The sequence below is a fragment of the Labrus bergylta genome, chromosome 24 (assembly GCF_963930695.1).
Source record: "Labrus bergylta chromosome 24, fLabBer1.1, whole genome shotgun sequence".
In the NCBI taxonomy this organism is placed as follows: domain Eukaryota; kingdom Metazoa; phylum Chordata; class Actinopteri; order Labriformes; family Labridae; genus Labrus; species Labrus bergylta.
In genome coordinates, this window is record NC_089218.1 from 8492109 (window position 1) to 8780466 (window position 288358).

Below are 288358 nucleotides of genomic sequence, written 5' to 3' on the forward strand. Positions count from 1 at the left end.
CCCACGCCGCAGTGATGTCAATCCTGCATTAATAAAAACCAAAACAGTTAACCATGATTGAGCCTAAGTGGCTGCCTAAGAATTTTAAAGTCATTCAGCTCCATAATTGATGCAGTATATGCTCCTGTTTAACCCCAAACAAGGCTCCGACATACATAAACACCATCGGAGCCGAAGACGTAAAATGTGCCCTTAGGAATGTCACTGGTGTAACGTATACCAGGAGTTATGGTAGTGTTATAAGGGGAAACATGTAAGAAGCAAGTGACGTAGGTGTGACCTATATTTGTTGTAAGATTTGCAGGGGGTGTTTGGATTAGGAAGAGTTGTTTAATGCCTGCTTTATGTTCTCTACAGCTAATGTTTTATGTACGCTGAAAGCCAGAAAAGCTGTCTTAATAGAATAATGTTTCCTGACTTGATTTTATGTATCCATGTGGATAATTTTGGTTGCATGTGTATGTGAGATGTAGCCACCAGTTGAAATTGACCCAAGGTTTTTTTTGCAACCTGAGTAAACCAAAGACTTTTAAAGGACATCGTTTTACATTTCAGTGTTTTGTTCTTGTTGTAACTTTTTCATGCCATAGGGGCCTGAACTTCATGTACATTCCTTTTTTTCCACTGGTTAGTCCAAAAGCCTCTAAAGGAGAGCGCTGTAAATGTTTCACTCTACTGCCGGTTACTCTCGAGGCACTCAGATTTACTGAACTTTGTACCTTTGTGTGACCTAGAGGCATTTTACAACATTTAATAATCAAACCAAAACCCCCCAAGTTGTCACTGTTTGAAAGAAGTCCAGCACTGATTGACACATAAAGAGGAGAGAGCCAGACACAGCGAGAGACAGTCAACAGATAAATGATGATTCCAGCACCACTGACTGAGATTTTATTTACACTCTGATACTGACAAGCTGTCTGAAGTTTATTTGGCAAAAATATAAATGTGTGTTTACTGAGCGGCTGGCCTTTTGTTGAATTACTGCCATAGTGACACTCAATTACCATTATTCACCAACACTTCAATAAATGTTTTGCATTAAGCATAAAAAGCATGGAAAAATGCAGACATACATTGTGGAGCTGAATGGAGCTCTGTTTTCTGCCAGAGTGACTCAACTGATCTTGACTGAAAGCCAGGGTTATAACCGTTAGTAATTAGTATTAGGGTCCTTCAATTTTGCTTCAAATATTACAAAAGTCAAAAGCCAATTCATATTGGTAATCAAACATGGTAGATCCAGAAATGTTATCTCATAAAAGAGTGATTGTTGGTTCTTAAATAAATAGGAATTGGTATCAAGTGAAACTCTTTTCATGTAAATTACAAAACAGACTTTGGAATTCCGGTTGTAGAGCGACTTTCATTTCCATTTCAGTGATGCAGGGGGCAGCGAGAACTGAGGTTCCCGTGGGGAGATAATTTGCCTCGTGAAGTCATTCCTCCTCCTTCAGACGAGCCTGAGCAGACAAAGATCTACTGTATTGTTCTTCTTGATCAGCCGTCAACAGTTCTTCAGTTTGCTAAATAAACAGGTTCTTTTGGATTCAATTTTATTTTCGTTATCTAAATGATGTATGTATACATTTCCCCCTTAACTCTTACACCAAACAGCACACAGTAGAAAAGGAAAATACTTTGGAGCTACCTTTGTTCACTTAAATAAAAACCTATAGTTTGTCATTGAGTATTTTACAGTTGATGCACAATTTTCACCATGATAATCACATCAAATTTGGGAGGTAGCAGAAAGAAGGTGAACAATCAAAATCATGAGTCAAACCACAACCCACTACAATATAAGAACAGTGTTTGTCAGCTGAACTGAACTGCCAGAATTCCCACAATACACTGCACGATACACTACAGAAATTTTCATTATTTGCCAAAGGACAATGTAATTGGATTCAGCAATGAAAACAACATTGTCTTAAACATGTGACATTGGTTTCGTTACCTGAAACCTGAAATTCATGGGAAGTTACTTCACACAGTTGTGTACTTAAGACTGATTTTCTACAGCACTATTAACATTTCAAATGACGTGCAATTTTACTGTGCGTGAGCTGTAACACCTTCCAGATGCTGAAAAAATTATTTGGCTTTTTTATGGAAACCTGTACATGTTTCTTCAGCATGCAAACTGCCAAGACTTAGCACAGCCAACAAGTCAATGAAATTCAGTGAAAATCTTGTTTATGTCAAAGAGGGAGGATACCAACTCTTTGACACACAAATGACCTCGGCCTTTGATTGAAGTTCATTATAGTCAAATGGAGAGTAAAGCCCTTTTCAGACTGTTTTTTCGCAAAAGTGCCCCAACTAAGCTCAGCCGTCACCACTTTGCACCTCTATATAAATTCTGCTGTGGCGTAATATTGGTGTCCCAGTCTGTGCATTGCCATTGTGTTTCGGTGTTCTGTATGCACGGCACAAGCGGGAGCTTCACATACACTTGATTCATGCAGCTCCCACGCTGGCTCAGCTGATCCCGTTTAACCCCTTTAACCATTTTATTTACTACCTCTGAAGACGGTACAATGTATGTCACAGGGAGGTAAATATCGCAGCTTTCTTACTTTGAGCCTTAAAAAAATAGATACAGTATACTTAGACACTGCAAGTCTTTAAAAAGAGTCTTGAGCTTTACAATGAACAAGGTGTCTTCTTTCTGGTCGTTTCAGGGTAAGAGTCAAGAATGCACCAACTTGAAAAAAGGAATTGCAGTGAATTCTCACACTGAAATAGAAAGCAGATACAAAATGACATATAAATTGCTGACTTCAAGTCCTATAAATGAGGTCCAAACTTCAGTTTATGTCAGAGATTTGGAGGACAATCCAATATCATTTTCACAGTTTGATACTGAAGATCTTATTTTCTGCTGCTGGTTTTTCCACACCGAAGAGTACAGAGCTAAAACATTATCACAGTTTAGACCTCACGCATTCTTTCTCTGAGAATAATGCTTGAAAACGCATTCAGCGTGTTGAAGTGCCTCCCTGTTAGTGCCATAGCTGTTCCAAAATGTTAAGTCTTGGCTGGCGACACCTTCAATCCCATGAGAGAATCCTCATGACGCACATTGTTGTTCTTGCCAACACAATGCTGGCAGTGCAAATGTCAAATCCAAAGCTTCCTAAATAAAAGTCTGTCTTTGTAGAAAACACACAAACAAACCAATAATAGTTCTTTTGGTTAGAGAACCAAGCATCTTAAAAGCAAACTGATGAAAACATGATATCTCCTGTGCATTGAGATCAATGAATTGGACAAAAAAAATGGGGAGGAAGATACCCCAGAAGAGCTTTCACACCCCTGCTAGAAATTCTGAATCAAGGTGTTTGTGTCAGGCTGAGTTCTCACTAGGGAAAATAAGTGAAACCTCTCTGTTCACTCTATCAATTCTAGCTCAATTCAGCTTTGGCGGTATCAAATTTAAACATGATTCAAAAATCATCAACCCTAGTCAGAGGATATTTGTGCCTAGGTCCTATATCCTTCCTCTGAAATGATCAAGAAACACAGATAAATGTGAGGACAGAAAGACAAAACAGTACGCTCTTCCCTAGGCTGGTGAGCCTGATAAGGACGGCAAACACACAAAAAGTCTGCCTCCCTGTTCTTCTAGCACTTCTCCTCTCGTATCTACAACAAGCTGAGGTCAGATAAAGGACCTGGACGTCATGTGACACCAAGGCGCTCTCTATCATCCAAGTAATGGGACCTAAATGTTTCTGTTATGTGATCTGTAATGTTATAAACAGCAGGAATTTGCGCAAATAACTAACAAATTTTACAACATGGGTTTAACTACTATAGTGATAGTGACAATTTTCAGTGATAAATATTCAGAATAAAAAGTTGCATCCTGATCCTGCTGCCTTCACACTCTACAGCATTCCCTGACGTGTTTCCCATCGGAGAAAAAATAATGGCAGCTTAATTTAGCAGCTTGGACCATGTCACATTACTTTGAGCATCACAAGAGCAAAAAGAGAATATTTAGTACAAATCTCAACAGCGAGGACAACAGTTGTATTGCCCATTTAAGGTTTCCAGGTTTTCCAGTGTAACTTTGGCTGTAATTCAAAGTCTCTATTCAGTGACTTTGTTTCTGCAACACAGAACACATGGAAAAAGCCATTAAAATTCCAAATCCAAAATCAAAATCACCACTAGAAATAACACTCGCTGCCTGGGGGATACTTCAATTATTCACGTGCAACGCTTACTGGGGAGGAAAACTTTCTCATCTACGAGTATATAAAGAAAGGTTATTTTTGAATTAAGCCTATTAAAGCCTCGTTAGAAACTGACAAAAGACAAGACATCCAAAATTCAGTTAAAAAATTGATCACAAATAAGCACTAACTAAGGCATAAGACAACCAGGTCAGATTCTGAGGCAGAGAGAAGAGAAGAGAGACAACAAAAGGGAAAATGCTGCTATTAATAGGTCCAAACATTTGCCAGAAACTCCGCTCCTTCCAGGCCAACTTGCATTAAAGAGAGAGCTGACAGGATTTATGAAATCAGGCAGGACAAATTGTGTAGAATTAGCAAAATATATTCAGCATCTAAATTAGAACTAGACATCAGAAGACGATATGACAGCGTACATATCAAACTTTAATCAAACTGAGCTAAAAAAAACATTACAGCATCTCTGAGATGTACAGCGGTCGGGTTTAGCAGTTTCACAAGCTGCCAGATCAGATTCCTTCCCTCGGATGGAAAAATGTCGGCGGGGAATAAATTGGATTTGGATTCTTGTCAGTTTCAACCCGTTTAATGATGACAGGGATCATGTAATCTCTGAGAGCATCGATGCATCCTTCATTCAGACCACACACATTCTCACACACACACACACACACACACACACACACACGAGACCCTGCACATCCCTTTAATCTGACAAAGGATTATGGCTGCAATTAGAGGAATGAGAAAGAGATATGGAGGCAGGAAGAGAAAAAGACACAGCCACACCCTATTTTTCTAATTTTGATTATTGTTATTGTTATTTTACTGCATGCACGCATTGTTCATTATGCAAACACATTTTAGACTTGGAAGTTTATCTTAACTTCAATGACATGTACCACTGCTACCTTCCTCGATTTTGGCAAGCATGAAGTGGCAATTTTAAAATCACTTGGTTTTTCAAAATGATACCTTCAAAAATGGTAACAATAGCTGGCGAAAAAGAAGTGAAAAGTCTTCAGTATGCACAAAACAAAAAATTCTTAAATATGCTGTGAACTTTGTGAGAAAAACAAAAGCTTGTGTCCTTCAAAACAGAGAGAGAATGCCCTCACGTTCGGCATTTGTTACACGCAGCAAAAAGGGGAACTGTATCACACCTGGAGGCTCATCTCAATTTTCTTCCTAACTCCACATTTATTAAAAATCAGACCAAGCAGGCGTATAATGCGTTGGGCCACAGCCTTCACCAGGTTTTATTTTTCACATCACTCCCTGTTCTCCTCTTTTTTTTTTTTTTGATATCTTTGTTGTGGAAGTAACCAAGTATGGCTGCCAGTTTTAATCACAACACTGGACTATTTGTCTCTCTGCCAAGTGACAGCTATGATACCTTTTCACAAACATACCAGAGTACTAATAGAAAGACCTTGTATGTGATATGACCCAAGTACACATGATCTTTTCTCCTTAAAATATGTCTCTCTTTTTTCTTTACAAATCAATACCAAAAGCAAGGTATCACCTCTTCAACATTAGATATGTAACTTTATAGTTTTAGATTGTTCATAATTTTTCAGCAGAGAATAACAGCTACATGGAAAACCAGCATGAGAATGAATGAGAGGATAAAGAAAGAAAGAAAGAAAGAAAGAAAAGAGTGGCTGTAGGCACTGCCAGCCCGGCTGATCCAAAGCCCTGGCAACGGCAACAAAGAGCCACTGTCTCTGTTCACTGTGTCTCTCGCACACACACACAAACTGTACTGTGAACACCAAAGCAAAGACACAGAAAAGTCTGCTAACAGACACACGCAAGCCCTGAAATGGGCCACAAATGTGAAAACTGAATTGATGATTTCCTTCTCTAGAGGTCAGATTTTCCAAAGACACACTCGAGCCAACATGCAAGTTCAGTTCAAACTTTGATATCTTCACCAGCATCAGGAAAAGAAAAGCAAGATGTGCGTTAACCAATGTGCCACCAGCGCCTCAATGCAGCAGTTTTTTTATTTTTTTTTAACGTTTTTTTCCCCCATGCTAGCATCCTAGCTCAAGAGCTCCAGGGTTGTGATATTTAGTTAATCAAGTATTCAAAACTACATTACATGCATTTCTTCATGGAATACAAATGCCTTTCTTAATTCATTAATAAACTGAATAGCTTGAAATGAACGTATAACAAAGGGGAAAATGAATGTTGTGTCTACTACAGGCTGATTCTAAAGCTTTCTTCCTTCGTGATAAACCTGAAGTATGTCTTTTTGTGACCGAGCGGTCTTGTTACAAACCTCTTAGGACTGTTCAAAGAATCTGTTAAAACAAAAAATAAAAAACTTCAAAACATTGTTGTGAATTTCTCCTCGTCTTTTTTTTTTTTTAAGATTGAGCAATATCTGAATCAATGATGAACTCCTTTCTGTGGTGTCTGGTTTAGAACACAGTCTGAGGCCAAAAGATCAGCACATTCATGAGAGTGAATGTGTTGAAATGACCATCAAACATTGCAAATTGTTGCAGGGTCATGAACTCAGACTCCTGATAAGGCCGAAGGCGTTGCTTATTTGCCTGTGCTGGAAAATCTGTCCTCTGTTGCAAGAACTGTGATATCAAAAAAAAAAAAATCAACATTCAGCTTTCAGCGGCTGAATTGAGCTACTTTATACAGCAAGTTATGGTTATGATTTTCATTTTAAACATGCTGCTACTTACTCATTTAGGTTGCACCTACCAAAACAAAACAACATAATTACTGCCTTCAAACCCAACATTAAGTTCATCTCGAGGGTGTGTTTTACTTAATGTTTGCCCTGAAGCTGAAAATGCCCTACAATATGTGCACCTAAGTGTTGTGTGTTTTAGTTTAAACACTTAATTACAACATTAAGAAAAATAAAACTTAAAAGACAATGGCTTTAGTAAGTCGTTAAAACACATAAATCAACATGTCATAAAATGTAATGGCAAGAAAAAGTTCAGCTTTTTGAAAGACATGAAGTACAAGCATGTTTCGAAACATAACACAACTTATCTATGAGTAAGTTTGTCCCTCTCAGCTTCCCTTCGCTGTAGTCACGTCATTGGAGACAGAGCTCTGGTACACTGTGGCTGTATGAATTTAAGGGAGGCTTTCAGAATAAAAGCCCTGCTGGTAAGCGTCAGACAAACTAAGCTGTTCGCACTTCCCGGACAGATAGCAGAGACAGGACGTCTGATGACTAACTGGGTCAAGAGTCACTGAGTCAGTGGTAACTACTTAGACTAGTAGAAGAGTTGGGGCAATGGTAAAGCACATCTATTAAAGGGTAGATAGAGAGCAACCCTATTTCATACAGTTTTAGAAGCTTTAAATTGGTTGCAATCTGCTTATTTCCTGTTGTTTGACAGCATGATATATATTCTGCTTGTTCCAACTCTTTATTGGAGCTTTATGGTGTGATATGGCTGACTTTTCTATCACAATCACTTCAAACGCAATATTTCAATTTTCAGTCAAACATTTTATGTATATGTGGAAACGTTGGGATGTTTGTAGTTTTGAAAGACGGCACAGCGTGAGTTTTTAATAAAGAAAACCACAAGAAGTATGCGTCTTGCTGAAGGGGATATCAACTCAAACTTATTGTGAACTGAACTATACTGCATGGGCTGTGCAAGGTAACAGAGACAGAGTGGGGGGGGGGGATTAAAGAGAGAGAAAAAGTCAAGAAATACTCAGAGAAAAGGTTTTTAATATCTTTGCAAAAACATGTTTTTCATTCTGCTTTTTGAAAACTTTTCAGACGCTGCTGTAGATTCGTTTTGCCCTCACAGCTTTCTCACTTTTTCATTCACCTCCAGCTTCAAGGGGAAGGCGCTGAAGGAAGCAAGTAAGTGACAAGTGAAAGTTGGGGAAGGAGGGGTTAAATGTACAGAGGAGGAAACAAGGAAGAGGAGGAAGAAGTGGAGGAGGAGTCTCCTCACATGACCGTGGTGGCATGTCTGCTTGTCCTTGGGAAGGACACCGGCATCTCACAACAAACACTTTCTTTGTCGGCCTATCTGTCTGCACCTCCTTCACTCGCTGCGTCTTGATCCCTGTTTAAGTCTTCCCCCCTCTCTCTAGTCTTTTTTTTTTTAACTTTATCAAACTTTTGCAGTTGAAAAGTTTCAAAAGGTACTGTTGCAGCTTTTGCAGCACGGAGAGTGACTTCACAATTTCCTGACGAAACACACACAAACTCAACACTCGCAAAGCCCTCTGTACTTCGGAGTTTTCCGCTTTTCACTCTGCTGCTGTTATTATCCAATCGGAGTTCATTCACACATACACACACCTGTACCTCCCCCCACATACTGTCACACACACACACACACACACACACACACACACACACACACACACAAACACACACACACACACACGACAGAATTCCTTTGCAGACTCCTCCCCCTGTAAAGACTTTCCCCCTGAGGCCCTCTCAACCTCCCCTCATGGAAAACTACCAGTATGTGGACACACAAAGGCAGACAGAACGTGATCTGTGTTAGCAGTGGACGGCAGAATTATTGGAAAGAAACAAGATGCTATAAAAGCAGGAGTAGAGAGAGAGAGAGAGGGTCTTTGATGGTAACAATAGAATCAAATAAAAACAAATGAATCAGCTGAAAACTCCTCCACGCACTCACATGTGACAGCACCAATATTTGCATTCCCAACGGCCATGAAAGGCTGCCTGACAGTTAAATACAGGCAGACGCTTCCTTTGACACACATGGTGCAGCTAGAAAGAGAACGTAGCCTATCACATTCAAAGCAACACCACCTCCCACTGGACTAGTCCTCCATCGACCTAACACTATGCGTTGCCTGACTTTTTTTGCTAATTACTCACTCGCCTTTTACCATCCATGCACTGTTGTTCAAGGTCAGATTACACAGAACGTCTGTTTTTTAAAGTGTGCTCTGCTGCAACTCTCAGCGTTTTTTTTTTTCTCTACAAGTTGGAAATATGCTTTTGCTGGCAAGGAGCCAACATTTCAAACTTGTGTAACATGAGCATCCTGACATTTGATTGACGTACACGAGGCTAGTGGGTTGCATCATCAATCTGTCATTTTTCTCTCTATGGTTACCGTTGGCATTTGTTTCTCTCATGCATGAGCCACTTGGCGTTGTAGCACATTGTCACAAACTAAACCAATACCGATATATCATATGGATAAAAAGGTCTCCATCCATCTATTCTGTCTTGCACAGAAACATTTGTTTTACAATAAGTGAGCATATTTCTGTGCGTATAATATGAATCACACTCGGACGATGTGAAGGTGTAACTTTTCTCATTGGAGCAGCTGCCTTTATCTTAGCAACGCCCCAACAACAACTTTATGTAACTCGGATAAACTGGAATTTAAGCATAGATGAAACAGGCTGTTGCTCTTGACTTTAAAACACTAATGGCTTGTGCAATGGGTGGCTTGGAGTGAAGTTTTCAGTGGGTGATGAGATGGCTTGAAGCAGCAAAAGACAGATTTAGATTGTTTTTTTCAAACACTAAACTACTTTAATATGTTTAAAGCTCCCTGACAAGTAGTCGAATGTGGCTGTTTTTGGTAAGACTTTAAAGCGAACCAATATGAACTTTGATTTTACAGGAGCTTATTTTCTTTTTTCAAACTTGTTATGATGGACTTCAATACTCCTCAGACATTCACTGTATGTAAAAGCACAGTTGAAAGACGGACTTAAGTCAGGCTTAGGCTTGTCACAAGAGGATTAACGCACACAATAGTGCAAAGATGACTTGCATGGAAAGGGAAAACTGGGATGTTTATCGTGTTCACTTTCTGAAATAAAATAAAAAGCTCTTTATGGGGCAAATCAGATCACATTTGACTCAAATCTGTGAGATTCATCTTCGAAGGAGACAAGGAAAGGAAGAGAAACAAACCGGCAGGGATACAACGGTGGAGCTGAAAAGGTTAGCTGTTTTTTATTTTCAATTAAATGATGTTTAGTTTCAATCCCTGCGCTCCTCTTGTATGTGGGTACAAGAAATGTTCACATTGTAGCAACGAACTACACATTTTCACACAACTCTATGACTTTACAGGCTAACAAGAATTTCTGAATTTCTGCCCCTACGACCAGAAATATCCAGATGAACAGGTTATTATCGCAGTAGATGCTGGTTGGGTAATATATTTGTGGGAGATGATTACATTTGTGCTAAAAGTGATTTATACAAAAAAAAGTGGCTGGTGGTGATTTACTTTATTCACTATGGATTGGAATGGACATTTTTCATTTACATGGACAATCCTCCACCGGATCAAGCAGGGGTATAACCAGTCCCCATTGATTAACCGCGTCTTTAAAGGGCTATTTTTAGACATAATACTTGTAATTCTGAAGCATTGATGGATTGTTTCTGGTTATATCTTATAGTATAACATCCAGATGTGTACACGTGGCTCTCTGACCCCTGCTTTCAAGCTTAACATGTGGATTACACATAACGATATGTGCATTCTGCTAAATATATATTGTGTCAACCTGCAATCTTCTTTAGTAATCAGTCGTGTAATAATGAGTAACACATTATTACACCGTATAAACACAAACATGTTCATGTTGGAAGATAAAGGAGTCAGTGTTTCTTTGCAGATCTCAATCCAGCTGTAGATGATTGATTTTGTCTGTACTTTACGTTTGTATTTTCTGACATGTGATAAGGGTTATGATGTTAGAATTTGAGTGCCACACTAAAAGAATGTTACAAACAGAGCATGGCCCTAATACGACTGTGTTACTCATCACATAAATACTAAATAGCTGTGATATCAGGCTTATATGGACGTTTAAGAAACAATATGATAAGATATGATATATGATACGATGAAAGGTCTTGTCAAGCCTTGTCTTGGACTCAACTTGTTATGGTAATTACAGTTCGGAGCAAAAAGGATGCAGGATTCATTTAAAGTACACAACTGTTCCAGTCTGTGAAAGTAAGTCAAGTCTGTAAAGTACACAGTCTGGCCTTTTTTGTTCAGGAGGTTTAACAGAGATACTCTTTGCACAAAGAACTAGATATCTCCAGAGAGGACAGGCGCAGTCTAACTGTTTGATGTCTCTGTGTGCAGAATACACACAACACAACAGAGAGTGCATCAAAAAAAAGCCTCATAGAAAAAAGAACGCGCATCAGAACTTTGAATCTAACCGTCACACAGTGGAGAGATTTTATAAGTAAGCAGAAATATTTGTGGTTTGTTGTTGGAAAGTTTGAAATTTGATATCGTGCCAGCACACAGCATATACTCGCTCTGCAGCTTAAACACACAACAGACCCAGCAATCAAGATTAGTACACACCCACACACCCACACACCCACACACACACACACACACACACACACACACACACACGTGTTTATTCTGCTGTCTTCATCAAGTCCTTATTTCTACTTTTCTTGTCCTTACTTAAACCCAATAATATACACATCGCCAATCCTGCAGTGCACACCTCTACATTTGCACACCGTGCGTGAGACCTTGTTGCTAAGCAACAATTGGCCATGTCAGAAATTCCCTGGACACAAAATCAGACTCTAAAAATGTGTGTGTTTATGTGTTTGCCTTATTTCTTTTCTAATAATACTGTAATGGGGTTGTAAGGAACTGTTGATTGGTGATCATCAGAGGAGGGGACATGAGGACATCTCTGTATATGAATGTATGTGTGTGTGTGTGTGTGTGTGTGTGTGTGTGTGTGTGTGTGCGCAGCTAAATATGCAAACTCTTCTTGCCAGTGATGAGAGGTTTATAAATATGCACTTAAAAGCTACATGCATGATACTTTAAAAGACGAACACAGTGTTGTTCTTTGAATGCTGTGAGAGTTTGGTCCAGTTTTAGCAATTGGCTCTTTTGTAATATGTAGTAATTTTGTAATATGACTTTTAGGTGGCTTAGTTTGTTTTCTTCAACCTTTTACATAGAGCTTTAGGGTTAGAACTAACCCATGTGTTTGGTGAAAGTCTGAGGTAACATTCAGGTTACTTAGGGTTGTTTGACGGTAACTGAAATCAAATAAAGAGCAGGACAAAGCTGCCCAGAGTTTAGCCCCATTCAGACTGCAGTTTCAATGCGCGATCTTTACGCTCCTGTGTTTCAAAAGGTTGAGACCCTCGAAACTCTGAGTGCTGAGTATCATGGAGGGGCCAGAATCACACACACTCGGGATGATACTTTCCTCTCCTGACGTCTGGTAAAAAGAGTGCAAGAAGGAGAGGATTTGCGCCAAAAGGGGCCCTCAGGGACAAATCTTAACATACACACACACACACACACACACGAAGGAATTGAAATGGGTTTGCACTGGGAGCCTCTAGGGGCCAATATGACCCTGGATGCAAAGTAAAACATTTCCCGATTCCCTCTGAGCTTTTGCTGCAAAAAAACAAACTTGAATTTGGATTTAGACTACACTTGAAGCCCTGCTGGTTTAGCACACTGCTCACGGACAGGAAACAACATGAGCATGGACTTGAGTCGGTACAACACACACACACACACACACACACACACACACACACACACACACACACACACACACACACACACACACACACACACACACACACACACACACACACACACACACACACACACACACACACACACACACACACACACACACACACACAGACAAAAACAGACACACTGAGGAGCATGGATTTCTCTCCGGAGCCTGAGGGACCCATCTTGGCCTCTTAATGATGACGGAACGCGAGGGATGGATTTACTGTGGTGCAGAGGGGTGAGAGAGGGCAGCACTGACGGACATTTTCTCCCCCCCCCCCCCCCCCCTTCCCCCACATACACACACACAGACATGAACTCATGGTCAGCAGATTGGACTATTAAAGAAAATCAATAACAGTCGTACTGAGGTAAAGAAAGTCCAGGTCTTGTCTCTCTTTCTCTTTCTTCACTCCTCGACTATCATCCCATCAACACACACACACACACACACACCACTCGCCATCTTAACCCCGTTATTTAGTTGCCATGACGACAATCCACAACCCATCTACCAAACCAATTCGAGCAGTAGACTCTGTGACATAAATACACAGACGACAGAGCGACTGCAGTATTTTAGCCTGAAAAAGTAGACATGTGCATGCATGAACAAGTTCGGCTAACGTGTGTGCGTTTGTGTTACGTGCGTTATGTGTGTGTTTGGATGTGTGCGTTTGTGTGTCTGGGATTAGGGGGCATCCATATGATGGTGAGATTAGCAAGGCTGAGCAACAAAGGAGAAGATTTTGACAAACATCTGTTATGGTTTTCTGTTCAAACTTTTTAGTCTACTCCATGCTCTCTGTCTCTTCATCCGTCTGTAATAAAAGAAGATATGCTCCTCTGTTGTTGAACATGCTACACACACACATGCACAAACAGGATCCTATGGACAGCATGCACTCATGGAGAGATGTCAGAGGGAGGGGGCTGCACACAGTGAGCGCTCCCGAGCTGGTGGGGGGGGGGGGGGTCCCGTGTCTTGCTAAAGGGCACCTCAGCAGTGCTCAGGAAGTGAACTGGCACCTCTCCAGCTACTGTTCAACATGTACTGTTGAATGAAAATAGGATGTGGGTAATTGAAAAGTCACATGCTCTGAGAGTTATAATTTCTATTTGATAATGACGTCAATTCAATTGAGACTTCCTGGAGCACTCTTCATCCGTCTGCAGGCTCGGATTGATCAATCGATTTATCCTGATTCATGATTAGGGTGAATCTTTGACTAAATGAATCTGCATGTTGTATATATATATATATTTCTCATCATTTATTTACTTTCATCTCTTTTCTAGCAGACCGGAACGTCACAAAAATATGAATATGTTTGCGGATTAAAGTACGCTGCAGGTCGGCTGTTTCAGAAAAGCCTCGTTTCTGGAAAAACCCATTCAACTTATCGCGGCGGGATTTGCGTGATGCTTTCACATTTTGAAGCTGGATGTATTAATGTGGTCATTTGAGGGGAAACATTCACAGACAAAAGATACTCTCATGAGTTTTTAATGAGAAATAAACAGTCTGTGTCAGAGTACTTACCAAATATGATAACAAATGAAAGTGTTCTGACATTTTGTATTGATTTTTTTTTTTTTATCCACCCTGCTGTCTCTGAAGCTCCACTCCCATCTGTTTGTCTCCCTGTCAATCTTTTACACACCCTTGTGAATGAAGCGACAACACACACACACGCGCGCGCACGCACACAAATGTGCACGCTGATATGGACAAGCAGCACAGCATGTTGTATAGTGTGGGCAGCTGACATTTCACTGCGTCAATCTGCCACTCAGGGTTGGCTGCTCTTATCTGAACACACACACACTCAGATACTCCAACAAGCAAATCTTTTTTAGTGACTGTGGGATTTTTTTCCCCCTTCGCCCGGTTTACTCGATCAAGCACATATGTGATCTGATTTTCTCATTGCATAACGCTTCACTCTGACTTTCTGCCATTTAGGTATGCATGTGCGCGGTGAATCACAGAGCTGCCACAGTTTAATATAGCAAGCACGTGCAACCTGTTACGCAACAGGCCAATCATGGTCTAATTAATAGCTGCTGTTTTTTTTCTTCCTGTGTGAACATAATGCTTCAAGAACCTGCAATAGCAGCTTGTAAAACTGGCAGAGATATCGAGGTGATGACAGCTGAAATATCGCCTCGCTCATGCACAGATGATAAATAACTAGAGGAATAAAATCCTGCTTACTTAATGCAACACCTTCATATGGAGATTAAGCGATTAAGCTTCATGTGATAATCTCACTTATAGGCTTTATTTAATAAGAAAAAATAATGCATAGCAGTGTAGTCGTAGTTATAGTTTGTATCTTTCTTAAGGTCATAACGAGCATGTAAAAGACATTTTGGTTAAGCTATGTTGTATCCATAACTTTTAAATAAAACAACAAGTGAGCAAATGTGTCTTACTCTTTTTTTTCTATTTGTAAAATAAAAACTATCATTAGAGATCATGTTATTTAAAAATAAATAAAAGGTTTAAAATGAAGATATAACTAAGCTCCCTTATGTCACGGTCAGCTTGAGAATACATTCTTATATTTCCCAGTGTGCATCATTCAATAAATCCTCAACATTAATCTGCTGCAACCAGCTTTTGTCATGTTGTATAAACATTGCCACCACAACAGTAAAAAGGTTCATGAATGAGTTGGATATTTTTTCTAACACCAAGGATGTCCATGGTGGTCCACTTGTCAAGTGAAAGAAATATGAGAAATGTTGTGCACATGCATGAATAGAAAAGCACCACCTGAATGTAAGCCCATACACTTCTCTTTATTGTAAAACTTGCTCCTGGCATTATTTAATCTACCTCTGCTGCTAATGTGGGCTTAAGATATTAAATAGAGCTTAGTGAAAGTTCAATCGGGAAGAGTACTCCATTTAGTCCTCCATTCATTACACTCATGCGTCAACACGTCTTTGCTGCTACCCATTCATGATTTTAAATCCAAGAAGAAAAAACAGGCATCCCACTAAATAAAGAAAAACTGTTTAAGTCTCACCAGTACTAAAGTACAAATAGTTATTGTCATCTTATTAGTATGTAATAATGATAATGAAATTAAACCTCTCTTTTCAGTTATAGCTGCAAGCGAGGAAAAAAACTTGAGAAGACATTGTCTGGTTTTTGACCTTTTTATGACAAGTGTGAGCTCCATTTCCAACATCTGTTGAAGTGGGATTTGAGTTCAAAGGACAACAAGTTCACACACACACACACACACACACACACACACACACACACACACACACACACACACACACACACACACACACACACACACACACACACACACACACACACACACACACACAAGGTTATATAATCAGTGATTTGGGTGTCAGCTGGATTACTTACAGCGACAGAATTGATACAGAATCTAATTTTCTTAAATCAACATAACTTTGAAGTTTTGGTACGTCGGAGACGGGTGGTTGCTGCAGGTGAAAATGACTGAGACTCCAGCTTCTCTGACGGACCGCTATTTCAAAATTGCTAATTTAAGACTGAGTGTGCAAGAGTGTGTCTGCACGTGACAGGTGTTCGAGTAACCATGGCAATCAGATAGCAGGAGGGGCTAAGAGTGTTTCTAGAAACAGCCTTATAAAAAAGGTGAGGATCATTGACGATTCCGTCCAGGTTTTTTGAAGTGCGTCCATTTGTTTTGCCAAATAAACACAGTCAGTCAGTGAGATTGTATTAGAAAAAGAATCTCAGGATGTATGTGTGTGTTTTAGCTTTTTTTCTTCGAGTGTTGCCAGGAGCATTAAAACATGGCACCTTATCATGGCAGAAATGACAATGTGCCATGTACGGTTAGACAAACAACGTGTGTGTGTGTGTGTGTGTGTGTGTGTGTGTGCGCGCGCACTGTCGCCTCGAGGAAGCTGGAGTTTCATGCCGTCATTATCTCGCCTCTTCGGAGCTGCAAGTGTCTGAGAAGTGGGCCAACCTCGTCTGTAATGAAACAGCGAGGAGAGCAGAGGAGAAACTAACGAGTATGGCGAGGAAGTCTGAAATCCCAAGACTGGCAAAGAAAATGTATAAATATGTAAGAATATGTGTGAAATTAATTGTATAAACATGAACGTCCTGGATGATGAGATTCTACAAGTTTGACAGCTGTGTGTGTGTTTTTTTCTGGTGAATAAAACACTCAGTATCCTCACCATTCATTTTTCCCCTCTATATTATTTTATTCCTTAATTGAACGCATGTATAAGCTAATAATATAGAGCCAAATATCTGAAATATTGAGCTTAGAAAGTCAGTGTGAAGTGAAAATGTTCTGTATTGCTTCTACATCCTGGAAATCATGCCTGATTCTGAATGCAGACCGACAGGATTCATTTTAGTCCTGCGGTTATGGATAAAATTCTGCATAAATTCCAGATCTGAATTCCCACCAGCAGCTAATCGATTGTTACCTGCTCAAGGCTGATACAGCAGCCAAATATAATTCATGCAAATTCTTCCACATATTCTTTTAGTTTTCCTGCAGACGGTAAAATGAGTGAGTGAAAGCAGGTTGTGTAGCCCTGCATGGAGGCAGATCTATTCACATTATAACTTATCTCTTAGTCCAAAGGTTGAAGGGTCACTTTCCCTTTGATAGCCGTTTTTTTTTTTTTTTTGCATTACTCAAATTGTAATGAATGACTTGCTTTGTTTACACCGTTGCAAAACATTTTTTGCAATGTCAGAGAAATCACAAGCAGGCAGACAAAAACGGAAGACAAGACGTGACAATTAACGAGGAAACCAGGGAAAACATAAACACATGCCTTTTTAAAAAAAAAAAGTGTGACTCAGTTTCTCTCTGATAGGATAAGAAAGTAAGTGCATAAGGTTCATGTGGAGGACACTTTAGGTAGCCTGTGCATACACACACACACAGACAGGAAAAAACAATATCCATGGTAACAGTAGCAGTAGCATCAGGATGTGTGCCTTAAATACCCAATATCTATTCCTGTCTGTCTGACTTCCTGCCTGTCAATTATCAGCTTTATCCATCCAAATAAGACAAGTTCTGTCTCTCTCGTGTAAACTTCTTCTGGTTGTCAAACTAATGCAGAAAAGTTTGCAGATAGAAAATACCATGATGAAACACCTCTTCTCCTGCCTTGTTCTCAAACGTCTTAATCACAGAGTAGAAAACTAGGTGCTAACTAGGTTTTTCTTTCTTTCACATTGTTATTGAGTAAAACAAATTAAGTTTTTGGGGTTTTATTTGGATTTGAAGTGGACATGGTCTGAATAAAAAAAATCAAATAAGATTTTCTTCTTAACATATCGAGATGGAATAAACCTCGATACATGGCTGGCCTTTTACACTTGCAGCAGTCACATTTCTCCCTGCCTTTCCTTAATTATTCCCTGTCACACGCAGACAATTATTACCTGGATAACCTGCCACTAATTAGAGACATCAGTTAATTAAGGCACACTAACCGCACAGGCTTCACAATGAGCAGCTGTGCATGAGTGTGTGTGTGTGTTTGTGAGCTTGTGATTGACAAGTGGTGGGTGATTAGTTCTACACGTGTTCCCCAGAGGCACAAATAGACCATCCTCCTTTGAAAAAACTGCAACATTCAGTCACATATCAAATATTTAACTAACGCAAGTTCTTCTTTTGAAATTGACAACAACAAAAAAAAATGTGGAAAATGTGAGAAGGATTTAGAATAGAAGCAAAAACGTGAGAGAGGAAGTGAGAGCGTGAAAGAGTCAAAAGGAGGAAGATCATCTGAAGTAAAGGGTCAGTGTGTACAGCAGATGGTTGCCAGCGGCGACCCAGCGATGTGACAGCATCCGCTGCATTCCTCACATCTGCTGCAACATCCCTCTGAGTGTGTGTGTGTGTGTGTGTGAGTGATCGTATGTAATTTACATGGACATCTGCAGCTGAAGCCCTTTGTACATTACATGGCTCTTCTTGAGTGAGAAAGTCAGTGTGCTGTAAATCTCATTTCTGCTGCACTCAGGACAGCAGACTTTCTCTAACAACACATCACATTGTTTGAAGTGCCAGACAAAAGTCAAAGATTTGTTATAAGTGAGCTGTGACTATTTACAGGATGGGAAGTGCAATGCAGCGTCTTTGTGGTAATATATTTTTGTTCAGCGTTGAAGCAGGAAGTTAAGTAGTTAAGTTTTAAATCCTGAATAAGCTGTAGATGAGGGTTCAAGGATACATACTAAGAGTTAAAAAAGGTAAAGGTGTGGGATGCTTAAATGGATGTAAAAGCATTGTTTCAGCCATTGTTAAGTAGCAGAAGGAAAGAAAAGACCGACTACAAACTGTATTATTGTTAACAATGCCTTGATGCACAACGTTCAGATTAAAAACTGCCACTAATGTTCCCCCAAGTGAGGCAATTTCTCCCAAGAGCACCCTGGCTTGAAGGCGAATTATGTTTTGCACAAAGGGAAATAAAACAATGATATTCCTCCTCTCAGGCAACTTGCAGTCACAGAGTAAGGCGAACCTCTGATTCTCGGAGAAAACTCCAGCACAGCAGCATTCAGCCTGGGGCACAGGAGTATCCCAAGCCTGGCTGTTTAGACGTAACAGCTACTCTCCAGGAGACCAAGAAGTATCAAGTCGGTGATTCTCCAACACCCCACCACAAACCTCCATCTCTTCGCCTGATTCTCAGCTCACAATGCACCCCACCCTAATACCTATCCCCAATGGTTGTGGGCCAAAAGGGCACCACTTCCAAGCTATCATGGCCGGTCAAAAAAAATAACTACTCTTCATTGAGCTACCCTCCCCTGGACCCTGCTTGTATTATTCCAGGCAAGTTGCTGCATCGCCTTCCGTTTGCAGATTATGATTTTAATCATTTAAATGCATCGACCCTTTGCAGCATTCAATATGTAAAAACGTTTGATGCATACAGACAAACCCATCAGTACTTAAAGAAGCAAAACATGAGATCTATCTGAACTAGACAATATAGATACATCATTCATATAAATACAAATTACAAATAGTTAATTATTTAACATGGAGAATGGTCATTCTGTCTACTTGGCAGTCTTTACATTTCTACAATGTGGCGTACAGATCCAAGTAATTTGATTTATCAGTTAAATGGCCGATTGGATATTCTTTGAGCTGGCATCAACAGACAAAGCAAATTTTAGACTATTTGTCCGCTTCTAGTCGGGAACGCTTCCTGTCCTCATCACTTCAGATTGAGAACAGAAAACTCAGAATAGCAGCAGATGTGTGTGTAACCTTGAAAGCCGATTGGTCTACACAGTTGTCTGCTGTTGGATAAAATAAAATACAGAACATTCTTCTTTTGCCCTCTATCAGCTGGTTTTGTGTGTGTCCTCTCAGCGGGGTGCCTTTTTTTTTTCCAGGTTGCCCCACATCTGCTTCTGATCGTGAAAAGTATTGCAATATTTATCCAATACAACGTCTGACTCTCATTTTTAAAACCAATGCAATATGGAGCTGGGCTTAAAGGCCAAATCCCCAGATCGGAGTGTATCGGCCATACGAGGCAGAACACAAAATACGGGTCTGAGTTTACACACAAAACAAAGTGTGGGGAGTTTTAGAGTAAACGCTGGTGGGCTGAGAGATCTCAGATCGGAGCTCAGTCATCTACTGTAACTTTTGATGAAATGTTAACAGAAGAACACATTTGAAATTGCAAGTCCTCTTACTAATATGCAAGGATCAATCTAAAAATCTTCGATATTGAAGAGATTCAAGGATTTATTGCTTTTAAAACACACTACACTGTTGCCCCGCCTTCGCAGACCAACCCTGAGGAATGGAAAACTTAAAATGATGGACTGGATGGCAGTTTGAGAAGGGAGCATGAGAAATGTTGGCTAGAGGAATATATTGAAGAGGCTCTGCTGTAGCCTAATGGTCATACGTTTGCCAACTCTGCCAATTAAGATCATTGTCTAAGCTTTCAAGGTCAGAAAAGTACAAATAAAAAGGTTGGAATTTAGATATATTTGGCTAAACAGTGAACAAAACCAACTATGTCAATTCTCACGTTACAATCAGGTCCATTCACAGTTTCATTTTCAGGTACGGTAATAAACAATTTTCTTGGTAAAGTTTTCTGTTTCAAAACTTCTTCTGCCAGTTCTGTGGTTTTTATCAACAACTCCAAAACTAGATACGTGAGAAGCAACGACTGAATTTGCTTTTAAGTGCAAATAAACCATTTTCATCCATCACTCACAAATAGGTTCCATCACTTTGGATTCAGATTGCTTAATTTACTAAGAGCAACTGCTGCGCCCCTTGGACTCTTGTCTCCACAAATAGAAGACGTTCCACGGAAAGTTCAAACCAGGAAACTCCATTTCCAATAATACAATAAAAAAAAAAAGCTGCTTTTCCCACATGAAGAAGATTTACGCGCTACAAGCTGTACCAATGCTACATCCAGGAAAACTGATTAATCTGAGCTAAAATTATTCCCAGGAGAAAAATATGCAACAATAATCATTTCAAAAAAACATGTGTGCTCGACTACACTCCTCTTTCTGCCTCACACATACACACAGATGTTATTTGTATTTTAAAAAAGCCCTCCTCCTGTCTTTCCCAGAATCCCTTGTTGATTCTCCCAGCATGCTTGCAGGTTGCAGGGAGAAGGAGGAGGAGCCAAAATGTCAGAGGTCACCTGACAGGAATGTTCAATCTTTATTCTCTTCTCTGCATGCCTTTTTTTCCCCCCCATATCATTTCCCACCTCCCTATCTCCTCCTTTTCTCTCAGTATACATTTACCCCTCACTCTCACAGCAGAGATCAAGTTAAATATGGAGGGATAGGATCATGCGTTCAAGAGTGTACGTGCGCTTTAAAACGCTTCTTCTGGTCTCTGGGGTCAGTTTTTTTTCCCCCGGACCAAAACATTTTCACAGATTTAGAAGCCAGACTTTCCACTTTGATAAGATCATACAGGAAATAATTAATTTCATGGCAAAAAGTAGAAGCTGCACATTCTTCTCTGCTCACAAGTAACATTCTTAAGCACCAGTCATTTAGAGTTGTGTGTGAAGTGCTATATAAATAAAGTTAAGTTGAGTAAAGCTGAGTTGAGTTCCTTTATCATGTGTATTTAAATAATCTTTTCAACTGTATCAGTTAATGACTTTACAGAGAAGACCTCATAGCTATGAGCATTTGCAGAGCTTCACTACTCACTAATGATCCTGCCCTCCACCCTTAGGGAGGTCAGAGTTGTGGGTTTTCAAAGTGAGCCTCCTTAATGTATTTCATTTATTTTGTATGGAGTTCACTTGAGTTTGTGTTGACTATATAAAAAAAATAAAATAAAAGGCCAGTTTAAATAAATCTCTAGCCCCATCTGCTGGACAATGATGCAAATGCTGAAGTTTAAAAAAGGAAGAAAATCAAACTCAGGGTTCATGTCTTAGTTTTACTTTAGTTTTTACTCAGAAAGTTTCAAAGTTTGCTTTGTTTTTGTTTTAACTCAATCCAGCTTGTCCACCTCAGCAGAGCCTGGACCTGAAAGATTCAGTGGACGGCCTGTTTATGATACACCACTCAGTTCAGATACAGGGAGACTGGATGCACACTGGCTGAAGTGAACTTTCAGCTTTGCATTAAACTTAAAAAATATTAATGACCAAGTTTCTTTAATTTTTTGCCCCAAAAATCAGTAAAAGCACATTAAGCAAAATGATTTCTTCATTTCTGGTAAGAAGAGGTTGATTTAACTTGTAAAGGTTTCCTCAACTCAAAACAGGGGTGATTGACGTCTATTTAAAAGGCTACAGCCTCTGTCAATCCTCTTCAGCTTTTGATATTGAAACCCAATCTCATGACTAAGAGCGGTGCTGTGCTTTTGATTCGTGGTAGTCATCGTACCTAACAGCTGCAGGGATGACTGCATGGATGTCAGAGGTACCAGCAGCTTTAAATGGAACCACTAGTGTGGTGTCAGTCCTTCAAATGACTCTGCTATTCATTTAGCAAATTGTTTTATAACAGGGGCTTGTTATCAGAGGTTATTTTAGTTTCTTCTAACTAGAAATGATTTAACATCTCTTCTTGGTACTTGTTTCAATACATCTTTGTTAAAGGTGGTATGCCAAGGCACTGAAGGTCACACAACTGGGACAACAGTTTGCAGCGTCTATCAGTGGCTTTGTCCAAAACACTCCACTTGAAGAGAGCGTTATTGTCTGAGAATGCAGGCGACAACTGTCAACACCGGATGCAAATCTGCAGGAGTCTGCGAGGGGGTAGGAGTCTGTTAACTGCACAAGTACAACCACTTGCTTCGGGAAATGCAACTAGAAAAATAGCAATTTATTTTGTAAATCTGTTGTTAAATCCTGATATCTTTCAGAACAGCTTTGGAGTTCTGTGTTATACATGACAAAAAAACCTGCTTCACTTTATTCTCTATGCATTTATAATCATATCTGTTCAATTTACAGCTTCTAGTTCAGACCTGAACTATGAAAGCAGCAAAAAATTACATTGAAACGGTTTCCTAACACCCTGATAGTGAGGATAGCGCTCATCGGGTCATAATGGGCTTAAATTCTTTTGACACTGAGGTAATCTTTTTCTTATCACTATCTCAGGAATGCCTGAGAACAGTCTCAGCTTACAAAAAGGCTTATACTTCCACTTGCTGTAATGCCTTGTCTAATGTCCTCTTTATTCAGTTTTAACCTTTTTCCTGCTACAGTTAATACGTTTTTTCTGAGGCATGAAAAAAAGCCTCAATGGTTTTTGCAGTTGATGAAGACGCAGAAAGAATAAGCCCTTATTTTTTTAGTCAAGCAGTATCAAGCAGAATTATCTATTTATTCAGAATTAGGTCTAAAAAATGTTCTGCTTTATTTCTTACTCAAACTATTTCACATTCATCCGCTGTAATAGCCCTCAAGGACCTTGTTTTTCTTTTTTTTTTAAGAATAAACACATTTTCTTCAGTATTAATGTCAACTCTAAAATTCAGAAGATTCCCACAGATGGTTTCCAATGTTTCATCTTATAATAGATTTGCTTGATCCAAAACATTTTTAATACTGATATCTCCCTCTGAAATTTGGTAAAAAGTTACTGTCTCAAGAAAAGCTGTGTTACTTCAATCATCATGTAACCTTTTAGATTTGCCTTAAGGACCCATGGAGGCTTCAAACTGTTTGACTTAATTATGTCGTTTTTTAGATCTACAAAGCCTTATAATTTATCTCAAGGATCAAATACAACAAACGATATCAGGATTTTTGCGATGCTTAAATCGTTTTAGGTTCAAGTTTGTTTTTTAAATTTCCTTTTCTTACATTGATGTGACTCTAGTCTGACCCTATTTGTGGGTCAGCGTGACTCATGACTCAAGGAGTCCCAGCAGCTGGAGTGTCCTTTCTTTTCTAAGGTTTAACTCGGGATATCTATTGAGCCGGGAGATCCATAGCAGAGCTCAGCCTCCCCCTTATCTTCAGTGAGCCATGGTCTGTGAATGGAGGGCCTAACTTTATCTGACCTGCTGTCATCGAAACTGCCGGTATTTTTAGGTAGTGGCTCGCAGTGGCAGCAGCTGCGAAAGCATTTAATGCCCCTCCACCACCCATTCCAACCCCCTCTCTCACTCTTAGGCTGTTGGACAATGATAGTATCAGAGCTGACGCATGAACCAAGAACTCTGCTGAACGTCTGTGGTCGTATTCCTCTCAGCCACCTGTAATCCAACGCCAAACTGAGGAGACACAACCAAGAGATGAAACTACAATTGTGAGCCACCAGGGGTGAATAGAAGAACTGATTAGTCTTGCTCGCTTTAACTCACAGTGACCAGGAGGTGTACAGAGGCTGTGGCAGAGTCAAAAAACAACAAACCAAACCAGAGGGGAAAGAGCTGAGGGGTCTCTCAGCCTTCATGACTGTTCATCGGATCAAAGGAACCAATATTTGGCATTTCTAACGAGAAAAAGACAATTTTGTGGAAGGACCAAAAGTCATACAAATGAAATGATGACAGCTGAGGATAATTTGGATAAAGGAATCAACGCAAACAGTTGCAAAATGATTTAAAGGCGACTCAAAAGCAACGGTAAGTTTATCCTTTGGCTGTTCTGTTGCCTGTTTCATTTCAAGACTGACCATACATAACTAATGATCCATGCTGTTTAGAGGATGTGCATTGGATAAGGACTGTGGTGCGTCATACAGCAGGGACTGTTGCAATTCTTAATGCCCAAAGAAAGGTGGTGACAACATTAGGGAAACAATTGAGCCACATGAGAGAGATTGACGTTTTCTGGCTGGTTTAGCATGAGCCATAAGCTACTATACGTCTTAATCAAGAGACTATTAAGGGTGATCAGACTGCATACATGACAACAATGCAACTATTTAGAACAAAGAAAATACATCAGTAAACTCATACTCCACACATACAGTCACGTGTCAGTTTTGCGTTAGTTAGTGATTGCAGATGTGTGCTGTGTGACACACGGTCGCTGGTGTCTTTTTTTGGACATACTACTTTATAAATACACTCTTCAATGAGTTACAGCACCAGCTGAGACACAAGTGAGAGTGGTTTATGTTTGCCAGAAAAAAATACTTCAATAAAAGGATGTGATAAAGAGCGAACTGACGCTCAGTTAACCCTCGACGACTTCATGAAGAAGTTGGAATGTTTGAAACATAGCAATACAGGTCTCTCTATAATCAATCATCAGGTTAGATGTAGACAAAGAGGTACAGATGACAACCATTTACTGGACTTCATGTCAAAACTTAAGCTTAACATTGTTTGATTCAGCGTAACAGTTGAAGTTGACGGCCTTCCAAAATAAACTTCTCTTTGTCTTACAGCTATTTCACCAACGAGGCGATAATCAAGGCAACCCAGAAAATTAGGACATTTCTTCATTCAAACCCAAAAAGAAGGAGACATTGCAATGGATATTTTTGGAGGAGCTCCTCGCCTTTTGGGCTATCCCCGCCCTATAGTGGCAAAGTGCGGCACAGTTGCAACACTGAGGTGCCAAATTGATGGTGACCCTCGTCCTGATGTGATCTGGGAGCGTAAAAGTGTCCAGATCCTGTCTGATGGACACTACAAGCTTTCTGAGGAGGGGAAAGCTTACCTTCTAATCATTAATGGGGTGACTCTGCATGATGCTGGCCAGTATATTTGCAAGGCCAAAAATAGCATAGGTGAAACCTATGCCGCAGCCTCCCTGAAAGTAGAAGGAGAGGCCCAGCCACAAGACGGGGGGCAAAGGCAATTAGCAGTCAATGGTGTGAAGCAGCCAACAAAGGAAAATGGTGAGCTCCAAGGACAACTGAATGGCTTCTGTACAATGCCAAATGGTGAACATAGGAGAGAAAATGGAGAAGGGGTGAATGGAGAGCACAGGTGGAACAGCAAGTTAAATGAAGCTCGAGAAGAGGTTGATCAAACTTCTGAGGACAAACCTCGATTTCTCATCAAGCCTCTCTCTCTGAGGGTGGATCGGGGAGAAGACGCTGCCTTCTCCTGCAAAATCTGGGGCACTCCTCTTCCAGAGGTAACATGGGAGAAAGACGGGAAGAAGCTGAATGACATCTTCGAGAGCGCACACTTCAGCGTGAACAATCAAGATGGCGGCTGGTTCCAGCTCAAGATCTACAGGACACGCATGCCAGACAAAGGGGTCTACACCTGCAGGGCCACCAACTGCCATGGCGAGGCCCTGGCAGGTGCTGTCCTGCTTGTTGAGCCTGTACCGGAGCGGGGCGACAGTAAGAAGTCCTCAAATGGTCAGGCAAGCAGCCAATGGTCGCCAAAGCACAGGGGCGGGAGGCTCAGCTTGTCAAGGCTTACAGAGGAGCAAACTGTCAATGCTTCTAAAGCAAAGAAGTTTGCAGTGGCAGAGGGGAAACACGCCAAGTTCCGCTGCTTTGTAACAGGGAAGCCTAAGCCAGAGATCATTTGGAAGAAAGATGGGGTTCCCCTAGAGCCAGGGAGGCGTCATTTGGTATTTGAGGACAGAGAGGGTTACTACACACTGAAGGTTCTGTACTGTAAAGTGCAGGATACAGGACTGTATGTGTGTGCAGCATCAAATGCTCTTGGAAACACACTCAGCGCTGTTCACCTGTCTGTGAAAGGTAAGAGAACCTCAATCTTTTAAAAAAAATATCAGCTTTTCCTGCAAGTGTAACTGGTCAAACACAAATATTTCAGTAGAAGACATCTTTAAAAATAAACATTGGATTGTAAGTTAAACTTTAAAAAAAAAAAACTTTACGGTGTTACTTTAAGCAGATCTTTTTAAAAACCATATAAAACCAATATGAACATTTTTTTTAGGCCCAGCTGTGCGGTTCAGGTGTCCTTTAAAAGACGTAGAGGTAAGGGAGAGGGATGTGGCCGTGTTGGAGTGCGAGGTCCCTGATGAGTCAATCCCATCAGCCTGGTACCTGGAGGACCAGCGGCTGATGCCCAGCAGTAAGTACGGCATGGAGCAGAAAGGAACCAGACGGAGACTGACCATCCATGATGTTGGGACGGACGACGATGGAGTGTATCTCTGCGAGATGCCAGATGGAGCAAAAAGCATCGCAGAGCTGTCAGTGAAAGGTATTCTTTACTTTACATTTCTAAAATAAAAAGGTAATTCATTGAGTTTATAGTGGTTACATTTTAAAGCCTCAGAAAAGCTAATGAACCCACTTACATTACATTGTGGGGTTTAAGATCCACAAATGAGACATTTTTATTCAGCATATCAAACCATATCAAAAGATCTTGTGATCTTCAAAAATCAAATGTATCATTTTAGTTGACCTCTAGGTAATCGTGTCTTTCAATGTAAAAAAATAAATATTTGATGTAACCTAAGAAAACAATGAACAACAGATTTTACTCTAAAATAAATTGGCTATACAATACCAATTATTTCTACTTACAGGTACAATTATTCGTAAGCTTCCCCGAAAGCTGGAGGTCCTGGAGGGTGAGAACGCCGTGTTCTGCGTGGAAGTGGAAAGCGACGAAATGGAGATCCACTGGTTCAAAGACGGTCTGAAACTGCACGAGACTCATCAAACGATCCTGAAGTCTTTCGGAAAAACTCACATTCTGGTCTTCGTCAACGTGACCTATCAAGACTCAGGTGTAGTGACCTTTGTCGCAGGAAGCTCCAAGACCTCTTCACGTCTCAAGGTTAAAGGTAAATTCAGGAAACCGTAATGTATGCGATTGTCTCTACTTTGACTGAATTGGTTTATGAAAGGTTTTGGAAATATTTCTTAGGTGACATGGGAAGGTCTTAGACAAATATCCCATATTGTAATTAAGTTAATTGTAAATTGTTGGAAGCCAAAGTTACACAGGCTTGATGATGACATTTTTATTTTACATTATTTCATCAAACAGGCTAACTTGCCTTAATCATTCTTTTACTATTTACTTTGCCCTTTTTGTATTGCAGCCACAAGACATAGCCCTCCTATCTGTCCTGTCGGAGTCAAAATGGACGAGGATCGCCCCAACAGTGCTCTGCTTACCTGGGTGCCAGCCCCCAACAGCCAGACCTCCACCCGATCCATCTTTGTTGTGGAGAGACAGGAAGTTGGCTCCCAAGAGTGGCAGAAGTGTTTCACCTCAGAGACTGCGACTACAGCTGAGGTCGCTGGTGACAGCGTGCCATGTGAAGGCGACTACCGGTTCCGTGTTTGCTGCATCAACAAGTACGGGAGAAGCGGTCATGTGGAGTTTCCCAAAGCTGTCCATCTGGGTAAGGAGGATAACTGTGATAAAGAAATGAACATTTTATTCATTGTAAATCTATCTTCATTCTCTTAAAACATAGGCTACATGAAAGACTGGCTTTCATGCTGGTGGATTCAATTTAATATAAATGTTTACAATGCAGAATGATGCTTAAATATTCATGTTATTTCAAATTCCAATGAGGTTTAAATTCTTTGTAAACTTAAAATTATACTGTTTCCTTAGTTCCTGGACCCAAGATTCACTGTAACATGAAAGGCTGTGAAGTTGTGGAAGGAGAAGACGCCCACTTCTCCATTGAACTGTCTGCAACAATGGTTGGAACCTGGTTTTTAAATAGCGCACAACTGCAACATGGCGGCCGATATTCAGTACAACAGTCCCAAACAAAGCACTCATTGGTTATTCGTGAAACTTGCGCTGCAGAGGACACAGCAGAGATCACATTTATAGCCAACGGAGTCAGAGATTCAGCTGTACTCAGAGTGAAACGTAGGTGTAGAAATATTTATTCTGTCACATTTAACATGTTAATGATGCTGTCCTTTGGTGTTTGATTGTGGGTTTACTTCTTTGCAGCTGCAGTCATAAAATTCAGTCCTCTGTCAGACTTAGACAGCAAAAAAAGGGTGGACATAGGTGATGCTATTGTGCTCTACTGTGAAGTCTCCCACCCCTTTGCAAAAGTATCCTGGTTCAAAGATGGCAAGGAGATGGAGGTGACCGATGGTCTTAACATCCAAGCAGATGGGAACATGAGGAGAATTGTGATCCAATCAGCTGATGCATCTCACTCTGGAGTTTACGCATGTGAAACTTCTGGAGATGTCATCAAATTCAATGTGGATGTTGCAGGTAAGAAGTGTTTATCAGGAAAAAGTGCTTCTCAGGATTTTCTGAAATGACAACATTCACATTCATACTTTCTTTCATAAAAAAAACGCAAATGTATCTTGTCTGATGAGTCATTTTTTGTAGTCTATGGTTAGAAATGTGTTGGCCCTTCGGGTTCCTTCATATGATCTTCTGTACAGCGAACTCAAAACCTTGTAAGGTTGTTTGCAACAAATGCCAACGCCTAATAACCGCAACTACCTCATCCAGGATTTGTTTTATGATTAAAACAAATTGCAAAAAATATTTCTGATTTGATGGATAGAAGTTAAATCACTGGTACCTTGTGTTCCAGCTGCTGACTCCTCCTGTTTTCTGCAGGTCGACCTGTGGAGTTTACTCCCGTCCCAGAAGAGGAGCTCCATAAGAGCAGTATGGAGCTGGACCCTGTGGTGCTCCTCTGTCATGTCTCTGCAGAAGATGCAGAGGTTGTGTGGTAAGATGAAGAGAATTGTTAGCCAATATGTGCTTCTACTTATGCTGTTTATTACATTGATGTTGTTGTTGTTGTTGATTTGTTGTTTTTCCATGCAGGTTTCCTAAAATCATTAGTTGGTTATTTAAGACATTGTGTTATCTGTTTTATTTTATATGTCACAGGTATAAGGATGGCTGTGAGGTAAAGCCCAGCGACAAAATCACTCTGCAGGCAGAGGGGACCATGAGGAGGCTGATCATTCGCTCTGCAGAGACGTCAGATGCTGGAAGCTATACCTGCCAAGCAGGAAACAACAACATAGAGTTCACTGTCAATATCAAAGGTATATGGATGTCCCCGTTTTTCTAAGTAATGTTTAAAAACATATATTCAAAGGTGAGCGAAGTGTAGAACATCTCTCTTCCATTAAAGACGTTGTTTCCTCTGACTTCAAACACAGAGCCTCCAGTGATGATTGTTGAACCTAAGGATGATATTGTGATGGAGGGCTACGTCTCAGAGGAGATCCACCTGCAGTGCGAGTTGTCCCGATCCAGTGGGAAGGTGTGTTGGTTCAAGGACGGCCAGGAGGTGGAGGAAAGCAACAGCGTCCAGTTGATATCAGAAGGTCCTTACCGGAGGCTGAGCATTCTCTCTGGCTCAGTGGAGGATGGTGGAGAATATGTTTGCGAAACTGATGGGGACTCTGTCTTCTTCCAGCTTTCTGTCAAAGGTAGGACCGTTTTTTTTCTTTTTACCGCACTTAGAATCTTTAAAGCATTTTTTAAAAGATTGCGAACTGTCTTCTTCCTCCTCCAGAACCACTAGTAAGAATAATTTCCCCCAGTGAATCTGACTTGGAATTGACTCATTTGGCCCCTGAGAGGCTGGAGCTCAGCTGTGAGATCTCCCAGGCCGATGCCCCTGTCCGGTGGTATAAGGACAGCCTGGAGGTAGAGGAGGGTCCTAATTTGATCCTGAAGGTGGATGGGGCCCAACGTAGACTGATCATACCTTTCACCACTGTGGAAGATGCAGGGGAATACATATGTGACACTGAAGATGATTCTGTTGCCTTCCTTGTGACTATTACAGGTAAGATTGAGGTGGAAGGCTCACAATTTAGCATCATGATAAATGGATAACCAAGTTTAGATTATTTGGGCACATTCCCATCTTTCATGACCCTTGCCCCCCCCACCCCCCCAAAAAAAACCTTGTTCATGCCTTCTTTCAGAGTCACCAGTGACGCTTACTCGTCCCCAAAACATGCTTGACAGACTGGAGAGTTTAACCGGCAAACCAATCGTGCTGGAGATCAAGGTGTCCCGGCCAAGTGCTGAAGTCATATGGTGGCTAAATGGCAGAGAAATACAAGAGAGCAGTAACGTCACCATCACAGAGGACGGACTGATCCACCGTCTGACCATCCACTCTCCTACCCCAGAGGATTCTGGGAAGTACACCTGTGACGCTGTAGATGATAAAATTGATTTCCAGGTCAAAGTTTCAGGTAAGAGGCATTATGTATCAGATCCTCAGATTATTTCTCTCCCTTGACCATAATTGAGTATTAATATGTAATTCCGTATTACAGAGCCTCCAGTGAAGATCCTAAGAAAGTCAGAGATTAAGACAAATCTAAAATCTCTGATTTCTGATGACATTGTGCTGGAGTGCGAGCTGTCCAGAGCTAATGCCGTAGCCAAGTGGTACAAGGATAACTGCCGTGTTGAGGGTGATGAAAGGTTCTGCGAAGAAGAAGAAGGTGCTTTCCGCTCGCTGGTCATCCTAAACACTGAGATTGGAGACTCAGGAGAGTACTTCCTGGATGTTGGAGATGACAGCATCAGCTTCCAGGTTACAGTAGAAGGTAGGATTTTTGTTTTTTTATGAATCTCAAATAAAAGGTTTGAGTTTAAAACTGTTCCCCAAAAGAAGCAACTGTCTTTTCTCCTTGACTTTAGAGCCTCCAGTGAGAATTGTGGGTAACTCAAATGACCCTGACTACCAAGAGATGATGGCAGGGGAAGACCTAATCCTGGCATGTGAAGTGTCCCGGGACAATGCCCCTGCTCAGTGGTACTTCAATGACCGTCTGCTTTCTGAAGACTCCCGTACATATATTGAGACCTACGGCACTTTGAGAAAAATTATCATCTCAAATGTCCAGCCATCAGATTCTGGGAAGTATGTGTGTGATGCCGTGGACGACAAGATGATCAGCATTGTCAGGATTCAAGGTAAAGATTCAGAGTGAACACTGCCAATATTTAATTCTCGTTGCAGTTTAACTATACTTGGGACCTCTCTTGTCTCTTCCGTCAGAGTCTCCAGTAACATTTGTGAACAAGCAGGATGACATTGTTGTGACGGGGTACGAGGCGGAGAGCGTGACATTGACGAGCTACGTGTCCAAAGAAAGTGCTGTTGTGCGTTGGCAGAAAGACTGGTCGCCTGTTGAAGGAGAGCGTTTCAGAGCACTCACTGAGGGTCATGAGCGCACTCTCACTATCGACCCTTTGAGGCGCTCTGATGCTGGCGAGTACACTTGCGACGTGAACACTGACCAGATCAACTTCAGCTTGCTGGTGAAAGGTTAACACTCAGCTTCCTTTTATTATCCAAAAATGATGTACAATACTTCAGTTTGGACTTATAAGCCATTTTCTTGTTTGTTTTTTTTTCGATCACAGAAATGAGAATCAAGTTTATGAGTCCTCTGCGAGACACTGTGGCCCATGCTGATGGTATGGTGACCCTTCGTTGTGAGGTGTGCAAGCCAAAAGCAGATGTCCAGTGGTTAAGGAATGGCCTAGAGGTTGTTCCAAGCAGAAGGTTCTCCATCCGGGCAGATGGAGTTGAGCGAAGCTTGACCATCCACCGTTTAACCAGAGAGGATGCTGGGGAGTACGCCTGTGAGTCCAGAGATGATCGGACTGTGGCAATACTGAGAGTAGAGAGTAAGTATTCCTGGACTTAGATTTTCTTGTTGAGGTGTGGATAGAGGTTCATAATCTCTATTATGTCTTTTTAGTGCCAAGAGTAGTGGAGTTCCTGACAGAGCTCCACAACACCACTGTTCTTGAAGGAGAAGATGCCACATTTAAGTGTGTTGTTTCCCCTGAGGATGTCCAGTTGGTCTGGCTCATGGATAATGAGCCTATCACCCTGGGTGATCGTTTCCAGGCAAACCAGAACGGTTTGTGTCAAACCTTGGTCATCAAAAAGTGTCAGATTTTGGACTGCTCGAAGATTACAGCAGAGGCTGAGGGACAAATCAGCAAAGCAAGCCTCAAAGTTAACGGTATGATCATTTCATGACAAAAAGACGAGATATGGTGCACAATCAGGAGTTCCTTGAAACCGATCTTTCTGTCTCTTCTCACACATTTTAGAGGCCCAGGTCATGTTTACGAAGAAAATGGAGGCTGTAATGGCAGAAGAGTTTGGTGACGCCACCTTAGAGACAGAGATCAGCCTTGAGACAGGAGAAGTACAGTGGATGAGGCAAGGAGTGGTCATCCAGCCTGGTCCAAGACACACCCTATCACAGAATGGCTGTAAACGCAGTTTGAGCATCCAGAACCTGACTCTGGCCGACCGGGGGACCTATCGCTGTGAGACCCTGCATGACCGGGCCCAGGTCAAGCTCAATGTGGAACGTAAGTGGTCCATGGTGTTTACTTATAAAGACCTCAATATTACATGATCATGTTTCTTGTTTTGTCAGACCGACAGTTGAACCTGAAATGCATGTATTTTTCCAAAAAATATTAAAAAAACAAAGGCGGCTTCTTAGAAAGTATTTTGCATTTTTGCTAAATATTTGGCCAACCATTTTATTTCGTTTTAGACACTATTGAAATACTTCACTTGAATACATTCAAATATTTGAGGGGTAGCAGAACAATTAAATTGGTAGGAATTGTTCAGCAGCGAGTTTAGTGTACAGCTTTAACACTGATTTCTGTGAAACTGAAGAACAGGATATTGTAAGGTGTTTTCAAAGTATGGCACAGTGCAAAGAGAGCCTAAGAATAGCAGGGCTAGTCCTGCAAGTGTGAAAAGGTTTTTTTGAAACAAGGCCACGCTGTCAACAATAGTGTGTTGAATGACATGGTGCTATGGAGCACCTGTAGGTGTTGTTTTTGTCATGTGATAAACTGAGCTTGTTCTATATTTGAACCACCCTTTATTGTCCTTGAAACATAGTGTTCTTTTCAATGTACACGGAAAGTGTTAGCGATGCTTCAGAGAAATGTTGTTATACATAAAATGCAGATATAAAAGATTTAATTTACAAATTACAGGGGTGTTAAATTATAGATTACATTACCCTAGGATTAAGGGAGTGATCTTCACAATAGTATGATTTCATTCTGATAAGAATAGTTTCTGAATCTCGGAAATAATCATCACCGCCATCGCCCCCCTTATCTCTTCCAATCCAGCCCGTAAAATCTCCATCCGCAAAGGCCTAACTGATCAGGAAACCTTTGAACGAGAGACAGCCTCCTTCGAAGTGGAGCTCTCGCACACGGATGTGGAGGGAATTTGGCAGAAGGATGGCATTCGAGTGAAACCGAACAACCAGTCTCGGGTGAGCACCAATGGATTAGTCCATGGCCTCACCCTGTCAAATCTCACCCTGGAGGATACGGGCACCATCGTCTTCTCAGCTGAAGGGGTACGCACCACTGCAAGGCTCACTGTCAAAGGTAAATACTGGCCTGTGGAGCTCTGCTTTGCTGTTAAAGTACACATTTGGTTAGTTTTAATAAATTGCAAACTGGAAAAGTGAACTACGACCACATCATTGACCCATGAGGTTATTCAGTTGCTTGTTAATTGTGTTGTTGATTGGATTTAAAATCAACAGAGACTCCGGTGACTATCCTGAGACCACTTTCCGATGTTCGTGTGGAGGAGGAATGCTCGGCCACTTTGGAGTGTGAATTCTCCAGACAAATTGTTGAAGTCAGATGGCTTAAGGTAAAAATAGACCAATTACAACCCCATTCGCTCTTGACTTTGCTTTTGCTTACTGTGAAATGCATTTTCCCGGTTCATGAGACATACCTGTGCACGCTTGCTTTTGTGAACCAGAATGGGACGGAGCTGAAGCCAGGAAAGAACTGTCGGATCTACTCCATGGGGCGAAAGCGTTTCTGTCAGATTTTGCTGTGCTCTCTGGCTGACTCTGGCTCCTACACATGTGACACAGGAGACATCAACACTTCCTGTTCACTGGAGGTTTATGGTAAGAATTATAACACAGCGAGAAGAAGTTATGCCTGCACACTTGCTCTTTTATTTGCAGACACTGAACAAGTGTGCTTAGTTCAGTATATAACCTTACAAGGGGCTATACTGGGAAATGTATATATTGGTGTACAACATTTTTTTTTTTTTTTGGGATTCTATTATTGCGAATCTGAATCTCTGTACTAACCTCTCAGAGCACAAGTTGGAGTTAGTGCACGATCTGGAGGACCTTTACATCCAGGAGGACCACAACGCTGTCTTCATGTGTGAGGTTTCTCTGGAAGACGTCCCAGGAGAGTGGTACAAAGATGGGCACAAGATCCGGCCCACTAGCACCATCAAGATCCGCACTGAAGGTTAGAAAAAGGAGGAAGTGATTAGTCATGGGAGTGATGAGAGAGAGTGAAGAAGAAATCTCTGCAAAATTCAAAGCACTTAGATACACACACTGCCTTAGTAACCAAGGAATGAAATGTATTTTATGAATAAAAATGTAAATAAAACAAGGGAAAAATTAAATCATCTTTTAAGTTGCAAAAAAAGTTGCCTCTAAACAAATGATACAAGTATTTGGGATGACCTCTGGTGGGTGTAAAGGGAATTGCAAGGCTCCCAGGTAGCACCAAATGAAGAGAAGCAACACTTACAGAGGGACGACAAAAATGAATGAAGCACTGGTAATTGTCTTATTGAAGTTTGAACTCACCAAATTTAAAGAAGAGCTGTAATGTAGGTGGATTGTACAAATCTTTTGTCCTCTTTCAGGGACCAAACACTTCCTACTCATGTGTAACGTCACAGCTGAGGACGCTGGGGAAATCCGCTTTACAGCCAAGGATATAGAGTCCACGGCTTACCTTGAAGTAGAAGGTAAGTCTCACTTTGTTTTGTTGTCTGAGTTGAATCTGTATGGGATTGTAACAGTTTAAAAATGTTTCATGAAAAACCTTGAACGTGTGCCTCTCGCCTCAGAGCTTCCTGTCACCATCGTAAAACCCCTGCGAGATCGTACAGCCCTGGAGAAACACAGAGTGATCCTTGAATGCACCGTTTCTTCGCCTCGCTGCAGCGCCACCTGGTATAAGGGCACAGAGGAGCTCGCTCCCTCGGATCGAGTTGAGATCCTGGCAGATGAATGCTCCCACAAACTAGTCATCTTGCAGGCGTCAGTGGAGGACGAGGGCACCTACAGCATCGAGGTTGGGGAGCACACATGTAAAGCCAAACTGATGGTGGAAGGTAAGCTGGTTGTAGAGGGTTCTTGATCCTAAAATGAAAAGGAGGTGAATCTTTGCTTCTCTATCTTACTGCTGTTGGATTTGATGAGTTTTGAACAACACCATGATAGCATGTTTCCCCTTTGTTTCTGCAGCCCAAGCGCTTGTAATTGTCAAAGAACTAGAGGATGAGGAGGTGACTGAGTCGGAGGCAGCGTGTTTCCAGTGCGAGGTATCTGTCGACATAAACAAGGCCCCCGTTTGGACTCTGAATGGAGAGGCTCTTCAGCCAGGCCCCTTCGTTCGAGTTGAAAGCCACGGGACAGTCCACAAACTCACCCTGAAAAACACCAGCGTAGACATGAGCGGGGCGGTGAAGTTCACCATGGGCAAGGCCAAAAGCAGCGCCACACTCACTGTAATGGAAAAGTAAGGGGGGGGGGAGAAAGTAAAGCATTGACTTTGAACGAAGGAAAGAAAGACTGCAAAATTGTGAATCGCTCAGGAGTCTTTGGATGGCCTGCATCTCTCTGTTCTGACTTGAGTTTGAATTGAGAGCTCTTAGTGAAGTCATGTATTCTGAAGCATGTTACTTCAGTGAAGTTATTCCTTTTTTACAGTGTAGATTGTATTTATTTGCCTTTTAAAGATTTATAATTCCCTTTACAATATTGTATACAAATAAAAACCCCCACTGAATAAAACACAGAATGACAGTGTTTATTAAATGGTGTTGAATACTTTGCAATCTTTTCCTCTCCAAGAAAGACGAAAAAGCTGTGGCACTTTCATCACTACTTTCTAACACATTGTGGATGAAGAGTAATAAGCCTAATTGATTGATTGATTAGCAAGTTGCTGCAGTGACATTATTCACACTATGTTTCCATATTGCACTTCAATTTAAAAAATAAATAAAATAAACTAGTTGATTAATTTTAAACTTACGTTCATGAGTTGGGCGACAACACGGCTCCAAAACACAAGTTAGTCTCATGTTTACTTGTAGTTTACCAAGACAACTGCGCTACTCGCCGACAGCGACCAATTAGCTGATTAACGCGATATTTTACGATGTTTTGTTACGCAGCGTCTAATTGATTAAAACGCTGCCTTCAAGTGATCCTCGGAAAGATCCGCTTCCCACCTGTATACACAAATTCAAGAAGCTCTTGTCGGGAAAAAAAAACAAACGAACATGGCCGCTTGAAGTAAGATTGTTCCTCTGCGGCTGATGTTAAATTACTAAAAGCAAGTAGTACATCTAAAGCTAACTCATTTTAAACATTTGTGAAAGATTAAATGCTCAATAAAAAAAACCTCACTTGGACCATTTTTCATTTAGCATTTATGGGAAAAGAAAATGGCATTGTTACATAGAGTCCACATATATTTTGGTATGATAAAACAATAGGTCAAAAAATTAGGTTACATCTATTCAATCATGAGTACAGTAACATGAATATTCCATATATTAATGACAATTTGTTTGCTTTATTACTGTGCAAAACAAAATATACATACCTACTGGATGTGTAAGAAGTACAGTATCAGTGAATGGGCCCCTGTAGTGACAACACGTTTTATATGTAATTATATGACTGTATGTTCCTATAAATACTGTTGCTTTTGCAAAGAAATAACAATAACAGTTAAACTAATTGAGACGTGATGATGGCTGACATGAAACACACCTCTGAAAATATTGACCCTGTTATGTGCCTACATCAGTAAAAACGTTTTTAGTCATTTGCTGGTTTTCCTGCTCCACATATTAATATACCTACCAGGACCAATTATTGTATCAAGAAGACCAACTCCAGGGCAAAAAAAAAAAAAAAAAAAGAATAACTAAATCAGTATTTAGAAAAGAAAAAGGGCTAATGTGATTGACAAGAATTTGTTAAACATAGAAAAATAATGTAATAGCTCTTTATACGGTGGATTTCTGTGTCCTTGCTGTCCCATCTCAAGCCATGCTGCGGAGGCTCTGAGTCGAATCCACCTTCATTCATCAGTGTCAACACATGGTATTGTCAACGCATACGTGGAAGAGAAGAGTCTAAAAGGTGTCCGGTCTGGGTCGAACTCCATGGAGTTAAAGAGAAAAATCCACTCTGAAATTACTTCACACTGTTTTAACATCAGTTTTTTTAGAAATCTAATTTCTGGAAGTGATTTCCTACATTTCCCAGCATGCCTTTTTTTTTTTTTTTGCAACTGTGAATGAATGAATGATACGTTTCCCGGCCTGAGAAACATTTAAAACAGTGTTGAAGTATTTCAGGGAGACTTTCTCCTTTAAATCTGGACTTAATGAAAACACTTTTTTTGTTTTTCAAACACCTCATATATCTTCGAGTCCTTATGGCAGCTCCCCCACTCCACACACCTTTTAATACAGAGTCCTGAAATAGTTTCCAGCCCATGTGTACCGCTTTGGGAGGAAAAAAAAAAAAACCTGTACTCTGAAACTAACAAGAAGCCAGAGTGTAACTTATTTTGCATCAGACGTCTTTCTTTTACCATTCAAAATCAGTTCATAAATGCTGCGAGAAATTCAAGTGTTGTGCGAGTGGCTGTGAAACCATTGCGACATTCATGAAGGTTAATTTCCAAGCGTTTTTTTTTTTTTTTTTTTTTTTAAAGGAGGTGATCCTGGTCCTCTTCGTCTCTGGAGTCAACAGTTTCCATGACATTCATTGCCACACATGTCCAAAAAAAAAAAAAAAAAAAAAAGCACGATCCATGTCAGAATAACATAGCAGCTGCTCCTTCACCGATGTGCACAGATGGTTTCCTTTTCATATTAGTGTCAGGCTTTTAAGGGGAAACACTGCAGTTGTTGCTTTTTCCATGCAGACATTTTGTCAAAAGAACTTTGCATGTTACGTTGAGAACATTTATTTTTTGTGTACACCAATTTTCAGTGCAAAAAAGTCTTTTTTTTTTTTAAGAATCAGCACACTTTCTATGGATTTTTACACTGATGTATGTCCCCATAGACCAAAATGTTGTGCTGATTCTTGTGAAAAAAAGCAATAAGTCGATTTTTTTTTTCCTATCCTTTTTTCCGATAGATGTGAAGAAATCAAATAATGAACGTCGCCGTGATACAATTTCACTTTTGTAAAGGTCAGAAATAATGCTGAAAAGAATCCCCCACAAGGCACTGAACATGTCTTTCAGTGTATTTACCAATTCCTTATCATATTAGACATCACAATCCCACTGCTTATGTTCAGATGTAGCCATAACACTGTCATGATTATTCAAAAAATACCTGATCATACTGCTTTAAAAACTCTAAAAAGACACCATGCGTTTGCAGACAAATAGTGTGATAATCGATGAGATTAGGGTGACGCACATCTACAGTACGTGTTTACAATCTGCTCTATCACTGACAGGTCAGATCAGTTTCTTTTCCATTAAAATCTTCATAAAAAAGTCCTCTCTAGTTGATTCCTGCATGGTTTCTAAATCCTGAACTTTCTGCAGGATGGGACTTTTTTTAGATCCGTGAGAGTCCAGTACCCAGCCTTGTTCCAGAGGATACAGAAAGTTGAAGGCAAACTTTAAGCAGTTTTCTATTCGACCAGCAGGTGGCAGCATTGACACCCCAAAACATGACCTGGTTTCAATTCTGGGAAGGTGAAGGCTCGGTCAGCTGTGAAGCAGTCTGTGTTCAGAAGGGGGTGGTGGAAGCTGGAGCAGGAAGTTGTTGTGTATTTTTTTTTTTTTTTTTTTCAGTCGTGTACGCCGTTTTTTTTTTTCTCGTTCAGAGCTGAGATGACAGAAACGCTGTTAGCTGGCGTCCCCTTGCTGTTTGAGGACTGTGTAGACGTTATCCACTTTGCTCAGCCGCTCGAAGAAGGGGATGAGGTCCAGCAGCTCGGTGTCTGACATGTCGTCGAACCACGAGGCCACGGGCACCTGGAGGACAACACAAACCATCAGTAATCCCATGTGTGACATCATCGATCCTTGACTTTTCATTCCTCTTTGGATCCTGATGGAGAACATACTTAAAGTCATAGACACTAAATCTTTGCTTTAATCTCCAGATGCAATAAATTCAGAATTCAATTTAAAAAAAAAAAATGCAACATTCATGCCCATTTCTTTCTTTCTAGACGAGTGTTTGAAGTAAGTAGGAAGCGCAGTGAAATAAGTAAATGGGAATCAGTCAGATGATAAACAGATGGTGTATTTTATGCGATAAAGCTGCAAATGAAAAAAAAAAAAAAAAAGGAGTAAATGCCGCTCCGCACAACAACAACAACCGCAGTGACTCAGGTGTGGCGTGCTCACCGCGTTGTCGGGGTGGAAGACGTAGGAGGCCGGGGAGTTGTCCACGATGATGACCTTGTTGAGGTCGCGCCCCAGCCGGCTCAGGTCCTTGACGTAGTTCCCCCGATGGAAGACGCACGACTCCCGGAAGAGGCGGCAGCGGAAGGCGCCCCACTTGTCCAGGAGGTCCGAGACGGGATCGGCGTACTGAGACAATGACAAGCGAAAACGGCGTTGATCCGTTGTAGCGCTGCTACGAATCTTGTTTTAGACACGCGATTCATAAAAGTCAAACAAACCAAACAACGAGCAAGAGTCATTCCTGAATAGAAGACGAAATCTCAGCTCATTTCGATGGTACTTTTTTTTTTGGTACATCTCTTTCCATAGTGACAAATTTCAGCCAATCACGTGCCCATCTTGAGTTGACAGCTGCTGCCAAATTTAGCCGGTTAACACCTCTCATTAAATGTAACAACTATGACGAAAGGTAGCGCCTCAGGGCTGCTCTGCACGCCGTCACGCTCTAGTCTGTTGTTTTGATAACTGATCGATGAGTGATGCCTCGTTTTTCAGTCGAAACTGTTCCCGCTGAAACCAGCTTCATCCCTTGCTGCAGCCTCTGGTATTTCATCATCATGTTAATACCCGTTATACAGCAGCATTTGAAGTGCAGTCACTTCTAAGTCCTCACCTTGGCTAAACTGGCAGTGAAGAGGACGCACTCGAACAGCTCCCCCATCCTCTTCAGAAACTCATCGACATGCGGCCGCTTCAGGACATACACCTGGGGGGGGGGACGCAGGGCGTTTTGAATCAGGTATCTGCAGCGCTTACATTTTGATATAAAACATGTTACTACAGACCTTTACTGCCCCAGGAAGCAGGAAACTGTATTCTGGTGTTAAATAAAGTATGTGCAAATGACTCATGGACAGTTTAAAAGTTCACATTGCCACAAACTGTGATGCACTCAAGGCTAGAATAGGGAAGTAAATATGAAGAACAGAAAGACAATCTCAAAAGTGAACTCCAGCTCTGGTTTCCTTGAAGCTCCTCCTCCTCCTCCATGTGTTTTTCTTCTTTGTGCGGCTGAGGGCAGCGTTCCTGAACCAAGTCATCCGGAATAGGCTGAGCTTGTCTGAACAAACCTATCCTGGATTACTTGAATCAGGCCCAAACCCAGAGTAACGTCATCCGTCTTCAAACCTCTCAAACGCACACACAGCAGCACCTACGACCACAAACGCAGGGACTGTGAGGCGCTGGGAACATTACCTGGTGCACTGTTCCGTCGATTTCCACAGGAATGATGAAATCCGCGTTGTTCACCGGCTGCGAGAACCGCGAACAAAAAAAAAAGAAGCAGAATTTTTTAATCTTTTTAGCACATTAGTGAGACATCAAATTGATGTTTTTCTTTTGCAAAAATAAGTCACAAGATGTGGAATTAAGAGGAAAAGAGGAGCTGCAGGCCTGTTTTCAGAGACACAGACTAAATGTGACTTCAGGACAGGTAGAGACAAACAGTCTGCACTGTGTGTGGACATGAAGGAGCGCTGTGTTTATCTGGCTTCATGAAGCAGCTAGTTTGGGTTTGGCGTTTGCCAGCGAGGGCAGAAATGTAACTTTTAAAGCCAAGATGGAGGCAGAAGTCGTCCTCCTATTCATGCATGTTTTTAATATTTAACATAGTGTTATAATAATGCAAGGTGGTAACAGGGGACGAAGCAGTGCTTAAGCTTTCACCCGTTTCTTTAAAAAACCCTTCTATTTCATTTGATCTCAAATAAATAAAAAAAAATACAAAAGCTAGCGCCTTCATTCTTTTTGCAAATGAAAGCACACACCTGTACATATTTGTGCTTCTTACCTTAAAGGAGCTGTGAACTAACGTCTCATCCAGATCTATCACCACGCAGATCTTCCCAGAGTCTTTCGACTTCACCGGAGGCAGCAGTGGCTTCACCTGGATGTCCCAAAACAAAACAAAAAAGAAAATATTTGTGAGATGACGGCGAAGAAGCGAAACGCCAGATGCAAGAAATTTGATGGACGTTCATTTTGAAGTCTGCCTGACGCTGATTTGGTCTTTTCCTCTGATCCCACCTTTGAGACGGTCCCGTTCTCCTCCACCAGCAGCGGGGCGTTGTTGTTGACGGGCTGAGGCTCGGGCTGATCCCGACACAGACAGCAGAAGAGGCTGGAGAAGAGGCCTCTGCTGCGCGGCTTCTTGGAGGACAGAGAGGGGGAAGAACCTGCACAGGGGAGACCAGCCAGGTCAGTACTTTGCGCACCACTACGAGGGCTTCAACGGTTGCATCTTTAAAGTCTTTTTGTTTTTTTGCTGACAACAAGTTGATGTGACCCCGTGATACTCAAGACTGTGGACACACACAGTATGAACAGGACGAAGATGAAAACTCCTCCTCATATTTAAGACACATCTTCATGTCCTTGCAATAAATGAGTTTGAGGTGGTGCAACTACATTATTTCAGAGCTGAATCAACTTTTTTTTTTGCAGACTAACTTTCTCCTGCCGGCCCCCCCCAAGATTTTCCACTCAATCTTGTCTTTTTTTTTTTTTTTTTTTGCTCCTCTCAGCTGTAATAACTGTACGTAAAAGGCCTAACCCAAACACAAGGGGCCGCCTAAGTTCTGACCCCACCTCTCCCTGTGATCATTTGAGAGCAGTAAAAAAAACAAAAAAAAAACAGCACAGCACAGCGAGCAGCTCTCCTCATACCTCTGTCATGTGCACGAACCCTCCCTGGAGACGCGGGGGCGCTGCCAGGAGCTCTTACATAACCTCCTGTGTGATGTCACCAGCAAACAGCCTCCCGACACCGCCAATGAACACGCAGCCCTTTTTAACACCTCGCTCCAAAGTTTGCCAAAGTATGCAGGCAATACGAAGGCGCCACTGACACTCCGTCGACGGAATGCATTTGGGCCCCGCTGCAGACGGCAGCATGTACGCACATTGAGGCGCATCCTGCATGAGTGACAATAAAAAAAGTGAATCTGTGACAGCGACGTGCGGCAGTCAACTCCTGGAAAAGCACGACACGGCTGACGACACTGGAAATGAATTCGCTTGGTATGCAAGTTGTAACCTCAATACTATGAAACCACACCGCTCGAGCAAGAGAGCAAAGTCGGCGTCACTCCAATCCAGCAGCAGGCTCTGCTCAACGCTTCGAGCCCGGCGACACCTTCAGGAGCTGCTTTCAGAGCCTCAGATCAAACGCCAGCCAGCTGAGACAATGAACGCACGGCGTGATGGAGGGGGGGTGAGACCTCAAAAGCATCACACTTGGGAGGTTTTTCAGCGTCAGGACCAGGCCGTGTGCTACATAAACCTCCGATCGACACTTTGTTTTGGGCCTCTTTCTGCTCCACACTCCCTCTCTCTCTGGACGTGACCGTGTTACCAACGCTCAGGGCCTCTGTTGTGCATCTCTCATGCCTCGTTTTCTCTCTCTCTCTCCCCCCCTCCCCTCCCCTCTGCTCCGTTTGTGGATTCAAACCCCGTCTGACCCTCCGCTGGCCCTCTGCTGCACAACAGGAAGAGGAAACAGACGGGTATCAGTGCAGGAAGCTGCGCACCGTCATGTTTCAGGTTTCTCCTCCATTTAGGGTTGCCAATCGAAAATTTTCGAGCTGTTACAGAGAACTTGGGGTAGAAATGATCCAAATTGATGTCAAAAAAAAAATATGGGTGACGTCACTAATTCAAACAACCAATCAAACAGAAGAGGAAACCTGTACCGTCCTGTGAACACTTCCCCCCCCTTGTGTCGTCATAATCACCCCCCTTTTTTTTTTTGCTCCCCTGAGCCTCCACAACTTCCCGTCCCGTCTTTCTATTAACACGCCGAAGGAAGTTTCATAAGCGTAAGAAGGACGGAGCTGGTTCATAGAATGAACACACTGCAGGCAGACAGCAAACAGATGATCCCCTGACTTCTTCTCAAATCTAAAAATCTACTGAAAAAAAAAACAAACAAACATATTATTAGTATTAAGTATTCTCTTGTTCAACGTTTGGATCTAGGTGCTGCTTTTAGAAGTATTTTTTTTAATTCCTCCTCTGCAAAAACAACAATCAGGCGATGATGTCATCCTAAAAAAACTGGTTTACGATGCAGATGAGCTGCAGGGAGAAGCCATGGCGACGTTTTGACACAGAAATGTTGGCCTGAGGTCACGTCTATTGTTCCCATTCTTTTTCAGCAGAAGTCAACCAGCTCGAATTTTTCAATCAGCTGCCGGCCTTTTTTTTTTTTTTTTTCTTTAAATCAAGCAACGGCATTTTGAACATTTTGAAGCTGAAGCGTTTTTTTTGGCGCGTTGCAGTTTAATCTGGCTTTTGTCAGATCGTCGGGGGGGGGAACGCACTGACAGCAGCGTGTTCCCTGATAAGTCAAATGACGCAGGAGATAAAGATGTAAGGAGCACTGTCGGATGAATGATCGTCGAATCAAGAGACGCAAAACCTCAGACAATCCTGAATGACACTGTTTGTTGTCACAAGCAGAGACATCGTCTTCACTATCTCTAAACTGATGACCGACCGCTGCTCCACACACGTTCTTATCGTCACATGTTGAACTGTGAAGATATCTAAGCATGTTAACCTCCCGTCCCAGAATTTATTCTAAAATGAGTAAGTCAACCTCAGCTCCATGAGTGCATGACAAAACAGGGCGGAATAGTTCACGCATACTTCTCCTTATCAGATCTGTTTATGAGCCAGGATCCCTTTTTTTTTTTGAAGGCCTGACAGTGTGGACAGCTTCCTGTAATCCACTCCCATTAACTGATCCTATCTGGGTCTCTGTATGGATGAAGGCGGTATCTGTTGTTGCTTTTACATACATGTCATCATCACTGCAGGCCTTGTTTGATGTGCCTGTTGGGTTCACCATCTGATTAAAGGCCCAGCTGCAGATAATAACAAACTAATCAGACAGAAAACTAAGCTGACTTTTTAACTTACAGTTCATGCACAGCTGATGTTTTTTTTTTTTTCCTGTCGCTTGACTCGACTTACATGTCTTTAATCATCTGCTAATGAAGTGGGAAAGTTGTCATCGCAGGTTTCTGTGAGTGCATTACTGGTTTATATTCTTCAGGAAGTTCTGAAGTAATGTGTAGAAGTTGTGTTCGATTCACGTCGTGCACATTTTTGGAACAGATGTAAATAATCAGCCGTGGTGATCGAATGACGCGGGATGTTGAGCAACGACTCCTTTTGACGTCAACGTTGCGAAACTCCCCGAGATGGTCGGCGTGACAAGATATTCGTTTTACAACTTCAATCTTTAAACCACAGAGGAAACTTTTCTTTGGTCCTTTGAGTGCCTGAATGAAGAAAAGAAACTTTGAGCATTAAACTGTGCACATCAGCCAAACACAAAGTGAAACTCCTCTTAAACTGAAACCAAAACCGTTCTTTTTCTTTGCTGAAGCTCATAAACTTGAGTTTTAATAAAGTCACAACTGTTCAGGGGAGGACAGGGTGAACGTGCTGTTTGTAACAGCAGCTGTGTGGGGACACGGTTACGTAACAGATTACACATTTACAAAAAGAGCTGCTACTTAACATCCCAGATTATCTTTTAATTGTCAAAAAATCCACCACAATGTCTGTTTTTTATATTAAATGTGACAGTATGGAAGCCTGGGAGGGACACCCGACAGTCTAAATGTGAAGATATGGCCTTTACGAGGACAGCAGGCAGAGTTTTCTCAGGGATGATGACCGACAGGCCGCCTGATTATTCAGTAACCTGCATTTACTCTCTGAGCCATCTCATTGGTCAGTGTGTACAGTCACAGCGTCACAAATCGATACTCGTGAACACAGCGCTGATAAAGTGAGTGTGAGACATTCTGGAAATCAATTCAACCGGCCTTTCATTTAGTTAAAGAGGAAACAGAGGAGAAGTTTAAGACCGGTCAACAGCTATTTCATACTCGGTGTGAAAATAATAATAATTTATACTTTATTATATTACTAAAATGTAATTTATTATTACCCTATTACTTCTAACAATGTTTTTCAATTTTTTTATACCTAATTATTTAGCCAAATTGGCATGTAAGGCTTCAAAGTGGGTTTATGTTGACTTTAAGATATTACAGCATATTTCTACATTTGCAATATAACCAGAAGTCTCTCTTAGCAGCATGTATTTGCATTTACAATATTTTGAATTATATTAACACTGAAGCAACAGATTTGTATTTTACAGGCTAAATTATTTATCATATTTATATTGTAGAGGTTGTTTTCATTTATTAAAAAATATAACCTTATTTTCTATTTTTTTTTGGGGGGGGGGGTCAATGGGTTTGCAGCATAGACTGTAAATATTAAGGGTAAATCTACGTTTTTTTTTTAATGTTTTTTTTTTTTTTTTTTATAACTTTATTGTTAAAAAATAGTAAATACGTGTCCAAACAACAATTTGTAAATAAATTGCTCTTGTTTGTAAGTAAATAATAACTTAGTCTGGTCATGTCATTACGATATTTAGATTAAAAAAAAACAGTTTTAAATTATTATTTTTTACTTTATTTAATTTAATGCGCACATAACGTTAAACTAACAATACATGGGAGTCGTATATTTTGATATTATGTTATATATTTGCCATTATTATATTTGACATTTGCCAAACAATTTGCTAAATAAAATATTACAACTATCTCGCTCGCGCTTGGTTACGTCACTTCCTTTGCTTCATCTGGGCCGCAACCATAATCTATGCAAAACAGAAAGAAAAAAAAAAAAAAGGGTGACAGTTTTCACCTACTTGTAGTCCACATTTAATGAAGGTGAAACGGTGCAGTCACTGTTAAAAGTGTGTCACATTAAAGCAAAGTTTAAAGTGAGGGTTGTCAAAGTTGAGGGTGATGAACTCTCCACTGCGGAGCTGCAAAACTTTTTTTTTTTTTTTTTTTTTTCAAAAAGAAGAAATCCACACTTACCCCTCTCGCCTGCGGCTTTGTTTCCCTCTTCATCCCGGCTGACTTGTGTGATTATTGAGGACGAATTGTCCATCACACCCAGGTCTGCTCCAGAGTGCTGAGCTCACACTTGAAAGTTAAGAGATTTGTTCGCCAACTCGCTGCTTGCATTAAATCACCTCAACATGAACGGAAGCGAGGCTGCAGCGGCTCGGGACACATCGCAACAACTCTCCTAAAGTCCGTCCATTCCTCTGCGGAGGGTGGTCGAAACACACGCTGGGAGTTTCCAAATCGAAAAGTTTCGGCAACATTTGACAGGCAGGATGGGCAACTTTGATTCAATATGGTGCTCAACTCTCGCTCGCGAATTCAAGATACAAACATGGAGGTTTCAAGGCTTCCCATTTCACTTAAAGTGGCGCAGTGAGGGAATGGCCGTGGCGCGCAACACTCCCTCTTCTGGCGTGTGCGGGCTGCAAGATGATCCCTAAAGTAGCCTCGAACGAAGTTGATCAAAACTTCCATCTGTAACTTGTAAAATCACATATAAACACCAGCAACACTTTACTTTACATGCATCCTTGTCAGCTAATTAGAGACATTAATATACTGCACAATCTCAAAAAGGTGAGAGTACCTGCTGTGATTAAATGGATTCCTATTACAGTTAGCAGCCTACACATATTCTTCACATATATAAAAACCCTATAAGGAGCTACTAGCACACATCAAGCTTTTTTAATATAAACTTTATTCAAAATATCAAATCAATACAACAATCGCTGTTCAGTCTATGTCAGGGATGGGGCAACTTTGGTCACAGCAAGGGGCCACATTCGTTTAATTCTCACTGCCAGAGGGGCCAAATTGTAGCATACAAAAACGATTACAGTCAATTATGTCTCCAATTTAACTCAACATACCAGTGATCAAATATTATTATGGACATACTTCTGGTTTTCATGATTTCATGGCATATTTAGTCATGTTTTCATCATGTTCCCCGTTAATCGACATGTTAAAATTGACCTGAGGGCCACGTTGAGGGTTGATGGGGGGCCGCCAGTTGCCCACCCCTGGTCTATGTAGTTGTTTTGTCATTATGTAACTTTGTTTACCTGTTCACCACCAACCTGCCAAGGGACCCACAGATGGAAATGAGCCTATTTCTATACATTTTTAAGTTCATTAATGTGCACTGTCCCTATTTTAAATAAATAAATAAATAAACAACATTTAAAGGCATTCAAACATCCTCATATTTGACTAAATATTGAATCAGGTTTACAGTAATGTTACTTTCCCTTTGTTATTGTTTATTAGATTGAAAGTGAAGTGTTTACATTGAGCGATGAATCGGCCTACAGGGTGAGATTTGATTAGTTTGGATTTATTTAAGAAGTCTTCGTTGTTGTCATGTCCTACAGGTATTGCCTCTCGTTACATTTGTGTCATAGCTCAAACAAGAATGATTCGTCATATTTTAATTAGGTATATTTAGCTATCTTTCAATTTTTCTGTTTTCTTTTATTATGTGTCGACTTCCTGCAGCGTGAAGAGCGTCGTTGCTGTCGTGTGACGCGACACTGTGTCAATAAAGTTGTATTTAGTCCCACCGGACTGGACTTTCCGTGGCTGAATATGTCGTCTGCACACAGCCGAAGGACACACACGACGCCATTTACACCAGTGGAGTTGAACAAAAAGGCACAGAAGACAGAAACATTGTGCTTTACGTTATCAGGGCGTCAAAGGACGAACTAAAGACAACACGTCGCTCAAGCCTCAGCTAGTGGACAGTCCTGTGACATCAGAGAACACCGACCACTATAAATGATGCTGAAGCGTCACCTCACTCGCTGTGTTTTCACCACATACGGACTGAATAGTGTGTACATGTAGCTGATGTGTTTTCACATTTGTTGTGTAAGGACAGCTGTTGCTAAAACTTGCTACAAGAGTCAAACTTTCTGCAGACTCAAAGAAACGCCCAGTTTGGGTCCCCTTGAAACCGCCATGAAGTCAGGGAGCGTCGCACAAGTGCAGTTCTTTCTTTGCGCTTTTTTTTTTAATACTTTTTTCTTTGCAAAACTTACAGAAGCTGACTGAAGTCTTGCTGCATGCGTAGCCCATACAAAGTAAATATTAGACACAGCTTTTTTAAAGTATTATGCACATTTATTTCTTAACCTGTATTTATTGCTCTCACCTCTTTTATTGCTTTCATTTTTATTTACTTTAGCTGCCTCTGAGTGTTTGAAACCTTTGTATGAAGAATTCTGTTCTGTCTTTTGTGTAATGCAGATGAAGTGAACAGGAAAACAGTCACAGATGGAAAGAGCTGCTCCTGCCACATGGGTTGTTTAGAGGTTCACGTAGCAGACTCGAGGCATCATAAGGGGTCCTTGAGGTTTTCAGGGAGCCTAGAGGAGAGACGATAGCCGAGGCCTTTTGTTAGAAAGTTAATCATCACGTTAATGTGTCAATGTCAGGAGGCATTTCAAAATCCCTAAAAAAAAAGACATCAATGCAGAGAGAAAAACAAATTCCTTTTCTCAATTGTATCAATAGTTTATTACAGACTATCTCATAAAAACATTTTCAACTTCTTTCCACATATAAACACCGCAAATTGGTACATTTACAAATCTTCAACCGTCCAAATTCTTACAAAAAGGAACACTGCGATAGATCAATACACAAGAGACGATCTATTATTACAAGGACTGCATGTTCTCCATGTACGCGTGTGTGTAAGAATCTAGAAGCATCTGTGTGTTTCTAAAGTCCAAATATTGCAGGCAAACATTTGACATGTTCAAAGAATTCATCGATTGTAAATTAGAATCAATGGAGACACGTTTACAAGATCAAGATTTTGGATATTTATCCGATTCAGGCACTGACTGGGTGATCCGACGGGTAATACTGAGAAACAACAGCAACTTACGGACTGCTTTTTATTACACTTAGGGTTCAGTTTAACCACAGAACGAGAAGTTAGACCAAAAGAGTCCGAGCTCATCCTCAAATTGAGTACTTCTTGAATCCTAACACCGATCACAAAGACTCTCCTTGTTTTTGTTTGGATTTTCTCCCCTTCCATTGGTATTCAAAAAGTGGATCTAAAATGCTAACGCGCGCAAACACATGCAAATAAATTAACATGAAAAAGTAAACAATCTATTTTTGGTTTTTAAAATGAAGAAGTAAATGCAAAAATAAATTAGCAGCTTAAATCGTCATGGTACACTCACGTGAGTTGTTGACTACTAAATTCAGGGACATAAATGAGTCGAAATGCTAATGATGCACGCTAATGTTCCAGGCTGATCGTGCAGAGTGAAGACCAGCAGTTCTCTAATGTGCAATTTCAGAACTCACAATGTGGCAGAGAAATTGTGCAATCAAAGAAAACCAGAGATCGTCCTGTGTCCTTTCAGAGGATAACGGGCAGGTCTGAACTTCATCCATTCATAAAAAAAGGATACTGTGTCTGCTTCTCTTTATGTTCTGGTTCCCTCTTTGAATCCCACTTGTGTTGAATGTTGAAGTCATCCAGAATAAAACCTAATCCCCTTCCTTTTCTCCTTAGATATTTCTGCTTTTTCCATCTGTCTGCACATCCCCAGGCGGACAGTTTTCATGCACAGTTGGTTCACAGACGACTTAAGATGCAAAAAGTTCCGACACAAATGTGCGTCGCTGCGTTTTCACTTCGGGCCGGAGACATGCGATGTGCTCCCAGAGCCCGGAGACTTGGGTGAGCTCTGGTAGGTGCGCAGCAGCACCTTGTGCTTGATGGCGTCCTCTGCGCGGCGGCTTTGTTGCTCCACCAGGAACTCTTTGAGGCGGCCGGAGGTGAAGGTGAGGGTCTGTCTCCTCAGCTTCATCAGGTACGAGTCCTGCAGCCAGGCCTGGGCGAAGCAGTCACGCGTCGTCGGGCGAGCCCTGAAAGTACAGACGACAGAATTTCATGATTTCTTTCTTCTCTTAACAGGAGTGTAAAGGGAACATTGCGTATGCCCTCACCATGGGTAACTGCTCAACATCTTCTTGAGAAAGGCAGAGGCACTTTGGGACACATTAGGGTAGAGTTTTGAGGGGTCAAACTTGGCCATCAGGATTTTGGATTCCACTTGGACGGGGTCTTTATCTTCGAAGGGCGACCGCCCACCAAGCCTGTCGTTAAGAAAGCAAAAATCAAGGTTAAAAAATGAGTAAAACACCGTTCAAGTTTTTTGTGTTAATTTGATTGAGCTCACAATCAAGTGAACATCAAATATATCAAGAAATTGATCACATCTTTTGTGTTCATTTGAACTAATCCTGTATGAAATCCCTTCAGAAATGTTTGTTTTAGGAAGCTTGAATGTAAAACTGAGCTGAGCTGCACGTCTTTCGGTAGATGTGAAGAGATGAAGCATGCTTTTTCCTGAGCGTTTCACAGAGCTGTGAGACCATCAGCCGGCTGATTGTTTAAGTGAAGTGAAATAAACCTGAGTGAACTCTCTCACATGATGTGTGTGACGACTCCAACGCTCCAAATGTCTGCAGGAGGCCCGACCACTTCCCCTTTCACCATCTCAGGGGCTTGGATTGCAATTTGTTAGAGGATGAGAAATTGGAAATGTTAAGATCAGTGTCATCGAGTTGGATCTATGAAACTTAAAAGGCAGGTTTACTTTATGATTCATTTTTTTATTCCTGTGTGGATTTCTGTGCTCACCCATGTATTCCAGCGTCCCTGCTCCTGACTCTCTCTGTTTGAGGCTGAGCGGATTGAAGCTCTGAGCGCTGCCAAAGTCCACGATCTTGACGGCGTTCAGGTTGGTCACCATGATGTTGTCGGGCTTCAGGTCCAGGTGGAGGACGCGGCGGTTGTGGAGGTACTCGACCCCTTGCAGGATCTGGACTAAGTAGCCAACGACGTCGTCCTCAGAGTATCGGAATCTGTCAGAAGCAGGAAGAGGACGTTTTTAATTTGTTTTAGTTGATGGAACATTTTTGGATTTTCTGAGGTGCCACATCCCCTCGCCTACCGGTCTATGAGGCTGTACAGGAGCTCTTTGCCCGTGCAGTACTCAGCCACCAGCACCAGGTAGCGCGGCGTCACATAGGCTTCGTGCAGGGCCATGACCTTCTCATTGTGGAGCGACTTCAGGATCTCGTACTCCTTCAAGATGCCCTGTTTGTCCTCCTGGCTGTAGGGAATGATCTTAGCCATGTAGATTTTGCCCGTCAAGTTCTCGCGGCACTCTCGTATGACTCCAAAACGACCCCTGAGAAAAAACATGCAGATAGAAATCACATTTTTCGTTCCTCTGTTGCTTTGTGCGTGCACGCCTACAACTACAACTTAAGTAACATCACTTTAACACATAAAACCCGTACAGATGTCCCTTGATCAGCAGTCTGAGCGTCAGTCAGTGGGAGGTCTGAAAGTGTGATTAATTATCAGGCAATAAAGCAGAGCATGAAATGAAAGAAATGTAATTAACTTGTTTCATGGGGATCGGCAGCTACTCAGGTCTGCTTTAAGTGGGTTTTCACGGCTGCTTTTATAGATCAGCAACAAATTGTTTTCGTCTAAAATAAGTCATGAAGCGTTTACTCGTTGAGTTTTACATCATGTTACACGACTGATTAAAAAAAAATATATATTCCTGTTAAAAAGTCGCCTCACTTAGATTTTTTTCCACACGTCTCTCACCTTGCTTTCTCGTCTAAGAAAGTGTACGGTTTCTGTGGCACCCCCTGACGTAGAGTAGTGGAGGGTGTAGCTCGTCCTGATGGGGTTGCTCTGGTGGGGGTATTGGCCCCGTCAGCGATGGGGCTCAGGCTGGAGCTCTGCAGCACTTGTGGGGTAAAGGAGACAGGACTCGGGGCCACTCGAGCGGTGACGGTGGTGGTTGGCACATACTGAGGCACAGAAGCCACAGTGGGTTTGGGGGGAGTTGCTGGTGGCGTCATAAGAGGAGGAGGCAGAGTTAAAGGTGGGGTCTGGGTCATCGGAGACACCACGTTTATAGGACTCTGTGGTTTGGGGAGGACAAAAGGAGGAGGAGCTTTGACTGGGGGTGACACGGGAAGAGTGGGGTTTATTTTTTGAACGTCCCTGGTTGTTTCTCCTGCAGGTGGAGCAGAAGGAGAGACTGCATGAGTAGGAGAGGTGGAGGTGGAGGTGGAGGCGATGGTGGAGACGGTTATCCTCGGAGCGCTGCTCTGGACTGGTTTGAGAGGAGGTACGGTCACTGAGGAGGTGACAACAGGCGGAGCTGGAGCAGTTTGTACAACAGCTACGGCAGGCGGAGCTCGTCCACCTGTTGAAAAAAAAAAAACACAGAATGAAACACATCTGATTCCTAACCTTGTGAAAAATATGTTCTTCAGAGAATTTAACTTTTTAATTGCATCATTTTATTCTTTTATATTTACCTTGTAAACCTTTAACTTGTATTCATATTCGTATATAGACCAATATCCAGATAATTATTATTATTTGAACAGTGTGCAGATGTACCTGTGGAGTCCAGGCTGACTGGAGCAGAGCTGCTGCTGTGTGGCCCCTGTCCTGCCTTGTTCACGCAGCAGACACGGAACCTAAAGGTGCCCCCTGGTGGTAAATCTGAGACGTTGTAGTAACAGTCGACAACCCCCGTGGCTACAGTCAGCCACTTAGAATCACCTGCAGAAGAGCGGGCCAAAGAAATGAATGATTATGTTCTTTGTGAATAAATCAAGAGTTATAGAAGAGGCTAATAAATGCTGAATATATATATTTTTTATTTATTTAGGCATCCAAACTAGATCAAAAGATGTTTATAATTAAATATTTTGGGGGGGGAAATGTAAAAAGTGGAGTAAAAACAATCTTGTTTGGGTTTGTTCTCTTTGAATAAAGCTGCTTGTCGCAGTTCACAAGTTGAACACCAGATGGCGGTGTTGTCAAACAATACACTGGAGATACTCTATGTTCACAGACTAAACTTAAGTCTTTAAATCATTTATTCTGTAAACTGTGATGTCTAAACAAACTATTTAATACCGTCTGCTGAAATGATCTGTCAAAGTATCATATTCATTTTTCATCCACCGTAAAACAGACCTGACTTAAATGTTCATTGGCTGCTGAAGCACTTTTCTATGAGAACGTCTACGCTGGCCTGGTAAAGATGTAATTCAGAATGAGGCGACGAGGTAAAACATGCCAGAAGCCCATCAGGCTCAAAAAGTTCAATAAATATTAACGAGCTCTGAGTCTGCCTCTTCAAGTTTTGCAGACTTCATTTTCATCGCCCGGCATTATGACATAACTATGATTAAAGTTGCATAATGACAAAAAGCTTCTGCAGTAGTTTGAGTACAGTTTGTATTCCCTCGTGGACCGACTCATTTTCTCGCTCTAATTGGTGTCTGTGGATTAGGAAACTTATTTCCACAAGCTCTTCTCCACATTCGCTACAAAGACAAATATTGTCAGAGCTTTTCAAACACTGACACCCTTCTTGGAGCGAACATATTTGAGTGTTATTTCACTTCCCTGACAGCAATCAAATACAAGGGGATGTAGTTTTAAAAAGCAACAACAACGGTATCCGAGAAAATTATAAATAAAAAAAAGTCCCTTCTCCCCCACCTTCTGTCTTTCTCTCCAGGTTGTAGCTGCATGGAGACTTGGTGTCTGCGGGCTTCCACAGCACCAGGGCCGTGTTGTTGTAAGTCTGGGGGACTTCAGGGGTCCCGGGCCGTTTTGGGACACCTTAAGAAGGGCGACAGGGAGGTCGGAAATTAAAAAAGGAGTGCAAAAAAACCAACATGTTTTAATCAGTGTAAAGTAGCATGAAGACTGTATCGGAGATTTTTTCATCACATTTTTTAAAATGAAGATGCTCCTGTGGGGTTTTGTAAGCTCAAAGTTGTTCTTCTTGTCTGTGCAGTTTCTTTTCACTGTTCTGAGGCTTAAAGGGCGTGTGTGTGTCGTGTGCAGGGAGTATCACTGTGAATTGTGCATGGTTTGGTTTTACAAGTGTGACTACAACAGTGTTTTTATGAGTAAGAGTGCAATGCTTTAAGACTGTTAAACCACACGGGCGAGACTGAACTATGTCCTTTCCAAGCTTCCATAAAAAAGAGTTTCTGTAATCTTTGCATGGTGCCTGCATTGTTACTCATTTTCCGAGGGTGACTTTTTTTTTTTTTTTTTACTGCGACACCCAGTTTTCAATCAATAACATCCTGATGTATTGTCTGTTTAATACATATTGACGGTCATTGTCTCATGAAGCTGTGGTTTACACTGTCCATGTTTGATGCTCAGTTTTTTTTCCAGTTTCTCATGATACATTTGTCGTTACGTCAAACCAAACGTGACACAAAAACTGTACATCCCTTAAATTCTTAAAATGCATTTTCCAATAAAGCTCGAACACCTGCAGAAACAAAGAACCCATTTGTTCAGGCGAGATAAGATGTCAGAAGTATTTTTCACACTGCTGATAGATTATCAGGGAAAGTCGAGGAGCTCCATTGCTTGAGATTAGTCACACTAAATGTCCAAAAGCCGTAACAAATCAAGTTCAAATGCAACAGATCGAACCAGACAGCTGAGAAATATGTTCCCCCGCCGACGCCTCAAAGGTCTTATTATTATTATTGCATTTGTGAGCTGTGAATGGAAGCGGCGCTGTTCTCATTACACACCATTTGTGCAAAGGCATGACTGCAGTCTTGAATATGAGCTGCCAGATTGCAGGAAGCATCATTTATTCTTATACATGATGAACACCAGAGAAGCCAAGAATCCATTAAATCAATCTACTGTGGAGCTAATCTGTTGACATTAATATTCATGCCAGCTGGATTAATAGTCAAAGCATTCTTCCTGCTATTAAAAATGTAATTAGGTAAAATACATCATACTTTACTGATAATTACTGTATGACCATAAAAGGAAAGAAGCCCTCAAACTCCTGGAAAAAGAACTAATTCAATTTGCAAGCGCTGACATCAGAGATCTCCATTTTGCCGTTGGACTAAATAACAAATGAACTTTGGACTCACTGTGGGATACTTACAGGCTATGGAGAGCGTGCAGGAGGTGGTGATGGTCGCTATGGGGTTGGTAGCGACACATTCATAAACTCCAGCATCCCTCCGGCTGGACTTCATGATCATAAGAAGCTGACGGCCATCTGGGTGGGAGACGAGGCTGAGTCGGTCTTCCGCCTCGAGGGCTTTGCGATCTGGAAGAGAGAGAAAATGGAGCAGTGAGAAGACAAACAGATGCTTCTGGATGTATCGAACGACAACGCCAAAAGAGACTGTTTGATGAGAAACCTTTCATCCATGTGATTTCCGGATGTGGGCTTCCAGCTGGGAGGCAGCTCAGAGTGACGGGCTCCCCCTCCAATAAGACGTGGTCTTTCAGTTTGATGTGAAACACGGGGGCGAAATCCGAGGCAGAGCGGACGAACTGCTGGCTCTTGGACACGCCCTCCTCTTTGGGGACGGATGACGGCAGATCAGATTGAGAAGGGGTTTTGTCTTTCTTACCCCTCGATAAACCCCACCTGTCCCACCTCGATCGCCTGTCACTTTCAGATTGGATGCTCGAAGTGGATTCAATTGATTCTTTGGATGCGCCAGCACCGGTTTGATTGGCGAGTTGATTCTCGGGGATGCCCATTCCTTTGAGCCCACGCCCCTCGGATTGGGAATGACGATGGCGAGCAAACAGGGGTGTCCTCTTCCCTTCCGTGTCTTCTTTTCGCTCCTCAGATTGACTCCGGATTTTGCTGGAAATTCCTGCCACTTTGTTTTCAAACTTGCTCTTCATTGCCAGAACAGGGGAGTCCGAGACTTTCGTCAAATCTTTGAGCGCCGGATCCTTCTGACTCCCCTCGGGGTCTTTATCCTTCCTCTCCTCTGACTGGGTCCTGATTTTGGCAGAGATTCCAGCTACTTTGGACTCAAACTTTCTCCTCATTGCAGAAACCGATGACTCTTCTGCTTTCCTTTGTTCTTTTTCATCCAGCTGCTTCTGTGCACTGCTCAGCTCCTTTGTATCCAGGGACTTGCTGCGACCAATTGCCCATGAAACCCTCTTACTAACTGCAGTTTCCTTCACATCCTGTTGCTTTTCCTCCTTTGGTTTCTCCCCCTTCTTATCGACAGATGTTGACCTCTTACTCCGCAGGGAAAACCTCCCCATCAGACTGAGCCCCGTTTCCTTATCTTCTTCTCTTAGATCCTGGACAGATTTGGACTTCTCCTGCAGTCCTCTGGACACCATTTCAAGCGGAGCCCCCCTCGGCCCCGGCCTGTACACCTCCTCGCCCCCCTCCACTCCTTTTCGGCTGAGCACAGGTGATTTTTCCTCTGATTTATTTCTGGTCAGTTTTCGAAGGCCGCGGGTCAGGGATGACTCCCTCTTCTTAAACCGAGCTTCAAAGAGCTCCTCCGAGTCGATGTCTTTTATGTCTGTTCGGAGCACGGGCTGGCGGGGGAGGGCGGAGAGATCAGGGTTTGATGATGTGGAAACAGGAGATCTCTCCCCTGTTGCTACTTTGGCGAACACTGCTGCATGTTCAGGCAATGTTGGGTTATCGGCAGACTTTGTATCGTTTGAATTTGCTTGTTTTTTTGGTTGGGTTTTGTCTGATGTTCGAGATTGCAGGTTACCGTCATGCGCAGATGACGCCGTGCTTTTTTGTGCCAATTCCTCGTTTCCCTTCATAACTTTTTCATCAATATGTAACTCCTGATTCTCTTTCCTGTCGTCTTCCTCGTCATCCTCCTCGATAACGATTATAGGCGTAACTACAGAGGGGGATCTAGACTCTGATTCTATTTTGTCTGCCTGTTCTAACTGATTTTTGGTCCTTTTTTCTGTAATCTCGTCCCTCATACTTTGTGTGTGCTCAAGTCCCTTCTCATTGTTCTGTTGGTCCGATCTTCCTGATGTTGGGAATATAAAGGAAGTCCTATTCATAGGCGAGGTAGACTCTAGAGATATTTGTTCTGTTAGTGCTGACATTGAGGTCGCCTCTTGAAGCTTCTTCCCATCGATGCTACCATTGCCTGCTGATGGGATCTCTAAGGGGGCTCCGAACCTGCGGTGCAGGGGCATGGGCTCAGAATCGCCCTGAGTGAAGGAGGTGCTTTTACGAAACACTTTGGTCTTTGGCATGTCCTCACCAGGAGTCTCAGAGGACGCTGCTCTCGTGAGCGTTGAGGTTGCCGTTCTAGATTTCCTTAAATTGCGATCCAGTGACCCCGTGCGTCGCTCATCTTCCATGCCGAGTGTTTCAAACAAAGGCCCTCGAAGACCGCTCATCTTTTTGTCACTGCTTCCTCCCCTGAGCAGCCGCTGTCTCATCAGTTCCAGTTTCAGGGCGTAATCCTCCTGGCTTAATTGTGCCGCTCCGGGGCTTGGGCTGCGATTGGGTAGTTCCATAGAAACAGCTTTTTTCAGGCTCTTGTTACCTGCTTCAGAATCTTTATTTGACTCTCCCTCTTCTGGGTCGATGTGGAGGAGCAGTGCTGAATCAGCAGAGCTGCCTCGTCTCATTGTCGCCCGCCGGGTTTTTGTCTGCGAATCCTCAGACTCCACACTTGATCCTTTCTGAAGAGGAGCTCGTTTTGTCTTTTCCATTTTCTCCTCATTAGCAGTTTCTTCCTCATCGTTTTCTCTTTTGTCGGCCCCTCCTCTTGTGCCTGATATCTCCACGTTGTCCTTTCTCCTTGCCCCATCTGTAGCCAGGTTGGGCCGCATAGTTGCGTCTTCGTCCCCCGGGATCTCATTAAGGGAGACCCTAGAACTGGAAAAGACCATGGACAGGGGCATAGGAATAAAGGGGAGCTCATCCACATCTGCATCTGAGTCTGAGGAGGAGGAGGGCGGAGGGGATCCTTCTTTCAAGTGCCGTGCCACAGCGATGGAGACGTGGCTGGATGAGTCATTCAAAAGCTCCGGGATCGTGCGCATCACCATCTTGGATTTGTAGCTGATAAGAGAGCGCTGGAAAAAAAAAAAAAAAGACCAAAGAGAACATGAGATAGAACACTTCTTTATCAAATTGCCCTACTTCATATGCAAAGTGCCGAGTCAAACTGATTTATTCTGAGTTAGTGGGCTGCTTCTGTCAGAAAGAACTTTTGCTAACTCAAAGTGTTTGTTGCTCATTTGAAATGGACTGAAAAGTAATATCTACAAAGACAAGAAAAGCATTCATCTCAGCTTCATCCTGACAGTTTGAGAGGTTTCACTGTACTCTGTTTAAGCTTTATGAAGAAAATACTGAAGTTTGGTGAATAATGGACTCTTCCAAACTCTCTGATGGATACAAATGAAGTCTTTATGGAAAAAACTGGTAGGCAATCAATTTGCCATCAACGGGGGATTACCTGCCATCGCCTTCTAGACAAAACTTGCTTCAGCATCGCTGTGCTGATGCTCTTGTTCGTTGGTGACTGTAAGACAAAACAAGCAGAGTCACCATTAACCTTGCTTGAGATATAAATAAAAGTCCTGTGACACAGGAGGAGTTTGAAGCGGGGTGATATTCTGCTAAATCATGACTAACCTTGAACCAAGGATGACGAAGGCACTCGACGGCACTCGGCCTCCTAGGAGAAAGAACATTTTTGACATGAGGAGAGGGAGCTAATCAACAGAATATTAATACATGATTAAGGTCAAAGATAGAGTGCGACGCTTCGTACAGTCTGTCCACCACCAAAAGTTTGATGACAAATCCCTTGGCTTCCTTGCAGAGGTCGGAAAACATGCTCTCCTCAAACGCCACGTTGTAGTTGCGGATGTTTAAGGCAGTCGCTCTGTCGTTCTCACCAGCAAAAGGAGACACGCCAGTCAAGCTGAAAAAAGAAAAAGATATAAGATATAGATGCTTGCTTTGAAATATGCACAATGAAAGCACACAATACACACAATCTGATTCAAATACTGTCGTAAGAACGCTATGAAACATACCAGAGGTAAGTGATGACACCAACAGGCCTGTGGGAGAGCAGCACTGATGAGTGACAAGTACATTTTCCGAACACTTTTTTTTATTTTCTTGCAGATAGCAAGGCAGTGCCTGCAGGAACAGGTGGCTCACCATATGTCTGTTGCCGTGGAGACGGGAGTTTGATTCACGATCTCCGGTGCGACGTATTCTGGTGTGCCGCATTTGCAGTAAAACTCCTCCGACTTCTCCAGTTTAATTGCATTACCGAAGTCACAAATGCGGATTTGGTCGCTCCCAGGACTTGCCATGAGAATATTTTCTGGCTGAAGGGGGAAAAATAATGAAAAGCAACACTGTAAAGTAGAGACTACATGAATGAATTTGATGCAACAGTGTTAGCGTGATGGATTAATACCTTTATATCAAGGTGGGCGATGTCTTTTTGGTGAAGATAACGAAGGCCTTCGAGAACCTGCTGCACACTACTGCGGATCTTCAGAGAAACAGGCGGGAGTGAATTGAAAAAGTCATGTTACATAATATTAGCGCAGTGCAGTAAGCAGCAGCATAACAAACCTCCACTTCCTTCACTGTTGTTTTTTTGGCCATCCTTTCCAGCAACTCCTCGTGACATCTTCGCACAGCAGTTAAGGAAAGAAAAAAAAAACAAACAACAAAGCTGCGACTCGCCTGCAGAGTCCAAGCGGTAGGTAGGTAGGTGGGTAGGTGCATGAGAAATGAATTATAAATGAGCAAAAACTCCCACACATCCCATCTCTGGCTAATTCCAGTCATCGGCGATGAGTCAGAGAGAAAAAGCGCTGCTGCACTCCATTCATGCCTCCAGGGCTTTGCAGAAGACATTAGGATTAATGCTGTGGATCTTTAGTGTCCTTGAGATGCATTTAAGAGCACTCGTGTTCCACAATGAAGCGCAGGACATTTGAAAGAGGGCTGAAGGAAGGGTAATGTCTGAATTAAAGATATGATCATATTTGGCTATAATGAGAATGTGTATAATCTTAGAAACAACAGGACCCAGAGAGAGTGCCAAACAGTCTATCTGTCACTGGAAGTGAAAGTGCAGTGAAAGGATACAACTCTGTGATGAGCACCACCACGTTCTTCTTCTCAAAGGCGTCATGGAAATAGAGAATCCTCTCGTTGTCCAGCTCAGACAGCAGCTCCATCTCTCTGAGGGCCACAGCTTTCCTTTTCCCTCGAGCGGAGATGAACTTGGCAGCAAACTCGGCCTTTCCCTTCTTCTGATTCACCCTCTTCACATAAGAAAAGACTCCCCTGCGTTCAAACAGGGAAAACATGTTGGGTTCAATATGTACAGAACAAGTAGTTGGTCTTCTGTTCTGACTTATATCAGCAGGACGAGTCACCATATAACTAATTCAAGCATGGAAGGTTGTTTTGTCCATTTTTAACAGAAGACAAATAAGATGAGGTCAGACGACAAGCTCACAGAGTTTTTGGAGCTTTCAACCTTCATGGCAGTAAGAAGCTCAGAACATCAGAGAGTGGAGGTGTAATCTTTGACATGTTGTAAGAGCCACAATCTCTCATTGATGGCTTTAAAACAACAGGTCAGTTATATTTTTGTGTGAGACGTGCATGCTGTCTAATTGAATGAAAATGAAAGAACCATGTTACAAGAAAACGAACTTTCTTTCTCTTTGGGAGTTTTTTTTGTGATGTCGTGGAGAAGAAATGAACCTTTGGACGTGTATTTGAGTGTCTTGTGTGACAGTTTCTACCGTCTGCTTGTTTTTTCGCTCTTAAATTCACATTCAATGTCTGTCTACAGCAAGTCAGACCAAAACAATCATCTGCGATGTGATGTATTTCCTCCTCTCAGTCTGGTGACTCATCTCTCGTCTGCTGTCGTTCAGCAGGTGCAGCCTCACAGCCCGACCCTCAAACAGCCTTTAACGTCCATGTAATGACTGTGTGACTGGATGCAAACAGCATGAGTGTGTGGTAGGTCACACACACACACACACACACACACACACTCACCTCCCTATCTCTTTATGGACATCATAATAATCCGTCAAGCGCCTCATCTTCCTCAGGATGGTTCCCTCGTCCTCCATTGGCTCGGCTGCTTCTTGTCGCTCTGCGGGGACCAACAGAGGCCTTTTATAAGTGTGTGTGTGTGTGTGTGTGTGTGTGTGTTTGGCTGTAAGTGTGTGCCAGCATAGAGACAGATGGTTTCATATTGTAGTCTCAAAACGCTGTGTGGTAACGCCCATATGGTGTAGATTTAGAGGTGCAATTTTCAACAACGGCTAGCTTATATTGAGTGTAGTACATCGGCGAACGGACATCATCTCAAATAAATACCAACAGAGAATGGAGGAAAGCCTGTTGGAGCTCCATTTTCTTTTCTTTTTTTTAATATATGAACAACTTATTGATCATTTATATCAAACCAAACCATGAGAACTTGCATGGTTCTTGCCTCTGCAGACAGTACTGTTGCAGACCTTTATGAACTGTGAGCTCAGCCTTGCAGGAGTTGGAGCCGGCCAGGTTCTTCGAGGTGCAGGTGTACACACCGGAGTGTTCAGGGCGGGCGTTCAGGACGACGAGGGAATACTCGGGGTCGTCGTACACAAACGTGAAGTGGCTGCTCTCAGTGAGAATCATGTCATCCTGCAAAAGAGCAAGAAACCATCCGTATGTTTCCAAGGCGACACCGGTCATGTTGTTTTATCATTGATGACTTAAGACAAAATAACTGACTTCATTTTCTGCGATTAATAAAAACATCCCTTATCATGACTCGTACCTTGTACCACAGAATATCAGGGTCTGGTTTCCCTTCAACCTCAACAGCGAGGCGGGTCGTCTCCCCAACGCTCACGTCCACATCCTCCATGATGGATTCAAACTTTGGAGGCACTGCAGAAGAATCAGAAATGATGACAAAACAATACATTAGAGTTGATAACATTTCTGGATAGTGGAGCTGGAAGTCTTTGCTTAAGGTCTTGCAGGACAGTTTCCACCATACTATGTGCTGTATGAAGCTATACATTATTTTGTCTTCTTTCTTATAAGATTACTCTGCCCTTTTTAAACTCATGTATGAATAAACGGGGCAGGAGTCCGAAAGTAAGGAACATTGGCCTCCCCTCCCCTGTTGGCCTCTGCTGCTGTCAGAAGTAAGCAGTAGTAAGTTCTTTGGATTCGAGCAGAGGCTCTAAATTTAGCGTGTGCTGCCCCGCCTGAACTGCACCGACCTGACATGGCCAGCTGCAGCGTGCAGAGGTCGCTGCCAAACTGGTTGCTGGCGGTGACCACCAGCTGACCGATGTCGGTGATCTTGACTCGCTGAAGCTTGAGGGTGTGCTGGTCGTCGTCCGGCATGCTCATCTCGCACACTCCCGGTTTGTTGACCAACACCACCCCTCTCCTGGGAACAGCAGAGAGAATATGACACAGTCAGAGCTGTACATGAGAAACCAAGGCCTAAAAGGAGACTAAAAAGAAAGACTGATATTGATTTCTTTTCTCAGGAACAGTGCATATTCTAAACACGACTTACTGTATTCCTTAAATAGACAGAAGGGAATTTTGTAAGGGTTACTTGAGAGTATAAATGGAACAAATTTAGGGTATAGATTTGACAATGGAGACATGCAGTTTTCTAAGAGGGAACAATACAATTGATACAAGGATACCAGAAATTAAACCACCAGGTAACAAACACCTTCTTGATTCCTTAGAGAATCAGTGTGTTGGCATAATCTATTTCGATGTATAAAACACTCTCTGAAGTACATAGAAATGAGATGAAAACCAGCAGTGCTCCGGCTCCTGAGAGGTGAGCTCTGCAGCCCATTGTTTGAAATGAGCTTCCTGCACTTCAGACGCTGTCACAGCATTTAAACAAAGATCTAAAACTCGTGCGTTCAGCTGCAGCCTCTGCAAAACCTCAGATGACGGTAAATTACCGCTTGTGTTATTTTGCACCAATAAAAAAACAGCTCTACAGTCTACAGAGCCGTCACTTGTGATAATAGATGCAGAGACTAACCTTTTCCAGACGACGACTGCATGCACGTGGTTCAGCGTGATGGTGATGCACACGGGTTGGTTCTCGACCACATAAACAACGTCAGGTTTGTCCGTAATGATCGGGGCTTTTCTCAGATAAGGTCCTGCAAGATTAAAAGACACCAAAATCAAAGAGAGCTCCTATTTTACTTCAAACATTCATTTGTAACAGTTTGAATGGTTAACCTCTGTCCAGCAGCTGGACCAGGTCAGTCGAGGGTGAGGGTTTGCTCGTTGTCTTTCCGGTAGAGGTCAGAACTCTGAAGGCGTAGCGGACTCCCTTGGACAGCGAGGTGACGGTGAAGTTGGTCTCTCTAAGGTTTGATGCCACCACAGACCACTGGATCGACCCCAGAGGCTGCTGCTGGACCACATAGAGTAAGGAGGCAGCATCTGCAAACACATAAAATGGTCCTTTACTAAATTCAGCCGACAATACAATACAGTGAGGTTCTTAAGATGCGGGAAAAAACGGATTCTCTTTAGTTTTTTTTTTAAATGTGTTACCATTAATTATGATTCCCTGCAAGGGCTGTAAGCCAACAAATGAAAACTGGTACCATAAACGTCTCATTTATTTACCACATGAAGTGTCCAGCCTCTTTGGTCTCTTCCAGCTGAGGCTTATAGTTTTCCCTGTGATAGCCTCGATCACTGGAGGACCATCAGGAGGGTCAGGAACGATGTCTATTTTCAAATGAGAACACAATGAAAACATATCCAATGACATATTCTGCATGATCTCAACTCTAGCATTCAAAATGAATCCTCCGTCTCTACCTGAGACGTATAGATGTGCGTAGCAGGCGGCTTTGCCCACTTTATTGGCGATGACGGCCTTGTAGACGCCCCCGTGAGAGTGACAAGCGCTCCGAATAACCAAACTGTGGACATCCCTGTCTAAAGAAGAGACACACACGTTTTCATTTTCTCATCTCCACCAGAACAATTCCTCAACTTTGACTGTGGTCGCTTCCCGTTCTTACGCTGGGTCATTTTGCGTTCTTCGCTGCTCTCGATTCGCTTCCCGTTGTGGTACCAGCCGATGGTCGGGTAGGGAAGCCCAGACACTTTGCATTTCAGCATGACCTCTTTGCTTTCGATCACCTCAGCGTCAGCCAGAGGTTTGACAAAGTCGGGCATTGTCCTCCTCTCCACCTCGCTCTCAAGCACCTCGGGCTCCTCGGGGATGGAAGGCATCTTCTCCAGCTTTGACCTAGAAGAAAGAAAGGAGATTAGAAACTGAGAGGTCACCAGGTTTACTTTTTGTTTTAATGTGCTTTCGCCTCTTTAAATGTATTTTCTTTCTCCAGAAGCATTTTGCCTCGCCCTTGAAAACATAAATCATCTGTTTGCCCTTTTAAAGCTTTTAAAAAGACACTAACGCAAATACATCATCGTATAGATTATTTTCCTTACAAGTGAGAGGCGATGGCAGCTCGAGGTTCTTGCATGTAGAGCTCAGCGGTGCATTCAGACTTTCCATGAATGTTCTGTGCGACGGCTGTGTAGAAGCCTTCCGTGTCGCCGCTCACGTGGGTGATGACAAGCGAGTGGCGGCCCCCCTCCTGAAGGATGCAAACGTCATCGCTCTCCTCCACTCTCGTCTCTGAAAGAACGTTTAACGCACCGTCAAAACAAGGCGTCTCATTTCTGCATCTCGACAGCCTATACGTTCGAAAGAAACGCCGGAAAAGCTTACCGAAGTGCATCCATGTGACTCGCGGAGCCGGTGATCCGCTCACCTTGCAGTCAAACCGGGCGACGCGACCTTCAATGACCTCCAGGATGTCCAGTTTACGGGTGAACAGAGGCTCCTTGGACGGGGACACTCTCAGGTTTGCGCTTGACGTTAATTCCTCTGTAAATGCAAAGAGACGTCCCATCCAAATAAGTTTTTGATCAACACAAATCTAGCATTTATTCACATCTTTCTTTTTAACTCAATATATAATGTACTCAATCTAGTGGCGATATGTTTAGATAGGTTTCAGATTAATTATAAACCAAATAATCCTTGAATTCTGCAGACAAATTATTTTTTTCAAGCTTGTAAAAAAAACAACAAACAGAAAGAACCTCCAATCAATGAAGAGACAATCAGACAACATGCTTACATAAATGTATTTTTCAACATTTCTTTGAAGATTGAAGCGAACAGTGTTTGGAGCTCACCTTTGGCAGTGCTCAGCTTGCAGGTGTACGTTCCACTATCATCCTCGTGCACTGAGTTTAGCAGTAGACGGCACCTGTAGGAATGTAACAGTATGACAAGTGAGTCAAACAATGAAGCAAACCAACATTTCTGCATGCAACAAAAATCTTTCAACACATAGTTGTCACCAAAGGGCATTAAGAAACCAACCTCTTGCCGTCAAAATGCATCTTGCAGTTGAGCAGCGCCGGCTGGATCAGCTTCCCGTTGGACAGCCAGTCCACGTCAACATCTGGAGGACCGCTCATGTAACATTCAAACATGGCCGACTCTCCAGCTCTCACCGCCATGTCTTCTACCTCCCGGATGATTTGCAGAGCTGTTTGTGCTCCAGCTATGATCAAATACAGAAAAAAAAAAACAGACGTAAAATACTGCAATGAGATATTTGTTCAAGACAGTTGAATTATCTTATAGTAACCTTTGACGTCCACTCTGCACTCGGCCTGCTTGGATCCGTACTCGTTGATGATCTTGCAGACGTAGAGTCCTGCGTCTGACCTCTGAGCAGAGCTGATTCTCATTTCACTGCTGCTGCTGCTGTCGCCCGGCTCCCGCACGGCAAAGCGCCCCGCTGTCTTCACCGCGACTCTGTCCTTCAGCCTGGGTCAGAGCAAAGTGGTTGTCACAGATGTTTCAGTCACAGGTGTTTAATAAAGCGCTGTGTGCGTCTGTGTGTCTGACAGGGGAAGCAGTGGGCGACCTTTGTGAGATAATAGCTTCAGGCGTCTACAAAATTATGCATGTAATCAAGCTCTCAGGGAAGGTGTCTGACCAGTAAACCATGGGTTTGGGCTGCCCTCTGATCCTCGCTGAGATGACAACATCTTGACCTTCAGTTACACTCTGATCACACGGTGCCACCTGTTCAACAAAGACAACTTTATAAATGATGCACTAGGACCTGAAGGGATGAAGAGAAAGAAGATCAAATTATCAACTCATTGTTTCAACATCTTTCATTGGCAGCTTTTTTCATCATCTACTAATTTTGATTCGATCAAAATGTGCCAAACCCCCCCGAACCTACCAGCTTCTGAAATGTGATTGGTTTACGTTATTTTCCATTTAAATGAAAACACAAAATGCAACCCTAGGCTCTGGGAAATTGCTGTTTATTTTCTAAGCATTTTCTGACAGATAAATGAAGAGGATTTATATAAAAAGTAGATTTTAAACACCTAAATAAACAACTGTTATCTGCAGCCGTACATTCAAACATGTATTACCACAAAATAACAGACAAAATAAATGTGCCACTTCTGAGACTCCCCTACCTGAAAGGACGGAGGTTCTGTGAAGTGGACCCTTTTAATGGGAGCGGGTGGCTCCCCGAGCTCCATGGCCTCCTCCTCCTGAGGGCTCAGATACTCCTCGTCTGACTGGATGGGACTTCTGACTGCTGAGGCCAGTTTCCCACATTGCACGTGGGTCGGCTCTGGAAGAAAAAAAAAAAAGGAGAAAAATACCGCACATAAGTGTGAAAGTAAATCTAATTCACTTAACTGAAGTTCATGACAGAGTCGGCTCTGATTTACACACTTTTTTAATCAGAGTAATTACGTGTAAATCTCTGAGATATGGTCAACACGCCACCAGTGAGGAGGCTCGGCAAAGCTTGAGGAGTTTACAATCCGTCAGAGCGACCATGTTTACAGGCTTTGCTCTTTTCTTCTGGAGATTACTTTCTTTGCCAAGATGAGTTCGATATGAGTGGGCCACTTGCTCCCACACACAGACACACACTGACACACACACACACACACACACACACACACACACTCTCTCTCAGAGTAGGGAGTGGGGACCTCTCTGAAGTCACAGATAATGAATTAATCCCTTAATCCCTGACCCAATCACTTGCTTATTCCCGTGGAGTTCCAGAGCAGACGCTGCGTCTCGACTCCTGGCAGTAAAGTCAGAATGAATTCACCTCTGGATGGAGAAATATAAAACGCCGACACACCACACTACCTCTCTTTCGGCTCCTCTTTCTCTCTTTTTGCCTTTTTTCTTTCTCTCTTTCTCGGTTTCGACCTCAAACTCTGCTATGAGGAGATAACACTGTGACAACTGAAAATGAATTATATCCATCAGAGGAACTGAATAAAGACTTGTCATCCTTTGGAGAGAGACCAGCAGCAGGGTGTAGAGATAAGAGTGCTTCTCTTAAACTAACTGAGCGGTCTAAAACAGGAGGAGAAAGATTATTTCCTGAAATCTGCAGGTGGAAAAACGCTCAAAGAGATGAAAATAACCTCAATAAACATGCAAGAACTGACTCATAGATTGAAACATTTCGATTTTAAAGATATCCTCCTCACACACAAACTATTTATGCAGGATTATTAAGCGTATAAGCACAAAGGTATTCTGTTGAAATGTCACTGCACTGGCATTAAAATGGAAAAATAACTTACCTAGAGTCACATCTCTGAGCTGCGTCTGTGCTCCAGGGGATAACTCCCCGGAGTATTTACGCAAACCTGCCAACTCTTACACAACTGCTGCACAGTCTGAGCCAGCTAACCTTCCCTTTCAGCCCCATCCTCTGCTCCCCGTCACTGTCATGCTCATATTCTCATACATTTTCAAACAATAGAGAATGTGCCTATGAAACAATTTTTTTTTATGTATTTCTCGTACAATGTTGAGGGATTGGTTTTAAAAGCGGCCTCCACAGAGGATCATTTTATTGTCAAATGTATAAAAAAAAAACGACAAAACAACAATGCTAATCTTCTTCACCATATTGAGTTTCGCCTTCCTTTGTAGCTATTCAATCACTCTCGCCCTCACTTTGTGGCTCACAGTGCCAAAAATCTCCACGGTTGCCAGCTCAACCGGCTACAGTGACTCACACAATCTCCCACCACATTTTGACAACTCCAAACTCTGCAGTGTGAAAAACTACAGAGATGAAGAACTCTATGATTGGGGCAGTAATCTCACACGGGGTGGGGGGTGGGGGGGGGGGGACATAAAGCAGACTGCAATTACCCGAGAGAACAAGAGGGCGGCTAAAAATACTCCTGCAAGTTAGACTCCACTGGCCTAATATGGCAACACAGGCCCTGAGCCGCTGCTGAGCCTGTGGCCGAGTGTACGCTCACATTTGTTGACAAAACTGAAGAAGTGCAGGATGCGTTAACGTGAGCTGAATCAACACTCAAGCTTTCACACACACACACACTCACACATGCTGTACAGTGTGAACACACGTCCACCTCAGACACATTCTCATCAGGAATCTTTTCCAAAAAGAAAATGTATTCTGTTTACTCCTGATTCTGAATGCCATGGCTGCCTTTAAGACTCGGGGGAACCTTTATGTGACGGGGCAGCTCTGCGTTCTCCCAATCGGCACCGAGGGGGAGCTCAGTGCCTTTAAGAATTAATGGGTTGCCATGGTTACTATCGCTGCGAGGAGCCACAGTCGGGATGCTGAGCTCCAGCAGGCCTTTGTAGTCGTTAAGAGAGAATGTCAGGCGGAGGAGGGCTGGCAGTGGATTAAAGCATGCGAGTCAACATGTTCGAGGACGGCGTCATTTTTCATGTCTTCATTTATATTTATGTTACATGCTCCGAAATGTGCCACTGTAACGACAAATCAAACAGCAGATCCCTTCACGTGTCAGATTATCTTTTCCATCTCTGGCCTCGTCTCACCTGACTGGATGTAGATGGTGGCGCCGCAGGACGCTCTGCCCGCTGGGTTGACAGCTGAGACGCAGTACGACCCGGCGTTGTTCGGCCTCATGTGTTTTATCAGCAGACTGTGCCGCTCACCCTCAGACTTCACCGCATGGAAGGCATCGCTCCGTATCTCCACGCTGTTCTTCCTCCATGTCACTGAGGAGGCAGAGAATAAACATGTTCACACAAACAATGAAATGAATAACACCTCCCACTGAAACACTGATATAGCACAATCCACCTGACGAAGATGTGTACTGAGTAAAGCTGAACAACAGCCGGAGGAGATACAGATTTTTAACTGGATTTTATTTCCTCTCATAAAAAATGTTGTGTTTTCTTCGGTAAAAGGACACTTGGATGTTTTCTTTGTTCAGTAAACAATAAGAGAGCAAAAGAGCAAGAGCAAGCAAACACAACAAAGATTAAATAAGCAAAGGTTTGTGGGTTTATTAGTGTGGTCTAAGTTCTTAAAATCTATTTCTCATTCAAAAGAAAAATAAGTTTAAGGACATACATCAACTTAATAAAATCCACAAAATGCTTCCAAAATATATTTATTTAAAATATTAAGACATAAACAGACACACAAAACTATATATAGGAAAGTTCTCAGTTATACCTGTAGGGGGCGGGCTCCCTGTGATGATGCACCTCAGCGTGACCTCTGCACCGCTGATTGCCTTGGTGTCCTGAAGAGGCCTCTCAAACCTTGGGGCCTCAGTGGGCTCTTCATCAGCAGACAGGTAGGAGTCATCAGATGATCCTCCTGTAGTAATTAAGGGGAACTAAATCGTTTAGCAGTTAAGAGTTGGATCCAATGTTAATCTTTTCATGCAACTGGTTCTTTTGGCCTAAATTCGGTTCTTAACAGTCATCATGAAGTCTTTCCTACCTTCCTCTGGACTCCTTGGTTGAACCGATCGTCCTTTCTTGTTCTTGTGGACTCTCCCCTCCTTCCTCCTGGTCCTTCTTCCCTCGCTGCTCCTTTCTGGGACACACTCTGTTTCCATGGGCTCATCCTCCACCAGGATCGTGGGGATGTTCATTTTCAAGGCCGGAGACGTCCGCCCCACCTCCGCCTTCCTCCTTTTCATGAGCGGGCTGATGGAAGGAGTGGGCGAAGGGGTGAGTCGAGGTGGCTTAGGTGGATACTGGGACACTGGTTGCCTCACAGTTAACGGAGACGCTCTCTTCCCACTCGGGCTTGGCGACCTGTGGTCTGATTTGTCGTCCAACTTGGTTTCCCGCTTTGGTCCAGTCCCCAGATCTCTTATGGGGGATGAGGATTTATGAGACGTTGCAACAAGTGCATCTTTGTCAGCTGCCGGAGATCTTTGTAGAGTTTCCCTGTGTGCCAAGACAAAAAAAAACTGTTATGTAACACTGACAAGTGTTGTATGAATATTCAAGTAGTGTAGAATAACTTTAATTTTGAGTCAAGATTTGTTGACAAGAAACTAAATCACGAGACAACATTCACAAATGATTTGAGAAACAGAGAAAAAATCTGTAGTTTAGATAATCGCCAAACCTGGTGATGCTTGTCCTTTTAGCTGTTGGCAATGGTTTCCCTGGTAACTGGTGGTTATCTGGTGCAGTCTCCATGGTAACAGAGATTTTCCCTGTGCTTCCTTGTGATGAGATATTCACTGGTAGATTTGGCTGTGTCATCTTGTCCTTTTCAGGCTGGATGGTTTGATTTCCTAGATCTTTGCCTTTGGCCTGTTGGGAATTCTGTAGTGCCTCGTCTTTGGTGTCCCCCAGGGCACGCTCCCGGGCCTCCAGCTTATGCACAACTTGCGGAGGAATAGGCTCCAGCTTCCCTGTGGTCAGCCTCTCTTTCTGAGACAGCTGCTCAGTGGAATACGCCTTCTTCAAGCTTGGTTTCCCCACCAGTTTCTTGATCCTCTGCAGCTCCTCTGCGAACTTGCTCTGGTAGCTCTGGACCCTCTGGGAGTAGCTAGTCTTGTCCTCTAAAGACGAGGCCCGTTGCTTGAATGCCGCTCGCTTCTGGGCGACCCCCTGCAGGAGTCGACCCTCCTCTTTGCTGAGGCCTCCAGCTTTCTTTCCGCTGTCCTCTGAGTCAAAAGAACTTGCTCTTCCAAGGCCCGATCCTGATACTCCCCCTGGCAGATCTACGCTAGCCCTTCGCTCCTCAAAAGCAAGGACTTTGTCGAAGATTTTGGGTGCTGCTCGAGCCATTTTTGGTGTCATGACAACACTGTTCACACTTGATGCTTGGTCTGTTTTAGAAGATTGAGGATCAGAAGGTTTTGCTTTGTGCAGGTCTTGGTTTGGGGTACTGCTGCTGTTTTTGTGTGTGCTGGGAGTTGGCTGGTCAGAAGACAGAGAAGCATGATGGGAGGATTTTGTAGAAGTTTGTTTCCTAGAGGGGTGAGGATTGGGAGGTGTGAAGTTAGAGCTGTAGTGCAGTTGCTGTAGGCATTGGAGGAGTTCTAAAGAAGCAGATCAAGCTCCATTTGTGTCATTTTATCTTGTATTTCCAGTGAGATCTTTTTGATTTGTCTGTGCTCTTTGTTTCTCGTTTTCAGAGATCAGACAGTGTAAAACGTTAAGAGTAAAAAAAGGAATAGAAGTAAAATAATGTTTCCCACATTAAAGATTCTCAAAAGAACTCAATCTAACTGTGGTGAAGTGGAAGACACTCTAAAAAAATTAAGAATTGGAAATTATTGGCCTGTGCAGCAACAAAAAAAGCAGATTTACAACAGGAGATCTTACAAAACCTCAGAAGAAATACCCCTGCTCTAACTGCAAATACAAAAACATCATGCCTAAAAACAACCTGTGAATCACATGTTCAAAAAATGTGTGTGAGCATTCATGCTAACATTAGCATTGGATCCAAGCCTGCAACCCATGCATGCCACAGCAAACTTATAAAGATAAGGTGTTAATCCAAAAGTGCACGGCTGCTCAACAAAACATGCGGTGGCTAAAAAGAGTTATCACAGTTTTCAGAAGTGCTGAATAATATATATATATATGTATATATATAAGCTGATTGTACCATCATGTTCTCTCTAATGGCTGTAAGAAACATAACGATAATATTTTGTAAGACTTGTCATCAGTGTTAGATTGAAACCAACCACGCTCACAGCAAAAAAACAAAACACAGAGTCAAAGGAAAGTGCGACTTCAAAATAACATTTTGGAACTAATAAAACAAAAGTTAAGAAAAATGAACACGTTTGGCAACTTATAACAAAAGGAGTCAAATTTTTGCAAGTTGGGTCTATGTATGATAAAATGTCTTGTCTTATGTATCAGTATTCTTTGCAATTTGAGTTTGTGGCCATGTCTTTTTAGTGGAATCCTTCAAATAAGAAGCCATGTGCTATAATGGCATGGAAAATGTTCTCCCTCTGTAGAGGCTGAACATGCTCCCATAGTAGTCGCTGCCTACAGAAACACTTTCCTCTGAGCCCTGAACAGGCCGGGCCAGGTTAGCGTGAGATGCTCGGATCAGTGGTTCCACTCCAAGGTGACGCACAGGGGCCCCCCCCTCAGCGGGAGCCCCACCGAGGGCTTGCCTGGATGGGTTTGTGGGGTCGAAGTGGGACCCTGGAGGACGGGAACCCAGAGTGCGGAGCTCCCGCTCCACCACAGGATCATAGCCTCCGGGGAGGGTGGCTCTGCGATCAGGAGCATCGGGGTTGTAGTCCATCATCCCTCCTCCCTCACCTGGACAAAGAAAAGAGACATTAGAGAGATGTTAGGCAGACTTTGGTAGACACACACTTTTAGTTCTAGTGAGTATTTACAGCAGGACACTGTAGGTGGGATTGACTCTGAATGGACTATAGTTTCTGTGTGTTTATGGTAATATAGGAGCAAGTCATGTAGACTGCTTACATTAATGGAGTTCATTGGCAAAGATTAAGTAGAATTATGAGGCTTTAGATACTCAGACAGCCCTGATCCCCAGAATTCATGCTTTCATTGTGTCATGGGATGATTTTTGTTATGATTTAGCGCCTTATAAATCAAACATTTTTGAGGACTTGACTTTGTAGAATGTCACATAACGTCTTTAAGAGAGAGGGATGGGTCAGGAGAGACGAACTTGGTGTACTTTAATTTGAATGATCAAAGAGGTTCTTTTTGATTTATTATAAAGAGATGGATCATGATGTAATGAAATTTACTTTGGAATCCATTTTTGTTCGAACACAAACTTTAATCAACTGAATATCAAGTGATAGATATTTTAAAGCATAACATGCGTAAAAGAAGCAGGTTTACTCAAGGCTTTTATTCAAAACCTGTCTTTTTTCAAGGATCACTCCATGAACTAGAAAAAGAGCAGGAACCCTGAGCTGGTAGAAAATGGAACAACATCAAGCATAAAAAAAAAAACGGCCCGTTGGATAAAGAGTCTATTGATTCCTTCAAGACAGGAAATGAAAGAGAAAGGGGAATGGCTACGTTGTGGAGCGTGCACCACTTAAAGAGATCCTTCCCCCCCCGTCGCAAATCAGGTAATGATTGACATTTTAGTGATGACCAACGGAGACAGGAATGCTTTAGGCAGCGAAAAGAAAGAGCAGTCAGCATCTTCCCGTTAACGACAGAAACCTTGAAGCGGGGATGGTGTCAGGGATATTAAACGACAGGCTCCTGCTGCAATCGTGGATGATCCTGACTCGGCCGCACAACCAGAAAACAAACCATATCAGCCTTGTACTAGTGAGCTTTAAAGGTCTGTTTTTATTTCCATACGAGGTGGTTTTGCAGCATTTCTACCTGAAGGCAGATCAGGCCTTCACTGCTGTTTTGAACCAAATAAAGAAAATGAATCTTGTCTTGTTTTTCGACTGGATGCACACGAGGTCCATGTGGAGTGACACAAAAACCAAATCTCCTGCAGAAATGCCTCAATTTAGGAAGACAAATGATCTTGTTTGTGGTTCAACAAGGCAGCGTAGTGTTTGTATTCAGCAGAGGCATCCAGAATCTGCTCTTTGAAAGGAACAAATGATGTATCACCTCATCCCTCCCTTATTTAATATTCGCTCTCGATTCCTTTGTTGCTCGTCTCCAGAGGGATGTGATGAGGGCACGCCAACACGGAAAGTGTAGAAAGAGCAAACACCACGTATGAGCGAGGGAAGAATATAAAACATCTTCTTGGTGCCGGAGGAGAAGGGTGTCAATATTTCTGGTCTATATTCAGACATCCTGTAGCCTGGTTAAGAACGGGTGTGAGGGCATGCGGGAGCTGTGACGACAACAACACTTTAACAAATGAGTAAATACTCACTCAGGAATCCTTTTATATTTGCAGTGCTGACAGGAAAGAGCTTATTACGGTTATTATTGTCTGATGCCTCGTCCTACATTTGAGACAACTTGGAGTTTGGAGATCATGAGTGAGTGAATCCAAAATTGCTCCCTCTTTGTGAAAAAAATACCATGCAGTCTTTTGACTTCATCAAACCTGCCTTTAGTCCAGTAAAAAATACCATCAATACACCAAGAGAGCCTCAATGGGGTAAGCAATTCAGCTGTTTATCAAGCAAAAGTACCCAACTTACACTTGTAAGTAAGAGTGTAAAAGTCTCTGCTTCCGTCTTCCTTATATGATTAATTATAAATATTGAAGTTTTGGAAAACAAGTTGTCAAAGATATGTCAAAAATGGACATATCTGAATGATTTTCCGATCATTTAATTGAACTTGAATTAACTGTGAAATCTCAAAATGACACAATCCACTCTGCAGAAAATAAATCATTTAACGAAGATGGTAAACTGAGTAAAAGACGCGAATCAGTTGCATTTCTCTGAAGTCAGTGGAATCAGCTGATCGTTCCAGCTCATCAACAACTCTCCACCGCCATCCCCTGAATCTAATGTAGCTCTTACTCAGCTAATCACCACCACTCTATTTAATCTGGCAAAGCTCAAGTACACAACGCAAGGTGGAATTATTATTAATTTTAGTTTCAAATATGGAGCAGAAACAGCCCCAGTTTTTGAGGCTGTACGTTCCCCTGTGGAGCTCCGCAGTGAGAATCAGACCTGAGACAGGTTCTCTTGCTGGAAACTAGGCCAGTGTGTCACTCTGTTGCATCACACCAGGATGGATTAATGCATCCTGCCATATCGGATTCTATCCAACGCACGACTTGGGCCAAGCTGGTAACAAGCGTCCATTAAATCTATCAATCGGCATTGAATCATAATATTGTACGAGTGTGTTTTTGGCAGAGACGATAGTGGTGCCGCAGTAAATCATACCAACTCTCGCCTCATAAAAAGATGCTGAATGTGCGCATGCTGCTTTTCTCTTTTTCTGTACAATCATTTGGGAGTGTTTGAAGCTATAAAAATATGCATTACATTTACAAAGACGAGCCAATCTTGGTCGTGCGTTAACTTAAGCAGGATTTAAGATTAAAATACCTGGGTGTCCTCTCCTTCCGGCTTTGTCCTGGTGCCTCCCGAGCCCTTCTTTGGTTTCCATCTGAGGTTCTGTGGTCTCATCCTCTGTGTTCTCAGAGTCTGAAACAAACAGGTATAAAAACACATGGGTGAGTTCAGATAGAGGAAGGAGAGGCGAGGGTTCAGGAAGGACAATTTGATGGCAAAAACAGCACCAGAGTCGGGGTGAAAATGACATTTCACATTTGCTTAGCGCCCCAGAGTGTGATGGGTCCTTGAAAGGAGCCATGGAGAGCCCCCAGAGTGAAATAAATGGGTTGAAGCTCAAGCGTGACATGAAGCCAGCTGTGGCTTGAAAAAAGACACAGCTTATGCATGAGAGGAGGGGGGGGGGGGGGATAAATGTTCTTTCCTTGAGTAAGGGTATGTTTGACTTTGGTAACAAGGCAGCAGGGTGAGCATGGTTTCTTTGTTTAGACTCACAGCAATGACCCTTTTTCGTTCAGTGGTATGTGGATTAAAACTCTATAAATATGTGAGCTGCTAAAATCATTACTCACACACTTCAAAAGCAAAGCATCTCTTCACCTCAGCTCACTTACAATCCAATTTAGTTTTACGGTAACGGAAAATAAAAACCCACTTGAACAAAAAGGCTAAATCAAAGTTGAATTACCACTGACCTATTCGACCTTCATAACGCTAAAAATAAAAGCTAATGCTGAGACTGCATGTGAAAAGCACGCCACAAGCTCTGATGCTAAGAAGTGCAAATAACTGCAGCTCCCCAAGTGTCCACTTAAAGCTTAAAACTAATTTGATATCAATAGCTTGTTTCTTGTATGGGGGTGATTTAAAAAAAGAATGCATCTCTTTTGATTTTATTAAGAGTTATTCATACATTCCTATAATTACGGGCGTAGGTGAGATAACTGACAGGCAGCTGCCTAGTAGCGGTTTGCCAGCAGACTAAAGGCCCGCCTCAACTCAGCTTCTTTGTCTGTTACTAGATTGATCGAAAGTTAGGCATTTAAAATATCACTAAGCTATCGTCAGGCTTCATAGCGCCTGGTCAGAAACCAAAGGATGATGTATTTAGATTAGAAAGTCTTTAAATCGACCCTGGTACTGTACAATGGTGGCATGCATGTTAAAAACTTGACCTGGTTGCTTTGAAAAGAAAGTTAAAAAAATATCAGAGTAAATGAAACATGTAGGGATATTTCTGGCAAACATTTTGGAAAATACCTGGTACACGGGTAATTACCGAAAATGACACCAAACTCAGAAGATGAAGAAAATACCAGCAAAAAACAACTCATAAGATGAAATTCATTTGATTCTGATCATAATTTAATGTGAAACATTTAAAAACAGAAAGAAAACATAAATACATGGGGTACTGGTTGCAGTGCAGACGAATGAAATATAACAGATTGAGAGGATGATGATCTGAAAGGAAAAGGGAACAGAGGCTGAAACAGAAACTACAGATGGAAATAAACACCTTTGAGAGCACGATCACATTACATCGGCAGGATGAACAGATGAAGTCAGGGAGGGGAACATAAAGAAAAAAGATGAATCAAGACAGGCAGGTTTTACCATAGCTTTGCTTTCGGCAGGAGCGGAAAACTTCGCTTCCATAGTGGCAGCAAGAGAGGGCAGACGGGAGAGCACCGTTACTATGGAAACCAGCATCCCTCTCACCCACACGACCAATCCTCTTCGTACCCATTAAGAGTCTAAAAATCGTCAGCCAGGCTGCTGGGTGGCTGACGGATATGTTTACTGGTTAGAGAGAGCTCGAGGAGGAGGAGGAAGAGGAGGAGGAGGAGGAGGAGGAGGAGGAGGAGGACTAAGACAACCACAAAACAGGTTGTGCCTCATTGCGCCTCACATCAAGTCAGATCCTGATTAGATAATGCCAGAAGATCTGCCTAATGATAAGAAAGCCAATGAACAATCACCATTAACTCATTGCATGTGATTTTTCCTGGGTGTGGGGATGTAGATCCACCCGTCTGAATCGAATTTAGATCAATGTTGTGCGCTCTATGCAGAGAAATTAACTCGGTAGTGTTAATATAAAGGGGGTATATTTCAGTGGATAGCTTCAAATTGAGTTGACGTGATTTGTTTTGGCACATAGATTGCACAAATATTGCCAAATATTACACCATAAGTCATCCAGGGCCAGACATTATTCACTCTTGATTTTATGCAACAGCCTGATTATAAAATATTGCTCTGTGGGGGTGGATGTACAACAATAAAAACCCACTCTTCTTGTAAGCAGCAAGCAGTAAAAAAACATGTAGAAAGCGATACTTTCATAAATACAAGAGTTATTAAAAGGGATACATCAAACAGACGCACATGCTGTACACAGAAGACAAAATAAACACAGAGCTTACAGTACAGCTAAGCTACATTGGATCGTAACAGAAATAGAACAAATAGAAGAGAGGAGAACGAGGGGGGGAGCTCATACTGACAACACACCATGGGTTAATCTGCCAAATGTCCGTGTGGAGTGCCCAGTTCTCTGAAAACGAGAGAGAGTAAAGTGCATTATTTAACAGCGAAGACAGCCAGAGATTTTGTTTTCATACAAAACACAAGAGGGCAAACTGCAAATGTACTGTCACGTCTTTAACTGTCACAGAGAGTGAGAACGGTGGCTTGAGATTTGTGCTGGAATTTGTGGACGTTTGGTTTAGATATTCCCTTTTTGGAAGAATAAATCCTGAAGGTTGCATAAAAAGCTAACTCCAGTGGCAAGACACATTCAACACATTAGGACATCCAGGGATAAATCTTTTAAGTATCCTTCCCAGAAATTATAATATTAAATATGACATCATAATCCCAACTCATAGATCCACTTCTTTTTAAGCTTCCTTCCTAGTCCTAACTGCTAACCTGCCTCTGCTTCCTCCATTGGCTCACAGATTTAACATAGAAAACTCCACTATAGCTGGTAAGTGGTCCTTTGAAGATTAAACCACTTTGCCATGAGATGTTTGAAAGCTTTTTAAGTCTCACCCAGGAGCTCTTACATAGCTTACATTTCCAAATGTTAATCGTGACACATTTAATGTTTATACATTCTTATGCAAAGGTTTGGCACAATGAGTCAGTTGGGAAATAAAGTCCTGCTGCAAATCAAAGCTTGCATTTGTGCAAATCTGTTCAAAAATCTGTTTGAAAAATGGGTCAAACCATGCTTTTCAATCCAAGGTGGTCTTTAAATGTCGACTAACCTAACTCAAGATATTTGGTTCATTTGAAGTAAGCTAGTTTTATGTCTAACACTGTGCTCAGAAAAATGTTTCCAGGCATTGGAGAAAAAAAAAAAAAAAAAAAAGCATGATGTGTTGGTTTCAGAGTTCAGATTCCACAGGGAGCCAGTAATCATAGGGCTGAATGTCAGGGCATATTTTCTCTTCAAAAGAAAGAAACTATCTGACAAAAAGGCTATGTTTGAGTTGGTGTCAGTGCTGATAAAGCAGTTGGTAAAACTGCTTTCTTGGACAGTCTGTCAATCAGCACCAGGGAGAGCTCCTCAGAATGACTCACAGCTTTGCAGCCGATGGAAAAAAATAAAAAATAAGCATAAAAAGTAGCCGAAGTGCGAAGTAAAATGACTCATTTCACACTCGTTTCCCCCCCCCCGCGTTCTGCTGCGCACTCCTCATTGGTTAATGTTTTTTTTTTTTTTTTTTTTTGGTCAGGCAGTTTGATTAACTGTTGCCTGGTGGTAACTGCTGTTTGTCAGTCTCCACTAGAAGCTTCCATCGCTGTCATGATCTCCATTGTTGTGGCCTCGAGGCAATCATATCAGCAGGAGCCAGCCACAAACGGCATCCTTTGAAATGGCTGCATTTGGCAGTAACTTCAAAAATATTCTATGCGTATAATCCAAATCCTTACAGTGTTATTCTGCTGCTTAAAGCAAAAAAAAAACAAAAAAAAAAAAACAAGACTGAAGGATTTCGGATTTGTGCAGAATTCAGAAAAGCTAAAAGCCACCATTAGAAATCAGCTTGATGCTGTTCTCTTCTCACTTCGTAGCCCTTGTGCCTGGCTGCCCTGATTCTCCTGTCTCCATGGAGTGTAGCCTACTGACACACTTTCCATCTGCTCCTCCATTTTTCCACAAAGAATTACTTCAGATTTGACGACTCAACACAACAGCACAGCAGAATTGTTTGCCTTTAATGGGTATAAAAGTGTATTATTGGGATTTTTTTGTGTCTCTTAGCAACCGTTTATTGCATTGTTTGTATAACTGAAAAAGGTGTTTTTTCCGCCTGGCAACTATAGTGTCCTGAGCTGACTTTCTTTGTCATATTGATTTATCCGCAATTTTGTAGACAAAATTCATCACTAACAAGCATCCCCTCTCCCATCTTCCCTCTTGCTACTTCACTATTTCCCAACAGAACTTAACGTTCAGGTTAATTTACTGCCTTCAAAATATCCCTAAATACTTATTTTACCACTGCAATCTGTTCAAATCCAACATATTTGCATCTTATTGTAAGATGAAGGGTGTGGCATCAAATTCAAAATCAAACCTATGAATAAAGAAAACATGCTTCAAACATCATCAATAAATGCATTTTTATTGCAAATCAGGAAAGTAGCAAACTCACCTGAAATCTCTTCTTGGACCAGATTTTCTTCATCTCCCTTTAAGAAGTGCTTCCTGTCAAGTGTGCAAGATTACCTGTGGCATAAACTCACAAAAACATCCCCACAAAAATGAGCTCAGGGTGTGGCTTCAACAAGAAGACAATTTCAGAAGGATCAAAATTCAGTACGGGATTCAGCTGCCTCTCTTTTTTTTTCTTTTTTGTGGGTGGGAGTGTTTACTCTCCGAGCTGGGAGCAAGACGAGGAGGAAGAGGGAGCACGAGAGGATGCAAATAAGCAGGAGCCAGGTGTCTTTGTGTCTGAGCGCGCATCCGCTGATGTGAACAGCGTCCCTCTCTGACGTCGACGCCGCCTTTAGAGGGGCAATTCTCATCTGGTTTTGTCTGACTCCCCCCCCCCCACTGCCACCTCTGTAGCCGTTCTGCCTCGATCGAGAGCGCACTCAGAGCACAAGCGGAGGTGGGGGTTGGAAGTCTGAGCAGAAGGGGCGTGTTGGTCTTGATTGCAGGGATGAGAGTGGAGAATAGGAGGAGGAGAGGAAGGAGAGAAAAGGAGAAAAATGAGTAAGACGACAACCGGCTTTAAAAGAGCATGTTGCCTTCTTCTCTTGAGATGCAGGAGTAAAAAAAACGAGAGCGACAAGGAGAAAGATTGAGGGGAAGAAATAAGAAGAGAGAGAAGAGGGGGAGAGAGAGAGAGAGAGAGAGAGAGAGAGACAAAGAGCACAGAGTGGAGGCGAGAGGTTGGTGGGGAAATTATTCACGAGGGGGAGGCAAAGCGGAGGAGAAGCTGAAAGAGAAAGCGAGATGAAGAAGAACAGATGATATGATAAAGAGGGTGAAATCCCTCACTACACTTCAGAGAGGGGGGGGTAGGGTGATTGAAAAATATCTGTTTAAATTGAAAAAAAAATGCTCCTCAAAATAACGTTCCTCTCACTTTATTCTCTTGATGTATTTGTTCCCCTCTCCAGTGAAAGCAAACAGCCCATAGGCCATCCATTATTTATCTCTATTCCATGTCTGTTAGCTTTAACCAGTGATAGGGTCAAGGTGAGCACCGCCTCAAGCACAGAGGGCGACTCAGACTCCAAGAGCAAACACATCCCACAAAGACAGAGAGACAGCAGTGGCAACCTCATGATCTCAGAATGGAGAAAGAAAAATAGTCAAATAATAAGAAAAATGAATACGCTAGTTGCAGTTGTCACAAGCTAAATGCAGAGATGATTGTTTTACGAGTGATGACGCCGCTCTGAAAAGGCAAGCGCTTACATTTTTTCGACCGAGATACAACTTTAACTAAACTATCACGACCAAAATGTAGGGAATGCATTGAAATAACGGCGCACAAGGTTTACCACAAACAGATTTGGTGATTTCAATCCAGATGTCGATTGCTGCAAGTCTCCTAACTTAAAGAAACTGGAAGCATGCACAGGGATACGTTTGTTCATGCAGTTTACTTATGAAGAAATATTTATAGTATTTGTGTTCTTCCCTTTTGAGTATTACAAAATATCTGTTGATTTCCAATCTTAGTACAACAAGCATCTTTCTCAGCACCTACAAATGAAGCACAACTGCGCTGCCAGACAAAAAAGCAACGGGTCTCCAGCTCTATTTGCACCAATAAATCAGGTAATGTGCATATATCTGGCATAAAATTGGCTCATTTCTATGCAAATAAGGCCAATTGGGTATTGAAGAAAACCATAATAGCAACATGCATTTAGAGTGAAAATCATTGCGCCTGCAGAGTGTTGGCGGTACATGAACTGTGTTGATAATTGCGTCACATCGTTGACACTTTTATGCAGCATTTAAAATGCGCGGTGCCAAAGTTTTGTCAAAGTCGTTATCTACTCCAGACAGGGAAGGTCGGCTCTTCACATGCTAAACGCTCTACAGTGGTTACAAGCTAGTCACTTATTCTGTCTGTATGGCATTACATACTGGGCAATGACTGTACAGTCGTGAAATCTTGAGTTAAAAAAAACAACAACATTGAAAACAGCAATGAGAGAAAGGGAAAGGGAGAAGCTGCAGGCTGTAAAACCAAAACAATGAGCTGAAAGACACTTAAATTATCTGATAAGCGCAGTGACAAGGGTCATTTTTAAGCTCCCGCGAGAGCGCATGCAATTAACACAACCTACTCGAGCGAACAAGACAATAAGCAGTGAGATTGATCTTTTCTGAACGGTTATTTTGGATGCCTGGGGCGCTTTAATTGACACAAACTGACAGGTCCTCACAGGAGTTTTAAAAGATGTTTGCCATTCATAAAAGGAAATTGAAACATTTCAACTCATTGCAATGTAAAGTTTTGCTTCTACTTTACATCATTTGTCTAGTTATAGTCTTAGAAAATAATCAATGGCACAACACGATTATCTTTTCCTATAGGTGTATGAAAATGAAAACAATAGATGATTAGTCGGAGATTATGGAGCACTTTCCTCCACAATGTCTAATTTGTCAAGCAAACGTGACATCAAAAAAAAATGATGGTCTCCCACCATCTCTCCACCTCCCCCTCTGTGGAGAACACACACTCTGACGCACGTTAATTGTCCTTTCAGACACATCTGTGCTCCCCTCAGCACCTCCATCAAAATGAATCAGAAAATAATTACAGGCAGCCGTCTCTCTCTCCAGCAAACCACCCAGAATGGGTCTTACATTTCAGCACAGCTTTCCCCACTCTCGGCTGCCGACTCACATCGCTGAACAATGTGCTTTTTCAGCGTCGTTAAGTCAAGCATGTTAATGTTTATGGCCTTGTAAACACAGAATCAATATGTGCGATTTACTCCTGCCATGAATCAGGGGTTTTCTGTCCTCTTCGCTCATTTATTCGATCACAAAGCTACAAGTGCTGTTTGCTTTTAATCAGACGAGAAGTAAACTTCACAAACACCCTTTCCCATTTGGGAAATGTTGATCTGCTGCTTTGCATTGTTTTTGTTTTCTTTCTTTTTTTACAAACCTCCCTCTCTTCTCCCTCGCCCGCCTCGCACTCCTCCTCCATCCATCACCAGTGAGAGGCACTCGGTGCGGCAGAGAGTGCAGCGATCAATACCAATGCTTTATGCGTGATACGGGATACACCCCCAAGTAACAGTACAAAACGCCCCCCCCCCCCCCCCCTGGATCAATAAGCTCATCATAACACAAGATTCCAGGACCATCATCCAGGTCCATTTCATGCTGCTTGGAAATATCTCTCATGAGGCTGTTGTTTTTTTATACGCTCGCTAGGAGCCAAAAGGACACGGCCTTATATCAGCCATTAAAGTGAGCTGATTAGATTTTCTTTGTGCATGGCATTTGTCTTCCTTTGAATCTGCTTTTATTTGACATTTGGGGCCCTATTGTCCTCTTACTGTAAAGACACTCTGTTTAATCAGGAGTGGACTTTGGAAACACACATGGGGGAGGAGGGGGGGGGGATCTACTGTAAGACACAGAATGAGTGTTTAAAGAGAGTTTGGACAGGTGCAGCTTGAAGCATGCTACGGTTTAATTAGCTTAAAAACAACAAGAGAAGAAGCAGACTTCTTGGAAACCCATCGATTTTGTGACAGACGCTTCTTTCCGTGGAGCAGCCCTGATGGATGCCTTTCCAGGCGTACGGCTTTATCAGCAGCGAGTCGGGCATAATCTCCACCACTACGGAGTACAGATTCAGCTGCTGTTACATCACACTGTGATCACACTGTATCTGCTTCTCAGAGCAGAACAAGTCTTGTCATATCAAACCAGAGCCTTCTTATCATGTAGGTGTACTTCACACTCAAAGCTGGTCTTCTGTAACAATACTGCCCTTCAAAACTGAACTGTAATACTCATGTGCAGGCAAGAGTTATGTATCAACGTACCCAGTACAAAGTAGTTGCCAAACAACATTTTAAGCTATGTTGCACCAGTTTCTTAGGAGAAAAATACCACTGCACCATAAGCTCTACATCATCTAGGTTATACGACCAATAAAATCTATTTTTTAACCAAACATCTTGGTTCTAATTATCATCGGGTCACAGATTTTCCCGCACTCAGGTGCTGTCTTTGATCAGTGCCGGCATTGTCATTGATCTGCTTTGGACGTCAGAGTTCAAATGAAAAGCAAAGAGAAAAAAGGGTGACGAAAAACTGCATGGAAATGTTTGCTGCACGTTGGGAGTCTCATTTGGCCGCCTTCCATCTGAAAAGAATAAAAACCCAGGCCCAGACTTCACCACCCTTCTGAGATAAATGTGACTTGCTGGTATGTCGATTCCGTTCGCAGGGTGAGCTGGTTTGGAAATCCCAAGTAACAGTGGCCAATGTTGACAGTCACACTGCAACCCGATCCTACCACCTAATCCTGAGCGAATCGCTGAGGGTTCCTGTGAATGACCGTGTACCAGCGAGGATGGAACACAAACACAGACTTTTGCCAGACCAAACAGCAGGGAAGCAGCACCGGGTTGACCCTCATATATTGCCTCAGCTGCCTCGCGAGAACAGACAACCTAATGAATTGTATGGTGTGGTTAATCCACTTGAACGTAACACGTAGAGAATGTGAAATCATCAAGCGGCTGTAGGTTATCTCTGCGCAAGAATGCCGATGTAAGCGGGCTCCCCAATCGAAACAAGAGGGCTGGGTCGATGAGAATCTGTTAGAGGAGGCACGCCATGCCACTTATGGTCCATAAAAGACACTTTTTCTGCAAAAAAAAAAAACAGGTTGATTTACTGGTTTCAGGGTAGCCTTTGCTAGTAACTATAGGCCAATGATGGTATTATCATTTGTCAGTACTTTAAATTGTGATTTAAATTTTAAAGAAAAGGGGAGAAAATGTGCGTTTACTGTCGACCAATTCCATATATGCGCTATTACAAACGACATGACTGTACTTTAAAGCAAAGCCTGCAGTCAAAAGCATTATCCACGGGTATAGCAGGGGGCTTAGAACAGGGCAAAGCCTACAGGAGACACAGTGAATCCAATTAAGCAGCCACAATGGACGCCTAATGAGAATCGCCTTGTTTTCATTTCCGTTACAGCTGCTCCACTCTGTTGACCCTGCATTTAATAATTCCCTGCAACACTGTCATCCTTCTCTCGCTTTGAGAATTCTCAACAAACCAGTGTGTTGCTTTCAAAAGGACTGATAGCAGCTCCCACTCACCTCTCTGCTTCTTGCTTCTCGGCCCACTCACGCCTTCCCTGACACCCCTCAAAGCTCTGCGAGCATCGAGCAGCTCCTTCCGATACATCTCGCCTTTTGCAAACCTAACAGATTGCCACTTCTTCTTTCGCACAGAAATTCAAGTCCTTCCCATGGAGAGAACCCACTAAAAACAAGGCGACTCCAGCAGGCCTTCTCCTTCCATTTCCACCTTTTAAGATGAATACTTTAAAACGGCGCCCTCCGCAGCATACAAATATTGAACGGGTCAAGCAAAAGATGGTCACTCGAAGAAGTCCGCTGGACCGTCAAACTTTTTCTCAACCCATGTCTGTCTTTCTGTCCCTCTCAATGTCTCCCCCCGATCCTCCCTGTCAACTTCTGCACTCTATTTCCAGACCTGCGTCGTACAACCCCTTCAGTTGGTACTGTACTTTCCCTCTGCACCCCCTCTTTCACAGAGCCTGCCCCCCCCCCCCAGTTATAGCAGGAGATTAAACACATGCTGCACAACAACCTTTGCTGTCCTCTGCGGGTCACTCTGCTCTGGGGCTACAGGGAGTTTTGAAACTCAAGAACGAGGCAGACATGTTGTAATACAGAATTAATGATATGCTACGACTGGACATACATTATGGAACAATGAGACAGCTACAGGGACGCCAGTAGGAGCGAGGTGGGTCTATTTCAGACAGACAGACAGTGCTCATAAACCTTGGGAGCTGGAGGTGAAAAGAACGCTGTACAGCCTTGGATGAGATAAATACAGAGCTGAAGATGGTGTGAATAATGGACATGAAAACAAGGCTGCACATGGATGCTCTGGGTGTTTGAGATTCATCGTTACCTAAATGCGAACGTGATTATACATCAATGTGGGCCAAGATTGTTTCATGAATATCAAATGCTGACCGCAGCCTGGATGTGCTCTGCTTCTTTCACACCTTCTGCAGTTCATGCAGAGCTCCATGCTGCTATCAAAAAGACATCCGTACAAATTCATTTCATACTATAACAGCTGTATCAGAAGGCAATGTGGGGCCCTGGTGGCTTCCCATTTCATTCATTTAGGTATAAAGGCAAAATCAGCTTGAGAGCGGGCTGTCTGTAATGTTCAGTTTTACATTCTTTATAGTGTATACTTGAAGTTGAAAAAAGGTTGATTTCTTCGCTTTTTCAGGAGTTTTCAGACAATGTATTTTGTAGTATTCTTTTTGGCTCTGGAGGGAGGCTTGAACCTGCATTACATTCTAAAAAAAACAAGAGCATAAGAATGACATACAGGGTACTGAACATGCGCTGTAGATCACAATAAGTCAACGTGTGTTTTGCTTGTTTTTCCCGTTCTGGGGAGAAAAAGTCGCTACTGTGGCTTTGCATTCGAGTTAAATCTATGCTGCTAAATTGTCTTGTAAGTCCTCCAACTTTGACAAAGTTGACAAAGTCAAGTTGACTGTGCCGCTTGAAGAGCTTCCATAGACAGAGAAGACAGTTTGCTGTGACCCAGAAACCTAAATCTACAAAATCACACTGTTTGTGTTACAGATTGGATCTGTGCCGACATGAAAACAATCTCCTGCAGTGCTGCGCCTTTAAAATGCACACTGCTCTTTTTGGATCCACACAAAAATCTGGCTCGAGACTCAAGTGAAAACCTGCGAGCCATAACAAAAGACACCGCTTGTTCTAGCGTAGCACTAATTGTGCAGATTTGGCGGCGTAAATCTCTCCGTTCCGTCACCCATTTACATTACTACCTCATCCCTTCTTCCCTCCCTCCCTCCCAACCGCTTCTCCCGTCATCACTCCTGTCAACCAATCCCATTTGGATTCTCTGCGTACTTCTCTTATCTCCTCCTCCAGGTGCTGTCTGTGGTTTAAAATGGGCTTCGGTGACGCAAAACCACCGTCCGTTCCCCTACGCTGAGTCTCCTCCTCCCTCCAAACCCACAGTCTCCACAAAGTTCACCTTCTCCAACACTTGACCTCTTTCTCTCATCCCTCCTTCCTTAGCCTTCTAAACTTTCTGCACATCGTCACATTTTAGACATACACACAATATGAAATGATTTGTGTTTTTGTCCTCTTTAGGCTTGTTAGACGTTAAGTAAAATCATCACGGGATACATGTATCTATGGGTGTCTGAAAATACTACAACAGAAATATATTTTGGACTTCTCTGTGTTCCCTTCAGTTGTGTTAAAAACCCTCAGATTTATCTTTCGGGTCTTTCTTGGGTCCACATCCCCAGGTTGGAAACCGTCCTTTTGCAGGTGCAACAAAGACATTTCAAAATGTTATTTCATGACTAACAGCAAGTGAAGTCGGGCTTTCATTGCTCCTGCGTCACCACACAACAATCATCTGTTATAAAAGCAGCTTAAAATACCACAGGTGAGCGATGTGCCGCTTTGTCAGAGCCTCCATCAAACTGCTTCTCCGGCCTTTTATATCCTGACAGTGTGTTAATCAAAGCCATACGCCACAGTGTGACGTCAGTAAAGCGGTCTAGACTTGTGACACAGCTGCTTTCTGGTTGGTCTCGACTGTCGAGGTGAACTCTTAAAGTGGCAGACCTGGGTGTCAGTCTGACTCACAGAGTGATGCTCAAAAGCAGCCAGAAAAAGCCATTAAAACCAACCCCGCACACGTGAGAGAACACACACACTGACACGCACCAACACAAACACACATTCACAAAGACCGCCCGCCCGCCCTGCTCGCCCCGCTCGCCCCCCTCCCCACGACTCTTTCATCACGCTGACTGTGATTGAGTGTGACAGCGCCGCGTCTTGACCGCCGTGATGCTATAATTATCTGTGATGTCTGCCGGTGCAATCGGAGAAGGGGGCCAGTGGCATCCACACATCAGTAGAGCACGAGCCCTCTGGCCTGCACGACACATACCACGCCATAAATAACCACAGGGAGAGCGGGAGAGAGAGAGAGAGAGAGAGAGAGAGAGCGAGAGAGAGGAGCACTGAAAATGGAAAGAAACCAGGACATATTGGTTAAAACACACATGTTATGTTGCTGTGGTTCACCTGTCTGTTATTGACTGAAACTGTTATATAAATACAGACAACTACACATGACTATGTGACTAGTTGCCTCTGAAAAATCTCTTTTTAATACCTCTACCATTTAATGTAGCATTATCAATGGAGCATTATAAGGTTAGTGTTGTGTAAGCCCTTGGATGTTCTTGCATTTAGGTCAAGTCTGAGGCAGCCAAGTCTCCAAGCAGTAAAATCCAAGTCAACTCTCAGCTCTTCATTTGTGTGACTCAACTGAGTCTGACAATTGGACTGACACAAGTCCAAATATCCAGTCTGCAGCTCAAGACTTGGAGAGACAGAAAGGACAAACAAAAGACAAAGGCAAACATGTCGAGTTTGTTTTGGTAACAATACATGTGACTACTGGCGAGTATGCTGGTCAACGCACTGATCCAATTCCTTTATTTATTATAAGTAACTATGCGTAATATTGCCGGGAGGGGAGACACATCTGAATCGCAACTTGGATCAAACTGGAAAAAAAAAAAAAGCAGATAAACCCAAAAGAAGAGGAAAGGAAAGAAAGTTGGCTGAAAGTGCGATTAGGGGGAAACAGAGTTCAGAAAGAGGAGATTGGGTTGAAAGTTTGGAGATCCAATCCAGGCGAGTGAGACAGAAGGGTGCTGAGTGATACGCCAGCTGGACCGTGGCTGCCAGCTCATAGTGTGAGAGCTGGTGACATGTGAGCTCAACCGTCGACTTTCTCCACAGAGCCAGGCAACCGTCAGATCTAACCGGCAGTGATCTCACTGGAGATTGTTTTCTAAATTCTACTAGTGGGACTCTGTCAATCAAACGGGTGATGCAAACTGGACGGACGTATTTATAACTCCAGTTGTGATGCTTAATATCCTGCAAAATAAAGTTAAGGGCGGTGGTTTTAGTCGGCTCAAATCAATTCTGCGATTAGGTTCTTAACAATGCAGAAAATGACCACTCAATACAATCTGAGGTTGGGAAACATTCGACTAAAGACTAACACAGAGTGAGAGCGAAAGAGAGAGAGTGAGAGAGAGAGAGAGAGAATGTTTAAATTACTGTACCGAAACATTGCCTGACTGTTTCTGCAATTTAGGAAGTGTGCAAGAGTTTGCCTGATTCTTCGGTGATTCAAAACAAGAAATTTTCCACTATTGGGTGCCTAGGACTTGTAACTTTGTTGCCGTGGTAACGCAACAGGTTCCACATTATCTTACAGTTCGTTACAGAGAGAAGCGTTGAGCTGAAAAAAGACACAGAAGCTTCCAGGCAACTTGTTTTTTTTTTTTCCTCATCTCTGCAACGTGCAGGTGACAAGAAAACCTGAGATATGAAGGATGATCCATTTAGATCCATCAAGTCTCTCTGAGCAAGACGCGAAAGCATACCCAGACATGTGAGCAATGGAGGTCCAAGCAGCCCTGCAGGGATGCAGGGATGCAGAGAGAGGCTTACTTTAGAGGCACTAAGAGTTGCATTTCTACTTTACACAGAGAAGTGAGACATGACGATCATTTTGAAGGAAGGACCGCTAGGACTGCTCTGACTGAAGCCTTTCAAAAAGAAGGATTGAAGTCCTGCATGCTTTGCTGTGTGACTTCACGTCGGCAGTACAGCCACCCGGAGAGAAACAGTACCACAAGGAATTTCAATGTTGCAGAGCTGCAATTCCAAAATAGCAAGTATTCAAAGCTTGTGCTTGCGCCAGAGCCAAAACCTCACAGCTGACATCTATTTGCAGTTTTTCAGCTTTTATAAATAATGTGGACAACCTTATTATTGTGTCATCCTGCTGTTTGCATGAAGTTACAATATACAGAAGCAGCTGGTGCCGAGTGATCCACCATAACAACCGCAGTTGTAGACTCTCTAATGATTTGTTTAGTCTTGCGGGTCACTTTTACCAGGCTCATTTCAGTTGTATGTATTCAATTAAAAGATAAATATTCTTGGTGTGAGATTGTGAGAGTGTTTTAACCAGTTGGCCTGACTTCGCTCCGCCACAACAAAGAACACAAAAGTTTAGCTGTGCAGCTCTACAAAGCTTAGACTCTATTTACATTCAGGAGCTAATTGAAGGGGGCGCTCTGCAGACGTGGACGGCAGGGTTGCTGTCTGATGATCAAAAACACAGGGTTGGATTTGCATCGTTTCGTCTGGGGTGCCCTCTCCCTGAACTGGGATAATGTTCTGAAGGATCCATATTAACTAGAGAAGACAAAGTGTTGAGACTGGCAATCAGCTCAACAGACCTGAAGCGTCTCCTTTTTCGCAAAACACATACAGGTCTTCTGCTGTTTGTCATAATGAAGCTGTTGTTTTTATTTAAGGACCCTCTTAGGTGCTGTAAAAACTAATACTGAGCATTCACCTGTCTTTAAGAAAAAGCTTAATATTAAATCTAATGACTCAGACCTTAGTGTTGAAGAAGGAGCACGGTGTGTGTGATTTACCTTCACCGAGGTCCATAATGGCCAACACAGCACTGCAGCTGGCCTCTCCCAGCTCATTGGTCGCCACGCAGGCGTACAAGCCAGCGTCGCTCGTGCGGCAGTCCCGTATCCACAGCCCACCACAGTCCTGGTTTTCCGACGGAGGAAGGAGCTCATCGTTGCGGAACCACGTCAGCGAAGGTTTTGGAAATCCCGACACAGACACCCTCAGTCTGATATCACATCCTGTCCCCACGGCTGCTTTTCGGAGCTTACGGGTGAAAGCTGGCGGCGCGGGGTCTTGCGTGGCAACCCCGGCGTCCAGGTCCTGAGTGACTCTGGGCCTCTTGGAGGTAGAGTGGGGACTGGATCCAGGGCTGTCTGACATGTTTGATTTCTTTTCGGGGCTTCTTCGAGGACTGTCCCTTCTTGCTAATTGGTTTTGGTATGAAGATGAGCTGCGGTTACTGAAGGCCTCCTCTGGAAGACTCCATCGGTTCAGCTATCTCCGGGCTCACAGGGAGGGCAGAGGATGCGTGACCTCGGCTGTTGCTATGGCTACCGTAATGAAAAAGAGTGCATCAATCAGGATAACATCAAAGTTATATCTGGGAAATTTTATAGCTTAACTTTTTGCAAGGGAATGTGCTCATCAGAAGACATGATTGGTTTCTATTTTTGTTCAAATAGTGTAAAACTGCCCATGTTGAATATTCACGACAGGTAAAAATGACGTGTATTTATAGGAAAAATACATTCCTTTCCTCAACACTAGCAGCATTGCGTTATGATTTTAAGTACAAAAACTTCAACATCAAGATATGTCATTTTAAACTTTACAAATTGGCCTGTAAAAAAAAAAGCTGCATGAAGTTTTCCGTCGAATATAAGGAGCTTCGTCATCTCTGAGAAAAGGACTCAAGTGACATCATTTTTAACAACGCACGAGTTACACATTTTTACACAAGGTTTTGAATTAAGAAATAGGATGCTGCACGCAAACTAAGGAAGCTCTCAAATTGCATTGTGGGAAGTGTAGGATTCTGGTTTTGAAGGGTCCAGTTTGACTCAAAGAAAAAGCAAAGTGCTCTCTTATTTTTCTCTCTCTGTTAAGTATCCTAAAACTTAAGGAAACTACTAAAATGTACTCTTTTTGAGAGATGTATCAAAACGTAATGTTCAATAAGGGCCTTGTCTGTAATCCGGATGGGAGAAACAAACAGAAATCATGACAAGCAGAAAGAGGAAGCCGTCTAATAATGGTGGCCAGAAAAGTGACAAAGAAGCATTCTGACACTTCAACCATCTACACTCCTGTGCTGTGTGGTTTCACATTCAAAAAGAAAAGCCGGCTTCAATACTGTAATGTTATACTGAAAGATAAAAGTCTGAATTAAAAAAAGGTTAGTAGTATGTCCCTACACAAGGAGTTGACACTGGAGGCCGGGATCAGGCTCCAATCTCTTCAGACAATTCCCTCACGCCCGTTTTTGTAATCTCATGCCAGGAGTTCTTCATTATGGTGAAAAACAGACACTGCTGGTTTGTTGCTGTCTAACTTGGCGTGAGCACGTCTTCATTTTTGGACTCCCTGCAAATTCATTAAAATCCAAAATGGATCAAAGAATACACCAGCATTTAGTTACGCGTCATCTGCTAATTAACTTTTCCACTAATATGCTGATCTAAAGAGTTTCCAAAAATAGACTTTGCTCGATAACAGAGAGGAATCCAGCTTACCTCACTTTTGCCACCACAGCCGAAAAAGAATCCCTTTGGACATCCCTGCAAAGTCCGAGTGAAGGTAACAGGATCCATTGGGCAAAATGTGTCATCTCAAATCATTTGTGTCTCTCTGTGTCCTTTAGCGAGCACGGCCTGGAGGTGTAAGTCCAGACGAGATCATGTAGCATTAGCAGCCACGGCCATGGTCCCTTTTCAACACATTGAACCCTGCTGAAGAATGGTGAGAGAGAGAGAGAGAGAGAGAGAGAGATCCTTTATCCAAATGTCAAACCAATCTGGCCTTCTACTTCTGGCTCTTTTAGGTAACTACATTTGTGTGCATTTAAAGAAACACACGTTTTTACCTCTTTGAGCTCGTTCGGGCTCAAAGCAGCTCATGTTATCTGTCTCCTTCTCTCTCCCATCTCACTGCTTCACCCCCAACTCCCTCAGGTTGGACACGACAGCTGCACCACCACTGATAGGTCACATTTCTTTGGCTGCCATGTATGACCTGCACGCACACACTCATACACACACACACACACACACACAGGCACACGCAAGCTCCCACACTCCAAGCCCTTTAGATAGTGTTATCAACCCAAATGTGTGTGAGACAAGCAGAGACAGCGTGCGTGTGACAGTTGGAGCCGCTATAAAAAGAAAGTCTAAGAATAAAAGTTGGGGCTCAGTGATTCATGCAACTGTACAGCAGTGATCCAGCAATACAATGCAATTCAAGTCAGTGTGATGACTGCAACACACACAACAATTTGTTGATGTTCAGCAAACGGAAGCATTTAAGAAGTTCTTTCAAAACATTTTCATGAAGAGTGAATGAAAAAACAATCTTGTGCATTCTCGTTTGCTTTGCACACTTTTATATATCTTGTCTTTCATTTCCTGTCAACGTGTCGGCATATATTAAGTTTAATCTTTGTTCAGGTTTTTTTTTTTTTTCTCCATGATGTTCACTTTCAAAAGCGAGGCAAGATAATGAGAAAATCTTAAGTATCATGGGTCTCATTCACAGCAAAAAAAAAGACGACTTTGAAAAACTTGAATACATCTCTTTTAAATTGTGATTTGTCCCCTTCAAAAATCATGACCTGAAAGAAGCCCAAAATATACACTGATGACATAACATCATCTCTTTTTCTTCCCTTTTTTAAAGTGGAGGTTGCAAAACCGTTTTAAGATGTTATAAAAGAAAGTTCAATGGCATCCCCTCATAGCGTTTTTGCTTATTTTCTCCTGAAAAATATTACAGCCTACATGTTTGTATACTTTTTATTTATATGAAATGATTCTCCCCACATGACCTGTTTGTTATTTGATACACTTTATCACTTACAACCATTTCATTTTGCAGTGTCCAAAAACATATAAATGTGAAAGATTCACACTTTGCTGTAGTATTTTATCGCCCTCTTGTGGACAATAACGCAATTGTCACATTCACATTAAAAACAACACAACATAGCCTACATAATTCAGCTCTGTTTTTTTTTTGTAAATAAACCAAAGCTAAGAGGGGGCTAACAGTTTAATAACACAAATGCTAAGAAAGGCTCTGTTTAGGCTAAATAAAGCCTATAAATGAGTTTGATCAAATGAAACTGTCACAAACACCAAAATATTATGTATTATATATCAAATATATGTTACCTCGCAACCAGAGCCCTTGTGAAAGTTTTTCAGATTAGTAAAGGTTTTTGTACTTCAACAAATAGTTTTTTTTTTTGTTTTTTTTTTAATCTTTATATCACAAACAATAAACAAGAAGTAATGGAAGTGATTTCTACCTGCTTTTGGTCCCGTTGCAGTCGCTGTCGACACTGTAATAATAAATGACATGTTTGTAAAACCTAATATGAAAAAGGTCGAAAGTAAAAATTCAGCTTTAATATAAATAATTTAGCATACAATGATGTAATCTTAAATATCAAATTACTTTATTGACTTACAAAATTAACTGTCACAAGAACAAAAACTCTAATTAAAGTTAAAGGTTGAAAATAAATGCATTATATCGTTTATAAATCACTTTATATAGAGAGGGCGCCCTCTGGTGGTTAGTTGTTGGTTACTGCACTTAAATAATAAATGAATCAGACTGCTGTTTCTTTGAGTAAATTAAACACAGAAGGCTGGATGAAGAGCTTTTACTTTTTAAATGAAATAAATGAAGTTTATTCATATTACTTTATCAAGATGAACATTTAATCTCTGAGCTCTGTGAACAGTAATGTTTAGAAAATCATTTTACCTCGGAGCTACAGCACAGAGCGAGGAAACACCTGCACACACCTGTACAAAGAAACAAGAAGAAAACCCTGAATGTTGAGTTCAAACAACAACTTTCTCTTCACTTTGTCTAAATTCTGAACTAAAACGACATGTCCGATTTTTAATGAGCAGTAAGCATTATGTAATGTGAATAATGAGACTAAAATACGCGCATAATTTGCTAAACCCTGTTACTATTAATTATAAATGTTTACTCCACTTTATTTTTTCCAACATTTGTAGCGGTATTTCTATTTTGTGGCTTTTCACACAAAACTGAACTTTTAAAGACTCACTGAGTATCTAGACTTCATCTCTCCTTCCCCGGCTCCTTCTTCTTCCACCGCTTTGATCCACAGCCAGGCTGCCCGAACGTGTATAAACAATGACACCTGAGAACACCTGTACACACCTGCACACACCTGAGAACACCTGTACACACCTGGGCGTGATTAGCGGAAGCTTCAACAGGAAGTGTCGCAGAAAGTTTCGATCGACGAAAAGTAAAAGTTATAAATAAGAGGACACATAAACAAGATAAAAGTAAATAATCAAATGTTTATTGATAAAAAAAAATCAGATTAGTGTGTTTTTAGACTTTTTTTTCCCACATGCACAATGTTTACCTGAATGTATAGTCACTCATCACACACACACACACACACACACACACATATATATTGATTATATTTTAATCATTTGCTGCCCTATGCCACCCTTCTCGATCCACCCCTGACTCTGAGGAGAAACTACTTTACAAAAACACAAAATGCAGGTAAATCAATAAAACCAAGGTGAACATAGTAAGTACATTCACATGACAAGTGCTGGATTAAAGAAACAAAGTATTTAAACACTGATTCAGTATTGCATTGACAATCATACTTTAAAAAACTAGAAGAGTAATAATAGCATCTTTAAAAATAAAGAGTGCTTTATAGATAAGCAGTTTCAGTAAAATGTGATAATTATATTCTAAATAAAATAATGAGAGGTTTAATGTGCCACCATCCTGCAATGCACCTTGTGGCCACACAGTAAAAACTTTGACTGTACTGGTAAAAAAAAAAAACAACAGTTTAGTTAATGATGTAAACACAGCACATTATGTATTATTAGTTAATTGTGCATGTTCCTTGTTGCAGCATTGTTACATAATACATATTTTTATTCGTAGTTAGACAGTTTTGAAAGTTGAACGCTTTGGAAATAGTGGACTTTCATTTTGGACTGTTTTGTTTGAATTTAACATCTTATTTATAACAGCGGTCAAAGGATTATTGGCTGGTACAAAACAATATGAAAGATAAACATTGTGAAAACGTATTTCTCTCGGATGCATTCAAGGAGTCAAGGACAGTCAGATAAAAAGGTAGAGCGAGGTACAATAGGCTTTTTTTGTCTAGTGGAGAAACAGGTGTGTGTTAGATATGGCAATTATTATCCACATATTCTATGTGTTAATAAAAACAGAATAAATGTGATTTTATTGCACTTTTTTGGTCTAGATTTTGTGAAGAGCAACGCAGTGTTAAGTTTAGTGTTAGAGAACAAAACAAGTTGAAAAGTTCCTTCAGTGAAGTTCAGCCACAGAAACGCAAAACACAACATCCCAACCGTCAAGGCCGTCCTTTGCTATCTTCCCTTTGTGTATCGGCAACAAAATACTTGCCTTGCAGACTACAGTCAAAGTCAGATAGCTGCAGAGCCAAACAGATATGTGTGAGAATAGGAAAAGTCACATAACAGAATCAGTTTTCTGGAGCTACAGTACAGCCATGGTGTCCTGCAAGGTCTTCATCCTGGCCCCTTTGTGGATCCACTTTCTGACTCATGCCTGCAGGGGGGAGGAGGTGCCCCGGGAAGCGGTTTTGTCCTGGTTCAGAGATCGGGTTCTGCAGGGCCTTGATTTAGAGGAGCCTCCTCAAACAACAATGCAACGTGCAGATGGGGATACAGTAGAGCCAGATGCAGGGCCGGCACCGCTGAGGGCCCCGAGGACAAGCAGGACAGCATGGGTCAAGCAGCCAGCTGGTTCAAACCAGGAAACAACACAAATTATTGTCTTCCCCAGCTCTGGTAAGAAACCCAGATAAAAGCTACTCTAGATTCCAGTATAGCACACTTATTCATGCAACTTTTTCATGCAACGGCACAACAAAACTTGCCTGATCGTGTGCAAACGTAAATGACATTTTACCCCCAACTTATGAGTCAAAATAATTAGCATTGAAATAGTTGAAGCTCTGTCGGTGAAACATTTTCTCAACCTATGAGTGCCATGCAAGTGATGTGTAACGGAGAATGTTAGGTGCAAATACTAGAAAATATTAAATCATTTTTATGCTGGACTCTTGAGCATAAGACAATACAATATGGCGCTGAAGCACTGCTGCATGTTTCGGCATTCTTACATTTACCTTTGAGGCTGTTGTGCACCACATACAGTCATTATCTAAATGTTAAAATCACTTTTTTTTGTATAGCAGTGTATGCATGCTGCACATGCAAAACAACTAAAGCTAGGTAGTTGCAATTTCTATAAGTACACAACAGAAGAAAAATGGAAAAGGAAGGCCGACTTTAACAACAAAAGGTGTGGAAGTAATTGACCTTAAAGTACATGGACATACTTTGAGAGGCATTTCATTACAGACCCAAAATGTGGATTATTTTTGTGATTACTGTAGTTGGTAACTTTAGCTCAGTCTTTGACAACTGGGAAACTTAACCACTAGAGGTCAGCAAAAACATTACATGTAATGTGGGTTGAAGGTATTTACATGCATGCACCAATTATGTCCCTGATTGCTCTCTAATCTCACTTCTGCAGATTCGTCCTGTGCCCAGTCTGAGTCAGCTCCTGCAGAAACCACCAACACCCACTTTACGTATTACTTCCAGCCGTCAGTGAACACCCACGAGACAACGCTCACATCTGCCCACCTCTGGTTCTACGCAGGGGGGGAAGGAGTGTCAGCAAACTCCTCAGTCCAGCTCTTCATCCTCACTTCGGGGCAGCAGCTCCTGCAGGCCGCAGAATCACCGGCATCGAGGAGCTCGGACGGATGGACCACCTTTGACCTCGACCAAAAGCTGCTTGTTTTTATGGCCGAGGGTCCTTTTCTGCTTCAAGTGCGTTGTCTGGCCTGTGAGTGCCACGCCAACGAATCAGACAAGATGCCCTTTCTCCACCTTCGGGCTCAGTCTCGTGGTTCCGTTCGATCCCCGCGCGAGGCCCCCGTCACCATCCCCTGGTCTCTCTCTGCCATTGACCTCCTCCAGAGGCCCTCCCAGGAGAGACCCCAGCACAGAGACTGCCACCGAGCAGAGATCCAGATCAGCTTCGAGGAGCTCGGCTGGGACAACTGGATCATCCACCCGAAGGTGCTGACATTCTACTACTGCCACGGGAACTGCTCGGCCTTGGATCGCACCACCTCCGTCCTGGGGATCCCGCAGTGCTGCGCTCCAGTGCCCGGGACGATGAGGTCCCTGAGGATCACTACGACATCTGATGGTGGGTACTCATTCAAGTACGAGACCCTGCCCAATATCATACCTGAGGAGTGCACTTGTATTTGAAAATTGAAGCATTAAAGGGCCAGTTCACCAAAAAAACTACATCATATTTGTTTTTATTTATATGAAGTTTGTCAAGTGTGTTTCCTTTTTCCTGGTTAAGTACTTTCAGCCTCCAATTACAAACACTTCACAATAAAAGTCCCTTTACTTTTCAAATTCCTAAGGATATGGTTGAGCACATTTCTTTGATGTTACATGCATTTCATTGGATTTTTAATTCAAAAGTGGATTATTTTAAATCCAAGCATATAGAACAAAAACGTTTTGTAATTTAAGGTGACTGGCCCTTTAAGACTCCACTCACTCTGCTTATAAATGCCTTCTGTCCAACTAATCAGAGATGTTTTGTCATTGTTTTACGAAATCAAATCCTGGAAGGTTTATTTAGATGTCCTTTGTGTTTTTTCATTTAACCTGTAGAGGTCAGTGTTGACCTAACTTTTACAACATTTCCCTTCAGTACTTCAAATAGTCTGAAACCTGCTCTTAACAGATGATCGGTAATGTACATTAAATCACTGATTTAAACGTGGATTTGTTTTGTTTTTGTACATCCACACACACACACACACACACACACACACAACGCTAATCTGTTTGAGATGATTAAACCAAGATGGTCATTCCTTCTTGCGTACATTTCAGCTTAAACGAGTGTTGAAGTTGAACATTTGCACAATTAACAGGCTGACTCAACTCTCCAACAAGACTGTCGGACTAAAAGCACAGGAAGAACTGACCACGCAGCAACTTTCCCACAGAAAAAAAGATTTGAGTCCAATGTCCCAAACATATTGTTCAAATATATTTATTTACTCTGAAGACAAAATAATCTCTACAGTTACAAAAACTACAAAACTGACAATAGAAAAAAAAAGCATTGAAGTACCATATTCAAAAATGGAACGTTGTACCTTGTATGAAAGTTGAATTTGAGATGATTACAAAAATACAGCATCAAAAAAGCTCTTTGGCGATCTGCAGTTTCATTATTCCAGCCAAAGATCATAAAACCAAAGTACACTGAACACGGAAAGCTATTGATCAAAAGTCTCATGATGAATGGAGAATGTGTGTGTTTACATGGTGCCGGGTTGTGCGTCAGCAGCCAACTGTCATCCTCTCCTCAGCTGGGTTTGTGTTTCTTTCCCCCGGATGCATGAAAAGCACCCATGTTTCAGCACAATGGAGGGGCAGTGGTGCACGTCAAGGGTGGAAAATATGTCTCAGCGGAGAAATATGTAAATTCAAAAGACGGAGGATGGAATGTCATTGTTGACGGTAGCCCAGGAGACAGATGTTTTCAGCTGTTTGACAAAAGAAAAAGTGATATTTTCTAAGCTTTCTGCACTAACATTATGAATCATTTGTTTTGTACATAATTCAGGGAAGGAGAAAAAAGGAGTATCTAACATCCAAGAGCCTAGTTTTCAGCAGTTATGTGAAACAGGTGGCGTTAAGATGCCAACATTTCCTTCTAATCTAGACAAAAAGGAAACTAATCAAGAGCTTTGGTCAAGAAACTGAAAGAAAAAAAAATTATAAATGATTGTACCATTAAAAATGGTTCTTGGAAATCTCTTGGAACATTTCCTGTTTAAGAATTCAAGCATTTCCCAGGTAAACATTTTGGCCGATTTGAGCAAATATACAGGCTACAAAATCTGTCTGATACTTGTGAAATGAATGCTGTGGTTTCCAGCTAATAAACACCAATAATCCCTAGAATGAGATCTGTTTCTCTTGCACATGAAAGATGAACCATCTAGTACAGGTTTAGCCACCCTTGTTGGAAAAGATTCTACTGCTCGTGCTCCAGACACGACATAACCCAAGGCTGTGTTGTTTGAAAACCTCTCTGAAGCCAACAAAGCTAGGATTTGGGGACATTTTATAAACAGAGAGCCACTCTTTAGTGATGAAGACAACAAAAGTAGACTTGGCCAGAGGAGTTTAAAGCTTTCCATAATCCTGGCAAGGTCTGAAATGGAGGATTATAGCATGGCCGCAAAAAAACAGAGTGGGCGTTCAGGAAAAAAAAAAAAAAAAAAAAAAAGGGTGTAGACAAGGTTTTTTTTTTTTTTTTTTTTTTTTTCACGTAGGTAAGCAAGTAGAAGCTGGAGATGTGGCCGGCTTTCAAGTTTACAGTCGTGGAGATGAACCTCAGTCAGCTTTTAGACTGACCCCTAATACTGAAAGGCACGTTTCTCCCATCCACACACACACACACAAACACACACACACAAACACACACACACACACAAACAAACATACGCTCTTGGTCTCCCTCAGTGGTCTGACTGCACTCCCATATGTGCTTCCCCCATGTGTTTAAGGCCAGTAGGAATGGAGGCGCAGACGTTTGAGGCAGGAAGCACGCTCAGGCATGTATTCCTGGAGGAAGAAGAGCAAAACAAGAGGGATATTCAGCACGTACTCTCACTTAAAAACCTCAACTTTAAAAGTCTTCTTCCATGGGTGACATGATGTTTTACTTCTCTTGAGGTCAGCCCCTTCCTTTACAGATAGAAATCTAAAGTAGATCAGTAATTAGGAAGTTTGCAGCAGAGCTGGTTCTACAAGTCAATCCACAAAATCTTCCCTAGAAACTTATTGCTCATAGGTTAAAAGCATAGTGTGAAATGAAGAGATTCACTGCATTCAAAGTGTTGATTTTAGTCAGTTTGCAGTTTGTTGCTGGAAAAAAATCAACTTCAAGCTGTAAACTCGAGCTGTGAAATTCTCCAGGGCATTTTTAAATGATTTTCTTACATAAATTCAATGAAACTTAATCTTATTTGATGTTAATGGGTTCATTGCAAGTTGCAAAACATGACTTATGGAAAAAGTATTTTTATAGGTTGGCAAAACTTTTCTTCCAGATGTTTTCTCTCCCCCCCCCAAAAAAAAAAAAAAAATCGAGTGCAAGGTTTGGGTCTGATACCAACAGTTATTCTTAGTCATTGAAATGTGTATGTAGTACACTTGACAGTCAAATAACCACATTAGTTTCCCTATTCAGGACAAGATATCATGAAAAAAGTACAAATCCTTACTTTGAAGAGGTCTGAACTAAAGATGGTTTAGCTTCTTCTGGTATACATAGCTAATGAGTAATTGCTGTGTTTTCAAATCAAAACATATGCAGTGTTTGTTTATTCAGGTTTAAAAGTTTGATAAATGGCACAAACAAAAAGGCATAAAATCTTGGAGCTCTTATCCAAAACTTTTGGTGGTAAACTCCTGTTTCAATGTCATAACTCGAGACATACTGATAAAATACATCGCAAATATTTGAGCAGTTCAGGCCTGATTCTGAAAGCATCTTTACCTTGCTCACTGGTCTCTCCCTGCTGCTCCTGGGCGAAGTTTAGGCGGTTCTGCTCGGCTGCCGTCTCTGCAGCCGTGTTCACCTCGGGGCTGCTGCTCCGTGAAGGACTTCCTTCATCCGCCTGATAGGCCAGGTCCAGGTGCTGCTGGGCCAGCTTCAGGTGCCTCCTCAACCGATCCAGCTCCTTGGACGAGTGCACCTCGTCCCCGAAGCTCTCCCTCCCGGAGTCGCCAATCGGCAAGTCCTTCAGCTCCCCTTTGAGCTTCTCCTTCTTCATGGTGGCATGGTACCCTGGCGGAGCTGTTGGCATGGCACGTGATGACTTTGGATGAGGGCCTCGGGGGGTCAGCGTGGCCCGTCTGCGGAAGGTGTCCCTGACGCCGCCGATGCCGAGGTGGATGATCTCAAAGACGGTGAGCAGAAGGCAGAGGAAGGACACGACGTACATCACCAGGAGGAAGATGGTTTTCTCTGTCGGGCGCGACACGAAGCAGTCGACGGTGTGCGGGCAGGGCGAGCGGGTGCACACGTAGGAGGGGATCACCTCGAAGCCGAAGAGGACGTACTGGCCGAAGAGGAAGGCGATCTCAAAAGCCGAGCGCCACATCAGCTGGCACACGTACACTTTCATCAGGCCGTCACGGAGGATCCTCCGACGACCGTCATGCTTTTTCTCTGAGCCTTGGGAAACAGAGACACTGGTTAGAATCTTCATTTGCACAAAAAAAAGGAATAATCGAGCCGCTCAAATAGCCATCTTACTTTTTTCCACTTTATCTGGTTTTTCTGTTTCGATTTCTTCAGCGATCATGGGGTCTTCCTCGCCATTGTCCTCCGCCTCTTCGTAGTCTCGGACCGCCCCTCGGCTCACGATGGGCATCCTCTTCTTCTGTTTCCGAACAGGCCGATACTCGCCGTCTTCATTCCTTGCGATCTTGTGCATCGCAAATCCCAGATACATAATGGTGGGGGTCGTGATCATGATCACCTGGAATGAAAATGATTAAGACTTTAACTATTCCGAGGCGTAACGTCGTCAGAATGGTTTCAGAGAAATGCGACGGGCGGCTCACCTGAAAGATCCAGAATCGGACGTGCGAGAGCGGTGCAAACGCATCGTAACAGACGTTTTCACAGCCAGGCTGCTGCGTGTTACAGACAAATTTACTCTGTTCATCGTAGTATATGGTTTCACCGCCGACGGCTGTGAGCACGATGCGGAAGATGATGAGCACAGTCAGCCAGACCTTTCCCACAAAGGTGGAGTGGTTGGAGATCTCGTCCAGCAGACGAGTGAGGAAGCTCCAGCTCATGGTGCCGAGGTGACCGGGGAGCTAAACCAGCTCTGGAAAGAAATACATTAAAAGAAATGGTTAAAGTCTACTTTGCTTTTTTTGTTTTGTTCCTTTTATAGTTCACTGAGCCACCATTGTATTGCAAACATATGCTCTTTTGCTGTTTTTGTTTTTCTTGAGGTTACAGCTCTACAGAAACAAAAAAAAGAGGAAAAATAACTTCTTTTTTTCCACTGTACAAACAAGAATGAACTGAGAACTACAAAAGCAACTTCTAGCAGTTACTGTCTGTCCACACAGAAAAGTGGGTTCATAAAACTGAAGCATTTTATTGATGCATCAATGAATCAGTCCAACCTATTTTGACACATTTATGATCATTTCAGTCTTTTTTATGATTACTAAATGCTAAGGACCGTTTGTTTTCTCTGATTTAATGTTTAAATATCAGCTGCTTCTCTCCGTTTCCTCATGAATCAAATCCTGAAGCTTATGGACTGTAAATCTGGAATTCACCAAGGCATTGATCAGCCATCGATTCACCCCTTGTTGTCGGCCTTTACTTCATGAGAGGAGAAAGAAAGAAAGTGTGCACATGCAGGTTTATCTTTCCACCAAATGATAAAAAGAATGTGAGATCAAATCTTGCATGCAAGTGTTTTAGGTAGACCTCGACTGCAGGTCAGAGAAATAAACAGCCACATTCTTTGTTTTAATCAGACCCAGAGCTCTCACACATGCAGGTATCCGAGTGTAAACTACACAGCACACTGCGATTCATACTCGTAGCCTTAGTGACAGTTTGGTACTCGTTCATTTTCACACCTCCCCGCTATTCAGAGCCTGAGCTGCTTAATCAAACTTCAAAGTGTCGGCCCGGCAAGCTGCAGCTAGCTGTGAGGAGACCTGCTGCGGATTTGGACGGCAGGAATTATGATACTAAAGCAGTGAATGGAGCTTAAGAATTTATTTCCTGTCACCTTTCCAGGAATTATCCCTTTAAATGATTTAAAACCCAGTATTTGATAATCCAACACGGCCGTGACACGAAGACAGAGCGGGTCCTTTTTCACAGCTGCTTCTTTTACATGACACTGCTGTCCCTTTGTAGGAAAGGCTTCAAACATCTAAAAGAAAAAAACATCTCCTTTGAACATCAGACAAGTAAATCATTGCATTTGGAAATTGATCTCATATGAGGTTGATTACATATCAAACATGTATATTTCCTAAATCAAACAGGACAACAAAAACACATTTTAAACTGACATTAATGCCACAATATTTTTGATTTAATACCTTAAATCCAATAGTCACTCTAGGACTTATTGGACCTCTCATTTCTAAATGTCTTCTTTAAAAAAAAAAAAAAAAAGGGTGTAACACAGAAGATTACCAGAATTTAATGACTCATTTCAACAGTACAAGGCTTTAACCATTACAAGCATCTTTAGGTATGTCTCCTCAGATCAGTGCCTTATACAGCGGCCCTCCCTCACCAGGTTACTCATCCATTCCTCTCTCCAAACTGGCATCTTCACAAGCTTCGGTAAGGCTGACTTGCCCGAGCTTGACCAGAAAAATGTTCTCCCCAAAACCAGAGCCGTCATGGTGAAAGTTCAGACGCTCGACAGCTAACCAAAACTATGATAACACGTTGGAAGTTGGCCTTTCTTGGCGAGAGCCAGACGGGGAAAATTATGGGTCTGAGATTTTTCTCATATCTAAAAACTCAGTCTGAAAAGTCCCCTTCATGAAATCTCAAACTCATTAACTTCAGGGGGAAAAAAAAAAAAAAGCAAGAGTCAGCCAATCCAGTGACTTCCTACCCTAATCTACAGGAAAACTAATATAAAAGTGCTTCTTCTTGAGGGTGGGAATGGGAAATTGCATAAAAACCAGCCAGCTTCATGACCCTGAGAGTCGTTCTGAGACAGGAACAAGCACAGCTGGGATGTGGCATCTGTTTTACCCCAACATGCAATTACAAACCCCACCTATATGGTCTACTGTGGGTGTTAAGGCAGAGGTGTAGAGCACATAAACATGGAAAGAAGCACTTTGAAACACAAACAAACCAACAAGAAGGTTGTTTCATAAGGTTTGCTGTAAAGCAGTTTTTCCGCCCCCATGTTGGTGTTCTTTGAAACTTTTTTTAAAGCCACTCCTGCTTCAGACACGCTGAACTGTCCCTTTAAACATCGTGCGACCCAGTTATCACAGTGTTCGGTTTCCTCCATTGAAAGTCTGATATTCAGAAACTCCGGTTCAAGCTGTGATTTGAGGACATGACCCGAGCTGAAAAAGTGCTGCACGCACTGACCATAAAGCGTCTTTCCAGAACTGAAAACTATTACCGTCATAAATCCACAGAGATGGTCTTGAGCAGAGGCCTGACCACTGATCCGGCGTCTAATCTGCATACAAATATAATCAAAAACTGAAGTGCCAAAACAAGAAGCTCCAGAGGGCTGACATCTGGATTTGAACACACTTTCCACGAACTGATCGGTCACCAACACAGTGACACAAACACACCTGGAAACGTCGCACTTGCTGAATATTACTTGACTTTTCAAAGAAAGAGGCAAGACTGAAGAAGAAGTGGTCGCTTCACGGAGGCAGTGTGTCCAGACTTCTTCTCCCATTTACGTCTTTTTGTCTTAGTTTGTTTTTAGTGGAGCCTGTCAATTTTGGAGTTGTTACGACTTATTCAAGAGAGGTTAAGCTCATTTGTTACAGAATATTGCCTCAGGTATGGGGAACATACTCTTTTCTGCACAAAAATGACTTCTTTTGACAAATATGAAAATAGTCTTCATGCTCTGCTACACGTGCTGCAGACTGTTCTGAGAACATCAGCCACACTGCTGGAAAGAAATACATAATGAGAGAGTCTCTAAATCCCCCTGTACATTTCATTCCTACATTTTGTGTTCAGTAAAGTTATTCTGATGACAGACTCACCATTATCAGACTTTCAGAAAATTCAATTAGATATAGCAGTTAGACCCAAGGCTGTCAAAGTGTCATACTTTTTGATACCACTTTGTTTAAAATGACCCACATCTTTATCTTAACAATCAATAGCAAAAAAGGTAGCAAAGCGTTCAGACATATTTCAAAACCAAAAGCGGCCGTGAGCCATACAAAACATTGCCAATGTATTTGCGCAATTCAGACACCGTTTAAAAGTTTGTTTGCAATGTATGCTGATTATAACCAAGACATTTCCAAATATTTGATGACTAGGAGTTGTATTGTTGTTGCCGTGGTAACAGGTATGGATAATGTCTGGGGTCTAAAATTCTGGTATTGTGATCTGTAGTTTTTAGCACTGTTTTCTGCTGTTAGAATGAAACCTTATAAATAAAATACTGAAAACAAAAAACATTTTTCCAAGTCTCCATTTATCATCAACATCCACTGGATGAAATGTAACCACCACAGCCTCTGTGTTCTATCATTATTTACTCATACAGATGGACCTGGTGATATAACCTTCATCCAGCAGGTGTTCCTGCTCCAAAGAGGGTTTACCTCCTTTTAAGGATCTGTGACAAGGGATCCAAAAGGTGCAGATCCTAAAGGAAAAGGTTAAAGACCCGTCTCCTCCCACAGTAGACACACAAAACGTACTTTACAACGTCCATTGATGGGACACTGTTAAATGCCCCTCGCTGCCATCTTCCTCTCCACACACAGACACAAAAAAAGAAGCTCATCTCCAAACAATCTGTTTATCTTGGACAAACTAGCTCGAGTAAACGCAAACATTTTTGCAACAGTTAACCAAAGTCATCTCTCAAACAGTAGCTTATTTGCTCATGTGGGATAAACCCAGCTCAACTGATTTAATGGCTTTCCTGCTACAGGAGTCACTGGGCTGCAGGAGGAGATGGAGGGGGTTGGAGAGTTTTTTTGGGCAGAGGATCTGGACAAAGCGAAGGCCGAGTTAACATTCCTGCCTAACCAAGAGCAGAAAGCCTGGATTTTAGGGTTCAGGGAGCAGACAGAGGGCACATGAAATCCCCATGCAGTCTGAAGACAGCACCTACAAATGTCAATCACTGCTCTTCTTTGGCGCACAACAAAAAGTACAGTTTGCCCAGGACGTCCAAAAAAAAAGGGGACAAACGTTTAACCCAAAGACAGGCTGCCTTTCTCCTTCTCTGTTTCAGATAAAGCAGTAAAAGGAGTTGAAAGGACGGTTTCAAAGAGCTGTTGAAGGCTATGAACACGCTTTGCTGACTCAGACTGAATTGTTTTGGAAAGTGTGGCATTCCTTGAGGAAAACAAAGTGCTGCCAAGCTTCAGTGGGGGAAACAAAAATCCGGTGGATTAGAGGATGAAGCAGTCACTTGAAACAGAGTAAGACACGATTAGAAAAAAGTTAAACCACTTATTAATAGGAGACTTGCTCATTAAAATAACAAAGGAAAATCGGTGTAAAGCTTAGGAGGGTGCCGTGCGGGTTTTCTTTCTGCCATTCTGATGTGGCAGAAGTTTAAAAAATAGCTTTTGTGGCACTTTTATTGATATTTAAAGTCGAGGTAGACCCGACTTCACCGAAGTGTTGCAGATTATCTGAACTTGTAAGCGAAGAGAGACAGGATTGTGGTCGCGACTCACCGCTTTCCGGGACGCGCAGATCCCAAAACTCCTGACGTGGAACCCACTTTTGAGTAAATTTAGACTTCTCGTAAAATCAATTCCCCGATGATTTAAAAAAAAAAAAAAAAAAAGAAAAAGCTCCACCGGGGTTTAAAGGAACGGGTAGGAAGATACTAAACTGTCTTAACAAACTTGGAAGTCTTCTCTCCTCGCGCTTAATTGCTCAACCAGGTTTTCCTAATTAGCGCGCGCGCTCTCATCGGCGTCTGCGTGCGTCCGCGTCCGAGGCAGCCCGTCACTGTGCACCAATATTTACAGTCTACGGTGTGAACCCATTCAGCTCTTGTGACCCCATGTGTCGGCGAACAAGAAGGGGGGGAAAAAAAAGGATTTCTGATTTCTGAATAGGCAACTCCTTCTCCTCCTCCCTCCTCCTCCTCCTTCTGCACCTCCTCCGCGTAACTTCAAAAAGAGGAGGCCTGAAACTTGAGCCCCGCGACTCTGACTACCGTTCTGCCCTCACGACAAAAGGACTATGGAAATCCTATTACACGTTTTATAATATGATGATGCTACTTTAGACGTCTGGTGTCCACGGGGAGTTTATTGGAATTTCACAGGACATAAAAAAATACCACGAGGAACAATGAAGCCTCTCAAACCCTTTCTGATGAAAACTTCTACCTTATGTCGGTGCACAGTGGTGGTGCTTTGGCTCTTCAGTGAAATGTAAAAACTTAGAAATACACATTAAAGATGGTAAAGTCGTCAAGGCCTGCAGTAAAAAAAACCAATGGATATATGGATGGTCTTACCCTATACTTACAAATCTGTCCAGGTGCCATTATGTTCTGCAAAAACTAACAGTCCTGCAATAAATGAATCCTGCATGGATGTTAAAATGTTCAGTTTTGTGTGTGTGTGTGTGTGTGTGTGTGTGTGGGAGGAGGGGGGGGAGTTGTGAAATGTATATCTAGAGTTAATGGGGGGGGGGGGAAGCTGCTGCATAGGCCTGAGATTCTTTTACTCAACAATCATATGAAATGGACGTAGCCTCTTGGTTTTAAAAGTGAAGCAAATGTGGTACTGACTTTGACCTTCACTTTCCTAATGGCCACCAGGGGGTATGTCGGCGAGAGGCAGAGGTTAAAAACAACATTTTTCACGACCTTGCTCAAGTTGCTATAGCGACCTGTTCACTGGGATAGAGAAATAGCAGTGTATGTTCTCTTCCGCCATCCCTTCAATGGCTGCATTGGGATTCAAGTAGGTCCTACACCTGCTTCTGTATATTCTGTGCAGTACTGGAGTACTCCACTAGAGGGCACACCAACTAACTCAAACCATGAAGAACCTCTACGTTTTGCAAAGCCACAGGAGAAGGTTGCGCTTTTGTTCGCCGTTTAGTCAAACGGAAATGAAGGCCCAGACATCATGAGCATTTTTCTGCATTTGGTTTATTAAGTTACCTTCAAAACTGGCAGCCATTGTTGTTACTGCCTCGACTGTTTACACTTCTATGACAGTAGAAGCAACTTTATCTTCACTCTTATAACCTTCACCTTCTGGTATATTCTGTTAGGGAGGGCCAAGATTGGACAGATGACATCACTATGGCACTGCCTCAGACTTAAGAAGTCTATCTTTAAAAGCAGTGGTTCTCAACTGGTGGGTCGGGACCCAAAAGTCAGTCGTGGAGTCGTTTTTTAGTGGGTTCGCGAAGGTGTGCTTGGAATGTGAAGCGCTTCTTTAACATGTTTGCTTTGTGACGTTTCTTTGTTCTGGCTGTTTTTTGTTTTTTTTTTACCCTGAGGACCAAACTGCAACGTCTTTCATGAAATAAATGTGATTGGCTGACAAATATTTGAAATTTGGGTTGGGATTTTTCATGAAGGAGTTGGTGGTGGGTCCTGAGGATAGACCACTGTTTTAGAGTCATGGAAGATCTCTAAATATAACAGAACAGCTTTCACAGGTTTGTCCTTTTACTTCACTTCAAAGACTTTCTTGTCCAAAGCATCTCCTCATGAGACGATTTATGTTGCCAGAATAAGTTTACATTCTTTCTGTTTTGATGCTAAAAAGGTACACTGAGTGCTACAATACCATAATCTAATCATTGCTTTCCTAGCTGAGGACCTGTGTTTTCCTGTGAACCAGAGTTTGGCAGCTCGGAAAGGCCTGACGGAGCACTGCGTGACTGCAGCCTTTTTGAAGACGGGGCCCACCATCCAAGATTTTAGTTGAGTCCGGCATTCAGCAAAACAATAGATTTCTTGCTGTCATGCACGCCACAGCTGTAGTGCTCCTGATCGAAGCAGAGGACCTGAAAATGTTTGGAGGAGGCTGTGGGAAGTCGAGTCAGGCCAGATGTGTGTGCCGGGCCAAGTGCGCCGTGGCTGCATCCCAGCTCTTGTCTCACACTAACTATCCTCCCTGCTTTTTCTTCTTTGCCTCTCAAATCAGATCCAAGTGAGGCATGCACTCATTCACCTGCACCTTTAAATCCCTGCAGACCAAAATAATTAAACCCTGGCATGTCAGGGAAGTCTCGATTTCTCATTCTTCACTCACAGATTCTGTTAGGAGTCAGTATTTTCTTATTCCTGCACCTGGTAGCCACATTCAATTCCAATGAACTAGTGTTGGGGAAAGGTGTGACAAGCTGGAAAGAGGCCTAAAATGATATTTGCATTATGCAATGTAAGCTAAAGTGGCATAAGGGGTGGGGTGAGTATCTAGGGGCTTTAAATTCCTACCTCCACCCCTGCAGGGATTCAATTAACTGCCTGACTGCAGGAGCGAAGCACAGATCTGGAGCACTTTTGTATTTTTGACGTGTCCATGTTGCGGTTATGTTTTAGTATCAGTCCTGATTGCTTATTTCCTCCCCCAACATTAAACCTTTTGACACGAAATTCATGCCGCGTAACCGTTATGACTCATGGATTTTTTGAGGCTGAGTTTCTGAGCTCATTAATTTTGCCCATATTGCAGTCCAAAAACCAAAAGGATTCAATATTTCCTCACGAGAAGTTTACTCCAGGCAAGATGGATGAGGCGCTGATAGAGTATTTTGATCATCGGGTCGGAAATCACCTATTTTTCTTCTTTTTTTTTCTTTTGAGACGTTTGCCGAAAAAATACAAGCTAAAACAAACAACTTACACATGGATGGAGATGGATGATAAAAATTGAGAAACGTGTGAGGAAAATAGTCCCAGATGCCATGTCAGGTCTATAAAACAGATTAATGATGCACAAATCAGTTTTATGTACCCGCTGCTTTTACTTTCATTTGAACTGTTGGACTCACAAAAGTTTGAGGGGGTTAAATGACCTTTTGAACTGTTTTGACCCCAAGCTTCCCATAAAGATAGAAACACTGAGTGACATATCATTATGTGGATACAAGCTGGATTATTTAAGGCCTACATTTTACACTTAACCTGTCTTATTGCTTCTTTTTAATTAGCTAGAAAGTGACTTTTCCCCTTCGCTTTTGAGCTGTTCATGCACCTTTGAGACCCCTTTTTGACCCCTCGCCTCTTTAGAGACAGAAGCATTTTAGCATGTATAAATCTCTAAATTCCTAAGATGCAAGTCCTAAAGCTAGGAATGAAATGTGACTTTTCTGTGGAAGTTTTGACCTGTTTTTATGCACCATCTGAAACTATATGTGACACATTCAAGGCTATTTTTCATTTATTTAAAATATGAACAGTGCACATTAATGAACATAAACATGTAAATATTCAAAATTGTAGACTAACTAATTTCCCTCAGGGCTTAGTCATATTCTTCTGTGATTTAACTCAGAATTTCCAAGATGCAAGTTATGCATTTTGCAAGAAGTATACTTGAAGTTTGAATCCGTTTTACACACTCCTTATCCAAAACTCTGAGTGAGACGAAAACCCTTAATGACACTTTTTTAAACGACTAAAGCCTCCCAACAAAGATGTAAAAGTAAACACTGTCAAATGCTACATTTTCTGTAGAATTGATCAACTGGGACAGAAGTTTGTTTTACGCTTTTGCAAAAAAATAAAAAAGTGGTGTGCACGAGGTGTGCATTCAGCTGATTTGCAGCACATAGTATATCAATTGTTGACTCGTGCTGGATAAAATCCCAAAATCCAGCATTGAGAGCTGCAGCTGCAACACGAGTTCTTAATATGAAAGCGCTGTCATTTCTTTCTGCACATATCCCGTAAGTCCTTTGATTCTTCTGGATCCGTTTCCCGTGAAAAGGCTGCATAGAAATATGTCAACAGAAACCCAAATCCCTCATTTTTGGGGGGAGATTTGAGGGGTTCAAGACTTTCATGTAGGAAGAATCCCAACTGGGAAGATCCAGATCAGATGTAAGGGTGATTTTTTTTTTTTTTTTTTTTTTTTGCAGCTGACTTTTGACCTTCTTTTGCAGGAACAAGAAGCCGCAAAGAGAGTCAACCACCAAATGTGCTTGTATTTATTGTGTGATTTAGATTTATGTAAAGAGCATTAAAACAAAAAAGTGCAGTCACAAGTCATCAGTGCGTAAAGCTGCTCCTGCTGACTGTGCCGTGGATCGTGGGCTTTGTCAGCCACGTGGGTGCAATTGAAGGCGATCCAGTTTTCTCCTATGAGCATGTGGACAGCACATGTACAGCACCGGCAGGGGCTAAAGAAATATTTACACTGTGAAATTGGTTAACATACCTCCACACAGCTGAGCCTGGACTCAAATAGAGCTTCGATTAAGGGGATGGGATTGGCAGTTTGGCGCTGAGTGGTTTTGTGTAACTAAAAAGGCCACAATTTGGATCCAATAATCAGAAATTCATGATGTGTTCCTCTGCAGCTTTCAACATTCCTCCACAGTTGCTGCTTTTAACTGGAGCCAGAAATACTGCAGTGATTAAGCTGAACCAATAAAGTAGAAATGGCTGGTCAAGACAGCAGATCCACAGGCTATTACTTGGCAACGCTGAGGAAACAACAATTAAGTTTCTGCAGGTTTTAAACCCTGAATATGTCACCTGTTTTTAACGTTAAATGCTCGTACAAATGAACTTACACCACTTATTTTATACCCTGATGTTGTTTTGAGATACTCCATTTACCAACCAAAATGGGTAGAGGGGGGCCGATGGTCTACAGAGGATGTAGTCCGCATCAGAGTGGCTGTGGGTTTGAATCCGGCCTCAGCCCTTTCCTGCGTGTCGTCCCCGCACTCTCTCCTTACTCACAGTTACTGTCCTGTCTGATAAAAAGGCCCATAAATAACTTCAAACAAAAGAGGGTAAAAAGAGAGGACAGCAGTCAGGTTGGATTTTTTGGAGATTGGTTTGCAAATGTTATATTTTGATCACATCATGTGTTGTTAAATTTAAAGATACACCACATGCATATAAGAAAGTGTGCACGTAAACACTGTTTGTTTACATCCAACTCAGCTTTTCTGCAATTCTGAAAGCATTATGTGGCCTTTCTGTTGGTTGGTTGGTTGTTCAAAGGCAGTAGTCTGTTAGTCCTTATATTTAAAGTGGCATTGTTATTTTAAAATCTGAGTTCTTTTTAGTTTAAAAAAAAATCAGAGAAGCGAAAAAGACTTTGAGTTTTCTGAAGTATCACTACACTGATTTACACAAGTAAAAGTCATATTATCTTTCATAAAGACTCACATCACATCATGTATTGTTAAATTTAAAGATACACCACATGCATATAAGAAAGTGTGCATGTTAACATCCAACTCAGCTTTTTCTCAGGAACAGGGACTTGATTGAGTAGACTTATTTTTGAATGAACACTTAAATTAAAGAAAGAAAACCAAACAAACACAGGTTTGAACACGTGACTTTTATATTCAGTTATTTACATCAGATGTTTTTTCTTCTGTATTTATATAAAAATAAAACTTTTATTTTCTTGTTGCAATAACCCATAATGAAAAACGCTACCAGAGAAATAAATTACATCACAGGTGTCAACATTATAATCAGCAGCGGGGGGGTTAATTTTGATCTTTACGGCATCTTTGCATGACGGGAGTCTCGGCTTATTTACACCCTAGTGGCTGCAGACAGAATTGACACGTCTACAGGATTGTTTAATGAACCTGTTCAACTAAAAAAAAAACAAAGATTAAGCTGAGAAACTACAGAAATGTTATTTATTAGATGACAGCAGTGCACCCACGCTACAAATAAGCTAAAGAAACACTTGTTCCAATTGTAAAAAATAAGCACTATTGTTAATCTTATCTGCATTGCAGAGACATCACAAGACTCTAATAGGGAGGCAAAGGTGTTTGGTGACCCTCGATGACAAGTGCTGTGACCTCTGACCGCTCACTTGTGCCCCCTGTCCTCGTGTTGAGCGCGTGATGCCACAACTCAGCGCACGCTAAGAAAGTGAGGAAGAGCTCCGACGAGCTCGGCGAAACGCTCTCTTAGTTCCCCAAAAACCCAAATCTGCTCTGACACCACAGCGATGGAGGAGCGATGCGAGGTGCGTTCAGGTGCATTCCAACAGAAGTTACATAGCAGCTGCAGAAAACAACAAAACAAGGCACACTCCATTTGAGCTGTGGAGAAGTTCAGTGGGTTGGTATCTGGAGGGTGGAATTATGCAACCAGTGCTTCTTCTTTTACAGGCTTGTGTACCACATGGATATGTGCAATCATTTCCAAGCTCTTGGCTTAAAAAGAAAGCATAATGGGAGCAGACTGAGTGCAGACAGCGCACAGAGAAAATAAAGACCAACTCACTCACGCTCACTTAACATTTCCCAGTACCAACAGGCAGAACTCACTAACGCTCACATAACACACACACACACACAGAGTCTGTAACACGTCCAATGCCCTCAGCCATTGTCCTGCTTTGTCTTGCAGTTCAGTTTTACGCCGAACATGGCCTCCCACTGAGCTCTGACCCAGGCCAGCAGACCCTGCAGGAGCTCCGTGCTCTCCGAGTGCACACACCACGTCCTCTCCTGCTTCACAGTCTGCAGGGGGGGTGGGGGGGAAACACACAGCATCACAGATTAAAGCACGTAACAATGAGTGCATCTAACGACACATCCGATCTCCTCCTGTGTTTTTTTTTTTTTCTAACGTCAAACACATCTTCAATTTCATCCATTTCTGTTCAACTCAGACGGTAAATTGTGTGGTCACGTTTGTCGTCATGGTGAACAGAGGAGCAATTAGAGCAATGTAAGTGTTCTACTGCGACGACTGTGGGACTAATCAACACCAAACATGGCCTCCTAGAAAGCTGCTTTCTCTACCTATTCCCTTTTTTGTCTTTAAAATGTCATCAGAACATGCAGCTACACCAGGCTAGTGAAAGGGCCTTAAACTGAGATGGGCGTTTATTTGAAGCTTTACGGTAAGCCGCAAACTCACAAGAAGAAAAACCCTTTATTTTTTATAGATTCAAACGATAAATGAACACACGCCCACCTAATAGAAACATTTCAAGATGCAAAAACAGCTCCAACCCAAGGATGCTGCAGTGACACACACCCCCCACTCTTTTTAATTCCTCATCATGGTCCTTCTGTAATGATGAAGTATAATCATCTATATCGGATTCCTCAGCCAGCGTTTCTTCATCTGTCAAGATTTCTTGTGTTTCCAGGGATCACATAAAGAAGCAGAAACACAAACAGGGGCTGCACACTGACCTCATCGTACAGCTGAATATCCACCCTGCACCGATCAGACGGCCACAGGTGGACCGAGCTCACGCAGCTGATCGCCTGCGTCTCCAAGACGGCGACGCTCCCGCCGCTCACTTCTCGGCTCTCGTTTTCCGTCGAGCCGTTGGAGCTTTTGGACCACTGGTGGTCCTCTTTGAGGAGGTACAGGGTTTCCCGGGTGGCGAGGACCGTTAGCGGTGTCCAGACATCATCTGAAAAAGAAAGGAGAGCGGTTCTACCTCATACAAATTATCAATACGCACTTTTTGTATGAGGTTTCCGGCTTTTTCTTTGTGTTGTGTTTACAGCTTGACATAAATCTGTTTATTTCTCCCTCTTAGAGCTGCTTCAAATCTTTGATTAAGGTATAACTAAAGCCATTTCAAAGGGCGTTTCAGCTTCTGATTCATGTCTTTACATTTGAGTTCACCAAGGTACGTTTCTGTCTTCAGAGCAGCAAGCGGAGGAGAAAGGCAGATCTAGGCACGCAAAAGGTGACATTCCTCAAACGTGCACAGCTGCGTGTAGCCCGCAGCTCGCTGGGCTTGAAATCTGCCGACTCACAGACAGCGAGGCATCGCATCTCTCTCCCCCAACACATCCCACTCGTGAGTGACTGTCAATTAGTCCCGTTAAATCCACAAAGACTTGCCCGTTTCAGTGGCTGAGGTTGTTCACATGAGTCTTTCACAGGCGCCTCACATCAGCCACAAATCACTTCCTGTCTTCCTTACTTCCCTCTATTTTGGTCTGATCCATTACCTTATTATCTCTCATTCCTCTGTCTATTTTCTTGGGACTTCTTCTCTGCGGTTAAAGGCTGTAATGACACTTTGATGGAGGAATCTACACTTGGATTTCCTCTCCATGGTTAGACTTCATGTGCCTGAATTTATGATCAATTTAGGAAACACAACCTTCTCATTTCAAATGTCACTTTTTATTTTCTTCCAATTTCCCTCCCTCCTGTTTTACTTCATTTTGGAAACGATGTCTTCTTCTGTAACTCTTCTTTTTTTTTTTAATCCTCTTACACCATCTTTTGTATTTTCTCTCATGTCTAACACGTGTATTGTGATCACACTGACATTAACAACAACAACAGTAGCGAGGGCATGAGCGCCGTTAGCCTAGCGGTAATGTTGCACGCCCCGTGTACAGAGGCTGTAGTCCTCGTCACAGCGGCCGTGGGTTGGAATCCGACCTTGGCCTTTTGCTGCTTGTCCTCCCCCACCCTCACCTCCCAACATGTCCTGTCCGTCTTCAGCTGTCCTATCCCAAAGGCCCAAAAACAACTTAAAAAAAGGGTTAATCAAACATAACTCCACCAGTGTATATCCAAAAGGAAAGCAGACAGGAAGACTACATAATGAAGTCATTAGCACTATAATAACATCACTGTTATTTGCATCTACATGTTGAGTCTTATATCCTGTTAGACCTGCACAAAAGGTAGCCTCAGTGAGGAGGAGGAAAAGCAGGTGGAAGCACATCTTCCATTCCTAAATATGAGTAATGACATATTTTAGTTGATTTTTTTCACCTTGCAGGACGAAAGCCAGCATGTAGAAAAACTGCAGCTGCCCGTCCTCCACATCTGCCTGGATGTCTTCGCACACCAGCGGCCTATCAGAAGACAAGAAACCACAATGTCATGAATGCACTTTTATTAGAATTTAAAAAAAAATGAAAAAAATCAGTTGCACACAGTGGCTTGCTCTATCTAAAAGCACAGACACTGTTTCTCCTAAAGATAACACGGCGTCTGTGGTGGTTTGCGGCTGGCAGGTGGTGCTGCTACTGCTGCTGCTGCGCACTCACATGGAAGCACTTGAACATCACGGGGTGAGTTTCACAGTAACTGTGAAGCAAAGGGGATAATTGACATAATAACAGCTGACAGGAATTGGTTGAGAAAACACTGGGAAGCGTGTTCTTAGACTGTGGTTAGCAGCCTTGCTTTGATTTGTTTTTACTTCTTTATTATTGAGCTGTGGAGTCTGTCACCGGAGGACAAACGAGAGGGGGAAAAAAAAACAGGGGAATTGGAAGTATTTGTTGCTCTAAGAACCTGGATTTCCTTATCTTCTCTTCATGGAAACTCGTCATTTTTCACTGAACAGATCCAAACTGAAGGAAAAATGCTATTTATTTCACTTCTCTGAGATGAAATTCGGCGTGTTTGTCCAAACTGAAACAAAGACTTACAAACCGAGTCGGTTTTAAATGGAACGACTGATCATTCACATCTTGTTTCATATGTGAGAAAAACGTCGTCATTTACTTCACATTCTTAAAAAGAAAAAGTTGTCTCTTCTGTTGCGAGAGCATAAATTAAATCTTAAAAAAAAGGAGGCGACACAACACGTCATGCATGCTTTGGGATCTGCAGAGCAACACATGCTACGAATTAACACGTGGTCTAGCAGCTAATTTAACGCTCCGCTTCTACAAAATAAAAAAAAGAAATACACAAAAATAATCTGATTGTAATTAACTAAACAAGAGTTAAAAAAAAAAACGCTCTTTAAGCGTCTTCTCAAAAATGAGCACGACACAATCAGGACCACATCTGTCAGCAAATAAACAAATCAAACAAAGATGGGTGTCGAGCGGCAGAGCGGCAGAGCGGTACCAGAGGTGGTGCTGAGGGTTGAGTCTCGTGGTCGAGATGGACTGCAGCTTGCTGTCCGAGTCGTGGGCCATTTCACGCACAATTCCTGAAACATAAGAAGAAAAAAAGAAAAATGAAGAAGTGCCGAAAGAAGCGACGGTGTCATCGATCGGTTTACTGAATCTCGAGCGCTCAAAAGGTAACTTTGTTTGAGATTTTTTTAAAGAAGGTTTTTCCACCGCTTAGAAAGTGACAGAATCAGAGGCGTTTATTTGTACCACTAGTGGAGGATCCTCTCCTGAGTGTTGTTGTTCCACCACTCGGGAGAGGCATTTCGTCCACCTGGAATCCTTTGATTTCACAGAAGTCGCAGCAAGTAAATGTTAGATAACGTTACGAGTTAGCCACGACCTCCCATGTCGTGTTACCACTGAAGAGGAGCGACCAAAATGAAATCGAATATTTCTCCGGTTTGAAACATTTTTGGAAACATTTGGTTGACGAACCAAAATGAACTGATCTGATTGGCCAATATCTTTCTTCAATATCTATCTTTGATCCGTTGAGATAGATAGATATACACGATGATCCCTCAAACTCACTTCTCAAAAACCTGTGGAAAAGATATAGAACTAAGAGAAGGTGGTCAGTAACAGAGCATGTACATACATCACCGCTTGGCACGCTGGATAGTGATAATGCTTGTTGTATTCCATATAGCGCCCTCTGCTGGTGACAGCCAGAAAGATAACTGATAATGTAACACAATGAAACTTAAATGAAAATTTAACCGATTAATTGGTCGGATTCTACGAAAAATATAGCTTCCTCTCAAAGAAAACAATCCATATAATAATAAACATCTTCAACAGCAACCTCCAGGGGCTAAAGGTGAAAAACTTTTGCCCAGAGTTTTTCAGGGTGGACCCAATGAAAGGTCAGAGAACACTCACACACCTCCTTTAACGAGACAAGTTACAGTAGCCCAAAAAAAAAAACACTCCTGGAAAGAGGTGTGACCACAAAAGCCAAACTCGATCTGAGGCTTCTTCTTCTTCTGCTATTGTAACCGCGCTAAGAAAAGCCAAAAGGTCTCCGGTTGCAGGTGTAAGATTTCAGCTCCATGGACTCGGTGGGTGAGAAAACGTCGGGAACACAAAGCGCTGGGGTCACGCTCGCGCTCAAGGATTGTAAGCGTATCATTGAGTGTGACAACAATACAGGGCAGGGAGGACTTCTGCGCTCTGGCTCCACAGTCAGAGTGTGAATAGATGGACTTCAAAAAAGGAGTTGAAGGGACACGGAGGACAAGTGGTGGAAGAAGAAGAGGAAGATGACAAGCTAAAGCAGACTCATCCTTGTCCTTGTTGTGATAATAACAGGAAAACATATTGTATCACATATTGGGTCACATACTCCACAAAATGACACTAAACATGTTTGTTTCTGTGCTCTCTGATTCACGCTTTCACCTAAATACATTTAAAGTATTACTTTGATACCCCCAACAGACAGAAAACAAACAGCTGCAGACGTGACTTCCCTAAATTGTGTCCTCATGTTGATTTGGGACTCCCAGTAAGAGCTGCTGGGTGAGTCTCAGGAGTTGTGGCATGATTATTTAAGTAGAAACATGTTTTTCTCCCTGTTGAGAGTTGTTGTAAAACTTATATTGGGATGTGGAAAAGAAAGATAGTGGAAAAAAATAGAAAGATACTGTTGCTTTAATTTCTTAAAAACTCCCCATTATGGTAGGAATTTGAATATTTAATAATCAGAGTTCTGAAATGTATTTAATCTGCACACCTTGTATGAACAAGCATCCTTACTCACTATTCTCATGGATCTGTTGGTAGAAATGTTATTTTCTGTGTCAAATTTCACTTCTGAATGTTACAAATGCATGAGGATATATGTTCTTTGTCATTTCTCTAACCCTTTGAAACGCAAAAGAACACACAGGAGGCAGCTTCAATCAGTTTCGACGCTGTTTTTCACTCTTGTCTTGTTTTTGAGTTCAACGCTCGCTAAGAAGCCAGCAATTAGTTCCAGTGTGCTTCCACATATTTTCGCCTAAGAAGGTTTGATTGCTTTTTCAGATCAATTCTGCATTGTGCTGGTGGAGTCGAAGTCTCCCACGCTTTTGGGAGAACATTTCCACGTGCCGAGGAAGTGAAGTGTTTATATAACGTGTGAACGAAGACAGTCGAACAAGGTGCCATCCAAGAGCGCGTTCTCAAAACAAAGGCGACGGGCCGAGCGGGTGGAGAACCAAGTTTGGTGGGTGTTCTGGTCTTTGTCAGCGCTCCTTTCTGCCTCGTGTTTCACACTCAAGACTGTTCGGGCCCCCCCCCCTGATGATTATCACATGAAATTAAACGCCAGATTGGAGATACTGGAGCACGGAGACAGGACGGTGTGAGAGGAGAGGTTTCTGGTAACACGGTCTGAGTACGACAGCAGAAAACAGACATTTCCCTCCGTGTGAAACGGAGACGTCTGCCAGCACAAACAGCAACAGATTCTCTACACTTCTCTCCTGGCTGCAGATACGCTCCTCTCTCCTGTTATCGCTCATGTTTCAAGAAAGTTGTGTCTGTCTCGTCCACAATTACAACCACATCCTCCCCTCCCCTCTTTTCAATCCTTCATCATTCCAGCTGTGGTTTTTTTTTTTTTTTTTTTTTATCTTTCCCTGCACGCTGGGAGCCAGAGTATTTCATCTATTCCTCCTTCTGCTGACAGAATATTACGCCAGCTGATTCTGCGACAATTTAGTGCAAATGGAGATCACCATGTTTACACTTACTGTAGTTGACTTTGCCTCAAAGGATCATAAAAATGTTAATATCATAAAACTCCATGTGAAGGTAATGTCTTTTTTAGGATGCACTTTGAGCCGCATCTTGTTTTTCTCGTCTTCCTTGAAGCGACCTGGATGAATTTTCAAGTAAAATGAGCCGTTTATAAACTTAGGTAGAAGGACAAAGCTTCAGGAGGAGGATGAAAAAGCCCACCAGGTTAAATAAAGAAATACTTGAATTACACAAACATTTTTGGAAGAGTAGAAAGAATCTGCATGTGAAGGTTTAGGATCATGTATGAGACAAAGCAAAAAAGCCCCTCTTTGCTTGTGTGTGGCTGAAAGCTGGAGAGAACCCAACAGTTGTGGAAAAAAGTCGCTCCTCTAATCATCCAATCAGCGTGATTGTGGACTGAATGAAAAGCCTTGCTTTGCTTGTGTTCCGTCTCTTATTGCTAATCTGAACGAGCCATTATGGAAAAAAAAAAAAAACAACAACTCCCCGTTCCTACTTTCTATTACAATTAAGTGAATTGCAATCCTTTTTTCTTCCACACGTGCCAAGATGTTTGTTCCTGTTTTCTGGTGGCTGCTTATTGTCAAATTCATTTTCCATATTTTACCAGACATTCCAGCTCCCGCGCAGGAGCGCCCCCTCCTCTAATAAAAGGTTTTCCTCTCTGTAGCAGACGAGTAGGCCTGGGCAGGATGTACGCACGTCTGTGTGAACACAATACTGAGGAGAGGAGAGGAGAGGAGTGGGGGGTGGGGGGGGGAGGGGGGAGCCTGCGTCACGTAGCCCACATATGGTATAGTATTAGATAGAGTGGCACGATGCCTGCGAGAGGAACATGCTGTTCTCATACCTGCCTCAGGGGTACAACAGCTTTCTGCGACTCGTCCTGAAATCGCAATGAGTCTACGCTTATGTTGTGGTGTCTTTTTGCAACCAGTGTGAAGGAAAAAAAAAGAGCAGGGTGAGCGAGTTTCTCTCCCAGAATGTCAAAATTCCCTTTATGTGTTTTTCCATACATTAAGTGATTTTCCACTTTGCTCCTATTTGGCAGCGTTTCCTTCTTACCTGTCAACAAGCCAAAGAACCGCTTGCATCGCAGGCTGTCCCGCACCAGCAGAGTGTAGGCCACGCCCCCGTCGAACTCCATGTGGATGGTCTGCGAGCCAAGCCCCACCTCCAGGTAGCCGAGCTCCATGATTGGGTGGCTGTCCCGCTTCTGCAGCCAATCAGAGAGCTGGCCTCTGCTGGGAGGAGAGAGCAGAGACGCTGGGTTTAAAAGGCTTTTCTTTGACATTCGGCGGTGTAGGTGTTTGTTCAAGCCAAAGTTTACTCAGCACAATCCCTGCCGATAAATGATGTAATACCTCATTTCTCAAAGATTAACTTTAGATTAAAGATTCTTGCTCAATGCCAAGAACAAGAAAAGACAAACCCCCGGGGGTCCGACTCCCGCTCACTTCTTCAGAGCCGCTCACGTCTCAGCAGAAGGAGATATTGTTTTGATGAGGGAAGAACTTTTTTTTTCTAATGGAGGAGAAAAACTAATAAAAGGGGATGAAGGGTATCAGGAGGAGAAACAGGAGAGACGCCGCGGTCCAAACAGACACTGCGAGGTCAATGTGTTCTCAAGATGTGACCCAGAAACCTGCGCAGGTTATGCAATATAATCCACATCCTAAAAAGAGGGGTGTGTGGGGGGGGGGGGGCTACACACCAGCATTAAAAGTCCTAATTGTTTACTGCAGTGTGGCGCCCTCCCTTGAATCCACTGCAGCAGGATCTGATTACCCTTTTGATAAACTGGAATGTGTTGCGGAAACATCTCACTGACTTGGTTTATATTTCAAAGTCATGTTTGAAAACCGGAGAGTGTTTCCTTTCATCATTTTTGAAGTCCACGTCTACCTGCTGGAGTTAGCTTGACATGATATTTCCAGCTTTTAAACATACTATCTTCAATCTTTACACTGAATTATGTTTTGTTGGAATATTTCTACTACATATGCCTCATCAATTGCATTGCATATCTTCAAATGACGTCGCTTTACCCAATCCGCCGATCACATTTTTTTTTTTTTTTTTATCCAGTAGATGTCACCCTTGAGCATCAGCATGAAACCAAAACAAACTGCTGTTTGGCCACGCCTCCAACCCGCCGCCACTCCAAGTTCGCAGAGAGGAGATCGAGCTGCATTTGTTGTGTTAGCAGGCTAACGTTGGTGCTCTTTATTATCAATTAACACGTAAAAATTTGGATTTGGTTCTTTTTCTTACCTCTCAAGTGTAACAAAAAAAAAAAAAGTCAGATTTAATTTGTACAAAAACCTGCGACAAGTGCAAGACGTTGAAGAGCTATGCATTCTAAGCATGTGCACTCGTGTGCAAAATAATCATTCAGAACAAGTCGATTTTTTCTATCCTGTCAACTCACTGGGTTTCTGACATCAGTTCCAAGAAATAGATGCTCTTGTTTGACACCACCAGCAGAGAGGGAACCTCCCCCGGCTCCCCGAATTTGACAGCTGACATCTGAAGGCAAAAAAAAAGAAAAGAGAGAGAGATGCACGTCATGTATAAGAGGAATGCTTATTGTTTTGATGAGCGGCTTCAGGCTTTTGAAACTGATAAATAAGTCAAGGTTTTTCTTTATTTCCTGTAAAACCACACAAGAGGAAATCGCTCAAGTGAAACAGTGAGGAGCCCTGTCACTGCACAAATAAACACGACTAAGAGGAATGGAGCGGGACCTCCTGTTTCCAGCTGTGTTTCGCACCGTCTTGTTCCGCTCTTTGCTCCTCGTCCAGGTGTCCGACAGAGAGGCGCTCCCATGATGCATTGCATATTACGGAGAGGGAGGAGAGGAGCTAACAAAAGAAGAAGATTTGGGGGTTGAACGGGCTCCCCAGAGAGATTTGACTGAGGAGCAAACCGCAGCTGAAGTGTTGTAGGTCCTAAAGTTGTCACCACTCATTACGCTGGAGTCTTTTGGCCATCAGGGAGATATGTTTAAGGACTTTTTCAAACCGCAATAACAAAAGAAACAATAACAGCGACATAAAAACAATATGCTGCTAAATTTAAACGATCAGTCACAGGCTGCTGTCACAGGGAGAAACACTCTGGTCTGGTAATAATACAGTTTTTATAAGAGTCAAGATTTAAAGGCCCAGAAAAGCTTTTTATAACTTCTTCATGCTGGGAGCGACAGAGTGCTCCAAAAAAAAAAAAAACAGAATACTTTCTGCCAAAGTTCGATGACTTTTATTTCTTTATTCTATTTCTGAAACTCAGATTTTGTCGGTTTCAAATGTTGTAGCTCAGCTGTAAAATATATGACGTTGGGAGTCAAATGTCATCAGAGTTCGGCAACAAGCTAATTCCAATAAAAGCAGTGTTTAAACCTTGAACCAGACAACTACACAGTCCGGAGAGTCATTAAAAGATAAAAGCCAGCAGAAGGCTAGCTTAGCTTAACAAGAGAGACTTTGAAATGTCACGAGTGCTTCCCCTCTTACGCACCTTCAGGAAAGAGTGAAGGTGCTCTTCTCCCTCGAAGACCTCCACGTCCAGGAAAAGTTGTAAGCGATGATCCACTGCCGTGTAGTCCTCAGTCAGGAGGTCCAAACCATCTACAGACAAATCGGCCGTTTAAATGAGTCAAACTGAGAAGCTCTTTCTTTATTTCTTCCCTCAAATGATACCTTACATTAACAGTTCAGCCATAGTTTCCTGGCAGCGGCATCCCCCTTTCATAAAAGCATATTTGTTGGAAACTTTAGGCTGCGTAGTGAGACCGAACAGGCCCTCGTGCAGAAAGGCATTAAAGAGCAATAAATCGACCGCTGAAACAGCAGCGGAGGCTTTATTAGCGTTGATTAACGGACTGAGCCGCTCAAAGACGACAGGGCCGGGACTTGTGGAGGCCAAAACAAACATGTTTCTCATTTGAAGAGATCGGAGGTGAGATTAAAAAAGGCCTTCGAGGTGAAAGGTAAATGCACCGAAAACATACGAGACAAAGACTCAGGCTCTGCTCCACAACAATGGGAGCACTGTGTCACTGAAAACACACACACACACACACACACACACTATATTCAGTGTCAGCGCTGCAGGATGCGTCTGACTCGTCTCCAGTGTGAGCCTGCGGTTTCACAGGGACAGATTACACGCTATTGGCTCTGCAGCTACAGTATATATATATATATATATATTTTTTTTTATTTTTAAAAAGGAAAAAGTGGCAGAAAGCTGTTATTACAAGTCAGGCCGTCCCTCTCTTCAGCTTTCATTCCTCTCCCATCACTTCCAGTAATGATTCCAGTCCGTCTTGTTGCACATTTAGCATGCGGTCGGTCTAAAAATGGCACCCAGATGTTTGGGGAGGAAGTGGGATGCTTCCACAGAGATACAGAGAGCTTCTCTACATCCATATGATCCAGATATGTCCCACCTCTTCACTGATGCAAACACTCTGCCGAATGAGCTGTAGCATTTCAATGAAGTCGTAAGACACCATTTATATTTCACTGCTGGTTGGGCTCTCCTCCAATAAACCTCTTTCCTGCCAATTTCCTTCACTTATTCTGGATGTCAAAAATGCACGACTGGGTTCATTTTGCTTGTTAATCTCATCTTTATACGGCTCACGTTGTCATTTTGTTGGATCAAGCTTCTTGCGACCGTTTGCTGTTTTAAATCAGAAATCAGCGTCATTTTCTGACACGAGAAAAGGACGCAGTGAAACAAACTGGTTGTTGCTGTTGCTGCTGCTGCTGCTGCTATGCTTCATGTTTTTTTTTCTTGTTAGCTTCACCCTCTAATTGCACTTCTCTTTCTCCAATCCTTATTCTGAATAATGATTAGAGGGCAGCGAAGTTGTTTCCGCTGTCTCCTCACAGATGTCGGGTTGGAATCTGCTGACAGGCTGAATGAATGGATGGGAATAAACTGATTCCACTGGAATAAAACTGGACAGAAAATGTTTGTCTTCAGTTCCCGAATCAGCGATTTCTCAGTATTCACCAACAAGCTAAATGGAAGGCCTTTAAATGAAAAACTGAGTGATAAAACATAGATTACCATTTACAGCTGAGATGAGTTTAACTTCTATTTAAGTCCCATCAGAAACAGAACAGGTCAGAGGCTGTGACAAAAACAAAAAGATTTGCACCCCCAACGATAAACTGCTGAGTCATAAGAGAAGAAGGCTCAGGAAGTATTTGGACAATGGATGCAGCGTTTTGGCAATTCTTGTCTTCAGTAAAAATGTAACTCAAACTAATGCAACCCCGACCCAAAGAAGCAGAAGAATGACCGACCTAGGCCGACCTAAAGTGTCATAAATATAGCAGATTTTTTGACTACTTATAAAATATATTTAACCAGTTTGCATACTCTTACAAGGCGTGAAATATCAGGCCAGTGTAAAAACCCACCGTTCAGGTCGGGTCTCCCTGCAGGCTGTGATTGGACGTCAGGTGGAGTAGCGCCTGCAGTGTTGTAGCGGTAGCTCCCGGCCAGCTCCTCTTTACTTTGGCACTCTGTGTTGTAGAAGACGCCGGAGCTGGCGGTGCCCCCCTGCCCGTCCTCGATGTAGAAGGTGCTGCCGTGGGCCGTGATGAAGGTTTGATCCTCTGTGTTTGCCGTAGACTCCAGGATAGGACTGCTGCTGATGCTGGCGTCGGTGTAATCGTCCTGATGTGACAAAGGAGGGCATGATGAGATTGTGAGTCAGAGACTTCGGGAAATAAAGAACAGAAAAGAAAGGACACCTTATTGACGCTGCGGGTGCTCTGAGTGGTATCGAGGTGATCGTCCTCGCTGTCCGGCCTCGATGACTGGCGGATCGGGGTGCTTGTGTAGGGAGTCGGTTGGCTGGCAAGCTGGACCACGTGATCGCTACCACAATCTGGACAGATGTTGCTGCTTCCTGACGGAGAAAGACACAGATGCGATGGTTAAAAAAAAAATTGAATGCAAAGTGCTCCCCCTGAAGGACTTGACGGGCTATTGCAAGTATGTTTATGTGTGCTTATTTAACAACTGTGAAGTTGACTTTAAATGACTTTTCTACAGAGGCCAAAATAAGTCACACTTTTCCCGTGATAATGAGGAATTTCTGGTTTTCTTGAGATCTTGAATATTCATCTCGTATCCCCACAGTTGCAAATTAGAACCCCCCCAGCCGCTGAGATGAGGATCATAGCCTCAGTGCGTAAAAGATAACCGCTAGGCTATCGCTGCTCCCCACAAAGAAATGCTTCTTTAACAGTGAAGTGGACGACTCCTCAAACAAAGGCTGTCTGACACCTACCCTGCAGCAGTGGTTACAAGCATTAACAACTGTTATCTATAAATTATGAATCTTGCTGATGATGATCTTTTTTGTTTGTTTTGTTTGTCAAGAGGCATCAATATTAATTTCAGTCTTTTTCCATAACCGGGTAAAAACTCCTCACAGGAGCTTTAATTAGAGATTAATGATAGTGACAACCAAGTGAACAATAATGCAAGAAGGGGAAACAATGCATGCCTTCATGTTCTTCTTGTATCTGTAGGGCATCTCTTGCTCTCCCACACAGGCAAACAAACTAAGTTCAGACACGTGCGTCTGAAAGAGGTATTTATTGCCTGAAATCTTCTCCTAAGCACACTAACACAGGAGCATGGTTCAAAAGAATCCCTGAAACATCTGTGGAACAAAGCCTGCGTGCAGGCCGTGCATGCCGGAGCAGGTTCTTAATGTCAGGTTTGGCGAAAGACTGCTATCTGTCTGCTGCTGATTATAGAGGTGGGAACGCAGCGCGGCAATAAAAAAAAAAGGAGAGCAGATAACTCCAGGGATGCTTCTCTTGGGTTCATCTGAGACCGGGGGATTTTGTTTTGGGAAAAAAAAAAAATGCACACAAGCGTGAAAGTCGCGGAGGAGTGGAAGTCGGACGCTTAACTTCTTTTCGCCACGTTTGTGACGACGCGCTGAGTTGAAACGTGTGACCTCCTCATGAGGATTTTTGCTGTTTCAAAAGCAGCGCAAGCGGGGGGGGGGGGGGGGGGGGGAAGCAGCACACAAGTCATCATTTAAATGGAAAAAAAATTAAAAGGACATGTTGTTTTTTTAAGGATGTTTTAGCTACATGAGGCTGAGCATGACTCAGCAGAGAGTGTGCGTGTGAGGGATGAGTCAGTAAAAGGCTTTTTGGACTTAAGGCCGTGGTGTGTGTGTGTGTGGGATTGTTTGAAATTGGCAGATGACAGATTGAGATATAAACTTAAGCCAAACATCACATCGCTCGGGCAACGCATCCACCTACAAGCTCTTTATTGATCTTTTTAAAACATGTTTTCTTTTATTCCGAGATGCCTTTTTACATGTGGTCACGACAAACAGATCAAAAGCTGATGATTGATCAAACCACTTTATTTCGTTCTTTTTCCACTCAAAACTTGAATCCAAACTAGATTTTCTTTATTCTGTTTTTCTTGTCTGTTCCATCTGAGTGCTGTCTTAAATTTGCTGCTTGTTGCTTTGTTTCTTGGAGAACTTTTTTTCCCCCCATTTTTTCATATTTCCCATCCTGCAAGTTAACAAATGTACATCAGCAGAAAATGTGAACCTTTCGCTTATGATTGTTGGGCGCTGAGCCCACAAAAAGAAGCACAGAAAATTCTCTCAACTCTGACAAACTTAGAAGAAGCCCAAACATTTTGCACAAATAGAGATGCTTGTGCAAATATGACCTAAGCCTCCGCATGCCTCTGTTTGTACGTGTTTTGCCCAAAGGCTACAGTTCATTCCTCTCTCATCCCCCTCACCTTTGTCGTCTTCATCCCTGCTCCTCCCTCCCGCCTCGTCCTCGGCGACCCCTCCCTGGAGCGTGAACTCTGACCGGCAGCGGAGGCACTGCAGGAGGACGCAGCTGGGGCGGAGCTCGAGGACGCGCCGCTGGTTTTCCTCAGCCACATGAAAGAGCACGTCAGTCAGAGCCTAAAAGGACAACACAAGAAGATGTCCTGACAATTTCATGCTCTTCCCTCCTTGCTCAGGGGATTTTTTTTGGAGTCCTCTTTGCATGAACAAAATGCACAGAAAAGCTTAAACTTTGTAGCTGCAAACACGGAAACCATTTAAAACAAACTTCTAAAAAGGGAGAACAATCTGTCAGACTTGAGGATAATTTAAAGGCTGACATCATAGCTGGGGGTGTCAAGAGTTAAAGTATTTATAGGGCTTTTATTCTTGTCACTTTAGTCATGCTGGTGTTTACAAAAGCTAATTTCCAGACGGCTAACCACAAATCTGAAAAAACAACATCACATACTGGCATCGGTGTCGGCTTTCTGTGTTAAAATTAAATCTGGAACACTTCCGCTGTTACACAATGTGAGGAGACGGAAGAAATCGTAAACAAGGTAGTAAACATGGTACAGAATGTGCTGCTTGATGCTGACGTCACTTTGATAGAACTAAGAAGAGAGGGCAGCATGCGAGCATGACCAGACACATCCAGGTCGTAAGAGGGTGGCTGTTTGTCTTGTTCATGTGGACTCGATGTGCTTCACTTCACCTGCATGAGCTTCACCATCCAACAACGTGTGTGTGTGTGTGTGTGTGTGTGCGTGTGTGTGTGTCATTAACCTGCAGCGCCTGCAGGGGGTCGTCATCAAGCAGGACGTAGCGTCTCCTCCTTTTCTCCCTGCTGATGTAGTCGAACTGAAGCTCCACAGCTGGAAGCATCTCCTCTGTTTCCTGAGAGACAAAAAGAAAAGCTTATATTTGACTTCTTTTTTTTTTTTTTTTTTTTTTTTTTACACAAGTCATTTCCTATCATCCCTCCCCCTCTCTCTTAATCCTCACCCCTCGAGTCCAGGCGGCCTCGGTAGCCTCCACCCTTGCCAGGCTGCCCAGCTCGAGCCGACATCTCTCCCGTCCGCGCTGCATGTCCACCTCCAGCACCAGACCCTGTTTGATGCGCAGGAACACCTCGCTCCTCCTCCTCCCCTTCCTCTCCCCCTCACCGGCGGCATCTTCTTCCTCTTTGTCAGTCAGGACGCCCACGAGGAGGGGGTGACACAGGTCCACTAAGACGCAAAAGAAGGAGAGAAAATGATGATTATATGAAGAGTCACTTTGACTCTACAGATACTACGTGTTTCTGACTTTCTTACCTCCAAGATCCTCCTCCTCTTCTTCTTTGGTTTCTATACTCTCCCTTCTTGTCAACTTTTGGGACTCTGGACTCGGCTCTAGTGTGCTCTCTGTCTCCTGGTTCATCCCCGGACCGTCCACCACACTTTCCTCCAACGTGACCCGAGAGCTCTGACCCGCCCACTGTAGCGTGGACTCCGTTTCCAGGTCCGCATCGCCATCTGAGGTCTCCATCTTGGGCTCGGAGGACAGCAGCGGAGGGGGTAGGACCTCTGGGACTTCCAGAGGATCGAAGGACGGCTGATAGCTGTTGCTGGCAGAGGGACACGGGGTGGCGTTGAGGCCGTTTTGGAGGGGCTGGTTGGTGTTGTTGGAAGAGGGAACACCGTCTAGATGATGCTGGTACCTCAGCCAATCCTCACCCATCTGGTCTCTGAAGCTGGACATGCGCTCGATCTCCTGCTGGTGGGGGAGGACAATACCTAGTGGAGAAATAAAACATGTTTTAAATATTTATCTAGCAGTTGAGTGAGCTTTTAATTTGTTCAACAACATTACAAGCAGCTACGAGGAAAAAAACTACAAGTGAAAATCTCGATTGAAACATTTAAAAAGAAACCTGGGGGAAATATTTGAGATTTAACACAAGTATCGAATAATCTTCAACGAACGTGCTTTGAAAACTCACCCTGTGTGGTCGAAAGGGGCTTGGACTCGTAATCCGTATCACTGGGCTCCGATATGCTCGCTCGCCTCACTTTCACCTTACTCTGCAACACAGAAGCACACAAAAGTGTGTTGCGCGACTGAAAAAAAAGGTCACCGTCTCTTTAAATCTAAAGGAAAAGTGACACTCGGGGAGAGTCGACGCCTTACTCTTGATTTCTTCTTCCGAGCGCGCGACACCGCGACCTCCCCGACAGACATGCTGTCACTCAGCTCGCCGGCTCCACTCGACGCTTCCTGGTTACTGCGCTCAGCTGGCCCGGTGACGGGAGGTGAAGGCTGCACCTGCACGATCAGCTGGCCTTGTTTTGGCAGAACCTGCGGGCAACAATCGCCTAATGTACTAACTACTTCCAACTAAGAGAAGCCAAAAACAACCTATGATAACAAATATTCATTCAAGCTGAAAAAACATGCTCGTGCAAATAAATATATTACGCCCTGATGAAATGCATCTGAACACAATTACATTTATATACCTAGAAAGTCATGCCTCAGATCTGCACTGTGTGTCTAAAGATTTAAAACACTGACTGTTCGCTGCAGAACACACAGATGATAAACTTACTGATATTTCAGATGACGACAGCGTGGTCCCATCAAGCTTGAGCTGGAAGAAGACGATCATTTGTCATATGTAACATGCCACATTTGCATTAATACATTCTCTGATAGCAACCACTTGGACTTGTTTATGTTGTCAAACAAGAAAGCCAGCGTGAGTCTGTTCTGACAGGCAGGAAGCCCTTTGTGTTCTCTACTTGAGGAGTCGCTGCGCTTTGAGATAAATCAGAGCTTACGGTTACATGCAAGCGGATGAGTGGACAGCTGCTACAGATGTTACGCTGAGATTCTGAAAACACAGCCTACACAGGAAAGTTTACAGCTTCCCACGAATGTCATTTCTCTCCTGTTTCTATTTGGGCTCTCTCCCTCTGTCTTCAGCAGCTGAACTCAATCTGCTATGAAAACACTGATTCAGCTACTTTTGCACATCTCTAATGATTCGGCATTCTTCAGGGGAGAAAACAGTATATCACGGTGGGCGTGTTGCTTTAACAATCTCTTACTCGAAGATTTGCAGCCTTTGGGGAGAGGTGTCGGACGGTGCAGTAGCGGTGGGACTTCTGGAAGTAGAGCGGGTTGCCCTCCAGGTTCAGCTAAAAGAAAGTAGATCACACTTTCAGTCCACATATGGTGCACGAAGACAACACCAAAGGATAATAAATGAGGCAAATCAATTACGTTGCAAAAATAAGACCATGTTCTCACACATTCTTGGCATGATGTGCATGACCTAGATGTTGTTATCTTGATCATATAGAGCCCTGAGCTCATGTACTTTTGAGGGTGCATGTGTGCATGTGCTTCCTTACTGTGTTGAGGCTGTGCAGCAGGGAGAGAGGAGCCAGCTGGGAGTGCTCCAGCAACAGGTTGTAGGCCAGGTCTAAGTGCTGGAGTGAAGATAACTGCTCGACACCTGTGTCATCAGACAGAGCACAAACGCAAAAAGGGGGGGGGGCGCTTTTCTCAAGACGGGACATCCAGAATGTGAAGTTTAAACTACAAATTCAATAAAAATGGAGAAGAAAAAAAAACCTGCAGCTCATATTCCATCCTGAGGCTCTTCTCCTTCCCCACCCACACAGACATAATAACCAGGCAGGTGTAATGTTATCTAATGTTTCCCTTTGTGATGATAACAATATCCAATACAAACAAAAGAACTTCCAAAACATTTAGAGGATGTTGTTACTGAAAATCCACTATCTCACAAAACACATTTTTGAGTTCGCGAACACTGGTCAGCTTTATTTTGACGATGAATTTAGTGTGCAATAGTCCGATCAGTGATGAAAGAGAAACACTCTGCGGCCTCCTGTGTGAGTCTGCTGTACCGTTTATTGTCTCCAGTTCGTTATTCCTGAGGTTGAGCGTGAGCAGTTTGGCCCTGGCGCTCAGGCCGAGCGTTGGCGCCCTCTGCAGGCAGTTGTAGCCCAGGTTCAAGTGTTCCAGTTCGCTCAACGGCTGAGGGGAAAGCAAAAAAAGACAATAATAACAGAGAGGAAACATCTTTGAAACAAAGTTGAACCAGGAGTAAAAAACACAGACACCTTAAGAAATTCAGCGCACTCCTGAATCTTGTTATGGCTCAAATCTAAAGACTTCAGGACGTTCAGTAAACTCTAGGAAAGAAAGACAAGAAGAGTCAAGGTCAGATGAAGACGACGTCATGGTATGAGACAGGAGTGATGATGTGTGTCAGCCTCACTAGTGACTGATCAAGGCAGACGATTGAGTTGTAGCTGAAGTTGAGGGTGTGCAGGTCCAGCCAAGGCAGTGCGGAGCTCAGGTCTCCTCCACACAGGGAGAGCAGCTCCTGAAAGAAAGACAAACAAGCGGCACTTTTTTCTATCGGCACACATGCCTGACATACAGTGAGCGATGCTTTTCCTGGAAAGGACGGTACCTCGAGGGAGCTGAGGCTCTTTGAACACGTGAAGACCTCCAGCTGGGAGTAAACCCCTCGCAGTCCCTCCAGACAGTGCGGGGGGACTCGCTTTAACTGGTAAGGAAGAACGGACACACCACAGGAAGTTCTATGATTGTTTTAAGGGGGATGAGCAGCAGATGGAATATAAAAAGGACAAGAAAAATGAAGGAATGAATGCGATCAGGCTGAAATACTATACCTCCAAACACTTCAAAGACTTGAACGGGAATATTTTCACCACCGATTGAAGTCTCTCCCCCGGAGGGTTCATGAGCTGCATTGAAAAGAAAAAAAAAGAAAGCATAACAACAAGCCGATAAGAGCTTCAACCGAGGGCCTCCCCCGAAAAAAGGCTCCTTCGCTCACCTTGAGGGAGATGGTCTTCTGCAGGACGTCGAACAGGAACTGCAGCTGCAGCAGCGAGGCGGTGTCAGCAGGGTGGGAGGGCAGCGCGAGGAACCCGTGAGGCTGACTCCTGGACAGCAGGTACTGTTCGAACAGGCGGGTGAGCTGCTGCAAGGTGGACGCCGGCAACGTCAGCGTGCTGCTGCCATCAAGCACCAAGTCGCCTGCGTGTTATTTTTGGAGAGGAAATGAATGACACCCTCGCTTATACAGCCTCAAACATCAATCCAAGGCAATTGTTAACAATTTACCTTAAGCTTAAATCACCACATTGAATGCATCTGCATTTAAAAACATGTTCAGGCTTGAAACACTGCAGTCATGTCTATAAGAAAACATGGAGCTGAACCTCAGATCACAGCACATTGAAGGCCTCTGGATATTCATCTGCTGTTAACATGTGTCAAATGTTTTTTGTAATGGGTGACTGATTTAGTTATTTAGTAAAAAACAGTGACATACCATCATTTCGGAGGAGGGTGGCCAAGCTCTGTACGAGGGAGGACTGACCATTATGAGAGACAGACATCCTGAAAGAGTTCCAACAACACATCAAGTTAGGATGAAATTATATCAACAAGAATGAGAAAGCGACAATTCCTCATTGAGCTGCTTCTACATATCTTTTTTCCCAACCCCTTGTTATTTCATTTCGTCTATCATAAGCATCCTAAACCTGTGCACTTGTCGCTGTTAGCGTTAGCTCAGATGATGTGACACAAGCGAACACGTTTCCTGGTCGAGGTGAGAACAGACTCACCTGTGCAGTCGGCAGTGAACAGCTTGACACGAAGTTTGACGTCGAAAAGGGTCACTGCCGACACATATTCCTCTTTTCACCGGGAGAAAACGACATTTCCGTGGTGAATGTTTGATTTCGTAGAGCTGTGTTCGGTGATGTTGACATTTTTTTTTTTTTTTTTTTTGTCACATGATGAACCGCCTGAGCCTCTACGGCGGCCCCGGCAGACCAAAAATAAGTCGCAAGCCTTTCCTCGTTGCGCCGTGAAATGTCCAATAACAGAAGAAATGACCTCTTTTAGCAACTGCGTCTATACTTTTTTTTATTTTTTTCTATATCTATATATATCTATATATATATATATAGCTATATATATGAACAAAGAGGAGGAACAAACCTAATGTAACTCAAAATAAAGATTTTTTTTTTGAGTATTTTTCAGCAAAACTGCTTGACAAAAGATAAACAATGTTCTAAATTTTACGAAATAATAGTTGCTTTGTGTGTCGACTAAATTAAACTAAATCAGCCTCTTGAATTTCATTTGAACATTCGCTTTAAAGGAGCATAGATGTAGATCAATAACTGTTTCTATTGCCCTGTAGTTATTGCTGCAAGGGACCACTAAGTGGAGCAATAACCCCAGACTCCACAGGCTTTACTGACCATAATAGAATTTGTTTGCCTATTAGGAACTCAAAAGCAGCACAAACAACAACCATAATAGACACAGAATCCAAACTAATACAATAAATAACTGTAATCTCTTGTTCTGTGCAGCTTTTAACAAACACAAGGTTTTCATTTCAAACCAAGAGCCAGTTATCATTTCATAACGTGAACATGCGACCTCCACAAAGGCCTAAAGGGGCTCTTTTGTGCTTCGCAGCATCTGAGACCAAAGCAGTGAGGCACTGCCTTCCTTGTGGCTAAGGTTTTAATGAATGCCAGCTGTCAACTGTACCAGCTTTAGTCTTACACTACCTCTGCTTTCTTGCAGATGGTGTTCAAACCATATCCGAGTCATGGCACAGATTAAAAACAGAGCAGGGTAGCTGGTTGGCGAAGGAGTGTGAGTGCTATTTATGCTTACTTTGCATGCTGCAGCGAGTGCACGCATTTAAAGCATAAAGCAGATTAACCCACGTCTGATTCCAATTTGTGCTGCACTTAGAAAAACTATCATGCCAATTTGTTACTTCTTTTTTTTTTACGTTAGAGAGACAATTGTGTGACCTGAAGCGCCCTGCTAATACTATTGCAATATGTCAGTGTAATGAAATGCTGACATCAGCATATAAGGGCAGCAACTTCTGGCCTCAAAAACTGTAAACCCACACATTAACTCCTTTAACACATTAGGAGAGCAGTTTTCAACAAGTCTTTATTTAGTTTCATTGGGGGAACTCGTAATGCAGATACCTCACAAAGATTTGCATGACCAAATAAAGCAAGAATTTTCCCTAAATTAGACATGCATCACTTGTTGCTAGGCAGCAAACAAACACACTCGCGTACAAAAACACACACACACAAGCATTTTTTCCGTTTGGGACTTGTGATGTGAGGGTTTCCATGTAAGGATTTATGTACTGTAATTTGGTAAACATTTCCACTCAGTGAGATGTTGCACATTGCGCTCGTTGTTTGACTCTGCATGCATGAAAGCTCGTTTTGACAAAGATGGACTCTGTCTTTGTACTGCAATGAAATACAGATCTTCTTCTGGGATACAAATCTGTTTTATCTGCTTAAGTTTTAAGCGTGACCTCTTCTAATTTTATCTCATTTGTCATCTTCGACCAGATGACAAATGACTTTTCTAGTCCCTGATGTCATAAGAGACCTGTTTCTGTTTATAGGGATATAGAGCTAGTACTACTGTAATGTAATACTTTGTTTGTTGGCTTCAGAAATAAGCATTTGAAACAGTTGCTAAATTAAGCATTGAAACACAAGGGGAAGTAGGTTTTAGTGACACAGTCGTTGCAGAAATCTTCCAGAAAGCCTTCTTAAAATAACACTTGAAACAGTGTATTATTACACTTTAACGTCCGAGATAGTTGCTGTAAAATGTGGCTCTTTATTGCTTTATAATCAACCTATTGGTGTTTGCGATGTTCAGCTCCTGGTCCAAATTCAAAGTTTGAGACTTTTTATTTAATAGAAACATCAGATGGCAACATTTCTTGAACCAGTGACATTTTTGATTGTTAAAAGAAAACAGGAGGCGGTTTCTTATTGTTGAAAAACACAACCATGTGGAGGACAAGTTGAGCAAAAGAGATAAAAGGTCACACTTTGTCCACAGAAGGCACCAAATCCTGCACAGATCCGAAGTTCCTCACAGGAGCTTTAAATTGTCATCTTATTGAGTTACAGAGCATTCATTACGTGTTTGTATACTGCTCATAAATGCTAAATACGGGGAGAAAATTAAGTGGTAAATTGTTAAAAAAGGCTGCTCTGTGTACTTGCAGGAACACGTGTTCTGTATGCATCCTGGTCCAATCAGAAATCCCATACATTCTTCTATCAATGTGGAGTTTATCCAGAGTTTCCACGGGGAGGAAATTTAAGTGAGTGACCTTGGTGTGGGGATAACTTTGCACACATGGGCAGATACTGCGGCCTGTTTGGGCATATTAGCCGGCTCCTTTTCCATGCATTGGTTTTCATAATGTGACATGTGAGGTTCTGTGTGCAAACAAGGCCTCCAGGCATCCTCCTGATTTACACCAATGGGGCACAAGGCAGCTTCAAATGTGTCCTTTCTGTCCCCAAATAGTATCAAATCAGTGTGCACCCACAAAACAAAATAATCTGCATTTATTTCCGCAGAGGACATTTTATTTCTGGATAAACACACACAGGGTTAATAGGAGCTTTTTCGATTGGAAACGTTGCTGTAGCCTATATGTGCACAGTAGCATTACTGTACACATGGTGAGTTTTAATTGAGTGTCAATGGACATGCCTGCCACAGCAGGGAGGTCTTTCCATGTTCGGAATGCTCTGCACATAGTCCTTTTGTTTGTTTGTTTGTTTATTTATGCATTCTGGGAGATTTGGGGCAGGCTGCGCTGATTGAAAGAAAACATGCAGTAAGGATATTAATGCAGTCCTTCAGGCGGGGGGTGGGGGGTGGGGGGTGGTTAATTTACTGTCTACTGTTGAGCAGAAGTACAGGATTCATGTCTAGGGTTGAATTCGGTTTCACAATAAGGATAGTATTTGTATTTATTGTGCCTCAGGAGGTTCTTTTCCACTTCATGTAGCCTTGGAGAGATAAGGTGGAAGCAGAACGGTTTCATTTAAAGATAACGAGTGTTGCCCTTAAAGCTCCTTTGAGGAGTTTGTACCTGTTAATGAAACAGGCTGAAATGAACACCGATGCCTCTTTGTGACCGACAAAATCAAACCGCCTTTTCGCCTTTATTTGATCGGACAGCTGAAGAGTCAGATAACGTGGGGAGGAGAGAGTGGAGGATGACATGCAGCAAAGGGCAGAGGTCAGATTCAAACCCATGGCCGCTGTCACAAGGACTATGGCCTCTGTACATGAGATGCACAACATAACTGCTACAGGCTATCCAACACCCCTCTTTTTTCAGATTTCTTTTTACCGGGCTACATAACCTCGAAACCTTAAATAAAATCCTGATGACAATAGTCACTTAAGCTAAACATGCTTTTTTAGGGCAATGAATGAGGATAAGCAGGAATTCATGTTCTAGAGGTGAACCTTTTTAGAAATATTTTGCACCTGCATGCCTGTTGTGTTTTTATTCAATGATATAATGAAGGTGTTTGTTAGACAAAATTACAAGAAGAAGACATGTATGGAGTAATGGATCATTTTTACATTGACCTTAAAAACTTGAACAAAATAAACCAATTTAACTAAACATTTAAGACCTTTACTCTCATCCTGGGGCAAACTAATCTGAGTTGAAATTAATAAAGAAGCACACACTCATTTTACATTTTCTCTTGTGAAAGTGTCATTTGAACCAAATCCAATGTCTATAATTTCCCATCAACACCAACATGTGGCCCCAAGAGAAAACCTGGGAATTTGTAGGACCCAGCAGCCCTCCCAGCCCCCGGCTTCACCTGTTCGCATGCACAATTCGTCCCCTTTTTTGCCTCTTGGGATTGCCTTCTAACGCCCCATGATAATGCCCAGAACCCTCATGCCTCCAACAATGCTGTCGTACGCGGGCTGCAGCTTGCTGATCCTCTCTGCGTCCCTCGCCGGTGCCTCCCTGGCCGAGATGGTGTTCCGCTGCCCGGGCTGCACCGCGGAGCGTCAGGCGCTGTGCCCGAAGCTCACCGAGGCTTGCGCGGAGATCGTGCGTGAGCCGGGCTGCGGGTGCTGCCCCGTGTGCGCCCGGCAAGAGGGCGAGATGTGTGGCGTGTACACCCCGAGGTGCTCCATCGGTCTGCGGTGCTACCCGACGCCCGACTCGGAGCTTCCCCTGGAGCAACTGGTGCAGGGCCAGGGCCAGTGCCGGCGCAAAGTGGACACCGAGACCACCACCTACAGCCACGAGCAGCGGGAGCAAACCAGTGGTTAGTCGCTTTATTCCTGGAAATCTGGTTGTCTTTTATCAATTTTTAATGACTCTGTCTAGACTGCAGCATGGGGAATAGAGTAGAAATTTTGCAGAGTCATGAAGGCTGAGCCAAAATCTGTGTCAAGCAGGGACTGTTGCTTAATGGGGAAGTTCTACTCATCATTTTGCACTTTTTTTGAAGGATAGCCTATCTTTATGATTTAACACATAGTTTTGCTTTCTTGTTTGCAATGCATGCTTTTTGTATCATTCATTTGCCTTTTAACACCCCTGTTGCATTCACATCTTCCTAACAACTTAAAATATTATGGAAAATTGCTCGACAAGCCCATTTTCAGATCTGCTGCCGTGAATTTTGTGTTGCTTGTGTCTTTAAGTGTGCAGTCTTTTTTTTATATTCCTGCAGTATTGAGTTGTTTTTTTTGCTTCTTGCATGACACTTCCATACACTCCTGGTAAAATCTGGGTTGCACAGACCTGTTCAAAGTTTCCTGAATCATCGTGGTGTGCATGAGCAGAGAGAAACAAAGGAGGAAAAAGAAAATCACTCTGCCCACCTCAGCTATGCACCAAACAGCTGGCCCTGCAGCCTTCTCCCCGATATCTGCCTCTAAACGACTGAAACAACAAGGTGGCCTGCAAAAGAATTCCCAGAACTTCCCAGAAAGTTGTACTTTCAGTGGGATGGGACACAGAAAACATCATAGTATTGATGTTGACATTTCTACAGGGGAGTGGAGAGAGAAACAGAGAGAAAAGGACAGCAGGAGGAATGCTGTATTGATTGGAAAAGTGGACTTTAAGCTTTGACCAGACGTAGCTATAACCTGCTGTTGACAGTGACGACATTAACGAGGTTGTCTGCATTGAAAATAAGCTGTACACATGTGCAGGAGGATCACAATGAAGGTCCATGTTTGTGTGTTTTTGAACAAGAAAAGGTCACAGAGAGGAAGAACAGTCAACGGCTTTATTAATCAGCTGATTTTGAGGCTGTAAAACAGGCAATGAGTGACCAGCGGAGCCTGCCGGATGTGATTTTATACTCATTTACAAAATCCAGGCTTTGTCAGAGTTTACCTCCAGATTGACACGTGTTTATTTTGGCACTGAACTTCGAGAAACTACTGGAGTAACATTGCACTCTGCAAGGACTATCCAGCACGCTGACAGAGCTTGACAAAAAGCCTTACAACACTTTTGATAACCACCCATCATAATCATTTTCTTCCACTATTTCGTAACCTCCACCTGCAATAAAACATGCCTGAGTTTTAGAGTTACACAAGAGCAAAACAAGACAAATTACTCGGAGACATCATGTAAAGACTTGCTTGCAAGAACGCAATTTGTTAGATGTCAATGATTTTCCTTCCCCCTCAGGTTTTGGGCCTTGCTGTGTGTTCACTCTTGCAGGTTGAAAGCTCTGAGATTAAGTCAGAAGTGTCCCAAATCGCAGTAAGAGCTTAGAAATTGGCTCTAAAGGCTGTTTCGGACAAAAGGCTAGCTACCTCAGATGGAAGAGCGATTTCTGACAAAGACAGAGTGGCCTGAGCGAAGAGTACAAAGTGTTTCCCAAGGTCAAAAGACGGAAGAAGATAAATGCTTTTTACCAAGAAAAAGCAAGGCTGAAAAGGCCACCAGAAAACTGCTAGGAAATGCTTTTTCCTCCACTTCTACACCTTATATTTGATTTGATTCCTTTACTATAACTCAACAGTGTTACAGCTGTTCTAACAGGTGGTTGCTGACTGTTTCTGGCCCTGATTTAAACTACACTCACTTGATTTCCTGTCATTAATTCTTCTCAGATATGCGGCAAAAAGTGGAAGTAATTAAATCACTGATGGAAAGCAGCTCACAAGAGGACGGTGGAGAAAAACCTTAAAAGTTCTGGCTACTTTCCTATTGAAAGTCATTTGCTCCAGAGAAATAATCTGTAAAAAAAAAAAAAAAAAAGGGGAGAAAGGCTGCTTATGAATAAAAGTGGCTGTACTTATTTGAAGGAGGAACAAAGCTAAGCTAAGACATGGGCAAAGAATGAAACACTGCTGCTGCTTTATCTGGATGTTTTGAAAGCCTCAACATCCTGTCATCCTGTTTTTACAGCTTATTTCGTTCAGCCATACAAACAAATAACACCTCCAAAACTTTGGCTCTCGATATAGTTCTGTGTGACATTACTGTGTCACAACAAAACAATGCAGGGCTAACATTTAACAACAACAAAAAAGATCCCCACATAGGAGTGAAAAAGGGTTGGCTCGCTAAATGAATCACATTAGGTTAAGATAGCATATCTTTATGGTGACCACCATCCTTTGGCTTTGAAACGCCCTCCAGAAACCAATGGGTGATGTCACTGAGACTTTGTGTTCATGTTTTATACAATCAAAATGGTTTTGGCTTGAAATATGGACTCGATGTTCCTTTGTATTTTTACTGTTCATCGTTATTCCAGATGCTTAACAATCAGGAAAGTGGTATTTAATCATCTGTCCAATCACACGCTTTTTTATGACATGCAACCTGAGACACAAAAGTAATCATGTTTTAACATTTTAGCTCCCAACCCTAAGTGCAGTCAGAGGAAAAATGGCTGCCGTTAGAATATGGTGAATGTGAGCATTAAAGGGGTTTTACAGCACTTAATGCATTTGAAGAATTGATTTAAAGGTCTTATCCTGCACAAAATGCAATGACAGGCAGGAATACAATCCCTGAAAACTCCTGGATCAGCACTTAAAACAACTACAAGAAAAGCGATCAAAAGGTCAGATCCAGTCTTCCTATGACCCTCTAACTATCCCCCCGCTGCTAAATAAAGCCTGCAGCGATGATTTCAAGAAAGTGAAACAATGAACCAATTAAGCTTTTTGTTTGCTTTTAATGAAACTTTGATTGGATTAAGTGTACTGGCACTGCACTTGCTTATTTTGTTCTGTGGTCCCGACCTCAGGCCATTTTTGTTCTCTGTTTTAAATTATCCAAGCACCTAATTACAGCCTATTAGTAATTAGATATTGTTTTATAAATCTCCAAAAATGCACTCGCCCAGGGTGCAGAGAGCAGATGCAAATTTCTGCTTGGGCCACACTGATTATTTTCTGCCAATTAACTAGAATTTGAATGAACTCATAGTTGCATCTCAATATTTCAAAGATCTCAGTGCAGCCACTTAAAATGTGCACTGCTGATGCTATGGTTTTTGGCTTTAATCGAAGCTGCAGAGATGGAGAAGTGTCTGCATGACACTCCTAATGCACCAACGAGCCTCTGATGTTTCTGTGGTGCCCAGACGTATACGTTTTATGCATGCGACCACACAGATATGTGGTTCATCCAGTCACAGCTGAACATCTGAATTGGAAACATGAAAATTCCAAATTGCTCTTTGGTGAAGTTGAATAAAACCAAAAAACCCAAGCCCTGTGTGCTCAGATTTCCTCCCTAAAACCTCCCACCCTCTTGAGCATCTGTGATCAGTGTGTTTGTGTGCTGCATGATAGCCTACGTGTGCTTCTGTAGGAGACTTCACTCTGTATTTGAGAAGATATATTTGATTTTATTCATATAACCTGAAAATACTATTTGCATTGAATGGGAGTTAAACGTTTGTTTGATTCAATTTGATGCCAAGGTGGTCTAATAATGTGTTTTTGTAGACTTTGGTTTAATAAGTACACGTTTTGATGGAGTATAGAGAATCCTGAGATTAATTAAGTAACATATACATTTGATCAGTTTGAAGTGGAGTGGACCGTTTGCACTTTGACACCATAACGTTTTCATAAAAAGATCTTAAAACCATACAAAATAATCACTTTGACTTCTGTATGTCGTGGCAAAAATTGGAGGATGAAATAAGAGATTCCCATTTGGTGCAACTGTAGGGTTCAAAAAGTTGAAACATAAACCTAACTATTTTAAATGGGTCAATTTGAAATTTCCAAACTATAACATAGATATGATCTCAGACAGTATATTTTCATTTCAATTCCAGACTTTAACTACAAAAATATTCCATGTTTCTTTTAATTTTAAGCTGACTCTCCAACTAAAACCCCAAATTTTCCCCCTATATTCTCTGTTTATGCACAGTATCACTTGATATTCTGTTCTCACAGAAACCTGGACCCAAATATATTTCCCTGAATCAGTTTGGATGGACGTTTAGTTGTTTTGACTGGGATTTCACCATTTATGACCTTCAGAGGAAGGAAGTTGATTAACCTAGCCTAAACAGAGCCCATAGGTGGTTCCAATGGTGCCAACTTTTTGGTCCAAGACACCGTTGGTTGGTTGGTTATTAAACCTCCAAACAACCTTTTATCTCTCATCAAATATATTCAAAGTCTGTTTGAGATGTTGACAATCAGGGAGAAAGGGTTTTTTTGTGTCAGTTGTGTTATAAAAGTTGTTATGGAGAGGCAAAATGGGCTGGAAAGAAAAGTGGAAAACTCCCGTGCCATCTAGTCACTGACATAACACAGTTAGCTAACAAGGGGCATTCCTGTGTACCTGCGGGGGCATCCAGACGGAGCCCGCATAGACTGAAATAGCTCCGAGATAATCCCCCCACAGGCGTCTCCAAAAACAGGGGCATTCGTACCATCTCCCCGCAGGCGTCGACTTCACATGTATCCGTGCCAAGAATCTCCCTGTGCCTATAGAGATCCACAGTGACTTCCCACCCTGCTTTTTGGGGGGTCAAGGGTGATTTAAGACAATATGAACACTGTCTAGTATACTACTGACACCGGCGGGGATGGGATATAAGAAGTTTTGAGTTTAGGAGGGGGGAAATTTCTTCTTCATGCCTCAACTAAAAAGCTGATTTTTATGTTATTTCTCAGTTTCCTGAGTATGTCTTTGTTGACATCAAATTTGAGTATTCATAAGTAATTTTTCCCAGTCAAATTGGTTGATGGGCTAATACCTTCCATGATTGATTTTTATTTAGCTAAGTAGCTTGCAGAGTGTGACCATTTATGACTTTAGTTTCTTTCCAACAGTGCATGATTGGGGGCTTATTTCTCAAATTTCCCTTTTCATCTGCCTAAGAATGGAGATGAAGGAGTTGAAACGGTTCTCAACAGGTTCTTTAGAGTCTCAAAGCTTATAGAGTTCATCCTCTGGGTAATATGATTGGCTGTACCAAATGGTGTAACAATCCATTCTATAGTTTAAAAAAACATGCAACCTTAGAATAGCACTCTGTACACTCTACAGTAGGTTTATATTGTCCCTTAACCTTTTAAAACCCTGACTGGCCATCGCCCTGGTAACACTGTTGTTGACATTTTAGTGACCATGAAATACAGTAAAACAGAAGCTTTAACCTCAGAGGTTTTATCCACTCACATCGATTAGGAATGATTGTCGGATGCAGTTTTCATGTGACGCCCTACATGTTCAATTTGTTTCAGCTTGCCCAAGTTCATGTCCTAGTTTGGGTCCCATACAATCTTCAGAAGGTTCACCCTGCGGTGCCATTAGTTAGGAAGATATTTGGCCTTGGATGTGGCATTGCATGCCAGAGCCTATCCTTTTGGATGAAAGTTGCAGGCCAGAAAGCCTGGAAGGTAAACAAATCTGCACTTTGCTGAGTTTGTGTTTCTAGGAAAACAGTGCCACTTCATAATGGATGATGAACTGCAGCTACTCTTGGCAGACCTTTTCATCAACTTCTTGAGTGGCAACATGACCCGTTTCACACCTCTGAGCTCCACAGTGAGAAAGATATGCTTTGTTACAGTTTCCACACTTCCACCTTCAAAAGAAAGGTTACATTTTTGATGAATATTGCTCAGACCTACCCAAATCAGCTTCTTAATGCTTTGGTAGGTCCACAGTTGGCTTCTCTAAGTCAATGGATGTCTTTGGAATCAAGTAGCTGCTTGATTTATAAAGAAAAGGCTTTTTTAAAAACAACAAAAAAGTTATTATTTACGTGTCCTTAAATTAGTTCCAACAACAGGAACTTGCATAGCATCAACATATTGAGCTGAAAACAACTTCAATTTGATTAAAAAAGATAAACGATCAAGTCAGTGACACAGAAATGTTTGTTTTGGGTATGTGTAAAATTGTTTTTGCAGTTTCTTTGTCCAACAATTTCCATTAATAGTCTAATTTGAATACATTTTTAATTTCCTATCAGCTCATCTCTATGGTATTATCTGTAGGTACACAACCTATACTAAAGAAAAGCTATACTTGAATTGACATCTCCTACTTTCTATAAGCTAACCACTAAAAATACAAAGTGCATGGCGAGACTTAAGACCCCAAAGCCAATTCATAACCAATTGTCTTTTTTATTTAGATGGAGGTAAAATCTTGTAGTCTTGTAGTCCTGCTTGTATCTTTCCTTTCATAACCTCTTCATTTTCTAAGACTCGTCCAAGCTTTGCCAATCGCTCAGCTGACCCTGAACCTGGGCAATCAGACATGACACTTCTGGCCTATGTGCCATCTGGGAATTTGACATGGATCAGATATAGAAAGCAAGCTTCTCTGCACCATTGTGCTGGGATTAACTCAAGCAGTAGACTGGACAGTAGGCCTGCTGCTCTGTTGACACTGCTGATCCCGAGCCCACCGCTATGGAACGGCTTGGACTGCAGAGGCCTAGTGCCCCCTGAAAGTGGGGTCCTGACCCTTTGGGTTTGTGTGTGTGCGTATACATTCAATAGGGAGATCGCAGCTCATGAAATATACCTTCTTGTGTGTGTCTATATGCGAGCACAGACAGTGAACGTCTCAAGTTTCCTTTCTTCAAGAAAAGAGGGAGTGATGGTTCTGGCCTTTGGATACTGTGGAGATTATGTAAGACAGCAAAACAAAAGGCTCCCCAGCTGTTGATACTCCTGAGTTTGAACACACACCTGATTTCAGTTGACTTTTGCCCCTTCTTTTGCAAAGTCTTCAAAGGAAAACCAGAGAGAGCACAGTGGAGCGTCATAGGGGGAACTCAAGTCCAACAACACCAGATCTATCTGATGGCGAAAGGCGCCAGCACCTTGTTATTGCTTCGTTTTGGAATTTCCTTTCTCCCATTCTGTGTTAGGCCTTTTGTAATCATATTCTACAACCGGATGTCAAATTTACCTCTTGCAGAGTATCCACACTCACTTTCTTTCTCTGCCCCTCAGATGACTTTCCACAAGTCTGCAAGTTACAGCTTGGTCCTTGCATAACTGTGAACTTTCTGGCCGACAGTTTGACCTTCACTCCTGTCTGTGCTTATTTCCCTTCTTTCCTTTGGGTGTCAAGTGAAGTTCTGCAAAGGAGAAATACATGCTTTCCTACAAAAAGTAACCACCTCCTGCTCTGTATGTTCATCATTTTCACAAGCTAAGGTTTTAGACTAGTTGCTTTCTTTTTTGACTTTTCGTCTAAAATCAGCTGGATGCAGTGAAGCTCCTTTTCCACTCCCTAAGTATGCTCTGTTGTCAGAAATAACATGTTGGGTTGGACCTGATGGCCTCTCACATTGTTTGCTCCATCTGTTTGAAGAGAGTTTTTTTAGGTTGATGTTTAACAAGACTCCTAGAAGAGAGGAGACAGTATAGTGAATGAAAACCATCTGAAGGAATGGCTAGATGACCACAGGAAGTCTGATATTTGACAAAGATTCACATGACAAAAACTGTCTAAGCAATTGATTTTAAGAGAAGTTGGACAATTTACTACTTGTCTAAATTGGAAAATCTTGTTTTATAAGCATATTCCCAAATACTTTAATTGATAGCCTATAGGTTTTCTCTTTTTTTGCAGCAATCACATTAGTGTTTTCCATTTTGTTTTAACGCACTGAGTTGCTCGGTAGATGTTTGTCATTCTGTAGTTTAGTCAATGTTGGGCCTGAAAATGCATCCAAGAAAAGATTTGCAATCTTTAAATTAAGTTTGTTTTGTTGCTTTATACATATTTTGACATTGTAACTTCATTTAACCTTACCCAGTTAGTAGCCATATCCTACATGCTAGCTAGCGAAGAGCATTTTGCACATTAAGAGTCTTTAAGTGGTTCAGAAGCTATGGACTTGTTTGCTATATTTTATGAGCTAAAAAAAGTGGTACTTAGGTTAGATATTTTCACAGACCAAATATTTTGACTTATTTTTCCCAGAAACTTCTGATTTCTCTCTCTCTCTTTTCCTGGCTTTCAAGACACTGTGTCTTTAATGACAAAGCTGCAGGGATCTGTCGAGACCTTAAATATAGACCGTATCATCACTTAGACTTCTAAATCAAGAAAAGTGCAAAAAAGCCTTATAACCAGAACTCATTTATAACTACTCTTAACATCTGCTCATGAAATTAAAATCACACTACTAAGGAAAAGAAGCAACCATGGAAACCTGAGTGTGACTAAAGTTCAGCAGTGGCCAACTTTTTCTCAGCCAGTGAGCTTGTTAACAGAGCTGCATGTGGTTGCCTCACTCTGTGAAAAAGGCTTGTAGTGACTCACTGATTGTGCTGATGCATTTCAGAGCACTTTAACAGTGGTTTGGACCCTTCCAGGTGTACCCCCACTACTTAACCACGCAATCTTTAAGAGAAATGTAAGCTGTGACAAGGAGGGAAATTGCCACAAAGGGAAGATATTTGCACAGAATTCAAGCCGAACCAAAAATATACAATCAAGAAGAAGTGGTAAAAAATTCAAAGTCAGACAGAAAGAAAAGTGATTAGCTTGGTCTAGCTAGCTGGGAAATTTGCTAAACGACTTAAAAAGTTGTTTAAATTATTTCAAAACAAGAAGAAGGAAAGGAAAAGAGGGGTAGTTGCTTGGACATTACACACATTGCATTGCATCAAGGAGCAAAGTGTGCAGGGTCAGGGTGCCGCCTGTGGAGCAGCCTTTATCAAAAAAACTTTTTAGCAGAGCAGACCTCTCGCTGTGTCACTCTGACAAATGATCAGTGTAGTACATAGTTTTTTTCACCTCACTTTGAGCCTCTAAAAAGGCCAATCCATTATGGAAATGACAGCGTGAGGAGAATATCTCCTTAAAAGTCATTGGTCAAATGACTTCAGAGGCCAAAAGGTCCTCTAAAGTATCCTTGAACAAGACATTTCACAACATCACAAAAGTGTGTGTCCAAACCCCGCAGGTGAGGCCGTGGAGCCGCTTTCCGAGCAGGGTGTGAGCGAGATCCCGGCCATCAGGAAGCCCAGCAAAGAGACCACCTGGCTGGGCCCCAAAGAGAGCGCCGTACGCCAGCACAGGCAGGAGATGAAAGCCAAGATGAAGACCAACAAGGTGGAGGAGACAAAACCTGCACGGCCCAAACAGGTGAGGCATTATGAAGGTGGCCCTTTAGCATCATGTAGCTGTGGTGGCGATGTTTGCAAACTTTTCATCAATACATAATAAAAGTTAACATGATCATTTGAACAGTTTGAAGACGAGAAAATATTTCAAAGGTGCTTTCTTTCACTTTACCTTTTACTTCCTATAAAACACCCACTTAGTTCAATAAGAAACCATCCAATATTGAAGATAGAAGAGCTGAAACAGGGTGCACAATGTGTTCTGTTTCATGGCTGCCATTGAGACTGAGAATGTGGAGTAGGGAAGAAAAGGGAGTGCGGTGCTGCCTCACTCTGGTTATGCAGTGGGTTCATGTTTGAATTTTAAAAAAATCTTTAAATGTACAGTAATGCCTGTTGACGATAGTTCTATTTGAATTCATTTACAGCCTGAGAGGGAAACACTATATACATTTTAATGGGATTTGGCACGAAGAAAAAGTGTAATTTTCCAGTTTATGTTTTCCTTTCCGCCTTTTAAATCAAAAATCTGATATTTACTGACCTCAAATGCACCTGATCCCTGAGGCTTGACTTACGGGGTATTTCTAACAGGCATCGTGGTACTTTCCTTCCACCATAAAAAAACAAAAAAACATTAAAAAAGTTATTGCTCTACCAGAAACGTATTACTGTCTCAACAAGACATTTGGCTCCTTTTGAATCGGGAGGTAAACCTGGGGTCACTGGCAGGAGTTGTTATTCATTACTGGCAAGAAAACACGATTCATTTGCTTCATTACAGAAATCCCCATTGCTCTATAATGTGTGTGTCTGTGTGTGCGCGCGTGTGTGTGTGTGTGTGTGTGTGTGTGTGTTGTGCCTTTTTTATGAGATTTGATGTAGCAAGTTAGAAAGTTGTGATTGCTTTGCAAACACATCTGTACAGCTACTTTCTCTTGTGTGCATTGATTTTCATGAATTCTTGGGCATATTCCATTGTAAACAAATTCTAATATGCATGCACAGAAGTTAGAAGAAACAGAATAATTTGTACTGAACTTTTTTTCACAGCAAGCCACATCATTTTACCCAGAAACCTGATGCTGCTAACACACCCAAATCAAGCTATACAGGCCTGAAAGCATGACAAGTGTTTTTTTCCTTTTTCAGACTCAGTGTCAGCAGGAGCTAGACCAGATCCTGGAGAGGATATCCAAGATGCCCTTCAGAGATAACCGAGGTCCCCTGGAAGACTTGTACGCCCTGCACATCCCCAACTGTGACAAGAGGGGGCAGTATAACCTCAAACAGGTGACTCCAGGAGTTTGAAACAGAGGGTGGAAGGCAGGCAGGATTCAGGCCTCTGGTGTGTAAAGCATTAGAAATGCAAAATCAGACAAAAATGTTTTTCTATTTTTACGTCAAAAAGACCCTCCAGTCATAGGTTTACCACTTGAGGAAAAAAAAAACATTTGCATAGATTTTTGTTTGTTTAAACCCTCTTAATGTGAAGAAATAAAAAGAAAAAAGGAAGATGATATAATTGAAACATATGGATTATAAAAGTGCAAATCTTTTGCAGTATATTAGGGTTGCAAAGTGTAAAAAATGAGACTCCTAATTTAAAGATATTTTCAAGATATTAAATGAAATGGAGTCAAATTAAAAAATACGAAATATTAAACCCAAAATTAAACTATAACTTTCTGCACAAATAAACGATTACCATGAATAATGACTCAATTCAAAGAATGACATGCAGGAATAAAGTTGATTTTGTGTTTTCAGTGCAAGATGTCACTCCACGGTCAGAGGGGTGAGTGCTGGTGCGTCAACCCTCACACCGGCCGACCTATCCCATCAGCCCCCACTGTGAGGGGTGACCCCAACTGCAGCCAGTACCTCAGAGAGCTGGAGCTGGAGCTCCCCGACACGGCCCAGATATAGAGTGGCATTAAACCCCCCAAAAAAACAAAAAACTGTAAAGTACTTGGGAACAAAAAAACATCTGAGTAAGCTATATCTTATCTTTCTGTGTGTTTGCGTCTCTAGTACATTTGATGACAGCGACGTGTGAAATCTTAGCCACCAAAAAGGATTAAATGGTAGAATCCAGCTTGCTGCGTAGGACGTAACTGCAGATTAATTTTAGGAGGAGTAAAGATAAGACTCGTAGATATTCAGTAGATGTCAGCTGGAGTCGGTGACTTCGCTTTGCTAATGTGACTTTGCTCAGATTTGCTCTGTTATCTGTGTTTTGTACTGTATGTTTTGAAAAACAAAGGAAAAGCCTTCAACATATCTGGTGTTTTTAGGAGTTTATTGTGTCATAGTTTGCAGACTACTGTTAAACAACATTAACAGATAATGCTATTAAAATGGTGATAATTTCAATCCACGCCTGTCTGTTTTTACTGTTTCACTTTAAATCTTGTGCACGAGAAGCAGGGTCATTTTAAAAAGCGGTTGGATTTGAGGAAAAACAGGAAAAGGCAATACAGTCTACATTTCAACAAATCAAGTTAAAGTTGAAAAAACTGTTTGTTTTGCAAGTTTTTAAACTTTTAATTAAACCAGGTTGCATTTGAAAAAAAGACTACAATCATGCAAATTACTAAGCGAGGCTGTCCCCCTGTTGGCACATCTAACTTTGAGCTAAATAATAACTTTAGCATGCTAGCATTTGCAGCATGAAGCAGCTAAATTACTTTGGCCATATTCACAAAACCTCCTAAACGTTGCTCCTCGTGGCAAAATTCTAAGAAAATTCTTAAAGTCAGGACATTTTCCACTCAAAGTTAGGACTAGATCCTTGTAAGGATGAAAGTTATTCACAAAGTGTCTTAGCCCTTAAGAGAGCTCATAAAGTGTTAAACCGTTAGGAGCAGTGAGGAGGACTTTTAACAGGCTTAAGAGTTTCTCAACCTGAGGACAAAACAGAGAAATGTTCTCCAAACACTACCACACAGACATTTCAACCCATCTCTGAGTTCTTTCAGGACAAACTGAGACATGCATGTTGAGTTTTTATACATGTGCTCACCTCAACAGGTGCATCCAATCACTAATTAAGGCTCTTTACCGGCTGTTGTAACAATCAGCATGTGAAGAAGCTGCTGCACAAATGGACATGTGATTTCAAACATTTTGCAGGCTATATACTTATAAAGTATGTTTTACAAATTATCACACTTATGCTACATTTTTTGATTAACCAATCACAGCTTCTTAAAAAATGTGTCATACCTATCCGACCTAATTTAAAAGTTTCTATCCATTCCTTGCTCAGAGTTGCAATTGAATTGGATAGCAATTCATCCAAATATTAAAAACACAAATTTCAACCTCATGGTAGGGTTAGAAAAAATGTCTGTAGGCTACATCCTCTTGAGACAAAATAACAATGGCACTCAATCAAATATTTGTAGAGATTGTTTGGTCAAAAATTCAATTCGTATCTGGCATTGGAGGAAAAGTTAGAAGTTTGCCAGTTGACAGGAAACAGCCTCTGAGGACCATATATAGGTCGACCAAATGTAATAGTAATGCATGATGACTGTGAGCCAAAATGAACCAAATGTTGTGCAAAGTGTAGTGTTCCTCTCAAATGAGTATTGTACCTGCATGTGGTTTTGTCTTTGACTGCAGATGGAAACAACCTGCATGGAAAACCAAGAGTGTCTTGACCATTTTCAATGTCATAGAGATAGTATCTACTTAATAACAGAACCACGGACTCAGCATTAAGACAGCAAGGTTCACACAAAAAGTACAGATGTGCATTTTAGTGAGTACATGAACTTTATTTAAATAGTGATTTGTCATTACAAAAACGAGTACATCAATTACACGCCTGATAAATATTTCACCATGATGTTCACATTAATCTTGTGTCTTAGCTGAGATTTTGAAAAGTTCAAAGTGTCACTGTGTTGTGCTACTATTAACAGCAAGAGTTTCATGAGCCCCTGTCAATGCATTAGGAATGTCTGAGAATGTAATAGCCATTCATTGGAGATTAAAATAACAAACAGTGGCGATTGACTAAGAGATCATTGTTTTCTGGAGTATCCCTCTTCAACAACACATTGGGTCCACATGCAAATCAAATTCAAAGTGGCGTTTGCCAGAAGGCACTTGAATTTACATACAAACTCAGCGACCTTGCTCTTTGCAGGATAAGAGACCCGGAAAACCAAGTCCCCATCGGCCAACAGATTTGCCTGTGGACACCCTGCACGTGGAAACAGAACCAACGTGAGGTGTTTGCATACGATTTGTGTGTGGAGGGAAATGAACAGCACCAGGCAGTAGCTTGGATTGACTTAGCTTGTAAGCATTTCAACCAGAGATTTTTGTCATTGAGAACAATATAAGGGCATGGCACGTACAGTACAGTACAGTATACACACATACAGACACGCAGGAGCATGCACACACACTCTGTACATACATTTACAAACAGTGGACGCCATTTTTTGGACTTGGAAAAGGCCTTTCAAGAGCTGTTAAAATATTTAAGCTTTTACTGTAAAATACAGTTTGTTCAAGAGTCAGGTTTTATTGTAATTGCCTAAAATACAACCAAGTTTAACAAGTAGACGCATACAAGACTCTTCTGATAGGGACAGAATGTGAGCTACAGTTATGGCTAATTGCACTGCTAAGCTTTGGTAGCCTATTTACTTTACTATGATGTCGAAAAGTTATATTTCACCACCTAAAAAATTAACATGATTCTGATGGGTATTGTTCTTAATTTCTGATTTGGTTTCCACCAATGTAATGTTGAATTCTTAATTGATATCGGTGAGTTTGTAGTGCAAGCTTCGATTCCTTGCTAGGCTAGCAGAGACAACAGGAAATAGCTGCTTCCAGTCAAAAAAATGTATCCTGGTTGATCAGTGAGTTCTTTCACATTTTCAGAAAACATTTGTGTTGTCAATAAACCAAAAAATATGAGCACAACTTAATAAATAAGTGCGCAATTGAGGTGCTCGGTGGATTTTTTAAACAATTGGACAGAGTCCAATATGGGGTTCTCGGCTTCTTCTTCTTTCAAAACAGACAAGTGTGAAAGTGGTGTTTTGTCATCTTACTATCTGCAATGACGCAATCATGTTTAATGTCAAACTATTCCTTTTGGTATGTAGGCTTTTTTAGCTATAGGCCTCCAATTAGCAAAACTGGCTAACAATGACAGCTATCCTGCCACCACAGCTTAAGCGTATGACTCCTGTCCACTTAGGAGTCATTTTTCCCCATGTGATGACAATATAAAAACTCACCTTATACCAGAATATCATTTACACTACTAACATTTAGCATTACATGGCTAATTTACTACAAAACTGAATCAAATAAGAAAAAATATGATTTGTAGCCACATTTAAAAGTTTTGTCCTACAATTTCTAGGTAAAATTTAACAGACTCAAGTAGACAATATATCATCAGTATCATACAAATATATATATAATCCTATATTCTATCTATGGATATAAAGAGGCCTGGTGTTAGCTTACCTCAGAACAGTCCGTTTGGGGCCAGAATTAAGACCTACATGTGCAGATTTTAACCCAAGCAAGAACTTCGGTTCAACTCTCCTTTAACGAGACAACAAAAAGAACAATGCAGTCCATCACACCTGACCATGTATATAACGATTTGTGTCACTTTTTTCCTGATTTGGCAGTCATTTAGCGTGCTAGCTTGATTGGCAGGTTTTAAAAAGAACAGGGCTCAACGAGTTTGACCGGTTAGCTCTTTCATTCGTTGCTGTTGCTGCTGCTGTCGAGCTCTTTGCACTGCAGGTCTCCGCCGGCATAGTTGATGCCAGGGATTTTCACACCAAAGCGGTCGACACACCAGCAAATCCCCCTCCTCCGACCACGAGACGGCTTGCACTGCAAGGAAAGAGTTGGCAGAAGCAAGGAAAGAAAGTTTAAAATGATTTCCAGTAATTTTTCTCATTTAAAAGTTTGTCTCAAAAGCCAAAGTGACAAATTATTTTACTGAATTAATGTAATAAGCAACAAAAAAAACATGTTTCCATACCTGTTTACGCTTGAAAAAGCCCTTCTTGTCACAGTTGGGGATGTAAAGAGAGAGAGCCAAAACCCTAGAAGTGTCCTTCATGCTCTGAATGAGATTATCCAGTCGTCTCCTGCAGGGTCCCTACACACACACAAAACCAAATACGTTTGTTTTTGCATTATCTTAAAGTGTGTTTTTGCCCCTGAGTGAAACTTGTGGTTTAACATAACATGTCAAGAATTACAGGGTGATTTTGCAATTAACTGTTCACACAATGCTGTCACGTGTGAAAGTGGCCCTGCGAGGCATCTTGGCAGATTTGTCAGAACTGGTTTCTTTATGGAGCCTGAAGCAGTAGGATGCAGTATCTGAGATTTTTATGATTTACAGCAAAGCAAACATTGTTTTCTTGCCAATATCCAACAAATTATGGTTCAGGAATGGCTCTAAATCTTGATCAGTGAAGCGAAAATTTCCCTGAGGGTTTAGCTGCATCTTTGCAATCCCTACTACACTTACAAACTCTGGCTCCAGTTTGTCGAGGCTCAGTGGAGTGAAGTCCAGGGTGCTGGTTTGTCCCAGCCTCGCCAGCTGCTTCTTGCGGTCCTTGGCCTGCTTCATGGCCAGGGCCTTCCGACTGCTGATGTGGTCTATTCCATATAAAGGCACCTTGGTTTGGGGAAGCATTGACTCTGGGACAGGTAGCATGGCGTCATCGTGAGATTCTCCATCTGATAGGAGACAAAGGCAGAAGGGGGTTAAGGTTTATTAAAGGTACCCTGTTTGTTCTAAAATTAAACTGTGTATAACATTTAGGGTCTTACAACGACGTTACATTAACTTCCTTGGTTATAAAACATTTGCAATAACTGACTGTTGGTACATTTAGAAAAATGTCAGTCTGTGTTCTTCTTCTCTGTCTTTTTATGGTGATCTGGTGATATATATCTTGGCTTGTTATTGCTTAACAATTAAAAGATAAAGTTGTTTTAAATTCAGGTCAATACATCCTCAGGACCAAGCATAGACCGTAGACAGTATAAGAAATGGATATAGCCATTGTGCCCCAACCCATCTGTTAATGGACTTGGAAAGCCTCAAGTGTAGCTTGGTAGTTGTCGTCATCTTTGTTGGTCTCTATCCTGGTAGTCAAACAAGTAGGTACTTTCTTGTGCAGGTGCTAGGAGAGCAAGAAATACAAGGAAAAAGGGACCTCTTAAAACATTGCTGAATAGCGCTACTAGAGGCTGAAACTTCCCCAACACCAAAGATATGCTTAAATACTTGACTTTGTTGACAGTTTAGAAATAGTTCGACTAAGAACGCCATCAAAAAAAGTTGCCTTTCAGTTCCGATTAGCTTAAAACAGAACTAGAAAGGAATGTGGAAGAAAGAGTCCAGCGACTGTCGGCTAAAGCTTGATTCACAGCTGGATTACTATTATCAGACGTCCTCACCACAGCATGGACTGCAATTTACACCGGAACTTTACAAATTACAGACACACTGGATTAAATTACCAATGCAACCAATTGTTACAAACAATTCAATGTCCTCAGCTGTAATATTAGTCCTCTCGAAGACGGCTTCAAAGCATTTTTCTGCCGCTTTCAAGAGCCTGTTTGAAGAAGGGTTCAAAATCAGGAGCACTAAATCCAAGACAGCACAGTCACTTTTGGCAACGTCACAAGACGACATGATGATTTCATTGCAGCAGCTAAATGCTTATTTAACACAGTCAGTGGCTACCAGCCAGCTCAAGATTGGAAGTGTTGACATAAGGGACAACATAGCCTACATTTATGGCAAGTCAGGCTGCCAGTTTGGGGTATATGTAGACCAGGGGTTTTAAAACTTTTATAGCCACTGACCTAAATGAGATATTTAGTCTCACCCTGGCACCCAGGCCCATGAAAACATACTATTACACTTGTCATGTGGCAAGCCGACAGAAACAGCCGCAGCCCATTTTGGGTAGCAGAAGCCCTCATGTACATGCATCTTTCATCAAAAATGCAGCTCTCCTGCAGCTAAATCTAAGTAACTCACCCCTCTCCCTTGTCCCACCCTCTATTCAGACGACCATAACAGTTGTGTGGACGCCTAAACAAGCCACTGAGGCTTCCCTCCCCAAAAGCACTTTAAAACTGATATTCCTCCTCATTTATAGTTTTAAACATGCATTAGCTTGTACGTGTCCTAAGCCACAGCTGGCCCATTTCCACTGCTGTGTCACGCACTTGTTTCCGCTTCATTTTGGGCGGATTCTGCAAGTAAAGCCCCTCCATTTCTGCACTGACGTGATCGCTAAGCTATTAAGCTAACCGGGCGGTGAAACAAGGTCACCCGCCACGTTGCAAATGACGCCTAAGCCCCTCCACCCAACCCGTTGATGATGATCATGGTGATGTCATCTGTCCACATAATGACAGGTTCTTGGAAAAAAGCAAGAGATTCCCCAATCCTCCAGTTTCCTGCTGACACTGTTTTCTCTCTCGCTCTCTCTCTCTCTGCAGAAAAAGCTGTAGCAGATCAGCATAATTCCAATCAAGTCCTCACTTGCTAATCCTGATGCTTTTCTAATCTGACCTGTGCTGACTGATCACATCTTTCATTTTCTCCCCTTCTTTCTCTTTTTCCTTGTTTGAATTGGCAAGACGGCAATCCTGGAGAACGAGATTCCTTCAGGATTTAAAGACAGAAAGCTGATTCCTTGTTTGATATTTATTCCCTTCTAATGCTCTTTAAAATAAAGTTTCCTTCCTCATTTTTAATCTTCAGCATCAATGTTAGATACTGCTTCAGATGATGTCAAAAAGACATAATTATAACTCGAATTTGATATCATGCACACATGACAAAAAGGGAATTAAATGAACATATTATTATTGTTATGATCAGGTTTGAATGACAATTTACGTTGAAGTCAATTTTACATGGTGGCAATATCACCTGAACCCATTGGGCCCACAAAGACTTTTCCCCAAAAAGTTACATTGGGAAAGATGTCTACAAATCAATAGATTAAAGTGGTAAAATGCAATTAAAGCGGAATTCAGAGATGTTTTTTTTTTAGACATAATGAACATGCATCCGAGCCACAGAAGTGTGCATGCTCTATGGGCCAAGTAGCGCAGACCTTATTTTTGCATAATATGCCACTGAGCAGCTCAGGGCTCTGCCTCCAATGTTGTATCCAGTTCGATAATACATCCATGGTGGGAACGAACATGTAGCGTTATAATCTCAGCAACAGAATTTAACAGTCTGGATATATCTCATCATTTCCCATCATCATCCCTGTAAGTTTTGTCTGCTTCATTATCTTGCAATTAACCAGAATGTCATTTTGGGCATTTGTTTTATTGGAATACGTGGTAAAAACCATTCCATGCACCTATACAGGTGACTAAAAGTACGATTGGATACATGGACATCTGATAGTTACTACTGACACTTTTCAGAATCTTCTAGTATATTCTAAGAAATTTACAGTACAAACACATATAAAAATATTTTCAAGTGCCTATAAAATGTCATTTTTTCTAGGGCATGTGTACACAAGGGCTTTTTGCTTAATTTATGCATGGCGAGTGCCCAGCAGGAGCCGTGGAGTTAATGGAGAAGCTTGGCTGACGGGCAGGCAGATGGGAGGGGCTGACTGGGGGGATCAGTAACCCACGCTCGACCTGCATTCTGCTGAATCACTGCACAGCCGAGACAGTCAGAGGGGAGGAGTAGGGGGGAGACTAAGAGATGAAGAGAGAGAGAGAGAGCAGGGTGGGACGAACAAAGCAGGGTGGGAGGAAGAGGGGGATAGTGTGGGAAAAAAAAGGGAGGAAAAAAAGGGAAGGGGATATAAATGGAAGACTTCTTTAGTAAACTAAGAGCAGAGAGTGAAAATAAAGATAACAGAAAAAGGGGTTGTAAACGTCAAAGCGATGGCTTATTTTTCATCAACCTAATTTGAACGTGACTTCCAAAGCTTCCCCCCTTTTTGCCCTTTGCAAGAAAAACTGCGGTTCTTCCCCTCAGCCAACTGAGGTTTTAACACAGCCAGAAGGATTATTTATGTTTCCAGTGTAGCTTTTTCTTCTGCACTAAAACTCCAATCTGCTGGAAAATAAAGCAGCAGACAGAATGGAAAGGGTGAAACCGGGTATGGGGTTTGGGAGGGGAGAAGAAAGGAAGAAGAATAGGGTGTTAAAGATGAGGAGGGACGGCAGCCAGGCAGGGAAAGAGGAGAAGAGGCGGGAGAGTATAAAGAGACAAAAAGGTGTGGGAAAAAAGGGCACAGGTGGTGGATGAAGAGAGGTGACTAAAGAATGGGAAAAAGACAAGAAGAAACTGTAGAAGAAAAGAGGGCCAATATTTCCCACAATTCTCTCTACAAAGTAGACACAGTGACATGTCATTCAAAGGAGCCAACAAGGAGCCTCTCCTTTAGCACCACCTGTAATCTTCTCCCTTGTTTTATGTCGGGCTAAGGGGGCCCTGAGGCGGCGGGGCCACTCACACGAAACCTGCTGATTTACTGCTGGCAGCCCCCACAACGGCTTTTAAAAAAAACCAGGATGACAGGTTGATTGGCGCCCTGCACCAATTGTTGACAGAGTTCACGGGGTCAATGCTCAGCGGGGGCCTTTGAGTCGTGTGCCTTGGTTAATGACAGGTGTCAGTGAGGATGACCCACATCAGGATCACTGGCTCCCAGAGACACAAGAGGACGGAGGAGGGTTTCTTTAACTCACTTCATCGCTAGATCAGAAGCTACAGAATATAAGCATGCATGTTGTGGTCAAATTCTTAAAAAGGAGTGGTTGTTGTGAGGTGATTATTGATACAAAATTTGGAATTTCAACAATTTCATTACCAAGGGGCAATGGCATCACAATCCTGATGTTTTCTTTCTCTGCACTAGATCTTGTCACACACTTTCTGCCGTCGGCGCACCAAAAGAGCTGAATACAACATCAACTGTTAGCTTTAAAGCTCCTGTGAGGAACTCTTGATTTGTGTAGAGTTTGGCCGCCCCTGTGGACAAAGTGGTACCTCTTATACCTCTGTGATTTGGGAGTGATTTTCTTCTGCCAAAAATCGACCCTGCTTCTTTTTACAGCCAAATGTCATCGCTAATCTTTGCTGTGGAAAAAGTGTTTTAAAAAGGCTGATTCATGCAACTCTTTGTCCGACACCTACCCCATACTGCAGTTATTACAAACAGTTAGTCAAACTACGGAAACACTCACTCTTTATGCTGATGATGATCTTGTTTGCTTTCGTGGCTCACAAAGAGGCAGCAATATACACTTCAGTCTGTTTCATGGGTAAAAACTCCACATAGGAGCTTTAATTTGACTTTGAACACCTAAAATCTAAGTTTGATAATGAATCATTTCCCACAACATGATTGGATGAATGTTGGTCATTTGATGGGTTTATTTTCAATGGAAGAGTATCATCTCAATCCAGCTGCTCTTTATTCTCACCAAATCATGAAACTTGATATGTGACAGTACAACAGTGTGTCAAATAATGCCTAACCAAGAAGAAAACTACATTTTCAGTGCTGCAATTCGATTTCCCCTCCCTGTAAGTTCAGTATTGTGAGAGGAAATACAATAGAATGAAGCTGCCATTCATTTATGACTCAATAAATCCACTTAATTAATGTTCTGTTGAATTCAGTGACCTGTTTAAGCCGAACTTTCAGCCTCTGTGGTCTCAATCAGTCATCTCTCCACATGCCTTACCTTTTGACGGATGCAGCAGTTTGTACAACTTCTCGTTCCTGCACACCCCGCGGCCGTGCAGCAGCGCGTGCAGCGGCTTCTCCTCGCCGGTCTTGGGGAGGCAGCGGAGCCCGCGCGCACACGGCTCCGTGTACACGCCGCACGCCTGGCCCTCTTCGAGCGCGCACGTCAGACAGCAGCCGCAGCCGGGTTCCTTGACAAGTTGACAGGCCGGCACCGGCGGACACATGGACAGGGCCTTCTTGTCGCACAGCTGGCAGGGCACGTAGGACGAGTCGCAGTCGGTGATGCTCAGCAGGGTGACAACCAGGAAGGGAATACGCAGGAGCATGGTGCACTTTAGTCTGAACTGAAGGTTGTTTGATTGCAACCTGCAACGTGTATCAACTAAATCTTACGGTGAATCCTTTCTTTGCAAAAGGTTTCAGTCCAAACAAAAGGGGGTGTTTGCATCCACAGGTGCTTTGCGCGCTCAAGTCCCAAATTGCAATGCATCCAAAGCTCACACTCTCTCTGCTACCCCCTCTCTGCAGTCCTGCAACCTTGAAGTCAATTTAAAAAGAGCAGAAAATATCCACATATATGTAGGCTATCTTATCCTTCAGTGATGCTCCGCCGTTTACGCGCAACGTCTCCGTCTCCAAATGGGAAAGAAAAAGCGTCTGATTCCCGATGCCTCTCCCTCTGTAGGTTATTTAACCCGCACGGTTTGTGAGCAAAATGTATAATCTGCGGCTTTGAGCTTGCCTTTTAAAAAAAGAAACTGCCTGAGGCGAAGCCTATAACGATGGGTATGTCAAACAACGTTTGGAGAGGGGGAGGCGCACTTGTCAACTCCGCGCGCTGCGATGCTGATTTCACAGGGCGGGTGCTGGCATGCCTCCAGATCTGCCAGATATGAGACGATGCTCCTGAAGGCGACTGAATAAGACCTTGTCTCTCTCTCTCCCTCTCTCTCTCTCGCTGCACAGTGGCCATTTAGTTTCCCCAGGCTCATGGAAACAACATTGTCATTATTCTTTTAGCAGTTTGTGTTTTAAAACAGGACATGTCACTCCCTACAAGAGCACCAAGACTGCTGAAACTTAGAATTTGAATAGCACTTTTAGAGTTTACAGGAGAGAGAAACAATAAGGTGTTGCCTTTACTGCAAATAGGACAGAAACATGGCAGAAGAAGAAAATGGGACTAAATTCATTCCTTAACATGGTTTTCAAAAATTGGCTTTCAGTTAAGGAAATACTTTGTCTGTTCTGTTGGTCCCAAAAAACATCAAAGAGAAATTAAAAATGACTATACTCTCCTTACTCAGATACACAAGTATTCACATTCTTCATCATTATCTTCCAGCATCAGTAATTTACAATCAAGGATGAGAACAAGTTGTTCCTTCATATCTCTTACTATATACAAGCATAGTTCTAGTTCTCTGCTATCCTATCACAAACGCACCAATTTAAATCCCATTTTCCTGACTTGACCCCTGAAATCTTGTGTTCAGGCTTGGAATTCATCCTGATCCCTGCATGTTTTACTGCAAAAAGCAGAAATCCAAGATGATCTCCATCAAGATCTTAATACTTGTCTGACATTTCCTCCTTGAAAGATGCGGTCAGATATTTATGTTGAACATGTTGCCCTGTGGAGCTGCCAGATGGACGCCCCGATACACTCTTACATGTGCCATTTTCTCCTTTCTTTCAGAAACCTTTTGGGGAAATTTGACTGCCTAATGGCGCCAAATACACTCATGTAACAAAGCTGAAGCTGTTCAAAGTTAAGGGTGGGATCCTGCTTGTGAAGCAAGAACACTTTTACAATTCCCCTTAGATATCTTTGGGTTTCTCGCTTTCGCCAAAGAGCTGTAGCTTAAAATATTTGTACGATGCTGTCTTAACCATAACAACAGCACTCTCCAAAGATGTACGTTGTAAAAAAAAAAAAGAAAAAAAAAAAGGCCTGATCAGGGCAGATCCGGACTCACACTGACCCTTTTTTATGAGCAAGCGTGGGTCAGTGTCCAGCAAGATAAGTGGTCAGCCCTTTTGGAGTACAAACTGCTCATAATTCACTTGATGTTTTGGCAGATAGCAATATATGTCTAAGATGATCAGCATGTTTTTGTTTTTAGTAAACAGAGCCTCTGTGGAGCCAAGGAAGAGTTTATTAAATGCTTTTGACCCAAGTCAAGAACGAGTACACTGTGTAATTCTCGGTTATATGGCTTTATTTACTCCTCTGATTACATCCTGTTATTTTTCATCTTGTTTTGTAAGTTAAGTGGGGTTTTAGTGTCCTTTTTATGATAGAATGAATTCAACATGGGATGTTTTTCAGCCCTGAAACTGACCTTTACAGACCCACACTGATCAAAGCTTCTTTTCACTTCCTCTTCCCCCCCTCCCACCCCTTTGTGAAACTTTGTAGGCAAACTCTGCTCTTATCAACCGACCCCTTTTTTGCCTATGCCCTTGACCTTTGCATCGTATCAGGTGTCAGACAACGTCACAATAGGTGGAAAGGTCAGCTCATCGTGGCGCACACAAACCTCTCATTTCTCCATCTACCTGTCCACATTTGAAGAAAGAGCTCCATTCAGATGATACATGTGTGCAGCAAGTCTGTCTCTCACAGGTTTGGACAAACAATTCAAACGTGGTTCAACCTACAGCTAAAACAAAGTAAAACCAATCACTTAAACACGGCCCAATCAACAACTAACATGATTAAAACCAATAACCCAATGATGGTCCAACCTTGACATGGTCAAACAAACATCTGAGGCCAGCCTCCTTGTATCATCTCAATGGTCGCAACTTCACGTCTCCCTCTAAAACCATCTCGTCTCTGCAACACCTCTGTTACTACCTCCAAAAGATAGTACAGATGGTGGACCACTTCGTCCATCCATTAAGGTAATTATGGTACATTAAGATTGAAAGCAAAACATCACAGGCGTAAATATTGTGGCTTGAGGCGGCAGTCTGAATTGTGCTTATGATTCATAAAGTGACCATTTATTACCAATATTGACTCTGCTTGTATTCCAGTCTTGTTTTGTTTTCTCCAGATGTAAAACAGTTTGGGAACTGTGGTCTAAGGGCTGCTGGGGTTCGTAAACCCTGCCACTACATCTGGGTATGAGTCAGTTGGTGTATGGGCCTTATGATGCACAGATGGCACATTAAATTGTTCTGGTTTGGGATTCCCCTTGAATTTAAGACCAGGGCAAGATATTTGATGGTTTTTTTAAAAAATATTATTAGGGTGTGTTTATTCTGTAAATTCCCTAAGCAACCTTCAATCAGCTAGCGGTGTAATGGTACAAAGTAATAATCAACGTTTTAGTAAGAAACATAGCTTTGAGATTACCTTGGTTTGGTAAACAGATGTGTTGAAATGAAAAAACTCAGGTTGACTGGTACTTTCTGACTTTAGCTCATTTTAACTCTCTCTCTCTCTCTCTCTATTTTGTGTCCCATGAGGGTTTCTGCCAGTGAATTGCACACAGTTAATAAAACAGCATGATACCTTTCACCCCCCTGTGACAACAAGATAATACAACAGCCCTTTTCTCTCTTTGTGTTTTCCTGATTCTTGATATTTGTCTGTATCACTTTTTACGAGTTGTTGAAGTCAATGCGTGTATTTCTTCACGTTCCCTCTGGCCTTCTTTTGCCTCTCCAGAACATTACTTTGAATTTAGAAGGAATATTTTGTGTACCTTTACATTCACTCTTGGGGTTTTCAATGTTCAGAAACGTGACATATTATATAGGCTGACACAAAACATACAGAACAAAAAGGATAGAAGTTTTCATCAACTGAAAGAGATTCTCCTCTGGATTGGACGTTCGAGAGATATATTCAGTTGTGTTCAAGCCATCCATCTTTTTCCCCTCTCATCTGTGATTCTCTACCATTGTTTTTCTGCTTCTGTCTGCAGCTTGGCTTTCTTATGCTGACCTACTTTATCCATCCAAAGGAAATGAAGCAGCTCCTACACTTGTTGTGGAAGTGTTAACGAAGCTGCATTGAACTTGAGTGACGTCTAAACGAAGAGAGAAATGATCAAAAGTGGAAAAAAAAGAAGCAACCTCAGCACAAAATGGTGTAGAGTTGTGATACAATCTAAGGGAAACAGAGCTTCAGTGTCAGATTTCTTTTCAGCCCGAGGACATTGGGCAGAAGATCAGCACTACAGGAGAGTCAGGAGAGGAAAAGTTTCACATTGAAGTAATCCTAACGAAAGTGATAGGCTTGGTCTGCAAGACTTTTTCTGGAGATTGACAGAGTATCTTTTTTGCCTTGAAAATCCAAGTCAGGTATCATCAAATAAGACTGTAAACATTAGGATTTTATCAATAACCATTATTTATTTTGGATGTTATCTGTGTTTGTCTTCTAAAAATGGGCTGCTTATACATTGCAATCCCTCTACCCTGGTTGACAGGTTGTAGGAGCAGTCTCTAGTCAATTACAGCTTGCCTCAACCTAAAGCACACCCTGCTTAATCTTAATCAACTTGAGTCGTCCCCTGCTGGCCTTCAGAAGGAAAGTAGGTTCAAAGAACATCTACATTGACTTTACTTTGGAAACCAGAGGTTTTGTCTAATTGTCTCTACGTACAACAATGGATTTTCTCTATAAACAGATGCATTATCTGAATTCTGAATGGAGAATATGAGGCAAGGGACACATTTTTGGTGTCAGTTCTGGCTTCTGTTTGTAGACTTAGTACTGTCTTCTATATGTTCTATGAGCATAGACTGTGTGTAGGAAAATAATCAGTGTAGAAAGCAAATCTCGGATGATTTGAGATTGCTATGTGTAAAACTAATGGAACGTGAATGAACAATAAAGTGAAATGAAGCATTAGATTCATGGGCAGATTGGTGAGCATTGCCATTTGATCTAAGCGTTTGCATAGCATTTCCATTCAATTTAAGTTTAAAACGTTACTGATGGTTGTGAATTGTTGATAAGGAGTGAAAAAATTAGATTAATCAACCAAAAGCGGGTTTCCCTTGGGGTGTTTTTGCTTTTAGACATCAGAAGCATTTTAAGTACAATAAATTCTCCATTGTGTTGAAACAAGTCACTGGAGGTGCTCTAGAAACTGAACAGAATGTCTCCTCGATGTGGATAATAGGGACCCAAAAGCAGACCTGGATAATACTGTGGAGGTTCCAGCCTTTCAGGGGACGGATCTGCAGCCAGATCAAGGAATATGTGGGTGACTTACCAGAAAATGATAAAAGAAACTCATGCACTCACACACAGTGCACTTCTAAAGGGGGTTGGCTTCAAGTCAGTTATCACCCCGTCTTCACGCAGCTTGATGTGAATCAACAGCTGACTAGTTGTACGTGACTGATGTGCACCATATGACACAGTCAGAGCTTACTGTAAGCGACAAAGCCGAGTAAACCGCTGCAAATGTGCTGAGGCAGCATGCGTCAACCTCCCCCATATAGTCTCACGCAGAGACAGAGTCGGTTCCCAGAATACTGTAAGCACTCAATTTTCAGAAACAATTAGAGGAGTTGACACTGGATTATCGGCGGCTAAAATTTCAAGCAATGCAAGTGTGTTTGTTTGTTCAGTTTGAAGGACAGCTGGAGCTCATGGACTTTTCCCAAAGCATACTAGAAAATAAATAACTGGTTTAAACTAATTGTCGTGATTTACTGGATTTCTAATGGTTGTTTACATTTAAAAAAATGTTTTTTTGATATGAAAAGTTGTCCTATGCTGCACAGGAAGGATGTTTTTTATGTTTTTTTGGCAATGGCAGTAGTGTTTGTGGGAATATAGCATTAGCAGTAAACAAGCAGAGCACCACTTTTTTAAAAAAAGAGCTAAGCTTCAGGGGAAAATCCCAAGAAAAACCGACATCTGGTCACACTTTTAGGTTTCAATTTTACATGTGGGAAGTGCAAGAAAACCACATCACTAGCTGTGCAGCATCAATGACGGTATCTGAATCAAGAAACACAACATAATGCGTTGTTTACAGGCTGCAGCAAAGATACAAAACAAATCTTGTGCCCATCAATATATTTTCCACCAGAAATTGCCTTTTACTGTAAACTGCTAAACTGCGGTCGCCACCATTAACACACTTGTTATGATGACATTGCACTTTTAATTTCCATGACACAGCAATAGTAGTCATTGACACCAAATTACACATCGGCGTACTCATGTTTGGGAAATGTCAACCTCAAATCAGCAGGATACTGTGATCTCTTTGCAAAAGTATAGTGGGAAGTAAGAGGAGGAAAAAACGAGCAGAACAAGGTGTTTGAAGAGCACTGCAGCGAAGGAGGAGGGTTTGAGGAGGCAGTATGTGAGATGGCAGATTGGCTGAACCCTGTCAGCACATCTGTGTGGCCCTGGCAACCGTCGATTGGACAAAGGCAGATCATTGGATCCAGATGTTGGAAAAGCCATGGTGCGCCTGTGCCATGGAGATTCTATTCAAAGAACAAGTTCCTTTTACCGTGAATACGTGGAACTTGAGAGCTGGGTTTAAAAACGTTGAAAAGCCTTGTAGTAAAGACAAAGTGTACCTCTGAGAGAGGTAGCTAGGTAGGTCTACCTAAAAGTGGGTCTACAAGTGGCTAAGATATCTACATCCTCAAACTCGCTTTAGAAAGTTCTTCCAAGATCACGCATTAAAAAAACATACTTTTGAATCAAATGTTTTTTCCCCCCAACAGGAAGTGATTCTCTTGGAACTAAGTCGTAGGCAGGACCCAAAAGCAGAACAACCCTGCTGTAGCACCTGCAGAGCTCAAAGCCAAAAAACTAGCAAAACATTTCTTGGAAAACCCAGAATTATGCTTCACACACGTTAAAATGCTTTCTCAGAATTTGCGGTTGCTACTCGTTTGCAGCGTGGTATGTGATTGAACATCCAACATTTTGGCCAGAGTAGGCTCTCCAAGGAATCGCTGTGATTTACTGCTCCGAGGCTTTAGTCCTTATTGTGCGCCCAAATGGTTAGAACTTGTGGTCACGTTATCCTCCCCTTTGCTGCTTTGCTGCTGGCGGGGGTGCACTATGCAATGAGTTATGGTAGAGTTTTTCTCCAAAGGGTCTTTCCTAGAATAAGTCCTGCTGTGGTTTCTGGGGTCAGCGTGTCCTGTACTTGTGCCTCTTGTGCATCATTTGTGTCAGTGTGTCTTCATGTGAAGTGCTAGAGACCTGTTTCCTCCAGTTAACATCCTCATTTTAAGATGGTCATGAAATATGCACATACTCAGAGCAGGTGAAAAAGAATATGAGGGACTGAGTTTGTAGAAAAAAGTATGAAAGTGACATCCATTTGTTGACATTCAATCTGTGATCCTCCAGTCATGCTTGTGCTAGTACATTAACATTTATGGGAAATGCACTGGGGTTGTTTTCACAAGTAAATAATGCAAGTGTGGTTTGAAAAACCACTTGAAGAACAAACTGTCTTGGGATCGTGTCAGTCAAGAAACCCATACAATGCATTTTTGCACAAGAGGAGGCCTGTGGATTTTGTCCTCCATTCCTTCAACTGGATGGTTTTTGGAAAGAAAACTATGATTGGCAATTATCGCAGAAAGCAAAAACTGCTGAAGGGTACACATGGGCACCCAGGCATTGGTTAAAGGATTATGGAACTTGTAAATGGCAATGGCAATGTTGTAATTCTCCTGTAAGAAGAGTGAGAGCAAAGTGTTGACCATCATATTTTTTGGATATGGACCACCAGGATGAGTTTCTAAGACAACTGCAAATTGGGCACTGAACTCACGAGTGGCAGCTACAGTTTGTGTTCCCAATGTAACTGACTGACTTTGTGTCTCCCATTGGGCCCAATAAAGCCGCCGTGTAATCAGATTAATCAGGTTCGTTCCTGTCTTGATTAAGCGAGAGTCATTTGGTTCAAGATAGTAGAATCATTCATTGAAATTTGCTGACGAGGGAATGCTCATCACAGCAACCTTCAATCAAGCAATAAATATGTCAGGTTTGAATGCTCATAAAGCAACACCCCTAATTTAATCATGTCTGACTATATATTATGGTATTCTATAGGGGGCATATCGTTTGGCTGAGTCAACAAAAAGAATGTGCCTCAAACTGAAAAAGGCATGCTTTGGGGCAGATGCGAAACAAAGTGCTAGATACACACTTAGATACGAGAATGCTTCTTCAAACGGACTGTAGAACCTTAAATACGTTGATTTGAAGGAGCTTTGCCTTGGATGAGTGAGCCAAATGTGAGTGTTTCATGCAAGATAACTTCTGCCAAATATTAACAAGAATCAAAAACCTTTTTCTTAGATTTTTTGTATCATATACCATGCTGTTTCCACATACAGACAAGTGGGTTTCTTAGGAAAGCCTAGGTTGCAGAACTCTGTTTAAGACAGGAATGAGTCTATGCACTGCTCCCAAATCAGAATGTTTTATCGACTCCCCTTCAGGCGTGGGCTTGTATAAACAATGGTACACTGTGGTTTTACACCCTCAGAGGTTAATTATCCTCAACAATTCTACCCCATGTATGATGTGTCAGTGTGTGGGGAATCTGTGGTGGGAGTACAAACCAGAGGGTCTAGTTTACAGTTCTGGCTCAGCTTGCATAAGGTAAGTCATGTCATGATTCAGGAACTTGTGGTCTCGTCAGTGTCCTTGAGGATCCTGCATATTGTGGCAGTGTGAGAGGCCAAGGAGACCAGCACGACAAGGGGACAAGAGGGAAAAAAAAAAGTTTCCGTGAGCGTTGCAGATTCCTATCAAGAGTTGCTGAGCTTGTCAGTTCTGCATTTTCGGATGCAGGGATACCTAGATTTGACGCTGATAGGAATCATGGACATTGGCACCATGAACAAGACTGCAAGAACTACATGTGCTTTATTTTTCTGGTTTTGAGTTATCATTGGAAGTCCCCCCTCCAAATCTGTCAAGTTTCAGGATACGTGCATTTCATCAGCTTACAAAAGTCAGCTGGATTGAAGCTCTTGTTCTTATGTTTGAGCTGCTGCCAGAGCTGTGTCTCTCTGCAAGATATGTGATACTGTAACAGGAGGGCATTGTCAGGCTGCACTGAGTCACAGTGTGTTGTGTTTTGTAGACAGAAACTCAGAAACAGTGAGTGCAGATACTCGCAGGTGAATGACAGACACAGTGAAGTCTTGTGTTTCAAGGGGGACAGCTGTTGAAGTTTGAAGAGATAGACACTTTCAGCGAGTTGTTTCTAGGAGGGAGGGAAGATGTTTCTAGGAGGGAGGAAAAGAAAGGTTGTAAGGCATAATATAATAAAGGTGAAAAATCTATTTCATCATTGCAAAAACCTTAACATTTAAACAACAAGCCGCTCTAACAGGGTCTTATTCTTTATGTTGAGCTAAGCTAAACATCAGATGTCAATCTTGTGATGGTTTGAACCTTTGCTAGACTATTTCTTGCTCCCTGCCAACACATATAGGTCACACTATGCCTTGTTAAAACTTAACATGACATTTGGCACTTATATTATATATAGATTAAACAAACAGGATAAAACAAGTTTACTTTGTGAGTTCTAGAGGCCGATTTTGGACAGAACATGCCCTTCCTGTTCCATGTATTACATTTGCAGAGTTGTCAAGCTAGTTGATGGCTAGATTAGTTTACCATGAGAAACAGGAATTACAGGAAAAGCCAGCCTTGATTTTTTAAATGCCTGTCAGCAACTTTTATCTTTTGTAAAGGGTCAGCTACATTTTAATGCTAAGCTAAGCTAACTGACTGCTGGATTTAGTTGAATTAATAATTTACTGTTCGGGCATGTGAGATATTTATCTTCTCAGCTAACTTCCAGCATTAAAGAGAGTAGGCTTTTTTCTCACATTATTTAAGTACTGCTGGAAAAAACAACCTTTCTGCAATATTGCATTCATTTTATATATTTTCAGTGGTTTTGTGAAAAAAATAATGTCCCTCTACAATCTACACCTTAAAGGCCTTTTTTCTTCAGCCTGCCTCTTTCTCTACCTTCTTATGTCTGCGAGCTGAGCTGTCTACTCTCATCTGAAAAGAAAACAAGGCAAAACAAACCTTTCACTAAGCTGTCACTGACACGTCTTAATACACTACAGTCTTGATTTAATGACATGTCATAAATGCAGCCTGAGTCACCCTTCTTGGCGGAGATGAGGCGCTTACAATCACACTGGAGAGTTGATGGAAATCTGTCAAAGGGATGCGCCTCTTTCCTCACTGCACATACAGAACTGCTCTTGTTTTAGGCCAGGGCCGGATGTGTGTTGTGTGCATGTTGATGTTTTGGCCATTCGGTAAAAAGCGTATTCTTTCTATAAGGTTTCAACAGGTAAAAATGTGTCTCTTGCACTTACATTGCTTATTAAAGTAAATACAGGGTGTTTAATCCATGTTGGGATGGTGTAGAAATAGATCAAATTATGCACAACATCTTCACCTAGAACCTCCAAATATGCGTGAGATGTCTAAATTTAAGGCCAAACTAATATCTTCAGAGTGCTCCTTACTTGTAGAGTATTAGCAAAGCGAGAGTCTTAAAGCCTTCCAGGATTACAGCTTTAGACAGTGGCATTTCTGGGGGATTATGCTGGATATACTTCCCCTACTATTCTTGATGCCAATTCACACAGAGCTCAGGCCAAGTTAATGAACCCGATGACATCAGATAAGGCAAAGGATGTGACTACAAGAGGCAATTTAAACACACACCTTTCAGGATTTGTTATACAATGACTGCCGAATGGATACATTTATGAAGAGTGAATCGTTGCTCAATGTGCCATGCTTGTTAGATACAATTTTAGTTTTTCTTTTATCTCCTGAAATGTAAAACTCTGTGCATAATTTTTTGTAAAGAGGAGAGTCAGTCTTCAGAGAATTAGTGCAAAAGGAGTTTAAAGAACTACATTTTCTTCACCGTTTCTCTTTCTGCTCGCAAGTGAGATGGCAGTAATTCAGTCATTTGCATAAGCGTACTTCAGCAGAGTAGATAATTGCCGGCATGAGGCCCTGAACCTGAGTTTTCTCGGTCCAGGGACGCTCTTTCCACGCTGCCTCAGTCCAGCTGATCCAACTCAACCACGGCTGGCAAGGAAGCTAAATTTCCGTTTCTCTGTTCGCAAACCAGCTTCCTTCCCCCGGCCAAAAGACAGAACAGGCTGCTATTAATTACAAAGAAATATTATCCTCTTGCGGGAGGTTTGCAACAACATCAGTATCCAAAGCAAACAGATACGGTGTGCTTGGAAGCTTGGTGCCTTGTACAGCTGCCATGCCAAATCCAGGCCCACAGATCCTCTTACAGCAGATCAGAGTGAGGGGAGGAGGGGAGGTTTGTTATCTACATGCTGCAGCATCATAATTCTCATTTCATCTTCATTTATTGAGTACAAAACTGATGGAACAGCAGCATGCAGAAGTGATTTTATTTTGTTGCCTTGTGTAGTGTCGTACTTTTGCAATCTGCAGCAAGAAAAGTTATTCGAAGAAACTTCTGCAGGATCAGAGGAATATGATTGCATGCATGATAAATACTTTCCAACACACAGCGTGCTAGCAGATGGTTGTGTGGGAGGTTCTAAGTTTTTGTACATGCATAACACCATATCAGCCCTGCAAAACAGCACAGGAGTGAGAAGGAAATTTGAATTTATTACACTCAAGATGCTTCAGAAGGCCTTCCAAGGTCAAGAACCTCTGAAATGTGATGATAAAACTAGATTTTTCCATCAGGTGGTCCTTTGCTAATGCCATTTTAAAGAAAACATGGTGCATTCATGGTCCTTGAAACATACAGTACAGCTTTTCTGAAGGTAGAGTCAATCAAATACCTCAAACAAGTCTGCCTAATTGTGTTTGAAGGAGATTTTACTGAAGATATATCAGGATAAATCTACCATGAAAACTGCAACAAATACCAAAAACTATGGTTTGGGACAGATGCTAAACTAGTAACTTTGTGAGGCTTAACTTTGAGCTAAAAGCTGATTTGATGCTGATGAGAAAACTTGACTTTCTATCAGGTGGTCCTTTGCTGACACGGTCATGGTACTTGAAATGTATTTGAAAGCTTTTCTAAGGGTAGAAACCATCAAAAGACCTCAAGCAAGTCACCTGTATTGTGCTCAAAAGAGATAAAGTTACAGGAGCTCCTCAAAACTGTCAATTTTCAGCTTGAACTTCCAAAGCTAGGGGCAACATCCCGCAGTAGTGTACATAAACACATCGCAAATAGCCATTATTCCTTTGACATTACCTGCAAACTGCAAGGAGAGGACATCCTGTGCAGTCAAAGAGTGGGGGGGGGGGGGACATTCAGTGTCAGGATGATGGATGAGACTATACCGGGTTGTTTTGATGGAAAGATGTGGAGGGAGATCTGGCCATGGATGTGTGTGAGAGCGATGGTACCCAGTGGGCTGTTTGAGTGACAGCACAGTGAATTTGTGCGTCCCAGATGGGCTTCAGAGTGCAAAAACTCTCATAGCTTGCTGCTTCGCTAAACAACACTGCTAAACCTGTTGGTGATGATGACAGATCCAGCCTACAAAATCATTCTGCATGTTGAAGGAATTCAGATTATTGACTGTAGCAACTAAACTGTGGCACACAACATTTCAAAAACCTTATGGGCCTGTACAAAGTGTGGAAGCACTTTATTTAACAGGCTCATGACATTCTAATGGTTTCCTATATATAACTGAACTTGGAAGGAAAGTTTCCTGGAAACATTGTATGTAATCTGGCAGTAAATGTAAAAAGGAAAACCAGACATTAGTCATTCTTAAATATCCAAATTAAACTTTGAATTGAATTCCTAGAAAGTTTTTTTTATAGCAAATAAGGTGAATCTAAACATCCATGTGCAAACAACTTAAAGTAATATTGTCTTGTTCTATTTCGATAGATTTCACCTCTATCAAAGGTTTTGCTCCGCTCAACACTTGAAGGAAGACAAAAGAGCCATAGCATGCTCATATCATCAGGAAGTTGTTGGATTGAGGCCTTTACAACTTAAAAACATATTTTCTTACATGTTCTCAATTGCAATAATACACAATAAATCAATGCTATTAGGAAGACTTTGAGTACATGATGCTCAGCTCTAAATTTTCTCACCCATGTCTGATTTTGTTGACCTTCTGATCGTACCAAGTTTGACATGTGACGCAGCTGATTCCCACATGTACAGCGGAACTCTTTTGTTTACATTAAAAACAACCTGCATGCACAAGTGGCGTTCCAGATGTGGTCGCACACAGCTACATAACTACGGTCTGGACAGATTCCCTCAACACCATAATGATTCAAACACATTTTTAACTAAGATAGAGTCTAATTAAAAACATGTTTTATATAGCTATCAGTACAGTTGAGTCTTCTGTAATTCCATTTAAGCCCCTTGATGTATTGGATCCCTTAACGTAGGGTAAGTGCAGTGATTATGCCTCCTTAGATGCAACATTTACACTTGGATATAAAATGAAATGACTGTTTTTATCTCTAAGATCCTGGCTGCTTTGGAAACTTTTGATCAAGCTCATGCTCAAAGCCAATAAAATCTGGAGGTCTCCAACATCCCCAAGTGAACCCTGGGATTTATCAGTTCCAGATCAAATTTTAATTCAACCTGACTCAGGGCAGGCCAATCAAGTATATCCTAAATATATCGTTGAGTAATGACATTCTAAAAGAAGAGTGAAGTCAAACTCCCACTGGGTTTGTTGTACTCAGCTCTGTGTTAACACTGACAGGACAGTGCTTCCTTCAAATTTATAATGTTTGGCTCAGAGGCTCAAACATGTTTCTTCAAACATTTGCTAATGGACACAGTTTTTTACTGTGACCTGTGACCTTTTTTCACAGACATATGCCTAAAGATGCCGTCAGCCTTGATCACCAGACACCACTACAAGGTGTTCTTTGTCCTTGTCGGTAAATGCGAGGAAAGAGATTTCGCCAACAAAACTCTGTAAACCCCCTCCAGGCAAAGAGCGAGTTCAGCACAGGTCCAGTGGTGTGTTGAACAAAAGAGGCGGGCCACTCTCAGAGTTCTGGCATCTTTGCTTTGCACCTTGGGAGATATTATCCAGTGACTCATGTGTTTCTTTTTCTCACCTTTATTTATCCAGAAGAGTTTTTGCTGAGCAGGCGAGATCTCGTCTCCTCATAAATTTTCATATCAAAACACCTGTAGGAGTTCAACTAAAGTCTTCTGCTTTTGGCACCTGAGCAGCTCTACTTAGTTGTGGGTTGAGTATTATACTCAAGGGTTCCTCTGACAGTCAATGTTGATAGAAGGATGAATTATTGGTTTTCTCTTCCTCTACTCAGAGTTTTCCAGGCAACCTATCAGACACAAGCCTATGTGTGTGTGTACAGTGCGTGTCTCTAGGCTACAGTAGGAGTTTGTATCCTACCTTCGGGGGAATTGACAGGATTGATGACCAATGGCAGTGATTCATCCTTAACTGTGCCAGGTGCTGATGTCGCTGGCGTTCAAAATCTTCTCTAGTTTTTCTTTGAGGGAAGACATGGCTGCTCACCTTTCAAGCAAATGACTTGGCATTCAGAAATAATAACTCATGTTGTGTTTTCACTGGACACAGTTTGCTGATTCAATATTCAAAAACTCAAAGTAACATATTTCCACTACATGACCTTTGAATGGGATGAAAACCAATAAGATGGTACACTGACTTCTAATAGGGCACTTAGCGATCCTAACAGCTAAATTTGCACTGCATGGACCAATGCAGTCGTCATGTCAGAGGCAAAGAGACTGAAGCCTGTGTTGATGGAGGTAGCTTAAAAGATTGATGAAGCAAGACTGAAGGGGTTCATGCCAATTCTCGCAACATTACGCAGGCACAGAAAGAAACAAATAGACAATATTAAGATGGAAAAAGATATAAAAGGAATCCGTGTCCCGCTATGAAATTTATACAATTCATACCAAAGAACTCATGTGAACCACATTAGTCACACTTTTTTATTCATGGCTCGATTGCTCTTCCCTTAACAATGACTCTCAAATCAAGTGTTTTTTTTTAGATATCCATTTGTAACGTAATTCCTCTGCATGTTGCAAGGTTACCTAATGTTGTTGTTCAATTTGTTTTAAACTCCAAAGGGAGAGGCCAGCGGAATGACAAATAACCAAACAAAGAGCGTTGTAGGGTCAAGTTCTTTCCTGAACTTTAGAAGTGAAAGGACACATTTATACATACAAATGTATTTGTTTCAAAAATAAATACTTCTATTTTATTCATTATTGAGACCAGCAAAACACAGATTTAAATAAATGAATGGTCAAAATTGAAGCATAAGGCCCAGACTTCAATTCTCTAGTCAAGCTCCAGAAACACTGAATGGTACAATTTGATCTAATCCTACAACTCAACAGCATCTTTCATTATAACACAATCTGGATTATCATGGCCTGACACCACATTATATAACATGTTCAGGCATTATTTCACAGAGGTCTCCCTCATGGCAAATTCCTTTCTTTGTGTCTTAAGTAATGCATCTGTTCCAATCTTCTTATGACACTTGATTCCATATTTTGACTGTCCTGATCTATTCATCCTTTATCACCCCACAGGTAATGCAGCTCATGAAAGCCTGCAATGTAAGACTGGTCCAATGTAATGTACAGCTTTACTATCTTAACCAGCTCAGAGTTAAAATAAGATGCCATGATCACCTCATTTGACATCTGCAAATCTCAGAACACACATTTCTATGTATGTTGATCCCTACATAAAGCAATAAATCTTTGCTCTTGACTCAAACAGCTAGCGATAAAGAAGTAACACGATCGCAGAGTTATGAATGGTGCTGGATAGTTATATGTTCAGTTGACATAGCTAGTCAGCCCAGTGTGTTTCTATCTCTATCAAATAAATCTGATCATATTTGTATCAGTGTCTGTAGCTACAGGCACAGGCGAGGCCCGCCTTGAAGAGATAACTTCTGCCAATACTGGAGAAAAGGTAATAATTAGGAGAGTACGTGTAAGGCACAAGGAGCTAAATTATATCATAAATGAATTACTTCTTCAACTGTTATGGCTCACTGCTGTTAAAGTGTAAGAGTTCTGTTTTACATCCATGTTTTACTTAGAAAAGAATCCGCCTTAAAACAACATTTCTCCATTGCAAATGGCAAAGACTGGCTTCCTAGTTCATTGAACCAATGGTCCACCTTTCATATAAGCAAATCAATATATTGTTCTGATCGATATAACTTAATCTTTTTATCCCTCATTTTATAAAATACGTACTTTTATCAAGAGATTACACAAAGATTGCTTCAATAATAAAAATCCGTCCAGATAAACTCAAACTTGCGAGAAACTCTTGGAGTAAATGGCTGGCATACAGAACATGTTGAAAAAGTAAAGATGTGAGAATGAAATTATGCATTAAGAGTAAAGAGTATGCACCCTGCTGAAGATATACAGAATCACAACAACTAACTAATTAAACTTTGCAGGACTTAATGCAGGACTCCTACAGCTCTGAAAGAATTCTTGCTATGCTGGATTTGAACAGATTTACAAGGTGGTGGATGTTACAGATCAAGGAATTTAAAGCATATCCAGTGTAAAGGGAGTGAGACGGAGCATAGTGATCTGTCTGATCCTTCAAACAGATAGATTTGGAATGAGAAAAATATGATGTTTTTAGACTGAAGAGGAGATAAAAATGTGTTAAGTGAGACACGTTCTGCAGTTGTCTGGCAGCTTTTGCCCCTGAATGAATGCGTTGAGGCCAGGGTGTAGGTTCCACCGGGGAGGAGATTGTCTCGATTTTTATTAGCATTGGCAAAACTCGCAGACTAAATAATGGTTGTGTAATGGAATCGGTGCTGCCTGAAATAAATGGTGGTGGTCATGTTCATTCATGCTGGTAATTATCACTGGCTTTTCAAGGGGTGGGGGGGGGGTAGGCAAAACCGACTCAAAGAAAAGAAATTATGAACTTTGGAAAGGATGGACTGTGGTGGATTGATCCAAAATCTAATACCACTTGTGTGTGTTCGTCTGCTGCACCAAACATTTTGAAACTGGGCAACCATTAAGGAGAAATCACTCCTGGTTTGGGAGCTTGTGGTCGTCTCTAAAGGTAGTTTAAATCCAGACGAATCTTCCAGTTTGCTTTGAAAGGTTTCTCAGAATATGGATCTCGAGACTAAAAGGCGCCATATACATACAGTATGTCAAGGACAAAATCATTTTGATCGGAGCATCTGAAACTAATTATGCATCCAACTCTATACGTCGCAGACTCTTTGGGAGATCCAGACTCTTCAAAGCTGGATGGAAGACAGGCCCTTCCCAAAGCCCCCAAGGCTCCTCAAGAGCCACATCGTAAAGAGAAACACTTACGCCCGACATGACTCAAGTTTGGGAGTTGCTAACACTTATGACAGTTTGTGGTTTTTCTGAAATGCAATGCGCTGTACTTTGTATGAAGCAGGTGACCTCCCAACCTCCCCATGATTGGTCTGTTTCTGGACCATCAGGTATCTTTCACTTCTTGTTCTTGTTTAGTTTATGATGCTTTCAATCTTATGATGGTTGCATGCTAAAAATAACAAATCAGACCGACTTTGACTGTAAAAACCAGCCTCTAATGTCTCAGGTATCACTGGCTCTGAGATAACCTTTTTAACCCCGATTTTACTGAAATAGTTGGACATCTTCAGATATATTCTATGTCCATTTGCTTTCATTCACAAAGTGGTAATATAGGAAAGTACAAGGCTCATACTGGGAGTCCATTAGCTTAGCATAAACACAAGACAACGGAGAAAGATCAGGTGTTTTTTGAGTGAAAGCTGGTATTCTTGCGCTCTTGACTTTGTACAATGAGTAAGCTGCTGGAGCTATGAGAAGTTAGCTTAGTTTAGCATGGAGTCTGATAATATCTTCTGCATATATTTTTGAAGAAGAGACAAGAGGAAAAGGAATCTTTATTTGATCCTGAATGGACTGGTTTGCTTCCTACGTCTGCTCGTCAGAGATGCCTCACAGTCTCCACTCAGTCTCCACAAGCTTGACCCTTTAAAGGCTGAACTAGATCTGAATCCTCACACAATTCTGAAGAAATGTACGTCATTGTGGCAGATATGAGCGCTGATGATCACTCTTGATGCACGATCGTTGTTCCAGAGAGATTTCACACGAGCGTGAAGCCAAACAGGGAGCCAGCGAGCTCTTGCAGGGACATGACGAGAGTCTATCCCGGCCCTTGTTTTGCTGCTGTGGCGTGAGAACAGCTGGCTTGTTTCAAAAGCGACCGTGTTGGCCTCTTTCTGACCAACATGTGGATGTGAGGAAAAGCCCAATGTACCGTTTCCGACCCATAATTAGCCAGAACTCGGCAGTGTTGTCTTAAGGAAGTCTGAGTGAACTAAAATAATGAGTTTCTAGAGAGGATTATCACTGGCAGGAGCAAGAGAACATTGCTGATGAGGTTTTTATATTTCCTACAAGATTTTTCTTCTTTGTCAGCAAACATACTGCAGTATAATGATGTCACTAATGTTTTAAAGCTACATAAAAGCTTGTTTTGCATTAAGATGCAATTAGCGCCTGCTGCTCTTTTGCAATAGATGAAGCTTTTCACGCTCATGTTTTCATTTTTTTTTTACACAAGAATATATCACTAACTTCTCTTTGGAGGGAAAATAAAGTACAGCACACAGGGAGGTGGAGTGCATAAAACCAAAACAAGCAGGTTGATTTTTCCATTTGATAAGAGCAGAGTGGGAATTTTCCCTCTATTTGAATATTTACAGTTCAGTGGCATCTGCATGTGTAGGGGTCAGGTTTTTCCAAAACTGCAGTGTAGGAAGGTCATACCTGGGTGAGATGCCTCTCACAGACTGCACATGTTTCCACTGCGTTCCACACTTGAGCTCGATTACAGGCCGAGGGGTTTTGCATTCATGTCAAGAAGTCGCTTTTAAACGATTCCAAAGAAAGAAGCGTGTGGTCCTGATTCTTTACCCAATTAATTGGCATCGCTTGAACCCAGAGCCATATGATTTCAGGATCACAACAATCCAAAGCTTTATCTTTCGCCATGTTTTTATTTTCTCGACAATCTGTTTTGATTTAGCATTATTTTATCTCTTGTTAGAGATATTGCACTCAAGGGATCGATTAAAAGAAAGACTTCTGGAAATGGGATTTCCTTGTCCAAATAAAGATGTCAATTCAAACAATCCAGCAGCAATCCAAGATGTGCTTACCTTTACACTTGACCTTTTTAAGGATCATTTGAATGTTAAAGAGTCTATGAGCCAAAAAACCCTTGTTGGGTGCGTGCACCACCCTTGTTCATAGAGGCATCATAGAGGGCGACTCGGCCTATGTACTTTGTCCGGGGGGGGGGGGGGAGTGTGTCATACATATTTGCACGTTTGCACACCGTCTGCAGCCGTGAGAACCTCACACAGTTCCGATTATGTTTCCCTACAGCCTGCCTCCGTCACTCATGCCTCTGACTCCGGTTTTGGCGTTCTGGTACTCGCAACTTGGAAACACGCGGAGCGAACAAAAACACACTGCTACCGCTTGGAGAGCTGCCTTTGTTGACTCTGCACATGGCCACAAAGACACACACACATGCACACACCTGTTATCAATCTGTTTGCTCTCATGTGATAGTTTAGCTCTGGTGTGTTTGGAGTTTAGATTGTGGTTGGAATGACTGATTCAGGATTTTTAGACTTGGACTCTGAAATGACATGGCATCATATCATTTCAAATGAACAAAGTGCATATTATTTCTCATGGAACATTTCCTATCTTAATAAAACTTCCCAGTACCTCAGGTTAGAGTGTGTCCAATACAGAGGTTTAGTCATTTCAACAATGAACCCACAAATGATATCAACCCTCGGCCTCTTGCTACATGTCGTCTTCACTTTCTTTTAAGGCCAAAAGTATGCCAAATAAATTGTCTTTACTTGCAGGTGTAGCTTCCTACATACAGCCCTGCACAATACCTGTTGTCTCTTAAACAGTCCCTTGGACCAGCAGGGCGAGAGAAACAAGAATAACTAAACCGTTCTTCTAATTCAACACGTCATCATGTGTGATGCAAACTTTCCCTGCCTTTAAAAAGTTTGTATGCATGGCTAGTTTGTCCCCTGGTGCACACATCCTCCTGTCACTTTTTGTTTTTCATATATCGATCACAGCTTCTGCTTGGAAGTGACAAACTATCACTAAAACCTGTGACTTTCACCATGTTACATTTCAAACATCCTCCTCCTCTATTGATGCTCTTTGGCGTCATGTCACTTCAACTTAACACCTTCGGCTAAAGTTGTGTTGAAATGCAAATAACTAAGAGGAAGAATAAAGTGATAAATCATTTTGGGATGAGCAGCATTAAACTGAATCTTAAACTCTTTGAGTTTCATGTGACGTTGTTTCCTTTAATCTCCTGACACTTTTCATCCATGTGTGTTACTTTACCTGAAGTCTCTCCCCTGACTCTGGAGCCCCTCTAAATCAACTCCTCCAAGGTGTTTCCACTGGAGCCTAACGAGCTGCACAGCTGACAGTGAAGCTGATGATGAAGAGACGAAGAAAGAAAAGAAACTCACCAAACCTTTGGCGTTAAAAAATCATGACTCCAAACTGCTGGAAAAAAAAAAAAACACCCACATGTCTTTAATGTAACTGATTTGTATTGCTTTAATGTTTTTTTTTTCTCCTTAGGAACAGGTAAGCCATGACAATATAATGTAAATGAGAAGCGCAAACAAAATCGGAGACCCTTTTTTTTTTGTTTTTGTTTTGTACATCCATGTCGAAGCACATTCATACAACCAGTCCCCTCATGGCGTCTCTTCCACAGCGGTGACGCTTGACTCAAAACAAACAGGCACAGAGCAAATCCAGGATTTCATTCAGAGATGTTTTCAAAAAACGTCTTCAGACTTTATCGTCTTCTCTCGTGTGCTCGACCTGTCTTGCTCTGAATCCACGGCCGCCGTGCACGCCTCCGTTCGTTAACGCTGCCCGTTGTGATAATGCGACAATGAAGTCTTGTTAAGAAATAAAAACAAATAAATAAGAATAAATAAATCGCGGCCTTTCGAAACAGGGTCAGAGAAGACACCTTTGGCAGACACACACACAAAAATAAAATTGCTGCAGCAGTGGAGCTTTAAGCGTCACGATGAGACGCGTCCAACTTCGTTAACCTTTTTTTTTAGTTTTTTTTTTTAACGTTAATATAAGTGCTTTGTTCACACACTTCCAATTGTGAGGGCACAGCAGGCCTGTTTCCGGACATAAATAAAAGACAAAACAAGTCACCTGCAGATGAATGTCAATCTAAAGGCCCCTTGTTACTTTTTACCACAAAAAAAAAAAAAAAAACACGGTAGATTTCCGTGAGTCTCGGCTGGTTCCACTTCCGTAAATTTGGCTGCAAAAGCTGCGTGTGCGTCACACACACACACAAAATGGAACATAAAAAAGCGACATGCAGCCAGTCAGCATAGATGTTAAGTGTTTGAATCTTTGGCAAAATGATAAAAGGAACTGTCATGGGTGCATACAGCTGTTTTCATATTGCATTTGAGGGTGTTTTTATTGTTTTTTCTTCCCTTTTTTTTGCTAAAATCGTCTTCTTGACCTTTTAAATGTCTACCAGCTACGGCGCACTTTTGTCCTCGTCTACGAGCGCCACTCTGCGCTGGAGGGAAAATGCGTCAGTCCATGCAAGTCTTCTATCTCATTCATGCCCTACCTCGTTCGAAGAGAACGCAAAGAGGAAAATCAACAAAAAAAATGACGAGCTGAGAAACAAAACAAACATATACATGTACAAAGTAATGTACACCATATATTCAAACACATTTCAAAATCGTCAGACTTTGAAATCATTAGCCAAAATAAGTCTATATTTTTTTCTCGACCCATTTTAGGTAATCTTCTTTATCTAGACTGTACAATATATGTATATATGAGTAATCATGAGGGACCAAAGCAACAAAAATAAATACTTTTTCGCTATGTCACCTTTCAAAGTAGTATATCTATGTACATTTATATCAAGATCAATTTGTCCTTAGCTTATTGTGATGCTCGAGCGTGTTCAGAAGCAGGCGTTTGCGCACAGTGTGGAAACATTACGTTTTCTTTTTTGCCCTAACAGAATCTAAATGGAACTGTCGACTACACCGTGAGATGAAGAAGGAACAGAAAGTGGGGACTGTCTTTGATACAGTGAAAGGTAACCCTGGCTCCAATGGACCAAAACCAAAAAAAGAGAAAAAAGAAAGAAAGCATCTCACCGTCAAGGGACTACTTCAACAATGGGTTCGTCTACTTCGTCTTCTTCGTTTCTCAATGTACAAAAAAATGTTTCGATTTCATGCAGTCTGTCGACAAGTCGTGCAACTTCACTGTACTTGTCTAAAGGTTGTTTTTTTTTAAAGAGTTGTTTCTTTTTTTTTTTTTTTAGCACAAAGCGTAGAATGTTTTCAGTGAATGTGGCGATGGACGGTGGGAGAGAGAGAGAGGGAGAGAGGGGGGGGTGCAAGATTTGGGGACAACAACATGCATAAAGAAGACAGTGCATAGGTCCAGAGTGGGGTCGCCCCCTGGTGGTTTCCAGTGTGTTTCAACAGACTGCAAGCAGTTGGTGATGGGAGTCGAAAGAAGGGGCGGGGGGGGGGGAGGAGAGAGGGGCGAAGGTCCAAGCCTGAGTGAGTGGCGCCATCTTGTGGACAAAGTCTTTGATTGCAGTCGAAACGTCCTCCATTATTTGAGAGATTTCAAGGCTTGGACCGATGCAAAGTGCGCTGACCTTTTTTTGTAGCGTGGCATGTTTCTTTTTTTTTTGAAAGTTTCAAAGTCTGGTCTGCTGTGCGCAGTTTTTTAAATCAGTCTTTGTTTCATTGCAGAGCCCTTTCCAAACACACAACAGACCCGGAGATGACCACTCGAAAGGTTTCACAATGATTTTTTTTCTTTTTTTTTTCTCTGTGTGGAAGGTAGAAGAACCGAGCTTAAAGATCAAGCTAACATGCATAAGGTCTTCAGATTCTGTTTTGCTAAAAGCCGTCAAGGCCAACTTTTTTTTCCTGAAGATGAGTTCAAGAACGTCTTTTTTTTTTTTTAAATCTTTGTTTTGTCGACACTTCTTCTTCTTTCAAAAGAGGAAATCAAAATGGCTTCATAGCTACATCATTCTTGCACTTGTGTTGCAACTACCTTTGGTAAATCAATCGACAAAAACGACAACAGAAAACCCTGAAACGTAGTCCTAACGTGTTCCCGCCTGCACTTAGCTTCCCCTCCATAAGTCTTTAGCTAGCTTTTTTTTTCCTCTGGTACAGGTCACCCTGTGAGTTCAGTTTCTCCCTTCACTCGCCTCCATGTTTGTCACGTCCGCAGCTCCACGCAGCACATCCTCTAGCGCTTTGTTTCCGTGTCAAATCTTTCCCAAAAAAGTCGAGACAAACCAGCAAGGCAGAGAGACAAAAAAGGGAGAGAGAGAGAGAAAAGAAGGGAAAAACAGGAAACAGAAAAAAGAAGGACATCATCGTGTCCTGGCGGAGAGGACACCAACGAACGACGATGGAAGATTTCAACAATGGCCACCGCCATCTGCGCGTTCAGTGGGAGGGGGTTTCACCGCTTCATCATTTTGGAGACGAAGCTGACGATGGCGGAGGCGGGCTGATCGGGGTCCAGCTCTGCAAACAGGTGGCTCACATTGTCTGTTGTGCTTCCTTGTTTCCTCGCCACAAATCCAAAAAGCCTGGTGGGATGAGGAGGAAGAACAAAAACCCTGTAGTCAGCACTTTTTATTCATCAGTGTCAAAGTTCAATGAGATACATTTATCCCCCTTGTTTCTGATAAATTACAACCATAAAGTCTCTTAACTCACCTCACGGAGCCTCCTCCTTCTTTCCCCCATCTAAGGAGAGAACACCAGATAAGTCAAGATGAATCAAAACAATCAAAAACGAAGCTTTCTCTGTAGTCAGTTTGCTGTTCAGACAAGAAGAAGAGTCTCACTTTCTGTCCTGGGGGTCGGTGTCACAGTAGGTCACTGTGTTGAGGGGGTAGTGTCGCCTGAAGAAAAGCCTGAAACAGAAACATAGAGAGTGAAGTAACTGATCATCAGGACACTGTATCTACAGCCTTTACTTTTAGTATGTGGTGCCAAAGTGTCTTCTCTAAGATGACCACTAGGGGTCGCCAAAGTAGGCTCTCAAATAAAGAATCTCAATTTGAAAACCACTGAGAGTCAGAATGGTGACGTTTGAACACACATAGGTGTATGAAGTCTTCATCCAAAGCATGTCAACTCTATGGACGAGGATTAATGCCAGACACGAGTAATCAATAAAGAGAGGAGGAAGACTTTTTTTGTTCATTATGCACTCAAATTGAAACACAATTTGGAAAATGAAGTCAAGGTTTCTCAAATTCTATTTCAGTTTTATTCTCGACATTTTGACTTTTTTTTCAAAATGTATAATGAAAAAACAAAACGTCCTCCTCTCTCATTATTGATTGCTCATGTCTGGCCCTAGTCCTCCTCTGTTTAATACGAGATATTAGACATTAGATATATATGTTTGGATTGATGAGATAAAGATCAAATCCTAATCATTTCATTAATTTGACTGAATGCCAGTTACAAATGAACAACAGCAGAATCTGAAAAATGAACACTAACTCAAAAGAGAGTGTAAACCTCGGTTAAATAAAGGAGAACAAAGTGTTTGTTTGTTTGTCTGCCTGTGTGAACTCACTTCCTCTGGCTGTCGGTGAGCGTGATGCCCTGCGAGGACACTTTGAAGTGGACGGTGGTGGCGGCAGGCAGCGGGTTGGTGGACAGAGTCTGAGTGATCGCCTTGGCGACGGCCTGAGGCCCCGTGAGAGACTCCATGTCCACAGAGTTGATGTAAAGGACGTTGCACGCTACGAGGAGACAAAAAAACAACGTCAGGGTTAACGTGATCAGACAGTGGAGGGAGCGGACGTGCACACAGGTCGATGGAAGGTGACGGAAGGTGCGGTGAAAAGAAGACGAGCGGTGATTTGTCATGCAGTGCAGGATCAACTCCACATACAGGAAGCTCTACAACAAGCCGTGAAGAGAAGATGTTTCACGTGCAGAGACTTCATTTACAGTTGATATCAGATGTGATTAAAAATGTCAAAATGACTTGATGAAAGCATTTCTTTATTTCCATGAGTGAGCAGGCATCACAGCATCCACATGCAGTCAATCCAGTATTTACCATGAGCATCCTCAGGGACTTTCTGCACTGTAAAGATAAGGGTGACAAAGTGTGAGCGCTTTGTTTGATAGTCATCTTCATACCAGCAGTTGTGGAAGTGACTCATCAATAATCAGGACTGCTTCGTTTGAATTATCTCGGATTTCTTTTGAATCTTTGTTGTTGTTTTGAGACTCGTAAACCCGGAGTTACATCTGGAAGGAGCATTTGTAAAATGTCAATTGAAAAAAAAAAACGGAAACAAAGACGGTGGTTGAAGTCAAAAAGGTGGCGACGTCGAGGACTGGCTCGCGGCTCTGCTCTCACTGTGAGTGTGTGCAGTCGTACGACCAAAACATCAAACATGTCAGACTATCATAAGACCAGTCTGGAGCCTCGGTCAGGTCCTATGACTCAAAACATCCTGAAATTGTACACTGTACCCTCTGAGCGTTTGTCTTTACTGTTTCTGTGCCGTCATTTATCTCTCTCCTCCTCCTCCGCTTTTCTTTGTTGTCATTGCTTCATTGGCTTTTCCAACAACAAAGAGGAGTCTGCTTAAATCACTTGTCGAGTTGCAGTTCAGTTTCATTTATGTTGTTTACCTGCTCCCTGTTTCAGAAAGTCAACCACCGGATCCGTGGGCGTTGCAAGTTCCAGCGCCTCGTCATTCGGGTCTGAGAGGGACACGGTAGAATCAAACAATATGATCGAAAACTACAAACGAGCAGCTTCAGTCGTCGATAATAACATCGCAAGTCAACTGAAACTGACCTTTGGCGGGGATCATCAGCTTACAGGGCAGAGCGAGAGGAGTCATGGAGTGTTGGTACACCAGAGCAGAAAGACAACCTGCAAAAAAAAAAACATAAAAACAAAATGTTAAACTTGATCTTTTAACAACTTAACCACACGAGGAAACCGCTTTTCACTCACCGAAGTAGGGCTCGTTAGGACAGCCCTTCAGCCGCACGCCTTTAGCGCTTGTCTCGATGAGGAAGTGCCTCACCAGCTCGTTCGTCATGTCTCCAGCTAGAAAAGAGTTTAGACAACGTAAGGAAGGGCTCAGAGTTTGAAATGAGACCATGACGCAGCCCGAGTTAGAGTCTTTACCTTTCTTGTTCTGTTGGATGGTCGGCGGCGGGCAGGCCACCTTCATGGCGAGGCCGTAGGCTCCGCGGAAGGAGTGGCTGTCCCTGATGATGAACGCGCCGGGCTCCCTGTCCTTCAGCAGGTTGATGGCTGAAAACAAAGAGACCATAAGCAGAGGAGGAGGAAGACGAGTTAGGATTAAATAAAACAGGATTACGCGTGCTGTAAAGATGGCTGATGTTTTTATTTTACTCCTTCATTATTATACTGATAAACGATGCCCCCCCCTCACCTTGCTCTCTGGTGATGTCCGGCTTGTACCAGTACTTGGACGTGTCCTGGACGAACTTCACATTCATCTTGATGTCTGGATATCCATCTGTTTGGACAAAAAAAAAGACAAGAAAAACTGTAGAGGAGAAAAAAACATCTGGAAGCTTCCATTTCCTCTGATCTTTCAGCGTCTCACCGTAAATGGACTTTGAGACGTCGGGCAGCGTGTGTGTGCCAGTCAGGTTAGGGGTGCTCCCTCCGCTCGCAGGTGTGGGCGTCAGATTTCTGTTGTCCGTCCTCTCCGCGTCCCCGCTGGACATGTGTCTCTTCTCCGGGAGCTGCGGGGAGACGGGGAAGGCGGGCGTGGCCGGCGGTTGCGCGCTCCCCAGGCGGGAAGCAGCTCCCATCTCGTCAGGCGTGCCGTGGCCGCTCGGGGCCATCCGGCGACCCATCAGAGGGCTCGGAGGCACACCGGCGGCTGCTACGGCTGCCACTTTCCGGCCAATCAGAGGGCTGGATGGGACGCCGCCTGCAGAAGGAGAAGGGTGTCTGGCCAATGAGGGGCTGGCTTGGCCCAGTCGTCTCTGGAGGGCGGGGCTTGGCGGAGTGTTGGTGGCCACAGTGCGATGCAGGGTGTTGGGGCTGCCGGGGACGGTGTGCACGCCCATGATGTTGACCTGGGAGCCTTCAGGGGAGGCGGGTCTGTGAGGGTGGGAGGGGGCGGGGCTGTTGGAGGAACCCATCCTTCTTCTGCGGACAGACGAGGCAAAAACACACACAAAAAATAAATAAATTGTTTATCGTTTGTTTTTCCGGACAACTTCTAAATATTGCGTTTCCATGACGACATACCCATCAACACCATGGACGGGGCTGCTGGAGGAGAGAGGAGCGTTGAACGGCTGCACCCTGGAGTCCCCGAAATTACGATTTTCTGAGGATCACGAAACACAAAGACACACGTTGAGACCCTCAGTGACAAAAAGACTTCTCTATTTCTCCAGAACCAAACGGGGAAGTCTTCAGATATTTTTGAAACAAACATTGCTCGGCAGGCTGGGATGCAAAACTGAAAAGGAAAAGGCTGCAGGAATGCCCACTGAAGGCAGAACAAACGAACAAAAATGTTTAATCAAGGACAGGAGACTGTTTTGTTCTGGTGTTCGGTGTGTGCGCAGAGACGTTGCCATAGAAACGCCCTTACCTTCATCTCCATCATTAGATTCAGAGTCTGACAGCAAGAAAAAAACAAAAGAGAAAAAGCAGCAGAGGAAGAGAATGAAAGGATGAGTGGAAGAGGAGGAAAGACAGAAGGAGAAACTTTGAGTGCAAAGAAGCCAGAACAGGAGGGGTGAGCTTTAGCTGTTTGCATTGAGTGCCCACTAGAGGGCAGCAGACACCAACAATGAAGCCACTTTCTGCAGCAAAAGCCACAGAGCTGCAGTGTTTCGGTGTCAGGTATTTGTAATACGTTTGTTGCAGCGTTTTTATAAAAGCTGTTTGACATCCACACGGCCAGAAAATGTCCAAGAATTCTAATTTTGACAGATTTATCCAAAACGCATCTTCGGAAATGTTGGGTTATCCACGAAGGTAATTCATGCTTGTTAAGATGCTTCAATCAAGTAAAAAGGTTGCCGTCTTCCTGAAGCTTCATGTGGTATATTCAACTTTAGAATGACATTAATTAATGTGTCTGAACTGACCTGATCCATCGTGCTGGTGAGGCTTCAGTCCCAGCGCTGACAGAGGAGTCTTAGCCAAGCCGGGAGGAGAGCGAGCTGAAGAGAACGAGAAAAGGGAAATGTTCACGTTAGAACTAAATCCTAAACAAAAGAAAAAGAAAGAGATGAGAACCGTAAAAAAAAACAAAAAAAAAAAAAACAAGCCATGCAAGGATGTAAAATAACTGATGTGAGACTCAATGCTTCTGAAGCATCGATGTAACGCTGCATGAAAATGCATTCCATGATTCGGGGAGATTAAACAGTCCTCAAGCGGACTACAAGCGTGATGCTGCTTCTCCTCTATGTTTTTAAAGCTTAGTATAAGATGGAAGAGGAAATCAGAGGTCAGAGGTCAGACGATTAAATGTGTCTCTAGCCCCCTGTGCTAATAAACGGCACTAGAGTGATTTCTTCCATCCTTCATAGCTGGAACAGTTTGCCTGTTAAAACATGCTTGATCAGCTAAAAGCATCAGGATAAAACAGGAAGAGTTTCTGATACTTTCAAATTAAAACACACCCGCTTTTTACTCCTGTAAGACCCTGACATATTTGATGTCCTCATATGAGTATCAATCCTCACCTAGGATTACAAAACCCCTTACAAGCTAATATGTCAGGCTCACTAAGATGCTCTTCCACAGCTACAAACGAGCCAATGAGCACTCATCTGAAACACAGGTGTGTAGTCGAGTATGAGAATGTTGGGGGAGGCATGAGGCCGTTTAAACAATGACGGGGTCCAGACTTGAGGTTAAGAGGATGGAGTTGTGTCAATGCCAGGGATGAAAGCTGTCCAAAAAAAAACTGAAGAGAGATTTCCAAAATGAGATGATAAGCGTTTTAACTTCCTCCTGTTTTCATGCTCGAGTTGAATCTCAACACACGGACGCAGACTTTCAAAGACTCTAGTGAGAGATGTTCATCATTTTGGAAATCTTTTGGAATCTTCAACGTGCAAAGTGATCCAATTCTCCTCATGACATGGATTCAGGATGTAGTCCCTCTTAAGGTGGTATGGAGAGATGTGAGGGGGGGGTTATTATGAGTGTTCGGTGCCACAGAGCAGAGTCTTACTGCAACAGCCGTGCGTTCACATCTGACTGCAGGGGGGGAAAAAAAAGGGGGCTGGCTGTCTGGGTGTACAAAGTGTCTTTAAACTCTGAGTGTAGATCTGTTCGATATATGGAGGAGGTTTTGTGCTCTGTGTGTCCTGCAGACCTGACAACATGTGTCTTCAAACATCGGTCATGCTACGAAAGCTTTGCATCGTCTTTCAAATACGAAGTCAGGAGCGTGAGTTTTGTCGTATGCTGAGGATCGGCAGGTTGCAGATAATTCATTTACGTGAAAAAAGAAATAGGAATTGATTTTCAGCTAAAAACCAGAAAACAAGACTTTTCATAAAGAAGCAGAGCAAACTGGTGTGTTTGGAATATAACACTTTATATATATATATAAAGTACATATACACTTCCCCTTCCCTCTTCCTGCTTTGCATTCGTCTTCACTGGGTTTGCTTTCAGTGGAAACACCTGTCACTATAATTTGCACACACCTGCTCTGTGCTGTGTTTGCGGTCAAGTCATGCAACACGTCCCTTCTCCCTGAAACAAATGTGAACATTTGTTTGTGCTGCATCATTTAGTCATTTGGCTTCACATGTGTCACTAAGGCTAAAAGAGAGACTACACTCTTGGTACCTATGTGAGGGGATATTTAGATGAGCCTGGAAACTGCTAACCTGACTCCAACCCTGCAGTGTAACATTTAGAACGATTTTCAGGAGGAGTAATGTGTAGGACTATTTCTCGGCTTGGTGCAATGACTTTCTGGAAGACTCTGGCTGTGTTGGAAACGGCCTACTACATACTACTGCCGAACGTAGTACGCAGAAAGTACTGTAGTGTGACTGCCAGTCGCTGGTTATTTTGCAGTATGCCAGGCTGCAGCTCAACCGGTTTCTGAGCTTTGAATGTGAAAGTGAACAACAGTCCAGCTCACAGAAAACGTCGCTACAGTGTTTCATCCACTTACAGTGGTTTCTTTGTGTGGTTTGGTCTGATTGTGATTATTTCCCCCCGTTGCTGTCATTCATTTCAATCTCTGACCTGGCGCTTTGCGTTGTGGGAAACAGTACGCGAGGGAGACTGGTGCATACTGTAGATGTTTCTGGAATCAGTACAACATCCAGGTAGTTTTGGCATACGGCACTGTGACCAGACCTGTACGCACTACTAGTGTAGTAGGGGGTTTCGAAGTGTCATCGTGCTAAGCGACTAGTTGAAAAGATGTAGAAACATTTTATTCTTCTTATTCTTGGCATACCCTGAATACTCTAGTTTGTAAAACTATTCTTAAAAGTAAACCTCCTCTGAAGACGACTGAGGGATTCACTTAGATATCAAATGAACATCAATCATCCCACTGAAATCATAAATCACTCCTCCCATGTTGTTGCTGATCTTCATGAAAATGTGAAGATCTTGGGTTTCAAACAAAGCAGGAGAGAACATGTTTGTTGTGATTTCTTGCAGCTGACGGCCCGTCCTATGCAAATACGCTGTGGGACAACCGACAAACAGGGTCGCGGCGAGCTTCAGGACTCGCAGTCTTTTCAGACACACGCAGAGATGGATCAGAGGTTCACTTTCGTCCTCCTCCTGCTGAGCCTGTTTTCAGCGTTCGGCAAATACGTGTTCATCGATGAGAAAAAGACCTGGCATGAAGCTCAGGATTTCTGTCGGCAGTATCACACAGAGCTCGCTCCTGTCAGCAGTGATCACGACATGAAGCTTCTGCGCGACCTCTTCCCCTATAACAACTACATAATTGCCTTCTGGTTCGGACTGGAGAGGAACCACACTGACCCAAAGAAGTGGAAGTGGTCCGGAGCCGGGGAGGTGTCCAAATTCTTCTGGGATTATGGTCAGCCCTCGTACACATTCGATGAGGACAATGGCTTTATGCTGCGAGATAAATGGCACGATGCATCTTCATGGTATTACGTCCCATTCTTCTGCTACAAAGTGTTTGTGGTGAGGGAGAGGAAGACGTGGGTGGAGGCTCTGGATTACTGCAGGGAGCATCACAAAGACCTGGCTAGTGTTGCCTCAGAGGCAGAGATGACGCTGATCTGGGGAGAGTTAGACAAAAACGAAACTTCGGACCACGTCTGGATCGGACTGCGCTTCTTCCCAGGAAGGCTGTGGCTGTGGACGGACGGGCAGCCGACGGACTACCAGGCCTGGAACAGAGAGGAGAAGCCCGCCTGTCCCAGAGCGGAGCTGGAGTGTGCGGCGTTGAAGATGAGGGAGGAGATGCAGAGTGGTAACAGCGCAAACGCCACTCTGAGTGCGAATGCTTCAATGTCACTCCTTCCAGAAATCACGGCGGTAAATGTTCCCATGCAAAGTGATGCTGCTGAAAGTGTTGAAGAAAAAGTATGGGAGGCTCATGACTGTGAGGAAAAACTGTACTTTGTTTGCTACTGACGAGTTCAAACTGACACCATTCTTCAGATGGTATTCTTTCATTTGAAAGTGAGATGCTTGTAGTTTGTGTTTAGGGGTTTGACTGAATTTGACTATTCTTTTGGAAGGTTAATTTTTGGCCTTTATTTTTAGAGATAGGACAGTGGATAGAATCCGAAATCAGAGAGAGGGAGAGTGGGGAACGACACGCAGGAAAGGAGCCACAGGTCAGTTCTGAACCCGAGTCGCCCCCCCCCAGAAAAAAACAGAACTTTTTGTTAGTATTAGTCGTGTGCCCTCACAGATTCTACTTCATCATTTTGTTTCCAGAGTGAATATATGTTTGTGTGCTGTGCTTTACCATTGTGATTCTACTCTCCAAATAAACTACTTCACATCCAAAGACAAAAACACCCTGTTGCTTTTCCTCCTAATAAATCCATCCAATCACTGAATTGGTGTCAAAAGGACGTGCCTTTGATGTCAATGTCTTTCACAAGCGTTAGCTAACAGGCTAGATGCATAATAAAGGAGGATTTGTTTATCCTAGTCGGACAGGATAAACAAAGACTACAACAACAACAATGCACCGTGCTCCTCTTGCTGATGAATCTTTCTTCTGAGCATGTTGACATGTTTGAGGGAGCGGCTTCTCTTTCTAGATTTCTCGATTGGAAACGTTTAAACTCTGGCTGCTTTCTCTCTAGTTGCCTTGCTTAGCTGAAGCTACATTTTGAACAACTCAAAAAAAGACAAAACAAACATAAAATTTGAGGTCAGAAATCAGTGTGAAGAGGATTTTAGAGCGCCCCCTGTCTGCAGGCAGACGGAACCTACACATGTTGAAGTAAGGAGTCTGTGGCGACACGGGGAAGCTGGGGGTCTGTGGGGAAATCTCACCACCACCTCTATTGATTGGGCTGTTGGCAAACCGGTCCGCTTCGTCGTCCTCGAACGCTTCTCGGTAACTGTGAATGGGCCCCTGGAGGAGATGAAGAGGGGACAGGTAAGTAGAAGAATCAAACACATGTGGACAGAATCACTCCACATGGACAAAGTAAGACACTGTGTCCACCCTTTTACTTGAGAAAATGAACTGTACACTGAACTATACACATTTTGATTTAAAAGTCCATGATTCTAAAAAAACGTACCTCTCTTGGTCTTCCTCCTGGGTTAAGTGCCAGGTTGTGGGCGAAATCCGGTGAATCCACTGGTGGCGTGCTGCTCTGGTATTGTCCCTCACTGGTGGTCCGACGCCGACCCGTCTCCTGCGTCACTTCTGGGGTCATTCCCCTGGATCTAACACCTGAAAACATCCCAATAAATTCAGTGTATCTTCGTTTTTTTAAACCACACATTTTCTTTTTTTCTTAAGACAATATGCACCTACATCAATGTTCCCAAAGTTTTTGTCAGTAAAGAAACTGAAACATCAACACCAGCCCCCCTTCTCATCTTTTCATTTAATTCGCTGGTGCGTACGTTGCAATCTCCGCTTTTTAAAAGCTTAGCCTCCTCATATTCTAAATGTGCTTTAAGAGAGAGAAAGAAAAGGGAGCAAGAAAAGAGGTTGGTAAAGCAACGTAGTGAAGGGGATACAAAGTGGTGAAACAGAGCAGAACTTGGAAATCATGAAGATTCATGGGGAAAGTAATCATACAAAGACTTCAGAGAAGTGGAAAACATGGTTGTGAAGAAGAAAAGGTTTCTACAAATGCAGCAAAATAATGAAAAAGAAAATAAGAAATTAAAAGGGAAAGTAAGACAAACCAGAGAAGGAATAGGAGCGATGGCGGTCAGATTGCGGTGTCATGCTTTCACTGATGCCCCGGATACGAGCGTTGTACTCTGTTTCCAGGGGGAGGGCGGGACAGGGTGGAGGATGGAGGGCAGAGAGTGGAGGAAAGAAGGTGGAGGAGGAAGGTGAGGGAGGAAGCAATGGTGGGAAATGTGGTCCATACAGCAGGGTGATGGGGTCAACAGGAAAAGGAGAAAAAAAATCAGAACAGAAATGGATCTAATGAAATGAAACGAAAATGAAAAGATTTCCGTCAAATGGTCAAAGCATAAGAGAAATGGTTTAACTATGGATTTGATAGAGGAAGTCACAACTTTCTACCACTAGATGGCGCCTGGGAGCCTCCATATGGTTCCACATGAAGGTAAATCTGAATGCAGTCAATGCATGGAAGCTAAAGGCTTTGAACGCCTGGCTATTCTTACTCCCATCCTGTCTGCACTCTCACCACCTCACTTGATTTCAGCTGCAGAGCTAATTTTATGACTGCAGGTTATTCCTCTGGTATGGCACCTCAGGATGGTCTGTAACAGAACAGGGCCGAAAGCTGCACAGCTCACATGCATCTTGGTACTTTGGACTAAGAATGCTTCAAACTGAAGTTAAAACGTTACAAAATGAACCCTATTAATAGTTCAGTGTCCAGGTGTAGTCCAGGATGCATACATGAAGCAAGTATACACTGCAGTAGTACATGCAGATTACTGCAACTTCAGATCACCCTGCAACAATATACAAAAAGAGACATACGATGTAAAAGGAGATAAAATGGTAACTATAACAGAGACCATTACTTATCCCAAAATGTTGTCGGGTCTCTGCAGTTTGATATTCATGAAAATGATTAAAAAGCAATTGATACCAACGGAACATTTATGCTATGTTTTGCTAAATTCTCTGTAGTAAAGTATAAATAATTATTATAAATAAATTAAAAGATGCAAAAAACTGCCTTGGTCCAATAAAATATGTTATGGAAAATGTTGTCAATCTCATTATTATGGGAAATATTTAAGCTTAAGCTACAATATGTGTATTATTTTCTTGAGATAATTTTAATTATGTCCGATAATAAAGCATTAAATCTGGATAAAATCTGAGAAAAAGTCATTCAGTTTTTCTGTCACTCACGCTTCCCCTCCCACATTCACTCACTGAGTCATCATTCAGTCCCTAAGAAAGTCTTACCGGCAATACGGTGAGCCACCAAACCCTCCAAGTTTAACGTCTCCTCCTCTGCATCTTGTTCTCTGGGCAAGGACGTGGAGGATGTATCCTTGGGCTGCGGGGTGAGTGTGGGGAGGGGAGAGGAAGAGGCACTGTAGCCTTGGTAAGGAGATGAACTCTGCAGGTCTGGAGAGTGGGAAACCCCACCACCTGGGAAAGAGTTCACAGGTTTTCCTTGCACCTGCTGGTTAAAATTAGACAAGGGGTCCATTGGGTAGTTGTGGGCTGCTTGGCGTGTGTGGATGTACGGCTCGGGAGTGTGCGTCGGGGTGGTGTTCTGGTGTTGGTAGCCTGCGTTGGACCTCTGGGGAGAATACACTGGGGACTCCATGACAGGGCTCTGGTTGGACATTGCTGAGACTCTACCAGTTGACCGCAATGGCTGATTGAAGGAGTTATTAACAGACCCCGAGTTGTTGTAGCCGTGGATGGCAGAGTCCGCTTGGTACGAGGGTCTTGCAACGGTTTGGGAGAAGGGCACCTGGGATGAACTGAGGCTGTTCTCCCCAGGAGGTGCACTGTTTGACTTTGACATGTGGGAGTTGATTGGGTCCAGGTCGAGCATTAGCATGTTGAGTGCCTCGATGGACTGCTCAATGTCCCGCTGTGAGGCTGGGAAGTGAGGCAAGCTGTGGGTTGACTGAAGAGGAGGGCCAAACGGATCATCTGGGAGGCTATACTGGTGCCAGTTAGTCAGGCCTCTTTGAACAGCCTCCCTGCTACTGGTACTCCGCTCTGGGGCCCTTGGCATCAGTTTAGCGTTGGTTTCAGGACTGCTCGCTGGTGGATTCCCAAAGGACTGAGAACGGTACATCCCTTCTCCGTTCTGGTAGTTGCTGTATCCCCCCTGTGGCGATGCAGAGTCCGCAGATCTGTCTTGCATCGCCGTTGGCGTTCGTACTCCATGCACAGGCATCTCGCTCAACTTTTCTCCAAGAACACCTCTCTCTAGGTAAGGCCCGTCGTTCTGCCTGCTACTTGGTGTCTGTGATTGGTAGTATAGATCCCCTGGTGTCGCCTGACCTTCAAGGGATGAAAGTGTGCCCAAGCTGTCCACACTGTTGCCCTCTTGGCTATTAGGTAGTTCGTCGTCAAGAATATCTGTCTCCCGTTCGTCTGTTACAGGGGCGCCAACTAGTCTTGTGTGGCCCCCATTGACATGCACTTGTGCTGGAACCAGGTGCCGGACACCTCCTCCTGGACTTGTAGACGTGGACAGGTAGGCTTGTCGTTGATGGGTCGGTGCTTCAAGGCCGCTCAGAAGCTGGTCGAGCTCTCTTTTCTCCTGCGGGCTGAGTGATGGGTGGGTGGCAGTCTGGTTGTTATGGTTCGCGGCACTCTGCAAGGACTGGCTGTGCTCGTCTGTACGATCAGTCTTGACGGATGCTGTCGAGTTTCCTGAGTCGCTGCTCACGGAAAGTGTGTGGTCGACTGCAGGGAGGGAGGGGTGACCTGTCACAGGAAGAGTGTGCTCAGTAGTTTGGAGGGGGTGGTTGGGGTGCTGTAACGGGTGCTCTGCATTTGTCAAGGCGTTTTCATGGACTGGGAGGCCATTGATGGTGACAACTCCCTCCAGGGAGTCTTTCTTGCGGACCCGTGCATATAGGCTTCCATCAAGTGGGCCTTGGGTGTGAATAACATCTAAAAGGGATGCAAAGACTAAAATTATGAAGGTAGTGCCATGCTCATGAAACAGTTTTTGAGACAGAAACAGTGTATAAAGTTTTCTACAATGGATTCTGTATAGTATTTATTTTTAAAAAATGTGAACACCCAGTCAGAATGTTAAAAATGTGACGCAAGTTCGCGTTTCATTTTTTGATGGATAAGCTGAGTACCTAAGCCACTTAAGGTGATTTAAATTATCTCACCCTTGTGCACAAAGGGGTTTAATGAGATCTTATTAACATCATTCATCAAGTCACTTTTACATGGAACAGTATCCCTCACACCACAAGCCCAGTGACCCCCCTCTGCACCCATCTTATTTTGACCCTGAGGTTCAGCCAGCAGCCCTTCCACCAGCAACACAGCCCTTCCAGAGCTATTAATAGCCAATTTGCAGGACTAAAGCCCCTGTCACGTTGCGTCAGAGCAGGCCCACATGGTCTGACGTGAACCAGGGAGGGTCCTGGCCAACTGGTCTGTGTGAGCCAAGGCAAGAGCAGTGATGCCAGTTTGCCAATCCCAGAGCTGGACTGGGAGAGGACAAACTGTCTCCTCAAGTTGTTATCTGGCTGCTGACTCATGCTGGCAAAGTCAGACTTTTTGATTACATGTTGCAGATTGAGTATTTTTTTTTCTTAGTGCTTAGACTGGAAGGAGTAACATATATATAAAACAGCATAAATGGTCTGCTCTTAGTAATAACTGTTTTTTGGTGATTTTGGTTTGTTGCTTTTTTTGTTGTAAAAATAAAAACAACATACAGGTACATGCGTCTATGAAGTCCAACAATCACACATCCAACAGTTCATTCTGTGGTAGCACTCATGCTTACAAGAAGAAAATAATACACCAATACTGTCCTCCAGTGTCCTGTATACATTTGCAAAGTGATACACGACGTATACATGACCATGGCGGGCTCCAAATTGAGCGTCCCTTGGGGACAGATGGTAAATCGCTCGGACGGCAGCTATTTCCAAACCCATGTCAACAGCATCTCACAAGCACAGTAGCAACAAGAATGGGAGGGCAGGCCAGGAAGTTGTAAACACAGTTTGTTTCTGTGGTTGTTTTTAATCACTACACAAAGTTTACATGAAAGTCAGTGGCAAGGTTTGGCATAGCATTTGGTTTGGTGTTGGGTTTAATTTATTTTGGAATAAGACCTTTGATTAAAACATGGTTGTATAGAATTTTGAGGAGAAAATGCGTTTATTTGGAGGACAAAGAAGAAAAAAGCGTTCTTTGCTGAGTGCAATCATGCTTTGTAAACTGTCAACATACATTCGAAATTCTGTAAAATGTATGTAAGTATATTATTGAAAGTTAATGATTTTATTTGCTTCAAATCACTATTAAATATATTTTCATAGTATTAAACTTAGTAGATAAATAAACCTTACCTGAACTCTAGATAAAAATGCCTGACTTCCTACTCCATCTTTCCCAAAAAACTCAAAAATAGATTCAATATTTTCTCTTCTTGAGCCAGTTCCATTGAAATTGCAAAGAAAAATGTTGTCCACAGTTGAGTCTTTACATCAAGTGCGTTCAGTAGCCTCTGAGTGACTGAACTTTCTGTCTCTGGACTCCTCTCTCACTCTCTTATTCATGTGCTCTCATCACCCAACATGTGCTCTGTTGGAGCGAGTCGAGGCGGGGCTGTAGCACCGAAGCTGCCGAAAGGGTGAGCTGGCATCCTGTGATGATCTCTGAAATTCTGTTCCCGGCAGCGGGGGAGGGACTCCACCACTACCACCACTACCACATCGCAGCTGCCTGGGAAGCGATGTTGTTCTAAACAAACTACAACTCCCACAACTTCTGACTGCCCGGGACAAGGGCACCCATGTCTGGTGATGTCATCAGACGGAATCCCCCAACCAAGGATCACCACCCTTACCTGTAACTTCTGATCTACTGGTCTTAAAGTACTGATTTATTGATGAAAAATATCCCTGAATTTTGTAACTTAAACCTTGGAAGTACGTAATTTACAGCTTTTAAAGAGCTTTCATTTCACAATTCTTCCCACTGAACTCTGTTTGTCTTTGACTCTCTCACAAACTCCCTGACCTTCAACAGAATAGGGAATGCCCTCATTCTAGCTCATAAAAGAGGATCTTTAAGTACCATGTGGCAAAACAACTCAAGTTCTCCATGGTGACACTTTTTCCAGCTGTTGGTTAACCCCGTTCCTGAGGTTAAATCTGGGGAGCAGGCGCTGATTTTTGACTTGTCATGGCTCAGAAACTCAATGAAAAACCAGAAAAAAACTTTAGGGTAGGAGGTTTGTGCAGCTTTGTTTCAGCGATTGTATCACCAAGAAATATTCTGATCTACTTTCGCTTTATGTGTCTCAATTCTGTTCTTGTTTTTGGTGCTGTTGCGAAAAATATCCATCGAACCACCAACCAATCAGACCAAGAAATACCATCTTTAGCTGATCTTGTTGTGTTGTGAGCTTGATAATTTGTTCATTTATCTTATAAAAGCTTATTCCTTAGAAACAAACTCCAATTCCACAAACTTTAACATATATATGACTATGTAGTATCCATAAGTTGCAAACAAAATATCCAAAATTATTCTCATTCTTTGCTCTTCCAATAGCAAATTCCCAACTTGTGAAGTGGCTGCTATTTGTTGAGGCTCTGGTAATTGTATGCCAACAGGATAACGTGTAGACAGAAACGTCACAGCAGGGACTGACTCACAGCTCAAGTATGAATTTCTGAAATGACTCTCACCTCCTTAAACACCTAGCTATTTTCTCTCACTTCACTATCGGGTGGGGACAGATCCGCGAATTTGGTGCAATCCACTAAAGACTTAGTAAAGAGAAGAAGCAATGCAAGAAGCTCGTGCCAAACAATGTAGGGCGCGAGGAGAACTCACTAAACGAGCGCTGCAAGGTCACAACCTTTACATTTGCCCCACACGTATGGCATGTGCACAAGCCTGGAGACTCATGTTCTTCTGTGCATCACTACAGCTACATGTACACATATTTTGTATATGACGTCTGGGGTTGAATGAGTTTTTCTTTAAAATCAGTGACTACAGGATGAGCCGCATGTCTGCACAAATCTGACGCGCAAAGCTCTGTAGAATATACTGTAAAAAGCTCATACTTACTCTATTGCTTGTGCGCCTACATTACATTCATTACTGCACACCATATCGCTCAATTCTGATCCCCTCCAGAGAGTTTTCAATCTGTCCAAGGAGCCAGTGTCTCCTTTCTGAGATAAGTATAAATCTTGAGATAGGGAAGATACAATTTGACATTTCTCCCAGACAATCTCACTACAAAGTCCACAAATCGTTGCCTGTATCACATTGTTTTGCTAAGATAGGGAATATTTTAATTGAACATGGCAAAGACATTGACATTTGGATAAACATTTTGACATTTTCTAAATTTGAAGTTTTCTAAAATCTTGTTGTCTTTTATCCAAATGTCTGATTGGGTCCCGTCGACCATCCATTCGTTTATTGATCAGTCCGTCTCCACAGCACTGTGTGTGTGTGTGTGTGTGTGTGTGTGTGTGTGTGTGTGTGTGTGTGTGTGTGTGTGTGTGTGTAGCTTGAGAAATGGTTAATTTGACCATCTGTATTTCATGACGTCTGGGGAAAAAAAGAGCCTGCTGAGGAAGATTATGTAATACGATCAAAAGTTCCATGATGGAAATTGAGCTGACCTAAATATATGTATCATAATTATCATTGATGGAGTTGTGACAACGACAAAATGGATGTCCTGGAAATGATTAAAGTGAATTTGGTTGTCTGAATTAAAAAGTTGACGTTCAGATGCCAACTGACAAGTCCTTGATGTCAGACCTCCCTTAAAAACATACAATCATCCTCAAAGGTCTTATAAATGGAGCATTATTATCAGGAAATTCTGGTATAATGGTATAATTGTGTAATTGCTGCCAGGAAGAAAGAAATTGGTTCAACAAGTTTCTGCTTTAAGAAAAAATCAGAAGCCAATTAAAACGTTTTTTATAACCCCTAAAATATGCAACAGTTACCACAGTTACTGGGCAGCAATACTGTAATACATTTCCTTCATTCGATTTTGGATCGAATAGTAAATGCTGTACATATATCAAGGAATGATCCAGGAATGACGACATACTAAATAGTTTTAATGAACCTGCATCATCTGCCATACAGTAACACCAATGTCAGAGATCTAGTGAGCTTCATTCTGAATTTCACAAACAAACAGCCCTCCATTTAAATAGAACAAATGGCTCCAGTAGACTTCAAATAAGATCGATTGAGTCACTACGGCTTGGCTAACAGAAATAGTTTACAACTTGTTATCTAAAAAATAAAATAAATGCAATATGCCATTGCAAAGCCAAGTTTATCTTTACTCATTTAAATGTTCAGTTAAGTAGAATTCTATGGGGCAATTTGCACATGAATACTAAAAGCATGTTGCTCCAGAGGGCTCTCTTAAACTTAAAATTGGATCCAAATTGGTGATTAAATTAAGCCTCTAAACATTCTCTTTCTTCAACTAATGTCACTCTCTCCCCCAACCTCTTATCCACACCTGTCAATTCTCTTTATTCTCTTTATGTGACAGGTGCTCTCCTCTCTTGTGAAAGTGCCAGAAGCATTGCTCATACAGTTGTACACACACAAAACCACACAGAGTCACACACCCACAGCACCTGCCTCTTGGCAGTAGTCTCTTAAGTGTTCACTTGAGTGCTCATTGCCATATTGCAGGCTTGGAGGCCATTAAAAAGCCATTTAAACACCTGTGGCCAATGGTTTGTTAAAAATAGACAATGTGTTACCACCATTGTTATTGTTGTATAAAATGCACCAGCTGGGATGTGGATTATATGCATAGTTAGTACATTTGATATTAACAAAGACACTGATTGAGGGGGCACATTTGTCGACAAGCCTATAAAGAAGTGTGAACATGGTGGACACAGCAGCTGAATATGCATACATACTTCCTCAATTACTCCCTGGGTTCATGGTGTAAAAAAATGTTGTAGCTAAGAGCCAAATATAGGAAGTCAGAAGTGGGAATAACATTGATGAACAGGTTTCACCAACTACGTTACCCTTCATAATTTAAGTGATTTATTATTTCTTAAGTGAACAAAAAACTCCCTGAGGAACTAAACTGCTCAAAATAACTCATGTACATTTCCCCAGGATCCCTTAAGGAGTGCCTCAGGGCATTGTTGTAGGATCCGTTTACATTATCTAATATCTTAATAGCGTTTTAACCATAAACCATTCCATACATCATTTTACACAGATGATACTGTCATATACATTATAGTAACTGTGCTACTACAAATAGATTTTTTAGAGCTGGAACCTATCGATCTTGAACTGGTATTAATTGAGGAATAAAAGTATCGCACATCATTACCACAACTAACTATTTTAAAAGTCTTTTGCTGGATTTTTCCTTTGGAATTACTGATAGGCTGCCTCAAAGCGTTTCAGTGGTGAGGAAAACTTAACGATGGGCTTGACTCTCTTATAGAAGACATGATGACCAAACCCTTTCTAACAAAATGCAGACACATGTAAATATAGAAACACACCTAGTGTTTATCCGCACGCTCCCATGGTGGGCCGCTTGCTCACTTCAGACAGAGGATCGCAAAGAGTGTTTTATTGGATATGGTATATGCTTTTATGTGATTATAAATACATATGCACACAGATTACTACAGTAAGACCTATTTAGCGACCTACATAGAAGGTAAACTTGTGCCAGAAAGGTCACAGAGGTTGAGCGAAGGTCAATGGGTTTGGGGAAACTGTTGTGCATGTGTGAGAATAGTTAAACTTGGAGGTTTGGAAAAATGATGCACCCTGATTTAAAGTGGGCCAAGAGGACAAAGATGTAAAGAACCATATTACTCCAACACTCATCCAAAGCAATGAGAAAGCTCAACTAGGGGACCAGCGTGAAAGGGGATCACAGCAGAAATAAAGAGTTTGAAAAAAAATAACATCTCTAGTTTTGAACATGAACTGAACAATTACTTTGCAAGTGCAGAGAAAGAAATACAGTATGAATGTTCCTTGTTATGCTTCTTTTGTAGCAGTAGAATAAGGATATTGCATAACAGATTATCTAATCAAGTAACTTGTCTTTAAATGATCTTTAAATGAGGTTTATTAATGTCTGGTATGTTAAAGAGCTTGAGAAGTTTACAGCCTGACGAAAGTAACTCTGTCTTTGATCTCAAGACCTCAACTGCTTCGCTCTTCATCACATGCCACAACATTTTCGAGTCAGTTGGTGACTCTTCCATGTGCAATTATACACAGTGACAAGCAGTGGCAAGCCCATGGCTGTCAGCAAGCCGTCGGGTATCTCGCAGCAGGATATGACATTCACCTTCACAGCTTTCATATCTTCGTGACGACTGGCAGTCTGCATGCCAGCAGTGGGTGACTGGTTTGACTGACAACTGAATGACTTGTCTTAAAGATCTGTGAGTATGTGGGAGACATGGGGAGACACTGCGAAAATGTCCTTGTAAAGCTATTTGTTCTAGTATTGGCAGCCACTTTTTTGTCACTGCTCTGTTTTGAGCTGTAGACAACACAGATATTTACATTAATTAATTATAATCGCTATGTTAAGGTCAAAATGGCCTATTGAGTTAGGGCCATTTTTTGCGGCAGATCATGAAAGATGATGTGACAGTCCATCAGGGAGAAAGGCGTCATGGTTTGTGTATCAGTGACTGGCACAAGGAAAACTGTCGCGGTTTTATATTTGCCATGTCTGCCTCTCAGTCCATCTATTACCTAGTGTCCAGCTGTCACAGTTTGAGGTAACGTGACGTGACCGTATCAGCGTCTGGCTCCACGATTCATTTCAGGGTGATGTCATCTATCCGCCTGTTTGTCATCTGAGTGACTGTCATAAAAAGCTATCCGACTGTCTGTCTGACATCCAGCTACACTCCACGTCTGATTCATGCCAACTCTTTCTGAGAGATGAAATGTAAGTTCAAGCGTAGATATAGAGTCGAGACTGGGTCGAGTTTTGGAGATATTTCTGGTTAATTTAAACCGATGTTTAAAGGCATAATGAGGTTAGATGTTGTTGAAACTCATTCAATCATTCATCTTTAGATAGAGCTACATTTTAGCATTTAAGAAATTGAAAGGTACCTAAAGTAGCGCTAAAGCCAAAGGTTGTTAAGAGTGGAACAGTGTTTTGTCCGAGACACTTAAGAATGAAGGTGGCACGATATACAATATGTCTACAACCAGTTTCACACTATTTCACGGCTGGACAGTGGGACGGTGGTAACATGTAATATTACAGCAAAGTCTAGGAGGAAGAAGACTGCAAGCTTGCAAATCTGCATATAAATAGTGCCAGACATCTAAAAAAAAAGTCTGCTTTACAAGTTTTCTTTTCCAGAGATGGGGGAAGATTTAGACTTTTTAGTATGAACTTAAACATTCTCCTTGCTGCCATTGGTACAACTCAAGCCAAATTCAGAATATGTTTAAGAGCACCCTTTCCACTGGATTCACATTAGACGTGAGGCATGCTTTTAGCTATGCATGTCAATCTATAAAACCTCAAATTAAATCTGCCCAAAGTTCCTCTACTAACAAACTCAAATATCATGCACTTAAGTGGCATTTTAATCTCTACAATCTATATTTAAAAATCACATTTTCTGTCCGAGAAGCTGGATATTGGAACTTAATAAGTGTGCTTAAAGTAGCCCTGAAATATTACTTTAGTATCAATTCTACACTTTTACACTTGGTATATACCATAACATTGTTTCAGAAATACAAAAAGAAGATTGACAGGATCCCGTCAGTGCCTGCGAGTCTGCCTCTGTACATCTGACTGTCTCCTAAATGGTCTGTGGGTTTTCTGTACATCTGTCCTTCCATGTGTCTTCCACTCGTGGGGATTAGTAGCTGTCATAAAACCACATCTGGCTTGTTGTCTACCTAGATCCTGTCTGTCATCTCTGTCCTACAATTCTTTAATCTACGTCTAGAGAAATGACAAATGAAGCTGAATGAACTAAAAGCAATAAAATGCAAATGGAGTAAGACAAAGAAGAGAGCCACATGGAGACATCTAAACAGACAGTAGGCGAAAGGAGGCATTAAGAGATGAGGAGCGGCTCAGCTGGGTTTCCAGGGCTGGGATTTGAACCTGCTGCTGCCGCTCACCATGCTGTCAGCGAGAGGTCTAACTAGAAGCATTATAGGCTCATGCAAGACACACACAGGGTGCTTTTAAAATACCTGAGTGATCTCCATTTCTGCAGACCAAAGACATGCTTCACAATAATGGACTTTTTGTCCGCCATATTTAGTTTGGAAAGTTTTGAACATGTTTTTACAGCAACGGGAAGCTGGACACGGAGAAATCTGGAAGCTGAGTTCAAAATTAGTTTCAACATTGTTTAACTTAGTGAAGAAATAATGCCATTAAAAGTGTCCTGAGCATCTATGTGGACTAAATGTGAAGTCATTTCTAACATAAATGTTACCTTTCAGTCGATCTTTGTACCAAAAGAAGCAATTGTTATCAAGTATATCTCCAATTTCCGCCAATAAGATGCACAAATAATCAACAAAACTGCTAAATAAAAACATTCTCTATTCAAATACTGTCTCCAGAGTAGTTTGAAATCTTGCAACGTATCCCCGTGCACCCTCTCTCCAGCTACCAACCATGCTCCCTGATAGTTTTGGTGTACCCAAAATTGCAGCCCGCTCATAAAATGTTCCGCACACAAATTGCTCACTCCATGACTCATTTGGTTTCATATAGGTGCCAAACACACAGGATGCAACCGTGTTGACATGGAAACGCAACAAACAGACAAACAAACTCTTAAGTCTGCACACGGACTTAACAAGAAATGGTATTCTTGTCATGAGATGTGGTTTTCGAGGGCAAAACCTGCATAATGTTGCAAGAAACCAATTGGTCCCTGCATCAATTACATAATAATTCTAATTTTCATGCTTTATTATATAATATTTGTTGCTAATTTGTTTTAAGAAGTTGCTAGTAGCAACCCAAAGGCCACAGGATACTACTTACCAACCAACGCTGTTAAGCCGCTTTACATTTTCTTGATATAATTTCATTCCCGGTCTTCTTTTTTCCTTTCTCCTTTGTTCACTATGAAGTAAAAAACTCTGGCGGTCTCTGCGTCCCTCTGCCTCTCAGTGTCTGTCTCTCTATCTCAGCCTCTCTGTCTGTCTCTGCCCAGATATTCCAGACATGTTTCAGGGCTCGGCCCCAGCCAAATATGGGAGTACAGGGCGGTAAACAAGGAAGGCAGCCTGTGCAGACACTGGGCCCTCTGCCCGACTGTAAACCACAAGCACAGCGACACGCTCCAACACTTCTACAGAGGCGAGATGCTGCGTTATTCTTGTGAAAAATTCAACCAATCTTCAATTTGCCAAATATACACTGTGTCCATGAACTAAGAAAAGTTAGTTCCATATGACCTTTCTTAACCGTTTTATTCTTAAAGCTGTATCGCAATAGTCAAGTTTAAATTCTGTCAGCTTTTAATATAAATTACTTTTTTCAATCAAATCCTAAACCTTCATGAGATCCACTTGATTTGCGATAAATATTGCATGGACCGTTTTGGGGCAGCAGCTCACATCCCAGCATACAGTACGGGAGGCAAAGATGTACCCGGACTTTTTAGTTCCTCAAAAGGTAGATCCTTGGACTTAAGGTTCTGGTGGAAACATGGCTTTAATGTTTGGAATCATTACACTTTAACATCTGTAAGGTATCTGACAGGTTGATAAACATTTAAAGTTAATTGCGCCTCCGTTTTTTGGCGTTCATTTGAGTAAAGTGTGTATAAACGATACATCTACGATCTATTTCCATGATTAACAGTCGGAACAAAATGTCCCCAAAAAAAATGCAGACTTTGTGATAGTGCTGATGTTTTTTCAGTCAGAAATGTGTCATTTTTAGACGACAGATTGGGCTCATAACACTGCAGTTGTTGCTCTTTGGCTGCTCAGTGGCCCAAACGGTGGCCTTCTGACTTGTTTGACCTCCAGGGTCGACAGCTGCCACCACACAGCGGGGCTATTAGTGGAGCAAAGGGCGAGCCGATAAACACAAGGTGCGTCTCCATACACATACTACCACATAAAAAACTGCAAAAGCAAACTTATAAACATACAAAAAGGTGACAGCCATGTGCGGGCTCTTTCGCAGCTCCATAAAGAGCAGGAACAGTGAGAAAGTCTAACCCAAACAGCTGGAAGAATACCTTTACACGTCCAAATATCTGTTTCCAATGAGCGCATGCATTGGTATGAAACACACACAACCCCTAAGCTTCCTAATCCCGCAGCCCCGTTTAATGACACCCATCTCTCGTTCAGTCCTCTCAGCGTGATCGCCAAGGTTGTGGGATTTAAAAATGGCGTCAGGATGAGCTCCCAGATGCATGCGGGCATCAACGCTTGAGGCCCGAAACATTTATTTAACACTCGGAAAAATAAACAAGCGTGAAATCTCTAAACGATTCCTGATGAGTGATACGAGTGTAAAAATAGTCTATTCTGTCATGGTGTTATTAAGTGTTATGCATTTAATGTGTTTGAAGATTAGTCTGATATTTCCATCTGATAATCCGAAATAATTAGTCAGAGGTGATGAGTCTAAAAATAACTTTTTTTGTGCCATGATTTAAATGCTTTTTCTACAGATATGCTGTTTTTGCACCCTTAAAATAGAAGCAACACCTCCTTCTGTGTCTTATCTCCATCACTTATAAAAAAAAAGAGTTCTCAAGTCCAAGTGTAACAGCCAAAGCTGCAATTACACAAATGAATAAACTGGCCGAGAGGTTTTTTCCTTTCTGCTGAGTGCGGAGAACCCCGCCGCCCATTCAATTAGGATCCAACTTGCAATCCTGGCGATTTCCCACTGACCTTCTTGCAACGCAGCAATTACGGCGACGCTCCTCCGGGGATGTTCATAAAAATGAAATGGGTTTTTGCGCAGCCGGTAAAAGAAGAAGAAAAACCCATCTATAAAAGCAGAGGCTGTGTTACAATGGCTGCCAAGTGCTGACTCAGCTGAGGGTGAGAGCATCCTTCTGTTTGCGCGAGTTTGTCAGATTAACAGCTGTAATTATGAACGTCATCATCGCTGTTAGGACACGATTAGGAAAGTCTACGGCAGGATGATTCATGATGCAATCAATGTAGGATGCTCAGTTTATTTAAGGGAATTATCTTGCGATGATTCGCTGTTAAGTCATCCTCCAAACTCATGCATTTTTTAAAAAAGATAAAAACACCAATATAAATGGATGTGTAGACGATTAACAATGAACTTTTAGAGAGTGAGATGAGAATCTAAAGAAAGTCATGGTGAGAATGGAATCGCGTGTTCAAAGATGAACCTTTTCTTTGTGATGTCACTTTACTGAGGGTGGAAAAAGATGAATTTGTGAATTTGAATTCTCTATTTTAACAGATTCCTCTCAACATAACAGCTAAGTCTTTAAGTCAGTTATTGCACTTGTGAGTGTGTTTGGAGTAGGGCTTGTTGGGGCGTTGGTGACCTGGCGGCTGGTGTGCAAGTCCCATGAGCAGAGGCTTCAGAGTCCTTCAGGCGGGTGATCCGGGTTCGAGTCCGACCTGTTTTTCTCATTCATGTCTATGTGTGCAGAGGCAGGAGGTGGTACATGACACAAGGAGGTGGTGTCTCGGGTTACAACCCCCCTGGGGAGGGGGCAGCCAGTAGCAGGGCGACTGACGCCCCCCTATTTCTGCCGTGGCTATTTAAAGGCCTAATTGACAGGTCTGGTGGGGGGTGGGGGAGGAGGAGGGGGGTGAGGTAGCTCAGAGATGTGGGTGAGGAGTGGAAAGACATAGCTTCTTTTAAGAAGAGTGCATCAAGCCACAGATTTAGAACTATCAGTGGTGACTTAAGGAATATGATTTATGAATTAAGTGTGACTGAATTAAACAAGTATCTGAAAATCTATTAAAGCTCCTCTCAGGAGTTTTGAACTGGCCATGAAACAGACTGAAATGAATATCGATGCCTCTGTGTGACTTACACAAGAACTGGGCAAGACCTTCGTTAGAGGTGATGTGCCACTTTGACCGCAGGGGGCGCCAAAATCCACACAAAGTCAAGTTTCTCACAGGAGCTTTAAACTGACCGCAAAAGGGACACATCTCTCTCGTCCAGGATTGGATAAAAAATGTGATAACGCTTAATGCTGAAAATACTGCATTAAGATGTATTTTTTTTAAATAATTGAATAATATTACTAGAAAAATTTGGGTCTGTGCAGAGGTTGAACATTGCAATAAGTACACCACTTATTTCGACTTGTGTTGTGAAGCTGGGAACTCCGCAACTAACTTCCTGTTTCCTCAACATGGTCGGTGTGATGAACATGTTGGTATTATGATTAAAGTCAAATACAAAAGCTTTCAAAATTAATATTTCCCCCTCAGATTCAGCTCATACAGATTTGTTTCAGAGTAACATTTGTATTCCCCTAAACTCACTTTTTTCTGCATTTTCCAAGCTGCAGTCAAACAACGTGAGACTTTCCTTGCAGAGATAAACATTTCTGTATTCCTCTTGTATAAGCTTTTAAGGGAAAAAAAAATCACACAACTAAAGCAGCTTTACAAGATGAGGCAGCATGTGAAATCTGGGATGTTTCCATTAGCAGCTGTAGATGAGTGTAAACAACCAATCCATTAAACAGTGTGTGTGTGTGTGTGTGTTTGAGTTTGTGTGTGTTTATGTGGACATACCGTGCTCCCCGTCCACGGTGTCCTCACTGCGATGTTCAAAGTTCTCGTAGGAGTCCCAGCGGATCAGGTGTTCCTGGGTGTTGTAGTCCACAGAGACGCTCGGGCCGTTTTCGAGGTGGCTCAGGCCTGAGGAGCAGACACAGAATGTGTTCAGCTGTCACTAGTAGGGTGATATTTCACCCTAAATGTCCACACTTGATATACATTCCACTTATATAATACACATTCTCCATTTGACCCTTTTTCTCCAAGGAAAAAATGGATTACCTTTAATTTTTTCTGGTGCATATGAGAAAACAAACTCCACCTTCCCGTACTCTGGAAACCTGTCATCTGTAGAGACACGGAGAAGATTCAAGTTTGTTAAAATTAACAAGCTCACAAACACAATAATCAGGGTGAGATTCAGTGTGTTTTATCCTTTCTTGGAGCCATACATTGAATCAAAAAACAAGTTCTTATATTTCAACAAAATTTTTTAGTTTGAAAAGACAAAAATCTAACCAGTGCATCTATTTGGAGTAATTTTTAGGATTCAAAACAGGCAAAAAATAATTTACAAATGTATTTATTTTTTTGCCTGTTTTGAATCCTAAAAATTACTCCAAATAGATGCACTGGTTTGATAAATCAGACAATGTTTTTGAAAGAGATGATGACATTCTTTGTATTTTTTCTATTGAAATATTCATTCTTAATTGTACCGTTCATAGAAAGAGGATGCATTTTCTCACATCATTTTCCTGCAATTGACATGATCAAATTAAATGCTGAGCTGCCTCCACCACCAGGGGACAATGTTTGCTATAAAACAAAATACCAGGAGCTGAGTCTTCCTGCAGCAGAGTGTTAGATTTCATATCAGAAACTGATTCTCCCGCTGCGGTCTGCATTCAAACAAACTCATCTTGCTCTGATTACATGTACTTTTCTGGACTCCTTTCTCGCTTCAACTCAACACCTCACAAACAAACATTTCCCTCAAATCACCGTCAGCTACACGTTTACTCACACACATAATCCCACAGAGCTCAGAGTTACCTTTGAAGGTCTCGTCCAGCTCGTTCTTCCCAAAAACCACGCCGAGGTCGTGGATGGCGCACGTGTGGAACTGCACCCTGAACACCACGTCTCTGGTCGGGTTTCTGAACCGCTTGTGGTAACACTTCAGCTATGATGAGACAGAAAGAGAAGGAAGGAAAGGACAGAATTAGCTGTTTCATGGTTTAAAAGAAAGAACAATACTGCAAAAACATGAAGTACAGAGTGTCAGGATGATCAAGAAATGGAACATTTAATGGAGTCTTTCATTGAGATCTCACCAAGATGTCTCCCTTGAGAAGCAGACCCGGTTCGATGGTGATGCAGATGCTTGTGTTGCTGTCTCCTTGCACATTGCTGTTAAAAAACAAAACAAAAATAAAGTCCACGACATCCAGCTAGGGTGTGCAGTGAATTGAATACAAACTAAAGTGAAGTGAAGTGTTCCCGTACTATATTCCTGATGTGTAGACTGGCTGCATGGCCTGGTAGATCTTCAGGAAAGGACGGCAACCTGGAAGGAAAAGCAAGCAACATTGAAACATCGGCTCTTTTTTCTTTTATATTGAAGACCCTGGGAGGAGACCCAGAGATCATTGGAGTGATTTTTCCATCCCGTCTGGCCTGGGAACACCTCAGAATCCCACAGGAGGAGCTGGAAAACGTTGCTGGGGAGAGGGAAGTCTGGGTTGACTTACAGGGCTTGCTGCCACCGCAACCTGACCTCGGATAAGAGGACAAAAATTGACGGATGGATGAATGGATTGGCAGATGTAGATACTCACCCCCTTTGGACTCAAAGTTGGGAATGCCGTGCATGATGACGTGGTGCAGGAACAGGGGCTTGTTGTTGATTTTGATGTGTCCGGAGAGAAGGCCATTGAAGTATTGCACATACCTGAGGAAAAAGGAAAGCGTTTTTATAGGTCATGAAGTTTTTTTTTTCAACATGAAACCAAGTCAAACCATCATTTCTTCTTTGAAAAGCATGTTATTTTTGCTTTATGGTAGGTAGGTAGGAATCCAAGTGTTTAGAGATGGACTGCTTTGGAACAAAGAGGGATAGCATGGATCAGTTTCTGGAAGTTGATGGATTAAAGAGGGTTGGAACAAACAAACTGGGACTTATCAAATCCAGTTCTAAATAAAAAGGAAACCCTTCATCCATTGCAGAGAAATAGCAGAGTGAATCGGTGTGTACAGATACCAGTTGGGGGTCTGTTGAGTTAGCATGGTCTGGTTGTTAATGATGATAATAATGATGGTACCAAACACGACCTTGACCGTGGGGGTCGCAGCACGCAGACACCCCCTCCATGCTCTGCTGTCAGTGGCCAGATGGTTTAGACTCTTTTAATTCAATTAGGCCGAGCAGAGACGTGCTGAGAGCTCGTAGCTACAGTAGGTGTGTGATCTGACACCTAATCATGTTCTGTCTTCTATGGAGAATAATTAAAAGGTTTTGCACGAGGCTTTGGCCAATTCAGCTTACTGTACACATGCAAATTAATGGAATAAGACATCAGCCAATAGTAATGGGTAATGTCTTCTGCTAGAATACTAATTGTCTTCATGCCTCCTAATTGCCCTTAATGGTTTTACCACTGCAGCGATCATATTTGCTGATCAGTTTCCCCTCTTTTAATGTCTATGTGTGTTTGTTTTTAATCGTTCATGTGACCCATGAAGCCAAAGATGAAGTTCTCAACCGGCAAAACATTCAAATCTTCAAATATAAAGTCATAAAAAGTCAAGATTGAAAAATATTTGGTATCATATTGGTTTCTTACTTGGAATATACCCAACTTACACACAGCTGCAAAACCTCAATATCACCACCACAAACTCAAGGTTTTCCTGGTAGATTTGAACCAAGAGTTTGCTTTATCCCTATGTAGATTTTATCCCAAGCATCCACCCAGCCAACACGTCCAATTGGGGCTTACATGGGCTTACCATGTAGGGTGGGCTTCAACTGAGCTCAGCAGAGTCTTTCTAGTGGGTTGATGTTGAGGCCCATATATAAAGTCAAGTTTTATGGAATACGGTTCATCCGTCAGAAAACTTTAATATTAGATGGCTCTCAAATTGGCTACATCCAACCAGTGCAGGCCCAGTATCAAACTTCATAAAGTCATCTTGGCTCATCTATGAGGCTTCCCACGGAAACTGAGGACTAATTTGGCCTGGTTCCAGCTGGGTATCCCATTGGGTCCCAACAAATGCATTTTTGCTAGGATGTTGGAAAACATGCGCTTGCTCTTATCTTTATTTGGGCCCAAACTAAATGAAGATGCCTTAAATCAATGGGGAATAATGGACAAACTAAAACATCAACTTTCCCCCCAATAACCTGCTTTTCTTTTGATACTTTAAAGGCATTCAACCATTCACCCACTTCTGACCTTGTGGCCTGTAAGAGGCAGCCCATCCTCTCTGTTTGTTCACTGAAGCATTCTAATAATTCACAAGCTGCATGATAATTACACTTAATTGATGCACATAACACCTCTAATCCAAACTTTTACAAGCTATTACAGAAGCAGCAGCAGCAGATTGTCTTCATCTCCTTCTCTTAATGTTAATGTCACACATTCCAGACCATAACACTGGCGGACTCCGGGGGCAGAGATAATTATATCCCAAGCAGGAAATAGCAGCGGGGCAGAGGGCAAGCCTATAGACCTGTTACAGAAGGGCTGGATGTCTAATTCACGCGGTGAAACGAAGTGCTGTTAAGTCCCTTGCTACTTCCTTTGTTTCTTCGTCTATTCCCTGTAACCTCATCCTTTCTGAGAAGTGGGATCCCTCTCTCCACAGGTGAAGAAGAGAGGCGGTGAGGGGTCAAGCCTTTGAGCAGTTGACTGTCTAATAATGCAGAGGGAGTCTAATAATATGCTAGGAGAAGATTTATGACTACAGGAAGGCTTGCTCTAAAGATACTCCCCTTAGAGGAAGCTGAAATCAAAATAAGAAATATTCCAAATGCTTCCAACCCTTTCTTGATTAGTTTGACCCATTCTGGTTTGGAATTTACCCTCATATTTTGCTCTCTATTTGTGGAAAGGACATTATTTCAAAACATGTAGTGCTAAAAGTGGAGAAGAATTAGAAGAGTATGCTCTGATATGCAAAAAAGACAGGAATGGACCGCCACCGAGCCCCGCAGCCTCCCCAGAGACATCAATGGAATCCCTCAAACAGACAAGATAGATCGCTGCTCTCCGTGCCATGACATTCTCGCACAATTATCCCAATTAAAACTAAACTGGAGATAATCAGAAGGAAAAATGTAAAGAATTTCCTTTGTACAGTCTCTTCCAAACCAAAAAGGAGGGATTGAGTTATGCCATAATACTGATCAATCAGTTTTCCCTGTTATTCAGTTCTTTAATTGGCCAATCACTGAACCCCGGTGATTGAGCAACCATGTATTAACCATTGCTAGGCAGGAAGTCTCTCAAGTATAAGACTAATAAAAGATGGGGCGCCAGATAGCCTAGCGCAAATGTTGCGCGCCCCATGTATGGAGGCTATAGTCCTCATTGAAGCGACCGTCGGTTCAAATCTGACCACGGCCCCTTTGCTTTATGTAAGCAGACTTTCTTCAAACAGGAAGTGAGGTAATAACTGACCTTCTTTGTGATGGCTGACCCACGGGGAGTGCTTTGTCCTCGTAGAATCTTCTCATGGCGAATCTGTCCAACGCCTGGTCAGCACTGTGTGGCACAACATTGGACAAGCAGTGTCACCATTAATATGTCCTCGGGTCTCTGCCCCCCCAATTTTAAGATTTAGGACTACCCCCTGGTCTTCATCACTTACAAAGCAGCTTTAAATCCTCCTGGCTTCACCCCAGCTGTTAACATCTGGTTGCATTAAAAATTATGACATCTTTTGGAGGGGCTTCTTCTCACCAGAGCCAGAAAAATAAAGCAAGCCAGGATGTAGAGTTTTGTCATAATAATCACATCAGTGTTTAATTTTGAAGGCTACTCTAGTCCCAGACTTCAAGGCCTTACAGTAAGTGAGAAGTTATCCTATCCTCACAAAACCCTGTGCATCAACAGCTTTCAGTCTCAGTTTCAACTCAATACAGCTGCTGAAGTGTTAGGTGTGTGTGCGTGTGTGACATGTTGGATACCTTGCAGATATGTTGCTGTAGTGCATGTAAGCAGCCACCACCACCCCAGTGCGACCTCTGTTCCCCTGAAACACAGAAGCACAGACACCAAGACTCAAAGACATGCTGACTTCAGGTTTTTAAGACGTAAAATGTAGAAATTTTAAGAAACAGTCTTTGGTTCAATAAGGAGAGGAACAAGGAAATCCCCAAGTGATGATGGACTAGTCAGCACACTGCGTGAATTACATTTTTAAATCCCCTCAAAGCTGAAAACTTTAATAACGTAAACGTAACTTAAACCTTTGACAAATATAGAAAAAGAAAATGTAATACAGTGTGCAAGTAAAAAATTTTGTCCCTTGAAATGACATAATCAAAGGGGATGTTGGCCTATATATACTTCACAAAGTACGGTTGATGCTTTAATTTTTCACTTTCTACAAACCGTTGCCAGGACCTCCGCTGCTTTACCTTGTTGTGCAGCACCACCACATTGCGTGGGTCTCCATTGAGCCACGTGTCGATGGCCTTGCACATGCTGCAGATCTTGTCCAGGGCCGGTGCATGGTGGTCCGGCCAGCCAAACTCAAGAACCTGAGTGGGATAAACATGATGAAAGGAGGAAAATAAAGGAAGATACTGGTTCGTTTTGGTTTGATATTCTCTCAAAATCGAGGTCAGTTGATAGTTTTACAAATGTCTAAGATGATCCAACTGCTCAGGTGTTGATACCTTGGGGTTTAAGTTTGATAAGTCGCTCCTCCACTCGCTCAGGTTTAGCATCTGTCCATCACAAGGAGAATAATTATCAATACATTAAGCATGAATCAACATCAGAGTCAATGACACGTCTTCTCATGATCAATTCAGGGCATCAATCAAAGAGTTAAACATTTCTGGAATCGTTTGAAAAGCACAGGTCACAATCTCTCCAATTACACCAGCAAATGACAAAGTTGTGTAAACAGGAAGCACTAGAAGGGGATAAGAGTTGTACAGGACGTCCTCGGATGGCGGTGCTCACCAGATAGTGCTCGCCGTGTTTGGAGCGCAGCATCGTCGCCACCTCTTTGAGGTGAGTGATGTAGCTGCGCTCCTCGGCGGCGGCCGGGAAACACACGGAGATGATCCTCTCTGTGATGTAGACCAGGTCCACCTCATAGCTCTCCTCCATGGCCTGAACCACACTCTGACTCCTGAACAGGGAGGGGGAGAACATTATAGAAGGACTCCATGGAGAGTGGAGGCTTTGATCTTTTAAGCTTTAAAAAAAAAAAAAAAAAACAGCTCAGCCACTCAATCATCGGCTAAACATCAGAGCCGTTATTACGAGATACATTCTGTCCTAATTGCTTTTCTATTTTCAGCAATTATCTTGTAGTGAATCTGTTGTAAATATTTCTTTCCAGCTTCTGTGAGAACATTTCAAGAACTCTTGGGTCTCGCTTGGGGACGAACGACAAGAGTTCATCCCAAACATCCACTTGATCAAATGTAAACTCCTGCAGCTCACGCTTATAGGTCTTGGAAAGGAAAAGATTTACAATCCTTTGCTGGCTGTTGATGTGACCTCCGGTGTTGTCATACAACCTCACAGCCAGCTGGTTCATTGGCCAATGAGTGTACATTAAAAGAAAGCCTTACATGTGAATCAACCTTTTAGAAAGAATGAGAAACAATGGAGAGGTGAAGTGATGACGTACATTCTTTGAGAAACAGTTTTACTCAAGGTAAACAATCTTTTTGATGTTCATCATTAAATATTCGAGATGAGGGATTACATTGGATTGAAGGGATTTAGTACTTAAAAAAGAAGCACAATCCATTTCCCCCATGTTATTTCAAATCCTAGGACTCATGCTAACTTGTACTTCTGTTGACAACTCCTCAAAAGAGAAGAAATGAAGGTTCTGATTCATTTCATACACATTGAACAGTCGGTCCTGTTTCTTGTTATGCTGATGATATGCGTTTGTTCATTTGTGTATCTCCATTTAGAATAAAACCAAATAATGATGGTGATTCTTACCTCGACTGCTTTCGCCTTATCTCCACACTCTTACAGGACCTCGTAGATCCCTAAGGAACACACACACACACAAAAACACACACCAGAGAGAGAGAGAGGGAGGGAGGGGAGACAATGATTTATTAGCAAACTCCATCTGGTGATGATGATGATGTTATTGAATTACAATCTGACAAACTATCAGAGCAAAGTCAAAACTGAAACTGTCTTGGAGAAAAGAAAATATAAAGATAAAATAAAAGGGGGGAAACAAACAAAAGAAATGAAGGTAGTAGAGAAACCAGTAGTACAGCTGTAAGAAAAAAGTGACGATGAGGAGACGTAACAGGACTTATGACAAAGAAGGATATAGGAGGATGGAAAAGGAGAAAAAAAAGATTGAGAGTAAAATAACACATTTAAAAAATATAAGAAACAAGATGACAAAGGCAGCATCAGAAAAAGTTAGAAAAACCCTAACCCTAAGAATAATGGAGAAAGGAAGCACAGCTAGTGAAAGGACAGCCATAGGGGATGGAGAAAAATAAAAAGAATAGGCTGTAACAGAAGGATAATAAATATACAAGGAATAAGGAGATGAAAGAGGAGAAGCAAGGAAGGTATAAGAAGGATTAATAGAAAAAAAAGGAGAGGAGGAAGAAGTTAAGAAAAAGTCAAGAAGCATGGGAATAAAAAGACAAGTGCAGTAAGCAAATAAGAAAAGGAGAGGAAGAGGAAGAGGTGAAAACAAGTAGAAGAGGCAAAAAGGGCTAATAAAGAGAAGCAGAATAGAATGGAGAAGGAGACTGAAAAGAAAAGAAACCCAAACACACAACTGTATTCCAGGAGATAACCACCCTGAGTCAGGTTTTGTCAGGATTTCAGCACACATTTTAATTATCCTGTCCTGTAGTTGTTTTCTGTGCATAGAGTGGATGTCAGGCTGGTTTATTTTGACAGGACTGCAAAGGGAAAATGTTACTAAATATGCTGTTCTGTCGAGGAATCGCTGCATAATAGATGCTGGAGTTGGCTCTTCCTCTTAGCGTTTTTCTGCCCAGGGGGGAACTTTATGTCTCTATGATTCAACGACAAAGCCACCCAAAAATACAGAACGACATTTGACAGCTTTATCTACACAGGCGTTTTCTATTTTCCCCCTCGAAAAGAGTCAAAAAGGTCTGTAACCATGGCGTGAGGGTAAACACACGGCCCAAATGCCTCCGTTATTCCTGCAGATAAAGCTAATCCCACCATAAAGAGCAAAAAAATGTGGAAGCATAATTCTCGATGATTTGACAGGAACCAGATGCTAGGCGGACAGCGTACGCTGGTTTGCAAAGTGAAACAGCCTGTTCACATGGGGCTGCGAGGGTGTTACGCAGCTACGTTTCACATCACAGGAACAATCTGTTGTCTTGTAGAAACACGGGTGCTCGAACGCCTCGTGAAAGCCAATGGAGCATGTAAAGTAGAGCCTATCTGTCCATTTCAATGCACTTTTTATCACAGGAGAAGGTTAGCTTCCACAGCTTGCGCCTGGTTCTTTTTGGCATAACAAAGACAGAAATATTTCCTATTGAGCCAAAGCATAACATGGCTAACCACTCTGTCATAGAGCTCCAAACACAGTTTCAAAATCATCAATGAGCAACAATTTGATGTGCAGCTTCATATTGTCAATGGAAGTATTTCTAGCCCTCACATTGACATCTCTGCAACCAGCCATAATTAGCAGTCTACTGATATGAGATTTTGAAGGTAGTAAACAAAAGAGTGGCTCTAATTGCTACAATTTAGCCAAAAACCGATGTCACTGTTGGCAATAAAAAAAACTATGGAACACTGCTAACAATATATTTTCAGTAAAAACTATTAAAGAAGCGAGAAAAATACAATCGCTTTTTGCATATTAATGTCATGTTTCATGGAAAATTAAGACAAAATGTCTGGAGTATTACCTCAATACATTTTGAGGTAATAGAGATAAAGATGCTTCAAATGTGAGACTTTATTGCACACAAAATCAATACGTCATGGAGTCCATGTGATAAGATTAGAAGCTCCAGAACAGCTGCTAATTCAAATTAAGAGTTAAAAGCTTTTTTTCAACTAAAGAGCACAGAAATTTTCATACAATGATTAAAAAAAACACCTATAAAAAGAGCAGTTGCAGCATCTTGGACTTCCTGTGTGGGTTTGTCCTACCTTGCTGAACGGGTGCCCAGTGCTCCACCTCCAGGATGAACGCAGGTGTGCAAAACGCCTTTGAATGGACCTGCTCAGAGGCATTGTTGCCATCGACTGTAACTGTTTAGCCTCAAACTCAATCCATGTAAAATTCTACGTTTCAGTTAATCAGAAACCACCATCGCTGTAATAGCAAGTGTAATCTCCATTTGCTAAAGAAGCTCAAGATCCTCATAGTAGAAATGATTGTAGAAGTTTAATTTTTTCTGCGTAAGTTAATGTCGATTATGCAATAAGGTATTTACATTAGTCTTTTCCTTCTTCCCCTCTAGACTGTGTTCTCCTCATTCTCCTGCTTTCTTTCCTTTCTTCCCCTCATGCCCACTTTGTGTTCTCTGGAACAACTCCTCCTACGCTCTCATTATCTCTCATTATTACCAACTCTCCCTCCCTCCTGCTGCTTCTCTTGTCTTGACTCCCTTTTTTTTTTGTCCCAGGCCATATGTTTGTGTGCCGTATGGTTCCTGTGAGGACATAGAGTATTTTTATGCTTGTTGGCTGCATGTGCTTGACCTTAATTACCCGAAAACATCGGGTGATGAGTGATATGTATACCAAAGCAGAGAATACTGGAAAACAACAACTTTCGACATCCTAATATTGGTTTAAACCATAACACATCATTAAAGCTATTGTACATTTGGGGAAATAATACTCTCTTTAGTTTGCTTTGTACTAAATAGCAGTATATTTGATGTACACAGTCAGGAGCTTACATGTATGTCTCCACTTACTCTGAATCCTCTGCCTAGGCCAGACACTGATTTAAATAATCCCCATAAAGCAGGCCCCACACTGACTCAATTATGGTCACGCTGGGGTTCTTGGACTCAAAACCACCATGGAAGTGTCTTCTATGGACTAACCAAATAAACATTCCAGCAGCACTTTCCTCATCTATCTAAGCTCACACTTACACACACATATACGAATATATGGAAAACCCATATGCAGATGATTATCTGATTTAAGTATCAAGAATACAAAAACAAAAATTGTAGTAAAAAAAGAAATGCTTCATTTGAAATCCATCGAACACATCTAACTTAAAACCAGTGAGAACAAGAAAAAATACCACTTAACTTAAAATAAAAGCAACCTGATAAAAGCTAGATAACACAAGGAAGAAGTGACGAACACAACTCACCTATTAAGTTCGGACAAAAACATTTTGAAGACGGTGCAACTAAATTCAATATGAACTCTGAGTCAATGAACAGAGTGTGTCCTGGTATTTTGGGTGCATTTCTTGTAATTGCACCCACAACTCACATAACTCTTGTCACTTGCTGTTATATAATATGATGTTCCCTTCTCTTTAAACTACTAATATATTGTTATGCTGTTAATTCATTTAACAATTGGACAGATACAATTTAACACCTCTTATTGCACTAGGATAACAGCACTGCTTCTTGTTGGTTATAAATCATCAAAGAATTGGGGTATTTTGGATGCTGATGTGTCCTTTAAGTCTAAAAGACTGGTGCATCATTATCTGGAAAGATTCCAAACAAGATTTGTGGCTTGTTTTGTTGTGGTTGACAGCAGCTAGTTAGCACTTAGCTTGGATCTTCAGCTGTTGATGGTAGCCAAATTGTGAAGAGATCAAGAAATAAATCAGTTATTTACTGTTTATGTGTAAGATAAGTGTGCCACTAACTAAAATGTGGCCAAATGATGCTAACAAACAGCTAAACACACCTTTCATTGGAATGCTATTAAGCAGTTATCACTGTTTATCTTTATTGCATAGACCTATATTTGCATACTCTGGTGGCTTGTCAGACTCCCTTCTTTTGCCTTTTTTCTCTGTGAAAACACACAGACTGTGAATTAATCTCCCTGCAGACTGGTGTACACAGACCAATCTGTGTTTATAATCTCCCTCTGAGTCACCATCGAACTTCTGCTGCCGATCTAAACATCCAGGCTACAACTGACGCAAACACTGACTCATAAAAGAAAGAAAACAGGGATGCAGGACATCATTGCTCCTTTTATCTTTTGAATAAATGCTCCATCTGATTCCATGAAAAATATAAAAAGGACATTCTCTAAAAGCATTGTAAACAAGCTAGCAAATGTAGCCTTTGTGACTGCTGGCTTGAATAAACTGTTTTCTTTTACATTAGAAGTGGTTCTCTCATATTTTTCTGGAATCTTTCCTCCTCTGAAACATGCTGCCCATACCCACACCCTTCATGGTTTAACAAAGTCAAACTAAACATGCATTCCTAGTCGCGGTCCAGGCCTTGGCAGCTTTTTCTGGCACAGATGGGACACAATTTGCAGTGACCTAGCAGCTACAGATGTCGTGGCAGCTTTTCTCATTTTGATAAGTATGTGCCGAATATGGCTTTCAGGGGAATGAAACAGAGAGAGGGTAAAATAATTTACCACACTCCACCTGGTTGTTGTGAGGCAGTGGAATTCCACAGGGAGAGTTATAGACTTTCTCATTGTTTAGATGAATCAACTAAGAAATCCAAACATTTCAAAAACAGTGCCTAGTTATGCCTGGTCTTTCTATTCTTTGTATTTGTACATTTTCTGTCAAATTATGCATAATTTAGGAAAGTAGAGGGTAAAACAGTTCAAAGATCATTACAAAAATTAGAAATTTGACATTAAATCACTTTAATTCAACTTTAAAATGCACTTTCATTTGACTCAATGTGCTTGCCTCCCATCAACTTCTTAAAATGTCCCATGTTTTATCATTTCCATTTTCCATTGCATGGTCCCTTTAATTTAGAGAGGCTTCCCTTTAATTTCAAGTTTAGTAATCTGTGTCACCTAAAATTAGTCCAGCCCACAGAGTAACAACATGAGTCTCTGGTTGGTTAGCTGCAATGTGTTGCATAGTGCTGCCACCTTCTGTAGTGTGCAGGAACAGGTAGTAGGATTTCCCATCACTGTGTGTTTGGTCAGACCTAAACAACCTTCCGTATGTTACAGTCAGTTGAGTTAAATAGTGAAATGTCTCAAATTATCCCAGTGTATAACATCTTTTATGACTGAAGCTGCCGTGAGGTTGTTGTTGTGTATAGGAAGACTGTAAAATCTATATCGTTATAGACTCTTTGCAAGGCCAAAAGAATGGGGACACCTCGACAAATGTGCAATTGTTGGACAAGTAAATTCAGAATTGATTCCTGGTAATATTCTGCTTTTGAAACCCAATGGTTTGTGAGGTCAGCTGTTGATGTTTGGCTTGTTTATCCCAATGGTTGACAATTGTAAGTTTGACAATCCACACCAAAATTGGGAAAACCCATTCATAGGTGTAGTGTGTTTCTGCAATAGTATCTTTTTTTCCCAAAATAGTAATTTAAGTACCAAGTTGAAACCATGAAAAACTGTGGACCACAAGTACACAAATGCATGTGCAAAACTGTGTCCACATACATTTGGCAAAATGCTCCACAGGTATTGTTATTCCATGACTTTGCAGCATGACAATACCAGAATTAATGAATGAAAAGTTAGTTTGAAAGCATGTCTCCTTGTCTTTAACACTAGTAAAGAAGAGGTGTTACTTACCGGTGTATCTACATGCTTTAATGGCAGCTGAGGAGTGGGAGGCTAGAGAGAGAGAGAGAGCGACAGAGAGCGAGAGAGAGCGAGAGAGAGAGAGAGAGAGAGAGAGAAGCGAGAGAGAGTCAGAGGGTTAGTCATTGTTTCTTTCACACCCAGGAAGAAACAACATGGTGAAAGAAAAAGGATGGGAAAGAAAAGTTGAGAGAGAAGATGGTGAAACTTGGGGTTCAATAGATCCCGGACAAACACTCACAGGGGGCCCTTTTTTACTTGATTGGCTCAGCTTGATTGGACCATCACCATTAAGGTTCAGAAAACTCCAAAGACTAAACCAAATGTGCCTTTGAAGGATGCCAGCAACTGAATTCTACCATCATTTATAGTGTAGATAGTGCTTGGCTTGAAAAAAGTTGTTAAAGTTTACGGACTAGATTTCCGTTGGCACTTTCAGCCACATTGAATGACCTTCATTGGCTCATGGTTTTTGTCGAGTAAAAACTCTGCTTGACCCTCAACTAAAGTGGAATTTATGTCACATTTGCTTGTACATCATAGATTTCAGAAAGAATTGGTCAAAATGGCTTTCAGTTTTGGTGCTGGTTCAGAAGATAATAAATGCAAGGTTATGATAGCTGAATTTCAAAGGACAGGGCAGAGTTTCAGGTGTCGCCAGCCCCCATTGGGATTTGCCAACGGTCTTTGGTTAAACAAGCAAAAGTTTAATCTAAAAAGTTTCTCATATAACTAATCTTTGCCTTAACGCCGTAATTAACTGATATATTTGGAAGTCCTGAATTTAACAGCTTGCAAAAGTAAGAAAATAAAAAAAACTTAACTGGTCAGGAATCAGTTTGGAAATGGAGGGAGAGAGAGAGAGACAGTATGTGATGAGGGAGAGAGAAACACACTGACTGTCTCACACACACACACACACACACACACACACACGCGCACACACGCACGCACACACACACAGCTTAACAGTGATCCATGTGTTGAGGAAAAAAATCTCTTAAGTAGAGTGTCTTAGGCCTGATGTGAGCTCTATAAACACAAGCAGGGACTGTTTAACAAGCTGCTGCACTCATTTAAAAAGGCCGGCGTCCAAAATAAATAAAGGAAAAGTAGTTACTGTAGCTCGGAATGTTCCAAATTTGGTCATATCGCTGGTGGTTAATCTGAAATCAAACTGACTGTGCCATTTTTCATTCCACTTTATAAGAAAATGGACAGGAAATCAGATGAATGATCAAGTAGATATTCATACTGCTTTTCTAATCATGTCTCTCCATTTGCTGAGCATGCATTTTTAATGGCCCAGAATAAAAAACTCCCACTTGAAGCTCATTAAAGTGAAAGTGACTCAAGCTGCAGTGCTGTGCTGCATAAATCACTTTTTGTCTTGTAAAGGAGCAGCTCATTGAGGAAAGGAAAATAATCACTTGGGCTAGAGCTCAGGATCTAATGCTTTAAGTCAACATAGTATTTAAATAACGCCCTGAAAACTCAAGATAACTAGTGATTTAAGTTGCTGAAAATATTTTGTCTTAATGCTTACACTGCATGCTAACTTCACACAGAATACTTGTATTATTCTGTCTTTTGGGAATTTACACTTGAAAGATTACAAATTCAGATATGCTTGTACCATCGCCAAGCTTCATACACACAGTCATCACAAAAAACTGTAAAAGAATACATTTTCAAATGCCATATAGATGCTAAACTTCTACTCGTGACAAAATGAAGATGATAAAAAAGGGGGAAACAAATGAAATCGTCCAAGCTTGGGTGACTAAAATGATTTTTTTTAGGTATCCTACTGTAGGTATCCTGTGGAGTGATGTTTTAATGGGTGGACCCATTTCATTGGTTCTTGTGAATGTGCACAAGCATGAAGTTTAGCGCAGTCACTCTTCTGCCAATGGTTTCACACTCATTTATAGGATGGGGTTAAATGGCAAGCCAAACCAAAAATGATTGCTCAATGGCGACAAAGATAAAAAAAACAGTTGGAAAGTCAACACAGCAGGTTGAAAGTATGGAAAGGCTGATTTATGGACGTCTTAGGAGGAAGGAAATGCGTGCAACACATTTTGTTTTGACTTTGCAGGTACACAATGTTTTGTGTGCAAAGTAATTAGCAATTTTTTTCATTTTCCAACTCTTCTAGTTGATCAAAAATGTACTATCAATATAATGGTATGTAATAGTTATGAGTCTAGAATGAAGCAGAGGTGAAATAGGATTGAGTGGTATTTCAGCCAGTAGACAAAGCCATATTTTCACTTTTCGTATCATCTCAACAGCTAAAAAGCAGGACACATAAGCGCCTTTTTTTTAGCTTAACAGACTTAATGAAGGAAGAAGAGGAAGCTCTTATAGTTATAGCTTTGACTTTTGACCTTTAGTGACAACCCTAAAATTCCCTGTTACCTTCCGCAACAATTCCAGGAAGGATTTCGTTTTGAGAACAGTTTTGGGGGGCTCTTGAGGTCAACGAGATCTTTGAATTTGTCCGTGATGGTTTAATTTGTGCATACATTCACACACATGAAGAATAAACACACTTGTGCACATAAACACTCACCGGTTCATTGTTGGTAGTTGTTTGACATGATGTGGTAACCTGCAAGAGGAGAAAGAAGAGACATTTAAGAAAGCTGCAGTGTCTGAAAATACAAGTTCATAACATCAGATAAAGAGGAGAAAAGGCTTAAGTCAAAGAAAAATACCATGAAAAGACATTGTTCAACAAGCCTTGTAGCTTTGTTGCGTTTAAGCAGTACTTTAGGACTGCGTTTTCTGCACTAAAAGGTCCTTTTATATTTGTTCAAACAGAAGAGGCATCTGAATGTTTCCTCCTGAATGCCTGAGTGTTCCCCAAAATCGCCCTCAACAGGACAGAAATAACCACTGCGTCAACAACAAGGCCTTTCAAGCTGTTTCTCTGTGTGGGAAACATGTCAGACTCAGTCCAGGCAGCAGTGCATGTAGCACAAAAATATACATGAAAGGGAAAACGGTCTGTAAAAGCCAGAAAACAATTCAATGCTATGAGTGAGTGAACTGTTTTGCGTGAGGTTTCTGCTGATAAATCCGTTTGAGAGGAACCAGACAAACATGTTGTGCCTCATCAAGCACGTCTGGAGGATTTTCACTTTTATTCCGGAACAACTGGGGTTCAAGTATCATGCTCAAAGTCCAGTTTATAGTCTGATTTATAACCCTCTGGTCCCTGATGTTGTCCTGACCTGCTCGCTGACTCCACATGTACTAGGAACAAATGTTGGGCTGAACGACACACGTGCCAGGAAGGATCAAACTCAATTTTTGGATTGTGGCTGTCACATTAGGTGATCATCGGGTCATAAATCCTTGGCATGGCAGATTATAAATTCGCAACCAGCAACTCTTCCACATAACAAAAAGCTTCATTTCTTACTTTTCAAACAATTTGCCAATTTATTTATTGTCCTTTTGGTGTCTTGGCTGTACCTTTGAATGTTATCAAATCTGACCTGGAAAGCCAACCACAATGCAAACTGCAAATATATTACGAGTTATAACTTCAAAATTGGGATTAGTGTGGTTTTGGTTGGGCTGTAAAAGAGTGGTGGTGGGTTGATTTTGTTAAACTGGAACTAAAAAACGATAAATTAAATCTTTGAAATGCCAATAAGTGATTGCCGGTCATAGAGTCCCAGAGCAAATAGCGAACTCCTCGACTGTTTTATTTTCTGTGACAAAGTAATCAGAAGAGACTCTGCCGACTATTAAACAGACAAAAAAAAATAAAAAATTCTCCCAATAAACGAGATAAATCTAGCGAAAATGTATGTTTTGTACTCCAAACTAACCAATTAGCAACATAATAATCTCGAGACATGTTGCTTAAGCTCTGCTTTATTGTCTTGCCAGCATCGTGGTTTAGCCCTTTGGATATTGCATTTTTATTTAGTTAAATAAGTTGGTTCTACTCATAACTAGGACTTGTATTGGTTCTTAATTGAAGTAATCCTGCAGAATGTAATAACTTCTCAAATGCTCCATTGGGTAATTATACCTCACAGTTTAATTACTGTTTGATTTCTGCTCAGTATTACTTAATAATGTATAATGCTACACTGCAAATAATACTTAGACGCTGCAGTGTAGTTTTATACATTATTAACTACATATAGTCGTGATAGAGAGAGTGTTTCCAAAGGACGTCCTCTCTCTTTTTCAGTTCATTTCACTTCCATCTCCAACAGTTTCATTCTGCGAAACCAATCGCTCCATCTCCTCTTCTGTAAACAACATCCTGCTCCCACTTAGTGCTACTGCAACAACATGTTCTTATTTGTCTCTGTTGAAACAACAGTAGGTTTTCCAACAAATGCGGCTTGGTGGCACACTAGAACTATAAACTGCAGCGTGGAGGAGCAGTACTGTACCTGTTGCCAGACCTCCCAGCAACAGTATCACTTGTCCCCTAATTATACTATCACCTCAAAATAAGAGCCGTATTGGTTTCCTGATGTTGAGACGCTACATGTAGCAACTTTAAATAGCAGTCAGGGCATCACAGGTTCTCAAAACAGTTTGCTAATAGTATCCGTGGCAGGCTGGTGTGGCTCCTAATAGTCTGTGTTGCCCTCTGCATTACAAATCACTGATTATGATGCATTAACAGGCTCTCTGTGGCAAGCTGGCTTCTGTTTACTTTAGTTGTGCATGGATAAACATGCAAAGGGGAGTCTGTGGATGCATACGTGTGCACAATTAAACGCATTCGTGCAGCGACGTGATGCGAGTTGACGGATGTTTACAAGCGGCGAGATGCGAGCGGGCTATCAGGGTACAACACAGGCAGGCAGGAAGGAAGCCGCTGTAATTAGTTTGCTCTGGGAAAACAAAAGACTCATTGACTTTGTAATGCTATCATCAACTGTATCAGAATACGGTTGGGGGATAACATCACAGCAGAGCAGATCCTGCCCAGCGCTTTGCTGATGTTTAATATGATGGCATCAGTCCCAAAGTCAAAGCTGATATGGTTTCGCACAAAACACGCAGACAGAAGCAGGGCGTTTTAGGGTTAGGAGCATGCTATGCTGCATAACCGGCACCTTTTTATGGAACTGACTGGTGCTTTGTTCTGTTACTGATATGCACATGCACACCTGAAAGTAAAATGCATCCTTAAATCAGCCAATAGTTGATGAAACATGAAAACCATAAAATATAACAAGCCTTCAGTCAAAAATATACTAAAAGGCAGTCTCCAGAAATATGTAGGAAATGTAGGAAAAACATACCTACACATACCATATATATAAAATATGATTGGTCTTGTTCAGTGAATGGAGGACCCAAAACTTCCCCCACATAAATTGGCTCTGCAGGATTCTCTTTCTTTGATAGTCAATTTGTAAATGCTGACAACCCAACATCCAACATCTAATAAAAAGCCAACATCACTTGGATCTTGGACAACACACAACTTAAAGGTCCTCATTTTCTCTGGGTTAATAAAGTGAATGAGTTACAGCGTTTCTGCTCCAGGTGTAACAGGGAAGTGGAATAAGGTTAAATGAAGAGTGAAATGTTCCTTTTGAGAAGGTTGCATGCGGAAACGACTTCAGTTGCAAGTTTATTTTGTACACAAAAGGTAGAATTAATTTAGTCCTGCAAAAATGCTACATTCTTGAATGTTCCATTTTAAAGATTGGGTTGATTTGAGTGAATGGTACATTTGAAGGGTGCAGTGTGTGATGCAGTCGAGTTTAGGTGTTTGCCCCATCAATTCTTATTTGAAAAATAAAAAATAATAACATCTGATTTCCTCTGCTTCCCCATTTTGTGAATGGAAAAAAGATCAAAATTATTTAGCTTTCTTTTTGCTAAAATGAACACCCATAATGCTTTTCATTTTGTCCCGCTACTACAGAAAGGCTCTGTGACAAAGCAGCCAATACCCAACTACTCAACTGGAGCTTTGCAGAAGCTAAAGGAAGATAAAGTAGCTCCCAGTAGCCAGGAGCCAGAAGCGAGTCAGCTCATGCATGCTCTTGCTGTTTCTACACTACCTGGGGCCGCTACTGACATTCATATATATCAGTGTTGGCTGTTGCAGTGGCCCTGGGGGCCTCGTAGCAAGCGCATCTGCCTTTTATTTACAGCTGACAGGAGGTGCTGTTCTGTTGGCTGTACTGTAGCATAGCCCTGAAAATGTCCTGATGATGACTCCCTCCAGTATTGATCTAAAGGTCAGAAGGGTACAGATGCTTGGCTACTGTTTGTTTACATCCATAGAAACCAGACAATTGAGCAGCCTGATCCAAGCCACATAAATCCTGAATAATTTCTTGAGGAATATACAGTATGTGTGTATGTTAATATGGTTTGGAAAGAATCAGACATGGTTATCGCTTGTAATTATTCATACGTCAAAGTTTTAGTGAGGGAGTCTAGAAAGCAGACAACCAGAGCAGCTGGCAGAGAGAAAATACAGACACTGACCTCACATTCACACAATCATACATTCCTTCAAACACCACGGCTCAGGATAACTTAAAAGCCTCACCACATCACCATGCAACCAGGCGAGAGAACGACTTCAGCCATATTTGGTGGGCAAAGCTGGAGGCAAGACTTACACAGGCTTCACACGGTTTTTACCAGCTCAGACGGATAAAAGAGACGGAATCGCTGAGAGGCCCAGACACACACTGAGGCATGGAGCCAGACTTACACCTGAACTTTATCCATCTGAAACTGTTTTGCATCTGTGCCATCTCAAAATCTGCTTACCTTGAAGCTTAGGTTTCTTTCTCATGTGATTGCCCAATAATGATAACAATAAAGAAAAAAAGACAGATCCTAGCCATTTTTGTTTGTTAGATTTCCAGTAGGTCTTTTCTTCAGCATATGTACCATAGCCTTGAAATTCCTTACAAAGGAAGATATCTGTTTGCCTCAATAATCCATACAGCAGTCCCAAAATGCCCAGAAAATATGTACTTCTTTGATCAACTTTCACCACCCAAAGCCTTACAACTAATTGAATTTGACAGATATAGTCCTTGCTTCCCTTTATGAGATCTTGATTTCGTCTTGATCCCACTAAAAAAAAACATTTATTTGATATCTTAATGTGTCTCTCGCCAATCACTTCCCAGTAAAGTGACCAGCAGACCACAAAAAAAACTCTCCAACAGCCATCCAAAGTCAAAGTCGGTTAATGCTTTTAAAACAAGGGAGCTTATAATCTCACAGAGTCACGAGGGGCGTCTGGGAAGCCACTGAGCTAGAACAAGGAGTCTAGCGAGCCACCGCGGGGGCCCCTCCGCAATCTCCACCCAGCCGAGTAGCCTCATTAGGGGGCAAAGAGAGGTGAGCCGAGGCGGGACGTTGTTGAATTACCCGCAGCAAAGGTCAAATGGCTCAGGTGAGTCTCGACAGCGTCATAGAGCTACCCTTCTCTTTCTTGAGCTCCCCTCTTCACAATGAGAGCGTGGATCAGTGGGAGCTTTAATGATTTCAGCAAAAGTGCTGCTCAAGTACTCAAGTGGGTTTATATGGAAATGGAGAGTGCAGATATCAAAGCACGACTCTGGAGCCCGGTCCACTGAGTTGAAACATTGTATAATAAGTATAGACTCCGCAGTTCACGCAGGATGGTGATGAACTGTTTTCTTTTCACTCTCACAGACTTCAAAGAGGCTGGAGCAAGCATCCATGATAACCGAGGAAGAATTAGACAGGCTTGCTAAGCAATCTTTGCATTCTTTGTTTGAATTTTTTCAAACAATAAGGGCAGCCAATTAAAAATGGTACGCAAATTGACTTTTTGCAGATGATATTAACCTATTTTACGATACTTTATGTACAGGTAAAGTTCAGAGATTATAAGAGGCAGAAAGTGAGTTTTGTAATATTTCCCAATGTTTTTTTGCCTTTTGATTACTCAACAAACATGCAGCAATCAATCGATCTTTGTCGATCTACTTCAGCCCAACTCATGGGAGAAAGGATGTGTTTGTAACTGTGCATAAATCATCTTATTGGCTCCAATAATTGCGCCTGCCATTGGTCCAACCACACTCAAAATTCCTTAGGCACTCCTCCTGCCCACACAAGAGTCACTGCCGCGCTGATGGCAGTTTGCCTGAGAAAGTAAATTCTTCTCTTTCCAAACAGGGGCCAAATAAGGACTGAAGCTCAAACAGCCCCTTTGGAGGGATTCATCCATCGGCTGGGTTTCTGTTTTACTTGGAGAGCTAATAAATCCGCTGATGTCTGTGCTGGTTTAGAGTATGTTCCTTTCCTGCTTTGACATTTTGACATAATGTCAAGTGTGTAACATGGCATGTTCATCTGGGTGGCAGTGTGTTTCTGGCAAGAGTGTGCTGGCAGTGTCAAGGGATGTCTTTATTGGTATCTGATGAAGAGTCTAAAAAGAGAGGTAAATCAAGTTGTAGCACAATAATGGCACAATAAATGACTCATGCAGAATGCTGCCAAAAATGAATACTTTGTGGGAAAGGTTTACCACCATAATGCTATCTATCATTTACAAGGGACTGAAGAATTTCAAGCCCATGATTCAATATCTTATTAAGCAATGTATCCACTCCTTGAACATGGAATCTCGTCAAGGGTCAAAACTATCTGCAGGATGTCTAAATCTGGAACTAAACTATGTGAATCATGTCTTTCAGTCTTGGCTGGACCATGAAAGTCCAAATGCTGTTTCAAGGCCTCCAAAACAGGATGGAAAGTAGCTGTTGTATACACATCATGTCTAAATAATTGTTTTTTTGCAGTGAAGAACACGCTGCCCGACAGCTGTTTCCAATGGCATCCATCAACAACCAGTAGCCAAACATAAACACAACCTTCCCACAGCATGAAAACCATCCTGTGATGGTGGAACCCTCTATACAAGGCCTTGACTGGATTAAAAGTAACATTTTGGAAGCTTTCTCGGATTGAATCGACAAAGCAACAAGTTCCCAGTCCTTCCAATACAATCTGCAATCTAAATCTTGTAGATGACTCAAGAAGGGGATATATATTTTTCACATCTGAAGAAAATCACTTCCACATGGTTAACACACCATAAATAAGCATAAAAATTGTTCGACAGGCATAAGTGTTTGCTTCTACCCTAAATGGTTCAAATACCGCAACCTACAAGAGGTCACTGAAAAGATTCATCACAGTGGGCTGCCTTTTTATTTCAAATACTACTGCCAGTGAGGTTAGGGATTCGTGTCCAACAATGGCACTAACATGAATTAACCGCAAAATAACAGAAATGCCAAAAGGGGCCAAAAGGAATGTCATCAAGTAAATCTGCAAAAGGCAAAAGACTCTGCATCAAAGAGGAAGAAGCATCATGGTCAGGTCACAGTGAGTGGTGAGCAAACTCTGGTCTGGCTGCATCACCCTTTGTAAGGTTAGAACTAATGTCTCCAAGCTATGGACGACAAAATACACCATTAAACAAGAAAATGATGAATATCAGATGTCCAATTGTGGCTTACATTGGACACAGGTTTAAAACCTCCAAATCTAAAGGCTTGTGTAAGAGTTTTACGCAAGAGAAGCATGACTGCATATCTTTCAATCATAGTTTCAGTTACGGGAGAGGGCTAACAATTGGCGTTATGTTTAACCCAAATCTCACCTGATGAGCAAGATCTTGGATCTCCACTCATGGGAAACAGTTTGCAGTAGAAATCGGTGCAGTTTTGTAATATTTCAAAAGACCCAGCTTCTGTGGAAGCTGAAAACATCATGTTTTAATCATTACTGGATATAGTAGTTGTTTTACTGTGCTGATTGGTCTTTTCCGGATTGCGTTCGCCTGTCAGCTCTGTTTAATTAGTGGTGGCTATACAGGAAGATGCATTTGACCACTTATAGTACAGGGAAGTGAGAGTAAAGAAACCATACCAAACCGAAATCAAGAATATACAGTCAACAATGACAATAAATGACAATAAAATATAGGCTTACAAGAATGCATGATGCTGGAAATGATTAGTGAAAGCTCTTTTGCTGCAATTACTTCTATGAAAGCCTCAATTTGTGCTTGTATCTGCACTTTTATTGCAAGTTAAATCTCAAAACAGACTGTATGCTTTGAAATTCCTTTATTCCAAACCTGCTTTTTATCATTCCTTGCCAGCCTGTCACTTATTTACAGAAATAAGTTAGAGGATATGCAGTGACTCTACTAATGCAGCCTTGGCCTCGTGTGTGGTTGCATGTTAAATGCCATCCTCCCTGGTCACTACTGCTTTTATAACACGTCCCAACACATTCTTTTGAGCTGACACGGCTGAAGGAGAGCCAAACATCTACCAACAATACTTTCTGTTTCTCATCCCCCAAAACCGACATTAGAATATTTTCAAATGAAATAAATAAAAATATAAGCGAGGTACCTGACACATAAAAACAAACTTCACATCGGCACAAACATGCGTGATGAGTTACTCTTGGCAATGAAAGTTCAAAGCAATCTAACTGGAACCTTGTAAGGTGCTTTTCTGAGATTTATGGGACTGTTTTCGCAACATTTTCTCTTACAGTTGTCAAGGTTTCCCTCCTCTTATGTGTCAAAAGATAAACCGCCCAGAGGGAAGGTAGGTATGTTATTAAGGCATGGGAGAGACGGACAGAAGAGACAAATAGTTCAAAAGGGATGGATCTACAGGGAAAGCAGCCCTGCCACTAGCATTACTCTTTGAGAACATCTTCATGTTAGGAGAAACAAGGGAGGCATAAGTTAGGGCTCGTTTGGCGGTTCAAGAGGGTTTCTGGGCAAGGTGGAGAAATGGTAGAGGTTTTTCTATTTTCTAAGGTTATATTATTTAGAGATGTTTGCATTTCGAAACCTAGACTAGAGTATTGGCCAATTCACAGGACCTCTCTGATACTAGTGCAAACAGAAATAATACGTTGTATTGGTCGTCATATGCTAGATTACCTTGAACCAGTAGATATTTGGGGTGTCAATTGTTATTGTATTGGATTGGTGCATTGACTGCATTCAAACTGAAGCACTATATCACATTTTAGTCATGTCTATTTAGAGATTTCTCGTATAATGTATTGAAAATAAATGACTTAAGTTATCACAAAATGGAACAAGTGTGAAAAAGTGATTTTGGTAGCGCAATAAAACTGCATTCCTTTCTTTTGTTTTGACTGCTTAGCGGCAGACAGGACGGACAAGCCTCTCGACCTTTTGACCGCTCATGTTTAACCGCTACCCTCATGTTAGCTCAATGTCAAAGGTGAGTGATTGCCATCATCAGTCTGCATCCTCTCTCAAAGGCGTTAGAACGAAAGCGTGTGAGAACGAGTGAAGGGAAGGCAAAGACACGGTAAGGGAGAAAAGACACTCCACAAGGTTTCTTCTCCTCAAGCTGCTCTACTTTATCTCCTGCAATCCAGAAGCAGGTTACGCTGAGAGGGGAAACACGTGGTTGCCTGCTGTGTTGACCAGTTGCTCCGGGTCTGCCCGCGACATTGCCGCCACAAATCACTGCACGTCGCTCATGAAAGACTTGGAACAGCAACTTCAATGAACCCTGTCCGTACCGTTCCCATGGGAGCAACTTTCCCATGAGTGTGTGAGAGACTAGCCTTCTTCCCGAAACATGCAGAGGGAAGCATTTTCAGCTGACATGACATTCAGAAAATCTTTTTTTTTTTTTAGGTATCTCTAACATGCACCAAACACCACTTGAAATTCAGCCTGATGTCCTCCTTCTTTAAGGGTTTTAAGCCATGAAGGAATGCAAAGAACTACAAACTTGTTCAACACTGCAAACCCAAACTACACATGGAATTTAGAGCAAAAACACTTTTTCTAGGCTAGTTAAAATCCACTCCTCCATGTCTTACCTGCGCACCAGTGCCACTTTTTCTCACGCTCTCTCTTCTCTCCCCCTCTGCCTTCTTCCTACCTCTGCATTCTAACTTCCTTCAGACCCCCCTCCAGGAGAGAAAGAGTGCAAGAGAGGGAGTACCAAATACAGACACTTCACTCCTCCTCCTCCTCCTTTCGCCTTCACCGGCCCTCTCGCTCAAAACAACAGCAGTAATCCCAAACGCGTGCCAGAGAGCTACTGAACTTGATTCTGTGTATATGTGTGCCTCATGTGGATGTCTGTGCAGCCTCTGGACTGGACCAGGATTCAGTCTTTGTACTGCTGGCTACAGTTCCTCCCGTCAACTGCCAAGAAATTTTGAAACATGCTATATAAGGCCAAGAAACTGGCTTGGGGCTCCTTATGATTCCGGTACCCAAAACGAGAGAGCAAAAAGCCGTCCTGGGGCAGACAGTAACTGTATCCCTCTGTATCCCTCCCTCTGCTAACTCACTCTATTTCTCTCTCTCTCTCTCTCTCCTCCCTCCTTCTCCACACAGTCGTTGCTGTAGCTGTTCACACATGCTCTGCATAGGGAGTCAGAGGGAGAATGGAAGGAGAGAGAAATAACTATTTTGTTGCTGTTTCTGAACTATAAAAAAAAAATCTTCCTTGAATCAGATGCATCTATAATAACTTCTAAAGACGTTAATTTGCAAGGAAAAAACCAAAATGGTTTCGTGCAATAAGATGGTTGATAACACGTGTTTATGATCTTACACTTGATAACTAAAAAAAAAAAAGGACTTTCATGTTTGATGTCGTCATGCTAGCAGTTTGTGAAAAATTGTGACACTCTCTGGGGATGTTTGCTTCTTAATCGGTGCCACATTTTTAGGATTGTGTTGTATTTTAACTTCTTAATCACATTTTGTTCAAGGGTATTTTGTCATTTGTCTGTGTGTATGTTAGCGCAGTGCCGCTCTCAGGATGGGTAAGGGCCAGGGCCAAAAAAGGGGCCCGAGCTGCATGCATAAGATCAATTAATGCTGACTCAGTTCCAAACATTTCTTACTTCTCCTTTTTTTTTTTTTATTGCACTTTTGGCCTTTTTAACAGCATTTTTTTTATCATGCCCCTTGAGTCCACCAGAGCTACAGTACAAAAAAAAAACTGAAGCCAACAGACTCCAAGAATGGTCTTTTTTTCTTACTTGGGGGGGGGGAAATATTTGCCAGTCTCGTTTTGGGTTTTAACCACTTTGAGTGAACTTAGCTCTTGACCTCCAGAAGTAGTCTGGGGTAAATTGGGCCATCAGTCATCTGCTAGCACCCGCTTATTAGGCCTCCCGTACCGTTTGTCTGCCAGCGCTATCTCCCGACTACTGCGCCGCATCTATACCGCTGAAGGGCGTCGCTATGGAGACATGCTGTGATGACTCTTTGATGTGACGTGTTTGCACCGGGGAAACAGACTTGCCTCTGTGAAGGGCTGCTGAGGAATGAGGAGGCTTGGCCCCGGTAAAAGTATGTGTGAATGTGTGTGTCTCATCATATTCTCTCTCCCTCCTTGTTCTACCTTTTTCACTTTCATGCTTGGATAGTTGCTCTCTTTCTCTTGCCAACATTCTTGAACGCTCCTCATCTCTGCCTCTATGCACGTCTTACTGTGCTTTTGGTCTTGCTTCATGCACTCGTTCCCTTCGGTTGATAAAACAGACAAATAAGGAGAACCTTATGAAAAACAGAGTCCCTGTCACAGCACTGAGAAGGAGTACTAGAAACCTGTCCTGCGGCAAAATAGAAAAAGTGACTCTTAAGACTGAGTGTAGTATTTTCATCCTGTATTGTAGTCAAAGAAGCATGTGTCATTCATACCATAAAAGCAGAATCAATTTGTGTTTGGTTTCACTTTAGTGCTAATAGTTCTAAAAACTCTTTTGCTTATTTTTTCAGACTTTTGATTACTTCCCTATCTTTCAAGCTTTGTTTTCCCTTTAAGATCAAACACTTCTCTTACCCTCAGTGAATTCAAATGTATGACGTCCACTGAAACTCACACACGTTAGATAAAGAGACCCAAATTTAAACTTGTGAGGTGGTAAAATGGGGTTGCACCCGTGCCGCCTGAAACATTAAAGAGCTTCTGGGATGCACTTTATGGAGCATGTCATTTGCCAGGGGTCTAATGAAAGGCCTCTTCCAATTTTCACACATCTACACATGTGAGGGTGTGGATTAAAACGCCAGGATGCCAGGATTTCAAACTAAGACCTAAAAAAACCACTTGACCTCAAACTTCTGCAGTGGAGGAGGCCCGGCTAAGTTAAATTCAGACTTAGTTGAGATTGGCATGTGTACACTCAGAGAGAAACCAACACAATTTAAAGCCACTTTGTTCAAGTAAAAGTCGTTTTTTTTAAAGGTAGAACTTCAGAGAGAGCATCCCTCCTGTTTCTAAAAGTGCTTAGCTGTATCTTGCACGTCATTGCCTGTGTTATGTAAGCAGTGTGAGGCAGCCTGACAGAAAGGGATTTTAGGCCACTAGAGATGAAAAGGAGGGACCGCTGGGAGTCTCCTCTCGGCAATAATATCCCCTGGATTTTCTTTTGCATGACAAAGTAACTATTGAATCTTCTAAAAATAGGCATCCAGCGTGTGACTGGGTTGCCAAATCTGCTTGAGAAACCTCAACAGCTTAAAGAAAGGGATGTTCTTTCTTAGCTCAAGGGTTCTGACAAAGGTGTCAACAGTCAATTTTTTCAAAGTAAGTAATTGTAAACTATAAAAGCTCAATGATATGGTTTTAAGACTAGAAAGTGAAAACATACACCTTGGATTAAGAGTCTTTGGAAAAAGTTTTCAACGTTTTCTTTTCATTATTACAATAAATATTGATGTTAAATATTAAATATATTAAATATTGATGTTAAATATTGATGTTAAACCATCCATAAGCCTTCCATCTGGCTCGTCCCAACAGCAGAGAATGGCAAGAATGGATAAGAACTATAAGATGTGTATTCCCAAAGAAGAAACTGTTGAAATCTTGAACAAGAACACACAAAAACCCTTTAACATTGTTCTTGGACTGCAACTGTGACTCACTTCCTAGTCATTTGTTTCAACCCTTGTCCTGTTCCAAGGTTGGTGAAGATCTACAAATACAGGAAGTTCTAAAGCCTGATTGTATTTTGTTCATCTCCAGCTGAGAGCAGCGATAAGTGAAGAGGTTGTGCGATTTTCTTGATTTTCTTATTTCAAAAACTTGCAAATGTCCTGTAGTTTGGTGGTAGCAGACAGAAACAGTTGCGGTCTACAAGTTCCCAACCTGAACCCTCAGGTGCTGGATGAAATGGAAATACCCAAACTAAAATGTCAGATTTTCCCTAGCTTGATCCCATCTTGCATTATGCTAGAGAACCGTAGTTTCCCATCACAAATTTGTCTTGTGGCAAAGCTTGAATTGCAGCAGTATGGCACGTCAAACAGGACCACATTTTTAAAAAACACAAACACATAAACAGCATTCTAGAAACTAAAGCCAAAGCAAAGCAAAATAACTCTCCAGCATTGTTATTTACATGAGGAACATTCAAACTTCTTGCGTGATCCTGTCCTTGTCCAACCACTTCCCATAATTCCTCTCCTGGCCTGTACCATTCACTGCCAAACCCTCGCCTGAGTCTTCCAACCCGACAGCCCCATCGAACAGCGCAAACCACTGCAACAGCATTCCTGGAGGCTCCTCCAAGACACGGTCGGGATAAATCAGAAGGAATAATGAAGGCCTGTTTCCATGGAGGGTGAGAAAGAACAGAGAGCTTACAGATGCTGCGCTGTCCAGTCAATGCAAGAATACTCACAAACTAACACACGCACATGGATGATATGTCTTGGGTGGATCTGGTTGCATATTTTTGTTGCAATGGTGCCAAATCCAATCCTGAATCCAGGCAGTGGAACGTGTTGCTCTACATGTTACCCTGAATGGGTTGACCCACAAGACAGTGGGAAATGTTCATGAAACACTGGCAAGTTGCCACTGTGATGACACATATGTATGCTCAGAAGCATCAAACTGTATGTGCTAGAAATACACTGCAGGCAAGAAGCTTCACATTGAACTGCCATATATCCTTCACAAGAGCTGTCATGTATGTTAATAAAAACCTCCCCAAGAATACCTAAAGGGAGACCAGAATAAATCTTGAGGGTTGCAAATTTTGTCGTGAAAGACTGGATGTTTTTAATGCTTTTAGGTCTCTAAAAGTATCCAACAAAAAAAAACAATACTATGGGAGAGGAAACAATCCAAGAGGAAAAAAAAGGTCAAATTAGATTTTGATAAAATGGTTTGAAATTATGAGATTGTTAGATTCAGAAGGTTTGACTTTTTTCATTGGGAAAGAACGCACATTTTAAACATAAAGTCATAGTTTGGCCAGAAACAGGATTCCTAATTGACGCTAATGTTGCTAAATGTGCATGTTTGCTAACCCTGTTCCCTATAACTTTATATAGTCTTTGTATGTTTGTACAGTCTGTATGTTTCTAGCTTGTTCCACTAATGTTGAGAGGGTTACGATGGTATTCAAAGAAGACAAAAAAAAGAGGTTAAGACTTCATGTAGTACATCAAATCTCCAAAGCATAACTTCAATTGCCTCAGAGAAGCCACAGCTTGAGAGCCAGGTATGATTCCCCAAAACCCCAGACTCCCTTCCAACAGAGAGCCTCTGTCTCAAACCCACAACTTGGGTGTCCAGCCAGATTTCAGGCAGTATCCCAACCACAAAACCCCTGTCCCGACAAGCCTCCACCTCAACATAGACAACCAAAACAACTACACTGAGGTCTACAAGTCTGACTCCAATACACTGCGGGACAAGAAAGCGTCTGTCGCCAAGCTACAATGTCCTCAGGGCTCCAATAACAGACGTTCACTAAGGGATGGTTGCGGTTGGACGAGAAGGAAAACAGAAAAATGATGGGTAGGTCAAGACGATTAGATGTTCTTCATCAAGGAACATAAGTGGACATCTGTCTTTTAGATGTTCTGCAAAGATATTTTCATAAGCTTTAAAAACTTAATGTTTGAACCGCAAGTAGTTGAAGATTGCAGAGTTTAGCAGAATGAGGCTGAGAAAGGGAAACATATCACTAATACCCCACTGGCAGCAAGATTACAGGGAAGTTTTCTCAATGTTATGGACCTAAAGTCACATGACGTCAGATTCTAACAAATCTACAACTGGCTGCAGGACATTTATATATGACAAATTCAAGCTGCATTAACCATGGAATAAAATGGAATATAACAACATCATTTAGTAAAAAATATGAATTGAATACGTATATAAGAAAGGTTATCTGATACAGTGCAGATACTTGCTGATGTACGAACAAATTATAGATAAATTACCTCATCTACAGGTAATAACATTTACCTTTATCACACACTCGTTAAAATCAGAATAGCCTTCATTAAAATGCCATAAAAACACAAAGACGTTGCATAAAAGGTAATAACACCACCATTACAATGTTGAAAGCTGTGTATTTTACTATTCACCATTACGAGGGGAAGTTGCAGGATTTGGAGTAATAAACGCATAAAATGAAATCAGTCCAGCACAGTGGTTATCTTCATGTCTGTTGATCTGTGAACCACTGGCTAGAACCTCATTGTGCTTCATGACAAATTTATTGCTAGAGGTCAGCATGGAGTCAGCTGAAGAAGGCGTCGCAGACTGCCTAAATCCACACTTGTATTTGCACTAAGTCTTCATTTCCGCACTTTTACAGCCTGAAACAATGGGCACGTCGGAGCCATATTGTGTCCTGTTTATTTTTATTGGAGGGTCATTTTCAGGGGATCAAGCCAACATAAATGTTTGGACCAATTACCAAATAAACACGTTGGCAAACATGGATTGGAGAACAGTGCTGAAGCTCTAATTTTGTATCTAAAGGTACCAAAATAAAACAGTTTTCTTACCAGTTTCTCTCCCTCTTGCTCCATCAAAATAATTTCCTGTCCAATGTCAGTCACCACCAGAATGAATGACTCATGAATCTGGATTTTCTGATTATATCCTCAATTGCCACCACAAATGGCTTCGTCTGGTTTAAGAAATATTTTGTCCTCTGACATTTTGGGAACACACAGCGTTTGTCCCTAAAGTAATATTTGGTTAGATGGATGTTTTTTTTGGTGGGAGGTAAAAAATGAAGGCAGACTGCAGAGGAGAAACATTTCAGGATTTCTCCCCACCAGTCACAACTAAAACCACTAAGAATAGCCTTGTTACGCTCTTCTCCTCCACCCTTTCCCAACCCCTCCGTCATCCATTCCTTCCCTTCCTTCCTTTTCATTTACTCTCCCCATGCATGCTTCCCGTTTCCACTTGGGATCGAGATCAAATGTGTGAATATGAAAGTAGAACTCTGGAATATGTGATTTGATGGAAGGAAGCAGGGATTATGCATTGCATGGCTTGACGTCCTCGACAGTTTTCAGGATTTTCTTATCATGCATCCTGCAGCTCAGGATATGAACAGTCAAATGTATCAATGGGAATTATAAAAGGTGTGTTAAAAAAAAGACACAACTGCTGCAAACTAGGATAATTAAGGAGAGATTTAGGAACTGCTTAATGAAGAGGTTCAGCTGAATCTACCTAACGTAAGATTCCAGATGGGTTTTAGGTTAACACATGAACGTGTATGACGTAACTATCATAACCTGTCCATGCCAATGAATTATCCCGCACGTATCCATCAAAAGTATAATTAATATTGATCAGGGCTATCTAAAACTATTGTGAGATAATATACCCCATATGGGGATTAAACACATCCATATACAAACACAATGCATCAGTTTTTCTATTGGCCAATACTGAACTACTGTAGAAGTAAAAAAACAAACACATTTAAAGTCATAAATCTATTAACCAAGATGTTGGAGACAATGTGGAGGGCAAATGGCAAACTACAGTCATATATTTGGGTCTTGAAGAGATAAAGAAGAAATATTTTCGCTTGATTTTGGCTATAAGAGCAGCAGCAATTATTCAACAAATAACCAAGTGTTGGTGAAAAGATGAAAACTTAACTCTCTCTAAATGTAAGATCTTGTAAATGAAATATAAGGAATGGAAAAATGATCCATGAGTATTACAAATCAGGTTCATATTTTTGAAGAGAGTTGGTTGGAAATGGTTGAGGTACACAACTTCTGACACCTTTAATGATCATCTGGTTGAATTAAATTAAGGTTTTAAGTGTGTTAGTAATTTCCCTTTAAGTTTGGATATTTACAGATGTGCATATGAACTAATATATGAATTTAGATGTATGTGCATGTACGGACAGATCTGTCTGTATGTAGGCACATTAATTTTCAATACCTGGTTGCCATTCATACACTTATAATATAATATGGATCAGACATTGATCAGCTGGGATTTATGTACTGTAAAACTTCAAATAAAAGCCTGTCCCAATTTAAGACCCAGTCCCTGTTACTATCCGGGTGTCGTTTTTGATATGTTGGTTTTTCACTCTGTGCTGTCATTTTCTCTTTAAATGTCATATAACTGAAGAAAATGAAAACAGAAACATCTATTTCAATGTTTGTATGTCGAGACTGTCACATTAGTGTCAGTACTGGATGTTGAGATGTGTCACGAATGTGAATGTGAGCCGTCCCTGAAATATGTATCATATGCGTGAGAGGGTTGACGGTCACACGTTTGCATGTGAGTGTGCATAAGTAATGAGAGTAGGAGGAGGGAGTAGAAGATGCTGCGTGTCTTACCTTCACTTCACATTTTTTATGGCAGGACAGCCGGCACGCTGGAGAGAAAAGAGGCAGAGTTAGCATTTTCAAAAAAAGTCTCATTCAAACAGACAGGAGCAGACACAGAGGGGGGAGAAAAAAAAAAACATTGTGATGTATTCAGTCTTTAATCTCAAGAATGACAGTGTTTGCTGCTGAACGAGCTGAAACGAAAAACAAGGTCAGCTTTGATCCTGACATAAACATGCTGTGATGCTGCCCCCAAGTGGCCGCACAAAGCAAACAACCATGCACTGGTACGTTTGTGTTGCATCTCGTTTTATTCAGACGATTAAAAGCTTTGACGAAAAACCTTATATTAAGGGTGTTAAAATAGTCAAAACACTGATTAAAAAAAGATGAAAAAATGGAAAAGTGAGCCAAAAGTATGATTGGCTGCTTCCTGGAGATGCTTTTGTTTAGATTAAATGCGGAAGAAAAGGAGAAAAAAAAAAATACATCGAGCTCCAGGCGTGAAATAGCCATGTTTTGATGTCTGGGCTGGTACAACCTTTAACCTCCCAACACCTGCTGCCTCGCTGTCAACCTAGGTGGTCCCCAGGTGGTCGTTGCGAGCGTGCAGATGTGTGTGTGTGTGTGTGAGCAGAACAAGTGAACGAGGCTGAGGGTGCAGGAGTGTTCCCGGTGGTCTGCAATGGTTAATTGAGGTCAACCTCACGGTGATAAATGGATTCTTTGGGTGTGAAACGCTGATTGGTGATTATTTGGAGAGCGTAAATGTAAAGTGAATATTTGTCATCCAGTCAGAGGGGCAGCTGGCCAAACTCTCGTCCTCTCTTCTCCTCTTGAGGACAGAACTGATGAAGCCTGCATATTTACATCCTCCAAATCTGCATCATGGGGTGCTGATGGCTTTCGTTGGTAATGTCGCGCGCCCCATGTACAGAGGCTAAAAAGTCCTCGTCGCAGCAGCTTCGTTTTTTGAATCCAACCGGCATAAACCACCCTCTCCTCCCAACAGTCTGTCTTACACTGTCCTATCCAATAAAGGCCCGCAAAATAACAACTATACCTTTAAATCCGTGTCCAGAAATGCTTCAATAGATTTGAGCACAGTTGTATTCTCGCTGTTCCTTTTTGTTTCTGTGCTGATTTTTTGTTCCACAAGTCTCCTTAAACAAATTCCCCTTGCTAAGTAATATCTTGGAAAATCTGCAGCTGATGCATGCAGGCACCAGAGGGAATCATTATCATCATGAGGTTTTTTTTTTTAACACTTGTTTAATGAGCCCTACTTATCCACAGGAGGCACAACTCCATCCTCACACTGCTCCATCGAAGAGAACAACAAAGGAACACATGAACAGACCAAGTGAACCACCTACAGACACATTCAGAACTAGGGGATACGTTTGTCAGTTTTGATATCCTGCAGGTGATTTTGTGTCCGAAGGAGGAAGAAAAAAAAGCTCTGAAGCACTTTGGACAGCTTTGACGTGAACACACTGCTGACCAAAGCTGAAATGACAGATTCCTTCACTGACGGTCTCAGAGTTTGTCGTCGAAATGTCTCGTCTGATGTTTTTATTGAAACTATTTCCTTCATTTTTTATCTCTGTCTTTTCATTATAGCTTGATAGAAGAGAAACTCTGGATCTTTCCCTTCCAAATGTTGCCTGTCATCTGAAGTGATTTTGGCAATTTTTCTGAACTGGGTAAGTTTTGCTGGCTTTAAAAGTGTAATGTGTCGAATGTTTACAATAAAATATCAGTTTAAAAAAGGACTAAACCTTAGTAGTACTTACATCACCTCTAATATTTCCAACAGTTATCAAATCCAGAGAAATCCGTCATTTTATAGTTATTATGGCACGTGTCTTCCTTGTCAGCCGTGAACGTATTCCCCCAAACAGTAAATAAGATAACAATACAATCTCAGTGAGTCAGAGTATGTTCCTTCTAAACATGTGAACAGATTCCATGGCACACGGTCTTATTGTCACGTCTTATCTCTTGGCCACAAGCCCTCCGTCAACATGGTCTTTTATCTAGAGTGGAAAAGACGCTTCCATTAACATGTGTCATTATGTTTTTTTGTAAAACCCAAAGTAGAGTACAATAATTGGAAAAAGTAGCACAGATGTATTTTTTTTGCTGATTGAACCAGTTTTTTTGTGCACATAAAGCTGCCGTTGTAGGCATTTTTTGAGCATGGAGAGCTCGCTGTGTTTAAACATGGAGGATAAATGAACAAAAAGAAGGATGAAAGGGAAAGTAATTCTCCTGTGCCCCCCTTTGCTCTCTCTTTCCTTTGTTTTCCATGTCGTTCTCCCAATCCCCCTCTACCCCAATTTCTCCCTGTCTTTATTCTTCCTCGCTCTACCCCCCCTACCCCTCACCCCCTTTCCCTTTTTTCCCCTCTTATCTAGGCTAATGCAGCAGCAGCAGCAGCAGCAGCCATGCTAATTTTAACAGCAAAATCCTCAGCCAAAGCCCTTATACACAGGCCCCGCTTTGCTCCTGCCGGGCTTTTGAATGTTTGTCAACTGTGTTTGTAGTTCAAAAAAAGGGAAAAAGAGATAGAGCGGGTGGAAGATGGAGGAAGGAAGACAAGAAAGGCAGGGAAAAAAGGGATAACGTGAGGCTGCCAGGGAGACCTCTAACGTTAATTTCCCCTGGACTGTTCCTGGAGTCACAGTAAAATCTTTAGTTGTTCTAAAATTAGAATGAAAAACATGTGACTTGAGAAAGATGGGGAGGCAGGGGCATAAAGGGAGGGGGGGAAGAAGGGGGAAGTTCAAACTCAAGTAGACATAAACAGGAAGATGGATGCACAGACTAACATACTGATGACGCAGGATGCGCAAAGAAATGTAAATCTGACCAAAAACCTGATATTTGCAAAGTCAAAGAAAAATCCCTCATTGACATGATTCATTGTAAACTGAAAAATATTGTATTCTGGGCTAAATAATGATACTGTCAGACTTTTTGTGTCTGCAGCCAGACTTTAAACTGGCAGTGCTCTCAAGTGTTTGATCAACACCAGATTTTTGCGATCGATTCCATGTCTGTGCAGGAGATTTTTTTTTAGCCTAGCTCAGCATAAAAAAACGGAGGGAAGAGTAACAGAAAATAAGCGGCACAGAGTGAAATCACACCTTTTGAAAGCATTAACACAATTTGTTGACAAGTGCCATTAAAGAAAAAGGGAAACGATACAAATGGCAATCTGTGTTTTGGGGATTTTTTTTTGAAGTATAACAAAGTGCATAGTTGAAGTCTTCAAACCTTTGCAGATGAGGCCCTCCTTGGTGATGGCCTGCTTGCATATATCACAGCTCTTGGCCTTCTTGAATGGCTTCAGCTTGAAGGTGTGTGTGTGGACGCCCTCCAGCTCGTCGGGCTGAGGTGGGAAAGAGAGAGAGAGGGGAAGGGAGAGAAAGATCAGTTTGGATGGAGGCCAGCAGGTCTGTGGCCAATAGAAACACATTTGATATTCAGCAATGATACATCCGTCTGTGAAGGAGGTTTGAAGTCTTTGATGGCCTTTGAGGGCATTTATTTTCAGTTGACGGGTTCACTTGTTTCTTTTATATGAAGTGTTTTTCTTTTGTCTTTCTTTGAGCTTTGGCTTGGATGATTTACGTCTACACATGGGGAAAATGAACAGCTCTTTTTGACAGTTTGTTGGACAAAACAAGTTTTTGTGAGAGTGTAATGGACATAGTTTTGCTGTTCTCTGGTACTGAACATTACATTTCTTGATGAAACTGTATGGTCCAGTCTAAAACAATTGGCTAACATGTCCGGCAACCATGCTAAATCCATCTTGAGCATTATTTCCAAGATAAATATCTAAGTATGGCAACAGAATGGAAGTGAAACATTGTCCTATCATTAAGTTTTTCCACATCTAAAAAGTTTTTTCGGGCCCAAAAGTTGTCGCATTAACACAATTTCCCAACAGACATTATTGTGCGACATAGTGTTTGCATGCATCTTTATGCACACACACTCTGACAGGTCCCGCCCACCAGCAGGGGATGCTTTCACTTTGAAGTTCTCTAATTAAATGACTAATTAATGATGAAAGAGAGAGAGAGTGAGAGAGAGAGAGAGAGAGGGAGAGAGAGAAAGCCTCACAGCAGTTAACAACCTCAGAAACTCTAGGAATGATGCACGCTTATGTGTGTGTATCAGAGTGTGTACGTGTGTGTGTGTGTGTGTGTGTGTGTGTGTTCATAATATACTGTATGCATGTGTATATGTGTGCGTTCTCAGGGTGTTAGAACATTTCCCAGAGCAGCCTGAGGACACAACAGCTCTACAAAACTGCACCAAACTCTTATAAGAACAGTGATGAAGGAACGGTGCATGTCTCCCTATTTTAAAGGCAAAGAAAATTAAGATAATGATGACTCGGTTGGATTTGCAGTTGATGTGTTCGTGCTGCTCATTGGAAATAATATAACAACGAGGAGGATCCCCCAAAGAGTGAATTCCAAGACTTGTCTCATGAATTCTTGACATGTGCTGACATTTTCAACGCTTTGAAAGCAACGCTATGCTCAAACCGGATCTTTCCTCCAAACCAGCTGCACAATACTCACACACATTACTGTTGATTTGATTAGTTTAACCTAGAGCACACAAACTGCATCCAAGAATTATTTAACTGGGTCACTGGGATTCTCTTTGAAGATGCTGTAACTCTGAAGCAGCTCAACTTTAAATCAGATGCTTCAAAGTGTCGCGGTTATTTTGGTAATCGTTTCCGTCGTTTATGAAACAGTTCAAGGTCTGATTGGAGGCTAAATGGAGCTGTGCGGGTTGGCTTTCTACTATTTTCCCAATTCAAAGGTCAAATAACTTAAGGAATATAACTCTTTGTATTGTCTTCTGACCGTTTTGTTTTTGTTGCTCTCTGTAAAAACTCCTCACACTCCTCTTCTGATCCCTCTTTTCCCACCACCCTTTCTGTGTGAACAACTACCTTGTTTCGCCATAATGATGATGTCATTTCCTCTGTGTATTTGTGCAGCTGTGCAGGTCTAGGGTTGGGCTCCACAGGACAATAAATCTTAACGCTCATTATTGAAAGAGTATTTTAACGGACACCTTGTGTCAGGCTTCACCTTGAATGGGTGAATGAACCTCAACAGTCCCAGCAGGAATAATTGACACTGATTTAACCAATCCCATGAATCAGTTTGATTTGGCATTATTTGTCCTTTGGAAATATTTATGCCAAAAATGGGAAGGTACTTGCAAATGTGCAGCTCATTAAGATCGAATTCTACAAGCTCACATTTGGTAAATCATACCTCACTGCCAAGAAACTAGTGTTCTTCCACTTTTGTCAATATCAATATTCTGCAGTGCAACAGTTACGTTACCCCCAAATACTTTGCACCAATTACTATACCAAACGAGAAAATAAATGCCAGCCAAGCCTTCAAATGTTTCACAATTTAACATATTCCATTAATATCTGTAGCTCAAAGTAAGGTATCAGTCTTTTGAAAACTGCCCAAAGCAACAACAAATCATGTATATCGCAGCCATTTCATACTCTTAGCTCACGTTGCATAACATGGCTCTCTTGACTCTATTTAAGAATTATTTTAGAATTAAGGACATTAGGCCAAAGAGAAAGTTACTTGAGCTACATTATGTTTAAAGAGCAATGGGGGGGGGTAACGTCATTAGTTGCAAAAAGGAGTTCAATTGTGTGGAAGCAGGTGGTAAACATTTCCCCATTGGGTTTAGGGTCTCATTTGCTAGTCTTCTTCTTGTGGTCCCAATAGGTGAATACCGAAGTAAACATATACTCCTCTCATCCACATAATGCCTCTTATGGCTCCAACAAAATGCCACCCCCAAGGCCTCTAAAATTAGCTACGTCCACTTCTTAACAGCAGTCAATGGTTTTGATACCATCCCCTGATAGAACATTGGATGCACCAATCAGTTTTGTTTGTTAGATCCATAGTTCTCTACAATGTGTTGCACATTTACCCCTGTACGTATACACAGACACTGGTTTCTTATGACTAACTTCACTTTGTGCACAAGACAACAATTACTACAACAAGTCCCTCTACTACCGAAACTAATTTTAATGACTACTGTTACAGCATGCAACACTTCAAGTACAAAGGACTCCAGGTGTGATGAGGCTCACTGATGAAAGACAGTTGTGTAATCCTTGTGCTGCGTTGCCTTTGAGCTCATTTTTCTGGTAACTCTCTGAAGCTCCCTGTGCCGCAGTCAATTTGTCTCAAAGCTCTTACAAAAATGTATTTCTCAGCGTCCCCCCCCCCCCCCCCCCCCCACTATCTCCCTAAATCTTAATGGCTTTTGTCACACCGTGACACACTCCCTTTAAGCTCCTGAGAGGAATCTCCAATGGCTGACCTTGGCTGCACAGTGCCCAGCACAGGGTGTTATAACAGGTAGCTCCTCACAAACAATATGCAACCAAATGCAGATAATTCCGTTAGAATCACTTAACTAGCAACCGCTCTGCCATCAATCTTACTATTCTTTCATAACTTGGTGGATATAGTGGCTCATGATACGACCATGAAAAGTTACTTAGAAGGATTCTTTATTCATCCATCCACCCGTTATCTCTACTGCTTATCCTGTTCAGAGTCATGGGAAGCTGGAGCCGATCCAAGGTGTTATTGGGTGAGTGGCGGGGTACACCCAGGACTGGTCACCGGTCAATCGCAGGGCTTACATATAAAGACAAATAAGTAGTCACACTCACATCCACATCTAAAGGCAATTTAGAGTCACCAGTTAAACTAATGAGCATGTCTTTTGACTGTGGGAGGAAGCCGGGGTACCCTGAGGGAATCCATGCATTTGGAGAACATGTAAACTATTGCTAATCTTGATAGGTTTCTGAGAACAAACGTTCTAGTTGTCTTTTTTCTCACCTTGGCGGTCAGACTCCTTTCAAAATAATCAAAGATGTCTCGAGTTATTTCGTTGTAAATGCTATAAAAGATAAACACAGGTAAACTCATCATTCTGGGTGAAAGGAACATATTTTCAGACCAGAAATGAGACTAAATAACTGGCAAAGATGGACATTTTATTGCAGGCTGGACCTAGCTGGGGTTATAAATAGCTGTTGAAGCACCTTGGTGCCACTCTACAGCCCTGATGTTAAAGATGACCTGGCAGAAAGCCGGCGGCTAAGCCAATCGGACACAACCAGCTGTGTCATGGGCAGGAGACATGGTAACCAGGGTGCCACGGCAACTGGGGTCAACGTGTCCTTTCAAACTATGATGGATGGGGGTAGGATAAAAAGGAGGGAAAAACATACAACCACAAGTTTGCACATACACATGTGAACAAACATGCACACTGGCCCACAGTGATTCCCGCCACAACAGGAGTGCATATGTTTCTTGGACGGATGCCATATAGCATCTGGGATTGAGCCTTTTTAAATAAGGGGGGTAAGGGGGCCCTGGCAGCTTAAATGGCAAGTATTCAACAAAGAGAAACCAGGGATCACACTTATGAAGTGCCTTCCACAATGGAAATGACCCTACAATGTTTTATGGGATCACGCACATTTGGGTCCCATTTTAAGACTTTTTTTTCCACAAGTTAAATTGGTAAAGTTCACTAACAGGCATGAAATCAGCAAGCCAATTCACTAATGAAAGACATCAGTTTCTTAACCATCCATGACCGATTTCGAATATCTGGTTTTCAACATCTTTCCTGCTGACGTTTATTCAAATTAAGTTTCATTTTCTATAACAGGGCACCCTTCTTTTTCAGAAATAAGCTGCGGATTTGGGATAGTTTTTGAATAAATAAAACAAAATATAAGAAAAATAAAGCGCTGCAATCTTTATTGACACAGTATGTGCAGCAAGACCCCATATTTGGATAAACACCAAAGTAATTCAGCTTTTTTTCGACGCAGGCGTCTACCAAAGTAAAAGATGATTTGGATGAAAATCAAACACTGTCATGTGGATATCCATATAGCCATATAGCTGTCAAAATAAGCAAACGCCCAGTCGCGGACACTTGGGATGAACTTTAATAAAAGCCAACTCTAAAAAACAGCAGCCATCCATAAGACAACCCAACTGAAAACTGAAAAATCACCAGCCCTGTGCTCTGTGTCGTGTTAACAGGAAAGTCCCAGGAGAGGCCAGAGAGAGAAAATGGAATGGCGAGTTATGTAGCAAGACAGAAAGGCAAAGACTGAAAAAGAGAGGGTAGGGAAATGGACAGAAAAAAGGGAGATGAAGGGATAGAGCGAGCAGTCTAAGAGCCAAGGATGGAGGTAGAGGAGAGGAGGTGTTTCTGTGAGTGTGTATGTATGTATGTGTGTGTGTCCGTGCTTATAGACAGCACGCCCAGTAAATCAAGGCTCTGTGCTCCTCTCCCCCAGTTGCACTTAGCTAATGAAAAGCATCACTACGCTACCTCGACCGCGACCCCACTTAGAGCCAAGATGTGGGAGCATGGGTAAAGTGAAAGCATGGGAGGGAGTGGGGGAGGACGACTCTTTTCAAAGGCACTGCTCTTTGCTTCTGCAGAGGGACGACGCATGAAGACAAATTAGTCCTGGCACATGTAACCAATCACAAAACATGCATGTATTCAGGCATGCGTGTACACAAAAGACACATATGGATAAATGTGTAGTCTATGAGCAAGTTAGGAGGGAAACACAATTGTTTAATATCCAGGGTTTCAACTATCATACATGAGGGATCAATACTGTAATGTAGCTTTAGTGGCTAGTGAGTTAGCAGGGAACTAGCTTTAAAACTTCCAAATTGAATAACTTAAAGTGGCTTCATGGCTCACATTACACGAGTTGCCCCAAGAGTCACTTCCCTACCTACACAGCAAACAACGGCAACAAACAAAGAACGAAAGTAGAAAAACAAAACGCACACTCTTGAAAAAGTCTTAATGCTGCTCTATAACACCTTATATTGAAACGATGCTGCCCCTTGCCAACATGTTTGCTCTATCAGGTGAGGTTATGGCAATGTCTCAAAAACAATCTGATCAATAAAAGAGCTTAAGAAATACAACAGCGTGTCAACAGCTCATTGACTTGGGCCCAGAAATGTGTCCAAAATGTTCTTCTTTTGCCCTTTCCTTCACCAATTGTGTTCTTGCATTCAACCTCTGTATGTTTGACAAGATGGAGACCACCAACACAAGTTTTGTTCTGCTAAGAATCAACACTGACTACAACAACTAAGCATGTTTCATGCTCATTACATTTCCCTCCAAAATGTCTCAAACCATAAGCTCAAGAAGTCCATAAAAAGCCAAATATTCACAATACCCAATATGTTTAGAGGGAAGCTTCAATAAAAGGGTAAATGTTTGTAGTCTGGTCTTCCTGTTTATGCCAGGTGCATTTTGAGATGTCACATCTGGAACAAAGGCCAAAACAGTCATAACCACACTCATACATACATCAACACAAACTTCCCCACTTCCAGCTTCATTCACATGTGCATGGTGAACAAGCCTCCTCTGATGTGAAACGCCACATGTGGTTCCATTTATAGCTCAGTAAGAGGCAAGTCTTTCTGCATGAATGGGACGAATGGTTTAAAAACACAAAGAGGGGCATGCTGGATAAAGATGTATGGTGTCATTTTGCATATTGATGTCGCTTGAGAAAAATCCTGTAGGCTTTTAATTCCATTATTCAAGGTGATGTATTAAACTTGTCTCAAGGGAAAAGTACAAGTTCTGACTCTAATTTAGGCATTTTAGTGTAGAATCTTTAACAGAAAGTCAACATGTGACGGAAAGAGCGGAAATACCACATGAAAAAGGGGTCAATGTTTACCGGAAAGAGTGTCTACCTAGCTGATGGAAGGGAGGCTGAATAGAGGGAGTGAATGAGGTGTCCAGACAAGTAAGAAGACAAAGAGCACCAAAACCAACCGAACGCCGGATGACATGACTCAATGAAGTCAAGCATGAGGAACAGGCCACACAGAAACTAACAGACTAGCAGGAAAGAGAGAGAAGTCCTGTAGTCCCCCCCCCCCAAGATGAAAATGCAGAGCCACACCTGCTTTCAATTTCCACCAAATCGAAATTCTGCCGGGAACAATGGGCGCCTTTGTGTGACAGAGAGGGAGGGAGAACGAGAATGAGAAACCCCCCCCCCAAAAAAATAAAAGGGAAATGCAATACAGGATATTTGTAAGTGTGTTAGTGAAGTAGCGTCCCGGTTTAGAGAACAATTTTGAAAAAACATGAAAATTTAAAATAATATTAAAACCAAAATAGATGCCAGTGCAACATGGGCAAAAAAAAGCATATTGATTTAGTATTACAACTTAGAAGTCGAGATATTTCAGTCAATTGTAATGAGAAAAATGGTGGATCCTACATTTCCCATAATGCAGTCAAATAGTATGTTTTCATTTGACCCTTGATATGATGATACATACATATTTGTAAGACTGCATCACCTTGAGTAAAGCCTGCTCTCATTGGCAGTCACCATTCTTGAGCTCTCTCCAAATCTGTGATCTCAATGCACTGGCGGCATATTAAAAGACTCAAATTAGCAGGGAGGCTAACATCAATCTCTAAGACAATTTAGTTGAAACTAATTCTTCCAAATAACAAGGTTTATTCATACACCCAGGTTGACAGAGGTGCCGTACCATTCCCATACAATTATAATAACATCTTTACAGTATATGGGAAAAGAACAGAGGGGGAAGAAAAACCTCTAATCAGGATAGTCATTATTCTGTTTATAACCCCTGAGGGGCATCCTTTGCTGGGATTATGGGAACATCAGTGATTGGCAGCGTGGAATTACCCATAATCATAGAAAATCATGTCGAGCAGGCTGTTGATGTGCAATTTAAAGGCCAATTTTGAAGTCTTTAATTCGTCAAAGTGTAGAATAAAACAGGTGAAAACAAACTAAGCCCATTTGGTCACCTGGGATTCTTGTGGATGAAACCAGAACATGAACACAGGGACACTGACTGAGCAAATATTCCTTGCACAATAACCAATCATAAAACATGCATGTGCACCACATACAGATATAATTGTCAGCGCTGAAAGTGATGAAAAATATACATAATTTTATAAATATATTTTTGCCACCTTCTACGCAAATTTTCATAGATGTTGTTGTTCCATTAGAGACACAACTTGTAATTCTCAAGATTTCAAAAAAGCCACAACTTACCAATTTACTGGTCATATTTTGGTTGAAAATATCTAAGATGTGTGATGTAGCTCCAGCTTGAAGCTAGCGTGACGCTTATCAGTTAAGAAACACATCTAGTCGCAAGGAGATTCGTTTGGGATTGCAAACATAGAGAACTGTAAACACCAAAAGAGGTGTCCTGTCATAGAGAAGTCATCATTTTTTACCATTTTAAAGCACTGATACCACATTTTTTCTTCCCCTGTCTATGTCTACGCATCATGGGAGTGTGAAGTGTACAAGACCATAGATAGGAGTTCAGCATGATATATTTATGGCTTTATATACAGCCGATCCCAGTGGACTGACACTGTGGGCCGGTTGCCAGATTGTAGTAGATCGCTCCTTGAAGCCGAGAAACTGTGTCTATCTTTGACTTCCTCCATGCGAATGTGTGCATGTGATGTTATATGCATGCATCACATATACCTCCATACATTTGTGTGTGCAAATGAGGGTGCAGCTGTAACGCTGTTTGCGTAAGTGTGTGATATGATCAATACCAGGTGCAGACAGAGACACAAAGATCAATGAGCTGCGATCATGAAGTCTAGGCCGCTTATGATCATTAGCCAGCTGCTAATGAACTCAGAATGCCATGTTTGCTAATTAGCGCTCCTCTCCATGAGTCCATGTCAGGGGAAAAATCTCACATAGAGCAAGACAACAAAAGTGAAGTTGCTTTGAAAGGTAGAATGTAAGCATATCTTGGCTCCCTGGTGTTAACAGTGCCACAGCTTTATCTGTGCAGGTGTGTGACCTGTGCATCATCTGATTCTGACAACTTGCAGCATCTTGCCAAAACTACTTATACTCATATCGTGAAATATGGGCTTTTCTTTTTGATGCTCCTAACCTGAGAAACTCCTTGCCCATGGACGTAGACCTGTTCTGGGTATTTTTTGAGTCAGAACTCGGCATATTTAAAAATAGGCCTATAAATTGCTTTTCCAGTGTAAATATCTGATCCAAAAAAAAGATAGATTTTCTGCAGAATAGGATATAATATTGAAGTATTTCAACTGTTTATATATCCACATTTCCAATGAAATGAAGATAAATGCTAATTTTCTCCATTGAACTTTATGGGCATGGATCTAGGCGCAGGAATGAGATGCAGGGGCAGTTAGTGCATGCAGTGCCCAGGGGAAGAAAGCTGAAGCTTGGTGGATGGGCCTCTGCTTGCTGCTGGTGGCATGGGAGGCCTGCAGGGAGGCTTCTGGTCACATCGCATATAAATCACCTGGTCACAGATACACAGAACATTGTTTAGCCAGAGTGACAGCTACACTCTCTCTGAGGACAACCCTGACTCTCAAAGATATCCAATGCCACCCGCCATGTACGCACAAATGCAGCGGTTCGAAAAAACGAGAGCATGGAGGAATCTCAGGTGGGGGCTGGAGGGGTCACTGGTTGCCGATATGGCAGCTGAGCAGCGCATTAGGTGGACAACATCATCAAAACCAAAAAATTGTACCATACTGTACTTCTTGCTTGAAAAACATCTGTTTTTAAAATAAACCAACATTATTCTGGAAAAGGATACAAAATGAAGCAATACGATTCGGACAGCGCTTACAGCAAAGGGTCACAACCCCAACACAACAGACGCTGATGAAGCCACATGAGAGCACTTGACCCTCATAGTGTCCAGCGTTATAAAAAAGTAATTAATGAGGATTTCGACTCATACAAGAGGATTATCACTCCGTTTATAAAATATATGTTTTATTCTGTGATCAAAATTTTTCCCAATGAAACGGAAAAAAAGGCTTTTTGTCTGACAAATTAAACAATTGATGTTTAATTCAAGAAAACTTACATATCCTTTTAACACTTTGAAATCAAACTGCTCAAATGAACAGTACTAAATGCAGTTATTCCTAAAGAATTAGTCCATGTCCTTCAAACTAAAACTGACGAAGATGATTCTGACTCAGCCGCCAGGCCCACACATCCAGACTCTGAGACAGATTCATTCCCCGTGAATCTCCTCACTCAACGCAAGCTAATAACCAGGCAGGGCTAGCAGAAACACTCTTATTAGAAAGGGGAAAATGACATTCCTGATACACACCAGGCAACAAATGTACATACACACAGTCATACAGAGGTGACACACGAGGAGGAGGCGTGGCGGGCAGTAACGGTCCAATCAAAGCCTGATTGATTTTCAGAGCTCTCAGGGGATTCTGTTCAGTCAATAAGAGGTTCTGTTAGACAACTCAAGACATGATGGATCTACCATACATCTTGACTTGCAGTGTTACAGCTGCCTTGGACTGGACTTAAGCACAGGATAGGAGTTTTCAAGAAGCTGACTATGTCAATGTAATTTCTATTGTTATTGTCATGTAACGTCTTATCATTAAATCAAACTTCAGGTGGTCTAAAAGTTAAGTCTTTGAATCTACCTACCATGAGTTTAGAAAAGGCACTACAATAAAATGCATGCACGATTTGAAATGATTATGTTACTACATATGTACTTGTACTGTGCTCAAGTTGCTACTCTCCAGTAAAAAGATAGAACTAATTAATGTAGAGGGGCCATTGACTGTGCTTCAGAATAATCTTACAGGATTTTTTTTCACAAATATCCTAAATAGTGATGTCATAGTGTTTTGATATTAGTGTTTTTTTATTTCTAGCAGAGCGCTTTAGCATATCGTGAAGTCGTAACTGAAAAGTCAGGCTGAAATAAGTAACCGGACAGTGCTGTTGAAACAAGCCTGCATTTGTGGCTGTTTCTGTCTTCATGTCAAATCTAATATTCTCTCCCCGTGTGTATGTGGTGTTTAATTATTAATAGCATGTATTTGAGGAGCTTTCTTCGAACCCGCCTCATGCACGTCACTCAGCCTCTACTCCTTTTCCGTCCCTCTCTTGCTGATGTCACACCTCACAATGCTCATCTGCTTTCCCTCCACTTGACTTTTTGTCATCGATTTTAAAGGGCGATAACGTTAGATTCAAAGCCTTGCATCTGGACTACTCAATGTCTTGCTTTGCATATGAAACGCGTGGGTGCTTTTCCTCCATCCCTGCCTCTTTCCCCTCGCATCTAAATGGCTCTCTCCTCCACTGCAAGCTACAGAAAAGTAGGGCAGATGCCTCATTTAACACTTGGGTGCAATCATTACACACTGTATACATTATACAACCAAAAAAAAGCAATAAATTCACCTACTTCTCCAATAAAAATGGTGTAACACTGTAGCAGGGGGCATTTAAAGGCAGGTAATGTGGGAGGATGCAATATGTTCACATCATGTTCACTCGAATGTCTGTTTATGTGACTGTGGAGCCATTAAAAAGACAGATTTTGAATATGGTGTGTACAGAAAGAAGGTTTTCTCAAACAAAGAATGCATGTTGAGTTATAACCATGAATGTATGCTCTTCTGCAAGACAGTACATCCTTTTATGTCCTTTCTCATCCAGGTATATCCTCAGCGTACTCTCATGCATGCCAATGGTTTTTTGTATCTTGACTTTTTCTTTCACTTTTAAAACCAAGATGCTGGGTTTAAAGCCCCCCCCCCTTTAGGTTCCTGACACACTCACTCAGTCCCAGATAGGAGGAGAAGTGAGCAGCAGCAGATTAAATTATACAGGAGAAACCAGAAATAGCCCTAGTGCTGAGGCCACGTGGACTCGACGCAAGAACACGGCCATGCAAGTCGCCGCGGAGAAGTCAAGTAGATTAGAACTGCCCGAATCAGGACATAGACTATTGTAGAACTGCCAGAAGGAATCATCTGAACTTGACCTTTCACGACCAAAGGATGGAGGATGTTACTGTACTGTCTCTATGTTTGGTACGATCGGCATCGCGGCTGTGAAAGCATTGTATGTTCTGAACCAAGCCTCCTTCAAAAATATTTCCCCAACTTTAGATGAATGTTATCTTTAAAAAAAAACATGCAAGACTCTAAGGCAACAGTGCTGCTTCTGTGTTCTTATTTCAAAAGGAACCTTTGACTATGAACTGTTCACCTCTTTACACTTCACACATAAGCATAACCGCCCACTTGACAACACCATGCAAGGTCATGGAAAACATTTGAGAGCACAAAAAAGCCATTTGGTGGGACATAAATGACACATATTGGTTAGGTGCACCTCCAACTACATCTTATTCATCTCCTGATTTAAAAAAAAATGAAATTTGCCACCATATTCTGGATATCTAGATGCCTCTGCATGATGATGTTGACCCTTTTGCCAAAATCTGCATCCCCCATTTGTAGTTTTATTCTTACCCAGAACATGCAGGACAGGCAAACCCAGGTCCTGGCCCTCCCTGCCAGAGCTGAGGGCAGAGACACGGAGGGCATCTTGAAAAAAGAAAGGTGCCACTAAAGGGCTCTCCAGAATCAAGAAAGAAATCCACGGTACTCCAAGATATTCCCAGAGGTTCTACCCAGGCTTTGGCGATGCAGATCCATGCCAGACGTGCGAGGTGCACAGAGGGTGGGGAAGTGACTGCTGCTCTCGCTCTCTTTTTCTGATGGCCTCAGTCAGTCTCTTGCATCTAGCTCCCTCCCTCCCAGTCTTGGTCCTTCTCTCTCTCTCTCTCTTATTCTTGTTTGCCCACTCACTTCTGCCCTCACTCTTGAAGTGTGGTAACTTTATTCCATGGAATAAAAAGGGGAGGGAGGTGAGTCCTGGCCCTTATTCTATCCCAAAACTCCCCTTTCCTCAGATGATTCCTGTTTGCCCCTCCTTTCTCTTTCCCCCCCTGTTTTCCACATATACACGCTCTATTCATTGACCACCCTCCACCCCCATGCCTTCCTTGCATTGCATACCTCACCTCTCCTTTTTTTTTTACTCTAACTCTCCTCTGCAAGCATGCTCGCTCATGTCTGTGCTAATGTCACTTCAATTTTTCATTGGCAACCCCTTTTCCTGTTTCCAAATCTGCTCCTTCAAAAATATCTGCCAGCAGCTGTGACGCAGACGAGTGGCCGGACAAAACAGTGCAGAAGTCAGTGGCATGATATGCAAAAAAGGCTGAGCTCATCACCATGACATACAGTTAGAATAGCAACAACTTTCATTAAGATGAACTTTTATGGTATTAGTTCCTGATGTAAGGTCTCAACCCAGCACTTTTTTCAAATCTCCCTATATATTCATATATTCACTTTATGTGCGTTTGGGATCTCCCCATGTCCTGTGTTTTCTTGTACCGGTCCATTGACATGCATGTATGCAAAAACATGTGTGAGGGATCGCTGCATCCATGTGTACATCCATATAAAGAACAGCACTGAATCAACATTATATCAGCGGTGCGGGCACATTACATCACTCCACAGTCAGATCCATAAAGGGCTAAGAGCCAATTCATTTTGAGAAAACACCCTCTATTGATCCCTACTGCACTCTATCACTTTCCAGTGTAACAGTTACCTCAATCCATAGGCTAACCTGACACATAATCTGTGTGGCTTTGTGTGTGCGTCTTCTCTCTGTACTCTATTAACAATGTTTCAGCAAAGAGCACAGTGTGGACATATTTTGGGGGAAATGCCATATGGGTGTTCACTCCACTGCTGCTTGTTTCAATGAATTGGGTGCCTTTGCTTTATAGACATGAGAGCCACTTTTTCTCTGCAGCCAACTGGTCTAAACTGGGTTGCTAGCAGCCTCTAGTGGCCTCCAACCAATCTCTGCAGATGTTTAACACTAAACATTGCTTTTCAGAATTACACATATAAAGATTGTGCATGATTTTAACGCTGTTTTGTTCTGTTTGGGCGCAGCCAAACTACCCATTTAAACTATGGTTTGCCACCTGCAAAAAAGCATCGATTTTGGGGACCGCTATTGGGAGTGGTGTATTTTCTTAGTACAACATTTTTGCACAGTGAGGTCAGGTTCGTATTCCCTTATTCCCAATGCAACATGCCGGAGCTCAGTGAGAACACACACAAGCAGGGATGCAGGCAGGCAGGAAGGCACAAGAACACACACACATTTATTCCCACTGAAATGGGCTCACAGAGAAAGGAATTTAAGCCATTGTTGGATGGTAAAAACCTCAATAAAATGTCATCTGCAGCCTGAAGTAGAAATCTAAAGGTCGAAGGGACTGTGATATATACATGTTTATAGACTAACAAATGCACAGTGAGAGTGGTATTTGAGCAAAAAAAAAAAAAAACTGAAAGAATTCAAACACACCCAAAACAAGATGTTCAAATATTTTGGTTGTGCTAGAAATTCTGCGAGACGAGAAGAGAAAAAAAAAATTCCACATTTACTCTGCAGCTTCCTTCGTCAGTCGCTGGAGAATCCATCACATTAAAGCTTTAATGCTAGAATAACAAAGCATCCATCATGTTGAATGCCGGCCCAGAAAACTGTGAGCCATTCAGGGCAAGAGCACTGCCATTCTCTGGGCACGGCACCCCGGTGTGAAAGGTAAGTTTGGAGCAAGTCAAGTCAAGTTTGCTGAAATGTGCAGTTTAAATGAACTTGACTTGATTGAAGTTCAGAGCATGTGATGAATACAACGTGCAATGAATGATGTTTTTCCTCAGATGCTGGAGAGGCAATCTAAAAAGAGAGAGAACAAGGAGCCATTCACTGGACAGGTTTCCCATCACCCTCTTCTCCTCTCTTGTCTGCAGTACTGCCTGACGTGAATTTACTGCCCGGGGGACATTAGTTAAATGAATAGGGAGGCAAGTAAATACAAAGTACAGAGGAGGGGAGACAACAGGAGAGGTGAGGAAAACAAGGGAAAGAAAGGGAGACCTAAAAGGTCGAGGGAAAGACAAAGAACGTGAAGAAAGAATTTAAGTAAAATAGAGTTAAGCAGAGGGACGAAGAGAAGAGGTGAGATAAGGAGATTATAAGAAAAAGAATAATTGAGGGTAAGAAAGGGAAATAGAGAGGAGACAAGAGAAGAGAGGGGGTTAAAGGGCACACGAGGGGGGGAAGGAGACAAGGGAAGAGAAAATACAAGGTGAGGAAAGGAGGAAAAGAAGACAAGAAGAGTCGATGGACTTGAAGGACAGGAACAGTGGGTGGAAAAAAGATGGGAGTACAGAAATAAAAAAGAATGGGAGACAAGATGAGATTACAGTAAATAAAAGGATATACAAGCATGGGATAAAAGAGAAGGAAGACCGCAAGAGGAGGAGAGAGGAGATTAAAGAATAGAAGCCACAATGAGAGGAGAGGAGAGGAGAGGAGAGGAGACAGATGAAATTAAATGAAATAAAAAAAATGGAGACATAAGAGAAAAGAAAACCTTCTATGAGAAGAGGAGGCGCAGGGCAAGGAGATACCAAAAGACAAGAAAATGAGATGGACTTAAGGATAGACAAAGGGAAATAAAGGGGAAGAAACATACATAAAAGAAAAGACAGGGAGGATAGAGAATGTGTGCTGTTTGGAAAGAGAAAATGAAATGAAAAATAAATTAAAAAAAGAACACAATGGAGAGAAGAGGAAAAAGAAACAAAGTGAGGCACACAGAAAGGAGACAATGCAAGACATGAATGACACAGAAGGAAAAGGAAAGGTAGGAATAAGGGACAAGGAAGAAGGAGAGAGGAGAAGGGGACACATACATGTACAGATCAAGTCAAGCTCAGTAAATGAAACAGAAGAGCAAGAGGGGAGGAGATGAAAAGACAAGAGGCACAAGTGAAAAAATAAATGCTAGGATGAAAGGCAATCAAATAAAAGACAAAAAAAGGAAAGGAGATGAAAAGAAGACAGGACACAAGCAAAAGGAAAAAAAAAAACATTGGATATGGGAAGAGGATGTAAGGATGAGAGGGAATAAGGGAGAGAGAAGGAGGATAACCCCTCCATTGTAGTGTCTCCATAGTAACACACATGGAAAAAAAAACCTTAACACATCATTCCCCTACCTTTCTATCTTTTTTTTTCTACGTCGTTCTGACAAAACTGCAGCACATTCACATTCAAACACGCACATGCCAACGGTATTCTGCACCCCATCTCCCATTGTAACCTGGCTCCATCATGTGGGGACCGTGTGAGCCGCGTTGCCATGGAAACTGAACACCTCACAGCAGTCCTCGGAGGGAAGACACGGAGCCTTACCTCTCCACTTTCACCTCCCAGTCAGCCACGTGACCAGCTCAAGTGCTGCAGCTGGAGCCACAGAGCAGCAACAGACTGAATGGATGTCATGTGCACTGCAAGAAGTGCCCTAAAAACCTGTTCTAAGGCAACAAAAAAAAAAACATGTATATTTTTATCCTATGAAATACATGAGGCCAGTGAAGCGCTCTCTTGTCGATTACGTCCAGCTTAATGTATAAAAACCATCCACAAACATGATCAGTCAATTGCTGTTGCAATAATTTGCCAACAGCAATACCTTACGTCTGATTCATCTGTGATAGAAATAAAAGCAAAAGTTGATGGTACAATCGAGAAACCCATAACTATATAACAAGACGAGTTATTGACTTTTTGAGGACGAAATGTGCTTTTACTATATTGAGGGAAAGTTCAATTTTTAAAGCATTTTCTGGTAGTTCGTTATTGGTGATAACCATCCTTTTTGAGTCTTAAAACAAAAAAGAATATCAGAAACTTTAAGAAAATACCACATTTAAGTGTGTATTATTCCATAAATTTGAGCTATTATCCTCAAACAAGAAAGAGCAGAGCAGGTTCAAACACGGAAGTCAGCAACTTTTAGATTTGATTTCAAAATGACCTAAAACAAGTAAGATTCCAAATAGTCTGACGAAGACTTTTATGACTCAAAACTTGTAGTGAGCAACTACAGTTGATCCATGGGGGTTTTTGGAATGTAACTAAAGAAGTATGAAAATGAAGACCATAGCTGAGGGTACAATATCCATATCTTAAGGTTACATCCCTTGGGGCCAGCATCTGTCCCATTACAGTGTGTCTACAAGAGTTGCCGTCATGGCGAGAAATTTTTCCAAAAATGGTGCAAAACCAATTACCACGCTGATGTATAGATTGGTTTTTGTGTACTAGAGTAACAAAGAGTGTGAAAATTTGGAGGAAAAAAAAAGGAAGCCCTCTTTGTAGAATGAAAAAAAAAAAAAAAGGCCACTGCTGACAGGACAAGGTAAGCAAAAGCTGTGCTGTGACTGAATGAACATAATGGGTTGGGGCTTCATTGTACAGGGTCGAGGAGATTTATAATGAGTGTGTGTGTGTGTGTCTGCAAAGGCTGTAACAAGCTCCACACACATTTACACACACGCACATACAAGCGAGTGCGACAAGGGGAGTGTGGTGGAATTGAGAGCGGGTGTAGAGATAAGGAGCTGCGGCAATGAGGTGGGGGGGTTGCTTCTGGTGCTGGTGGGAGGGTGTTGGGGGCTTGAAAAGATGGGCGGCTGCAGCACTGCATGCTACGGCGTCACCACCAGCAAACCCCCCCCCCCCCCCCCCCCCATCATCACCGGACTTTATAACACCAATGCTGCCCAAACCGTTGTTATACACAACGCAAAAGGGGTCCTAATCAAGGGAGAGTTACATCACTGCAACACTCAAGTTTCAAACCTTTTGATAGATAGTAGTATGAAGGGGTTGAAGCGTTTAATTATGTAAATCAACCAACAATTAGGATGAAAAATTAGGATGTGAGGGTAAAACAGAGTCCCAAAAGGTGTCTACTTTAAGCCAATATTGGGGAGCGATTATATTTAAAAACTGCTGAGGGTGCATTGAGCTGATATGGTCAGTGTTTCTGCCTTAGGACAACTGCAATGGGAAAAGGTCTCTCTTTGCTCTATAGAGATGCTGGTGGCGTTTAAAAAAGGCAGGGGACAGAAGAAAAAAAAAATCACCTCCAAAACTGTTCCCACCCATCACCATTCAGCAGAGGATCACCTCAGGCACTGTTTGGGGTGTCCTTACATGTGTGTAAGTGTATGTGTGAGAGGAAATAGTGCCATTAAGACATACTAGAGTTGTTACACATGATTGATTATCTGCCAGAGTAGATCAAACATGCAAAGATTGCCATTCCAGTTTTGCTAATAACATTGGCTTTAGGGAAACAGACAAAGAAGCAGATCATGCATTCAGCAGATACCATTCGTTTTGGCTTTTCTTGCTTCTACACATGTGCCATAGAATAGAAATATGGCGCAGCGATGAAAGATCCACAAACCCTTTTTAAAAAAAAACGAGCAAATACAGCATGTGAGGTATGGCAAGAGATTAATGGGGAGAATCAACGGCTCTTTCTTGGGACTATGCAAAATCCCAGTAATGGTGCATTAGAATTCTGCAGTTTTGAAAGCAAGGTGACCCTACGTATCAGAAGAAACTACCATTTGTTTCAGGTGGCTGCTGCAAGTGCAAGCTTTTTGGCATACACAAAATTCCATGTCTATCTAGAACAGCTGCTGGAGACCACTTGGAGATGTAACACTGACCTTGAATCAGCACTTAGAGGGACACCGACCAGTCTTCCAGGGTCTGTGGTCCATGACTAGTTGCCAAGCTGTTTTTTTACAGCTACGTCATTTGGTAGTTAAGGTAAAGCGGGCTAAATGCTTGGAATTGTTGGGTGGTACGATCTGGGACAAGGCCAATCCTGATGTATTTTACAAGTAGGAAGAGAATTCCAGATGTAGGTTTCGGTAATTATTGCAGAGAAAAAGCATCCTGCGTGATTTTGATTGTGAAATGAAAGATGGCATGTGCAGGAACTGTCCTCAAAGTCCATTGAATTCCTTCTCGGTCTACCATTCCCAGCAAACCCCCATCCACCCCTTGACGTGAAGTCTTACCTTGTCTCGTTTGGCCCCCCGCAGAGGAAAGAAGCAGGCAAAGAGGAACTTGCCCCAGCTGATGACGGCAGCCAGGCACCAGTTGAGGCGAGCCATGCCTGTGTCTATCCCGTTTTGTCTGCCAGCCTCTTATCTCCGGGATAAGATCCTGCTCTCCTAAAAAGGAATGATCACCAGCGTAAAAAAAAAAGACCCGGCGAAGCAGGAGATCCTCTTTCCCAAGTCCGTGGAACAGAAATGAATAAAATCTTCCTTCAAGTCAGAGAACTGGGGATTCAATTTTCCTTTCAGGGTTTTTCTGGCAATTTTGGCTACCTGTCTGGGTATGTGTCTGCAATTCCAATTTGAGGGGGAACAAGGGGGGCCACTGTGAAGCTACTGGCGTCCCACAAACTAGACTAGACCCTCGGATGGTCTGGAGGGACCTAAAGCATCAAGAGCCTAAAACTGCCTTTCTGTTTTTCCATCCATCTGTCTTTCCCTCTCTTTCGTCTCTTCCACTGTCACAGCCCGTCTCGATGAGTCAGTCTTCAAAGTGTGATGAGCATCGTCGGCTGCATAATGCGAAGAGCCTGTCGCTGATCGACGACACTGTTACCTATACACACACGCACACTGCCATGTCCACTCTCACTGTCTCTCACACACACACACACATTCAAGCACACGTAACGCTCCCCTGCAAAAATCGCTGTCCTGTCACATACATCCACAAGCAGAAGAGACCCCCCTTCCAGTCACACGGCTCTCCTCCAAGCTCAGGATCCCCGGTGCTTCACGCTCATACACTCCGCTTACACACACTCCTCTCTCTCGCTCTCTCTCTCTCTCTCTCTGTCTCTCTCACACTCTTTGCTGCTCTCTCACACATACACACATGCACTGATGCTGCAGCACTTACTCAGCCAGCGCGGGAGGAGGGGAGCAGAAGAGTGAGGAGGGGGGGGGGAGAAAAGGAGAACTGACTGGGAACAGAACGGTTGAGAGAGAGAGAGAGAGAGAGAGAAAAGATGGAAAACAGAAGGGTTTTTTTTTGTTGAGAATTACATATTGAGTGTATTTGTCCAGTGTTTATATTTCAGAGTTGGAGCCCAGCGACGCTGAGGAGAAGACGATGGTGTGCGTGTGAGCGAAAGAAGTGCGCATCAAGTAGTGATCACTGGGAGAGGTGCAGAAGCAACAGAATGAACTGAAAGCCTGAATGGGAGTCAAAATGGACGGATGGGAGACATCAAGAGGACAAGAATGACAAAAAAGGAAAGCGGAGGGAAGGCATGAGGGGAAAATGTGTTTGAGGTTATTCGGCAGAGTACTGGTGAATACACACCGAAACATGCGCAATATGTACACACAAACAGACACGCAGCAGGCGTCACGGTGCAAGGCAGATACAAGGCAGGCAGAGGGTGAGATGATTGTAGAGTGTGTGGAGAATTGGGTCGAAGAAGGGAGGAGAGAAAGAAAGGATAGAGGATGACAGAAGAGGAGAGGAGCTGGGTGTTGAATCATTGTGTCTTGGGTGATTATTTCCCTCACTCTCTCTCGAACACACACACACACACACACACACAACTGCAGGTGGTGCACAGGCTCGTTCACTGTGCTGCAGTCTCTCTACGCTTCAGTGGGAGCACATTTTCACTGCAGAACGCTTTTCTCTGCTACACCCCCCCCCCCCCCCCCCCCACCTCCTTTCACCCCCAATCCCCAACCCCTCCCACCCAGCACACCACTGCCACACCAACGCAATCACAACACATCAAAGCAATGAGCGAGGGAGATAAAGTGTAGAGAGAGGATGCTGTTCTGTCAACCAAAGCTAGCTTAGCCTTAGGGGTGGGGGTGGGGGTGGGGGGGGGGGGGGGGGGTGCATGGGGCTGTTTGGGGGAACATAACACTAATTGGTGGCCAGATGGAAATGCGACTGCAATAAAAGAAATACAAATCTTTACATTGACAGAGAATTGCTCCCATCAGAAGCTCTCCTCATATTATCATATATATACACTTATGCTTATACTTAAATCTGCTGAGTACACTGTACGCCATCTACCAATATGTTCCTCTCTGAAAAGAATCTTGATTCAATGGTTTGTAAATATTTTGTCAAGGTTTGACTTTGAGCAGCAGAGAAGGTCCAAAAAACAAAAATAAAATGCTAGACTGGTGCGGATGAAGGATTTATGAAGTGTAAGATTGCTTTTGGGCAGGTTATGGCAAGTGTGCAAATCTGTTCTCAAGTGACTGGCATGCAGGTAAGCATGTATACAGGTCAAGGATTACTAAAAAAAAAAAACAAAAAAAAAACAGAAAGAAGCTTTAAGGCACAGAGCAATGCACTTAAAATAAAAATAAAAACAAGGGGAAAATATGAGAGAAACCAAGGGAGAGGTTGGAGAATGGCAGGAGGATCAAGAGGACAGACTTCCCCAAAAAATGTTGAATATTTCACTCATCCATGATTGACGATATCATTTTGCAGCACACATGTACCGTTATGTGACCTTAGTAGAGGACTTGGTCTTGAAATAAACAGACTACCAGAAGCACAAGTAGCTAACACTGTGCAGTACTGTTCAATGATTACCAATCACTTGCCCGAGCTGCAACCAATAATACATTTGGGGAACAGTAAGGACCATTAGAAAAGTTTCAAAGAGCACCAGAAGTAGACATCAACTCTTATTTAAAAAAAAAAAAGAGGACCCCTTATTTTATTCTGTTATGTATGCATTTCTATATCCACAAAGTAGGCGTTTCGAACTTTTTGTTTTCTAGTAATAGTAAGAATTTGGGTGTATTGCAAGCCAACTACATAATTGAGAGCCATTCTTTATTCAGAGCAAAACAGGCTCCTGAGGAAATTCTGTTGGTTCTTCCCTTACTGGAACGGATGGACCAACACAAAAACCTGACATATATCCTTTATGTCGCCAGTATGGCTGCTATAGATAGACACTCCATGTAACAACACAAATCTATGCATTGCTACTGTACTTGTCTGCAGGGATAAGAAAAATGTGTCACAGAGGCAAACGGGCCCAGAAATTCAAAACAGACTGCATTTTTCCCTCAATGTCGACATTATTGATGTGGACCTGCTTTTTTTTTCCACGGAGCTATTGTTCTGTTTTACTTTAGGAAATTTGCTATTTTTTGGTGCACCCCTTGAAGAGAGAAAGCATTTAAGCATCAAATTTTATACAGGATTGCAGTAAAATGAAATATGTATAGGGTGGAAAGACTCATTCTGTTGTGTCCATTTTCATCCTTACTCAGAGGACATTTTACTTTCTGCAGCACAGATAAATGAGGAACATGTTTTTGTAAAGCACCGTTTTCTTCAGGCAGCATGTACTGTACATCTCAGTGTGAGACTGGGCTTCTGTCCCAGTCACTTGGCAATACGCTGACCTTTCTCATTAGACATAAGCAACTTGCATAATCACTGCTGACTTCTATTGACTGGACTGTCACACTGCCTATCCGTTTGACTGGAAACCCCATGAAAAAGTGCGGCCTGCCAAAAAACTTCTCCCTCAATGACTTTCCCCTGTCAACTGCAGTAGGATCGGAATCTATCATTTTTCACCAAGTGCACAAAAACAGGGACTTTGCAATGTAAGCTTTGATTTATCATCTGTTGCCTCAAAGGCTTTCTGGTAACACTATATCAATATGTAGTACATGCTGGATATTTCCCCCTCTTCACAAATACATGCTTACTTCATATTCATATACTAAACACTGTCCCTTTATGTTGTCATTTTGTTTCAAGGAAAACGTATAATGACCTTTACTCCAAGTCTGAACACTTAGCTACACACTCTCATTGTGTGGATTTTCACTTGCCAAGAGCAAGGTTATACATTTTTCATTACATGCAAACAAAATCTAATTGAATCTAACTCATGGTAATTTTCACAATCAGGATCGTCATAATGTCTTATACATACAGAGCATCTTTCTCTAATTGTTGATTCAAGGAGTGGTGAGGTTAACATGTTTGTTCACGTGTAATTTCAAGACTGAGTGTTTGTTTTTTTGTGGGATTGGTTTGTGTAATGCAATTTATGTTCTGGTAGTAATACACAATACATTTTCCTCTACCACTACTGAAGCACTTTCAGTACCTTAGCATGGCTGGGTGGGAAAAAACGGAAATTGGGTTATATTGTTCCTACTGTATCCAAAAGAATGGTTTGTCATTTTAAGGAAACTGCTCATACACTTGCCAAGAGAAAGGAAAAGGTAGGCGACACAGTATAAAGTCATGTTAGAGAAATGGAGGAGACAAGTCTGCATATAAGTGAATGATGAGGTGTGTGATGGGACCCTAATCTGCTGTCTGCATAGTAGAGTGTGCCCTCTGAATGTGAATTGGATGCTAGTGCAGAAAACAGCCAACCACACCATTACTTGGCAAGTGGAGTGAAGCAGAATGGTGATAGCTGCATCAGCTACATAATAGCGTTGCATCATAGCAGCATGTTACAGTGCAGCCCGCCAATAAATTCATTGAAGAAGAGTGCGACACAGTGAACAATGTGCAATTATGGAGGACATAATGTATAGGTCTTCAATTCTGAGGTTGTCCATGGGCAGAGCTATGGGCTTACATTGGTGTGATATTACTCTCTTGAATCCACAGGATATTTAAACATAGTGTGTTTTGTGTTTGTCCTTTATTACAGCTCTTCACATGGGAAGTGACGTTTTTTTGCACCAATCAAATGACTGCAGTGTCTAACTCCAGCCTTTAGGGTTGGATCAGTACGCTTGGCATTCCAACAGTAGGGTAGCAAAAAAGTAGGACGTGCAGCTCGGTTATTTTGTTACAATTTCCAACTTTTGACAGTGGAAATGCCAATAAATGCGAACCGTACTGAACCAAACTAAACTGAACCAGACCACTGCTTGGTGGAAACTGGGCTTGATTGTGTTTTGACTCTAAGCATGAAGCTTATACCACCATCAGCTAACTAAGTTGAATCAGACCAAGTATTTACCTCATAAATATAACCCCCATAAACTATATTTTTGTTGGGGTAGTCAAATGAGGGACTATAGTAAACCACATTTGTAGATATGTAACTGTGGTAGAATTTGTAATTTTGCATGAGGTTATGACTAGTTCCTATTTCCTGACTAGTTATGACTAGTTCCTATTTAGTTCCTTTCGTCTTCAAAATGAAATTCTGTTTTATTTATGTCCCTGTTTACCCCATTTACTCCCTCTTTTTGGGTAAGGTGACAACTAGTACTATACTTCCATTTCCAACTCATTACCTGCTCAGAAAAGGTTTAAATTTGATTGAAAGAATGTATTTGATAAATACATAAATCAATCAACATATCCATACATTCGTATAACTTTTTCAACAGTTTTCTTCTAATATGCTTTGAAACAAATGACTTAACACACACACTAACATGCCCTTGCACGGCAAAAAGGTAAGTCCTAACACCGGGTTGCAGGGTGTCATACATAATACATCATAACTCATAATAATGCAGACACCTCGTTGTTTCAGGAATGCCCCTCTTCATCACATCTAATCCTAGAGAAAGCACTGCAGAGACAGGCGTGACCCTCGTGTCCCGTGATCAATGATTCAGTCTATTAAGTGAAGGTGCTTTGATCAGTAATTCTCAATGACACTGGATCAGCGTACCTGAGGAATCGCTAAATGACTACGTATTTTAGCAAACTGTCTGAAGCTAAATTTGATGTAATTAACAACTACCTTTAAGTAAGTGGTAATCAGGGAAACCACATTGATAAAAATCATTTTTGTATTACACTTATGAGGTGTATGGAGTCCCTCTGTCTGGAATATCCTCCGGGTGACAGGTTTATCTTTAGCAGGAGCAAATTATTTGCAGGGACAGGGAAGCACTTGGATGCGCTTAGAGTAGAGGTCTATGAGCGGTGACACTTCCGGGACCGGCTGCCAAGGGAAACTTAGTTATCGAGCAATGTCTATTCCCCTCCCCCCAATATACAACGACACATATACAAGCACACATAGACCCACAGTGACTTCCAACCTTTCTTCAAACCCTGAGGGAATAGCAAAGAGTCAAGGGAAGGAGTGATGATGAAGCTATTGACAGAGAAGTGAATCTATAATCTCTCAGGTCATTAGTGAGAACGGTCTAGACCTGCAATTTTTGTAAAGTGTCTTGAGATTACATTATTATGAATTGTCACTCTACAAATACATTAGGATTGATGAATAATTTATTAAAACAGAAAATGTGTAATTGTAATGTTAAGAATTGACCAATACCCATGAGAACGAAATGTGTACAACTGCAAGAACTGATCACAGATGAACTAGAAAGTTAACATCGAACTGTGGCGAACTTTTACAAATGAAAGAATGAGCTATAATTTAACAGTTCACCCTGGTTTTCAAATCTTTATATGTGGATATTTCTAAATTCAAAATCTGCCGCTAAAACCTAAAACCATCATTAAACTACACTAGTTAGAAAAATGTTCAGGGGTTAAGAGTCATATGTATGACCTAAAGTTTAGAGCAGCAAAGCATTGATCGGTGAATTAGCTTCCATGTCTATATATTTTCACTTTTTAACATACTGGGGAAAAATGCTTTCTTTTGCTCCTCTCTTCAAATTTAATTCAACTAATTACTTTAAATTAAATTTGAGGATTTGTTATTTTTTTAGTTCCCCTGACACATAGAACTGTCAGATCCTTATGGACTCAGTTTACTAGCATTATCAAGCATTCCACATGGTCTTTTGTCAGTTTTACTGTCTTGCATTCTTGACAAAGACAGCTGATCTGGGTTCAGCCACAGCAGGTAGAAGGTAATCAGTGATGTAAATGGCCCTGATACGCTGCAATCAGGTATCAGCCAGACGACAACAGCGTATTGCACCTCAACAGCACAGTTATCATGGCAATCAGCTGCAGTCCGAGGCGAAATTAGAATCGACCCCTGCCTCTCTGCTCCATCCTTTAAATCATGTGCACTATGCAGCTTTCACTTTATTGAGCCATGAGCAAGTGGGAAAGGCTGATTCTTGATTGAAATTTGTGAAACTGATATATGAATGGCACAAATACAAACACGTATTTGCATAGCTCCTTCCAAAATAGACCAGCTTATTCGTAATATTTTAAAATGACTTCCACTTCCAATCGTGCTGCATACAGAGGAAATTACAACAACAATCATTGGTGAGCACAGCTGCCCTTGGTAACCTTGCTCCCTCCAAGCAAAGCATGCACAGAGTAATAAAATTAACATTTATGTGCCATAAAGCGCACAAACACACTAAAGCTATCATTGTCATTTTCGATGTGGTTTGTCATTGAAACGCTTCAAAGCCTATAAAATCAGAATCGTTGTCCTCTTTCTGGTCATCATGGGATGTGTGCCTGGAACACAGCAGCAGGACAGTGTATTGTGTGTCTATTTTCATTTGGAACAATCTTGGAAAAAGCCTGAGGGGAAGCTATCCCCTCCTCCCTTATGTTGGAACATCCAGCTCATAGCTCACGTCCCGCTGCTGACTTGGCTGTTTTCCAGTAGGGTTTGTGGCATGCTTTTAGCCCCGCTAATGTAGCTACCTATGTAGGTTAAAGACCCCCTTGTGGACGACAACACACACCAGCGCCAGGGGAGACATCTCAAGGTGAACACAGTGATCATACACTCCCCCTTTAAAGGTGGCAGCAACAATAAATAGGACAACAATGTCGGACTGACACATTTTAGCTTTGATTGATTTATTGCCAATGGCACAGGATAAAGAGATATTTAATCAGGACAAATAATGGTGAGGTTTCTCCCTATGGGTATCATTCTAGTATAGTCACATAGCTTTAAAATATTGAATTTAATCACCTAGTAAGACTGTCCTGGCCGTTTTTGATAAAAGCTCAATAACAAGAATATGGACAAAAAATTAAACATGCAGGAAAGCAAGTTTGACCCCCCGAAAGATGGGACCCTCTCCATTTAATCCCCCATTCCTGTCTGCTACGCTTAGGAATTTTCAGACCCCTTAATTCCCTAAATGAGCCAAGAGATCGATAGGAAGACTACGGGCCTTTACTCAGTCTAATTATACACATTTATCACCAATCACAGCCTTGGATTTGAATACATTCTGCTGAGACTCTAAGGAAAAGCGACAGTCCACTTCAGTCCAGCTCATCCGTAAAGCAAGACTCAGCAATGTGATATCAAGATAGGAGCAAATTGCAGAGCTGGGGATAATAACCATGAAACCAGAGGGAGAGAACATAGAGTAGAGACCAAATTTCCTCTGGATAATCACCCAACATGCATTTCAGATTGTATGAGTTCAAGCAGACAGAGAAGCACATCCCTTCACTCACTTAAAGCTGTTCACAAGAAAACACCCTAATCCTAGCAATTACTGTGCAGCGGGAAGATGCTGAGATCTGTCTGGACCAATTTGGATTTGACTCATTGGGCAATAGAGATAAAATCAACAATGTTATCCCATGTTCTTGGCCAAAGGGTTCTCGCTGACACCTAGTTGCTAGGAACTAAACATTAACGTGTGCAGACCTTTTGTTTCTCAAATGATGCAAAACTATTTACCCAACCCAGGAGTCTTGTAATTCATGCTATTGGTTAAAGACAATGCAATTCAATGATTCAAACTTGAGTTCTGATTCCATGAGTGTGTTTTGGGCTATATGTCAAGTCCAGTAAAACATTTGTAAAAAAAAAAGAAGCCAAGGTACAGATTTTGATATGCCCTTTGTCTTGTCATTCTTTCCAAACAAGAATTTCTTTCAATTGCAAGTACACTATGGCCTTGAAAAAGACAGCGTTAAAAAACGGTGCAATATAAAAACATGGGAGAAAGGACACATTGGATATGGGCAATGTTTAACTGTCAGACTGAGTGACATTACATTTACATAGTAATACAAAAAGTGGTGGGCTTTTTAAGCAAATAAGAACATCAGGGAAATAGAAAGAAAAATGAACAAGGACAAAACCCTTCCCACTCGTCAGGCATTGGAGCAATTCCCTTTCCTCTAAATCTTCTTATCTCAACTGAGAGGCAGAGAGAAGGGGGGAAAGGGACAAATGGAAAAGGACAGAGCAAAGCTGAGAGAAAGAAAGAAAGCATCACATAGAGACAGGAGGGAGGGGGTGAGATACTTGACTACTGAAAGAAAGATTCAACGTTTTGTTTTTATTTGATTCATGATTCTTTTCTGATGTTATTTTTATTGTTATTTTTAAAAAGCACAAAACTACTTGGTTAAGATTGATTGTTTTCATGGTTAAAACCAACAACAAAATGCTAACAGTGACCTCCAGCGTCACACCACAATCCACCCAAAACTCTGACTTGACAGGCAATAAATGTGGTGTTATTCTCGAATAACATATCTTACAGATTTTAACACAATTATAGTGCAGTCTGCAACCTGAGTGGTGCAGCTACGGGTGCTAGAATGTAAAACAACAACAAACAAAGCAAAAGCTAACCTCTTTGGCTTGGGTTCATGCCTGTTAAGAAGAGCCATGGCTCACAAGTTTAACAACGTCTCTTGCTGAGAATAGGTTAATCCACACTCCAGGAAGAGATGATGTGCTCATTCAAAAATATTTTTTTTTGTAAATCTGAAGGGTCAGAATAGCTCAAGCTAGCTGTGTTCACTTGTCTGTGGGTTTGTGCCAGTGGGACCAGGTGTTGTCTTCTGCGTACCTGTACTTGCCCACTGACTTTGCCTCGCTAAATGTCAAGGGGACCTTTACGGAAGACTTTAGATTGGCATTTTCAAAATAAGATCTGTGGACCAAGGGGTAATGGGTTATTACAACAAGAAGAGCAAGGTGACATGTTTTTTTATTCATTGGTTTTTGTACATTTTGGACAAAAACCTTCCCATAGGACTGAAACTGCATTTATGTAAATGTGTGAAGGTACAAGGTGGAATGTTTATACAAGGAGAGTGCAAGCCAGACAAAAGAACATGAATGCAAACAAACAGACACAGAAAGATTGCACTGTAGCTAAAGAATTTGAACTGAGGCCCCTGCTCTGGCCTTTTAAAGAAATTAAAGGGATAATCTTGCAAAAAATATCTTAAATAAATGACTCAATTGCTAAGTTGAATGCACAATTGATAATAGTTGGCTAAAACACAAAATTTCTATGCTCAAAAGCTGACATGGCCTGATTTTGCACGCACAGGAAACACATGGCTGTAAACATCAGGCATCAAACCCAGCTGGCACTCAGCTGACCAGACCAATGGTGATGTTTTCCGGGACATATTTGCCGGGTGCTCCGCCTGGTGCCGGTGCACTGTTGCCATGGGAGATGTTTATGTAAGCCATGCCTAATCCTGTTAACTGTTACTGCGGCTGCTGAGCAGCATAAGGGTTTCGGCAATACCCCACTGCAATAAATGTCTTCTATCTTAAATACTTCCATTGAGTGCTGAGGTTTATGTTTTCTTGAAAAAAAAATGAAAAATGGGAATATGAAGTTATATTTTTAGGCTAAAGGAGAAAACGAGGCAAAATAAAATAGAAGCAAGAGAGAAGATTACATTTTGAAGTGTTTTTGACAGACATTGTTTTCATTACTAAAGCTATGCAACATATATTGAAATCAAATCTTTACACAAGTAGTTAATTACATAAACTTAGATGCCATCCCAAGAAAGTAAAGATTTTCTGTCAGCATAGTAGGTCAATAAGAACAAAAGAACATTTTTCTTTTCTTCTTTCTAACACTAGTATTATAACCTAATTAGAATATGCATGACAACATGGAGGTTAAATGCCTCAGTATGACTTTGATTAAAAGAATCTTAAAAAACAGCATGTTTCAGCATATTTTATGAATGTGAAAAAACAACAACAACTGAGACACATTACAACCCAATGTGAACCTCAGGTCTTATCTGGACGCTAAAAGGGGCTTCTTTTGCATTGGAAGCATGCCTAGTTTCCTTCCATAAAATGAGTATTTTGCCAAAAGAAAACGGCCTGCCATTGCAAATGACAGATATTTTGGCCAACCACTGACCTACAGTAATTAAGATTCAATATCATATTTATTACAGAGCAGGAGAGTCAATGAAAGGAGACAAAGCAGAAGTTATGTTAAGCTTAGAAGGAACCGGCAATGCATCCTCCTATCCTCATTTCATTTCCTACTTTGGACATTACGCTGTCACTAAAATGGATTTTTCTCCCCCTGGACAATCCTAGGCATCATGGACCGTAAACCTCAACCCAACTGCCTTATCTTCAACCTTCCCACTGCCATAAAATATATCCTCAAAACAATTTTAGAAATCACCTTTCAGTTAAATAAATCACTTTAGTTCAGTATTCCAACACCTTCCATGGGAGAGAAATGGCAGAAGGAGAAGTCTAAGCCTAATTATCCCGATTAAAAAGCAGAGAGTATGAACAAGTCATTCAAAAGAGGATTATACAGACATGAAAGAGGAGAGAGTGAGAGAGAAATAGAGCAAAAGATATATAAGAGAGCTCATGTTAAGGCAGACATGGATGATGGGATGTCACATGCATGCAGCCTAAAGGCCTCACAAAAAAAGATTGGACAAGGAAACTATGCATCCCTGCCTCCTGGTATCCTCCCCCCATTATCTGTTCTCCCTTTTGCTCCATTAGCTTTACTACAGTCTCTTGGCTGAGGAATCAGCTATTGTACAGTTACTTGATCATGAAGGTCAACAGTAGATCAATTCAGGCTTCAATAATGTTTTGCAGTCAGTCATAGAGGTTTCCCTAAGACAACAGTGATACAGACATTACTGTCATAAATGCAAGTTGGCTTTATTCATGTTGATAGAAGCAAAGAAAAACACTACAGCTTTTACATTTGAAACATAAAAACTATATGTAAGCACACTCACAGATATGACATGTTAACTGGGAAATGGCAGCCATGATTTTTGTAAAATAAGGCCTCTAGCCCTTTCACCAGTTTTGTTCTACTCAGCGTATCATCATCACTCTGATGCATTTGCTGATGACAGCACACAGAGGAGTATTTAAACAGTAGCTCCCCAAATCGGAAGAGGTCCACAGGACCTTGGCCTCATCCCAAACCACCTTTCTCCAACTCACTCCGAGAAGCAGAAATTCAGAAAGACACTTAACTTAAATCACGATTATCGCTCATTATAGCCATTAGTTAACCTCATATTTAAAGAACGTTTTTCCAAAGGCAAGGTCACACTCCCTGATTTACTGCCGAGTATTATTGTGACATGATTATCATCAATGTCTGTGCCAATAAACCTTCAGGATAAGCTTGCTTTATGACAAAAGAATCAATAATAGCTTTTGTCTATACATATGTTTGGTTTTTCAGACTTGCAAATAAGATTTTTTTTTAAAGTCTGTAACAAAATGTGATAGCTTATTTGGCCCTAAGGAATGGTGATGAAAAGCACTTGGCCCTTTTTGGGACTTCAAAAACTATACTGCCATCAGGCTAAGGTTTGCTGCGATCAACAACTTCATTTTGTATGCCTTTTTTTTGTATGCCCTGTATGGTTTACAGGGATTTAAATAACCTTGGTTCAGCAAAGCTATCATTTTCTCATTTGCTGAAAACATATATGTGGATAAGCAGTTTTTCACAAGCGCTATAGTTGACTTTTACCTGCAAGCGCAGCACAGCAGTTCAGTCATGTATAACATTTCCAATCGCTGAGGACCATGTAACATCAGGACTACACGCACTATGATTCACCCTGTGTCCCTTACCAAGCAAGTTTAATGTAGAAGCCAGCAATAAATGTAAAGGGAGATAATTTCACGTCCTCACCTTCGTTCCATTATCTATCAAAAGGTACATTTTCACTCTCTTTGGACTGAGTTTGCTGTTTGCATCTGCCTCATGTCTGTTTTCCATGGACATACTAGCTGTCCTGCTAGATTTTACAGATGCCAGGAGCCAGGAGTGCAAACAAGGTTTAAAACTTACACCAAGCTCATTAGAGGGGAGACGAACCAGCAGCTGTCAAACACCATTTTTGTGCCAGCTCAGCAGTAGCACCAATGGGGTAGCAAAGTTGTAATTAAAGCCGTGTCATTAGATAGTAGGAGGTAGGATGAGAAACCCAGACATGGACAGGCAGAACACATATTTTTGCCTTTTAAAAGAGCTTTAAGGATGATCTCTCACAGTATTATTTGGGAAGGACTTTTGGTCAGCCATAAACTCTTGAGTACAATGGTAAATTTGGCAAATTTCTGACAAAATTGACATCAGAAAACATCTAAAAAGATTCAGAGGTAAACCTACCTGACCTCAACATGCATAAATCAACTCTCACCCAAACCTAAATCTAGACTAAGTCATAGAAAGCGAGAACACCAACAACAATCTGCATCTAGCCTTAAAGCACATGATGTTCAGAGCTGACAGCCAGTCCAGACACTTTGAATCAAAGATCGAGACCTACCAAAAAATAGGAGCCTACTTGGAACCATTTGACTGACCAACTTGCTGCATTTGGTCATTGGTTATTACATTAAGACATCTGTTTAAAATTCCTAGACTTGGGATTTTCATACACATTTGATTATTCTGTATCTTTCCATTAATGGCCAATGTCAAATTCAGTACAGTGCAAAGGCAGCAGTGCTCCCTATTTGTTTCAACACATGAAGTTAGGGTGGTGAAGTTGATGTGCTAGCATAAAACAACAATTGCACTCTGGTTTCCTCAACCCCAGGGTGAATGTTCGATGCAAAGCTATTGTAGAAAGCATGAATAAAAGTGAAGGCGTCAGGAATCACTTGATTGTTGCTATCATCCAAGTCTGATTGTCTTGTATGCTCATAAATAGTTGCCTGTACAGTATGTGCACAAACTTTTAATGGAAGAAATTCCTCAAGCAGTTAATTCACAAAACATTTTAGACTCTTTACCACATGCTGCTATGGTGTAATTGATTGTGACGCAACAAAGCTGACAGTATACACTATGACACACCCGGTGAGAACTGTCAAGGTGTCTGTCCAGGGACTAAAAAGTGGATCAGAGCAGCATGGAAGCTGAATGTGTCCTCTCAGGCTGATTCAATTGTAAGTGCAATTTATATTCCCATTGATCTTTCACACAGGAAAGTTACTTTTCAGTTTGGGATGTTTTAGTGGCCAATTCTGCGTTTCAAAGGGAAATGCTTTTAAAGGGACAGCAAACAGGGGATTTGATTGGATGTGATTGGATATGGCTGATTTCAGTACTACTTTAGCGATAGATATGTCATGTCCTTTGAATCCTCTGAAGTTGAAAAGGGTCTAACTCCCCAGTAACTGCGGAGTGTGACTCTAATTCCTCTGTTAGAGTCTTGAGATATTTATAGCGGTATGTTTTGTAATGTAATCAGTATATGTGCTTTCCTTTGCATTATTGAGGGGAAATAAATATTTATGATACAGCCGTGGCACACTTTTGCACTCTGCTACTTGAAGAAATCATGCAACATATTCAATGTGACCCACATTCAGCTTCACAGGTTTCACTGCCTTGGACACACTTCTCACCATCTATCAATCTTCACGCATGGACAAGAAGAAATATTCACATGCAAAAAAAAAAAAAAAAAAAAAATGCAAATCATCACACACATTATGTGCAGATCAGCAGCAGTAGTTCTGTTATCAGGCCTACTGGAGGGTTTGACATTGTATAGTTGAAGAGTGTGTGATATGAGGAGTGACCTGAGTGTGTGCAGGGTAAACGGAGTGACTCCCCGGGGGGCAGCTTGTTCTCTCTAGCCCTCTTTTAGAGTTCAGACAAGTCCCAGAATGCAGAGAGATTAATGAAGCTGCACTGGCACTGTGATCCCTACAGGATACACACGCACTTGGTCACAAGCGTGCATGCACACACCATTCGTTTACCATTATGACAGTTTTCAGGTAGATGAACTTCACAAGTGTCAAAATAGGTTGACAAACCTATGCAGCCAAACCTCTAACTAACTAGTGTGATTAAAAGCTTCATCAGTAAATTTCAATAGGATCATCTGTTTAAATTCCACTTGTCTATCATGACCTTTTTGATCAATTATATTTAATTTCTGACATAGCTTCAATGGCAATGGCACCCTACCCCATTATTCTGGCACTGGGTTTTTGCTGAGAAACTCATCCTACTAAGGACTGTCATCACACAAAAAGCTCTTCTGAAATAGGCATGGTTGTGTCTGTCACCATTCTCTGATCTGGCAATGACAGAGCAAGCTGCTCCAGAAGAGTCCAGAGAAATGTCGCATTAACACATGGACTAATCTTACACCTGCAGTCATGCCAACTGACTTACATACTGCAGCACTGCCTCTATGTGGTCAAAAATGGGTACTGCAATTTTGATACTCGGAAAATATATCAGCTTGGTGCAAGTGTAAAAAAAGAAAAGAAAGACACCGAGGAAATGTATCCGAAAGGATGTATATTACTCAAAGAACCATTTTTTATTTAATTTTTGGGGGGGTTTTGGTGAGAATGTTTTTGACATACAACATTGTGAATGTAAGTGTGGTTTACAACAGTTAGTATTGCAGTAACACGTGACATGACATTAACATTACTGTAAACTACGTCATCTAATGTCTCATTCAGCAGTAAGTAAACACTGAACTTTATCATAATACATGTAAAAAGAAAAAACGTGACTATTTTACTACTCACAACGACCAACAGCAAACCCACAGTATAAACTCCATCATAAGTGAGTGTGGGCTAGTGACGCAAATATAGAGAACAAGCAGGGAGACAGGGAGGCATGATCGGTTCATCAAATTAGCACCCAGTGGCAGACATTGGACGCAGTTTTTACAGGCTTACAAATTCTACAGATGATGGATATTTGTTGTTCCTTTTTCAGAGCACATGAATTGTTCACTTCTGTCAGGACCTAAAGACAATTTCAACCAAAAATCAAGTGTATCTGAGGAAAAAAACAACCTTGCCTTTAACCACCAATCTTTTGAGAAGCCATAATGAAGCGGTTATACATCTCACAATTACAAAAAGACCTTTATCACCACAACTTAAAGATAGAATCAGTAGCCTTTTCCAAAAAAAAAACAACCAAATACTGACTTATATGAAGAATTGCCGCTAAATCGTAACTTATGGGGTGTTTACAAGCTAAAATGAACAATGCTACAGACTCTACCTTTAAATAGTATCCACAGAATACATTTTCTTGATACAGTGTTGATTAGTATTTATATATGCGACATAGGAATGCCACAATAAATAATAAAAATAATACTACATTACTGCAGATATTGTAACAGTATTTGCTTCTCCCCAAATGATCATGTACTCTCCCAAAGTACTTCGGGGGGATTAAAATTCGTTAGAATTGGAAAGAGAAGCAGAACCAGGCAGAGGTGTTGCCCCCTTGTCCTCCATCTCCACTTGCCTTTTTTGCTCCAACTGACATGAGCGCCCTTCTATCTCATTTGACCCATTGATGTGCTGAATCACCCCAAATTCTGAAACAATTGTTGATCTGCAATTCTGATGGTATGCAGAAAAGAGGAGGTGCTTAATTTGTGGGTTCCGAATGAGAAGAAAAGCTGCATTTATGAGCGAAGGAAAAATGATGAGCAGTGGTGTTACCATGGAGCTGATTGTGCTGCAAAAGAAGGCTTTTCTCTTCCCCATCCAAGTAAGGACAATGAATAGTACGTTCAGTTGCAGCTGCAGCAAAAACATTAAGAAGTAGAATCCCACAGTTCGATTAGCTCTGTGGTTATTACACTTAAGAGCCATGCTCACCCGGAGCGCTGAATGATACATGCGTCCATAGCAGTAGCAGATGATCAATATGCAAGAAGTTGTAATGACAGATGGGGGTCCAAACAGGAGCATAATCTCTTCCTGGGAAAATGCAATGTGTTCCTTTATGGTAAAAGCATCACACAGGAGCCCACTGGTCTGTTGGTTGAAGTCACACTGAATCTGGCTCAGCACTATTCCTCCATGAAAACTCCCTGCCATACTGACCATCCAAATGAGTCCAATGCTGAAATAAACATTGCAGGTGTTGATCATTCTGAGGTAGTGAATGCCATGACAAATGAATATGTAGCGTTCTATGGCCATTAGAGCCAAAGTCATCTGGGAAGTAAGGAAAAAACAACGCAAAATGCAGAACTGTGCAATGCACCACCATCCATAGCTCTGAGTTTGCTGACGCACAAGAGAAGACAATATAACCAAAGTAGTCGCAAAACTCATCCCAATACCACAAGCCGATATATTTTTGATCAGAATGTACTGTGGTTGCCACAGTAGCTGCTTGTATCTAACAGTCAAAAAAAAGAGAAATCCATTTGCTGTAGACGACAGAAGGGCACAGCAAAGAAACACAAGAAAAAACAACAGGAAGGCTTTATCTGAAAAAGATACGTCCAAGGAGTCACAGCTGGACATTTTTGAACAAATGGTTGGTCCCAGTCACATGTAGCTGTCGAAGTGGATGTAATCAAGAGAGCTTCCAAGAGGAAATTAAATACATTTGCTGTTCTTCTTTGCTCCTTGACCCATGAGCTAGAGGTTACCATGGAAATGAAGAGAAAGTTTCTTCACCGACAAATGAGGCAACCTGTGAATATTCTTGAGCTCCTGCTGGTTATCCTTTCACATCACATATCATTCATTTCTACACAGAAAAAAAAGCAGATTTAAAGGTTTTCAGGTACCTTCAAACAGATATAGATCTGTCATATTTGATGAAGGGTCTGCTCTATTAACTTTAACCCAGTGGCATTTATGCTAATTTCAAGGGAACAGCTTAATCTTTTTGCGTTGTACATATCTATCACTTATATGACATCCCTACACAATGCAGTGGAAGAAAAAAGCTCTTCTTTCTTTCTTCTTTTTTCCAACTCACTATGGAACAATAACTGGAGGTCTCAAAGAACAAGCTCATGTTTTTGTTTTGTTGTGCATTGAAACCTCAAGACAACCATCAATGTTTCGTCTCTCCCGTTTTGAAGAAGCAGCAAAGTCTGATTACAACCCCATGTGAAATTAATAAACCAACATGATAGTGGGCCAATACCATCGTTATTCTTCATGCTAAGATAGAGTACGCTGATTGGATGGGGGGAGCGGGGAATTTCCCTGTGGTCTACACAGTTGCAGACGCAGGTTTGGGGGGCTCTGCGGCACTACTGCCCCTTCTGAGGCCAGGACAGGACAGGTACTGCTTGGCTATGCAACTGTACAAAAGGTTATAGGCAAGCTGCTCATTAGCCTGCTAATGTTGCAAAAGTAATTGACAATGGAAACTCAAGTGGCAACGGGGCCTCCACTTGGAACTTGAACAATGTAGTAGAACCTCTGAGGCCAATTACAAGACCTAAAACCACGATCAGATAATTCCATCTCAGGAGTAGGGATAGAGGATTTTTTAATTTTATTTTACTATTCAGAATTTCTGTTTTAAGTACAATTTTCAAGACAATGCGTGTTGAAGACTTATGCTACAACTCTGCCCTATAGCTCTTTAATAAATGTATTCCCCCATGAGTTTCACACAGTGAGGTTTAAATATCTTCGTTTTGTGTAAAATAAGACTTCTGACAATTGATCCTGAATCCCCGAAGTGAGGTTTTGGACTCAGTGAACAAATCCACTATAGGCTGAGGCAGCTAAGTGAAGTGCCCATCAGTCTTAGTTCATCCCATTCATATACTTTCTCACGCTATTGTTGCAGAAGCAGGAGCTATTCAGAGTCAGCGGCTTGCTCAAAGACATTTTGATCGAACCCCAACCTTCTGGTTCAGAGACAACCTACACTACCATTGCGCCACAGTTGCCCCAAAACTGACACAGTGATTAAGCTTCACATTATGAAGTAAATTACTGGTCAAATATTCAATTTAGCTTATGCAATTTAAGCACTGAAGCACCTGGCAATCTCCTTGAAAAGAAAACCAAACCCCAATAAATTTGATTTTTGAACCGTTTTACAAAGAACATTCTATATCATATCTTACCTCTGTATCATATCTTCTTCTGTATCACATCTTACTTCAGTACAATATCTTATCTCTGTATCATATCTTACCTCTGTAACATATCTTACCTCGACAAGAAATTTGCACAGGTGACTTTTCAGCAGAAAAAAGCAGAACTTCATAGATTGTGGCCATCGTTGGTTGCCTTAAATCTCCTGCAAACACAAACCACCACAACACAATTTCCCAACCTCGGAGACTCATCTTTGAACAGCGACTGTAATTTATTGAATGGAATAAAGTCTACATTTCACAGCTATAGGGGCCTACACAGTAAGCAAAACAAAGTCTACTCTTTGTCCGTTGTGAAGAACTACACCACAGGGTAGTTCAAGACAGTCTGTCGTCATGTGATTGAAGGAGCGACGACAGGGCTGGTGGAGAGACGACGGCCACAGCCAGAGAAAGGTCTCCCCATAAAGATCAGCTGATGGCAAAAAACAATGACGCATGTAATTTGTGACAGGAAGCACTTTCATGCTGGATCCTTCCAAAGTTACACATCCATTATTTGGAAAAAGGGGCAATCTGCAAAGTATCCAAACAAATGACCATGCTTTGAAGGCAGATAGCTCGCGTCCTTTGTTTTGAACACATAGAGACTGGACTCATTATATTCAAGAGATATTGTATGGTAAACTTCTGGTCTTTTTTTTTTTGTCCCAAAACATTGAAATTCAACGTTATGCAACAGAACTTTTCAGGGAGAGGTATTCATTTACTTTGAAACCGTCTCCTGGCAATTGTGGCTCCACCTCCTGGCCAGATCCGAGATAGAAATCACAGCCTTAGGACAGAATTGCATGGGATTTCTTGATGCCAACCAAATTGTCCACACTGACAGACCTCCTCATCGCAGATTTATGCAGGTCCTTGTACTTGTCCTCACACAGCCTAGAGATCGCCTAGAGACAAAACCGTTCATTGTTTTTAGACTTTTGTTCAGTATCAGTGAAAAGAAAAACTCAATTCAATCAATTCCAGTTTCAATGTAGCCTTGAACCAACTAACCTCCAGTTTCTGAGCCCGCTTGTTGCTCAGCGGCTCCAATGGAAAATTAAGGTTGTTGTCATCAGCCAGTGAGCGCAGGTCAAAGTAATACTTGGCGTACACACTGGCTGGGACATTAATGTTGAACTGAAGAAGCTCCAGGAAGTGACGCTCCATCTCATTCCTGCAGAACGTGGAACACAGCGGAATGAGTTACTCATTGCTAGTTTGTTCAATGATCAGTACTTTAATGGGGGAAAGAAGCACTTACATGTCCTCCACTGTTATATCTTTGAGGATCTGGCAGTAGTCGACATTCCACACAGCCTGGTCGTCCCAGACCTTGGAGGCCAGCAGAATGGCGCCAAGAACAATCCGTTTCCAGTTACAAGGACAGATGTCCATCTCAGCATACGTCAACAGCCTTTCTAGGTAAACCTACCATGTCACAAGCAATATACACAAATGATGGTAAAAGAGAAACAAGTGTTGGAATGGGGATCGTGTTTCTTTCATCAGATTCTTAAGAGTGTATTCTTCTGCTTCCATATTACCAAAGTGACGATGGCGCACTCTGCGGTGAGCTGTGCCGAGCTGAAGAGCGTTCTGATAAAGCGATAGATGAGTTTGTGTTCGGGGTCAACCACGGAGTAGTCATCTGGAACTTTGTCTCGCTGTCAAAAAAACAGAGGGTCATCATCAAAAGGGCGATCATCGTTGGTCAATCAGCACAGAGGCAGCAGTGAACCAAAAAAAAAAACCAAACTCAACTCACCGTTAGAGGGTGTTTCTTCTCATCAAATATATCCAGCGTGCGGTTTGAATCTCTGCAAGAGCAAACGAGCAAATGCTGAATGTGCAATATGTGTGAACTTTGAACATGTGAACATCACACAAAAATGATATCACTTATGTGCGAAGTTGGAAATGTGTAAGTGACATAAATTGCTGACCAACAACAAAAGGTCCATCTATCTATCTATCAATCAAAGGTCTATCTATCTATATATCTATCAATCAAAGGTCAATCTATCTATATTCAAAGGTCAATCTATCTATATATCTATATTCAAAGGTCAATCTTTAGCAGATAAAAGGTCCTTTCTCTCTATGATAAATGATCTACCTATCCACCTATAATAAAAACCGACCTACCTTACTGCCTGTCTGCAGGACACCGACTGAAAGTCTATCTCTCCGTGAGTTGGTTACCTCTTGTCCACTGACCATCACATTATTTCCTCAATTATTGACCAACCAATTTCAAAAAAAGACTACCCATTGACTTGCAGCCAGCAAAAAAGATGCTGTGATGCGAGTTAAGGTTTGAAACAAACGAACATGCTATGAATCCATTTGTGATCTATCTATCTAAAATAAAAGGTTTATCCTTAATTTTCCTGCCAATATACTTGACTCTAGGAAACAGTGAAACAACACCATGAGGGATGAACTTCATACCAATGAATCAAACTTCTCCTACCTGTTTTTGATGTGATAGTATATGGCCAACGCGACGCTGCAACAGAGAGAAAACAGACACACGGCAACATTGAACCACAGGATGTAGATCACATCTGTTGCAGCTGGTATTGTCAGATACCTTGACCATTTATATGCAGCTCACAAAATGACTGTTATCATGGGACCAAGCTCGGCAAAAGACTCGCGCGTATTGGCAGCAGATAAGTGGAATTTAAATGGAAATGGCTTCAGTGTAAAAGACGTATTCTTAAGGAGTGAAGGACAAAAGGAAGGGGAAGTAATGAAAGGAGCTAAAATACTTCTGTTCTTATGAAGATATCCAGAGGACGGGAGGTAAAGTCACCTACCATTTAATTGTGCTTTTGAGGTTGGGCTGGCTGACCGTGCTGTCATCGATGAATATCGTTGAGCAGGAGCTGTACTTTTTTGTCAGCAGGCCCGGGGACATGTGCTACAGAAAAGATGATAATATGGGAGGAAGAGGGGACACTTTTAAGATCATTGCAATGGAAAGAAACACATTTACGTCACCCATTAGTTTCACCACGAACCCTGGCGTGTACACTTAAAAACTGTTCTGCTAAAACTTAAGCATCGGTGACCTTTCCCTTACATGATTCATGTAGTTGCTTTTCCTCTTCTCGCGCACTGAAAAAAGAAAAAAGAAAAGTCAATGTACATCAAAATGCAAACACACTGATCTTTTACATTTTAAATAGAAGAAACAAGCGGGATCACAACGGGAACATCCTTTACCGTCCGTCTGCGACTTGTTGAGGAAGAGGGTGCTAGCTCTGGGATGGTCTGACGGGTTGGCCTCTTGGGCTAATTCTGTCGATATTCAAGAATGAAACAAGAGCATTTCTTAAAAAAAAAAAAACACTGCACTTCACTGGAGTACAAACAAGAGCCTCCATAATTTCATTCAAGGTTCAAGGGTGAGGGCATGGAGAAGAACTGCAGGGGATGCACACGCACCATCTGGGAGCTCCCGGTCACTGATGTGCTGCAGGTACGTCCCAGTGTCTTCGCTCACGTCCTCGCAGGTGGTGATGGGACACTCCTCCAGCTCCACCTCTCTCCTGTGGATCTTGGGGCTCTCCCCAGGGGACATACAGCAAGACACCGACCCTCCCATGGTTGACCTATGACAGTCCTGCTACAGCAAGGGCTGTTTCCCATACAACTAAGGAAGGGTCAACTTCTAGTCTCACTGGGCTGCAGGGTGCCTGCAACTTTGAAAGTTTAAGTCT

At 41.9% G+C, this 288358-nt stretch overlaps 10 protein-coding genes and 2 long non-coding RNA genes across 24 annotated transcripts in view; 3 read left to right on the forward strand and 9 right to left on the reverse strand.

Moving 5' to 3' along the window:
• Positions 1-24475: 24475 nt before the first annotated feature.
• Positions 24476-37603, forward strand: obsl1a (obscurin like cytoskeletal adaptor 1a). Its single transcript, XM_065951846.1, has 25 exons — positions 24476-24900; positions 25671-26951; positions 27154-27423; positions 27755-28015; positions 28277-28582; positions 28804-29070; positions 29158-29433; positions 29794-29908; positions 30073-30233; positions 30351-30623; positions 30710-30985; positions 31128-31403; positions 31488-31763; positions 31858-32133; positions 32219-32488; positions 32587-32853; positions 32928-33197; positions 33289-33555; positions 34345-34611; positions 34773-34885; positions 35000-35153; positions 35353-35514; positions 35924-36028; positions 36131-36397; positions 36531-37603. Exons 2-25 carry the CDS (start codon positions 25757-25759, stop codon positions 36806-36808), a joined length of 6648 nt encoding a protein of 2215 aa, XP_065807918.1. The 5' UTR covers positions 24476-24900; positions 25671-25756; the 3' UTR covers positions 36809-37603.
• LOC114920675 (uncharacterized) lies at positions 28894-35102 on the reverse strand. The gene is made up of 3 exons (XR_003809000.2): positions 34973-35102; positions 29756-29883; positions 28894-29474 (listed from the first exon to the last, which is right to left on the reverse strand). It is a non-coding gene; the product is annotated as an uncharacterized lncRNA (long non-coding RNA).
• A 102-nt stretch (positions 37604-37705) lies between the features above and the next one.
• Positions 37706-48064, reverse strand: LOC109990175 (carboxy-terminal domain RNA polymerase II polypeptide A small phosphatase 1). The gene is made up of 7 exons (XM_020642185.3): positions 47670-48064; positions 42778-42926; positions 42542-42637; positions 41947-42003; positions 41363-41455; positions 40690-40875; positions 37706-40311 (listed from the first exon to the last, which is right to left on the reverse strand). Exons 1-7 carry the CDS (start codon positions 47740-47742, stop codon positions 40183-40185), a joined length of 783 nt encoding a protein of 260 aa, XP_020497841.1. The 5' UTR covers positions 47743-48064; the 3' UTR covers positions 37706-40182.
• Positions 48065-50197: 2133 nt separating this feature from the next.
• Positions 50198-94225, reverse strand: spega (striated muscle enriched protein kinase a). The gene is made up of 42 exons (XM_065951790.1): positions 94075-94225; positions 92356-92892; positions 77045-77143; positions 74171-74321; positions 72145-72999; positions 71506-71960; positions 71233-71379; positions 70584-70766; positions 68192-68352; positions 67690-67778; positions 67336-67517; positions 67065-67248; positions 66875-66948; positions 66402-66560; positions 66119-66308; positions 65686-65915; positions 65480-65599; positions 65282-65386; positions 64886-65092; positions 64680-64803; positions 63883-64055; positions 63429-63541; positions 63124-63292; positions 62654-62753; positions 61724-61924; positions 61202-61259; positions 61041-61118; positions 60776-60948; positions 60646-60672; positions 60378-60530; positions 60239-60281; positions 60060-60125; positions 56991-59673; positions 56729-56896; positions 55291-55413; positions 54175-54339; positions 53365-53974; positions 52694-52933; positions 52381-52604; positions 52169-52244; positions 51684-51833; positions 50198-51602 (listed from the first exon to the last, which is right to left on the reverse strand). The coding sequence occupies exons 2-42, from the start codon at positions 92720-92722 to the stop codon at positions 51365-51367; spliced, it is 10113 nt and encodes a 3370-aa protein (XP_065807862.1). The 5' UTR covers positions 92723-92892; positions 94075-94225; the 3' UTR covers positions 50198-51364.
• On the reverse strand, positions 78359-81718 carry LOC136178143 (uncharacterized). Its single transcript, XR_010665504.1, has 3 exons — positions 81685-81718; positions 79529-79571; positions 78359-78658 (listed from the first exon to the last, which is right to left on the reverse strand). It is a non-coding gene; the product is annotated as an uncharacterized lncRNA (long non-coding RNA).
• A 2720-nt stretch (positions 94226-96945) lies between the features above and the next one.
• Positions 96946-100175, forward strand: inha (inhibin subunit alpha). Its single transcript, XM_020642161.3, has 2 exons — positions 96946-98430; positions 99185-100175. The coding sequence occupies exons 1-2, from the start codon at positions 98070-98072 to the stop codon at positions 99934-99936; spliced, it is 1113 nt and encodes a 370-aa protein (XP_020497817.3). The 5' UTR covers positions 96946-98069; the 3' UTR covers positions 99937-100175.
• Positions 100176-100728: 553 nt separating this feature from the next.
• Positions 100729-109557, reverse strand: LOC109990154 (gap junction gamma-1 protein). Its single transcript, XM_020642163.3, has 5 exons — positions 109195-109557; positions 104341-104612; positions 104030-104255; positions 103268-103948; positions 100729-102330 (listed from the first exon to the last, which is right to left on the reverse strand). Exons 2-5 carry the CDS (start codon positions 104578-104580, stop codon positions 102317-102319), a joined length of 1161 nt encoding a protein of 386 aa, XP_020497819.1. The 5' UTR covers positions 104581-104612; positions 109195-109557; the 3' UTR covers positions 100729-102316.
• A 5447-nt stretch (positions 109558-115004) lies between these two features.
• On the reverse strand, positions 115005-136009 carry stk11ip (serine/threonine kinase 11 interacting protein). Of its 2 annotated transcripts, none has more exons than XM_065951912.1 (26): positions 135839-136009; positions 135541-135608; positions 135040-135242; positions 134873-134947; positions 134650-134745; positions 134452-134559; positions 134294-134365; positions 134078-134207; positions 133556-133659; positions 133250-133339; positions 132748-132789; positions 132330-132497; positions 132142-132223; positions 131474-131935; positions 131163-131386; positions 130944-131054; positions 130121-130292; positions 128080-128237; positions 127744-128002; positions 125825-125934; positions 124737-124834; positions 123371-123546; positions 119508-119592; positions 118416-118498; positions 116858-117084; positions 115005-116173 (listed from the first exon to the last, which is right to left on the reverse strand). In XM_065951912.1, exons 2-26 carry the CDS (start codon positions 135605-135607, stop codon positions 116033-116035), a joined length of 3543 nt encoding a protein of 1180 aa, XP_065807984.1. In that variant the 5' UTR covers position 135608; positions 135839-136009; the 3' UTR covers positions 115005-116032. The 2 variants fall into 2 exon arrangements, with proteins under 2 accessions (XP_065807984.1, XP_020497825.2); XM_020642169.3 differs by having other exon boundaries at positions 123371-123549; positions 135839-136008.
• A 3829-nt stretch (positions 136010-139838) lies between these two features.
• On the forward strand, positions 139839-152060 carry igfbp2a (insulin-like growth factor binding protein 2a). The gene is made up of 4 exons (XM_020642184.3): positions 139839-140395; positions 149525-149706; positions 150837-150977; positions 151455-152060. Exons 1-4 carry the CDS (start codon positions 139996-139998, stop codon positions 151611-151613), a joined length of 882 nt encoding a protein of 293 aa, XP_020497840.1. The 5' UTR covers positions 139839-139995; the 3' UTR covers positions 151614-152060.
• A 1388-nt stretch (positions 152061-153448) lies between these two features.
• Positions 153449-162341, reverse strand: igfbp5a (insulin-like growth factor binding protein 5a). Its single transcript, XM_020642225.3, has 4 exons — positions 161454-162341; positions 156220-156431; positions 155722-155841; positions 153449-155570 (listed from the first exon to the last, which is right to left on the reverse strand). Exons 1-4 carry the CDS (start codon positions 161782-161784, stop codon positions 155433-155435), a joined length of 801 nt encoding a protein of 266 aa, XP_020497881.1. The 5' UTR covers positions 161785-162341; the 3' UTR covers positions 153449-155432.
• A 19836-nt stretch (positions 162342-182177) lies between these two features.
• tns1a (tensin 1a) lies at positions 182178-266411 on the reverse strand. 12 transcript variants are annotated; one of them, XM_065951771.1, is made up of 35 exons: positions 265556-266411; positions 246797-246911; positions 243524-243561; positions 226415-226453; positions 223828-223869; positions 218053-218102; positions 217048-217219; positions 216756-216806; positions 216495-216617; positions 216042-216106; positions 215533-215616; positions 212683-212795; positions 212351-212411; positions 212179-212254; positions 211898-212027; positions 211124-211189; positions 210857-210982; positions 196313-197992; positions 195097-195174; positions 194478-194632; positions 194230-194305; positions 189831-189905; positions 189329-189355; positions 188977-189058; positions 188321-188874; positions 188144-188230; positions 187873-188001; positions 187696-187791; positions 187534-187611; positions 187365-187436; positions 186781-186807; positions 186289-186457; positions 185546-185614; positions 185415-185444; positions 182178-185284 (listed from the first exon to the last, which is right to left on the reverse strand). In XM_065951771.1, exons 1-35 carry the CDS (start codon positions 265649-265651, stop codon positions 185155-185157), a joined length of 5061 nt encoding a protein of 1686 aa, XP_065807843.1. In that variant the 5' UTR covers positions 265652-266411; the 3' UTR covers positions 182178-185154. The 12 variants fall into 12 exon arrangements, with proteins under 12 accessions (XP_065807843.1, XP_065807841.1, XP_065807837.1 ...); XM_065951769.1 differs by having other exon boundaries at positions 194224-194305; XM_065951765.1 differs by having other exon boundaries at positions 194161-194305.
• An 18419-nt stretch (positions 266412-284830) lies between these two features.
• Positions 284831-288358, reverse strand: part of LOC109990151 (cyclin-Y-like protein 1) — a 4274-nt gene continuing 746 nt past the window's right edge. Inside the window, exons 1-10 of the mRNA XM_020642160.3 lie at positions 288084-288358; positions 287862-287936; positions 287719-287753; positions 287453-287556; positions 287104-287139; positions 286396-286447; positions 286175-286294; positions 285892-286058; positions 285642-285804; positions 284831-285535 (exon numbers count right to left, since the gene is read on the reverse strand). The exon at positions 288084-288358 is cut by the window's right edge and continues 746 nt beyond it. Coding sequence (XP_020497816.1) covers positions 285419-285535; positions 285642-285804; positions 285892-286058; positions 286175-286294; positions 286396-286447; positions 287104-287139; positions 287453-287556; positions 287719-287753; positions 287862-287936; positions 288084-288243 — 1029 coding nt within the window. The 5' untranslated portion in view covers positions 288244-288358 and the 3' untranslated portion in view covers positions 284831-285418. The remainder of the gene's footprint in view (positions 285536-285641; positions 285805-285891; positions 286059-286174; positions 286295-286395; positions 286448-287103; positions 287140-287452; positions 287557-287718; positions 287754-287861; positions 287937-288083) is intronic.

What these genes read in the sequence shown, in the direction of transcription:
- obsl1a (XM_065951846.1), top strand. Translation starts at nt 25,757, where the DNA reads ATGGATATTTTTGGAGGAGCTCCTCGCCTTTTGGGCTATCCCCGCCCT. An exon ending in GGCAATACTGAGAGTAGAGA is followed by an intron (nt 32,854 to 32,927) that starts GTAAGTATTCCT and finishes ATGTCTTTTTAG; the next exon opens with TGCCAAGAGTAGTGGAGTTC. An exon ending in GGCTTACCTTGAAGTAGAAG is followed by an intron (nt 36,029 to 36,130) that starts GTAAGTCTCACT and finishes CTCTCGCCTCAG; the next exon opens with AGCTTCCTGTCACCATCGTA.
- igfbp5a (XM_020642225.3), bottom strand. Translation starts at nt 161,784, where the DNA reads ATGCTCCTGCGTATTCCCTTCCTGGTTGTCACCCTGCTGAGCATCACC. An exon ending in ACAAACTGGAGCCAGAGTTT is followed by an intron (nt 155,842 to 156,219) that starts GTAAGTGTAGTA and finishes GTGTGTGTGTAG; the next exon opens with GGACCCTGCAGGAGACGACT. An exon ending in GCTTTTTCAAGCGTAAACAG is followed by an intron (nt 155,571 to 155,721) that starts GTATGGAAACAT and finishes CTTTCCTTGCAG; the next exon opens with TGCAAGCCGTCTCGTGGTCG.
- tns1a (XM_065951765.1), bottom strand. Translation starts at nt 265,651, where the DNA reads ATGGCTCGCCTCAACTGGTGCCTGGCTGCCGTCATCAGCTGGGGCAAG. An exon ending in AACACGGCGAGCACTATCTG is followed by an intron (nt 216,807 to 217,047) that starts GTGAGCACCGCC and finishes TGTGATGGACAG; the next exon opens with ATGCTAAACCTGAGCGAGTG. An exon ending in GCTGGACGAGACCTTCAAAG is followed by an intron (nt 211,190 to 211,897) that starts GTAACTCTGAGC and finishes GTGTCTCTACAG; the next exon opens with ATGACAGGTTTCCAGAGTAC.
- LOC109990175 (XM_020642185.3), bottom strand. Translation starts at nt 47,742, where the DNA reads ATGGACAATTCGTCCTCAATAATCACACAAGTCAGCCGGGATGAAGAG. An exon ending in AGAACGGGACCGTCTCAAAG is followed by an intron (nt 42,638 to 42,777) that starts GTGGGATCAGAG and finishes TGGGACATCCAG; the next exon opens with GTGAAGCCACTGCTGCCTCC. An exon ending in TAGTTCACAGCTCCTTTAAG is followed by an intron (nt 42,004 to 42,541) that starts GTAAGAAGCACA and finishes CGGTTCTCGCAG; the next exon opens with CCGGTGAACAACGCGGATTT.
- LOC109990154 (XM_020642163.3), bottom strand. Translation starts at nt 104,580, where the DNA reads ATGAGCTGGAGCTTCCTCACTCGTCTGCTGGACGAGATCTCCAACCAC. An exon ending in TCCGATTCTGGATCTTTCAG is followed by an intron (nt 104,256 to 104,340) that starts GTGAGCCGCCCG and finishes TTTTCATTCCAG; the next exon opens with GTGATCATGATCACGACCCC. An exon ending in ACCAGATAAAGTGGAAAAAA is followed by an intron (nt 103,949 to 104,029) that starts GTAAGATGGCTA and finishes CTGTTTCCCAAG; the next exon opens with GCTCAGAGAAAAAGCATGAC.
- stk11ip (XM_020642169.3), bottom strand. Translation starts at nt 135,607, where the DNA reads ATGTCTGTCTCTCATAATGGTCAGTCCTCCCTCGTACAGAGCTTGGCC. An exon ending in TGCTGCACAGCCTCAACACA is followed by an intron (nt 133,340 to 133,555) that starts GTAAGGAAGCAC and finishes ACTTTCTTTTAG; the next exon opens with CTGAACCTGGAGGGCAACCC. An exon ending in CAAAGGCTGCAAATCTTCGA is followed by an intron (nt 132,790 to 133,249) that starts GTAAGAGATTGT and finishes GTCTTCTTCCAG; the next exon opens with CTCAAGCTTGATGGGACCAC.
- igfbp2a (XM_020642184.3), top strand. Translation starts at nt 139,996, where the DNA reads ATGATAATGCCCAGAACCCTCATGCCTCCAACAATGCTGTCGTACGCG. An exon ending in AACCTGCACGGCCCAAACAG is followed by an intron (nt 149,707 to 150,836) that starts GTGAGGCATTAT and finishes TTCCTTTTTCAG; the next exon opens with ACTCAGTGTCAGCAGGAGCT. An exon ending in GGCAGTATAACCTCAAACAG is followed by an intron (nt 150,978 to 151,454) that starts GTGACTCCAGGA and finishes TTGTGTTTTCAG; the next exon opens with TGCAAGATGTCACTCCACGG.
- inha (XM_020642161.3), top strand. Translation starts at nt 98,070, where the DNA reads ATGTGTGAGAATAGGAAAAGTCACATAACAGAATCAGTTTTCTGGAGC. An exon ending in TATTGTCTTCCCCAGCTCTG is followed by an intron (nt 98,431 to 99,184) that starts GTAAGAAACCCA and finishes TCACTTCTGCAG; the next exon opens with ATTCGTCCTGTGCCCAGTCT.
- spega (XM_065951790.1), bottom strand. Translation starts at nt 92,722, where the DNA reads ATGTCAGACAGCCCTGGATCCAGTCCCCACTCTACCTCCAAGAGGCCC. An exon ending in GAGGCTGGACACTTCATGTG is followed by an intron (nt 65,093 to 65,281) that starts GTAAATAAATGA and finishes ATGTGTTTGCAG; the next exon opens with ATGCTGCCTCCTTACTCTAT. An exon ending in TTCTTAGACGAGAAAGCAAG is followed by an intron (nt 52,934 to 53,364) that starts GTGAGAGACGTG and finishes GTTTTTTCTCAG; the next exon opens with GGGTCGTTTTGGAGTCATAC.